General features: G+C 40.7%; 2 protein-coding genes and 1 pseudogene across 2 annotated transcripts; all 3 read right to left on the reverse strand.

Annotated features, from left to right (window-relative positions):
* Window positions 1-36,309: 36,309 nt before the first annotated feature.
* Window positions 36,310-50,818, reverse strand: POP4 (POP4 homolog, ribonuclease P/MRP subunit). The gene is made up of 7 exons (XM_072632115.1): window positions 50,468-50,818; window positions 47,347-47,399; window positions 42,659-42,882; window positions 40,908-40,985; window positions 40,675-40,736; window positions 38,911-39,012; window positions 36,310-37,811 (listed from the first exon to the last, which is right to left on the reverse strand). Exons 1-7 carry the CDS (start codon window positions 50,784-50,786, stop codon window positions 37,675-37,677), a joined length of 975 nt encoding a protein of 324 aa, XP_072488216.1. The 5' UTR covers window positions 50,787-50,818; the 3' UTR covers window positions 36,310-37,674.
* A 23,766-nt stretch (window positions 50,819-74,584) lies between these two features.
* On the reverse strand, window positions 74,585-130,650 carry VSTM2B (V-set and transmembrane domain containing 2B). The gene is made up of 5 exons (XM_072632116.1): window positions 129,795-130,650; window positions 128,610-128,794; window positions 127,137-127,166; window positions 124,994-125,483; window positions 74,585-75,336 (listed from the first exon to the last, which is right to left on the reverse strand). The coding sequence occupies exons 1-5, from the start codon at window positions 129,865-129,867 to the stop codon at window positions 75,248-75,250; spliced, it is 867 nt and encodes a 288-aa protein (XP_072488217.1). The 5' UTR covers window positions 129,868-130,650; the 3' UTR covers window positions 74,585-75,247.
* Window positions 130,651-131,227: 577 nt separating this feature from the next.
* LOC140518409 (complement component 1 Q subcomponent-binding protein, mitochondrial pseudogene) lies at window positions 131,228-182,801 on the reverse strand (annotated as a pseudogene).
* Between the last annotated feature and the right edge of the window lie 105,557 nt (window positions 182,802-288,358).

Raw genomic sequence — 288,358 nt, forward strand, 5'->3', positions numbered from 1 at the left:
GTATATAGATGTATAGACACATACATATAGATATGTTTTATATTACTTATTTTGGGATTTTATAAGTGTAGTTTTGAGACAAACTGCTATTGCCAATGTATATCTATGTCAACTCTACAACATACAGTCTTGGAGAGCTACCTGGGTATTGAGGAGGTTAAGTAATTTGCTTGGGGTCACTTAGCCATTAGGTGCCAGAGTCCTTATTTGAACACATCTTTTTGACCTAGAGGTCTACATTTATAATATTCCCATTTTAAAGATGAGGAAACAGTCTTCAAGTAATTGACTTGGCCAGAGTAAGTACTAGGAGCCAGGACTCTAACCTATCACATCTGACTCCAAGACCAGTCATTTGCCAGACTATACTGCCTTAAAATTAATTTCTTATGATCCATCTCACTATGAGGTGCCTACGCCAGGACCCTTCCCTACTCTGCTTACCTTCCTCATTAGACCTACTGGATGATGCTTCATTCCTCTTTGCTGGAGTAGAGATCCAGCGTGTTATAAATTTCTCAAAATCAGATCTCTCTCATCCCTCATCCCTTTCTTGAAAATCCTCTACCCCCTTTCCCATCTAAAGAGACTTATTAATTTTTGAAGCTGTTTGTTCCTTTGCCTCCTTCTACCACGGCAAGCCACCACCCCTCCCACAAATTTAATTGTTGAACTGCTGGGGTCAGGGGAATGTGCCCACGGGATCTGAGGCATTTAAATAGGTGGAGTGATATATGGGAGCCATCCAGCACAGACAGGCTGTTCTGAAGACCTAAACTGCCAGCTCCATCTTCCTCAAGCACAAAAAACCCCACTTATTTCCCCCCTCAATGAAGACTTTTTATAATAGCAATAAGACAACTCTGGGGAAGATCATCTAATATTAACTCCGGGGAGTAATCATCTAATCCCATTCTGGGGGTGATTTGAGGCGTTCATCTGGACCAAATGTCTCCCCACACCCCAGGAGCATTTTTATAGCATGGCAGCAGTACCCCATTGAGCCTTATTGCTTAATTAAAAACAAATTCCCAAGTAATTTATTTTTTAATTTTTAATTTTCTTTCTTTCTTTTTTCTTTCTTTTCTCTTTTCCTTTTGGCTTTCTTCTTTAAGAAAAAAAAAACTGCCATGCATGGAGTGGGTGAGACATGCATTAAAGGAGGGTGAGGAAGTAGAGATTTATGAGCCAGGACTCGATTGGTTGCCTTACCGCTTGGGGTTGATGTTAAATGGAAAACCATTTCGCATGATTTTGTGCACTGCTGTGTTTTTAGAGGGGGATAAATATGGAAGGGAGGAAATGTCAGGGCGGGAAGCCTGGTTTTTATTAAATGATGTGATCTTTGGTCCCCTAACCTGGGGATTTATGATTTTCCCTCTGAGCTGGGGGACAGACACTCCAAAATGCCATTTCCCTAATTGGGTCCTTAAATCCTATCTCTGAGCACCTGTGAAAGGGCTTCTGCGGAGGGTACAGCACCAGCCCGAGGGCAGCATGTTCCTGATCTCACACGGCTCCCTACACAGATCTCACTCTCAACATCTGTATCTTTTCTCATTGCCTCCTGCCCAGTACCAGCCATTCCCTCTGACCCTTCAGAGTCCCCTAACCCAGCCCCTCTCCCTTGGGCTCTCCATCTCTGATGTTCTCCCCCTCCCAGTAGCCTTTTCAAGATGGGCAGCCCTTCCCATATCTGTACCACACATAGGTATAATTGGAACTTCTCCTTAACCTACCAGAGATGCTCTGCCAGACCAACTGTTTCATTATAGTAGCATCTACACAGCTTTTACTCACTTCTCCTCTCTTCTCTTTGTGATTCAGTCAAATTGGCTTTCTTGTTGTTCTTCATGCTCGATAGTCCATCTCGAATCACTATGCTTTTGAACAGGCTGTATGTATTCCATACCTTCAATGCGTTTCCTCCTCCCATCTACCTTTCAGAATCCCTGGCTTTCTTCAAAGCTCAGCTGAAATGCCAGCCACCTCCATGAAGCCTTTCCTGGTTGTCACAGTAGCTAATGCCTCTCTCCTGCACACCCTTATACCTACCTTGTATTTATTTTGTATATATCATGCCCCCTCTGGGCAATTTCCTTAACTTGGCGCTTATAGATTAGGTCTCCAGGGGGATGACTTATTATTTTCAGTTTAAGGTAAATTGTAGGTCCATACTCACAAAATCTACAAGACCCTAGCAGTGCACTTAAGTTGAATAGTAAGCCAATAGACAAAACAAAGACATTTACTAAAGATTGCATAGTAAAAACAGTAACTTTAAAAGCATTCCTCTCCAAAAACCTGGGCATATACTCTCCCACAAACACACACAGAGTCTGTAAGAAGAGTGAGCACAAATACGTACATATTTATGTACGTATTTGTGTATGTGCGTGTGTGTAGAGATAGATAGAGAGATCGTGAGTGAGCAACACAGAGAGACAGAGAGTATCTTAGTTGTAAAGCACCAAAGCAGGAATCATATGTGGCCAAGGCAACTCTTGCCTCCCACACTGAAGGGATCTCCTTCCTCTTTCCTCTCCTAACACTTCTCCTCACTGGTTGCAGTTTCCCTGTTGATCAGGTTGCTCAGCTTGGCTCCACAGATTTGTGGTTCTCTGATGCTCAGCTCCTCACTGCCAGGGCGCATTCTTTCTTGAATGCATAGCTGGCCAGGGCTCATTCTTAGAGCTGAGTCCGCAGATTGCCTCTCTTCTGAGTGCAGTGTCTCCTATTGGGTGAGCAGCTCCTCTAAAAGTGACATGGCCAAGGAGGCGAGGGGAATCCTAAGTGAGGGCAAGTCTTCCCTCCCTACCCTTCCGTAGTTGCTTAAGGGAAAAAACAAAGAGTTAGGTTCTTTCTCCAAAGCTGGTTCTCCTTGGGGTTGTATACTTTGGAGCTGCTTCCTGTCTGGACTAGGGACAGGGCTGAAATGGTGGCTTTTTAAACTCTGTCTTGGGCTGTGGCCTATCCTTCATCATTCAACAGCTGGCAGATCTCTAATTCTACACAAGAGACCTTCACAATTCATAAAGCAAGAAACAGGCTACACAGTCTTTGTACTTTGTTTAACACATTAACTTCTCTGTAAACTGCACCTTTTATGATTTTTTCAACTGGGCTGAGGGTGGAAATAATTGATTAGAGGTGTCTTGGCCAATATCCACAACAAACACAGATACCTATGCATATATATGCACATGTGTGTATATGTGTGTATATCTGCATTATATACATATATGTATATACCAAGAAATACTCATAATTTAACATGATATAGATATGACATAATATAGGATAATGTTATGTTATATACACACACATCATACACACACATTTACATTCTATATATTTCCTCTGACAACGTCAGCAGGCAGGGTTTGCTTTCATTTTTGTATCCTTAGTGCTTACCATAGTTCTTGGCACATACTGGGCATTTAATAAATGTTTGTTGATGAATTGATCTCCTCTTTCAACCAGGACTGTTTTTAAGAAACATAAGGAAGAAGTTAGTTTAGCATTGTAGTCAGGGCATATTTTATTATATTCTATAGTATAATATATGAAATATATTATATTCTATATTTGGGTATTTATACAAAGTCAATTGCTAATTTCAAAGAAGAGGTCTTTGGTGTGAAGGATTCCTAGGGTTAGGGGGTCTGAAACCTCAGCTTCCCCAGAATCAGCTGTTTAGAAGTGGCCCCAGAACCCTCCCCCTTTCTTCCTTGATGTGTTAATCATTGCCTCTGTCTGGTTTGGTATGAATGAGCCACCTGAAATTCAATAATAACAGCTCATATTTATAGTATGGTATATTAAATAGCATTCTGGCCATGGCCAAGAAGACCTAGGTTTGCATCCTGTCTCAGACAATTACTTTATGATTTTGAGTGTCACCTGCCTCAGTTCCCTTATCTGTAAAATGGGAATAATATTCTCTGAAGTACTTACCTGGCAGGGGAATTTATTTACAATAGTCATTTTACCTAAGGTTGTAGATTTATAGTTGGAAGGGACATTAGTGATCATTAGACCAACTAGTATATTTTAAAAAATGAAAAAAAAAAAAAAGCAAGGCTTAAGGACATGAACCAACTCAGATCACAGGGCAAGTTAGAGCTGGAGTCAGGACTTACGATAATTGTATTAGCTAGCATTTTGCAAGTGCTTCACATATGTTACTTCATTTAATCCTCAAACCAACCCTGGGAGGCAGGTGCTCTTATTACCTGAATTTTATAGATGGGGAAACTAAGGCTGAGAAAGGTTAAATGACTTGTCAAGATATATTCAGTTAGTAAAAAAGTATGTTGGAACCGGCTCTAACTGACTTCCTGGTTGTTAATTTTGAGTTTGAGCATTTACTCCTCAGAAGATTGCAATCCCTAATAATCAGGGCTTGATTTCTTGTTTTGTTCATTAGATGGACTTAAGAAAATGTTAATAATGAAGGTTAAACTTAAAAGTGTGTGCATACTTCTTTTTTAAGCCCTGCAGAGCATGATTGTTAAACATTTAGCAGTATACTCCTGTACTAGCATACCTCTATCAATGTTTCTCGAACCCAACAGGAGTGCAGTCATAGGTTCAGAGAATAAATCATCACCAGACTGGAGGCTTGGTGTTCATAGGCTAGGAATGATAGCCACAATAATGATCGACAAAAATAACTGGCATTAATATAGCACTTTAAGGTTTACAAAGTGCTTTATATTCATTATCTCCGCTGCTAATGTGTCTGAGGTATGAGTCGCACTTAGATCTTCCTGACCTCCTGGGCAGATTCAAGCCCAGATCCTGGTCCTGACTGTATCCATTATACACAACATTTAGTTGCTGTCATAACCTGATCCTGGAACTTTTGGTTCCAGCTCCTATGATTTTTTTTTTTTTTTTTACCACATGATGCTGCCTCTCAATTCTAGAACTGAGAATCTGAACCTTCTCCAAAGCTGACTCATCCTTCTGGGTCTGTATCTGAGTGAGTGCCTTCCTCATTTCAATCACACATTCTAGACTTAGGAGGGTTTTTTGCTTCAGACATGTAATTGCAGTGAAACTCCCTCCACCCACATTAGCAATGGATCTGTAAATTAGTGTCTTAGCCGAGTTGTTATAGGACCTAAGAGAGTTAGTGACCTGCCAGAGTCACCGAACTAGCACCTGTCAGAGGAGAAGCTTAGACCTAGTCTTCCTCACTCTAAACTTGGTGCACATTCACTGCCTCCCCTCCTTCCCCATATTCCCTCTCACCTACCATTACCAAAATTAAAACGTCAAATAATCAAACCTAGTCAGATTCAACACATCATGCCAGTAAGAAGGGCCCTGGCATCTGTGATCACATACAGACAGGTTGGCACTCTATTCAAGCCACAAGTATACTTTCCTAGGGATTTTATGAAGAAAACAACTATTTATTGAACTGGCAATTGTAAGATGCAGGTAACCAAAAGAACTTCTGAAAGATTTGAACCAGCAATCAAACTGATGGCTTACAAGCTTTGGAAACAGTTAATTAATATTTCCCTAGGGCAGTTCAGTACCACAATGCTTTCCCCTGAGGCCTAAGCATCTTGTAGCTTCTCTCACCTCAAAATAGGTGGTGTTTTTCTCCCCAGAACAGCCTCAGTCACCTCTAAATATTGGAGGTTGACCCAGCAGGGCCTCTGGATAAAATTGACCTCTCCAGGACTGCAATTGGAGGCTTCTTTAGCCAATCAGGAATTGGCTGGATGCAAGTAGATCTTGATGCTCCAAAAATACCTTTGAACTTAACTTTATCTACTGAAATAATAGCCATATCCTATCCCCAAATGAAACACTCTAATGAGTGTCATTCGAGATAATCCTATGGATGCAGAGATACCCCCAAAAGGCCAAGCAGACCCTCCTTTCATGGCATGCGCAGCCTTGGAGAACTTTGGGAACAAGCCATTAATTACCAATTAAAGCAGCTGAAGAAAACAACATTCAAGAGAAAGGGAAAGAAGACTACCATGTTTAAATAAAGCCTTACTCAGGAGCCCTCAGTGATATGTCTTTAGTAATAACAGCTGATTTTTGTATCAGACTTTAAGAGTTGCAAAGTAGCCTGGTTTAGTCAGTAAGATCTACATTCAAATCCTGCCCCCGGAAGCATCTTGGCTGTGTGATTATCACTTTGCCTGGGATATTCACCTGGGAAGATCTCTTAAACTTTTAGTGTCCAAGGCAATACTCAGACAAAGGTTCTTAATCTTAGTAGGGTCTGTAAAATTAAAAAAAAAAATTTAAAAATAATTTAAATATAATTGGTTCCCTTTATAATGTTACTTTTTTTTTTTTAAATTTTGTTCATTTAAAAGCATTCTGAGAAGGGTTCTGTCAGAGTAGTCCAGGACACACAAAAGTTTAAGAACCCCTTCCTAAGACAATACATAGCACGTATTGGCAAAGGGAGTTTCCCTATCAGGAGTTGCCCATAATCAGTGAAATAATGACAGGACCAGTTTTAAGAATGGTCAAAGTCCTTTACATGCACTATCTGCTTTAGCCATACAACAACCCTAGGAGGGTAATAGGCATAATTGTTACTACTCCATTTTATAGATCTTGAGAGAAGTTGTGGCTTGCTCATGATCAGAGAGCAAATAAAAATCAAGGGTGAGATTTGAACCCAGGTTTCTTCTGATTCCACTTTTATCTGTCATTCTAAGAGGCAGAACCAGGAACTACCAGTAAGAATAGTGGAGGACAGAGGATCTCACTTCCAACAAGTGTGAAGTGTGAGGAATTTTTGCCGTGACCTATTGAGTCACAAACAGATGTTTGTGTTTTTGAGAGCGTCAGGTAACTGCTATTAATGCGCAAAATGCCAGCTGATTGGGAAAAGTAGGGGAAGGGATACTTCTCTACTCTCCAGGTTATTAGGAAGAATGAAAAGTTTCTTGAAATAGCAAAAGGGCTTGGAGTTAAAAACAAAGATTAATGGATCTGAAGAGGCAGGAGGAATTTTGAGCTGCACTAGGGGGTTCGAGGGTGAAGGAATGTACCACAGAGGGGGAAGGAGAGGAGGACCACTAACCACCTGGAGTTGGATAATAGCTATGAGGTTCTTCCTGGATTCTCTGAGGAAGAAGGAGCTTCTTTTGCTCCATGAAATGATGATATGGATCCCCAGGTGTATCCACAGGAAAGAGACTCAAAGGAAGAAGAGATGATTGATGATGGCTGGTGACTCCCTGCTGTGGAAGACTGAGACAGCTATTTATCTGACATTAACAATAGAGTGGTCTTCTGTCTTTCTGGGACACGTATCCAGGATGTGACTAAAAGCATCCCATGACTTGTAAAATCTGACAAGTTCTTCTAGTGATTCACATGGGAACAAAAAGTACTGCTAGCTGTAACCTGGAGATCATTGCTATGGATTAGGAAAGACACAAATGAGTAAACATGGATCATGTCTCATAGTGGATATAGAAGAGATCTTAGGACCAGGAAGATCTGAGTTCAAGTCCCATCTCTGATGAATCCTGGCTCTACAACCCTATTGCCCCTATGTAACTCTCTATGAAATTAAAGCTGTAGAAAAGGCAGTGGACAATACTAAGGAAACCACAAGTTCAGCCCCTATTCTTATGAAAGAGTCTTATGAATATTACAAAGACTCTTTTACCCCAGAAGGTCAAGAAATTGAAGCTGTTAGGAGCCCAGATGGTATTTTAATCACTGCTGTCCACTGAAGGTAGGAGATTCATAAAAGAAAGGCAGATCTAAGAAGAAAACAGAGGGTGAAGAGCAGAATTTGGATTTTTGGACCACAGTTTTAGCATACAAAAATAATAGGCTCTGGGCCCACAATGGGTTGTAACTAAAGACGAATATATACACACATACATATACACATATACACACGCATGCATATATACATGCATGCATGCATGTGATATATTTAGCAGTTGTGAGGTATACACATGTGGTGGTATGTTTATACACATACACAGTAATACACATAATACACCACACATACATACATCACAAAACATGTGCATGCGTATGTATATACATTATATATAATGTCTATAATCCATATATACAGATATATGTTTATAATATACAATATACATGTGTATGTGTATGTGTGTATGCATACATAGGGCCTGAACCTGTGATTTCATTGGTATGGGGAGCTCAAAGCTGTTCTCCCACTGCAGGTCAGCACCTCCTCTCCACTTTATAGTCTTAGAGTTGTCTAGAACAGATCACAGAGCCAGTGTGTGTCAGAGGTGGACTTGAACTTAGGTCTTCCCAATTTTAAGACCAGCTCTCTATCTACTAAACACCACACTGCCTCTCACATACATGTTTATCTATATGTACACATCACAATATACATGTATGTTTGGAACCCCAGCAATAAAACCTCTGACCTCAGATATCTCTATAGAAATAATCAATAAGGTGAAAAAGAGGATCCTGACAGACACAAGAAAGCAGACTTGATTTCATAGATATGGCTGGGATTTGTGTCTGCAATGTGGCTGTGAAAGGCGATATGCCTCTTATTCAAAAGAAACAGCCTTAGGGCTAGAGGAACATTATATATTAAGAAGATATACTCAGGTGAATAAACCCAGGGACTGGAGGGATGAGACATGGTTGAGAGCATTTGAATGCACATCAAGGAAGGAAGAAATAGAAGCAATATTTTTGGGAGAGTCTACTACAGAACACCTGGACGGAAGGAGGAAATAGATTAGAAATTCAGCGAGCAGATCACAAACCTGGCCCAGAGGTATGATATAGTAGTAACAGGGGACTTCAGCTATCTAGACATCTGTTGGGACTTGCTTTATGTCAAAAACACAGGGGCTGATGAATTCTTGGCTTGCTCTAATGATAATTTCATTCTTCAAAAAGCAAGAAGGGAAATTGATTCTGTGCCTTGTTCTGAACAGTAGAGAGGAACTGGTTGCTTGAATACAAATGATGAAAACTTTGGCGAAAAGTGACCACTTGATCTTAGAATTCATGATAGAGAAAGTGAGGAAAACTAGGCAGAGTCTGATTAAACAGCAAGTACTGTTTTTGTGTGAAAGGCTTTAATAAAGATTATTTGATTGATATGAAACTTTAGAGAAGTTTGTAGCTATTGATAATTCATTAATTCATACTTTTTTCATTTTCTCATTGTTCTTTATAGTTAATTTAGTTTCCAATATTTGCTTCCATAAGATTTTGAGCTTTAAATTTCCTCCCTTTCCCTGTCCTCCTCCCACCCCAAGACAGTATGGACTCTGATGCACACTCTACTTATTCATTCATATTAAAGATATTTGCACCTTAGTCATAATGTTAAGAAGAATTAGAACTAATGGGAAGAACCATGAGAAAGAAGAAATAAAACAACAAAAGAAAAGGAGAGTGAATAGTATATTTCGATCTTCATGCAGACTTCAAAGTTCTTTCTCTGGATGTGGATGGCATTTTCCATTGTGAGTCTTTTCGAGTTATCTTAGACTCTTGCATTTCTGAGAAGAGCCAAGTCTATTAAAGTCAGTCACCACACAATGTTGCTCAACAAATACTTTTTAAGCACCTATAACAATATCAGTCCCTGGAGATACAAATACAAAAGTCAGTTCCTGCCCTCAAAGAACTTCTAGTCTCCTGTGGGGAAATGATATGTTCACATGAATAAAATACAAAATATGTACAAAATAATTAAACAATGCTTGGGGAAGAGGGTCTAACAGGAATCAGGAAATGTTTCTTTAAGCTGTTCTTGGAGGAAACCAGGTTCCCAAGAGGCAGAGGTGATGAAGAGAATTTCAGGCATAGAGTGAAGCCTGTGCAAAGGCATGGAGATAGGAGAAGGACTATCATGTATAAAGAAGAGTGGGCAGGCCAGTTTAGTTACAGCACAGAGGACATAAAGGAGGATAACTTACAGTGAACACAGAAAGGGAAGCTAGAACAGATTGTGAAAGGTTTTAAATGTCCAATTGAGGAATTTGCATTTCATCCTAAAGGCAATCAGGAAAGACGGAAGCTTTTTGAATGAAGAGTAACATGGTTAGACCTAGACTTTAGGGCAATTGATTTGTCATCAGTATGGAAGAAGGATGGGAGAATGGAGAGACTGTAAGTAGGGAGACCGATTGGAAAAATAATGAGGGCTTGGACTGGTGTGGCTGTGGTATAAGGAGAGAGAAAGATATGGATGTGGGAGACATTGAGGAGGAATTGACAATAATTGGTAATTGATTGGCTATGGGTGAGAGCGAATGAGAGTGAAGAATCTAAGATAACTTCTAGATTATAAATCTGAACACCTAGAAGAATGATTTCTATGTTAAGAAGTGAGATAATTTTACAACCAAAGACAGTGAGATTGAGATTTCTATGGGATGTGGAAGAGAAGATGTCCAGTGGGTGGTTTGGAGATGTGCAACTGATACTCAGAATGGAGATGAGGACTGGATACATGGATTTGGGTATCCTATGTAGAGACATGATTGTTGAATCTATAGAGGCTGGTAAGTTCACCATGGTAGAGAGTGTAGATAGAGGAACAGACTTGAGACAGAGCCTTAGTATATGCCTTTGCATGGGGGTAGGACATAAGGATATTGATCCTGTAAAAGAGATCAAGAGGAAATAGTCCAATAAATAGGACAATAACTATGACAAAGTAGTATCATGAAAGAGTAGGGAGAAAAGAGCATCCACAATAATAGACTTAGAAAAGAAAGTGGAAAATCTTAACAAAATACTGAATATCCTGAAAAATAGAATAGGGGAGATTGAAATAAAAAAAATAGTGACACAATGAGAAATATTAAGTAAAGTGAAACAATGAATTTAGGACACTGAGATATATATATATATATATGTATTTATGTAAAACATGCATATATTATCTGTATTTTTTATAGTTGATCTGGAAAATAAAACTGGGAGAGATAATCTAACAAGCATTGGCTTCCAAGAAAAACATGATGAAACAAACAAACAGAAAACCCTTGAACAGTATTATTTCAGAAAATGATGAAATAAAATTGCCTAGAAATAATGTAATTAGAGGGTAAAGTACAGATCAATAGAAATCATAATTTATCCCCAGAATTATCTAAGATTTCACATGCTTAAAACTGTGAATTACCAAGTTCCAAAGTTCCTATTTTACAGTGGAAATATTGTAAGTGGGAAGGAAAAGTCACCTATGAAAGAATTCCAGTCAACATTCAAGACTTTTCATTAATGCTGAGAATGTAAAGGGTAGATTGCTTTACAATATAATGAAAAGCAAAGGAAAACTATTTCCATCCAAGAATAACTTATCCTGAAGTCTGGGGAATATGGAGTGTTCAAGAAGTACCTCTGGCTTGTATCTATGGTGTGAAGGCTTTCTGAACCCTTTCCAGGGCTGCTCATCCACCTTTGGTATCTACCTGGCATTCAACCCTCAACTGTGGCTCCAAGAAGTTGTATCATGTGCAGCAGCAACATCACAGTAAGCCATCTCAGCAGATGGGCTAAACCAGGTTGAGGATAACCAACGGGCCTCAAGTCTAACCAATGGGCCTCAAGTCCATTGGTGAATTAGGGGAGTGTCTACTGCAAGCATGTGAAGACTTTGGCAGGTGGAATCGGTGAATAAGAACAATCTCTTCCAATGGCAATGAAGGAAGTTGATGCACGTGCTGTGGAATGCTTTAGAGCTTGGTCAGATGCTCAAGATGCCAAGGTCATCCACTGCATCCTGGGCCATTGCCAGTCATCTTGACTTGACATTTGTCTTGCTACTGAACATGGTGGACTCTAGAAGAGAGAGGGAGTTGATGACTTTGTTCAGCTCTACCTCACTTAAATCCAATTCACACACAAGTAAGGATATCACCCTGTGAAGTCACTATTCCTCATCAAAAAGAAAGGACAAGCAACATTCTGAACCCTTATCTGTAATCCTACAGAGAACTTTTAACTGAATAGATGATTTCCAAACATTCCTTTGGAGAAAACCAAAGTTAAGCAAAGTCTTTGAAATGCAAAGACTAAAGAAAGGTAAATAAACTTGAATAACTCAAAAGTAATAAATGAGAATCTAATAATCCCCAAATCCCAATGCTTACATTCTGAAGAAGGGAGAGAAGATTGACCTTTTTGAATCCCACATTATTAAGGATAATTGGAGGGACATATTTTGAACCCAGAAACTCTGGGCTTGGGTATCCAAAAAAAGGAGGGAATGGGCTTGAGGAGGATAGTATTTTGGGTGATTGGGACATCATTGGTGAATGCTGCTTATTGAATTAATCAATAAATATTTATAAAATGCTTCCTGTAAGCTTAGGGGGTACTTAGGGTTGGCAGTTTTCTCAAGGAGTTTAGCTATGAAGGGAAAGAGCATAATAGAATGATAGTTAGTGGGGATAGAAGAAATCAAGTGAGAGTTTTTCAATGATGGGGGAGACATGGGTGTGTGTATAGGTAGCAGAGGAGAAACCAGCAGATAGGGAGAAATGGAAGTTAACAGAAAGAGAGGGGATAGTAGTGGGAAACATCTATGGGAGTGAATGGGATCAAGGGTGAATGTTGAAGATTTTGCCCTTGCAATAAGGAGAAGGGCCATCTCTACGTGAGACTGGAATGAAGAAAAGATAGTGGAGGAATATGGCTGAGCAAAAAGAAATGAAGAGGAGGGATGAAGAGAGAATTAGCTCATGAAAACCCATAGAGGAGAGGGTATCTAGAGGGTGAAGGTGGTCAACAGTGTCAAATACTGAAGAAAATTTGACAATTAAGAGATCACTGGTAATTCTGGGGGAGAGAAATTTCAGTTGAGTGATGAGATTAGGAGCTAGTTTGCAAAAGCTTTGAAAAGGTCAGGAAAGAGCTACAATGAATGTAAACAGCTTTTTGAGGGACTTTGAAAAGGAGAGAAGAGCTAGGAAGATGGTTGGAGGAATTATGGGGTTTATTGATAGTTTTTAAAGAATGAGACTTGGCCATGTTTGCTGGAAGTAGGGAAAAATGATAAATAGAAAGAGAAGATTAGGGAGGGCAGGATGGTTAAGGAGGGGGTAGGGAATCTGTTGGAGAAATGGGATAAAGAGCACAAATGAGGGGTTATCTTTGGCAGGGACAAGGGTCTCATCTTCATTCAAGACTAAAGAATGAACAATAATAAGGAGGCATTTTGAGAAGCAAAGAAGGGAAGAAAAAGAAAGAAAAATAAATAGGAACATGAAATAATTCTATTGAGGAAAATAAAAGTATACCAAAATTTGTGAGATACAACCAAGTAGTCATAGGATACTCTTTGAACCATTATATTACTGAAAAAAGAAAAAGAAAACCAATAAATTGAATGTATAGCTAAAAATGTATGAAGTCAATATGTAGAAATAAGGTGTTTGAAAAGAAAATAAACAAAAAGACCATTTAACTAAATAATGAAACGAAGAACTTTTAAGAAACAGAGAAACCATTTGATTTTTTTAAAAGGAGAAAGGAAAAACAAATAACCAAAATCACAAATGAGATGGGGAGAATTCAAAGTGAAAGGGGAAGAAATAAACAAAATTATCAGAAAGTATTGTACAAGTTTCATTACCAACAGTGCTGCCAATTTAAGTGAAATGGAGATTTTCTATTTTGCCAAAATATAAGATAATCAGATGAATAAAACAAGAAATAGAAAATGTAAACAGTCCAACCCCAAAATAGAAATTTAGTATGACAAAAATGAACTCCCAAATTAAAAACCCAATGGGATTTACAGGTGGATGCTAAAAAACAACAACCCAGGAACAAATAGCTTCCATGCTATACAAACCATTTGCATAAAATAGAGAACGAAGATACCATAATCACACTCCTTCTATGAGTCAAATACATTTCAAGAAGAAACATAGGAAAGTCTCAATATGAGAGGTCAATATTAGCACAAAAAGATTAAATCAAACTTCAGCAAAGAGGTTTTAACAGTGTATTCAAGAATTATTCACTATAACCAATTTAGATTTATGCCAGGAATATAAGGATATTTTAACGTTTCAAAAACTATGGGAAAAACAAATAAATAGCAAAATGAATAAAAAACATATGAATTTACAATAGATGAGGGAAATCTTCAAAAAAATTCTGTATTCATTTAATGTCAACAATACCAATGAGGTCAAAAAACAGAGGAATAAAAGGATCTCTCCTAAATGTAACCGAAAGTGTCTAAAACTAAAAGCTCACCAATTATATTTGTAACGGAGAGTCGATGGAAGCTTTCCCAGAATTAACAGGAATATAACAAGGATGCCCATTGTATTTACAATTCTTAGACATAGTGCTAGAAATTCTAACCATAACAATGAGGCAAGAAAAATAAACTGAGGGGGATAAGTACAGGTCACGAGTATACAAAGTTATCCCCGTCTACAGACGATATGATGATTTGTTTGGAGAACCCAAAGGAATCAACAACAAAATTAACTGAGACAATAATTTAGCTAAAGTAGTGGAATATCAAAGGAAGCCACAAAAATCATCAGCCTTTCTGTATATTACCAACAAAACTCAAGAAGAAAAGATCAATTCTATTTAAGATAACAATAATATGTTTAACAACTAGGATTTAATTGACCAAGATAGGTGTCTTGGTATATTTCATTTATTTGCTTGTTTCTTTATTCATTTATCTTATATATCTCTATCTATCCATTCATCTATTTTTATTTATTCATTTATTTATTTAATCACTTATTTATTTATTTGTGTATTTATAGAAATAGATGAAGACTTTTATAATTGGAGACATACCCAATTTAAATGCCTGGGCTGTCCCTGTAAAGTGAATAAAAAGATATTTTTCAAATCAGTCTTCAAATTTAGTGCTATATGAATGAAGAATCAAAGGAGACAAAATAAGAGCAAAAATCATTTTGGAGGACTATAAGGTCAAGATTATCAAGGAGTACAATTTTTTGAAAGTTAGAACAAGGAAGATGTTGGTGTCTTCATATTCAAACAATACTACAGAGCAGTAATTATCAAAGTTACATGCCATAAGGTTAAAAAAAAAACTAGAAAAGGGATAAACAAGACTTAGAAATAAGCGCACATAGCAATCATTGTTTGATAAACCCAAGCACGAAAAATACTGGGAAAAGCATTCTTCATTTGATAAGAATCGCAAGCAGAATACTGGAGTGCAATCTGTTGAAACATCAGTTTAAATCAGCATCTTACACCTTATTCAACAACAGTTCCAAGTTTTGAAATGATCTAAATCTAAAAGGTCAGCTCCTTAAATAAAAATAAAGGGCATGTCATATCTTTCACAATAATGAAAAAGGGAAAAAAATTATAACTAGACACAGATCAGATGATATTATTAAAGACCAGTTGACAATTTTGATTACATAAAAATGCAAAGCTATTAAACAAATAACATCAATTCAGCTAGAACCAGAAGAAAAGATAGGGCATGGAAAAATCTTTGCATTAAACATTTCTGTTAAAAGCCTGACATCCCATCTATAGCAAATTTACTATAATTTAAGAGATTATAAGTCAATCCTTAGTAGACACATGATCAAAGCATATGAACAATTTTCAAAAGAAGTATAAATTCTCAATAACCACCTGGAAAAATGATAAAAATCACTAATCAGAGAAATACAAACTAAAGTAACCCTGAAGTATCACTCTCAGACTCAGCAAGTTAGCAAAACTGGAAACAAAGATAAAAAAATTCATCAAGCTCAAGTGGGAGAGCAACCATACCAATACACTGTTGGGAAAGCTGTGAATTAGTTTTTTTTTGGTTGTTTGTTTTTCACTATCATACAAAGCAATTTGGAATTATGCAAGAAAAGTTAGTAAATTGTTCATATCCTTCAACCAAGAGATTCTGAAATTAGGACTTTCCATCCCAGGAAGGTTTTTGACAGCAGGAAAAGACTCATAACTATAAAAATATTTGTAGTAGTATTGTTATAACAAAAAACTAAAAATAAAATATGCATTCAACAATTGGGAATGATGGTAAAGGAATGCAATGGAATATTACACTGTAAGGAATGAGGAAAATAAAAAATTCAGAGACGAATGGGAATATTTGTATGAAGCAATTGCCATTGAGAAAAGGAGATCCAAAAAAACCAATGTACAATACATAATGATTACTGTTGTTCTTGGTCAGTCGTTTTTGTAGCTGTATCTATCTATGATCCTAAGGAATGGAGCATTCATGTGTCCAGAGCACAGTAGGTAATAGTTCTGCAGGACTGTTTTTTGATGAGAGTGCAGCAATTGTTTTCAATTTTGGACACTACATTTTAGGAGGACATTGACAAGTTGGAGCAGATCTGGAAGGGGAGGACCAGGATGGTAAAGGAAGGACCTGACAATATTTGGCTTGGAGAAAAGATAATTTATTGGGAAACTGATTGCTGCGAGAGGAAGAGGCATTCCTTTGGCTCCAGAGGGAAGAGCTGGGAACAATGGGTGAAAGTCATGGAGTAGAATGATGTAAAAGAACTTCCTAAAATTGGAGGGGTCAGCTAGGTAGTGCAGTGGATAGAGCACTGGGCCTCATCTTCTTAATTTCAAATCTGACCTCAGACACTTCTAGTTGTGTGATCCTGGGCAGGTCACTTAACCTTGTTCGCCTCTGTTTCCGCGTCTGTAAAATGAGCTGGAGAAGGAAATGGCAAACCACTCCAGAATCTCTTCCAAGAAAACCCTAAATGGGGTCACAAAGAGTCAGACATGACTGAAAAGATTGAACAGGAGCAACAACAGCTCTCCAGAAATGGAATGGGCTGCTTTGAGAAGAAAATGACTTAACCCTACTTTAGACCTCTATGGGGAATGTCTGTTTCACTAAGGTCTCCCACAGAGATAATAGGCGCTATTACCAAATGTTTAGGAGCCAGATGGAGTGTTGTGGAAAAGGGCAATTTGGTCTGGAAGTTTCGAGTTACAGTTGTGACTGTCATTCTTTGAAGTGCATCTCCCTGTGGATTCAAGGGGAGTATGTGTTCTTAATCTTTGATCTTTGAGGGCCTATGAGAATATCTACAGAGAAGACAAAGAGGGAGAGAGGAAACATCTTTCTTGTAATAACTGTATTAAAACTGCTATTTTACAAAGAAACGTAACAATTCCATGAAGAGTTAGCTGTATGCAAGACTCTGCGTCTGGTGCTGTGGGGTCCAAATGGCAATAAAGTACAACACCTGTCCTCATGGAATCTAAGCAAAGAATGTTAGATTCTAAGTGGTACAGCAGATAGAGAACTGGCTGTGGAGTCAGGAAGACTCATCTTAATGAGTTCAAATCAGGCCTCAGACCTGTGTGACTGGGGCAAGTCACTTAACCTTGTTTGCCTCAGTTTCCTCATCTGCAAAATGAGCTGGAGAAGGAAATGGCAAACCACTCCAGGGTCATGAGGAGTCAAACACAACGGAAGATGACCGAACAACAACAAACACTTGTAGTCCCAAAGTTTTCTTTTAAGAAAAGTGCAAGATACTCTCAGAGCAAAGAAGGGGGAGATGAAGAAGGGGGTGACAGTTCTATTTGACATTGTACTTGTTCAGGAAGGGGACAGCAGGGAAGGCTTCATTCAGTGTGTAAATTCATCAACCCCCCCTCATCCAACTTTTCATCCTCATCTTGCTTCCTCCGTCAATGGTACCACCATCCTCTCAGTCACTCAGGTTAAGTTTGACCTCAATAATTGCTGTTGTCTTTGTTTCGACGTCACAGTCATTTTCTAGATATACTTCTTTCTTCCTGCAACCAGCGAATCTTCTTTTGTCAGTTAAGTAAATTCAACCAACACAGTAATTATTTGTGACAACGTATGCAACGTTCTGAACTCATAGTCCCCCACCTCTTCAAGGAACAAAGGGTGAAGCATTTTTTTTATCTCTTCTTAATGGACAAGATCAATCAGAATAATTATATGGATTTCAACTTCATTTATAGTATTATAGTCATTTGTGGTATTCTAATTATTGTGTATGTTGTTCTTCTGGGTCTACTTATATCACTGCATCAATTCATGTAAGTCTCCCTATATTTTTTTCTAAATTTTTCATGCCTATTCTTACCTTAATAATTATAGTATTTTTTTATTCCAATTACATGTAAAGATAATTTTTAACATTCACTTTTATCAGATTTTGAGCTCCAAATTTTTTTTCCCTTCCTTCCTCCTTTTTTCCCTCCCCAAGATGGCAAGCAATCTGACATAGGCTGTACGTGTACAAGCATATTAAACTTATTTCCACATTAGTCATGTTGTGAAAGAAGAATTAAAACAAAGGGAAAATGATGAGAAAGAAAAAAAGGAGAGAAAATAATATGTTTCAATCTGCATTCAGACTCCATAGTTCTTACTCTGGATGTGGATAGCATTTTCCATCATGAGTCTTTTGGAATTTTCTTAAATCATTGTGTTGCTGAGAAGAGCTGATTCTCTCAGAGTTGGTCCTCACATCATGTAGCTGTTACTGTGTACAATGTTCTCCTGGATTTGCTCATTTCATTCAGCATCGGTTCATGTGGGTCTTTCCCATATCTGTGTTTTTTTGTGGTACAATGGTGTTCATTTCATTCATGAACCATAATTTGCCAAGCTATTACCCAAATCAGCGGACACCCACTTTGGTTCTGGTTTTTAATGCTAACACAAAAAGAGAAGCTATGAATCCACATATATAGGATCTTTCTTTCTGTCTTTGACCTCGTTGAGTTATGTCCAGCAGTGGAATCTCTGAATCAAAGGTTAAGAACAGTTTAAAGACTTTCTCATGTACCCTTCAAATCGTAGGACTGAGAGAGACGAACTAGTCCAACCCTCTCCTTTTGTAGATGAGTAAACTGAGTTCCTCTGAGGTTAAGGTCACCCACGCAGTAAGCATCAGATGTGAGATTTGAACCCAGAACCTCTGGCTCTAGAATCAATGTTCTTTCCACTATTTTTGGCCAGTCAGGTCTCTTCCAGATCTGTGAGTCTGTGACTTGATTATGTTTTAGGACCTTTTCACTGGACATTCTGATCTGAGATTTTGTCTGTCAATAGGCCTGAGTTTTGTCAATGAGCTGGAGATTAAGGGTGGAAGAAATAGGGTGTGGTAGACTGGGGAAAGGGAAAAGGAAAAGAAAAAAGAAGAGGTGAGGGTAGGAAAGGAGAGAGAGAGAGAGAAAGAGAGAGAGAGAGAGAGAGAGAGAGAGAGAGATCGAAATGTGAATCAGTGGAAAAGACATAGAGAGGGGAGAGAGAAGAGGCAGGTGAAAGACAAAATGGGACAGAAAGAAAAGGAAAGGTCTGGGACAAGTGATAAATGGATGGTGCCTCAAGGTTTTTCTAGTTAGAAGTCAGCTCTTCCTAGTGGAGAAAGGGAAAAAAGAAGCACCAATCAGAGGAGAGGAGAGTGGTTGGGGAGCTGGAAGGAGGACATGCCCCAGCCCTGCAGCCCCAGCTCCCAAAGTTGAGAATTCTTCATTTTCCTGCATCTGGTCAAACAGGGGCTGCTTTTCCTTAGCTGATCAGACACTGGGATTAATGACAATCGATCAGCATGGCCTCCTGTACCTCTTCTCTTTTGTCCCCATCCCTCAGAACAAAGAATGGTCCTGTGCTCATGGGCCCATCACCGGCATGGGCTCAAAAGATTGTTCAACCAAAGTGTGTGAGGGTCCCAGTCTTTCTGGGCCCAGGAGGCTCCTGAGTTACCATTAGCCCAGGCCGCGCGTGGGAGCTGCCTGCCACCTACTGGCTCGAGCATGGAGCTCTTGCCACCATTTTCAATGAGACCTTTTAGGAAGAAATAGCTTTAGTAATCCCAGGACCCTTATAGGCTCCTGACATGGGTGGCCCGGGAGAGGGGAATTTCAGTAGAGAACATAGTATTCCCTTCACATTACCAATTGACACAGCCAAGGGAGAGTGGCTTAATGGAAAGAGTGTTGGATTTGGGGAGTGGGCTTGGAACAGTGGACAGAGCATGACTTTAAAATCAGAGGGCTGAGTTGGGATGGGGTTTTAATCCTCCCTTTGAGCCTAGATGCATAGCCTTGGGAAATCACTTAACTTTTCTTGGTTTCAATTTCCCCATCTGTAAAATGGGAGGGTGGTGGCCTCTCAGGGGCCTTCTAGCTCTAAATTTAGGATCCTAGGGCTTGGTTTTAGTCCCAGCTCTGATATTTTAATCAGTCCATCAATAAGCATTAATTAAATACCTACTGTATGCCAAACAATATGCTAAATGCTAGGGATACAAACGCCAAGAAGGGAGCAGTCCCTGTTTACTAGGACCTTATGTAACACTTATTAGCTCGCTAAGTCTGGGCATGTCTCTTAACCTGTCTGAGTCTGTTTCTTCACCTCTAAAAGGAGGATATTAATATTTGCCTCTCTGCCTCACGGGATTGTTGCAAAGAAATTCTTTATAAACTTTATAAAGCAGTGTATAAATGTGAGTTATTTTTATAGTGCAGGCAAATTTCTTTCCAGCCCTAAGGCTGAAACGAACTAAATTTTGGCAAGGGAAGGCAATGGGGAAAGGAAGAACTCGCTCGCCCAGAAGTTAGTGAGTTCCTCCCCACTGGAGGTTTTTAAACCAGGGCTGAATGATCAGCTCCTTGTTGGTTTGTGCTGCAGAGGGATTGCTTTCCTTGGTGGAGGTTTTTAGGGTCCAAAGGGAAGGGAATAAACATTTACATGGTGCCAACTATGCACCAGGCATGGTGCTAAGCGCTTTTACCAACATTATCTCATTGCCTCTCCCGGTGAGGTAAGGGGCTGTTATTACACCCATTTTACTGTGAGGAGCTGAGGCAGACAGGGGTTAAGGGCTTTGCCCAGGGTCACACATCTAGGAAGTGTCTGAGGTCTTCCTGCCTCCAGGCTTGGCGCTCCATCCTCTGTCACCTAGTTCACCTTCCCCTTCCTCTGCTGTTGATTAATGGGACAGTGATACACATTCTGAACGGCAGCCACAGTCTCTGCTGTTTCTCTGGTTGCTTCTGCCTCCTCAGCGCAGACCATCTTGGGAGCTGGTGGAAGAGGCCATCACTTGCAAAGTCCAGTGCTCTTGTGTCCTCTGCAACTGGATGACCAAGCTGTCAATCAGTCTCCCGCCAACTCACTGACAGACAAACAACCAATTAAAACCAATGACTGCCTGGCTAGATGCTGAAAGGAAGACAGCAGTGACCCTGGTAGAAAGGGGCAGAACGGCTTCCATCATAACATGATGGTGTGCCCTGGAGCTATTTCTGAGGCCCCATCAGTCCAAAATTTCTGTCAATTAGACTTTGCTCTGCTTCCTGGGACAGTTAATTGCAGTGGCCATAATTCCCCCTCTGGCACTGATTTTCTCCTCAGGAAGAATTTACTGTGGCATTTAAAGCCACCTCCACAACCTGACTCCAACCACTTCTCTGGCTTTATTTGTTGTTTCTCCTCTTTGTTCATCTTTTAGTTTCCGGAAAATGCAACTATGTACTAGCCATTTCTCACACTTTACAGTCCATCTCCAGCCTCCAGATCTTTGCCCAGTCAGTCCTTATTTTGTCCCTGCAATAAGGTTTCTCCTCATCTTGCCTTTCACAGTCCTTTTTCTTGCTTCATGGGTCTGCTCAGGTTGCCTGGTTATTAGTAAGCTCTCCCTCCTTACATTATATTGCATGTCCTTATCTATGTTTCCCTGTCAGTTTCTCTCAGTTGAATAGAAACTCTTTGAAGCCATTGAGTTCTTTGCATTACCTTTGTATACCCTCGGGACTAGGACAATGACTTACAGTGTTAATAAAGGTTCATTGAATTGAGTTTCAAGCTTCAGCTAGACAGAAATCTAGAATAGTCAAGACAGTATTGGTATTTTTCTCTTCATTGCTTTATGGACATTTTAGGGCAAGTCATGACCTCTCTGAGCATCTGTTTCTGTGTTTTGCATAGTGACACCATACTATGGTTATGAATAAAATATATTGTTACAATAAAAAAACCTCACAAATAATAAAATCATTTCATTTTTGGAAAAGCCAGCCAGGAGCAGGCAGAGAGCATGTTGGGTTGTTATAAGTCCATAAATAAAAGTCAGATACCATTATAACAACTTCCCAAGACTTGGTAGTTGGTAGCAATGGAATTTTACTGCATGCATATTGCTTGAAGTAAGTGGGATATCATTTGGGTCATGGACATTTTTTTTCTTTTTGTTAAGGAGGCTTTTGGGGTCTTCAGAGCTTGGATGAAAACAGAAGTGATGTTCCTTCTGCCTTTCCCTTTTCCCCTTAGATGCTACTCCATGGGAAGGAAGAAGTGTCTTCAGAGGGTATTTGAGACCCTTTGAGAATACTTATTGGCATTATGACTCTTTGTGCTTGGGTAAGGGGAAGGCTGAGGAAGTGTTCACTGGGGGTGTGGCTGCTAGAGAGAGAACATATGCTAAGCTTGGTTATTTCTTTGTTACTGAAGGATTGTACATGTTCCTTAAAATTTAACACTCTGTGGCAAAGCTGCAGTTGCCCCACCTTAGTTATGATTCTGTTTTTAACCTTTTTATTAAATCATAGGATTGGAAGGTACCCTGAAAATGATCTAAATGTGTAAGTTCATCGCCAAAAAGGTTAAATGATTTTTCTACAGTTCAACTGGGTGACCCAGTAGGGATTTGAAACCCTGTTCCCATGATTCCTAACCTAAGATTCTTCCCATTAAACCACACAATGGAGGATTCCAAAGATGAATCTCCTTTATTCCATCTTATCTTTAACCCTGGTTGTAAGGGGATTCTCCATAATGAGATCCTGCCTAAATTTGAGGTCCTTGGACCATTGCCTCCCATCCAGGGAGACAGAGCAATGTCTCCTGGGTTTGTAGGCTCAGTTCTTTCATGGTCCCCTTTTCAAACCAGGGAACACTAGAGCCATATTGATCTGTGACTAGGAGAATGCTCCTGAACAGGAAGAGCCCGAGTTATGAACTGACTGGGAGTAAGTACACAACAGGGAAGTCTTCCTAATGGGGCTCCACATAGTTAATGTAATTGACAGGTGATTAAAATGCAGATCTGTCACATAACATTGACTGGGCTAGATAAATTCATGCTTTATGGGTGTCCCCTTGGGGACTTTCCAGGTGGAAAGCCAGAGATCCTATAATCCAGTGGGTCCCAGTAACTGCAGGAGGCTCTCTTTGCCTACAAACAGTTGGGCTCTTTTTCAGCCAAAGAAAGATAGAAAGTTCTGAAGCATCACATGGGTGGCAGCATGGCATGGTAGAGAGAGCCTGTGGATCACAGATTTGGGGCTGGAAGCAACAGCCCTTAGAGGTCATCTAGTCCAACACCTTTGCTTTTGGATTTTTAATTAATGAGGAAAGGTAGTTTCAGAGAAGTTGAGTGAATTGCCCAAGGTCAAATAGGTAGTCAGCAGCTGAGTCAGGATTTGAACTCAGGTCATTTGACTCTAAATCTGCCCAGTTTCCACAGCATTACATTCTTCCCAGGGTAATGAATTGGAAGTCAGGGTATCCTAAGATCATAGGATTTGAAAGCTAGGGTCATGTAGAGGCAAGTCCATTTTTAGTCTGTGCCTCAGTTTTCCATGTATAAAATGAAGGGGTTGGATGAAATGACCTCTAAGTCCTCTGACATTCTAAACTAAAGTGGAATCAGTTGTCCCTCCACCACTGAAAAAATGCCACTGTAAAATTTCTAGCCATAACTTAGTTGTCCTAAATGCAATCAAAGTCACTTTACCTCCAAAGGAAAGTAGCTTTAGAAATGTTAGTTCCTGGATAGAGATTTGGTATGATTTGGTATATTTATATCTGAGTCACAACTCAAATTTTATGGCTCTGATAAACCCTGAGATGGGGCAGATAGAGTACTGGGCTAGAAATCAGAAGACCTGAGTTCAAATTTGACCTCATATACTTACTGGCTGTGTGACTCTGGACAAATCAATTAATCTTGTTTGCCTCAGTTTCCTCATATGTCAAATGAGCTGGAGAAGGAAATGGTAAACCACTGGTATCTTTATCAAGAAAATCCCAAATGAGATCATGAAGAGTGAGACATGACTGAAATGACTCAATGAAAACAACAGCACCCTGATATAGAGGGATGTAAAAATATAGCTTGACAAAGGAAGAGTTGGGAATGCCTTGACTGCACTCATCACCCAGACTGAGATGCTAGAATTACCTGCAGCCTTAGGGTGAGGGCAGTGGGAATTAGACAGCAGGGTGGTTTCTAGCCACACCCTCTCGTCCTTGGGAGACTTCTAGCCCTCACACATTCCAAAAGGTTTTCTTCAGCTTAACACACTTTGATAGAGCACCTATTACATCCCAACACATTCTAGGCACTGGAAAGAATATAGAAGAATAAGACTCCATCTATGCCTTTAGGGAGCTTATCTTATGGAGGCAAGATGTTAACATATGAAAACATTAGGAGCTATGCATATGTGGAACTGGAGTCAAGAGATTTAGATTCTAGGCCCAATGCTGACATTTTACTGTCTGTGTGACCCTAGCGTAATGGGAATTAAAAATATTCTCTGTCCATTGACAGGACTCAGGTGGGGCTCTTGGGGGAGGCTTGTTTATATGGGGGCCCACACTTTTGGCTGATTGCTGGTGAGGCACTAGGTCACAAAAGGTCATGCCCTCTGGCTCTGGAAAGAATGTATATACTCTGAGGTGAGGTTTTGCTTTGGTGCTTGGTTTTTGGAAGAAGATTTGTGTGCCAGATGAGACTCTGGGCAGCTGTGCTAAGAAGCCCTCCGGCTTTGAAAACCCAGATGGTGGTGGTTTCCTCTTTTGTAATGATGTATTGCCCCAGTCTGTGGGTCCTGATTGTATCTTCTCTGTTGGTGTATGTGTTTGATTAAAGTGATGGTTCTTTTTAGAAAAGCAGATCTAAGAACCTGTGCAACAGCCCTCCTGGGCGCCAGGGTGCTTGCTGATACACCAAGGTGTAAAATATAATACTTGTACTGCCTCCCTTGGAGAATTCTTCCCTTCATCCAACTCCCTCAATTTACAGATGAAGAAACTTAGGTCAGGAAGGCAAAGAGATTTAATCAAGGTCACACAGGAACAATTCAATTCAATAAACATTTCTTGAGAACCTACTATGTACTAGGCACTGTCCTAAGTGCTAGGGATACAAATAGAGGCAAAAGATAGTTACTGCCTTCAAGGAACTTACAGTGGAATGGAGGAGACAACAGGCAAACAATTATATAGGATAAATAGGAAATAATTAAGGGAAGGAAAGTACTAGAATTAAGGGGGGTTGGGGAAGGCTTCTTGTAAGAGGTGGGATTTTAGATGGGACTTAAAGGAGGTCAGGAAGGTGAGAGTAGTCAGAGTGTAGGAGGGAGAGCATTCCCTCAGAGCCTACAGAAAGGATTTCAGCACAGGTTCTACCATTCCTGGAGCCAGTGCATTTTCCATTATATCTATTTTCTTTATTTCCAGCATTTCTAGGGAACTCTGGGCAGGGATTTGCCTGGGAGTTCCTCTCTGGACAATGCCTTGCTCTGATAAGAAATTAACTCATGCTTTTTAGGTGATGGTGATAGGCTGGATTATAAGCAAACAGCAAAATGCCTGGTACAACGGAGGCAATGCTGGATATGGAGTCAATACAACCTGGGCGGGGTTCCACACCCCCATCCATGGAAATTTAGGAAAGCCACTTTACTTTGTAGGGGACACAACTTCCTTTTGAAAGAGAGAGTCAGACTTGGTTTTAAATCCTATGAATCTAGGAAAGGGCAGAAGCAAAACTCCTAGCAACTTCCGTTGTCTTGGAAAAGACACTTCATCTTTCAGGGTCTCTGTTTCCTCATCTGTAAAATGAGGTGTTACCACAGTTATAGAAGGATACTGAAAAGCTGGGGAGTGGCCATATTTGGGCATCCAGGGTGGTGAAAAGCCTGAAGTATATGTTATATGATGATCAATTGGAGGAACTGGGAATATGGAGTCTTGAGAAGACTCTCAGGAGGTGGGAGAGTGGCGGAAATGTTAGGTGCCTAAGAATTTAAAAGTCTAGCATGTGGATAAGAGGTACTACATCTCTTCTGTTTAACTACAGAGTCAATGGAAGGAAATTGCAAATAGGCAAATTTAGATTTGACTTTAGAAAAAAACTCAAATAATTAGAACAGTCCAAAGGCAGAATGGGGTGCCAGAGAAGGGTTGGTTTGCTCCTTCTGGGACTGTCTTTAAGCAGAGGCAGAGTGACCACTTACTGAGTCTGTTATAGTGGGGATTCCTTTAGTGTATGACTGCTGAGGTCTCTTCCAACTTTCCAGTTCTGTGATTTTGATTCAGGTGTCTCTGGAGACAGAGGACCTGGATTCAGATTCTGGTTCTACAGCTATTACTGTTCAGATATGTTGTGTTTATTTTGTAGAGACCACTCTCCTCATCTGTAAAGTGATATTAGACTAGATGACCCGTAAGATTCTTTCCAACCCTAAATCTATGTTCTTCTGGTCTTCACAGGTTAAAAACACTGCAGATGGGCTACATTATTACCGACGATGGCTTTTGCCAACTGGTGGTTCTAAAATCAGGCTGTACAGGAGGCAAATAATGAGAGGTGGATAAGTGGATAGGTTTCCATCAAGGTCAGACTACAAAGTCCAAACAGCTTATAGTGGATAACATCTCAGAGAAGTGAGAAGAGAGACACTTTAAGGTAGGTAGGCATAGCTGGGGTCCTAAAAGGAACGAGTGGGGGAATATGAGAGAGATGCCATTTGGCTTCCCAGCTCTTTCTTGTCCCCAAACTCTACCTTTTGCTGTGCTCTGTGTTTTCTCTGTTAATTGTCTGAATGAAGCTTGCCAGGCCTCTGCCTCATATGAGTGTTATCTATATGGCACCAGATGTTCCTGGCTCCTGAGAAATGAATGAATCTTCCTGCCCAAAAGGAATTTGGGGCAGATCCATACAGAGTACTCCCAGACTTACATGTTCCACGATGGTTATCAAAGGCCAGAGAAATGGATATTAAATCAGTCTAGTTAGAAAAGATAGCGACCGAGGGCAATGGAGACAGTTCTGGGGGAAGGGAAGGGAGAAAGAAGTTTTCAAGGAGAGATAATACAAACTTGGCTAGAATGTAATTTGTGTGAGACTGGGTATCTTTTCCTTATCAATCTGAAGGTCTTGAATCTCATTAATTAGGAATATGAGATTTGTTAGGCTAAAATGGAAGACTAGATTTGGTTCTGCTTGGCCTCAGAGAGCAGAACTTGGGGGGTGAGGAAGTTGTAAGGAGGTAGATTTTGATTCCATGCTAGGAAAAACTTTCTAAATCTTAAAGCTGTCCAAAAATGGAATGACCTTCCCCAGGAGACAGTGGGGTCTCTGTCGATGGCCATCTTCAAATGCAGCTTGCATGCTCATTTGTAATAGACATTGTAGCTCTGGCATTCCTGTTCAGGTACCTGTTGAACTAGATGGCCTCTGAATCACCTTCTGCTTCTGAGATTTGAAAGTTTTTCACTTCCACTCTACTGAGGGCCCTATGCATTGGGTTTGCACACCTGTGACCTTGGGCATGGTGCCCAGTGAACCACCCTGTCCCGAGCCTCTTCCCGACAGGGATGATGTCAACGTCATGCTTAGACATCTAAGCCAACTCTGCAGGAGGGGGAGCTGGTTTCACCCTGAGAAATAAATGGTCTCCTTTCTCTTTTCCTCTCAAGACAGGGCACTTGTAACTTTTTCCACATTGGAGTTTCCTGGAGTAAATGAAACACTCTGGAGACCTCAGCCCAAACACACTGGCCCCCAGGCCCCTTCCTTCTCATTACCCCACTCCTGCAGTCAAACTAATTTGGGGAATAAAAGCCCACAGCCTGGCTTTCTTTATGGGCCCCATTAAACCTTCTGTCTTCATTATTTAGGACGATGACTTACCTTTTACTCCATGAAGCCATAATGTGCCTGCTTCCATAAAAGCGACTCGAAACAGCCTCGTGGCTGTTAGCAGATTTTCCTCTGAGTAACATAATCCTCGGTGAGCGTGGCATAACTATCATTTACATTAATTAGGCAGCCAGATAATAGGGTGTTCAATAGTTATTACAGCCTTTAAATTCTGTAGCAAACACCTCTGCCACCCAAGAACCAGGAAATGGCCCTAGCTCTCACTCGCAAATAACCGTCCACATGCCAGGGTGTGAAGGGGTGGCCTGAACCTTCCTGAGCAATTAGCCAAGGGAAGCCTGGGTTTGGGGGGATTTGTCCTCTGCTTTTGTGGGTAGTGGTGGTGCTGGTGCAACCTTTCCCCAAGCCTCTGTGGATGAAAAGCAAGACACTGAGATTTTGGTCCTGACTTTGGTACTAAGTAGCGCTTTCTGTTTCTGCTATTGTCAGGTAAAGAAAATTAACCCTAGCATCATTCCTTCACAGTTGTGAGGTTAACTGAGACAGGAAAGTATTCTGAAAAGTTAAGATTCCTTCATGAACCTTAGACATTAGAAGAATAATTTTCTCTTATGTTTAAATAGGTCTTTGATTTGCTAAAGTATTTTGAATCTCATGCCTGGAGTAGGTAGGGCAAGGATTCATATCTTCATTTTACAGATGAGAGAACTGAGCAGAAGATTTCAAGAGATGAGAGGCCTAAGGGCAGAGAGTCACATAGGAAGCACCCTCTCCTACGTGGGGGTGGGGTGAGGTGAGGGGGCAACAGGGTGTATGTGGAGGGGAAGAGCTTGAAAGAGTACCTGACAGGAGAATAACCAGGGGAGAGAAGAATAACCAGGTCAGAAAACGATGACCAGGAGAAGACAGTATCCTGGAAGTTGAGGCAGAGGGTGGTCACTGTGTTGAATCTGGCAATTGGAGGTCACTGGTGACTTGGAGAGATAGGTTTAGTGTACAAAGTTGGTGGTAATGTGATTAAAAATGCTGGACTTGGCATCAGGAAGATCTGAGTTCAAATATGGCCTCTGACATTTCCTAGTTATGTGACCCTGTGCAATTCATTTAACCTCTGCCTGCCTTGGTTTCCTTATCTGTAAAATGGTGATAATAATAGCACCTGCCTCTTAGAGTTCTGAGGATCAAATGAGATAGTATTTATAAAGTGCTTTGCAAACCATATAATATATATATTTATACACACACACACACACACACACACACACACACAAGTTGTTCTGACTTTTTGTGTTCAGGAAACAAGTCAGAATGGGACAGGGATTGAGAAGTGAGGTTGTGGAGAGAGGGAGTGTTCCTTTTCTAAAAGTTTAGCAGCAGTAAGAGAGAAGACAACAGTAAAGAAATTGTGGTAAAGGAATCCTGGTACAACGTCCTCAGGAAATGTGCTTTTTCCTTTCTTCTTGTTGTTCAGTCATGTCTGACTCTGTGACCCCATCTGGGGCTTTCTTGGCAGAGATTCTGGAGTGGTTTGCCATTTCCTTCTCCAGCTCATTTTACAGATGAGGAAGCTAAGGCAAACTGGGTTAAGTGACTTGCCCAGGGTCACCCAGCTAGTAAGTGTCACATTTGAACTCATATCTTCCAGACTCCAGGCCAGGTGCTCTATCCACTGCACCTTCCACCTGCCCCTCCTTTCTTATTATTCAGCTCTGATTCCTCCTCACCCCAGAAATGTTTCTCCTTCCCTCTCTTCTCAATCTTCCCACTCTCCCCTCCCTCACTCAGTAACCCTGACCTCACTCTTCCCCTTCTCTGCAACCCTCCTTGCTTCCCTTTCTCCTTTGAGCAGGCACTAACCAGCTTCATGGTTCTCTTAGGGGACTAGTTGCCAGAGACTGAGAAGGTTCATATGGAGGTTGAGCCCAGGCTCATGAAGATGAAGCCTTAGATTTCAGGAGTACTTCATGTTGCCAGAAAATCTTTGTTCATGGTTAGTGTAGGATCCTGGCTCAAGGTGACTCCTGGTGCAGCCAAAGTCATTAAATTGAATGAAGTTGGGCAATGGTAAAAGTGTGAATCCAGCCAAACCTCATTAACTCGAACCCCTCATTGGCCACCTTGGAATCTGTAAAGATTTTGATAAGGGCTGGCCTAGAGTTGCTCTTTGTATATATCTATGAAGAAAAGGTCTCTGAAATGAATTAATATTATTGAACAAGATTTTGTGGGGGAAATTTGAGACTGACCTGGTTTCAGGTACCTTGAAAGACAGATCTATTTCAAACAATCATGAAAGGCGCAAACCATTCTCATGTGTTCATTAAAGTAGGCCCCTGTAAGACCTCTATCTAATAAGACTTTGTTAACTCGGTGGAGTTCCTTGTACTTGATTATAACAAAATTGTTTTTTTAAAAAAATTCTTCAATTTAGTTTTGTTCCAGGTAATCTAAGTTAATGAAAACATTCTGTAATAAGGTGTTGGAATCAGAATGCAAACATTTGGGAACCATTGCCCCAGCCCGTCAGCTCCTAGAGGTCAGGGCCCATGCGAGCCCCCATCCCTGACAAGGTCGGTCACCCAGCAAGTGCACAAAAGCACACCTGCTGCCCACCTGTTTTTCTGGGCCTTGTGGTTGGGGATTAATTAGGGAATAGTTGGGGATTAATTAGGGAATAGTTGGGCAGGGCTTTTAGCTCCTCGGTAGAGAGGTGCCAGATAAATACAAGGTGTTTGTCGTTGTTGCTCAAAGAAAAGTAGACCAGCAGAGTGTAAATAAGCAGAATGTTTGCACCGTTGTTTAGCAAGCAAAAGATCCTGACTGCTCAACACAGCCGGCTGTTGCGCATCATCTCCAAGCCGGCCTGCAAACTGCCAGAGTAATCTTCCTAATGTATTGCTCTGATCATGTCACTTCCTGCTCCAAAACCTTGAGCAGTTCTTTGCCTCGATTTAGGGCTGGAGGAGACCTTTGGGATCACCAGGTCCAACTCTTCTCATTTGGCAGGAAAAACCCAAAGGCTAGGGAGAGAGATTAAGTGAGTTGCCCCAGGTAACCTAGTAGGTAGCAGACGTCTGATGTTCGAAGCCTACCATGTTCTAGGCTCAAACTTTCCTGTTTTCTCTACTTCATAATCTCCTTCACATATTCCTACTCTCCTGGCAAACCAGACTACTTGCTATTTATTCCTCATACAATCTCTAATTTTTCCCATTTACATGTATCTGCCTATCCTCCTACATGTCTTAATAATAATAAAAAAAAGCATTTATATAGCACCTACTATATGCTGAAGACAGTTAGGTGACACAGTGGATATAATGCCAGGCCTGGAGTCAGGAAGACCTAAGTTCGAATTTGGCTTCAGACTTTTACTAGTCAATGTGACCCTGGGCAAGTCACTTCCTTGTTTGCCTCAGTTTTTTCATCTGTAAAATGAGCTGGAAAAGGAAATGGCAAATCACTCCAGTATTTCTGCCAAGAAAACCCCAAAAGGGGTCATAAAAAGTTAGACATGACTGAAAACAACTAAACAACAGTAACTATTTTGTCAGGAACTTTACATTTGATCCTCACAGTAACCCTGGGAGGTAGGTGCTATCATTATCCTCATTTTACAGGTGAGGAAACTGAGGCAAATAGAGGTTAAGTGACTTACCCAGGGTTACCCAACTTAGTAACTGAGGCTGAATTTGAATTCAGATCTTTCTGTATCTACTTTGACACCTAGCTGCCTGCTGACATCTAATCCAACCTTGAGCTTCAGAGCCCAGCTGAAATGCCACCTCTTTTGAAAAGCCTTCTTTGATTCTCCTCACTCATACAGCACTTTGTATCTTTCTTGGGTACCTTCTGTCCTATATAATCATCCCTATGTGGACGATATGGTTCCTGCTAGACTGTGAGCTCCTTGAGAAAAGAGATTTCATCTTATTTCTCTCAGCACCAATTTCTTACCCCACCCCCAAGGCCTAGCACATATCAAGTGGTTGACAAATATTTTTCTGAGTGACTGAGCTTTGGGATCCTTGTGGATGCAGGGGGAAGTGCTATAATTCTAAAATGGCCCAGGATGGAACATCTCTCACTGAACTGGCTAGGCTGATCCTCAAGGAACAACGTCACAGGGCCGAGAATTCACTCCCAGGAAATAGCAAAAGGTGGGGTGGGTGAGGGTCATGGATTCCTAGAAGATCTCCATTAGAATATCATAAAATATTAGCCCTGAGACCTTAGAGATTCATCCCCCTCACTTTAGATGGAATGAAAATGAAGACCAGGGTGGGGAAGTGAAGTTAGTGGGAGTTTTACTTGTGACCATAGTGTAGGTCCTGTTCTACTGCTAACCTTAGATTCTTGCTTTCACTTATTCATTCATCCATCCATCAAGTCTTTATTTTGTGCCTACTGTATGTTGGGTGCTCTGAAAATTAGAGAAGAAAGCATTGTGTTGCCCTCAGGAATTTACAATCTACCAGACTCCCTCAAGTCTCACTGGTAGATCTGGTTCCACTCTGGGAATCTGGCTACATCTTACACATGCAAAATTGGTGGGATTTAGAGCTCAGAGAGCTTAAAAAGTCAGTCCAATCCTCTCATTTTATAGACAGTGAAACTGAGGACCAGAGGCTAATGATTTGCTTTTCTCCAAGACCCTAGCAGCCAAGACTCAAACTCAGGTCTGCTGATTCCAGGTCCACTGCTCTTTCTACTACAAGAAAACTGCCTCTGGGTATGATCACTGAAGATAAGATGGTTCTTAACTGGGTTTGGGGGGAAGGCAGGGGAAGGCCATGATGTTTCATGTGTATATATATGTCTGGGATAAAGTGCTCCACTTAGGTACAAGGCAGAACTGGAAATCTGAATTGTTTTCCCAGGAGACCAGTTAGGTCATACTTAGACATCCATACTCCCTCAGTATCTGCAAAGAGATCAGCAATGGGGAAGAATCTTGTTCCATTAGTTAGCTGGAGGAGCTAACTGGACTGAAGCATGTTTGATGCTATGATACTGGCTTCAGTCATACTGGGTCCCAAACTCTGGGCTAATTGCCCCAAACATTCTGTATCTGCTTGTGATTAAGTAGATATACCCTGTACATGCATCTGCTTGGTAGCATGTCCTTCACAGTCCAAGAAAAACTGCCAAGAATGTTATTGAGTCTAATTTTCATTTGTCTAGCACTCTCGTTAATGATGTCTATTTAAGACATCCATTAAAGGCCCATGAGGTTAATTAAATGGACAATTCCAATAAAGTTCTATTAGACTCTCCCTATTAAATTAATATTATAGACTTTTAACAGATGTCTTAATTAGGCATTATAGTTAAAGAATGCAAACTAAATTAAAATCAAAGCCGCTGTCCAGAAAGAAAGCTTTTTACCATGATTTATAGTTTATTTGGAATCATCTCCTGTTTACTCTTTGGAATCTTGGAGAGAAGAAAGTCACTGGTCAACTTTTCCAGGTGACAGTGATTGTTCCAAATCACCTAGTTTCTGGCCTTGGATAAAGTTTGAAACAGCTGACTCTGGACCAGAAAGTCTTCTCAAACACCTCAATGTTTTTTCAGAGTGAAATACACCAAGAATAATCATTGAACACAAGCCTAAAAGGGGATTCTTGATTCTTCCCCATAAGCTATGGAGGAACAGATCTCCAAAGACTAAACTGCACTGGGAGTTTGATTTTACCAAGTCAACACCATCTTCAAGCCACTCTCTTTACTGTCCCCAAGGACATACTAAATTAAGTTTTGCTTCCATACCTTCATTCAGTCTGTTCTCCTTGCTTGGAATAATACTTTATCCTCCTCTATACAAACTCTCATCCCTTAAGAACTAGTCAGATCCCATCTCCTCTATGGAGCCTTTCTTTATCACCCTGAATTCTCTTTTTTTTTGAACCCCTACAGTACCTTACTCTGCTGCCTATCTTGTATTGTTTACTAATTGTTCCATCCATTCATCTGTTGTCTTGTGTCTGTGATCAGATTGTGAGCCAGGACAAAAGTAGGAACCATGCTTTACACTTCTTATGTATTCCCCACATGGTAGATGGAGTATAATCAGAAGCAACAATGGCCTGGCTCCTAGTCCAAGCTCTTTCCCTCACTGGTTGCTGTTTGTCCTTCATTCTGAAAGACGACCATGGCATCAGGGAAGTGAGGCCATGATATGCAAATGAATTGGATTTAAGTGAGGGAGGTCTGTGCAAAATCATCAGCCTCACTTTCTCCTCTGGAGCCATCTGTGCCCAGTGGTAATATGTAGATCAAGATGACTGGAGATGGCCCTGGATATAGTGGGAGACCTTGGCCTTTTTAAGCTAAGGTCTTCAACAGGTCTCAAAAATGGGCAACTACTACCAGTTTCCCCACATTTGTTCTACCTTTTGTAAAAAAAAAAAAATCTTGTCAATGGCTTTAAGCTGTGTGGAAATCAAGAAAGGATCAGAACTAGCTTTCTTAATAAATTCATAATCTGTGTTTTAAAACTCAGACTTTTAGTTAAGTAAATTTTCTATTGTACATACACCTTCTCTTCCAATTTCAATTAAAACTAGGCAAACAGGAATAAGTTACCTGGGCTCAGGCCTGGTAGCAATGTATAGTTTTTATGTTCTACATACATATACACATAGATATTTCTTCCTATATGATTCTTTTTAAGAGAGGGACCTTCTAGAGGATAGACACCTGACCAATCTAATGTGTGCAGTTAAGGTGAATTTGTCAGGAATCTTGTAAAGGACATTGCAGGTCAGGTCCTGATTAGACTAGTTGACCTTGAAATTCTGACTTTGAGATTCTGACTCCTCACACTCCATCTGTTCTAAGGATCATATGCTGTGAAAACCCTTTGTAAATTCAAAGGTAGTGAACAAATCCAGGCTATTATGATGATGATGACTCTGGGAAGGTATAGAGAAGTCCAAATCCAGGTGCCAGAAAATAACAAACGCATGATAGTATTAAGCATAATAAAAAGAACTGCTGGGGACCTGGAGAGCTTGGAGCAACTCTGACTATGTGCTCAGCCCAGTACAAGGCATCTCAGGAAGGGAAACAAATGAAGTACAAGGTATTTCTAAGGGCCTGTGAAGCTACCAGTTAGCGCCACATCTTAGTTAGACAACAAAGGCAAGTGCCCAATAAAAAACTGCACAAAGAGGATGAAAAAGGGTGGGAAGGAGAAGTTGTGTGGAGGAAGTGAATTTTAAGTTGGGGCTGGGATATCTAAAGGGAAAAAAAAGGTGGTTCCTGAATGTGACCAACTAGTTTCTTCACAAAACCGTTGTGGAATGCTGACTTGTTTTTCCTCTATTTCTCATCCTTTCCCCTTGACTCAGAGAGTCTGAGTGGATACTTTGATTCAACATTCCTCCTTCCTCCACTAGTAAAGTCTTGATTTGCAACCTATGGCCCTGCAGTCATTCATGACACTGGTGCTGGGCCTATATCTATGCACCTTTGCCTTGCAGGTCCCTGGTATCTGAACCAGTGAATAGTCTCCCTTCTTCTAGTTGGCCGAGAATCAGCGCACTCAGCCTGCTGGCCCCACTGTCTTATGACTGTTAGTGGTTTCTGTGTTGAATTATATTCTTGAGCAACTTTTAGGGCCCCAGCTTTAAAAGGTAACACTCTCATTCTGCTGCTACTCCACCTCATTCCACCCCTCCCCCCCTTGAAAAGGGCCTTCCAAGAATTGTTCCCACTAGCTGTTAGTAGGCTGAAACATCACCACCACACTGTCCTTACTCCCCTTGCCTCCCAAACTCCACAGTTCTCAGGCCTACTTTTGGGATACAGCTAAAAACCTGAGTGTATATTTAACGGTTCCCTGGGTCCTGTACCATTAACCAGTTTGCTTGACTTTCTTGGAACATCAAGGTCTGTTCCCAAACTAACCTGTAGTTTGCTACTGGTATGGACTGGACAATGCTGCATCTACGTGGACTACGCCTCACTTTTTCCTGCTCTGAAATGGAAATTACTAATGGGTACTAACCACTTGCCTCCTAGACACGAGTCTTCAGAACCTTCTCCAAAGAAAGGTGATCTCTTCAAGTTCCCTTAATTAAGGGTGAGGGAGGAGAGGACAGGAAGTTTGTGATTTAAGTAGCAAGCAACTCACACTGAAACTTGAGTCAATGCCAAATGAAAAACAGATTTCACATGGCAAGTGGCACCAACAATTTTTCTGGAAAGCAACTGTATATTTATACAACATTAGAAGCCTTTTACAATGAGTGCTGGCTGGAAAAAACAGGATGGTTTAGGAAAGAAAGTTACAGCACCTATTAAGAATTAACGATACTAAGTTATGAATGTGGCACTTTCAGCCAGTTAAAAACAGAACAAAAACCACTTTAAATTAACTAAGAGAGAGATTTATTTCCCCATCAAGAAAGCAGGTAATTATAATCATAGCATACAGGTAGGGCAGAAACAAACAAACATTGCTTGGAATGTCAGAATAAGGGAGAGACATTTCCTATCAAGCTACATGGGGTTATGGTATCCAATGTCCCATGACACAGTAAATAGGTAGTTTTGGGCATATCTGTCATGCCAGGGTTGCAACATTCTAATCCTCAGGTCAGACAAATCTGTTATCTGATCTGAATCAACATTTCATCCACCTTATGTACAATGTTCTCTTTTCCTAAATGTGGAGTGCTTGTAATGAATGGCTCAAAAACAAAGGGGCATTAAAAAGCTCTGTTTCTGTAGGGAAGTTTCTAGGGATGAGGGGGAAAGGATGCCAAGAATGATCTGTGGCATACATCTTGTTTGTCAAAGGAAAGACCCTTAAGGGCCCTGATACTCCTCAGGATTTCTCACCAAAATGACCATTTCAGGTTTCAGGACAAAGTTGGTCATCTTTCCTCACTGTGGCCTGGGGGCCACCCCTGCCCCTGCTCCCTCCTTCCCCCACACAGTGAGTTAACCTCAGAGAACTTCACTTGTTTTTAGCTGATGAAAGTCAACAAAAAAGTAAAACATCCATGTTTTAGCATCAAAGTACAAAGGAGCTTATTTTAAAAAATAATATGCATACTGCATAAATAATACGAGTTCATTTTCTCATTTGGATTTCAAAGTTATTACAGATATAGTTTTCTGAAACAGCTTTGAAGGACATGTGGGATACAGCTTCTGGAAAGTGGATGGTCACACAATGTATGGAAGTTTGGGAGAGAAAGCCTCACAATCCTCTCTATTCTCCCAAGTGCCTTGTGTTTTCTCTGGATGACGCCATAAAGGCTTGGCACTGCAGTGCAATGGTACATTCTGTATTTCCCTCTTTATAGCCTACTATTGAGGTGTAAAGACCAGATGAAACAAATCTCGATATAGAGGATCCCAACTCCTTAATCCAATATAACTATTAATTTGCAAAATAAGAGCCAGTGATTTTGTAGCTTCTTTCTGCTGAGATTGCTTGACTCCAGGGGGCTACAGACTTGAATCAAGTCAACAAATGTTACTAGAAAATACTGCGACCAGAAAAGTATCTGTTTAACCAAAGAGGTAGGCAGACCACACTCAGAATTTTAAACAATATGGAAAGAAAATACAATTAACAATTGAACTGGTGAAAAGAGCTACTCACTGGTCTAGCAGTATTTTTTTTTATAAAGCAAGGCACCAAACATGAACCAGCTGCCAGTCCAGGTCTCCTGCGTCCTTTAAATTGTTCTGATTTGCTGAGATATTTTCTTAAGCAGCCATGAGTTCATAGGTCGATTGTTCCTTTTGCTTTGAACTTCTTTGCAGAACGCTCACTTGATCGAAGTTGGAACTTGCTTCCATAAATATAGGAAATGAAGCCATCGATCTCTATAGTAAACACACAGTTTAACTTGGGAATAACTAAAAGAGAAGGAAAAAAAGATAAGTGAGGAGACATTCTGGCACTTGTTTGCTTTTATAGATGACATCGTCATTCAAGCAATGTTATAAATGAGGAAAAAGAAATAAACCTGGCTTCTGGTAGTGATGATGTCCACAGAATGTATGGGAAAGTTTTTTCTGCAGCAAGACCAATTTTTAACAAAGACATCAGTCAATGTAACTCCAACACCTAATTTTTGCAATCAAAAGCACTGGGATCAGACCTGAAATACTGCCCTGAGGGAAGAGCTGCCTGTGATGTAGGTTTTCTAGGGAAGACATTTTGTAAACAAAACTCTCAAATTTCACCTTGGCTTGATTTTCATGGTGGGAATTATCTACAAGTTAAACCATCTTCCCCTGTTGGGTAAGCAGAAGAAAAACCAATCTCTGCAACAGAATACCAGAACCAAAATAAATAACTAAACAACTAAGCAAACAATCAAATAAATGTACAATTGAATTAATGAACAGAATGCTCAGGTTTTGACAGTTTTGAGTCTCTAGGTAAGCAGGCCACAATGTAGCAACTTTAAGGACACTTTATTATTTCTTATTCTTTCCTCGAGCTATGTCTCCTAATATATTTAAGCTTGAAAACATTGTCCTTGAACCAATAATGCTGCCTTTGGGATCAGAGATACTCAAGAACATGGGAAGGCACAACTCTTATTTTCTTATCCTTCTCTTTCTTCTTTTGCTAAGTCTCAGCATTTTGAAGGGAGACTGCTGATCATACCAAAGTCTGTACCTGGCAACAGGAATAGGCACAGGGGTGAACAGTCCTTCTGATGCAAAAGGTAGCAAATGGTAAACTCTTCCCACTGCCTGCCACCCTAGTTATCCACACTCACAGATACCAGGCCATTTTGGGGAAGGCTCTAGGGTCAGGAGGGAAACAGCTTCTGAAGCTGGGTTAATCATTTCCAAGTGCCTGAGAGTTTTGAACAGCAGGCTTTACAGGATCAGATAGAAATGACTACCCAGAGACGTCCTGTGACCAGCATGGCAGTAACCTGCTTATTGAATGTGTGTGTGTCCTCAATGCTGTAAGGCCTACAGGGAAGTGGTCACATACCTTTTAATTTGTCATCTTTGGTGATAATTTTGAAGACATGCTTCATTTCTTGAAGAAGAATTCCCGTAATACCAACATAAGATGGGCATTTAGATTTTGTAACTAAAGAGCAAAACAGAAACAATGATAACAGTTTCTATGCCTGCTCAGAGCCTTTACATGGAGATACAAGCAGAATATCAGAATTGGCAGGGCCATTCATGATTAATTAGACCAATCCTTCTCTCCCTCCAACCATCCTTCTATCCCCTCCCTTTTTACAAACGAAGAAACTGAGGCTTGAGCACAAGAAATCACTTATCTAGAGTTACATAAGTAGCTGGTGGCAGAGGTAAGGCAAGAATCTAAGTTTCTCAGTCCCTGGTTTAGTGTTCAATGTCCTCCAGGAATGTACCTTCTATAGTGGCAGAAGCAGTTACTTGTACTTGAGATATGGGATGTGAAAGTACTTTTGACAATCTGTAGAGGATTATATGGATATAAGGTATTGTTATTATTTTAGTGCCGAGCACTAAACGGAGGGGTGGCCAATTAATCACTAAGCATAATTCTAGAGCTGAACGTTCATAAATATGAGTGATACTAGACAGTATCAAGAGGTCTTATAGCTCTACAGAATGAGAAAAGAGACTCATTTTTCTACATGGGTAATATACAGAAGAAGTCTATTAAAAGGCAGTTAATTATATATAGAATTTGAATATACTACCTACCAAGTACCCTTCTAATAACATCTTCCAAAATGCCAGTTGTGATGCATTTCCTATTGTGGATCCCATCTCCCATTTCTTCTCTATACATAATTCTTCATCCAAAATGGACTATTTACTGTAACTCCAGAACATATCTTGTACTTTCCCACTTTAATACTACTCCTTACATCTATTATGTCTTCCTTTCATCTCTACTTGCTGACATCCTTCTATTCAAGGCTGGTTCAAATGTGACCATTCCTTGGCTCCTCCAACTGTCTGTGACCTCTCCTTCCCCAGAACCTGCCCACCATTTTCTTAATCTCCTGTGATACTGATCACATTCTCTTTTGTGCTAATTCTAGGTACACCCACCCATCCCCACATCCCCAGCCTATAACTATTGGCTCCACAAGGGCAGGGCTGGGTCTTCGTGTCATATTCTTTTTTGTACCCTGCTCAATACCCAGCATAGGGCCTTGGACATGGTAGGTATCCAGTACATGTAACCTGAGTAAACGAATGAATTACACACATAGCTTTCACAAACTGACCAGTTTCTACTTAGCAATGACTTTTCCTAAGCGATGAGGGCATCATGGGCAGTAGGTACAATTCTCTTTCCAAAAAACTCATACCTTGAGAGGCTCCTCAGGCAATTTTGATTTTCAAAGTGGTTCTGGTGGGAAAAGTAGGCAGTGGGGGAGAAGAAGTATGATCTTATACAGGAAGTAGTGCCAATTAACCCTTTTAGCTAGTAACATATTTTTGATATTGTTATCGTAGAAAAGAAATGTAATGTACCTTATATTACAGAACTAGAGTCCTCAACAAACTCTACTACTGGTGATGAGGATGACCTCAGAGTAGTTCCATAAAATTTCAAATGAAAGGAAACCCAATTCTTAAACCAAATGGAAGAGAATGACTCTAGTATTAGGTAAGAACCTCATTAGAACTGTTTTCTTATACTGCGCCCCCCACACAGGGCATGGCATATTGCCTTGACACCTTATTGACATTTATTAAGAATGTAACCATAGTGATATCAGATGTAATTAATCAAACATACCTGTAATAATAGCACCATGAAGATCTGCTTTTAACAGCTTGGTCTGAATCACCTGTGGCTGCCTGTAAGACAAAAGATTTAACAACATCACACCCCAAACCCAGAGCTCTGAAAGAACCAAACACAAACACAACTTCAAACTGACACAGAGAGAGAACCACAAGACCACACTTGATGCTGCATTTCCAGTAGCAATGAGGGCTAGAATTTAGAGTAGAAAAAATCTAACTTACGTATCTGGTCTGAGACCATTGCACAAGTCCCGGATATACTGTTTCCAGAGATTATGCAGAGGGAGAAACAGGCTGTATCTAAAATAAATTCAGGAACAAGTCGAGAGGTTAGGCAAAATGAACCAAAGATTACTGTACAAGGTTTGTGAAAATGTAGCAGTACTGGGAGTTGCGAGTTTCCTGAAATACATTAGTCTTGGCAACTAAATGCAAAGAAATTAAATTTCCTGAAAATAGCATCCTAATTAACAGGGAGTAACAATGGTTAAAATTTCATAGATCCAGGGCAGCTAGGAGGCGCAGTGAATACAGCACCGGCCCTAGAGTCAGGGGGACCTGAGTTCAAATCCGACCTCAGACACTTAACATTTACTAGCTGTGTGGCCTTGGGCAAGTCACTTAAACCCAACTGCCTTGCCTTTCCCCTCCAAAAAAAAAAAATCTCATAGTTCCTTTTCAGTTTAGTGAAATGCCTTCATTATAAGAAGGAAAACATACAACGAAAGGATTCAAACAAAAGCATTTATCTTGCTTGGGATGTGGCTGGGCTGATAAACAGATGCACAAGACTAGGAGAAATGCTTCTTTGATGCTCTATTTTCCAGCTCAATTAAGTTCTCAACCCAGAAGGTTATTGATTCCTGCCTTTAAGCAATTCTGACACTAATGACGAAGATTCTTTTGACACAAAACTGTTTATGTAAGAATTGATTTTCAAGTACTAGGTACACACTTTTTAATACTAAGTGATGTTCTGGACAAGCTGAGGAGGCATACACTTTTCATGGGTAGTGTTATGTACAAGAAACAGCACTAAGTTTGGAGTCAGAAGACCAAAGTTGCAGTGTGGTTTCTGATACTAACTAGTTGTTGACTATAGTCGAGTCACTTTGATTCTTTGACCTCTAGACTCCTCATCTGTAAACAGAGACATCAATCCTACTTACCACACAATAGGGATCTGTATTTTGTAAAGTGCTATAGAAGCTATATAAGCATGAGTAAACGAGACACCAGAGGCTGGCTCCAGTTCTTAGATGTATTCACCCCAGACAACACCACTGTACGCAGGAACCTCTTTCCCTACTCAAAACATATTCTTTTTGTGACAAGCCTCCACCAACACTATACCAACACTTGTAAATCAGATTTCTCAAACTGTAGTCTGGAATGTGGGAGGTTGTTAGCTACAGTTTTACAAACAGTGGCTAAAAGCAATCATAAGATGGGGAAACCAAGAACTATGGCTAAGGAGGGATGAAGCATCAGCAAGAGGAAGGAAAATGTACTCCCACAACACTGTGACAATTCCTTTAAAAAATGTTCCAAGTCTTGTGGGTGGTGCCCTCAGTTATAAAACTACATTTAATGCTATTAAAAGCCATAACAAAAAACCTCGGATCTTAAGAAATATCAATTCCTCTTTCTTATATTACAAACTTTAAAGACAAACTGCTTGTTGTCATGGGTAATAGTTTCGTTCATGACACTGATCTTTGCAATTAGAACCAAGACAGGAACCAAAGGACAGGCATCCTTCTCTCTCAGGCCACTCTGATTTACAAAAAGAAAAAAAAAAAAAAAAAATCAGAGGAGAAACATTGGTAAAGGAAGGGCACCCCCTTGTGGCCATATGCTGTAAAAACAAGCTGCATCTCACCTGCCGTTGGACTCTCCAGTAACAAATCCCCCAAATGAGGCTGCCTATCTCTATATAGAGGCAAAAACTAGAGTAGAGAGAGCTCTCTCACCTTTGCTGCTCTGGTCTAATTTCAAAGAGGCGCAATTCTCGCCTCTGCTTTGCAGAAAAGCCTTTGGATTTTCTTTTCCTTTCCTTGGGCTTCTTTGGGGGAAGGTACTCTAGCACGACAGCTTTTCGATGCAGGTGGTCATGGAGTTTGGCTTCTGTCAGATGGGGCATGCTCCGTTTGAGGAAGGCTTTCAGAAAGGCCTCGGCCTTGCAGGATCCCTGGTGCTGTGAGGAAAGAAAGGTGTCCCAAGGCAGAATGATTAACTTGGGCCAACCTGGATCTGCTGCCTGAATCTGTAGCTTCACTGCAGTTGTTAATGATGATACTCATTCATTCTCTGTGGATGTCTAGAATGATTTTTCTTCTTAAAATTACTGTCTCATTTTCCTGACTTTTCTATGCCTGTATTTTCATCTTTAACATGGGAATAATAATAGTAATACTCCAGTATCAACTTGTTGTGAGGCTCACAATGAGCTTGGTAGGCACACTAGCTTATTCTGCAAGTACTCCTCATCCTGACTTTTCTATGCCTGTATTTTCATCTTTAACATGGGAATAATAATAGTAATACTCCAGTATCAACTTGCTGTGAGGCTCACAATGAGCTTGGTAGGCACACTAGCTTATTCTGCAAGTACTCCTCATCTTCCAACATTTCTGAAGCACTTTGATCTCTTCTTTTGCCCCTTTCTCTCCCTTCTTTGTATTATTCTGAGCTGAATACATGTCAAGCATCTCTATCTTGTGCAAAGAAGCTCATCACACTCCTTGAGGCCAGATTTTTAATTCTTGTCTATGTAACCACAGGGCCTTGAAACCCACATGCTTAATAAATGTTTGTTAAACTGAATTTCTTCCCCTGCTTTACTTGCTTAGTGTCTTAAAAGGAAAACACGACTCTTTCTTAAGGATTCCTGTTTCTCCTGTTTTCCTCACTCAAAGAAAGAATGAAGTGACTGTATAGGAACTACTGAAAGATTAATCAAGCACCTGACATGAAATGGTTTTCAGCTTATCACCCCTCCTCATCAATAAGTTAGCAAGTTACGCTCATTCCACCTCCATGACACCTCACACTACCACTACATCAGTATAATTATCATATTCTTAATTACCATGTACCTAGACTATGGCAACACAAAGTTTTTATTCTTTATCCAATGTTCTATTGATGTCTGTTTTCCCATTATGGAATCACTCTTCCCAATGATTCTTGCATTGTTTCTCCCCGATACAAACCCTTCTCTTTTAACAAGAAGTATTGCTCAGCAATTGGTCGTGACCTAATAAACTGCTCACTCCACCCTTAGAGCTGACCATCTCTTTACTTCTGCAATAATTTTCTGAAGCCACAAATGGTTACTGCATGCAATATCCTCTTAATAGATGCTCCTACCTCCCCTCTTCTCTACCCTATTTGTTCTTTATACTGCTGCCAAAATAATATTGCTTACACATAGATCTGGTCATGTCTGATGCGCTGATCTCTGCTCCAAAGTCTTTAGTAGCTCCCCTGTTGCCTCCTGAATGAAGTTCAAACTGCTCTGAAGGTCATCCAAGACTTTCTACAACTTGGCAAGACCCTATCCTTCTAGCCTCTAGTATTATGTACATCCCAGCTCTCCCACAAAACCAGAACAAAAAACTCCACATACTGGATGTCCCAGAGACATCAACATGTCCAAAACTGAACTCATCTTTCTTGCCAAACCTTCTGCTCTTCTTGACTTCCCTATTACTGCTGAGAGCTCTACCACCCTCCCAGTCAACCAACTTTGCAATCAGGTGTCATCCCTGACTGTTCATTCTCTCTTATTCCCCAAATCCAGTCTGCTGCCAGGTCCTGTCAAGACTATCTCCACAACATCTATCATATATATCCCTTCCTCTTTTCTATGCTGCCACCACCCTGGTACAGGTTCTCTTTGCCTCATACCTAGACTATGGCAATAACCTGCTGATTAGTCTCCATGCCTCAAGACCCTCCTTGCTCCAGTCCATCCTCCCCTCAGCTGTTAAACTGATCTTCTCAAAGTTAAGTCTACCATATGCATATATACCTTATGCAATAAACTCCAGTGACTCCCTATTACTTTGCAGATCAAATACAAAATCCTGTTTGGCTTTTAAAACCATGACCAACGTGGCCCCTTCCTACTTTTCCAGTCTTCTTTCACCTTATTCCCCTTCAGATACTCTGTGACACTGGCCTCCTTGCTCTTTCACATGATACTCCATCTCTGAACTCCAAGCATTTTCAGTGGTTATCCACTATGTGTGGAACTCTCCCTTTGCTGTTACCTCCTGGCTTCCTTGAAATCTCTGCCAGAGTCCCTCTACATTACACTGTGAGATCCTCAAGAACATGTACTGTGTTATGACTTGTTTTGTAACCCCAGTGTTTAGCACATAGTAGGTACTCAACACGCTTGCTGACTGTGTGCCCCACGTCTCTGCGTCTTTGCTCATGGCATTCCTTGTGCCTAGAATAGTCTTTATCACCTTCTTTTTGTGTTAATTTTCTGCTCAGTCTTTACAGTCCAACACAAGCCACTTCTGTTATGCAGCCTTCTCTGATCCCCTTGGTTAGTTAACAAAGGCTATTTCTCTCAGATATCACATAACTTCCTTTTAAAACATTATTAATATGTTATACACAAATTTATCTAAACTTTTATGGAATCCATTCTCATTTGAAAATCAGTATGGCCTCTTCTATTCTACTCCCAAGTATTTAATGCCCATAAATATCAAAGAGAAGCTTAAATCAGTTGCCAGTTTATGCCTCTCATGGAAAAGTTTTGCCACAGAGAATGGTCCCATTAACCTCCACCCTGCTTTTCTGAGCTTTCCTTTTGACCACAAGAACTCTGGATAACATGGTAACAGAATCCTATCTAGTCCTTAGCAGGAAAACAAAGCAATGCTATGTGTGCATTGTCCTTGGAGTGCCCTCCTACTCTGGTCTGCGGGTGACTTGGATATTCTGAGAGCTAAGTTCTGGCAAGCCTAACCAAACTGGAAAGACTGAGTCCATAGCTGGCTAGCCTAGTCATGTGCATAGAGGCTCTTCTCTGGGTGGGTTGGACAGAGATGAACTTGTTTGTCACTACTCTTGAAGGCTATCCATAAAGCTTAGAGAGGTAGAAGGAATATCTATTCTCACACCAATGGAACTGAAGGTTTTTTAAATACAATCATATGTTGCATGTTCCATGACTTGAGTATTAACCTGCCAAGATGAACAAAGTCTATTCTAAAGCTACAAGGATATTTACCTTTAATACAAGGGAAGGTATTAGAGATGGCTGCTTCAAAAAGGGCTAAGGTTTGTGTCAGGTCACTGAGTTGTACAGAAAGTGGCATATGGATCACCAAGGAAAAATCTAACACCATTTTCCAAAATCCCTCAATTCTTACAGTCTTGGAAATGGAAGTTTTTCCTAGGCACATTCCCTCTTCCTCTTTTCAAAGGGAGAGTTCATGGCTTTGAAAAAAACAACAACTCATAACATACCCTCAAGCTGGAATTCAAGCCCAGCCACATCTATAAAAAACCATGGCATATTTTGATAACTTGGGAACTTCCCCAGAATCCCTATGACACTTATATTCCTATATCACTCAACTGGTAGTAACTAACAAGGCCAAAGGCCAGGCAGCACATGCTGTCTTTTCAGGTATGTTCAAGTCTTGCCTCTCTAAACAGACCAAGGTATCTCCAGGTAAGTACCATGTCTAATATTTCTTAGCATCTTTAACAGAGAGTACCAAGGTTCTTTGTACACAATTGTTTAATGACAACTTATCTTTTTAAAGGAAGAAACTCTTTAACAATTTGATGAATTATCAGATGATATTTTTATTACATTTTTAAAAATCATCTGCAGGTTACTTTTTGAAGAGCAGCTTAGGAGGTGCATTCACTTTTCAAAATTTAAAGCATTAATGCCAACATCCTATGGCACAAAAGGACTTCTGCTTGACCAAAGTGGGTAAGATACATTTAATGCTAGAAGATGTGTCATAAAATCCCCTTCTATGCAATAGTATGTGACAAGATCAGACAATGACTCAAGGGGCAGTTTTGTAATGGCCCCGATCAGGTATCTCTTACCTCTTATTTACATTCCATACTACATCAGAAAACCAAACAGCTGGGGCCAATATAAATCTTATTTTAGTAAGATGGGAAAACAAGTCTCATTGGTATAAGACACAGACCACTTGAACAACTGTCTCTCTGGTTAAGTCTACTAATCCAATCCAACAATTCCTCATTAAATGCCTCCTATATGCAAGGTGCTATGCTAGAAGATGCTGCAGCTAGGTGGCACAGAGTATAGAGTGCCTGGTCTGGAGTCGGGAAGACTGAATTCAAATTTGGTCTTGGACACTTACTAGCTAGATGACCCTGGGCAAGTCACTCAACTCTGTTTGCTTCAGTTTCCTCATCTGTAAAATGAGCTGGAGAAAGCAAAGGCAAACCACTCCAGTATCTCTGCCAAGCAAACCTCAAATACTGGAGAGTCAGACATGACTGAAATGAATGTACAAAAAGTGCTAAAAGCTGAGGATATGAAGACAAAACAGAAATACAGTTCTTCCTTTTATAATCCACCCTCCCCAGCTTATATTTTAAAAAAGTGCTTCTAAAGACTAGCAGTTGACAGTAAACACTGTACCTGAACATCAAGGTCTTTGGCCTCTTCTTGAGAGAAAGCTCGGTAAATCAAGTCTGGAAAACAAACCAAGAGGATATCACCTTGGGGCCCCAACATTTAAGAAAACATTTAATCAGCAAAATCTAAAGGTGGCTATTTCATATGGAGGGAAGGGAGAAGTAGAGTTTCAGAGGTTCCAGGAAGTCTCATTTTGCTCCATGGCCATTTTCATCACAGGGATGTTAAACAGTGGTATGCCACAGAACTTAGAGACATAAGAACTGCAGAATGTAATCTTAATGAATGTACACATAATGCAACTATAGCTCAATGTATATTCACTTTCATAATGCTGAACTTCTGAGGGGCTCAGATTGTTCTGAAACCTCTCTGGATCAGGATACCTCTATCTCTTTACTATACTTTGTGTGGCTGGACACTCAAGGAAAAGTAAGCGGCTCAATATTTAAGTGACCAGTAAAGCATACAACTTGCTCGAATTCATGCCTGTGCATTTATGCTGGCTCTCTATACATTAGAGATGGTAGGAATACTCAGTCAAAAGACTAGATCAGCTATGTGACCCTAGACAAATCACTTAATAGCAATAACTATAAGCTCCTTGGGCAGGACTCTCTTTTTCTTTTTTTGTATCCTCAACACTTGGCACAGTGCCTGGTACATAGTAGGCATTTAATAAATGTTTACTGATTACTGACTGATTAATAAATGTTTATTGTTAGCACTTATATAGCACTTTAAGTTCCTGAAGTGCTTTAAAAAGATCCTTAGAAGAAGCCTAGGATATAGGTGCTACTATTACTCAAATTTTACTAATGAGTAAAGAAGCTAAGAGAGATTAAGTAACTTGTCCAAGGTCACAGTTAATTAGTATCTGAGGCAGAATTTGAACTTAGTTCTTCTTGACTCCAGGTCCATCATTCTGTTCACTGTAGAACTTAGATGGCTCTAACTTGAACCTGTTTTCTGATTTGTAAAAGAGAATAATTACTATAACTAACAATATAATTATTCATGCACTTTCTATCTCAAAGGGTTGTTGTGAGGAAAATGCTTTATTAACCTGAAAGTACTACAAAAATATGGGTTATCACTATAACATATACACACACAGTTCTGTTTACAGTAAACATAAATGGCAGATTTCTTAAGACTTTCTCAATTTTGATAAAAGAAATTTTTTTTTAAAATGAGGTTTTGCCTAAGGGATATCCTTTATCAAGTTTGTGTTTGGAAAACATACACTATATAGTTATAACTCATTTGAGGACAAATATTATGCTTGCTAATGAAAGAGCCATATGACTGTTCTTTACTAGAAAAGAGAAGGGTGAAAGGATAGGATGGGAAACAGCAGCCATGGTCAAAGATTATGGCTACTGTTCAGTAGACTAGTGTTGTAGAAGATACCCTGTGATGGTCCATGCTCCACCGAGATTACCCAGTCTCTGCCAAGCATAGCTCTACGCTGCTCCTTTGATAAAACCGGATACAGTTTCTCATCTGACCCAGTTCTCTGGTATGGCTTCCTCATCTGAACTCCATGAGTTCCTATTACTCTAGTGCTTTGCAGTTTACAGCATTAAATAGGCAAAATCTAAAGGTGCACTCCTCCCCTGTACCCCAGCAACCCTGTGAGGTAAGCTTTAGAAGCATATTATTTCCATGTTACAGATGAGGGAACTTAAATTCAGAGAGGTTAAGTGACTTGCCCAGGGGATTTAGGGAGGAAGATTCTCTTGGATTCTGAGGGTAATGCTCTTTTCCTTCTCTTTGTCACTTTTTGAAGAACAGCTTCGGAGGTGCATTCATTTTTCAAATTTAAATGGTCACTTATTTGACCTTTTCGTATACATCGTGTGTGCTTGGCTGCTAAGATAAAAAGATTCTGAGCTGAAATGGAAATTGGAGATGATCTAGTCTAATTCCCTCCTTTCACAGATCTGGAAACTGTGACCAAGACAAGTGATACCCAAGTTCACACCAGTTGTCCTATAACTGAAACTAATATGGCACAGGGAAAAATGCACTGTATATGGAATTAGAAGACCTGGGATGGACCCAGATCTACCACACCCTACCTGGTAGACTTTACACACACCCATTCTCTCTCAAACAGCTTCCTCCTTTGTAAGTGAAGTGGAGCTGGATGTTCTCTTAGGTCTAACCTAGGTCTAACATTTAATGATCCTATGAACTTAGAACTGCAGAAGGAGTTATTGTTCAACGAATAGGCGGCTTCCTCTCTTTTTATATATCTACGCTGCCTTTCACCTATACTTTCAGCTCCACAACAGGGACCGGATCTCCTTCATGTTTGTCTCTTACTCTCACACCAATGAAATTGAAGTTTTTTTTTTAATTACAAGCATAGGTGGCTTGAGCTCCATGACCTGGGCATTAATCTGAGCAGACAGATGATCACACAGGTGCCTGGGTGTCATTTGCTGAAGAGACATGAAGCGATCTGTAGCAAGCACAAATGACAAGAGACTGAAGAATAACACAGACGCAGGGGGATTTTTGGTCCTATGGTCTAACTGGCATGTGATCCAAAAGCCCTTTAACGTTCCTAAGAAATAGTCATTGAATTTCCACACGGACACCTCCAGTAAGGTGTAATCCGCTGCCTTCTGAGCATGCCAGTTTTGGACAGTTCTAGCCGAAAGGAACATTTTCCCACTGGGCCAAATTTGGTCTCTGAAGCCACGAACAAGCCTACTTTCTCTTCCACACGACAGCCCTTGAAATGCCTCAAAACGTTATCACGTTGCTCCCTACATCAACTAACCTGATTTTCAGGCCCTGCCTCTGCTAGCTACTACGTGCGTGACTTTGGCCAAGCTAACTCCCCTCTGAGGCCTGGGTTTTCTGGTCCGTAAGACGAGTAGGTGGCACTAGACAAGTCAGAGTCGAAGGGGCTTAGAGAAGCCCAGCACAGCTGCCTTATTACACAGCGGCAGGGGCGCCCCCGGGGGGCGGGGGGAGGCAGGCCAGAAGGCCGAGGCTCGAGGGTCCTGGTCTCCTTCTACAGACGCGGAACACGAGGGCAGGGAAGCCGGCTCCTGCGGCGTCCCCGTCCCCGTCCCCCTCCCCCCACCCCCGCCCGGTCCCGACTCACTCTCCATCCCCGCGCCGCTTCCGGCTCCGTCTGATGACATGTCGAGGCCCGCGCCGCGCTCACGACGTCGTCTCTCCGGCCCCTCCTGCTGCCTTTCTTCTCCCTTCCAGCCGGCTCCTCGCCGCACTGCCGTGGCAGACGAGGCGTGAGGTGCGAGGCCAGGCCGCGACCCTAGTGGCAACTTGAGGACGAAGGGAAGAGACAAGAAGGGAGGGAGTCGAGACCACAGAACACTGACACTACCAGGGCAGCCGGCGGGCGCCAGCGGATGACGCAAGAGGAAGTACGTCATGCGCGCCGACGCGGAGCGTGAGCGCATGCGCCTCTCGGGGCGCCCCTGTTCAAGGAACTTTGCAAGGAAGCGAAATGTGCGTCTCGGCTCCTGTCCGGAAGGCGGCTCCGGGGCCGGAGCAGAGAGAGGGGCGGGGTCGGGACCCAGGAAAGGACGCTTTTCTTTCTAAGAGGAGTAGGAGCCGCTGGTCGATGAACGGCCCCGCCTCCTCTCCTCAGCCTTCCCTGCGGCGAGCGAGCGAGGGGGCCGCCCGAGGCGCTGGAGCCGGGGCTGGAGCCAGGCCGCGGGGGCTCCTGAGTATTTGTGGGCGTTTTTTAATGTGGATAACGCCGTTGCAGGGTGCTTGGTTTCCTTGGTGATCCCGTTTTACTTTGTGCATTTAAAAACATTACGCTGAGGAGGGGACGTAGGCTCGATCCGGCTGCCGAAGGTTTCCCTGATGAAAAAAGGCTCAGGAAGCCCGAGGCGGGGCTTTCCGCTTACGTACTTCGGCGTGTGCGGGCATTCCCTCCTGCACCAGGGCACTTACTAAACTCCTGCCGTGTGCAGGAGCTGGAGAGTGTGGGTCTTTCTGGACCTGGATTTCATTGCTGTTGGAAATTCCGCTAGCACATAGGCACTGGCCGTTCGTCTAACCGACTTGGAGAGGTTCCTGGGGCACTTGTTCTGAGTCACAGAGCTGCTGTGTGTACAGGCAGGATTGGAACCCAGGACCTGTTGACTTCTGGCTAGCTGCCTTGAAGTGAGTTAGGGATTCTGAAAGTCAGTATTTTCCAGGTTTGGGGAGCAGCCTGGACAAGGCAGGAGACAGCAGATAGGAAATCCTAGAAGGAATGCATGTTCATTTCTCTTGTAATAAATTTGGTTTTCCTCTAAGCCTGCTGACACCACCTCACAGTACTGTGAGGATAATATTTTGTAATCCTTAAAGCTCTGAATGTGATTTTTTTTATGGGATGTCTAAGTAGCTATAGTGAAAGGTATCATTGGTATTATCTAAACAGATTATCTAAATCTTAGATTGACGCTAGTCTGGATGTTTGTGTCATAACATCATGGGCAGCTCTTTCCCTCTTTGGGTTTTAAGTTCCATAACTAAAAGTGAAGGGTTTGAACTAAATGACTTATAAGATCTTTTCTTTCTCTGACCTAATGTAATTCCACAATTAATAGTCTTATGGGGAAGAAGACAGAATAAATCCTTGCCTTTCAGGTGAAGGACAGATGCAGTTTCTGATGACTGTAAGAGTTGGATGGTGATTTGGTTAGACTTGTGTCTCATGTTGTATCAGTGCTTCCAAATTAATAGCCACAATTGGTAGGCATTGTTAGAGGACAGCCTTATAGGATAGAGGTGTCAGACATGCTGTCCAGAGGCTGCATTGAAACCCTGCAACACTCTGGATTCCTGCCCAAAACAAGTTAAAATGTAACTGGCAAATAATTAACAGAATAAATAAAAATACAATAGAACATTGATAATGTTAATATGTAATTTTTAAAAGTCAATCTGTGGCCCCAGGGATCCTCATGAAAGATCTAGTGGCCCCATTTTTATTTGAATTTGACACCACTGTTACAGGAGCATTGACCACTGTCAGTTAAAATTGACCATCATATAGAAGGCACCATACTTTGTTACAGAGAGAATCCTAGTCTGAAACCTGGAATATTTTAGCTTTAATGCTAATCAGGGTGGTCATTTTCCTGTTTATTGACGTTAATTATCCACCCTCTATGTTTTATCAACTTTAATAGTGTCTCTATGCAAATGAATAACATCTACATAGCCAGCCCTCATCTCTCTGTTAAAAAATCTCATTTTGGATATCTCCACGCAAGTATCCAATGGGACTGTTAAACTCAGTACGTGGGAAACAGAATTAATCTTTTCCCTAAAGCCTACTCTTCTACTTAACATTCTTGTATCTATGGGTGGTACCACTATCCTTCCATTTTCCCAATTTTCTCAACACACTATTCTTCCTTGTCCCCAATATCCTGTCATTTACCAAGTCTTATCAATTGTACTTTCCCTCTATCTATCACATCCATCCCTTTCTCTCCATTTGCAGGACCACTACCATAGTTTAGGCCCTTATCCACTCTGACCTGGACTTAGTAGCCTCCTAATTGGTCTCTCTGGTTCCCGTCTCTCTGATCTCAAATTCATCCTCTATAAAGCTGCCAAAATAATTTTCCCAAAGTACAGATCTGATCATATCCCTCCTGTGTTAAAGAATGATCAGTGGCTTCCTATTGTCTCTGATAAAATACAAGCTCCTATGTTTACCATAAAGCCCTGTACACCCTGGCTCCCCCCTTCCACATACTTGTTATTGCTCCCCCTCACTTACGCCATGTGCCATCAAAGCTATCCTACTTGCTACTCTGAAATCTGACATCTCTCATCTAAATGGCTTTTCATAGTCTGTTCCCCATTCCTAGAATACACTACTGTTAAGCTGTTAGGAGACATCCTGTTTTCCAGAGCTGAGGCCCAGCAATCAGGCTGTGCCCTGAGCTTGGCATAACAACAATCCTTTGTACTCACCCTCTGGATGATCTTAGCCACAGCAAAATCCCAAAATTACTTCACATAATTATTATATTGCTTTGAGCAGGACCAGGTGTTCTTTGAGCTCTGAGAAGCACCTGCTGTATCCTTGTTCCGTTCTCTGAGCCCTGCTATGAATCAAACACATTGTTCCTGCTACCCCTCATTGTCTGGGCTGCAGCTCACTGCTTGGCCATTGGTATAAGTACTGGGATCTCCCCGCACTGCCTTCCCCTCCCCCCCTCCCCACTAGGGGCAGGGCTCCAGCACACATGTCTTTGATTGCAAGCCATTTTACTCCCTTTGAAATTAAACTTCTGTTTGATTCCTGACTCCTGTCTCTAGCCTGCTTTGTTCATCGCTGGCCACCCACAGGTTACAGATTAGTTCGGACCTGGATGACACTACCATCATATTCACATCTTAGAATCCCTAGCTTTAGGGCTCAGTTTGAGTTCTATTGGTTCCCCTACTTTAGTACTTTTCCCTTTCTAAAATGATTTTGTTATACTTTGTCCTCATGTATTATTGCTACCTCTCTCCACCAAGAGAAGGTAAGCTTGAGGACAAGGACTATCCCATCTTCAACACCTAAAACAATGCCTTGCTTATAATGGTGTTTAATAATGCTTGTTGAAATGACTTGAATAGTCCCTTAGTCCAAGTGAATGTTCAAGGCTTAGCCTTTGATTTTAGTTCCTACCATGTCTTTCGGGCTCAAATCTAAGATTCTGTAAATTTCTGATATATTCTGCTACCTTGTCCTTTAGAAAATGGATACTACTGAAAAATGGAAGCATTGATGACAAAGGAAGCAGTGATGTTGGATGAGAGTCAGTATTATTTTGTAGTCTCTGAGAAGGAGAAATAGCAAAAATAAATGGGAAGCTCAACAGTTTGGGATATTCAAGTGTAGTGACTTAGCAGTGCTATTTACTGTCAAATGGTTCATGAAATCTGAATTTCTCCAGGGTTTTAACTCCTGGAAATCACTATTGAAGTTTATCTTGGTGCCTAATATATACTCCACAACAGACTCTTATCTCTGTCTCCTAAAGGAGATTTTACTCATTGAGTCATCCTTGTTAAGAAAAGCTCAGTTCTTGTGAATGGGGCGTTTGGATGAGCGCTACAGCTCTTTGGGGCCACATGAGTGTTCCTTGACTGAATTTATGGCGCAATTCCTGAGGCACTTAAGGGATTCACAGTAAAATCACTAATGGCTGTGCCAGTGCCATAAATCCAGCCATCCAGGTGAAATGGGTGCCTGGGGAGTCAAGTCCACACGTTTTTTGCCTTGTCTTCCCTGCTCTCAGCTTTGGTGTTGGTATCAAGAACAAGAGGGTCTTTGGGTGACTTTGTGTATAGCATTGCTTATTTTGATAGAAGATTTTGATAAGGAGTAGGATGGGACAACCTATGCATTGATACCAAGCTTTAAAAGTATCAGCATTGAAAAGGGATAGGCAAAGGCTAATGGAGTAACTTGACTCATTGAAATTAGAGAAAACAGTCATGAGTACCTGAAGAAGTCTAGCAGGGAGAGATAGTATCAGAAGATGAAAAGTTACATTTTTCTCAGTTAATCCATGTACAGAAATTGGTGAACTGGTGAAGGAAGTTATCAAAAGACAAGCCAAAGAAGTTAAATGACACTTAAAAGTTTGCACATCACTTTGTGTCCTTTAGTTCATTCGAATCTTACTTTAACCTGTGAAGTACTACAGGCATTGTTATCTCTCTTGCATAAGAGACCTGCCTCTGGTCATGCAATCAGTGCTGTGTCAGAAGTATTATTTGAACTCAGGTCTAGCACAATGCCATGTCGTCTCTCAATACCTATCTTTACTGGCACAGCTTGAATGCCATCTCTGAGATCTTTTTTGACTACGTCAGCTGAAAGGGATCTCTCTCCCTGAATACCAGTAGCACTTTGTGTCATTCATTTGGCATGTTTATACTATCTTGTTTTGTTGGTTATTTTTTTCATGTGTTATCTTTTCATCTAGATCATAAGAATTTTCAAGACAGACTGTGTCTTATGTATTGCTGTAGCTTTCCTCAGTGTCTAGCATAGTGCTCTTCATATAGTATGTATTTAGTAAATGCTTTTTGAATGGAGGAAACATATCTTCACACTTGTATATTTTTCCTTCTGTGCCTAGCACATGGTAAAATCAAATTAATTGTAGGAATTGGAAAGGATGTTGGAGATCATTTAGATTAGCCTTCTATTTCAGATGAGAGAACTGAGACCCAGAGAGATTAACAGTATTCGTTAAATACTTGTTGGGTGATTAACTCCTTAGATTCAATATCTTCCACTCCAAGTCAGCTTTATTAGCAAACAAGACTTCTTTGTCCTGTCCCTGAAGAGACTATGTTAGAGGTGGCAATTTCATATGAAAAAGACAAAGGTAACCTGAAAGGGGAAACATCTCTTGGATAATCTTCATACCAAATGATCTGCCTACAAATAATATTGAAGTAACACCAATCAGAGTTAGAAATGGAGTAAGAAAAAAGTTGTACAGGGATTGGGGAACTGTCTACTATAATGCCCTATGGGTTTTGTTTGTCACCTTTTCACTTCCACACTGCTCCTCCCTCTAGTCTGTTAACAAACCTGGCCATTGAAGCACTTGGGAAGTGAGGTTGATTGCAGAGAGAAATTTGGTGTGAGGCCTAATGAGTCTAGTTCTTCAGAATTCTTTTCCAGCTTCCCAGAGGAAGCGTCAATCCATATTAACATTGTTTCATCCCTGCACAGGCAGTGGGAGATGAAAAGAGAAAGAACCATACCTAATTCCATATTTGGTACAGATCAGCAGAGCAGCTCATGAACATGTGATGATGATGGAAAAGTCCTCTTCATGAGCAGGACTTGGAAACTTCCCTCTGGGTATTGTCATCCTTTCTGTCAGATCTATAGTTTGGCTGGGATCCCCAGATTTGAGAAGGAATTATGGTTGTGCATTGAAGGGAGGATACATCCTTAACTACTGTACCTGGAGTCCTATTATCCTGTCACTTCTAGCCCACTGATCTCACCTTTCAGAGGAAGTTAGCTGGGGGAAGAACACAGTGTAGTTCTATCATTTAAGTTCTGCACAGTAGGCATTTTTCCAGGCAGAGAGCCCTCTGCATACTGAAGCTGAGCTAGAGGATGGGGCTGAACCCTTTCTAGCCTAGAGGCCAGCATGTACTTTACCTGCTTTAGTCGGGAAGGTGTCAGCTGAAAAACTGGTGATGATTCTAAAGCAACTGACATGTAGTAAGTGATGGTTCACTGAAAATAGAATGAAAACCAAGTCTCTTTATACCCGTTTTTTGAATCTGTCGAGCACCAAGCCCTACTCTTGAAAAAGGGATAGCAAAAATTAAATGTTCAAAGGGAAAGAGTCAAACTGCAATTAAGTTCAGAAACTATAATTTCAGGGATTGGGAAGACTTCCTTGCTTCAAAAAAACACCTTCCCAACTCCCACCTGCTTGAGGATGTCAGAAAGTCCTTTCACTGAAGACCAAGCCTTTTGTCCTATCATAAAAGGCAAGACATAAAATACAAGTCCTTTTGAGGGAAGGAACTCATTAACTTACCTTTATAGGAGATGTGTAGTGACCATAAAACATCTTTTCTTGAGAGCTAGTTTTGATTTAGGGGAAGGGAGTTGAGAAAAGAGATACTATGAGAATACTGGATGCCTCAGAAGGGGAGAGGTAGGGTAGGACTATGGTTTGGAGGACAGCAAAGAAATGGAACGCTAGGGTCACTGAAAAACAATGCCTGTTTTAAAAGAAGTACACATTTTCTGAAGCTTCTGCCTTCCTGAGGGTAATAAATCTTGTTTTTCAAGGACCTTTGAACTCTCAAGGAGAGACATTTTATCCCTATTTAGGATATTTGTCCATGACAAATTATACCAGGATATATTATTTATGAGTGTATATATTTTCTTAATTATGAGACCTTGGAATAAGGAAAGGGAACAGTGTATTGGAGGGTAGCCAGCCACCTCTGTCAGAATGCAGGTGATATGGCTTCCACTAGAGGGCAGCCTAATACAAGAATTAAAATCAAGTGCCCGTAGCTACCTTGTTGCACCCCTCCAAACCTCTCCTTTCACAAAATCATAGCCTACTCTACTTGAAATCTCCAACAGCTATGAAACAGGGCTGTTTCTTTATAGTACAGTGCAGTTTGATTTTGATAAGCGCCTTCTCACCCAGCGTGGATGGCATGGAGTTAAATAGTTTAGAGTAGTATAAAGATTAAAAGAAGAGATGAAATTATGAGGCCCTGGAGAACAGGCTTGTTTTCCAATGACACTCGTAAATTGATGGTATGTCTGAGAGGAGCAAGCTCTTCCAGATGGCACGATTTGTGTTAGTGTTGTTGGTTCAAGTTTATTGTTAAGGGGTGGATTTCCAGGTCTACTTTGCCCCTTTTAAGGTTGTGGAGCTGCAGGGATTTACTCTAATGATTTTCTCTACAGTGACCTTGATGTGAAAACAGTTACTTGTACCCCCAAAGCCGATAATGCAAAACTTGGCAATGATCTATAGCAACGAGCTTATGAATCTTCCATGACAAGGGTACTTTCATTTGTTATATAGATGTAGAAGAAACCGAGGCAAAGAGAACGAAAGTTATTTAGGAAAATTGTTACCAGATGAGTATCATTTATTCATTAAAGCACATGGTCATCTGGTGAAACTTATTGTCTTTTCTGAATCAAGAAGATCCTGATTCCAAGCTTTTTTCTTTCTAGGCAGTGCCTTAATAGAGAAGTATCAAAAGTTAAACACAGTGACAGGACAGAGAAGCCTGTTGGCATTTATATGAAAGGAACAGACCGGCACAGCCTTAGGAACTCCTAAGGTAAAATAATTTGGTCTATTATGAGGTAGCGTAAGGCCATATGTCATCTCTTCCATGAAGCCAGTTAGATACGATCTCTGTGGGTTTACTTTTGCCTATTTGGAAAATAAGAGATTTGGAATAGGAGACCTATAAGATGCTTTCTGATTCTGAATCCTATGATTTCCCTTCTCTGACTCCCAGGACCATTGCATTGAAAGGAAAAACAAAGGTGGAGAAAGATGATGCCAAGGACACACTTCAATGATTTTTCCATTTTGTCTAGATTTGGCCTTTAAAATAGACTCTCATCTGGATTAGAGAGTCTCAAGGGAGAGACTGGTTTTTCTCTGTAGTATGTAACTGGGGAAAAACAAATTATTTGACACTGGTATAATGGAAAGATTATAGAATGGGGAGTTGGTGGTGTCTTTATTCTGAACTGGCTCTGCGTTAACTAGCCATGGAGATGACAAATTGCATCCCCTCACTGGGCCTCAGATTCCTTATCTGTAAAATGAAGTCATTGAATTTAATCTTCCTCCTTCCCAGAATATCATGCATATAATATAATTGCCCATTTAATAGATATTTGTTACATTCGAATTGGAATAAACACTTGAGTGGTCACTACCAATAGAGTACTGTGCTAAGACCTGGAGATACAAATACTGTGGTGATCTCTAAGGCCCCTTCCAGCTTTAAATGGGCAAGTGGTGAGAAGACTTTGTTTTCCACCCCCTACCAAAGTTGACCAGAATCCATCTAGTCTTCTTGATTGATCACATGGCTTATATGACATGATAGTTAGAAACTCCAGCCCTTTCAATGAAGTGGAGGAGTGCCAGGCCTTACCATCTGCTAGGAATCTATTCCCTGAGGACCACTGTCACCATCATTAGACCTACTGATGTAACCTAAAAAGCTCTAGGCTTTACCATCTGCCCTTCTGCTGTGCCCTTAAGACGTCCAGGCTTTTCTCTCCAACCTTTAGCAGAATCTTCGGTAATGTAATGCTCTCCCACCTAGAGTGTGAGCTCCTTGAGAGCAGAGATTGTCTAGTTTTTTCTCTTTGTGTTACCTGTGCTTGGAGCATAGTAAACACTTAAATGCTTTTTCATTTATTCATTGATTTGTCCATACAGTCATGATGCTAGAATTATATCCATCACCCATTCGAAATAGAGAAACTGGAAAGTTAGGTCCCATTTTGTATTTGAGTGGTGGCGAGGAAAACTAATGGTACTCTTGGATTTTGTAAAAATGGTAGAATGGAGGTGTGCTATGTCCTGCCCAGCCCATACAGCAAGTTTTATTTGATGATGTCACTGCCCCTGTCTGGTAACTCACACAGACTTTTTGAGAGTACTAAATAGCACATTTCTCATTTGGGCTTGAAATGTTTCCTGTTATTAATATGGGATCCCCGAGCAGAGACACAGTTACAGAGAGTATGAATGTGCCCCTGTAGTAACATAAATCTACTCTGTGGCACAGGGAGAGGGCTTACTTATTTTTTATTAGGTAATTGATCGGCAGCATTGATTAGAAAAAAATAGGTCTTGTTGACCATTTTCTCGGATGTCGATCAATGATATTAATTTACAGTACATCATTTCCTGTAGCTGGCACTAATTATTGCAGATAAAGTAATGTGTATATCATTGCAGGGAGTACATGACAGCTGTACCTGCAAGGGGGAAAAAAAAGATTTAACTCTACCAAACTATTCAGTAAGTAATGTTCCCTTCACCCAATGGATTTCTTATGGTCAGAAACCCAAGTTATTTGATTGAATCTTCTCAGCCTGGCATTCAAAGCCCTATTTTCACAATCTGACCTTGACTTAATTATCTAACCTTATCTCCCACTCCTATACTAGGTGACCCCTTTACTCTAGTCAAACTAGTCCAACCTATTTCATGCATTTGTGTCTCCATGTTCTTAATTCTGCTTTCCCAATTTTTGAAATACCCTTTCCCCAGACCTTCTATTTTGTGCCTATTCATATTCAAGCTATTCTTAAAGGCATCAGTACCTTAGGCCCCTCAGAACTTTGTGAAGCCTTCCCTACCCACTGTAGCCCATAACAATCTCTCCCTTCTTTGAATTCCTACAGCACTTGGTGTCTTTATCACTCATTTGCTACTTAAACACTGCCTTGGTTAACTTCAGTTTTGTCTGGGCTTCTCAACTAGATTGTATGCTCCTCCTGGGCAGGGGTTGGACATTACTCATATTTGTATCCCCCACAGTGACTTGCTGGGCACATAATAGAGGTTCAAAAAATGTTACTTTTGCAAAGATTACTCACTGAATAAGCAGACCCATTTCCCTCTGTGGTGTGACTACTCCAGCTAGGGAGATGTGTGTAAGAAGTACACACAGACTGCAGGAGGAAAAATAAAAGTCTCCCAAAGTAATTTATATTGGTATGTAGCTCTTGTAAGACTGGTTATTCTTAGTCACACTCAGGAAGTATCCTGGAGTCCCAGTAGAAATGTGCAGAATTCTGAGTTCATCTAAGTTCAACAGTCTAAAAATCTGTGCTATTCATTTTGCATAATGGAAAGCATTTTCTGGGAGATGAGAATACAATTGGCCAAGTTATGCTTCACCCATATGATGGAGAGAAGAGGCCCTTTGTTTAAATTAGGTTCCCTTTTCCAGTTCCCATTCTCTGTTTGTTGAAGTCTTTTCTTTAAGATAAGGCCCAACCCAAATGGCAAATGCCACCTTCTCTAAGAAGGCACCCTCAGGTGAAAATGATCAGCCCCTCTTCAGATTTCTCCTGGCTCTCTATCACAGTCTACCTTGTATTACATTATTTGTGTAGGTATCATAGAAGTTTAGCAATAATAATAGTTAGCACTTAAATAGTGCTTTAAGTTTTGCATATGTTTACATATGTTTGCATATGTTTACATAAGGTTTACATATGTTATTTCATCTGATCCTTATAACCCTGTAAGGTACGATGAAGTATTGTCCCCATTTTACACATGAGAAACTTGAGGCTGAAAGAGGTTAAGAAATTTGCCTAGGGACACATAACTAGTGCATATCTGAGGCAGGGTTCTAACTTAGATCTTTCTGGCTCCACATCTAGCACTCTCTCTGCTGAGCCATCTAATTGCCTTTATAGTGGGAAAAGCCCTGGTTCTGGAGTCAGAGAACCTGAATTCAAATCCTACCTCTGAAGCTTGCTACCCATATGACTTTGGGCAAGTCTCTCAACCTCTCTTGATCTCAGTTTCTTCCTTTGTAAAATGAGGGCATTAAATTAGGTGGCTTCTGAGGTTCCTTCCAGCTCTGAATGAATCTATGACCTTACATTCCCTCACCAACATTAGACCATAAGCACCTTGAGATCAAGGACTGTCGTTTTTCATTGTTTTATTACTTGTGGTAGAGGCTTAATGAACATTTGTTGACTTGAAGATAATCTAGTACATTTTCTGTAAAGAGAACTTGAGCTCCCAGACTTTAGGGGTGGGATGACCACTTTCTAAATATAAGGTACTGGTTCCAACTCCTTTGTCTGGTGTTCCCTGTTACATGTATTCCTGTAGGCAGTGTCTTATGGCAGAAAAAGCCCTGAGTAGAGTTTGGGGAGGTTTCAACAGTTAAATTGAACAAACACCAAATATTTATTAAGCACTTACTGTGCTAGGAACTAGGACCTAGGAAAGCAAAGACAAAAACAAATCATGTTCCTGTCTTGGTCCTGGTAGCTAACTTGCTCTGTAATCTTGGGAAGAAGACTTACATACATAATAGCTCATTTGATCCTCCCAGCAACCCCTCGAAGAAGGGGTTTTCATTACCTTCATCTTACAAATGTGGAAATTGAGTTTATTGAGGTCACACAGCTAGTGAGTGATTTGAACTCAGGTCTTGCTGACTTCAGATCTAGTGCTCTATCCAACAGCTACCTAGTTATCTTATTTGTAAATGAGAAGGTTGGACTAAGTGAGTCCTGGGGTCTCTTCTGAGTCTCACATGCTGTGATTCTTGCCATCTGTATGTGCCATAGAGGAAATTCCTACTCAGACATGGTTTGGATTGATTCTACAAGTTCCATCCAGCTTGGACATCCTGTGAAAGAGCATCAACTATACTGACTGCTGAAATTATCACTAAAAGTAATTCTCTCTCTTTCCCAAAATGCTACAATGAAAACTTCTAATTTTGTGATTCTTGAGATCAGTCTAAAGTCATATTGTTCATGAAATTTCAGATCGTAGCTTTAGAGCTAGAAGGGACCTTAGACTCCACTCCTTTAACTTTACAGATGAAGAAACTGAGGCACAGAGAAGTGACTTAACCAAGGGCATACAGCTATCAGTATCTGATGCCAAATCCAGTGCTCTATCCCCTCTGCCACCTAACCGCTAGATAGACAGAGACAAAGAAGGAAGACAGGTCCTAGCTGACTTTGTTGTTAGCACTGCATCTAGAAGTAGTGTTGTCTTGGGATAAGTCTAAGGGTGCAAGGGAGAATTGGACTTGGAAACAAGTATTGATTATGAGTAGTTGATTGAGGATGAGTGGGGAAGAAGAACCCAAATCTATCTGCTCTGATTTAATCTTCCAATGCTCAATGGAATTGCATTCTGAACTCATAGAGTGTCTTGTGCCTGAACACAGATGAATGAGCATAGCTTTACCAGGAAGCAGAGAGAGCACTGAATCATCTGTTTTATATTAGTTTCTTAAGAAAAGGAATGTCTTTGTTCTGTTCAGGTCAGATTCTTTAAGGAGAGGATGACAAATCCCCTGTTTCTGCCCTCCCAGGTGCCTATTAGGGACTGTCACCATACTTTTCACCTTCAAAGTTAAGATTTCCACCTGCCCTTCAATTTAATTGTGGGTCAGGGAGTGAGCTCTTCCCTTTGAATTTCTAAACTAGATTTCCCATAGTGAAAGCAGGAACCATTTTCTTGTGGTGTACAAGGTGACCAACCCCTAAATAAAGTTTATTTAATAAAGCAATTAGTTCCAGTTGAATTCATGAAGGTGAAATTATGAGTCCATTTGAAGGAAAATGAAAGGGTGTCAAGCTAGAAGGTCAAAGGAGGAGCTAATGAAATCTCCTTACAGAGTATACATGATTCAGTGAACAAAAAACACAAATGTTTCAAGAAGGACATTCTCATTTCTGGAGCACACACAAAACCAACTGCAACAGAGAGTAAAATTGCAGCATGACATGAAAGGTTGGTACAGTAGAAAGAATATTGGATGTGGAGTCCGAGGGACCTGAGCGTAAATATTTATTATTTATATTGCCTTGGACAAATCTTTGGGTCTCAGTTTTTTCATCTGGAAAATGAGGATGTTAGACTAAAATTCCCTCCATCTTATAAAGCTATTATGATCTTGTATAAAAATGCATGTATGATATAAGTAATACTTTATCTAAATTTTCTAATATTGTGGTATATACCATGAAGACTAGAAGGGCATGGGAAAAAGTCTACATATTCATCTAATCGCTTTCTATTTAGCAAACAGGGCTAGAGGTACAGGCCGTAGAGTCAACTGATATCATTCGTTTCTCCTTGTGTTTGTCCTTCTTTGCCAAAGAGGACCATGCCATCAGGGAAATGATGACATGACTTGCACTTGACTTTGTTTTGAGTGAGGGAGGGCTGTGCAAGGTCACCAGCTGCACTTCTCCAGAGTCATCTGAATCCAGTGCCCAGATATTCATCAGAATGACTGGAGATGACTCAGGATGCCCTGGGAGACTTTGACCTCTTTAGGCCAAGGTCTTTTCAGGTACTCACTTTGGTTGATGTAACACCCATTCATTGAATACGCCTGCTTAAGAAGTAGCCAGGGCATGGCCCCTTTAATGAGGCCAAGAAAAAGAAAGACATCAGACTGGGAGGGAAACAGCAACAGTTACTATTGATAAGCACTCTTAAGCCAGGAGCATCCAGAAGAGTCCTTAGGCAGGGGCCTAGAGTCCTCCAATGTATGAGCTTCAGAGTGCAGCATACCTGAAGTCCTACATATTCTCTTATCTCTGTCTTCTCGCTTCTCATCCCCATTTCCCTTGGGCAGTTCTAACAACAAATCACTGTATAGTGACCATAGAATTATAGGACAGATGATTGGAAGAAACCTTAAAGATCATATAGATCCAACCCTCTCCTTTTACATTTGAGCAAGCTGAGGGCCATGATCATCATCCACAAATCCTCCTCTCCCCAGGAGCCATCTTTTACTATCAAATAAAAGAACAGCCATTCACTTCCCTTGCAAATCATTTAACCTTTTTTGACTCAATTTCTTCTTCTGTAAAATAGAAATAAGAATACTTAGTGTATGGACCTCCAAGAGCTGCTGTCATGAAAGTAAAATGGATCTGAATGTGACTTGAAAAGTATGAAGTGCTGTATAATAATATCTTTGTAGATTATTATTTCATTAGCCTAGTTGTGAATAGGAAAAGCTGTCTGAGTCATCAGACAAGAAGGGTGTCTTCTTGAGATGGAGAAAGGTAAATGGAGTATTAGATGCAGAGTCGCAGAAAAGAGAATTTGACAGAATCCTCAACAGGAGACACATCAGTGATAGTTCCTGTATCTTTCTGAACTAATTCTGGGTCCTGTTCAGGTCCTAAAAATGGGGCAAAGGGAAGCAATCTCAGTGTTAATCATCTCCATTCTGGAGTTTCTCCATAAAAAGTTAAACTCCTCTTTAGATCACCTCCTTTTCCCTCTCTCTCTTTCCCCTTCCAGAACCCCCCTCCCCCATGCTCTACAGCTTTAGAATTATGCACTTTGTTGCCCGGTAATTAAGTAGTGATGTACAGTGAAATGGCTATCACCGGAGTTAATTCATGAAAATGAACCATTTTTATATTTAGCTTGATACATTGGGAGAAAAAAAACATAAATATTTTTAAAGGACTTTCTAAGTGAAGAGGAATTGGTCTCTAAACAGTTGTAGATTTTATGACTCATCAAATCTGCCAGTATTCAATCACCATCATTCACATACCTCTTTTCAGATGTGCTTAGAAAGTCTATATATCCATTATGTTCAATTCATTTATTTTAATCACACAACTGAACTAATTCCACATGAAGATTTCCTCCTCCCTCCTCCTCTCCCCCTTTACCTTCCATCAACCATTGCCATATTTTATATGGGTACCAGATGAAAAGCCTCCTGCTGCCTTTCCCTGGCTTCCCTTTCCCAAATTTAATTAGCCTTTCAATGACAGACAAGGGCCTGGGTTGCTGTGTTTTCTCCAGCTCTATAAATGCCAGCAGCAATATAGGCATGCTCTATCAAAAGGAAACACATTCTATGGACCACATGATGTTTTCATGGCTGTGAACATCAGCACAAGTTTTTTCAGGCAAACTCTCCCTAGGTTGGAGAAAGTTAGCAGTGAAGAGGTAACCAGATCAACTTTCCAGGATTAGTCTCTTTGACTAGAATTTGTAAACAAATAAGAATCAAAATGTCAACCTCATGCTTCTTCTTTATCCCCCTGGTGAGGGAAAAGCTGTTCAGAGTTCTAGAAATGGAGCAAATAGATCTGTTGAGTTCATTATGGTAGACACTGAAGAAGTCACTTACCCTTGTTTTCTCTGTGTCTCTTTAAGGCCAAAAGAATTGTTTGAAAACTAAAAAAATAATTCAGTCATTTAAAAAAATCTTCATGATGGTAAGCAAACAATTGTTTTTAATTTTTCATTACATTAATATTTTAAAAGACATAACCCTATACTCAGGGTCCAGAGTGAGACTTTAGGAACATGTTGTGTGAGGAAATTTATTTTGCTTGACTATGCATATTTGTTACAAGGTCTTGTTTTTATTTTTTCTGTATCACTGATGGGAGGGATAAAAAATAGATTTTAGCTCATTAAAAATTTTAACTTAATTAAAAAACTGATCATATGATTTGATTTAGAGCTAGGAGCAGGAGTGCGCTGGTAAATGTTTAACGGCCAGGACTCTGGAGGAAAAAAAATTATATGCATGTCACACTTTAAAGTTTAATCTGCATTATTAACATTTTCTCCATCACTTTCTTAAGTCTAGACAATCATCAAAACAATAAATCAAGCTTTGGTTTGTTGTATTTGCTGATTTTGAGGCATATTAAGGACTCATGTTGAAAACTGAACAGTCTTCTCTCTTGGCCTGGGAGGGACCTCAGAGACTATTGACACCAGCCCCCTCATTTTACAGAGGAAGAAACTGAGTTTCAAAAAGTTAAGTGATTTACTCAAATCCACACAGGTAGTAAGTGGAAGAACTTAGTTTAAACCCAGCAGGCCTGTTTTCAAATCCAGGGCTTTCTCTACTATATTAAACTGATCTAATGAGTTGTTTTGGATTCTTACCCATATCTCACAGCATCTCAGATTCAGAAGAGACCTCCAAAGTCAGCGTAGTGATAAAACTCTGGGTTTGGATTTGAAGCCTGTCTTACACGTTCTTGAGCTGTGTGACCCTGACAGGTCACTTCACTGCTCTCAGGTTCAATATCCTCATCTACAAAATGGAAAGAATAATAGCATCTACCATTGGGGCTACTGTGAGGACTGTATAAGATAATTTGTGCGAAGTGCTTTGAAAACTTTCAAACACCATAGAAATCTCAGTTTTTATCATGACCTAATCTAGTCTCTATAGCAACAGACATTGTCTCTATAACATCCTTGACAAGGAGTTAGTTATCTGCCTCTGCTTGTAGATCTTTAGTGATAGGGAATCCACTAGCTATGGAGACAGCCCATTCCACTTTTACCTCTAATTGTTAAGATGTTTGGTTTTTTTCTTATGTCAAATTTAAATTGACTTCACTGCACCTTCCAACCATTTCTTCTAGTTCTACTCTCTGGGGCTAAAGCAGAATAAGATGAATCCCTCTTTTAACATGGTAACCTTTCAAATACTTGAAGATAGCTATCATATCCTCCAAAGTTTTCTTTTCTTTAGGCTAAACATCTTCAATTCCTTCAATCCATCCTCAGATACTAACATGGAACATTGTGGATTGTTAGTAAATGTCTGAGAATGGAACTGAGTTGTGGATGGTGTGGTATCTAGTTCTCTCTTTATCATGGTCTCATGGTGATTTAGAGACTCTGAGTTTTTTTTTTAATGCTTTAAATCTCCCAAACAGAATGAAGTAAAAACTCTCCTTACTGTAGTATATATTTCAGGTGTTTGCAGTGTTGGGTTTATTTTTGTTTATCCTTAGGTTTGTAAGGCTAATGAATAACTTCCATTAACATTCAGGTATCATCCTTTAGTGAAATTGTCCCTCTCACTTCTACAGAAAGAGTAAACTATATTCATTAATCATAAAAATGGATACTTAGGGTTGCAAAAGACAAAATCTTAACTTTTTTGTCATTTATTTTTCTGTATTTCATTTTCATTTTGTAGGAATTATATCCTGTATCATGCTAGATGCCACATATTTCTTCAATAAATAGATTGCTGAGAATATTTTTTATTAGGCAGGTACTTTTTTTTAAGTCTTTACTTCATAAAATATAAGGAGGAAGTGACCAATTGCTCTTTAGTTGGTCTGATTTTTAGACTGATTCGTGGATAATGAATGCACTTCCCAGGCTTAGACTTGGTAACTCATTGGCATATTCTTCACTGTGCCAGTTTTTGCTGTCCTAGTTTTGGTTTGTGTGTGCAAACCCTGACTGGGTACAGCAAAAGTAATAGCGGATGTTTCCTGAGTTTTATTTGACCTAGAGTTTTTCCTTGTTATATCTGATTTGTGTTATGTTCAACTTGTACCACACATCTGTCTCAATGATGACAGGAGCCCTGTGATTCACATGGCACTGCAGAGCTCCCAGGCACATCTCACTCTGAATTGCCCTGAATGTGTTTTGTTCCCACCCAGATGACTCAACCCAAGGCATCTGCTGTATGTCACCGCCCTTGTCCAAAGATTTATCAGCATTCTTGAGTAGGCTCTGAGACTCCCACATGGGCTTTTTTTTTTTTTTATGCTTAGATACCCCAGGATTTGCTTATCCTTTTTTCCCCATCTTTTCAAAGCTCAGAGAAAGATGTAATAAGGTTGTCATTTCCAGTGACAGCTGGTTGTGAAAAAAATCCTGAGGTCTGTCCAAAATGGCAAGAGTTCCTGCTGCATCCAGATTCCAGCTGTGGCTAGTGCCTAATAAGATGCTTTAAATATCAGGCCCAAAGAAGGAAGGACTTTCCCACAAGCTCCCTTCCTTCTTTTGGGCCCTATAATCACAAAATCCAACCTTTTCCCATGGAGCCCTTGAGAACAGGTTTCCTTTCCAGTCCCATCCTCACCCACTTTTCTAATCATGCGATCATAGATCCAGAGATGAAAAGGCCCTCAGAAGCCATCTAGTCTAGCCTTTCCTCATTTCCTCACATTTTACAGATGAAACTAAGGCCTAGGGAGGGTAGCTATATTTCTCAAGGTGGTAGAGGTAATTTTTGTAAGTGTCAGAGCTGGGATTTTAGTCTGGGTTCTTGGACTTCAGATCTACTGCTCTTGTTACCTCACCAAATTCTATCTAGTCTATCCTTTGGCCGTTGGAGCTCTACATGGACTTCAGGAGGAATTTCACTTACTGCTAAGACTTTTCCAGCTCAGGGCCCAGGGGATTTGCTTCAAATTTCCAGAGTCAGTAGTAACAAAGAGGACTAAGAAATCAGACTCTCTTGTTTTACACAGTCAATATGCTTCTGAAAAGTTGTGTGCAGGCACTATTTTTGTAAATACAATCCTATTTTAAATGCACTAGGGGAGCTCTTTGTTTAAAGGAATTCTATAGTCAATCCTTTTTTCAAAGTAAAGGATCCTTTTGTAAATGGAATAATTTATCTGTTTTGTAAATATGGATTTCCCTAGATTACACTTGTTTGCAGGAAGGGATACCTATATTGACTCAGATACAATCTAGCTGCAACAGCCTCTCTAGTTTTGGAGGCTGGTGACCTTTGAAAGACATATATACACACAGATACACAAACACACACACACACACACACACACACACACACACACACATTTTAATAGAAGGCATTTCCTAGCTGATGGGTTGGGTTTCAGAACCTGGAAGACTGACATTAAAAGACTGGCAGGAAAATGGAGTGGAGCTTGAATTGAGTCCCCTGGGGTGACAGTGAGCCACCAACCATGCACACATATTTATGGTGTCCCTAAGGACTGCCTTCCACTGCAAAAGATTAACATCCCTGCTACACAAATTAAAAATGCTCCATGATTTGCAGCGTGGAGTAGGCTCAGTGAAGATCAGCATCTTTCCTTTGAACAACATAATTGAATGTCTCTCAGTCTGAAACACTCGCTGTATCGATTTGAATTAATTATTTGTACATTGGTAATCTTTGTGCTTTCTGAAGCCCTGGCATGCCCCAAAGTGCCCCAAACCGCAATGCTGCTAATCCTTTTCCCACTGAGTAGACAGCTTCCCTTCCCACTGCCCCTTTTGAACCCTGCCCCCTTCTACCCTCACCTCCCCAGTCCTGGAGTATTTGACAGCTTCTGAGGACAATCCATCAAACCCAGTGGACCAATTTTTGCTGATAAAGGAGAGGTTTCCTTTTTAAAAACTGACTGAAAATTCTTTTAATGAGTTAACAGTTTCCAAACATAAAGTTACTTTGGCTTCTCTTATTTAAAAGCACCAATTCATTAGAATCTGGAGAAAAAGATAAACCTTCAACTTAAAACTGATGGGATTAAATCCTGTAAGATATAAAGAGAGATTGAATAGCAAGAAGCTGGAATTCCTGAAATTTGGGGAACCATTATTCCACTTAAATTTTCTGAATGAACTAGGAATTAAATCTGTACAGTAGATATGGAAGTCTGGGAGTTACAGAAAGATAGGTAGTCTGTAGTGTAGATATAATGCATTCATTACTTTAAAGGACAGGAGAAATTCAGGAATTTTCTTTATACAGAGTGAACTATAAAAAGTCAGCCCTTTCAGGGGAAAAGAATAGAACTCAAGATCTTTGCCTCTAATATAACCTGTTTGTAATACTTTATTTTAGTCTTAAGTAGGGTATATGATGCAGATAAATCCATATTAACTGGAATGTCCAGGGAATTATTATTTTGGTTAATTGTAGATTCTAGTCAACCATTAAGCTTTATTTCTTGGATTCATTTTTGAGCATTTTCCCTAAAATGTTGTTTTTCTAATCCCATAAGTGCAGTCCCCAAAGTCTCATAGCTCCAGGATGACTTACAGATTTAGGATCTGGGCGCAAACTTTTTTGACTCTTAAGTCTGCCTCTTTATATATCCTACCTATCTGACCCTAAATGACCTCAGTTGATTCTCTAACACCATATGTTGCAAAGTAAATACATATTTGCCTTGAAAGGTATGTTCTCATTAGGAATTTCCTGTACCCATGAAATCATAAGTCTAGTCTTTATTCCTCTCCTCCCCACCACCACTTCCTCCAATATTCAGTCTACTGATGGTGATGATGATGGAATCTGTATTTGTGATAAAGGATCTCACAGACCCGCCTCAGGTACTTATTCTAAACATAATTTCTGATTATCTTCTTCTACAGCTAGATGTGGAAAAAGGTATGGAAGACTGAGCTGGATGACATAGAGCATTTGAGTTTGTGTATGTGTATGTTTTTAAGTTTTTATTTTACTGAATCTTTGATAGCAACTTTTTTTTCTTATTTGCCTCCTTCCTAAAGGAACAAACAAAAAGCTATTTACTTGATTGTCCTAGTGGACAGAGAGTTTGCTTCAAAGTCAAGAAGAACTGGATTTTGGTACTACCTCTGGCTCTGTGATCCTAGATGACTCACGTAGCCTCTCAGTGCTATGATTTAATTTGATTTTATTTTACTCTGGTGAGTACCTTTCTAAGATGTTAAATTGCAGAAAAGTGCTAACCTGAACTTTTTTGGGGAGGGAAGGGTAGAGGAAGTTTCCTCACCTAGCGTTCCCTATGCCAATGAAATCACAGATCCAATCTGTTTCCTGTCCCTACTAGTTGAGTTCTGTATAAATATTAGTAAAATACACACTCAATTTATATTGCCTTTGCAGGTTTTAGGTGTGATGTAGTTCCCTAAGAAAGTTCTTTATTTTCTCCATTCATTTCAGGAAGTTAGAAATTTGACCAAAGTCTTGCAGGGTGCAAGGCTGCAATGCTGCTATAAGGAGCCTCATCCTTGGTCTCCTGTAGGATGAAATGCTTTTTCCAGGCTACAAAGGCAGAGGAACAGCTTCACCAAAAACTGTGGGAAGACCAGGACATTGGGCAGGCATAGGCTCCCAGTAAGGTCTGTATCCCTGGATGGAAAGCAAAATCTATCTAACAGAGAAATAAAAAGGTCCTTCCTCTGGTGTTCTATATCCACATAGTGTCATAGTCCTTCTTTTGGGACTGTAGGACTCTATACTAGAAGCTTGAGGTCCTTGCCTTCCAAACTCATCTCCTAGTCTCACAATCACAATTTTGACAACTCTACTGTCTCCAGAATATGACTTGTTTAGACCTACTATTCATGCTGTCACCATAGAATTTCAAAGCTGTAACAGACCCAGAGGTCATCTATCCCAACATCAGCAGAATTCCCTTCACTACTATCCCTAATGAGTGCTCATCTAATCTCTTCTTGAAGAGTCTATTGATGGGGAACTCACTACCTCATAAAGCAGCCTTTTCTACTTTAAGATAACTAGAATTATTAGGGATTTTTTCCATATATTGAGCTGAAACCTGCTTCTGTAATTTCAACCGCTTGTTCCTAATTTTTCCTACTGAGACAAACAAAACAAATCTAATCTCTCTTTTCTATATGACAGTTCTTCAGTCAAAGGCAGAAATTATGTCTGTCTTAAGTCTCCAGACTAAATTCATCAGATCCTAATTCATCAAAGAGCATTATTGGATATTTACTTTTGCTACTTTTAACATTAATGCCTCATCTGTCCAACATCGAACAGTTAACTAGTTCCTCATCTACAAGCAACATTTTTCATTTTTTCTATCTATACATTAGCAACTTGGAGTCCTTCAGGCTATTTTTATTCTTTCTTTTATATTTTTTAAGCAATTTATTTTTCTCAGAGGGTCCACTGTACTATATAAAACTTTAATTGTCCACTGGGCAAAAATAGGCTGTTAACTCTACATCTTTGCTTCTCTAAGTTCTGTTCATCCTTTAAGACCTAACAACTCAAATCCAACACCATTTATGCCTTTCATATAATCATTCCAGACCATGTTACTCTCTTCCTCTTCTATATTTATATCTATATTTTGACATCTGCTCAAACACTACCTTATTTATTGTTTTTTTTTGTGCATTTGTGCACTGACTTATCAACTATATTGTAAGGCTCCCAAGGACACAGACACTATCTTTGTGTAGGGCTTGACACATAGTAGGTACTCAGGAAAGATCTGTTGAATTTAATTGAAGGCAGTTTTTGTAGCATTATTACACCTTTCCACACATCCCTTCCATTCCCACTCTAAAACTATAGGAAACATTCTAAAGAAAATCAGTTTCCATAGCTCATTTAATTCATTATGGGTCTTAGAGTTATTGGCAAATTTGTCCTTTGTGAATTTGAATCAGTTTTCTTAAGTTTTGTGTGGTTCCCTTAGTTTCTTGCACTGTTGAAAAGAGGGACCATGAAGAGCATAGAGCCAGGTCTTCATTTGTCTTTGTATATGGAAATGAAAAGAAGACAAACTTCATTTCTCCTGCAGGTTTGGATATGACTCAGCAGGTCTCCAGATCTAACAGGTGTGATGGACATGATTCCATATGTTCCCAGGGTATTTTGGATAAATGATTTCAATACAAACCAGCAGTCTAGCCATTAGCATAAGGTACTTCTGTATATTAATCCACTTTTTCTCATTTGGCTACTGTGTCTGCATCCCTGGAACAGAAGGCAGCCTGTGAAATTCCTTAACTTTAGGACCTTGTTCCTGAAAGTTGCTCACACATCCTTTCTACAAAGGAGTTTGAGAAAGGTGGTTAGTCTCCTGGGATAAGACTCAGGTGGTTTATTTCTATGTCTTATGCATAGTACTGCCACTTGTGACAAATCACTGTACAAAATTGGAAATTTGCCTTGGCCCAAACTGTAAGGATGAAAACTTTTCCAAACCAACCCAACACTGTCCCTTCTGCTTTTGTCTCCAGCTAACCAAACTCCTGTCTCCTTGGTATTGGTACTTTGCCAGCATTTTTGAGGGGAAAGAGGCCAAACTACTGTTGTTGTAATGAAGAGCCTGGCATTGATTATAATGGAAAAATTGCATTACTGTTCTTGAATTTTTGACTTTTGTCGTACACAGTGTCTATAGTGTCTATATTTAACTCAGCACCTGTACTCTTCCTTATTCTTTTCAAGCACAGTGGGCAGCTATTTAACATGACAGTACCCCACTGCAGTATCAAGTTAACTATCAAAAAAGATCCTTCTGGACAGTTTCACTTTATCTACAAGACAAGATGATTATATTTATAGCTGGGCTGTTACTGATCAATATGGATGAAATGTGAAATAACTTAATCTATCAACCAGATATGGGGAACCATGTTTACAGGCATCTTTTACTTCATCAGTAGCTTGTGTATATCTCTAGTGTACTTAATATCCTTCTGACTCATTTTTACATTCCCTTTCTCTTCCCAGTTACTGCAATTTGGGTGTATCTCTGTTTAAATTATAGGAGCTGTCCAAATATCTAACTAAAGTCTAAAGATATCAGGAGATTTAGATTTTTAAAGGAATCCACAGTAGATCCTTTTGTAATGTGAATAATAATTGACTTCCTAATAGATGATTTCCAGAATCCAGATTTTCTTAAAGGGAGAAACCTTACACTCCTAAAACCTATTCATTTCAAGGATTTTGGAAACTTCAAAGTTTTTCATCTCTAGATTCATAGAGAATACAGGTATAGAATCAGCTGGACCAGCTTTTCAAATTGCTTCTCTGAGTCAAGAGGAAAGCAAGCAGAATCTGTTAAGCTTGACAAAGAATCTCTAAGTGGTGCTAAAATCAATTTGTTTAAACATAGCAGGGAGGAGCTTGTTCTTAATTTGCATTAGTCTTCTCAGAAGTCCCATTGTCTTCAGACCCATGATTTTGTGCTCATTTGGACTCCCTTTTTGTAGGAGGACACTCTGCCGAGAGACCCAGAGTAGACAACCTCCAAGAGTTCCTTTTTATAGGCAAGGGACAACTACTTGTTTTGCCTGGCTCCTGTTCTGAGCCCTGTGCTTGCAGCTTCCAAGAGAGTAGCCATCTCCATGTAGAATCCAGGTGATATGGGGATTCTGACCTGCAGAGGTGAAGAGCTTTGATAATGCATACATTGCTGTAGAAATGTTATTTCAAAGTCTTTTTTTATTCAACTGTTATTCAGCAATATACAATACAGTTTATAAACAAATGTCTTACCTTGTTTCCAATCTTTATTTAAAAATAAATATTATTGACAGTGAATATTAATTATGATAAGATGTGCCTTTTTTAATCAAAATGTCTCCAAAGAAATAATTTACTTAAATTCAAAAAGAAAAATCTTAACAGAAAGGGGAAATTAAAAAAAAATAACCCAAACAAAAAAAAACAACCCAAAAAACAAACCCAAAACAAAACACAATCATCTACTAAAAATTGTCCCCTTCATCCGAAAGGCTTGGACCCCACATTTTTACATATTGTCATAAAGATAACTGCTCAACAGTTCGTGCAAAATGAAGAATCGGAGGAAGAATTTAGAAAAGAAAATGACATTGAAGTAGAGAAATCATCGAAGCCTTGCATAGAGCAGGCTTACACATCATCTTATTTGGAAACTAGATGTGTTTATTTTAGGTGGTCTACTTTGTGTAACTTCCCCAAAAATATGATTTTTTTTCCATGTAGAATTTTTCATGCTTCTCTCAGTCTTTCTTTGTCCATCTGTGGGACACAGAAGTTCTTACCAAGGACTGAAATAGGTTCATTTTGTGTTTGGCTGAGGAGTATTGGATACTGAGGTCCATCAGTGGTTTACTAACAAGTGTATAAGCTTATGCAGTGCTAACAGGAACATGTATAGGAATGGGTCTGTAGCATAAATAGGTCCCGTACCTACAAAAGAGAGAAAGGAGCAAAGTTAATACCTTATTCCAGAAGGAAGCTACTCACCCTGTACAGATGTGGAAATGGAAGTAGGTTAGAGGGGTCTTATGAAATCAGGAACAAATCTTTCTTGATAGCAGCAGCGATAAGGGTTTAGCTTGAGCGAGGGTCCAGATAACGAAGTTACAAGCTTAATTTTATATTGTTTTTAAATTTAAAAAGTTATTGATAACAAAAATATGGTCAGGAGTAAGCACCTACTATGTGCCAGGGACTCTGCTAAGTGCTGAGGCACAAAAGAGCAGGCTCCTGCTTTCAAGGAGCTCACATGTCCCTCCTCCTTGCCCTCTTACTGAACCAGCCCTTATAAATAACAAGAATAGAAAAGAGAGAGAAAATATACAGCAGAAGTAAACACCATATCTATCAAGACATACACCATTTCACATTCATTGTCTTCCACCTCTGCCAAGAGAGATGGAAGCACAAGCTTGATCTAGTCACTGGTATCATTCACAATCATATAGCCCTTGAATGTTTACAAGGCATATTCCTCATGGCACCTCTTGAGCCCTAAATCTAGAGTCTGAGGACCTGGGTTCAAATCCCAGCTCTGTCCCTTGTTACTGTTTTGGAAAGTCACTTCTCATTGGTTTTCTCATCAATAAAGTGATGGCAGTCGGATAGGATAGCCTTTAAGTCCCCTCCAGCTTTCAGTTTATGATCCTATGAATTGAAGCTCAAGTGATTTGCCTAAATTCACACAGCTAAGTCTAGAAATCAGTCAGTTAGTCATTAAGCATTTTATTCAGTGCTGTATACCAAGTATTGTGCCATGCACTTGGGGATACAAAGAAAGGCAAAAACAACACAACACCACCAAAATAAATGCCAAAAACAATTTCGGGTCTCAAGTGTAAATTCTAATGGGGAATGCCATGCGTAAATATTTGTTGTTGTTATTATTCAGTCCTATATGACTCTTCATGATCCCATTTGGGGTTTTCTTGGCAGAGATACTGTAGTGGTTTGCCATTTGCTTCTCTAGCTCATTTTACAGATGAGGAAACTGAGGCAAATGAAGTTAAATGATTCAGATAGTAAGTATTTGATATTGGATTTTAACTCAGGTCCTTCTGACTCTGGGGCTGGCACTCTATCCACTGCACCACCTAGTTGCCCCTAAGAACATAAATTCTAAGTACATAAAATATCTAGGTATGTACAATATGTAGAAGGGGCAGCTAGGTGGTGCAGTGGATAGATTTCCAGAGTGAGAAAGACTCATTTTCCAGAGTTTGAATGAATCTAGCCTTAGACATTTAACTAGCTATGTGACCCTGGGAAAGGCATTTAACCCTGTTTGCCTCAGTTTCCCCATGTGTAAAATGAGCTGGACAAGGAAATGGCAAATCACTCCATTGTCTCTGCCAAGAAAACCCCAAACAGGGTCACAGAGAGCTGGACATGACTGAAAAACAACTGAACAACAATATAGAGAGGGTATATAAAGGTAATCACAGAAGACATGAGCAGTTAGAGGGAGCAGGAAATGTCTCCCTCATGCAGAAAATGGGATTTGATCTGAGTCTTGAAGGAAACCAGAGAAACTAAGAGTTGGGAGATAAGGAGGCAGAGCATTCTAGGACGAGGAGATGGGAAATAGAGTGTCGTGTTTGAGGACCTGCAGATAGGCCAGGGTGGGTAGATTTTAGCATGCATGGAGGGGAGTAAGGAATAGGAAGGTTGAAAAGGTAGGAAAGGTTCAGGTTATAAAGAGCTTTCAATGTCAAACACAGGAATTTATTTTTGATGCTGGAGGTAGTTGGGAGCCACTTCAGTTCATTGGGGATGGGATATGCCATGATCAGATCTAGCTTTTAGAGGTACACTTTGGAAGCTGGAACTTGAATCTTGGTCCTTCTGACTACAAGTCCAGTGTTCTTTCTACTATATCTTGGTCCTTCTGACTACAAGTCCAGTGTTCTTTCTACTATATCTTGGTCCTTCTGACTACAAGTCCAGTGTTCTTTCTACTATATCTTGGTCCTTCTGACTACAAGTCCAGTGTTCTTTCTACTATATCTTGGTCCTTCTGACTACAAGTCCAGTGTTCTTTCTACTATATCTTGGTCCTTCTGACTACAAGTCCAGTGTTCTTTCTACTATATATATATATATACTTCCCTTATCCTTTTCTTTTCTAAATCCCACCCATTCACTAAGGTCCAGCTCAAGTCTCATCTTTTTCATGGAGTCTTGCCTCCATGAAACCTTTACTGATCTCTCCCATCTCTGAACATTTAATTTGCAGTTCACCTTGGTACTTAATTCTACTGTTAACTCTTCTTTGTTGCTTCATTTGCCCACATCTCCCTAATGATACTGAAAGCTCCCTGAGGACTGGGGCTACCTCTTATTCCAGAACTACAGTGGATATTCAGTAATTGTGTGTTTATTGATTGGTAATCTAGATACCACCCATACCCCCAAATCACTTCTCCCTTCATCTTTACTAATGTAAAAAAAAAAGATGGACTATCATGTCCAAGATAAGCATCCATTTTCCAGCACTGAGTCCCCCACCCTCCTCCCCCACTCCATTTGTGTGTGGAAACAGAAGGAATGAACATCAGTCTCTTCCTTCAAGGAGGTTACAGGCTAAAGGGGAAGGTAAGATGAATATGGACATCTCAGGGGTGCAGTGGATAGAGTGCTGAACCTGGAGTCAAGAAGATTCATCTTCCTGAATTCAAATCTGGCCTCAGGCACTTACTAGCTGTGTGACCTTGACAAGTCACTTAACCCTGTTTGCCTCAGTTTCCTCATCTGTAAAATTAGCTGGAGAAGGAAATGGCAAATCACTCTGCCAAGAAAACTCCAAATGAGGTCAGAAAGAGTTGGACATGACTGAAAAACGACTCAAAAAGACAAATACATCTAAAAGATGTTTTAAGTTTTTTGGAAAAAACTGATAATCAATGAAAGAATAAATTTTAAACAATACTTATTAAGCATTTACTATATGCAAAGTGTTATGCTAAGCACTAGGGATATAATTAGGAAATTTGGTTAGTCTTTGCCTTTAAGGAGCTTACATTCAATCTATCAACACGTATTTATTAAGCACCTATTATGTACCAGGCATTATACTACTTGATAGAGATACAAAGACAAAAGAGGAGCAGTCCCTGCCTCCAAGGAACTTACAAAGAAATATGCAAGTGTTTATTTCTTCCTGTTCTCTTTATATTCTGAAGATAAAGAAGCATCACGAGATGATTTATGAGTGATGGATATACATATATATATATATATACACTTCCAGTAAACAAGCTCTCACATTTTTCTGGCTCTTTGACTTTTTAAAGCTCTTTTATATCTGTTATCTCGTTTGATCCTCAGGTAGGCAAGGCAGGTATTATTAGACTCATTTTATAAATGAGGACGTAAGTATTGGTTAGATTGTCTTATGCAATGTCATACAGTTATTGGCAGATCTGGGATGTGCACCTAGGACTTTGGACTCCTTGGTTAATGTTCTTTCTTGCAATGAAACTGCACTGTTTCAACTTAGGGGATGGTAGGAAGGCAAAGTTTCAGTTTTTCTTCTTCCACACAAGGGTGTTGTAACTAGGTAAACCAGAAGGCAATCTGGAAGGGTATGGGAGAGCTAGGCGTAGGATAATACTAATTAATAAAAATGTAGCTAGCCCTGATATAGTGCTTTAAGGTTTGTAAAGCACTCTTTTTCTTTCTCTCTCTCTGTCTCTCACACACACACATCTATCTATCTGTCTGTCTGTCTATCTATCTATCTGTCTATCTGTGTCTCTATCTATCTATCTATCTATCTACCTATCTATAGAGTGAAAAATGATTCTCAGAGCTTCCCCCCCCCCCCCCCCCCCCCAGCCAGCCTCTTATTCTGAAGTTCTTCAGAAGAACATTACTGATAATGAGATTGCATTGAATCTTCTTATCCTGGTCAAACCAGACCCAAGTCTGAATTGATTTTATCCTACTCAGGCTTGGGTAGAAACATTTTTCTGTCTGGATAGCTCAAGATTGGGAGTGGTCTGGTGTGGTGGGGAGCTGGTCTGATAGAACAGATATTTCCTCTGTCCTGAGGTAGAATGATGGCTGATGGTGGGGTGATATCAGCCCCTGTTTAAAAAGTGTATATGCCTGGGTACCCCAAATCCCAAATTGAGCCAGTTCTGGACTGTAACTCTCATTCAATGCATGTCAAGTCAGCTTGAAAGAAATAAAAACATGGATATGGCCTAATTTAGTTTATCTTTCTTAGATCAAATTGGGGATCGACAATATGTACATACATACATACGTATCTCTGTCTATCTGTCTGTCTATCTATCTATCTATCTATCTATCTATCTATCTATCTATCTATCTATCTAATCTCTTGATCCTTAAAACTCTGAGAAGTAGATGTTATTATCTCCAAAAGAAGCTGAGGCCGACTGAGGATAAATGACTTTCCCATTGTCACACATCTAGTAAATATCTGAGATCAGATCTGGACTCAAGCCTTCCCAGTTTCAAGTCCAGAAGTCTACCTGCTGTGCCTTCTAATAGCTGGCATTTATAACATGCTTTAAGTTTTGTAAAATACTTTACATTTGTTATTTCACTTGATCCTCACCACAGCCTGTGAAGTAGGTGCTATTATCCTCATTTTACAGGTGAGGAACTGAGCTTAGGTGACTTGCCCAGAGTAAATGTCTGAGGCAGGATTTGAATTCAGGTCCTCTTGATTGCAAATCCAGAGCAACAGTGGAGCTGTTGAACTCTTTCCATGGAGACTCTTGGGGAAACACTATCGCCATAGCTTGGCTTCTCCATCAGAAGAAGGGCCTTGTATGACTTGTTGTTGTCCAGACCAGTGACCTCCAGCTAAGCCAACAGAAATAGGCCTTTATTTTAGGGAAAGAAAATAAATCTAAACTACAAAGTTTATAAATTAAGGGAGTTGTTATTCACTTTACAAAAAATTCCTGACTTTACTGGAGTCCCTTCAAGGTTTCTTGTAGTTCTGGCATGTGGTGGTAGAGAGAGCACTGAGTCAACATACACCAGAGGCCCTAGCTCAAGAACAGCTTTGCTTCCACCTCACCATGGGATCCATGCCTCAGTTTCCCCATCTGGGGATAGAACCTCCTGCCTCACCCAATCCCCAAAGCTTCTGGGGCTGAGGGGATGAAATGAGATGCTCTGTGTGAAAAGGCTCCATCAAGTTTAAAACCAAGGAAACACAGAACATTATCATTATTTGCTTGCAGTTTCCCTGGTGAATCTGAAATTCGATTTGATTTATATCAACTCACTTTGCATACAAGTTCTCAGGAGCACATCTTATTGAATAGTTCTGTGCAGCTGTGTTGTTTGGGGGGATTCTTTCTCAGCCCACACTTAGCTAGAGGCCCAAAGCCACTAGGAGAGAGGGGCTCCCATCAACATCTCAGAACCAGATGGAAAAAATGGAAATGAGTTTCAGCTACCTAGTGCATCCTGCTGTCAGCACAGGCTTGTTCTTTCTAGTGGAGCTCCTAATGCTTGGCTGAGTCTATTTTTAAATGCTTCAATCAATGTGGATTCACCACTTCCCTTAAAAGGCTGAGGCTGAAGCTGAGCCTGACACAAGCTGAAATTGCATTCAGTTCCAGTGGTGCAGTAGGGAAAAAAATAAAACAACTCCTCCCCCCCCCCAACCAAAACAAACCATGGGCTTGAAAACTGAATGATATTTAATTATAATGACCGTCTTGGCCTCAGAAAAGAGAGGAGAAAACGTGCTTCTCTTTTTCTTTGCAAAGGGAGAGTGACTATGAATGTAGAACATTGAAAGACTCTCAGTTGGAGCACTGATTAATTTTACTGAACTCACTTTCAAAATAGGGGAGTCTTTTTTTTTTAAATTCTTTGTCACAAGGAATGTCTTTCTGGGTAGGGAAATATTCAGAAATGAAGAGGATTTAAAAACAAAACAGAATATTGACTGGACTTGTGATTTAATTGGTATAAGGAATTATTTGACCTGGAGGAGCAAGTCATTTAACCTCTCATTGCACTAATTAGTCTTAGACCAAAGTTTCTAAGACTAAGTTCCAGAGAAGGTGCTGGCCTTTATTGACAAAGGGAGTTTTCTCTGTTGGCAGTTCCTTATATTAAAGAAAAACAAAAGATATTGCTAAATTTTTAAAGAGTATTCTGCTTGGAGTCAGATGACCTGGGTTTGAACATGGGATGGAGAGGGGGTTTAGGGGATGAGGTAGGTGAGGGGAATGCAGGAGGGCACGTTGGGCAAATCACTTACTTCTGTGTTCTTAGGCAGATCTCTAAGACTAAAATCTTCAGGGAAGGTGATGACTTAAATATTTTGTTAATCTTAAAGCACTAAATAATTTGCTAATCTTAAGATACTATATAAATATTAGCTATTATTATTATTAATAATAATAATTTAGTGGAGTGAATTTCCTCACCTGGGAGGTCCTCATACTAATGAAAACTCTCTCTTTCTCTCTGTCTGTCTGTCTGTCTGTCTGTTTGTCTCTCTCTCTCCTGCTGATCCCATTTGGGGTTTTCTTGGCAGAGATACTGGAGTGGTTTGCCATTTCCTTCTCCAGCTCATTTTATAGATGAGGAAACTAAGGCAGACAGGCTTGAGTGACTTGTCCAGGGTCACACAGCTAGTAAGTGTCTGAGGCTGGATTTGAACTCATGAAGATGAGTCTCTCTGATTCCAGGTTTGGCACTCTATGCACTGTGCTACCTTTTTCATCTACACCCCAGGATTCTTCACATCTAACCCCAGACCCTTACAGGGTTAGCTTATTCAGAGAATCACAGAATTGTAGAATCTGTGAAGTAAAAGGGACCTCAGAAGCCATCTATTCCAACCCATACCTGAAGAAGAATCCCTTCTACCATACTCTTAACAAGTGATCCTTTGAACTTTACTTAAAGACTTAGAATAATGGGGAACCTACGACGTTCTACTTTCAGAGAACCCCATTCTTCCCTCACATCAAAGCTAGAAATGCCTGTTTATACCTTTAACCTATTGCTACTTGTTTTGCTCAGGAGTGGGGGCAAGCAGAGTCATTGTAATATTTTATTCCCAGCACAGTTCTTGAACTACTTAAAGACAGTTATCTTATTTTAGTCATTCCTTCAAGGGATACTCATATGGCATGGACTCACAGGCCTTCTACCATCTTGGTGGCCTTTGACTAGAGGCTCTCCACATCATCAATGTCCTTCCTAAAGTGTGGCCCCTGGAACTGAATACAATTCACTCTAGTCTGTTCCTTAGACTGAGGACTTTGGTATAATTCAGTTCAATTCAACATTTATTAAGTGTCTACTATGCAAGAGGCAACCTATTGTAATGGATAGAAGGGGTAGCCTTGGAGGTAGTGTGATGGCAATCACAATAGGATCTTTGCTGTTTCTGTTTTAGTATAATCAAATGCCTCAGACTGAATCTTGCCTTTATCAATCAAAAGTCTTTACAAGGAGTAAAGTACAGAAACAAGTGTTTCTTTAACTAGAAACAGTGTATGTATTTGTATTGTTAATTATTTTAATGTGATTAGAGATGTTTCCCACCCATTGATGGGCCTGCACATTGGGGGAAGCTTGATTAGGGGAGTTATTTTGTAGGAGGGTCCCAGGTACCTTTTGTTTTTTCTATTGAGGCACTGAGTCAAAAGGTATGGCTCTAAAAAAAGGTATAAATACTCTGAGTTGAAGTTTTACTTTGGGGCTTAGTTTTTGGTAAGAAGGTTTGAGTGCCAGATGAGGACTCTGGGAAGTTGCTAAGGAGCCCTCTGGCTTTGAGAACCCAGATGTAGTGCTTCCCTGTCTGGTAACTATGGTCAGACAGTTGGGGTCCAACTGTCTGTCGAATTCAGGCAGAGGAAGCCATGTCTGTTGATCTTTTGATTTCTCTGTATTTTCTTTGAAATTCAGAGTGCTCACTCCCTGAACTAATTGAATGATATATGTATATGGTTAAAGGAATGATACATGTGCTTGATTAAAGTGATTGTTAACCCCTTGAAAATTGCTTTCCTTTTATGAATTCAGATCTAAGAACCTGTGATAGCAGACCCCGCTGTGTATGTTGGGGTGCTTACTGTTACAGGCAGGAAGCCTTACGTTCAAATCTTGCCTTAGACACATACTAACTGCTCAATCCCAAACAAGTTACTTAACCTCTCAGTACCCCAGATGAGTTGCCTGTCTCCATCCTGGAGGAAGTTCCCAAACTAGGAATTCTTTACATCAATAAATTCACAGATCCAAACAAAACATAGGGAATGCATACAATGAAGGTTTGTAAGGTACTGTGGTGGGCACTGGGGACACAAAGACATCAACAAAACAGTCCCTGCCTCAAGGAGCTCTGTTGAACTTGATGTTACAATTAAATTGCAACCTCAATTTCTTCTACAGGCCAAACCATCTCCTTTCTCATAGAATATCTCTTCGGGGCTTATTGTCTCATCCCTAAGTATTCTGGCTGTGCCACTAACTCGCTATGTGACCTTGGGCAAGACTTCAGAGGCTCAATTTCCCATCTTTAAAATAAAGCCCTTAGACTAGCTGCTTCTTTAACTGTAAGTAATATGAAGGTGTTGGTCTCTAAGGTCCCTTCCTCAATGTAAAATGAAGAGTCCCTTCTTCATTGTAAAATAACAAGGATTGTGTCTAAGGTCCCTTCTTGCTCTAAATCCCACAATCTCTATAGTCCCATCCAAGTCTAATAGTGTGATCGGTGTGATCCTAGCCTTCCTAAGGCAATGTCTGTGGTTTTACAATGACTAAGCACTTCGATGAAAAGGGAAAAAAATTCAGTCACTTGCAAATGTTTCATCTTCATTTGGATATTTCTAGGCCCATTCACAAATGTCTGCCAAAGAGATTCAAGGACAGGACAAATCCAAATATAAGAATTTTCCTCCAAAGATATTAACTATTTTTTTAGACAATCATTATTCTTGAGCCTTCTTCCAGCTTGGCTGTCCTTAACAGTCTTCTAACTGCTTCTAGAGTGTGTAGTTGTGGACTATTGTTATTTCAAAAGTCTTTTAGTAATGATAGATTGAATTTCTATACCACTTTACAATTCATGCAACAAACTATAACTGACTAAGAACCCCAGGATGTGGGAGAGTTGCAGTTTCTAAAAACTGCCTCAGTCCTTGGAAGAAAGGTGGTGGATGGTCAAACCCTCCAGACACAGAGTTCTTTATGCACCTGAGATGAGTACAGTGGCTTTGTGGGTCTCAAACTGGAGCCATCAGAGTACCTCCAACTAAGGGAGGGATCCAGTTAGAAAAAAGTCAAGACTTGTTGCCTCCCAGTATCTTTTTGAAGTCTCTGAGTCATAGGATTATAGATCTAGGCCTAGAAGGCATCTCAAAGACCATTTATTCTAACCTCCTTCATTTTAAAAATTAGTAAACCAAGCCTGGGGGAAGTTAAATGACTTGTCCAAGGACACCTTGGTAATAAGCACCAGAGACTGGATCTGAACCAAAGCCCTCTGAATCCAGAGCCTGTATTCTCTCTCTTGGGCTATGCTGTACACTTTTCTCCTTGGGTAGTGAGAGTAGAAAGGTTATGTGACCAGCATTTAGAGGCAAATATATTCACATTCAGGACAACGGCATTACCCAGCAGTGCACAGCATATTTTTATTTCAGCTTCTGTGACAAGTGAAAAATGGCCCCTGTGGATGAGAAGACAATCTGTCCTATGGCTGAAAGAGCTGAAGGCCATATCTGCTGGGAGAACCTTCACTTGGGCCTTTAAGTACTCTTTGCAGACTGCTTATATCATACCTGCAGCCTCAATGATTCCAGATTTTTAAAAAATGCTCAGACTTCCAAAAGACCTGGTATAAATAGCCAACAAACACAGCGATCTGCTCAGGTCAGGGATGAAAGGCATTAAAAGCTGTCACCTTGTAGGAGATAAGAGGCCAGGGCATGTGGTACCTCAGGGGATGAAATGCAGGATGGAGAGAAGGTACTTTCTGCTTGGGATATGGGAGTAGCCAAGCTAAGGATGACAACACCTTAACTCTGATCATCCACAGAACGAAGCTTGCGACTATTTACATTTGCATTCATTATTTTCAATGTTTATTAGGTCAGAGAAATCCAAATGTCACTAAACTTTCAGCTCCTCCATTTAAGTCCTTATCAGAATTCATTGTCCATCCTCATTTGCAGTGAGATGGCATAGGAAGACAAAACCTGAGTTCAAATAGTGAATAGGCATTTACTAATACGTGACTCTGGGCAAGTCAATTAACCCTCAGTTTTCTTATCTGTAAAGTAGGAATAGTAATAACAACCCATATCTCCAAGGGCTATTGCAGGGATCAAATGAGATAATACATGGAAAGCACTTTGCAAATCTTAAAGCAGTATACAAATGTTAACTGTGATTATTATAATCATTTAAGTTTATGTGGGTAGTTCATTCTTGCTTCAGTTGTATTGACTCTTCCTGACCCCATTTGGGGTTTTCTTGGCAAAGGGACTGGAGTGTTTTACCATTTCCTTCTCCAGTTCATTTTACAGGTAAGGATTGAGTGACTTGTCCATTGTCACACAGCTAATAAGTATCTGATGCTGGATTTGAACTCAGGAAAATGAACTCATTATTTGCCTAGTAAAATATTATGTAGAGAGTAGAATATCTGGTACAGAAGAAAGAATCCTGGGCTGACATTCAAGAGGCTGTGAGAGTCAGATTCTGTGTTTTGGACCTGACCAGTTACATCACTTTTGGCAAATGACTGAATCTTTCTAGATCTCTGATTCCTTGTTTATAAAAGGAGAATAATAATAGCCCTCCTTCATGGCTGTTGTTAGGATGGAATGAGATAAGGTATGTGAAAGGTATGTCCTTTCCATAGGTAGTGCTTAGAAAATGTTGAATTTGAAATATATAAAGTATAATACAGATATAATATATATACATAATTTCACATATTTACATCGTGATCCACATATTATGTGCATACATATACATATTTCATAGGATTACAGATTTAGAGTTAAAAGGGACCCTACAGTCCAACTCCCTCTTTTGCAGAGGAGAAAACAGATACATGAAAGTTAAGTAACTTGCCCAGGGTCACAGATCAGATAAGTATCTGAAGTGGGATTTGAACCCAGGTCTTACTGACTTCATGGCTATCCGTCTCTGTAATTACCTCCTTCTTACCCCCAGACCCCAATCCCTCCTTTCCTGAGAAATAATTTATTTTCTGAGGTGTTTGTTTCCCAAGAGAAACATCTTCCAAGATAGAACTGTTAGGGGAAAAAGTCTTCCTTAAAAATATTTCTCTATAGGTAAACCCCACAGATCTCAGGCAAATGGAAGAAGGCTGCAGCAATGTCTCGCTGAGTCACCCATCGTGTGTTCTACAGCAGGAGAGTGTAGGCGCTGGACAGTTCCCCACTGATAACTTTCCTTTTGCTTCCCCTGACTGAAATAGCACTAGGTGCTGGAGATTAGCCACTCCAAGGAAATCCAAATTCTAACACTGCAGCAATTCAGAATTGCCAGAGGTCATAGCACCATAGAATTATAGACTTAGAGTCCTTCTGATTCTGGGTCCTAACCACTTCTCCACCATGCCTGCCAATAAATGAATTAATCAGTAAACAGGCCCTTATTAAGCACCTCCTCTGTGCCAGATGATGTGCAAAAACACTGGGGATAAATATACAAAGAATAACAATAATCCCTGCTCCCAAAGGGCTTACATTCCAATGGAACTGGAGGCTCTAGATTCTAGAATCCTAGAGGATCTAAGCACCTGAGTACTGTGCAGACTCCATCCATTGCAGAATATTTTCAGTCTCTGTGTATTGATTTATGCAGGTGCCCAAATCAATATCCCTTCTTGCCTGGTATTTGAAGGGATGACCACCATCATCACAGGAGCCTTAAGGCTGATAATCCCAGTCAAAAAATACTTTTCAGTGCTATGCCTGCAAAGTCCCACTGCCTCCTTCCCTAAATCTTGGGTTGCAGAGACATTGCCTCATTCACCACCATCTCTCATTCCCCATAAGGAGATAAGATATATTCACTGTCACTTCTAGACCCTTTCTCCACCATCATCACTTTTCCTTTGAGGTTCATCCTGTCAGTTTGTACCAGCTGGTCTAGATTCTTGGCATAGGCAGTCATCTACTCCCTGTGGTTGACATCAAGTTATCTCCACCCTTTCTCAAAGTGTTGAGTACCTGACTATGCCTGTATCTCCATCTAAACCCTTGCCCTCTTATCTGGTTACTTCAGTAAACATATTGACATTCCCTAAAACACCCTGATCTCCAAGTTCATATGTCCCCTCAACTTCCATGACATATACATAACTCTACTCCATCTCAGCCATACATAACTCTTCTACCTTCGTGACCTAGATCTCTGAAAATCTTCTGACTATAATTTCTTATCCTTCCAAATCTCCCTATTTCTCTTCAGTTACTCCATCACACCCTGCTTTCCTAGTCCATCAATCCTGCTCTGGCCTCATTGTTCTCCTTTCAAAATCATCACCTTCCTGTTTGTTAGTTCAGATAGATTCCCTTCTACCCTGGAGTCCCTTGCTTCCTTACCCTGTTACCACTTCTGCCTCAGCAAATGGAAGAATCAGACTGCACAAATGTTTTTTTGAGTCACCCACCCTGCTGTTTTCTCCCTGAGGTATATGTGGCAGCTGGACAGTTCCCCACAAACATTTTTTTGCTTTGATTTATCCCCACTAACTTCCTCTCTACTTCTACTCATGTTCTGTTGAATGATGCAGGAGGAAGTCAGTCAACTGTGCCAAGTAGGTCAGCTATGAGTCTGTGTTATCTAATTTCAATTGAACTGTCACTGTACAACAATCTCTCTATTATCCACTGATTGATTTGATTGCACTGCCTACAATATATATCCTCAAGTCTCCTATACCCAGAAGTGTGCTTGTAAAGGTTTAACAACCGGCTCTCTGCCCCCAAAATAAAAGTATCCATGACACATGGTTCAATCTGCACTGTTAACATTTTCCCTACCACTTTCTTAAACTAGACAGTCAACAAAATAATAAGTCAAGCCACCATTTGCAGCACCCGCCAGCTTCTAAGGTATAACTGCTCATAATTAATATTTTAAAATCTATCCCAGGCTGGTAGTATCTGGCTCTAGTACATTCCTGCCTATGTCCTCCTGACTCCAACAGAAATTGTAACTTTCTGCTTTACTGAGAAGATAAAGGCCATGTACTGTCAGTTCCCTTCTCTCCCCATAGAACCCTTGAATACTCATCTATGTACCTCCACTCCTATTTTCTCTCCTTTGCTCAAATTCTGAAGAATGGATAATCCTTCTTCCTATTAAGGAAAGCATTCCTTCTCTCAAATTGTCAGTCTCTCCCCAGGCACATCCTTCCTTTTGCCCACAAATATTTCAAAATCTCTCCATCCTTAGAAAACCAAAACCAAAACTTCACTTAACCTTGCCATCCCCTCAAGCGAGTATCCTGTTGTCTTATTCCTTCTGCAACCAAACTCCTTAGAAATAGCTGTCTACATTCATTGTTATTAATGCCCCTTCTGCTATCTTCTAAACCCCATACAATCTGATTTCCCATTAATCCAGTGAAATGACTCTCTCCAATGATCCTTGTATTGGTAAATCCGAGGGCCATCTCTCAGACATTGTACTTCTTAACCTCTTTATGACCCACTCATCCTGGACACTCTCTCCTCCTTTGCTTTGTGAGACTGCTCTCTCTTGGTTCTCCCCATACCTGTTTGATAATTCCTTCTTAGTCTCTTTGGCTTGCTCACCCTCTGGGACTTGCCTTTTAACTTTCGGTGTTCCCTGAGGCTCTATTCTGAGCCTTCTCCTTTCTTCTCTCTATACCTCTTGATAATCTTATCAGTTCCCTTGGGTTCAGTAATCGTTTCTGTGTAGATGATTCCCAAATCAATATTTTCAGTCCAAATCTCCCTGTGAGTTCTAGTCCTACTCCACTAACTGCCAATTATACATTTGCCACTGTATTTGAGATCCCGTAGACACCTCAAACTCAACATTTATATAACAAAATTCATTGTCTTTCTTCTTAAACCCACCTCTTTTTTTTCTATTTCTATTGAGAGTAATGCCATCCTTTCAGTCACTCATGTTCACAACCTTGGAGTAACCCTCTGCTCCTTACTCCTTCTCACCATCCCACATCTAGTCAGCTGTCAAATCTTGTCAATTTTACCTCCATGATAATACTCTAATCCATTCTCCTCTTTCCAATCACATGGCCACTACCCTGCTTTTGGCACCATCACTTCTCTGGATGATTGCAAGAGTCATGTAGCTGGGATGACTCCCCACCTGAAATCTCTCCCTTCTATACTGCTGCCGCAGTGATATACTGAAAGCATAGGTTTAACCATGCCATTCCCTAATGCTTCTAGGATAAAAATGTAAACTCATTTCTTTGTCATTTAATGCTCTTCACTATCAGACTCCAGTTTATCTTTCCAGATTTATTACACATTATTTCCCTTCATGTGGCTCAGCCAAGTTGGCCTACTTGTTCCTCACATATGACATTGTACCTCCCATCTTTACCCTCTTGTGCTCCTTTTGCACTTCTACCTCATAGAAACTCTCATTTCAGCTATTAATCCCCTAGTTCCAAATTACTCAATCTTTCCTCTGTATATTTTCTATTTACTTGTATGTGTGTGTATATATATATATGTGTAGTTTCATATACATGCATATGTGTATATACATATATGTATGTATATACAGGTATATATGTATATATATACACACATACACACATACATATATACATATATATGTATATATGCACACATACACACACATAGTTTCTCCCAGTAGAATATAAGTTCCCTGAAGTGAAGGCAGGTAGTATTTCATTTTTGTCTTTGTATCCATATTATTATTTCTCTGATGGCATGGTCTTCTTCAGCAATGAAGGACAAACACACATACACACCTGGCACAGTGCTGGACCCACAGCTGCACTTCATAAATATTTGCGGATTGATTTGCCTAAATCCATTTATTCCAAACTTCCTTATTTCTGTTGATGGTAACCCCATTCTTCTAGTTATCCAGGTTTGTCACCTTATATTCATGCCTTTCAAGAGAAAGTGTTTTCAAGACACTCTCCTTCACCCCCATATCTACTCCTTTTCTAAATATATATGTATATACACACACACACATATATATGTATACATATATACACACACATGTGTATGTATGTGTGTATTTCACATCCATCTCTTTCTCTCAACTCATTGTTCAGCATCCTAGTTCAAACCCTTATCATTTCTCCCCTGGACTATTGCGATTGACTCTCACCTGGTCAATGTGATTCCAGTCTCTCCTGGTCCCAATTCATCTTTCACACAGCTGCCAAAATAATGCTTTTAAGCCCAGGTTTGATCTGTCTTCCCTAGCTACTGACACTCAAGATGCTCATGCTTTTACTGAAGCTAACCTGGGTATCAGTCATGGGTATCTTGAGTTCCCTTAGGTCTCTATTACCCATGATTTTCTAAGCAGGTGGCTTTTCTAGACAGCAAGGTAGTACAAGTGGGTAGAGTATAGGACTTGGAGTCAGGAAGACCTGAATTTGAATCCTGCCTTATCCACTTATTAGCTGTGCCACCCTGGGCAAGTCACTTAAACTCTCCCAGCCTCAGTTTTCTCATCTGTAAAATGGGGATAATAATAATAGAACCTAACACTGGGAGGCTCAGATGAAAATGACATATGTAAAATGCTTTGCAAACCTTAAAATGCTATATAAATGCTAATTATTGTTAAGTGAGTTTGCCTCTTAACAAACAAGAAGAAGGAAGAGGAGGAGGAGGGGAAGGAGGAAGAAAAAAAGAAGGAGGAGGAAGGAGAGAGAAGAGTGTATGCAGGGGGAGGGGAGCTGACTGGAGTTGTTCACACTTGGCTTTTTCAGTTTCAGGGATGAACAATGAAGTCCCCCTGCTCAACCTTTCTTAGAACTGGGCATAGAGACATTTTGTACTTCCTAGAGTATCAAACATGGTGGAATGGTTGGGATAGGTGCTATTGTATGAACATGTTCACTTAAAATGCTTTCACTGAATTTTAATTGTTGCTTTAACTATTTCATCTTTCCTGCAGTGGACCTTGGATGCCATTGGAGTGTGCAGGAGGTTTATTTGTCATTATTAGGCTGGAAAATTAGACTATGTGAATAGTGAGGGCCAGTCTTCTAAAGGCTCATTATCTCAATAATTTTATTATATTAAACAAGTACCACCATTTTGCTAATGATTGTTAAAGAAATCAAAGCCTCCTCTGTTCAGATGATATTAATTTTATCACTTAATCTCCAAGATGATAAAACATAGGCTGAAACACAGAAGCTCTTGCAAGTTGAAACAACCTCCCAAAGGGCGAAAAGTAGGGCAACTGCAGCCTTGACCTGGGGTCCATGAAAATGTAACACTTGAAGCAGCCTCTGACTGGGAGTTTCCCTTTGAAAGCTGCCCAGTGACAGCTGAATCTGAACAGCTCTATCAGGAAGTCTTCTAAGAGTGATAACTTCTCTTGATGAATATAAAATTGAACTTTTATTCCTGCTCAGCACTGACCCACAGTAGGAGAATAAGCACTTTTGAATTATTATTTTCAGTGGTAGAGCTAGATTTGTGCTGGGCCAGTCATCCAAGCTCCCTCAACCAGTATCCCAAGAAATCAAGGGTTTGCATTTGAAAATAGTCCTGGCTGGGTTGGGGGCATAGTTCATAGTCAAGAGGTGCAGCTAGGTGGTGCAGTGGATAGAGCACCAGTGCAGAAGTCAGGAGGACCTGAGTTCAAATCTCACGTCAGACACTTGACACTCACTAGTTGTGTGACCTTGGGCAAGTCACTTAACCCCAATTGCCTCATCCTGGGTCATCTCCAGTCATCCTGATGAATGCGTGGTCACTGGATTCAGATGGCTCTGGAGGAGAAGTGAGGCTGGTGACCTGCACAGCTCTCCCTCACTCAAAACAAAGTCAAGCACAAGTCATGCCATTTCTCTGATGGCGTGGTCTTCTTCAGCAACGAAGGATGAACATACATAGTCAAGAGAAAGAGTTAAATGGTGGCTTAACCTCATTATCGTCATGCTCTAATTAACTGTTTCCTAGGTGGTCCCCTTTTATCAGGCAGATGCTCCCTTCTCACCTCTGCTGCTTCAAATCCTCGTCCTCTTTCAAAGCTCAGCAGAAGTGACACATTTTGCATGAAATCTTTCTTGATCCCCACGCTCAAGAGTTCTCTCTCTGTGTCTCTGCCTCCTTCTCCTCTCTGTCTCTGTTTCTGTCTCTCTATCTCTGTCTCTTTCTGACTCCTCTTTGTCTTTGTCTCTCCCTCTCTGTTGTTTTGTATGTGTTTTGTACTTATCAAAACACACACACTGGATAGCTAGGGAATGCAGTAGATAGAGCACTGGGCCAGGAGTTGGGAATACCTGAGTTAAAAGCTTGCCTCAGACATTTACTAGTTGTGCGGTCCTAAGCAAGTCACTTAACCCTACTTGCCTCAGTTTCCTCATCAGCAAAATAAACTGAAGAAGGAAATGACAAAGCACTCTAGTAACTTTGCCAAGTAAGACACAAACGAAGTCATGGAGAGTTGGACACAAGTAAACAATGCCATGTGTGCACACACACACACACACACACGCTCTGGATTTTCCTAGTGGAATGTATGTTGAAAGCAGGAAGTAGTAGTAGTAGTAGTAGTAGTAATAGTAGTAGTAGTAGTGGTGGTGGTGGTGGTGGTGGTGGTGGTGGTGTTAAGAGGGGACAAGGCCTAGTCAGCATTAATTGATCTCTCTGCCTTACCCTGAAAGCACCAAGAATGGTGATTTTAACTGAAGCACATCTAATGACAAATTATTTTATTCCTGGAGAGGATCAGAGGCATGACATACTCAAAATGGCAAATAATCTAAGACTAATGATATCATCTTTTAGAATATGAGTGGTTTTCAATTTTTAAATGTGAGGACTGAAATGTACCTCCAACAAAATAAGGAAGCTGACCTGGAAGACCTGAGAAAAAGTTTGGTATCCTTCTTTTTTGGACACTTTGTATTCAAACGTATATCCTTTGGTATAATTTTGTTCTGTAGTCTACTCCCAGAGCAGGGGACTTTTGCTACCTATTTGGGATTCAAAGGGCTTTTCTGGTGGGCTTTAGGTAAAGTGAGATAAAAGTGGAAATTTTAGATGACTAATATAAATAACAAGGACCAATGTGAAGAAACTTGAAAGCAACACTTCTTCAAAGTTCAATTTAGATAAGTCCCTTTTGATTACGGAATATTAATGCAATGGAAATAAAGTACAAAGTAAAGTTTTTAGCAAAGTATTTGACAAAGTCTCCCACGTTATACTTGTGCACAAAGTGGAGAGCTATGGACTGGTGGAGAGGACAGTTAAGTGAACTCAGAATTGGATAAATGACTGGAGCCCAAGAGTAGCCATGAGTGGACTGATGTTGACCATCCTTAGGAGATGGCCCCAGGGATCTGTCCTGGACCTTGTGCTCAATATGTTTTATCAGTGACTTGGATGAAAGCGCATATTGCATGCCTTGTCAGATGTGCTGAAGCAAACATGTGGGAGGGATGGCTAACCTACTGGAATATAGAGTTGGGACCTAAAAAGATGCTGACAAGCAAGAATGATGAGGAAACTTGGACTAGGATAAAAGTAAATAGGGATCAATGTAAAATTTCACCCTTGGGTTCAAGAAATCAAACATTCCAAGGACAAGATGGCAGAGGCATAGTTAGATGATAGTTTGTGTAAGAAAGATCTAGAGTTTGAACATAATACAAGTTCAAATGAATGCAATACTGCAGACAAATAAAGGTTCATGTGATAGTGGGCCACATAAAGAAAGGCAGAGTATCCAAATTAAGAGAGGTAATAGCTCTCCTATGACAAAACCTGGGGTACTGTTCCAGACTATATCTGAAATACCGTTTTCAGTTCTGAATTTTAAGGACAGGGTCCAACGGAGAGTGACAAGGATAGTAAGGAGACTAGACAACATGCTTAAGGACATACTACACAGCATAAGGACAGACAGAATGCTTAGAGAAGGGAAGATGTAGGCAAGACTGAGTGGATAGGTGAAACAGTAGATGAGAGTAGGTAAAGATAGGATAGCTATCTTTAAGCACTTGTAGTATGGTTGTTGTTTTATGGAATAAGGACTAATCTCATTTTGTTGGTCCCCAGAAAGCAGAACCACTTGTGGCAGAAAGGTAGATTTTTGACTTCACATAAAGAAAAATTTTTAATAATCAAGGCTGTCAAAAAGTGAGATGGGCTGCTTCTAAGGTAGTGAACTCCCTCTCACTGGAGATGGATGGATGCTTAGTTGTCAGACATATTGAAGTGATTCTGTGTAGGTACAGGTTGCACTAGATGACCTCTGAGGTCCTTTCCAATGTTGACATTCTGTGATCCAGTGACCTTTCAGAAGCCTTTAATACCACACGGATTTCCTACAATGCAGGTCTTCAGACTAGCCTGCTAAATTCACTGTTTGCTGAAAGCAAAGGAAACCCTTGTTTTCTGAAGTGGGGAGTGACTAGAAAAGAAAAGAGAGGGACATAAATGAGAAGAAGAGTCAGTCTAGGGGCCTGGTTACCACCATCTAGCATGAGTGTTTAAAACAGAGGCCTCTGGGAGATTTGGCAGTGGAAGGAAAGACAAGAGTCTAGGTATTTCTGCTGAGCTGAAGGAATGTCTTTGCTGGGGCTGCTTTATTCTGGAGCTGCTAAATGGCCCAGAGAGCAAAGGTGGAAAGCATATAGGAAAAAGGCCAAGTGATTAGAAGCCGTTCTCTTTTTAGAGTGGACAGCTTTTCAGACGACGAGCCTCAGGGCACTTAACAGAGCACCTCAGGACACTGGGAGGTGGGTCCAGCTGGACTTTTTGAGTCTCACCAAGTCTTTGAGCCAGTCCAATGATCTTCTCAGTCTCTTTTCCTTCCCCTCCCCACCTCATATACTGCCCTCCTTCTTCTGGAAACTGCCAGAAAATGCAAGACCACTTAACAACTGACTAGGGACTTTCGACGGGGGAGCAGTTGATGGAGGAGGGTGAATGGAAATGAATCTTTCTTACTGAAGCACTGCTGACCCAGGCCTGAGTCCCTGAACCTTGTGTCCCAAGCTCTGAGCCTTGCCCAGTGGGAAGAGGCACCCAGCTGATGCTCTCTGGCTTTAGAAGATGGGGCCTTGCAAGAATTTTCCTTCTGTCAACCCTTGTTGATATTTTAATTAAGACCTTTTCATGTATATTGTACAAGGCGAGTCAGGGAAGGAACAAAGGAGCATGAACAGAATTTGGGTAGGATTAATTTCCACCACAGAATTAACATGTGCCATTAACTAGGGCAAAAACTAGGAGCAATTAGTGCAATGGGTTTTCAAAGGAATTAGGGAAATATTTGGGAGAAAAGTAGAGCAGGGGATAAAAGTGGGATTTCAGAATTGTGGATGAACTCTTCATCTGCCCGCCAAGCTCTCCTATGCCTGGATACAACCCCCTTCCCATAAGCTGGACAACGCTGCATTTTGAAGCCTCTTTCTTCTGTCAGTCACTGTATTCCCCCAGGCTGGGCAGTGATGGAGCCTTCTTGGCTCTCAGGACACACTGTCCTTTCCTAACTCTGTGTGACATCACCTCAGTGGTATTCAGTCCTGACAGTGTGCTTGTGGGTGTGACACCCTCGTGCTGCTGTACTGTTCTCTGGTTTCCTCATATGGGCACAAAAATCAAAATCTCAGTGTCTGAGCACTGGACAGGATCATATTTCCATGGGGGAGAGGGGACGGAAATACTCACCTTTAGGCACTCTATTCCCCTTGTAATCCCCCCCTCTTTCCCACCCCCTTCTCCCCATAATTACAGTCCTCATTCATTCTAGGCCCTTATCACCTTCGATCTGGACAAAAGCAATTGTCTTCTAACTGATCTCTCCCTTTGCAATAAATCCTGAGCAAGCTACCATATTAATATCCCTAATAAACTAAACAAGTTACTCTAAGTCAGTTCCTTGCTCAGAAGTATTCCATGTGTCCCTGCTACCCACAGAGACTGCCAGGCTGACATGGATTCAATCCAGATTCCTCAGCCTGGCATTTAAGGCCCTCCACCGTCTGGTCTCAAGTTACCTTTTGAAATGTGTGATCCCCAGTTCCCATCCTGTGATTAGGGGATCATAGGTCTGGATCTGGAAAGAGTCTTAGAGGTCACTTGGTTCAACTCCTTCATTTTACAGATGGAAAAGATGAGACCAAGAGGGTGATTAAGTGATTTTCCCAGAGTCATACAGCTAGTAAGTGCCTGTGGTAGCATTTGAAAGCAGGTCTTCCTATATGTTATGCTTTCTCTCAAAGTAGAAGCCTACAGCACCTGATATTCTTAGACAATCTCCCTTTCCAAAGTTGCCTGGGACCTACCATGTTTAGGCAGCTATGTGGTGCAGTGGATAGAGAGCTGGGCCTGAAGTCAGGAAGATTCATCTTCCTGAGTTCAAATCTGGTTTCAGACACTTACTAGCTGTAGGACCCTAGACAAGTCACTTAACATTGTTTTCCTCAGTTTCCTCATCTGTAAAAAAAGAGCTGGAGAAGGAAATGACAAACCACTCTAGAATCTTTGCCAAGAAAATCCCAAACTGGGTCACAAAGAGTTGGGCATGACTAAACAACAACAGTAACTCCTCTGTTTAGCTTCAGAAATTGGGGATTCTACACATTCATGGTGTTATGGCTGTAGTCAAAGCTCTTTGCAGACTCACTTGGCTTATTCATGGTCCCCTGAATATGTCATGAACATTCTCACTTTAACATTTTTGTTCATGCTATTCCATCCACCTGAAATGTCCTTCCCATCCCTCTAGGTTTGTCTAAGTCCTACTCATTCTTTATGACCAATCTGAGGCCACACTTCCTCCAGGAGGCCTTCCCTGTGCCTGTCAGACCTCAGTGATCTCTTCCTCCTCTCACCTCCTGTGACATTTGTTCTGTGTTTCTTGTTTTCTCCTTAGCATATACCTTTCATTATGTCTTTATGTATAGTTTCTTCTCCAAGATGAACCGTGAGCTTCTTGAGGACTAGAGCCATATTTTGTTGCTCTATCCCTGCCACCCCCAACACAGAACAAATACTCTGCACTTGGTAGGTGCTTAGTAAATGATCTTTGATGATGAAGTTGACTGCTGTAGGGCAGATGAACCAGAAATGATAAAAGAGTTGGACCACTCTTGGGAAGAGTCATGACTGGTTAGATCTTGAGGACTCTTCCCTCCCTGCCCACCCCCAATTCCCTAGGTCATTTTAAGGGGAGGGATATAAAAAGATTTGTGAAATTTTTAGTATTTAACTTTTACAATGGCTTTTTAATGTGGCAAACTTTCCCACTAATTCTCTTTCCAATCCCTATTTCTTTCTTAATGAGCTCTTGCCCCATAATGATCTCTTAATGGTGTTGCTTAATGAAAATGGTAAACAGGCTATTTTCTCAGCCCAAGCAAGTTGATTGCATCATCATCATCATCACCCTCATCATTATCATCATCAGAGAATATTGATTAGGTCTCCAGGCATTGGGCACTACAGAAGGAACTGTGGAAATAGAGGGACCCTATGGCAGGTGTGAACTTGTAGTCCTAAGACTGAGGATGCCTGTCCTGTCAGCTGCATAAATTCACAAGTAGTAAAGAAGGTAGAATGTGAGAACTGGGAGATCATCAAGTTCAACTGATTCATGTTGCAGAGGAAGAGACTGCAACCTTTTTTGGAGAAAGGGACTTGCCCAAGGTTGTTAGGACTAGAACCCAGATCTCCTGTCCGCCAGTTTGGGCTCTTCTGTCCAACTGTAATCCTTCTTTGTCTTGACCTTGGGCTCTGTTCTCATAGGGTCTCATTAACAGGCTGTTTGTGTTTTATTCTTAAGGTAATAGGGAGCCCCTGGAGTTCATTAAGTAGTGGAATAACTGTGCTTTAAAAAAAATCACTCTGTAGCTATGATTAGCTGTATTGGAAAGAAGAGAAACTGGAGATGCGGAAATCAATTAGGAGGTGAATGCAGTAGTTCAGGGGAAGGGAGATGGGTACCTAAATTCCTCATGTCAGCTCTTCTTAAAAATCTTCAGTAACTTCATGTTGCTTACTAAGTAAAGTAAAAACTTGTGACCTGGCATTCAAAGCCATCTTCAATCTGGATTTGGCATAACTTTTCATCCTTATCTCCTAAAATGCTCCTTTATGTCCCAAACAAATTAGTCTGCTCCCCATCTCTCCTTTCCCCTTTCTTGGCATCTTTGCTCACACCATTTTCCAATCCTGAAATGCGCTTCTCTCACCTCTTCCTGAAGTCCTTCCCTTCCTGAAGCCCAGCTCAGCTTCCATCAACTGAATCCTTCAACCCCACCCCCACATGGAAGTGACCTCTCCTTCCCCACATTGTCCATAACATTTTTCCTGGACCCCTCCCTAGCAGCTCCACTCTCATGGATCTTTTTTTAATGTCTAAGTTTAATTCCCCTCAACTTCTTTTGATTATAAAACTCCTTGAGGACTGGGCCTGGGTTGTATCTGTATCTCTAGTGTCTAGCACACAGCTGGTGCTTAATATATGTTGAGTTAATAACAACAATAAACAGCTACCATTCACATAGTACTTACTATGTACCAGGCACTGTAATAAGCACTTTACAATTATTATCTCACAACAACCCGGGGAGGTAGATGCTATTATTAATTTCATTTTACAGATGAGGAAACTAAGACAAACACAGGTTAAGTGACTTGCCCAGGGTCACACAGCTAGTGTCTGAGGATAGATTTGAATTCAGGTCTTCCTAAATCCAGTCCAGCACTCTATCCACTGAGCCACCTAGCTGCTGAATTTAATTATTTATTCATATATGTACCAAGTAGTCACAGAGGTAGCCTTTTATTTTAACCCAGTATCTTTTATTTGATTGTTCTCCAGGGGAATTACCCTTAAAAGCTATGGGCAAGAAAGACTGAGACTGGCAGTGCAAGGGAGAGCAAAGAGAACATGGCGGTGACTTGGACAGAGTGCAAGATTTTTTTTGTTTCCTTTGTGGCCAAAGAACTTTTGTCAGTGCTCAAATGCCAACTGGTTTCTTTTCTAGGAGAGTGGTGTGTGTGTGTGTGTGTGTGTGTGTGTGTGTGTGTGTGGAGCTCAAGGAAGGACTGGCTACTTTTCAGATTATCAGGGAGAGGGAAGTATTCCTTTAAAAATGGTAGAAGGACTTCCAAGCAAAGACAAAGAAAAAAGCCTGTGAAGAAGGGAAGAAGAATCATGATCTGAGCTAGGAGGTTGGTGAATGGAACCATGTGATGGAAAGGAGGAAGGGGGAAAAGAACCACTGAACCTTTGGAGAGAAGTCATACAGATGAGACTCTTTTCCAAGATGAGTGAGCTGTGCCCTTAGAGGACAAAGCAGCTGATTGTGCTCAGAGGAATAATGGATCATCACCTGTGTCACCAGGTGAAAGAGACCATCCATCAGGGCCAGAGGAAGAAGGAGTGAGCAGTGGGACCCTAATAAGAACTGGGATGGCTATGTGTTGACTTGACATTAACAGTCATGAGCTTTGCTGTCTTTCTTGGGTATAGATATGGGAGAGGATGGAGAAAATAAGGTACTGGCTGATGTATAAAAGCTAAATTTATAGTTTTAATGCTACAATGCTACCACCCATTTCTGGTGATTCCCATGGGCGCAAATGATACTGCCAGAAGAAATTTAGAAAGTATTTCTAAGGTTATGAGAACTTGGGTAAGAAGCTGAAAAATTTTGGAGTACAGGTGGGTTTTTCATCACCACTGCAGATGGGAGGCAAAGACTTTGAGAGAGTAAAGTGGATTTGGCGAGTGAACAATTGCTTAAGAAGATGGTGTATGAGAATGAAATTTGGCTTTGTTAATCATGTTTAAAATAGAGGGATGAGGAGATTTTGGCCAGGGATGGGGTACACCAAATCAGGGGTAGTAAAAATGTTTCTTCCTGCAGTCTTGCAAATTTATCAAAAGGGATTTAAACTGTAAAGGAAAAGGTACCCATGTTTATTCACTATATTAAATAACACAGAAAGTAGCTACAGTATGGAAAACTACTTATACCAAAATTCAGAAAAAGTACCCTCCAGTAAAACAGCCTCAGATCCACAAATAATGTAAAGTGAACCATGATCCCTAATGCAAAGAGTAAAATTGGAATTAATAGACTAACAGATGTATTTGAAAAGGATTGAACTCATATTTCCCCCCAAACCCTGTCCTGTTGTTAACTTTCCTATTATTGTCAGAGAACCACATTTCTCCCAATCACCAAGGCTTAGGATCCAAGAGTTATACTTGACTCCTCACTTTCACCTTCTATAGTCAAACACTAATCAAGTCCTGTTGTTTCTCTCTTTTTAACAACTTTGGTACATGCCAACTTCTCTTCTCTGCCAGAGCCACTAGCCTAGTGCAGACACTCATCACTTCATGCCTGCCCAGTTACAAAGCCTGCTGGGAGGAGGGTTTGTCTGCTTCAGGTCTCTGCACACTTGCCTCCACCCTCCCCTCAGGGCTGTCATTTCATCTTCCTGAAGTGCAAATCTGGCCATATCACCACCTTCAAGATCAAATATAAAATCCTTTGTTTGGCAGTCAAAGCCCTTGATACCTGGCCCTTTCCCACCTTTCCAGTCTTCTTACACCTTGCTTCTCCCACTGTGATCCAGCAGCACTGATCTCCTTTCTGTCCCTTAAGTGACACTGTCTCCCATCTCAGAGCATTTTCACTGACTGTCCCTCCTACCTGGAATGCCCTCTCTCCTCATCTCTGCTTTCTCCCAGTATGAGCTCAATCTTCAAGAAGCCTTTCCCTATCCTTAATCTTAGTGCTTTTCTTCTTAGATTATCCCCAATTTATCACATATATATATGTAGATAGATATATGCACATGTATATGTCATATGTATGTATGTATGCATTCACACATACATATGTTTGTATACTGTCTTCCCATTCAGCTGTGAGTTCTTTGAAAGCAGGATTGTTTTTCAGTTTTCTTTTTGTATTACCAGTACTTAGCACAGTCCCTGGCACAGAACAGGCCCTGAGTAAATGCTAGTTGGCTCGCTAGCTGATGTATAAAAGTTGAATTTATAGTTTTAATGCTGTAACAATCAAACTATCAAAGGGATACTTTACAGAACTCAATAAAATAATAAAAATTCTTTTGGAGGAATAAAAGTTCTAGAATATTGAGGGAAATAATGACAAAAGGATAGGAATAAAGGAGGAATAGCGCTTCCATATTTCAAACTCTATTACAAAGCAGCAATCTTCCAAATCTTTCGGCATGTGTTAAAAATACAAAAGTAGATCAATAAAACAAATGAAACTAGAGAGAATTAGAAATAATGGAACTCAACCCAGGTTTTGATAAACCTGAAAGAATGCATTCCTTAGTAAATAACTCCCTGATAGGATAAGAAATCCTAAGAAAACTGGAAAGCAGTCTAGCAGAAATTAGTTTTATACAATATCTTATACTACATATTCCACTAGAAATTAAAAATGGATACGTAACCTGAATATTAAAAGTCATATAATAACAAGAAAAGTAGCAGTTCCTATTCCTTTCACTGCTGTGGGCAGGAATGTAATTCTTAATCAAACAAGGGACAGAGAAAGTATAGAAGATAAAATGGATAATTTTGATTACATGGAACTGAAAAGCTTTTACAGAAACAAAATTAGTACATCTAGGATAAGAAGGGAAGTAGTCCAAGTGGGAAAATATCTTTGAATCACATTTCTTGGATAAGTGTTTGGTATCTAAGAGATATAGACATCTAACAGAAATATACAGAAGACCAAAAGCCATTCTCCAACAGATAAATGGCTGAAGGATATGAAGAAAGAGTTTTCAAAGGAATTTAAAACTATTAATAATAACAAAAGAATGCTCCAATTCACCCATAAGAAAAATGCAAACCAAAATAACCCTGAGGATTCGCATCTTATTTAGCAGATTGGCAATGAGGACAAAATATGGGAACAATCAATATTGGAAGGATTGTGGAAAGATATGCACACCAATTCATTGTTGGTGGAACTGTGTATTAGTACAACTATTCTGAAAAGCAATTGGGAATTATGCAAATAGAGTGACTAAAATTTCCTTTTCCCTTGCTCCAGAGATTCCACTGCTGAGTATATATACTCTAAAGAATCACTGATAAAAAGGAAGACTCTATAGACATCAAAATAGTTTGGCAGCATTTTTCTGTGGTAGTTAGAGGACTGGAAACAAAGTAGATTCCCATCAGTTATACAATGGCTAAACAAATTATGGTGTAGGAATGCAAAGAAATATTGCTATGTTATGAAAAACAGTGAATATTTATGAACACAGAGAAACATGAGAAGATTTATATGAACTGATGCAAGATAAAGTAAGCAGAGCCAAAGAAACAATATGTACAATGATTACAACGATGTAAATGGAAAGAAACCCCACAAAAACAATTGAAAATGAACATTACAAAATTCCAAAGAACAAGTTAGGCCTCAAAGAAGAGATCTACTTAGTCACTTTCCATCTCTCTTTTGCCCTGGTGGGGTGAGGGGTGGGGTTTCAGGGATGCAGAGTACTGCATACAGCATTCCACATGTATTGATCAATTTTGCTGATTTTTAAAAATTTTTTCCTCTTTATTTTTTTAATTCTTTGTTATAAGGGATGGCTTTCCCGATAAGCAGTGGGAGAGATATGGGGGAAATTTAGGTTATGTAAAAACAAAGACACTAATAACATTTAAAAAATATATGCACAGAAGATAGAAGCAATCTTATGTAACAGAGGATCACAGGGTCTTTATGAGAATAATGGCAGAAGTGTTAAAGCTTATATAGCCTGTGGTCTAGGCCAGCAAAGTCTGGGCTCATGTGAATGAACTAATCTTGGAGATTACCCCCTCCTCCATACTATATTTTTTTTGATCTGTTTTATGTCTTTCTTCTCCCCTTCCCTGGTCTCAACCCTCCTTCCCCTTTCTGCCAAACTTCCTGCCTTCTCTTTTCCTGTCTAGAAGAAAGTAAAATAGGAGATAGAGGCCTTTAGATCATTGCAAAAGGGAAGCTCTCTCCAAAACATAACATCCCATAACCATGAAGTCCAATCAGTTCATTTGGGGGACAGTCTCTCATTAGTTAGACTCTTTTTCCAAAAGGCACCAAGGTGCAAGTCCGTATCCTTCCTAGGAAGATGCAATCAAAAGTTATACACAAAGTCTTATCTCTTGATAAGTTCACCAAATAGATGAGAAAACTCCCTTGATCAACCCTCTACATCAGAATGAGATAAAATTGGTGAGGAATATTAAGAACAAAAAGGAGTTTTAAAAACTATATCATGAAAAAGAAGAGGACCAAAACTAGACAGAAAAGGGTCACAGCTTCAGGAAATGGGATGATAACTGACTATGGTAGAACAACTCAAGCTTTGTTTTACTTCTTACTTCTCTGCCAAGGAGAACCATATTTGTATTGGAAAGGGCAGAGTGAATATGACTAATAGGAAACTGATGCTCAAGATAAGTAGAGTGATAGTAAGATAGCATTTTGCTTCCTCTGATGAGTTCAATTCACCAAGCTCAGATAGTAATGAACAAACTGGTGGCTACAATTGCTGAGCCACTATCAATGATCTTTGAAAGAAGGGGGAGCATGGCAGCAGTACGGGATTGGAGAGGGGGCAAATGTCCTTGTGTCTGAAAAGAGGGAAGAGAAAGAGTCTGCAAACTATAGGACAGAGAACTGGATCTTTATTCAGGTAAAATTCTAGAAGGTATTTTTAAAGGAGAGAGTAAGTGAATGTCTAGAAAAGGAAGTAGTAATCAGAAAGAACTAGTATGACTTAATCATCAGCAGACTGTAGCAGACTAATCTAATTTCCTTTACTTACATATTTTACTTTTGTCTTTTGTGTTCATGGCATAGTAATTCCCCATTCTCTACTTCCAGATTGAAACCTCCCTTGTGACAAAGAAAATCAATTAAGCAAAAGCATCAGAATCAGATACCATGTCTGGCAACATAAACAGCATTCTGACCTAGTTATCCCCCATCTCTTTGCCCTGAAGAAGGATGTATCATTCATTACCTTTTCTTTGGGATGCTCATTACTTTTTCTGATTGTTCTAGGCTGACTGCTTATAGAGAATGATACTGATATTGTATACATAGATTCTGGCAAAGCATTTGACAACTCTCCTGTTAATCTGGTGGGCAAAATGTAGAGATATGGGCCACAGCTTGTTGAACTGATTGAATGGCCAATCAAAACTTACCCGTGAATGGTTTGATATCAAGGAAGTCACTAGTGGAGTGAACCATGAACATCAATAGTGCTTTTCTGCTGAATCTTTGTATCATTGACTTGGAGAAGGGAATAGGTGAGATGTTTATCGAATCTTTAGGTGGCACAAAGACAGGAGGGATGCCTAATACACTGGATGATAGAATCATGAACAAAAATATGTTTAGGGTAGACTATGGGGTTGAGTCTAGTGAGATTAAATTTCACTGAGATAAGTGTAATGTTCTTAAGGTTGTTTTGTCCTCTTGACAACTATAAAATGACTGGACAACAGTCTGTATGAAAAAGATCTGGAATTTTTAATGGACTACAAACTTAGTATATGTGAACAGTATGATACAGCAGCCAAAAACCAAATGCAATCTTAAGTTGCATAAAATGGAACATGATGTCTAGAACAAAGGATTTAAGGGAGCTGTATGTTAGTTTAGGAGATGGCAAGAACTAATAAAGACATTTTAGAATGATGGAAGTGAGATGCCCACTGTACTCTGCTGAATCAGACCACACATGTTCGCTCTGGGCACTACATTTTAGGAATGACGCTGATAATTTGGGGAGCTTCCAGAGAAAGGTGACCTCCTCTCTGGGCTACCGTGAGGATCAAATGAGATAATGATTGCAAAGTGCTTAGCACAGAGCATGGCACGTGATAGATGCTATGTAAATATTAGCTAGTTAGCTAACCTGGAAGGTTCACATGTCTCTAGGATAAAACAGAAAATCCTCAGTTTAGATTTCAAAGCCCCAGACAATGTGGTCCAAATCTATTGGACCAGTCTTATTGGATGTTATTTCCCTTTCTGTACTCTGTGACCCAGTTATACTGGCCTTCTCTCTGTTCCTCAAAGTGGCACTTTATCTCTCATCTCCCATCCTTTGTACAGTCAATTGCATATTCCTGGGATATAGCTCCTTCTTTACCAACACCTCATAGAGTCCCTTTCATTTGTGTGTGTTCATCCTTCGTTGCCAAAGAAGACCATGCCATCAGAGAAATGATGACATGACTTGCACTTGACTTTGTTTTGAGTAAAGGAGGGCTGTGCAGGTCACCAGCCTCACTTCTCCTCCAGAGCCATCTAAATCCAGTGACCAGATATTCATCAGGATGACTGGAGATGACCCAGGATGAGACAATTGGGGTTAAGTGACTTGCCCAAGGTCACACAGCTAGTGAGTGTCAAGTGACTGAGGTGAGATTTGAACTTAGGTCCTCCTGATTCTTGCACTGGTGCTCTATCCACTGCACCACCTAGCTGCCCTCCTGTGACAATCTATCCTCTTAAGAATGGTCCTGGTAGGGGCAGTCAAGTGATGCAGTGAACAGAGCACCAGCCCTTTCATTTAAAACACAACTGAAGTACCACCTTCTCCATAAATCTTTTTCTGATTCCCCCCATCAACTGCTACTTCCTGCTTTTCAAAACTACCCTGTATTTAAATACATTGTATTTGTACTTTTTAATATTCATTTTATATACAGTATACTTCTATATTTACTGTATATTACATTGGAAGTTCTTGCAAGTAGGTTATTTCCTTGCTTGTACTTGTATCCCCAGCACCTAACACAATGGTACTTAATAAATAAATGCTTGTTGATTGACTGATTGATGGTGAAGGACCAGAAGGTCATGCTAGAACTGAGTACTGAAAAAAGTGGGGACATGGAACTGAAAGAAAAAACTATAAGGGAACATAATGCTTTTCTTCTAGTATTTGAAGAGCTATCATGTGAAACAGAGAATACATTTGGTCTCATTTTCTCCAGAGGGCAGAACTGAGTTCACTGGATCCTAGATTTGGATTTGGAAGAGACTGTAGTGGTCATTGTAAATCCAGCCTTTTCATTTTACAGATCAGGAACCTGAGGCCTAGATCAGTTAAATTAGCAATGGGTGGAAGCTTCTGAGAGGAAGATTTAAGTGTGAGAAAAAGAAAAAAAAAGCTTCCTGTCAATCAGAGCTATAGTACAAGGGTCTCAATGTTTGACAACCAGCTTTTGGTGGGGTGGGGTGGAATGTATATGCTTTTAAAAATGTGGACACTTTTTAAACTGTACACACTTTTAAGCTTAATCTGCTTTTCATAGTCTTGCTTCTTCACATTTTTCATTATTTCCTTAAGTCTATGCAATCAACCGAACAATAAATTAAACCCTGATTTGCAGCGTTTGGTGATTTCTAAAGTGTAAATGCTCACAATAAAAATTAAGCAGTGGGTTTGCTATTTGGAACTGGCTCCAGCATGCTACGTAGAGCTACCTCTAAATGTAATGGGCTGCCTCAGAAGGTAATGAGTTCTACATCACTAGAGATTCTGAAGTAGAAGGTAAACTTCTAGGTAGCTAGGTGTCACAGTAGACAGACTGCCAGGCCTATTGTTAGGAAGATCTGAGTTCAAATCCAGTCTCAGACACTTACTAACTATGCCATCCTGGGCAAGTCACTTAACCTGTTTCCTCACTATAAAATGGGGATAATAATAACAGCTTTTTGTGAATGTCAAATGTGATAACATTTTAAAAGCACTTAGTGCTAATAATTGTTTATTACCCTCCTTCTCTTCCTGTGTATATTGTAGACAGAATTTGTGTTCAGGTACAAGTTGGGTTATAAAACAGATTGTAAGATTATATAGAAAAGTTGGAAGTCCTCTCCAACTCTGAGATTCTGTGATTCAGGATTCAGTTTCTCTATGGAATGCTGAGTATTTCACTCTACACAAGTCACTTCTGCCCTCTTAGCCTTCTCTATAGTGACTAGAGAGAGTTTTTACAGATAGGAAAACAAAGGTAGAGTATCTTGCCAAAGTTCTCACTGTTGAAATGAAGCCTGATGTTAGACATGAGGAGGAAGGCTGACATTTCCGATGCCTAGTGAGCAAAAACCCTTTCCTAACAAAGACAAAGTGAACTAGCAGTAGGATATCTTGCCCCTGAGATGACTTTGTTACGTGGCTTAGAACCAGTGGTTCTCTGCACCTCAATTTCTTCTATTGCAGAGTGAGCAGGGTGGTGTAGATGATCTCTAATGTGCCTTCTCCCACCAAAACCCCAACTCAATGAGGCAAGCTAGAAAAAAAGGAATATACAAAGTCTGCTGGGGAAGACTGACCGGAAAGTTCTGAGGAGGAATTGTTGAATTAATCTGGGACCAGAGGGCCAGAAGGTGGGCATGGAGCAAAACACAGTCACTCTTCTTATTACAACCTAGCTTTCTACTGTAACTACAAGTCTGTATATGTCTTTCTATTTTACACCAGAGAGTTTCCTTTAGAAACACATTTTAACTGAACAGGTTAACACATTTTAATTGCCCAGGGACATTGCTCTGAAAATTCTATAACATGTGCTCATTAAATAAAATTAGCACTGAGGAGCTGCCCAGGATATGTCATGCGTTAAAATATGACTCTGTAGAATATAATGCATTATGAATTATTGCCTTGTGTACTTTTTTGTTACATTAGTCTCTAATGCAGATATAGTTATTCATCAACCCACCTGGGGAATTGATTTTTAAAATGTTTGAAATATTATATCCACATTAACTTTTACATGGCCAGCAATAAACAAATTCTAGCCCTGGATGCATCAAATGGAGAGCTTGTGGTAGCCTCTGTTCCAGGCACAGAGTGGGGCAGGTTCTGCCCCAGATACTAGTTGAGGAGCTCTGTGATAACTAGAACCTTTTGTCTGCTATGGGAGAAGAGGGAAGAGTAATGAAGGAGACAAAGGAACCAGAAGCCTGATGCTAGAGGTACTATTGTTTTCTTTTGAGGAAACAATACACTGGTAGTAAGATTTATTGTTTTTACATAACTGAAATTTCCTCCTGCATCCTTCTACTCTCTCTTTCTCAGAAAGTCACCTGGGATTATTGCTTTCTTTCCTCTCTTCTCTTCTTTAAATCCCCTTATAATCAAGGCTTTATTGATTTGGTGGAGGAGGCAGAACCATGGAGGCACATTTGGGTTTCCAAGTCACATCGCCCACCCTCCCTTTGTCAAGGCCAGATTAGCTTTTCCTAGACCCTGAGGTTCATGCCTCATTCTTGGGGCTAAATTGCCCTCTGAGCTCCCTCTGTAAAGGTCTCTCTCCTTAGCTCCCCTATTCATGTTCTTCTTCTCACTCAGAATTCTCCTTGTCTTCTTATCCACTCTCTACCTGTCTAAGTTTTACCCAGTTTTTGAGTTTCACCTCTTCCAGCAAGCATTTCCCAGTGCTCCACCCTGAATTTCATCTTTCCCTTCCCTGAGTTTCTGTAGCATTTCCAGTCAAGATCATTTTCTTGAGCGAGTACTGAATTATGATGTCATTTGTTGTTGTTGTTGAGTCACTTTCAGTCATGTCTGACTCTTTGTGACCCCGTTTGGAGCTTTCTTGGCAAAGATACTGAAGTGGTTTGCAATTTCATTCTCTAGTTCATTTTACACTTGGGGAAACTGGGGCAAACGGGATTAAGTGACTTGTCCAATGTCACACAGCTAAAGCTGTGTCTGAGGCTGGATTTGAACTCATGAAGATGAGTCTTTCTGACTCCAGGTCTGGCACTCTCTCCATGGTGCTATATAGCTGTCCCTATTATGTCATAGGATCATAGATTAGAGATGGAAGGAAACTTTGAGGTCATCAAATCCAATTCTTTCTCATTTTATAAATAAAGAAACTGAGGCCCAGAGAAGTGGGAGCTGCCCAAGATCATGCAGGTAGTAGGAAAGGTGAGGATCTGAAGACGGGTTTTCTGACCCCAAATTCATTGCCATATGCATGTGATAGTCATGTTGCCTCAGCAAGGCACAGAACTCCCTGAGGTCTGGGATTGTACCTTACTGTACTCTTTAACAGCTACTAGCACCTAGCTGAGCAATTCAATTCAATGAACATTTATTAAGTACCTACTATGTGCCAGGCACAGTGTTATGCACAGGGCACATAGCAGGTGGTTATTAAATGATAACAAATCACATTTATGTAACACTTTGAGGTTTGCAACGTGTTTGCCTCACATCGACTCATGGAGGTAGATAGTGCAAGTTTTATTTTACTCATGTTATAAAACTGGCTGTAATAATATACACAGAAATCACAGGCTCTGAGGGGTTTAGAGGTTTACCCATGATCATGGTCTAAGGTGGAATTCATATTTAATTGTCCCATTCTTGTTTGAATCAAATTCAAACTGAATTCCAACCCAGATCTTGAGCTATACCACCACACTACTTCTAATAAATATTGGTTGGTTATAAAGAGGTCCCTCTCTCCTCTCTCAAAGACCCATGGCTCCCTTAGGGCAGATCAAGTTATTTCCTATTTCGCTTGTAAAGGTTTGTCTCCAATTCTGCTCACTTGGGATTTAGAACTTAAGGATCCGATGAGTGTGGTTCATCTTTCCCCCCAAAGAGCTCCTCATCTCCTTTAATTTATTTCTGCACCTGCAGGAATAGCCACATCTAGGTCTGTTTTTTAAGGTGTTCGTTGACACTGTTTCCTTCCACTAGATGGTATTGCAAAACACCATCCTGCCCCAAGATGACATTTTAGCCACTTGACTCTAACTCAGTTTCATTCCTACAAGTCCTTTTCCCCACGATGACACAATTGTCCTGTGTACTAGAAACACACCAGCCTCTCCACAGAGTACAGGTCCCTTTCCTGCCAAAGGGTTCTTCTTTCCAGCTAGGACAATTGCTTCCCTGCAGATAACAGCCCTGCAATGCGTGCGCGCGCACACACACACATACAAACCCTAAACAAAACAAAACAGAACCACTCGTTGGCTAACTGTTGTGACAAGTCAGGCAGCTTTTCTGGCAGGCCTGCTTTTCCCATCTGCACCCAATCTAGGCACCCAGAATAGAAGCATGCAATTGTCGGGATTTAATGTTGTTGGGAAAAAAACCCGCAACAGTAAATAGCAGGATAGATCCTGCTACAGCCGTCAGAGCTGTGTCAAAGCACAATTAAAGCCTCTAATGAACATGTTGTATAAAAGCAACACTCTGAATTTCCAACAGGGAGCAGGAACACCACCATCCCAATAGATGTGATCAATCTTTGAGAAGGCAAAGATGAAATGGATCTCTCCCCCTTCTCTATGCCAGTCACCCTTACTACCAATGGGCACAGTACAAAGGGAAGTACCAAGAGAGCCTCTGCCTTGATTGTGGCATACTGGAAATAACACCAGATATAGAGTGAACTGACAGTTAACATGGAAAAATATGTCTGTGGAATTAATGATATATTTTTCTCTCTCTCATCTATCTTTGTCCATCCATCCAACCAGATATCTCTCATCCATCCATCCATCCATCCATCCATCCATCCATCCATCCATCCATGTATTTATCTGTATCCATCCAACCATCTCTCTCATCTATCTGTGCACCTATCTGTCTGCCTGTCTATCTATCTATCTTTTTCCATCCATCTCTCTCATTCATCCATTTAACCATCTATTCATCTATCTATCACCTACCTACCTTTGGACTGGACCTTTGATTTCATTGGTATGGGGAACTTTCAGTGAGGAAATTTCCTTTACCAATTCAGACTGGCACACCTGTTTTTCAACTTACAATTTTAGAGAGTTGTTTGGAGGCCCTAAATGACTCAACTGAGTCACAAAATCAGTATGTGTCACAGGTAGGACTTGAATCCAGGTCTTCTTTACTTTGATTTTGGCTTTATATTTCCTAATCCTTGCAACCTCATATAACAGTATATATAATTTTGAAAATATAATTTTGAACAAATACCTTGCCTTGACAATTAAAGTGTAAGAAAGACTCATACTTTATTCTTCTTTGTCTTCCCTCTGGCTCTAAGGATAAAATCCTGTTCATTTAACTTGCAATAAGGAGCCTAGAACATGAGACATGAGTTTTTGCATTTATTCTTATTTCCTAGGCATTTTCAGTGTACCCTTCCCTAAAAATCTCAATGGTTTTAGGCATTTCTCAATTAAGTTCAGGTATGTACTGGACTTTTGGAATCCCCTTCCCTCCATCTCCCCCTCCACCCTAAGAATGTAAGCTTCTTGAGGATACACTATTTTGTTATATTTTTGTATTCTCAGTGTCTAGCACACAGTAGGTACTTGCTCATTGAAATAAATTGAATGAATGAATAAACAAGTGAATGAATGGATTTCTGACCAGGTGCTCTTTTGAACTTGAAGGAGCAGCTGTTAATCTTGGAAAGATCTCTTTGGAACTCAAGAATGAGTTGGTGAATATGGCTGAAGTTATGCTGAATTGGAAAGATGTCTCCTATAGCATACATGTCTTCTTTCGCCTCCTCAATCCTATTTGGTGTTGTCTAAAGATAACATGTGCGAGCCCCTCTGGAGCTATGCATATGCAAAGCAGCATCAAATTTTCAGCTCAGGTAACAGGTATGGTTGAAATTGAACTCACAGCATTCTCCAGAAACCTTATCTACCTGTGATATCAGGCTGGATTAAAAGGCAATGCCAGCACAATTTCTTGGTCTTTATTTTGGGGAATTTGAAGATGTGAAATCCAATCACTTTGGTCAGTAGTAGGTACTGGTAGCTTTCTTTTTTTTCTGAAGCACCATCATGCCTGTTTTGTGTTTTGCAAATGCCTTGTGACCTGATGGTATGTCCAACACTGAAGAAGAGGCAGTCCAACTTAATATATCTTGGTATTTCTGGCGTATCTCCTTTCCCAGGGGGACTCCATCATGACAGTGACAAGAATTCAGATTTTACCAGAAGCACCAGTCCAGGAAAGCGGTTTGTTTACATTACACTTCACAATTAAGAGTTATGGATCCTATGTTCCAGGGGAAGGTAGACCATTTGCTCATGGTTTCTTTTATACTGTCTTTATCCTTGGCTTCTCCAGTCTGGATAGTTTATCAGTAGCTTCTACTGTATTTTTGGTGATGGTTAACAAGGACAAAAAGGGAACCAACCTATTCCTTGCCATGGAACTGTCATCCTCTAAGGACTGGTGTCTTCCAGAAAGCACAAGGTGGAGACTACAAGCCAAGTCCTTGCCACTGTCCACACATAGGCTGGGCTAATCAATATCATACTACAAAAAGCACTTGGCCTCATTTATCCCTACTGATGCCTGGGGAATCATTAATATATTGAGCTTGGAAAGTGCAAGTTATTTGATGAGATGCTCCTTTGGCGGGCTTGGTATGTAGAGATATTCAGGAAGGAGCTTGAAGCATATCTCCTACACTTTTGTGGGCTGTGGAAGCTGACTGCTGTAGGAGGAATAGGGACTGGATGAGCTCTTCCTTCCAAATCGAGGTGGGGATAGTGCTCTTTCCATGGCAGTTAGGGGGATGAGAGGGGAGAAGTAGATTCATGAGAAAGACCAGTAAAAATCAGTCAGTAAAAATCAATCAATCTATAAGTATTTGTTAAGTGCCTACTAAGTATCTGGCACTGCCTAGACACTGGAGATAAAAATACAAAAGAGACCCACAGTCCCTGTCCTAAAGGAGCTTACAGTCTACTAGAAGGTTGCCATGTGTTCCCAGTTAAGCAGTTACTTGATATATACAAAAGAAGTATACAGTTATTGGAGATGGTACTAACAAATGAGGGAATAAGAAAAAGTCTCTTCAAGGAGATGATATTTGAGCTGAGCCCTAAAGGGAGCCAGGAGTTTAAGGGGGCAGAGGTTAGGTGGAAGAGAATGCTTGCTGGGGGCAAAGGTATGGGGGCAGGGGAGGGAATTGAATGTATATGGGGAAGAGCAAGGAGTCCAGCTTGCTTGGAGCATAGAGTGTATGAGGAGGAGTAATGAGCAATCGGCCTGGAAAGATAGGTTAGAGTCAGATTGCTAAATGCCAAAGAAAGGTAAAACAAGTATATTCCTTGTATCATATTCCCCTGTAGAGCTAGCCACTTTGATAAAATTCTTGAAATTTTATGAGTGATATTAAATAGATAGTGATCAGATCAACTGTCCAGCAATTTCAACTAGAAGATAATTGATTAGGAGCCCCACGTATGCATTTTTGGAATTTGCACATGAGGATCAGCAGGTGTTTATTCAAGCAGGTCTCCTTAAGAGGCAATGTGATGTAGCAGAGTATTGACCTTGGAATCAGGAAGACATTGGTTTAAATTCTGCTTTTGACAGTTACTAGCTGTGTGAACTTCAGTAAGTCATAACCTCTCTGAGTCTTAGTTTCCTTTTCTGCAAAATAAGGAGAATAATACTGCAGTATCACAGGGTTGTTATAAGGCTCAAATGGCATACATATGCACACTGTGAACTTTAACGATCTACATAAATGTTTGTTATGTTTAGCAATAATTACAATGACTGCTATTACTACCACTACTACCACCACCACTACTACTGTTATGACCACTACCACTATTACTACTGCTACTACCACTACTACTACTACTACTACTTCTACCTCTACTGCTACCACGACTACTACTATCAATACTGCCACTACTACCACTACCACTACTATTACTAGTACTTCTCCTTCTCCTTCTCTTTCTCTTTCTCTTTCTCCTCCTCCTCTTCTTCTTCTTCCTCCTCCCCCTCCCCTCCCCCTCCTTTTCTTCCTCTTCCTCCTAATTATCATCCTCATCATCCTAGAGGGGAACAAGATTCTCCTCAAAATGAATTCACCCATCCTTCAAGATCCAGCTCAAATATTGATCTTCATGCAGGCCTCCATGATGAACCCAGGCAAACATGGCCGCCACCACTAACAAAATACTCCTAGTATATGTAATTCAAACTTTTTAAGTAGCATTTATCACATTTTGCCTTGATTTTTGGTTATTTATGTCCATACCTTACTCCATCCATTAGACTAGAGACTTCTCAAGTTCTGGGACTGTCTTATTCATCTTAGTGTCTCTAGTGCCAGTATAGTATCTTGTAGGTGGCAAGCAGGTCTTTAGTAAATTTGTGCTGAATAAATGAATATTCCCATTGGAATAAATGCCTCATACCCCACAACACCACTGTCCAATGACAATGAAATGGGCATGGCTGAGCTTCCTGGAGAGTTCTCTTCTGCATCCATCCTTGAATTTCCTCTGTGGAATTTTTCAGTATTTTGTCTCTGGGATATCTTGGTTAGCAGGTTTTTCTTTCCATACCTTTGAGCCATGATATCATCAAAACTCTAAGGCAAGTGTGGGGATTTATTTTTTAAGAAGTAGATTTCTGACTGGGCATGGTGTTCATTTTTATAATCCCTCCTATTAGTGAGGTTGAGGCTGGAGGATCATTTGAGTTCAGAAGTTTTGAGTTGCAGTAGGGCTAAAGTTAATGGGGTGTCCACACTAAATCTGGCACCAAGATGGTGAGACTTGGGAGTTGAGAGGTCACTATGTTGCCTAAAGAGGGGTGAACCAGTCTAGGTTGGAAATGGAACAAGTTGAAACTTCTGTGCTAATCATCGATGGAATTGGGCCCAATGAGAGCCACTACATTTCCAGACTATGTGAGATAGGGAGGCTCAGTTTAAAAAAAAAAAGATTTCTGATCTCTAAAATGTCCAGCATATAGCTCTGGGCTGTCTACGATATGAGAAACCTAAGCTGACCAGGCATCTGGGGGAATATTTGTGCCCATACAATAGTTGTCCAAATAGCCTGGATATTTTTGACATTCTTTTCCCCATTCTGTCAGTATAGCTAAAGTTGATCTTCACTGAAGTTTCCCCCACCCCACACTTTCAATACTCTCAGTTGGGCTACCAGTGAAGGACAAGGTCCTATGATGATTTTTGTATGTTGCCTTGGCACCTTCCCTAGTAGCCACGGCATCACCACTGGGCATTCTGCCCACTGAAGTGAGCCTTCACCTTGCCCACCATCTTCTTTCCAAGCTGTTTACAGCTCCCATAGCAACACACAGCCAACCCACCTTCATGGCAGGCAAGCAGTAACTATCTCTCTAAATCTATCACAGCCATGGTCTTGGCTGTCATTTTCCCATTATTAATTGAAATTATATAATTCTCTAGCTGAACTCCCAGTTTTGTAGTATTCCACTGACAGAATGCAGTTCTTTAGTCCCTTATGCTATTGATCTAAAGATGATCAGAAGCTCACACACTATAGATTTGTTCCCATGATCTATATAGAAGGAAGCCACTAGCTGACAAAAAGGGTTACTGAACTACAAATTGTATTCTTTGAGCCCACACTTCATGTCACAATGCTTTCCTTCAGGTAGCTAAGTCTGCTGGGAAGGAATTTCGTGTATTTCCTTTATAACAGATTGCAAACAACAGATAACACTTCAAGAAAAATAGTCATCTAAGTCCTGTAATTCATTACTAATCACATTTAAAAACAACAGAGATGAGGTTTCCAATCCTCCACTGTAAAACCTTTACCAATTTCCTAGAAAACCTTTACCAATTTCCTAATACAACCCTTGATTTGTATTTTTAAATGCAGATATTGCAATGTCTTTTGGCAAATGAGACATGAAGCACATGAGTGTTTGCACATAAACTTTTAGTGCAAATATGTTTCTGGCTAAGCAGGGCCCAGACGAGGCACAGAAAATGCTTTCTTGCCTGGCTGATGCTGGATTTGTGGGATGAAAATTCTGTCAATTTCTGTTTCTTTCTCCTGCCTGCTTTACTAAAGCATCTTGCATGAGCCACAGATGACCATGGTGTGTATGTGTGTGTGTGTGTGTGTGTGTGTGTGTGTGTGTTTGTGTGTGTGTAGGGGGGAGGTCCAACTTTGTCCTTTACACATTTTATTTCAGGGCAAATTACTCCCACGGTGAAAACTTTTCACTTCTTTCCTGAAGAACCAATGATCTGACCCACCTTCAACTTGAATCAATGGTTATAGAAGGGGTGTATTCTCTCTGAGTACTAGTGTAGACTTTGTGTCCCCATCCCTCTTTGAGGTTATTGGTGTATCCATCACCCTTTTCTTCGTCTGTTTCCCTGTTTAAGTAAATTTGGAACATTCTTTCTTATGGAAAAAAGAAAATTCAGTCCCTTGTGTCCAAGAAAGGTTTGGGTTAAGGATTAGCTATTGAAAAAGCCATGGAGAGGCAAAATCTCCTATCTCCAACCTGTTATGGCCTTTTGGGGGATTACTGGTTTCCTGTAGGTCACAAACTCAGAAGAATTGAGGCCTATAGATAGATTCTATCATCTGGTTGAATATTTAAAATGCAGTTATCCTGGTTAAGATGACTATTTAGAAGTGTCATCATATATAATTTTTTGTTAATTGATTTGAATAAACATGTATGTGTATATTACATATGCATATATGTATTATCCATACATATGTATATATACATATATATATGAGTAAATCAGGGAACACATTAATATTTGTATATGTGTATGTACTGCTTATCAATAATTTGTAATCTATGGTGTGTGTGCTTGTGTGTGTGTTTGGGGGTTGTGTTCTCATCAGTCCCTGAGACCCCTGAAGGACAAACTTTGTATCTATAGCTACTGGATTGTGAAGAGCTCTGACCCTGGCTAGTTGCCCAGGGAAGCTGAAAGTTGTATACAACAGTCCAATCTCCCGCCCCTCTCAGTTCTTCCTTGTGATCCCTGGCCTGAATTTCCCCTCTGGATCAAGGGGTTGGAGGGGGCGCAGTGTCAATTTTCTGGGAGCTTGTCCTGTACAGCCTTCGTCTGAAGTCTCAGTCTGAGCCATATCACCTGCCCTGGTCTAAAGATCTTCCTTAACAATTTCTGTTACACCAGGGCCATTCTCAGAATGGTTTCAGCTGGCCACACTTAAATCCAATTCACACACAAGCCAAGACATAGCCCTCAGGATGTCATTGGTCCTCTTTGAGAAAGAAGGACACACAACAGCAGCTGGCCCCACCTAGAGATGAGATGATCTGGCCCGGCCATTTGTGAAGACACAGACACACAAATCACAATATTGCAAAGATCTTAATATCGAAAGGTGATCTAGAGGTTATCCAGTACAACCTTCTGCTTAATTAATCTTTTCTATTACAACCCTTCTGTACTTCTAGTGATGGTAAGCTCACTCCCTCTCAAGGGGAGCCCATTCCATTCTTGGATAGTAAGTTCTTCCTCAAAATGAGCCAAAACTTTTTTTCCTTATTACTTCTATCCATCTAGTAGGTGCAGTGCGGGGATACAAGGCATGAGGTAACCCAAGGGACTCCTCACAACTGGCATAATTCCAGCTTCTCAGATCTTGTGCTCTGTAACTTGTGGAAATGGGCAGTCACTAATAGTGAAAATGCTTAGCAAATCTCTTTCTAGTTGAGGTCGCAATCTGATTGCAACCTGGGTCTAATGTTATTGATAAAGAGATTTTGCTGAGGCTACCGGCAACAGGTTGTGAAGGTAAGATGTGTACTATGCTCTTCACATGTAGGGGAAACCACTAATAGGGAATGAATATATGAACTGAGCAGGGGCCTCAGTCCTTGTCCTGAGCTCCTGTCCTGCACCAGGAACTGCCATCTCCACCTGTATGCCCCAAGCGCATGTCAGAATCAACATGTGCAACAACAACAACAAAACAAAACCGTCAACATCTTTCCCCCTAGAAGAACCTTCTCTTCCAGGTTCCCTTGTTTCTATAGTGGGCATCTTCCTAGTCATCCAGGTTTGGAAGCTCAGAGTCATCCTTGTGTCTTCTCTCTCCATCACTCTTTAAATAGAATCAACAGCCAAGTTTTGTTAACTGAACTCTGTAATATTCCTCCAAAATAGCCCCTTGTCCCCATTCACAAACGCTGCCATCCCAGGGTAGGCACTGATCTCTTCTTGCCTGGACCTGGTTGAACTTCCTGCTTTAATCTTTCTGTTCTCCAATTCCATCCTACAGACAGTGACTAAAATCGTCATTCTAAGGCCCAATCATGTCATTTACCTCCTCATTTCTGTTGAGGACATGGTATAAGATAGGAGCCTCACTCCCACAGTCTCCCTATCACCTTCAGGACAAAATGCAAATTGCTCAGTGTGACGTCACAGGCCATCCACAATCTGGCTCCCACCTACCTTTCCAGACTCATTTCACAGCACATCCCCTTGATACATTCTCTATTCCAGCCAAAAGGATTTCTGTCTTTTCTATGAACTTAACATTTGGAGTCCCACCTTTATGTGGTCTCTCAGGTCATTCCCAATGCCTGGTAGGCACTCTCTCCACCCCTCAGAATTCTTATCTTCCTTCAAAGCTCAGAGCAGGTACCATCTCTTTTATGAAACATTCCATAATTCCCTGTTGTTAATACTCTCTTTCTACCTCAAATTATCTTATATTTACTTATCTCTGTACAATGTAACTCCCAGTATAATACAAGCTCTTTGAGAACAGGGATTGTTTCATTTTTTTCTTTGTATCTCAAGCACCTAATATGGTATATAGCATATAGTAGATGCTTGTTTATTGAAATGAACTGAATTCCACTTTCCACAAATTTATTCCTCTCCAGGCTGCTCTCCTGATTCATCTTCATAGACTTTTCTGTAACATGATAAAAAAACCTCTTCACCCTGGAAGCTCACTCTACCTTTGACTACTCACATTGGAAGTACTGGCACCTTCACCCCTGTGGCCTTTCCCTTTAATTATCTGGTTCCTCCTTGACTCTTTTTAGGAGGAAGCCTTAGCCAAAACGTCTTTATTCCTCTCCAAGGGTGCACCCCTCACTCATTTCTTCAGAACTTCTTTCTATCATACTATAGATCCTGGAAGCTCACTCATTCCACTTCTCACATTGTAAGCAACCTCTGCCGCTGCAGCCTTTCTGTCTGATTGGGTAGTCCCTTTCAGAACGTGTATTTTAAAGAGGATGCCAAGGTCAGCTATGTCTTTATTCCTCTTCAGAATAATCAGATTGTCCTTCACTTTCTGGAATTTCCTTGTCTGGTATCTTCTTTTCTCCCTCTCCTCTCCTATTTTCAGCTTCCTTCTGTGAGTTGTCTTCCCCCATTAGAATATAAACTCATTGAAGGCAGGGCTTGCCTTTCTTTCTGTTTTTATTTGTATTACCTTCTATGTGAGTTAAAGGATGGAGGAGAAAGTGAGGTTGGTGACCTTGCATAGCCCTCCCTCACTCAAAATAAAGTCAACTGCAAGCCATGTCATCATCTTGATGTCATGATCCTCTTCGGGAACGAAGGACAAACACAAGCTGTGTATTACTAGCACTTAGAGCAGCACCTGACACACAGTAAATGCTTAATAAATGCTTGTTGATTTGACTTGAATTCACAGGCAGCCAGTGGCAGGAGCTGATTGTGAAATAACAGTTGCAAGTAAAATTTCTCATCTTAGATAGCAGGATTTCAGGGTTGGAAGAGACCTTACAGATCCTCTAACTCAACTCCTCATTTTACATGTGAGGAAAGTTCAGAGAGAAGAGGTTTGCTTAGGACACACATGTGGCAGATCCAAGATTCAGTACTAAATGTGCACATCCCATTGTAGCTCCTCAAAAGAGACAGCGGATATGGTCTGGCAGATTTAGTTTCTCTTCATATTGGTCTGCATAAGCCTCTACAGATATGCTGATGCCAAGGAAAAACTGGCTAGGATCCTTTGGGGAGGACCTTATAGATATATCTTGTTGCTAGTGACTACATGGTTGGCTGTTGCCTTTGACTCTGGGTCCAATGACATGAATTCCATAGAAAAGGATTCCAAGGTCATGTTGGGGATGGCCCTGGCACACTTCCCTAAGTATTGGAAAAGACAACCAGGCTCATCCTGAGGACCCTGCCCTGAAGGCATTGAAAAAGCTCTCCTGGCAGTAGTCTCTTTCAGTATTCAGGACATTCAGTGATGCTGCGTCCATTGATATCAAGGTCATTGTTTTCAATTTCACCAGTACATTTTTGGATGGTTCATAATAACTTGCTGCATTTCAAATACTCCATTTTAGCCTCAGTGGGATGTGGACCCTGAGTTATGCTTCTAGCAATGGGGATGGGGTACATTAAGACAGCCCTATCTTTTTCCCGTATCCCTATTATGACCAGTGTCAGTTATTTCAGGGAGGCCTAATTAGGGGTGGGGTAAATGGAGATAATCTCACTAGTCTAGGCAGAAATAAAACCATGTCCTTGGCTTTATTAGGCATTGTTTCTCAACTTCTGCCAAGTTAATCTTCCTAAAATATCACTTTTATCATATCACTCCTGGGCTCAAATTCCTTAGTAGTTCCCTAATGGCCATAGCAAAAAGCACCAACTCCTTAGCTTGGCACCCAAAGCCTTCTGCAACATAGTCTGGCCCCAACATAGCCATCTGTCTTTATCTCCCACTGTTCCTCAACACACACCTTCTGTTCCCCCAGCTTGATCTCTTCTTTGTCCCCTGAACACACCCAGTATATACCTCAAAGCTCAAAAGATTGGGAACTAGAAAGGACTTTAGAGATCAGCTACTTCAGATCTCTCATTTTACAAATGAGGAAAGTCCTGCTCTGATGGAGAACAGGATGTGCCTGAGTTACACAGGTACCAAGCAGCAGAGGCAGAATCTGAACCTGTCTGATTCTAGATTCATTCCCACATGTGTGCTTGTACCTCCTCTATGTGGAAAACCTTTTTTCCTTTTCCTTCTTGATCTCTTCTTGGCCAAATCCATCCACTAATATACAATTCAAGTTTCACCTTCTCCATTTCTTTCTCCCTAAGCATCTTAATCTCACCTGAACTCATGGTAGTATCATGAACTGGTAACATTCATCTGCCACATCACAAAGAGTCCAATGACATCTTATCAGGTGGTCTGATCATTTCACTTGTCAAGTATGTATTTTGTCTCCTCAGCTAGACTATGAGTTCTGCAAGTGACCCTCAGGACTATATCTTCTCTTATGTACAAGGAAAGTTCTACAGCCCAGGTCTAGGTACATGGCAAGGTGTTCCACATAGTGTTACTGAACAGAAAAGTCTTTGGTTTGTACCATAATTTACATGATAAGTTGTTGAGGCACATCAAGGTGGAGAGCTGTTCAGTCTCTATCCATTTCCAATTAAGTCATATAGGCACAACTTTATCACCCTCCCTCCACCAACCACATTATGTAACTACTCAGCCATTACTTCTCTCCAAAAAAAGAAAAAAAGTTGGGATCAAGGTAATCAGACATGTCACAATGCATCAAAGTATTGAAGTTACTGGTTGGGAAATTTAAGGAACTTAAGCCCTACTTGAGTAAACTCAGTATCAGCAGAATGCAGTGAATGGACAAATTAAGCTCTCCTGTGTGTCCTGTCAGTGTATTTTACCCTTCTCCAAACACTTTCCTATCTGATGGGGCTAGGAGACGTAGAGGGTAGAGTACTAAGCCTGGAGTCATGAAGACCTGAGTTCAAATGTGACCTTAGACACTTACTAGCTATGTGACCCTGGGCAAATCATTTAACTTTTGTCTACTTCAGTTTCTTTGACTGTAAAATGGGGATAATGATAGCCCCTAACTCCCTGAGTTGTGAGGATCAAATGGAATATTAGTAAAGCACTAAGAACAGTGCCTGGCACACAGTCAGTGCTTAATAAATCCCTTCTTCCTTTTTCTCTCCTTCCCTTTCATTTGATCCTCACAACAACCAGGCAAGAGTGGTTGCAAAGGTATCATTATCTGCATTTTGCAGATGAAAAAACTGAGGCCCAGAAAAGTTCAGTAACTTACTGAAGATGATCTAGCTAAGTTAAGTGGCAGAGTTGGGCTAGAACCCAAATCTTCTAACCAGGCTCTTCATTTCTGTGTTCTTCCCACCAAGTTGCCTAAGTAAACTCAGTGGGAATTTTTAAAAAGCCCTTCAAATGATATCTAAACCCCAATACAAGGGAAGATGGAAAAGATGCTTGTGAAGATTTGGTTGGAGCCTTAACAATCTTTTCCTGACCCAAGGAATTTCTGAGAATGCCCTCAGTTTGATTGACAAGAAGGTAGTGACAATGAAAGTCTTGAATAACCCCTGGGAAATAGAATCTAATACCAGGCATTATACACACTTTGCAGTTCAAAAGACAGAATGGTTTGGTTTGGTTTTATAGAAAAGCACAATTTGAACTTTTGAAAGACACAGTTTGAGTCTCAAGTTTGCTCTAAATATGATATTCAAGAGCCAGAATATTCCTTGGCTCCAAGAAAAGGCAGTCAGACTAGTGCATAGTCAGCCTGGAAAATAAGGCTTAGAATCCCCTATTAGCAACTGTGTTCCTTCTAGGTGTCTTGAAGCGGTTTCCCAAACAGTCTCCCTTGCGTTATCACCAGGACCTGCTGCAGTCTCATAACACCAAGCCCTTGAACTTTAATTAGATGATAAGTTGGAATCAGACCCACACTGATTGCATCCTTTTTTGTTTGTTGTTAAAATGCATCTGCATCTTCCCTTCTGCCTTGGGTCTCTAACTCCTTCTTCCTCAACACTTATTTCTGTCCTCTTTGTTACCTTGAAATAAAACAGCAGCAGCAGCAACTCTCTAAGTATCACTTTTTTGTCTTCAACCAAAACTTTGTAGCAGAGAGGGGGTGGGGGGGGAAAGGGGGATTAATTAGCAATTATTTAATTTCAGAATTGATCTAAATTATAAGCCTTAGAGCTAGAAGGAAATTTAAAGATCATTGAGGCCAGGGCAGCCTCATTTTGCCGAGGAAATACATAGTAAGAAAAGTGACATTCGCAAGGTCACAAAGTTTGTGAGCTGTAGAGCTGGGCTTTTTCATCCCAAAGAAGTCTGAAAAAGACCTAGGCATCCTTTCTTTCCAGGTCAGCAAGTGGTGAGTGAGAAACATTTTGGACAACCTTGCATTTCCTATCTGCCCCCCCCCCCCCCCCCAACTAATGCTTCAACCCAAGGCTCTCTGATCCAAAGATTGCCAGGGAGTCTGAGCAGTACTGTTGTTAGATCAACAAGGGATGTATAATTAAGGGGCAAAAGGGAGACTGAAACTCAGGCCCAGCCAGGAAAGGGCTAGTTGTCCCTACCCAGTAGTACCAAATTCCTTGTCTGCAGAGACCGGCCTCTCTTGAATAATAATGAACCCAATAGTCTCAAGAAGTACTAATAAAACAACCCTGTTTCAGCTCTCTAATGTGCAAACCCATAGGGGAGGAATGGGTTAGTGTCAGAATGGTAGAACCGGCAGACTGTAAAGAAGGTGGGATTTTGGGGAGGTCGGTCTCTGCAGTGGCTGGACCTTGAAAGTCTGTTTCAGCAAACCGACCCTCTCTTGGGCGCCTGCATAATACGGTTCCTGAGCACAGGGCAATGTTCCCACCTCTGAGTGCCAAAGATCTCCTCTTTCTTATGACTCTCCTGACCTTACCACCTGATGTCCACTGCTGCAAAGCCCCCGACAGAACGCCGCCAGGGAATCCTGGAGATGTAGGCCAAACACCCACACAAGAAAGCAATTCCCTTCCTGGTACCCCGACGACAGAACGACACTGAATTCCCATTCTCTCGGTCCCGCTCCCCACCTCCCCCAATCCCAAAGGAAGCAGGATCCGGGCGCATAGAGTTTCTACTACATGCAGTCAGAGGGGATGGCTTGTCCAGGGGAAGGAAGGGTCCGAAGTGACATCAGAACACAAAACCAGGAAGAATATAAATTTCAAAACCATCCAAGGGAGGGAGGAGGTCCATGAGAAATGAGCAGAGCACGTTAAGTAAAAGTGGAAAAGTACATCGGAAAGAAAAGGAACAGGGAAAAGGGAGGCAAAAACACACACAAAAATGCAGACAAGGCATGGAAATGTGGGTGTAAGTAAAACTCTACGAGTGGAAACGAGAATAAGCATGTTCATCCGAATAAGTATGAATGCGGTGTGTGGATGTACGCGGGGACGTCAATCCCCCCACTCCACACCTAGCCCCGCTGGCGGCGTTTGCGGTGACAAGGTGCCCGGCTTGCGAGCAGGTGGCTCTGCGTCCACCCGGGTCGGCGCTGGCTGGGGTTCTACGCACGCGGCCCGCCCCCTCGCTCCCTGCCCACTTCTCTCCCACCCACTGCGCAGGCGCCTACGCGCTCTGTAACTGACAGCTCCGGCTACCGAACTAGACGGGCTGAGTGACCGTGACCGTGACCGTGACCGCGCCCGGCGGGGGGTCAGGCTGACTCACCCGAGCCATGCCTCTGGCGGAGGATGACCGCCCTGCCCGACGGAGGCGAGGCCGAGGAGGCGGCGGTGGCCGCGGCGGCGGCGGCTGCAGCTGCGGTGGTGGCGGTGGCGGCGGCGTTGGCTGCGGAGGCTGCGGCAGCCCCGCTCCCGGCTCCCGCGGCTGCTCCCGCGGCTGCCGCTGCTGCTGGGGCGGCGTGGGCGGCCCCGGCTCCCCCGGGGGGCCGCTTGTCGCGGCCGGGCTCGGAGGTGGCCCGGCTGGTGGCCCCGTGGCGGCGCGGGCCGCTGCTCTGGATGTGAGACACGGCCTCGGCGGCCTGCATGTCCGGCGGCGCGAAGCGCGACAGCACCCGCAGTAGCGCCTGGGCCTTGTGCTCCTGCGTCTCGTCGTCGCTGTAGTCCGACACCCGGCATTCGTACACGCCTTCGTCCTGCCGCCGCACGGCCGAGAGCCGCAGCCGGTGCGAAATGTCATTGCCCTGCACCCGCACCGTCTGCAAGAGAGGCGACACCGCGGGCCCCGGGGTCAGAGGCCACCTCCTCATCCCGGATCCCACGACCCCCATGAGCCACCTCTGTGAGCTGGCACAAGACCGACCCCACCCATCCCGCACAGGGTTCTCTCCAGGACCGGATTTGTATCTGGCCCCCTCCATCCAGCCCTCTGTGCCCACTCCATGCGTTAGCCTCCTGCCTCCCTCTCATCCCCTACCGCCTCCCACACACAGGCCTCCTGCACTTGTCCGTGCATCTCCTATTTCTGTCAGCTCCGCCGTGCCCCTTCCCTTCATTAGTGCCCAGATAGCTCCCTTACTGCATAGTCCCTGGGCAGCATCTTGTCTAATTAGTCTCTTCTCTGTCTTTATCCGCACCCCCCAAACTCTCCCCTTTGTCTATCCCCCCTTCTGAACATTTCTTTCATATCTATTCCTCTCTTCCTGTTAGCATCCTTGCAGATCCTCTCTTGTTTAGTCTTCCTACAATACATACTCAGTCTCACATCACAACCCCCCACCCATGGAACAAAATCAGTCCACTATTCATTCACTTCCCTGTGTCTATTGTAATGAAGCCCTTCACTCTTCTCATATTAGCCCCTCCCCCTCTCTTTTCACAGTGCTTTTCCACTGCATTTCCAGAAAAGGCTGCAGTTTTTCTCATATATTTTGATGGGTTAAATTGTATATCTGTTCCCCTTCCTTTTCACTAGTTAATGCTCTTTCTGATCCTAGACCGTTTTACTTCTTAGATACTGCAACATGGTCTCAACTCCCTCGTAAGGAGAATTGCAACTGTTTCTCTCAAGACCTCAAAGCTTTCCTGATAATACTCCACAAACCCCAAGGAGAAGTCAGATATTACATCCAGTGTGTTCTCCCTCCAACATTCTGGCACTCACAAATCATCTATTTTTCCAACTTTTCATATTCCCCTAACAAAGCAAACCATTCCTCTCCTCTAGCCTTCAGCAGGGAATGTTCTGCCCCCTTTACTCAATGAATGATACTACCTCCAAACAATACAATTACACCTCTACAATTCCATCTCTAACTCCCATCCTTCCTCACCCTGCAACAATATATTCCAGATTCATATCCTTCCTCAGTCCCACATCTTTCCTCAAAAACTGGCCAAACACAAAACTGTCAAATTGTATTGTTTTCTACAGACACACTAAGCTGATGTGATGAAAAGCTGTTTAGGAGCATAGGGGAGGATAATTCTGAGAACTGATAGGGGATAGTCTGGAAAAAGGAAGGCAGATGATCTGAGCACACAAGTGGTTGCAAATAGTAGGGATTTAACATTTGCTGGGAGAAAATAAAGGCCAAGAAGTGGGCTAGCAAAATGAATAGCATTTAGCACATGATCTGGGATGGAGTGTTTTTACAGGTGAGAGCAAATCAGGGAGTGGAGACAAATGCCATGTTCCCTTGATTTACAAGAAATGAAACTTGACTGCAACAAATAATAACAGATGGAGCCTTGACACTTGGAAGCAGCAGAAAAATGCAAAATTACAAGAGTTGCATGAAAGCAGTTTGCTCTATTAGGTGAAACAGGCTAAGGTGAAAGGATGTTAGCTGTGGGAAGAAAATCCACCAAGAGGGGTCCCCCACACACCATAGCTGTCGCTCTACACTTACGCTGATTTTGGTTGCATCCTTATTTGTTACCTAAAATGCAAAGAGGGAGAGATGTTAGGCTACAATCTTCTAGTTTATAGAACAGCATCTCTCAGATTAAAGGAGATTCTCATCCCAGCTGTTACTCTCCTTTCAGAGCAATTTCCCAAACTTCAGATTTGGGGAGCCTGAGGCAGGATCTAATTGTTGTACATGCTAATTATGGATAAGGACTTCTGCATGGTAAGGCTGTGTGGCACATTCCCAAGGGCAGATGGGACTACAGGGTACCTATGTCCCTTCCCTTGCAAGCAGGAATCTACTGGGAGTTGCTAACCTAGGTGGTGGGGGAGGATGGAGGAGGACTGCAAACAGCACTGCTGCAGAATGCCTTAGGGCTTGGGGGTGGGGAAGGAGGAAGAGTAAGGGGACACAGCTCAGGACCCAGGTTTGTACACATAAAACTGAACCAGCAGGACTTAAGGGGAATAGGTGCATCCCCACAACAGCAAGTGGAGGGGCTGGCCGATACAAATTACCTTTGGGTCTACTCTCAGTTGCAACTATGGTGATGGATCATCTGCATATTTTTCATGTCTCTCCACCTTCAATACACTGGTGGGATTCCCTGATTAAAAGATTTATCAGCTGGATGGAGGTTCTTGTATCTGGGGAGAATGTTGAGCTTTCCTACAATACTGGTGACAACAAAGCTCTCAAGAGTAAGGAAACTAGACTCAAATCAGTCCAGGAAGGTTGGACAAAAGCCAGATTGGGGGAGGGGGCATTGTACATGCCTGAGCCTTAGCTTCTAGTGGGTCTCTTCTAGTGGAAGATGAGTAAAGGAAAAGATTGGTCATTTCTGCAGGTAGATTAATTTCAGCCTCAAGTTTGGGCCCTACCTCTGACTCCTAAAATTCTGGGTCAGGGAGAGGTTCAACTTAGAATTGTTCCAGTTTGGTGCCCCCTTTCTTGTTTGGGATCAGTGCTAGGCAGATTCTGTATTCTTTCATTGATTAAATGTGGTAATATAGGTAATGAGTTTTGCACACATTAAAAAGCTTCTATATAAATGCTGTCATCCTTATCATTATCTTTAATACTTGGAAATCCATAACAGAGATGCTTCAGGTTCATTCCCATATGCAGTAACCATGCAGGACTAGAGAAAGAGAATCTAATACTGCTCTTGGGAAGCTTTTTTTGGGGGGTGGGGAGTGGAGTGGAGGATGAAGTGGTGGAAAGGAGTCAGGGAGGGGAAGGAGATGGTTACGACTTCCCTACCATCAAACGACTCCCTCATTCCACACTGGCCGTCTGACAGTGGCCATCCCTTCTCAATACACAGCACGTAAGAAGTGGAGATTTTACTCTCGCCTTTGTTGGATCAGTAGCAGCAGGGTGAAAGGTGAATCTGTTCCCTCCTCCCTCCCCTCTTCTATTTTTCCCATCCCCTTCCCCCAGAGGGTTGGGGAAGGGGCTTAATTCTTTTACCTTGTTTCTGTTGCCAGGGGCACTGAGCGCTAATTCGTGGGCCAGCTCCCGGGGCGGGTCTTTAAGATACCACCACTGAATCTCCAGCGAGTAGGAGGTTGATCCACTCGCCCGGAAAGCACAAGGCATCTCAATATCTTCTCCCTCCCTAACAGTCACATCTTTGGGGACTTCGGTGAATGTAGCTGAGGGGGAAAAGACAGAAGTGACAGATTGGGGTTGGCTGATCTGAGAGCCGCTGGGAAATCTGGGTTCGAATTGGATAAAGGGCGAGATAAACCCAAACCAACCCATCTCGGCACTGGCCAGAGCTAACCATTTCCCAGAAGACTCGGAGAGGTCGAGCGCAGGTGGCTAGCTTTGGGAGAAGGTAAAAAAAATAGGGCTCCCTCTCTCCTATTACAGCACCATTCTGAGAAAGGAATCCGGGAGCAAAGTTTAGTCATGCATCTCTAGAGGAAAGAGCACTTTGCAGGGAAACGTGGACACAGTCATTATTCTCTTGTAGGATCTGGCAAGCTGTGGAGGGGGCCAGGATTGGGTGGGGAGGCATCTTGGGTCTTTGGCATCTGTCCGAGATTTGACTGGAGCCATGTCTCCCGCCCCCCCCCCCCCCACTCTTTTCTCTGCAAAATCACTCTGCTGCCCTTATCCGCAACTGCACTCCCCTCTCTCTCCCGCCCCGTTCACCTCACTCTACAGCCCAGAGCAGCAGCGGAAGATCCCTACAGCCCCTCGCACGCTGCGCCAGACCCCTCCCCAATCTTCCCCAGGACCTAAAATCTCTTTCTTTCTGTTAGCACAGAGCCTGGCAGCCTGTAAGGCTCGGGCCACCCTCAGCTCCTGGCTTCTGCTCTGAACACCAACGGGAGCTGAAGGGATTGAGCGGCTGTGAAGACAGATATTGGTTGATGGAGCCCATCAGCGCTGGCACTATTTTTTATATAGCGATATAAAAGCTGCCTTACGAAGTACTCACTCCGTCCTTTCGCAGTTTGAAGTCCTATTCATACCCCAATACTCTGGCCCTGAACAGGTTCTCTAGACTGGTGCTCCAGGGCACATTTCTCCCTTATCTTTGCTTTCTCAAAAGGGTGGGCGGGGAAATCTTCAAAATCACCCATTGACCCCCCATTTCCTGTGCCCCCTCCCCCACGGCCGAATCGGGGAAAGTTTGGGACTCACCGTTGGCTATGAGGAGCAGCGGGGCATGCAGCAGCAGGTATCGGAGGGCGCTGATCGGTCCCCGCTGTTCCATTTCACGTGGGGAGAGTTTGGAGAGCGGGCCGAGGGGACAAGCGGATGTGGGCGCCGGCCGCGGCTAGGACATCTCCGAATCCATGGCCCCCTGACCGGCTCGGACCCTGGTCCAGCTTGGGCGAAGGAGGTTTGTCCTCCCCTCCCCGCCGCCACCCAAAGCCACCAATCAACCCCTTCTGTTTTATTTTCGGGAGAGCGGGAGAGAGGGTGAAGCACGGGGGAGGGGCTGGTGCGCTAGGATGGGAGGAAGGATAAATTCCACAGGATGGGAGGCGCCGGTCGCCCGAGGGTGTGTGTGCGCGCCGGTGTGCTACCAGTGCCGGTCCGTCTGTCCGCCCGCCTGTCTGCCGTTCTGTCTGTCTGTTTCTGTAGCTCGATCCCCAAAGCGAGTTAGTCGGATGGGGAAGCGGGTTTCGCTCGGCTCCGGAAGATTCGCGATTCAGTATCCGCCAGCCAGGCAGGGGTCCTGGGCGCCGCGCCAGGACCCATCCCCCAATGCCTCTGGCCTCGGGCTAGCCGGGAGGAGGCAGGCTGAGTCGGCGGCAGCGCGGGGGTCTCGGGCTCAGCTTTAGGAACTCCGGCAGCCGAGTTACCCCCGCAGCGGGCGCTAAGAAATAGCGGCACTGGGGAGCCGCTCAAGAGCCGGGCTCTTTGCCTTCTCTTCCTCTCCTCTTTCTGTCTTTTTCGCCTTTCGCTTCTTCTGCCCGCCGCCGCCCCCCCCCCAGCCTCTTTCGTGACTCCGCCAGCCAACACTGCTCAGCCTCAGAACGGAAATCTGACGTCCAAGCGTAACGCGTTTTTGGTGATAGCCGGTCCGGAGAAGCCAAGAGAGAGAGGGAGAGAAAGTGGTCACTGTGGGGGCTTTAGTATCCCTACCCACCCAACACCCTCCACCAGAGCGCGATCTCCGCCCCCCCCTCAAGCTTTTCTTCCCCTCCCTCCCCTCAGTCATCGCAGTGCCTCCAGATCTCTAGTGCAAAAATGGACCGTCCCCTGCATCTCAGAGGATGTCCTGTCTTGTGCTTCATTTTGGGGGGCCTCATCCCTGATCTAGACCTCCCCACCCCACTAACACATTGCGCCAAAAGCGCCCCGCAGCGCCGCGCCGCGCCCTCACCCGTTAGGTCGTGCAGACCACTTCCCACAGGGTGGGCACTTTCTTTCTGACACCTCGTTCCAAATTGCCTTAAAATTCTCTCCAGCACCATCGGGACATTCCTGGTGACGTCTAGGGGGAAGCGTCCCTCTTTCTTCCGCAGCCCCTCCCTTCCCTAGTCCCCCAGCTTCCCAGCTCCCAACTTCTTACCTCGGTTTCTTAAGCAGGCTGACCCAAGCAGCGATCAACCCCCAGTCCATGGCTAGGAGACCAGGAGACCAGTTAGAAAGAGACAGCTAGGAGATGGGGGAGGGGAGGGGCGGAGGAGGCGCTGGGACCTTGGGGGTGTGGGGTGCGAGCAGATCAGGGGGCGGTTGGCTGTGGGAACCAGAAGGGAGGACCAGGTCCCCAAAAGCGGAGCGGGCGCCAGAAGTCCGCAGTGGATCACCGAGGAGAAGTGAGCTCGGAGCAGGTGCCTCTGTTGGAGAGAGGGAGCTATGACCGTGGGAGATGGGAGGAGGAGGCGCAGGAGAAATGGGGAGGCCAGGAGGGAGGAGGGAAAAACGTGAGGGAGGGGGGAAAGCGAGGAGAGGAGGGGTCGCGCGAGAGAAGGAGGATGGCAAGGACAATGTGGAGATAAACTAGTTGATTCAAGGTTGGGGAGATTTCTGGGAGGATTAGGATTCGAGGCTGACTCCCGACTCCCTCTTAACCCTCTTCCTCCTCTTTGCTCCCCGAGCCCACCCTGCACTACAGGGAGTTCCCGAGGAGGGGGAATAGGAGTCACTTCCTCTAGGCTCATTCCTGACCTTGTTTTCAGCCTTCGCCCAGCTCTCCCTTCCCCAAGAACCCCACCCACAGCTGCTCCCTTCTGGAAACCTCACATTTGACCCCCCTAACTAGCCCCGGCCCAGATAACTGAATCTGGGAGCCAGAAGTACACCTGTTCCCATTCTCTGTTAAGAGAAAAAAAAAGGGTTGTAGGCTCTGAGGAACGCAGAGAGCAGGAGGACACTAGGTTCCTTTGAGTCGCTCTCAATAACTCCGCAGGTGTAGGGCCTTCTTCTCCATCTTCAATATAGAATGCTCTTTCTTTACATGATCATTTCTAGCTTGTGGTCACCGATTTCCCACAAAGCAGCTGTTTCTTAAGTGTTCGTTGAATAAATTCACAGAAGTCCAGTAGAATGTAAGCACCTTGAGGTTAGGGATAGTTGTGTTTTTTTTTTTTTTGTCTCCCCATCCTTAGGTTCTAGCACAATGCCACTCTTGTATATGAAAGGTAATTAATGACTCCTTGTTGGACTGGGGTTTCTTGATATTGAATTACCAATACCAAGTTCTTAGAAGGAAACTCAACATTTGGCAAGCCGTTGCCTAACACTACAAAGGAGTAGCCAGAGGCCTTGGGCCTGGCTGGGGGAAGGTACCTTCCAGTCAGCTGAAGATATATGTAAATTCTAATAGATGATGTTACCCAGTAAACAAAAGATGAGTGTGCCTCAAAAGTTCTTCACGGAATCCCTGCTAACAAAGGGAGGCCAAGACTTAAATTTTGAATGAAAAGAGCAAGGAATTGAGAATCAAGATAACTGAGTTTTAGGCTTTACTGCTAATCATGGTATGGGACCCAAACACTAGTTATGTGATCCCATCCCACTCATTTCCTTCTTTGAACCTTAATTTCCCAATTTATAAAACGAAGGGAGTATGACTAGTTTGTCTCTAAGGTCTCTAGCTCAAGGATTTTGAAAGTCCAAATTTTCCAATTTCTCAAGTAATAACACAAGCAATTTTACCCTGTAGTAGATTTATGAACCATTGAGCCCAGAAATCTGATTCTGACCTGACAGAGGAAAGTGTGAATACCTTCTGTTTCTACCGCCTCATTGATTAGGAATCCAGGTATTTCTAACTTAATAGATCCCTATGACTCTTCTCAAAGTGCACTGGATTTGGTATCAAAAGAACTACATTTGAATCTGTCACTTGCTACCTATGTGACTCAGGATAAGTAATATTCTATCTCTGAGTCTCATTTTCCTCACTTATAAAATGAGGAATTTCTAAGACCTCTCACCTTTTATCAGTGTGTGTGTGTATGTGTGTGAGTGCACTCATATGTTCATGAAAGGGGAGGATGGTGTTGGTAATGAATTTTATAGACTGACTCTTTGCTGTGGCAAATAGTTTTTCCTTTTATTTGTCTCAAAATTGCCTCATGTTAACTCCAAGGGGATTCTTAAGTTTTAATATCTGGGAGTTTGTGAACAAACCTATCCAGGGTTACCCTGCCTTACCCAGTCACCCTTATGAGTTTATAGACTTTGGTCCTATCTCTTCTAGTCTTTGTTTTCCAGACTGGAGTCCTCTAATCAATTTAGTCTGTGCTCATATGGAGTCTGCTTCATCCTCTTGTCAATTAAGGCATGAACTTTTCTCTCAATGACTTTCTTGTGTTTCCTTGTTGATCACTGATGCATCTTGGGAGCCTCTAGCGCTGACCTTCCCTCTTCCTTAGAGACAGATGTCTCATACAGCTCTCAAAGAAGGCTGATTTATGTCAGAGGAAATGATATATGGTCACTTATTTATAGACTTCATATTATATGTATATTTGCATCAGGTTACGTGTCACTTGTACTCTTTGTCTAGTCCTGGAACTTCCAATCCTGTTTTGGCAATGACCTGCTATAATTCAGATCGTAGTGCTCATGACATTCTTAACCAAATTTCAGAGCAAAGTTAATTTTTATTCTCTTGGATTTAAAAATTAAATACAGTAATAACTGAAACACCTCTTCAAAAGTGCACAGGTTAGGTTTTATCACCATTTTACAGATGAGGAAACTAAACGGAGATACTAAGAGATGAATTGACACACTCAAGGTAACAAGGTCAGTGACTGTCAGAGCAAGGACCAGAACCCATTCATGAATCCCCGATCCAGGGTTCTTTCCCAAAGAGTAGATTATAGAACTTGACAGTGTCTTCCCAGTCTCCATGCTGATTCTCTTCCCCCTCCATCCTCCAATTCTCCTCTTAGACTGAAGACTCTTCAAGAGTAGGGACTAGCTCTTCCATGATTCTTTCTTTATCTTTCTTTGAATTGTTACTTTGACACATAAAATGAGCAATTTAATTCAATTAGACAAATTGCTAAAACCTCCACTGATACTCATTCCCAGCTCATACCCAGCCTTTCCCTGCTCTGGGATGTCCTGTCCTTTCTTTGGTAATTGAAGCATGAAGTGTACTCTTACTCTGAGATGTCAAGGAGGGGTGGGAGGGAAAAAATGTGTTTAATAAGCGTATTTAATGCTTGTTCCCCCTCAAAGAGGAATGTATTTCAGTGTATGTCTCCTTTCCTGGTATACCTTCCTATATACAACAGACACATTTTCCTCAAAAACTGAGTTTTACATAAATTTTTGTAGATTGATCTGGATAAGCAGGAAATTGACTTAGATGATCTTTAAGACCCTTGTCTGGTACAATGGAAAGAGAACTACATTTGGAATTAGAGACCTGGGTTCAGATTCTACTTCTGCCACTTACTCCTTACTACCTGTGTGACCTTGGTCAGCCTCATTTTCCTCGTCTGTAAAAACAAGGGAATTCAACCAGATGGTTTCTAAGGTCTCTGCCAGCTTTAAATCTACAATTTGGATCTCTTGGAATTTATCTCCTTTGGGTAAGTATTTCTGTATTCCCAGAGACTGACCCAATACATTGTACACAAGAGCTGTGTAATAAGTATTTGCTGAATTAGATTAAATTGAAATTGGGATCAGTAAGCTGCTCAATGGATAGAGGCCTGAATTTTAGTCCCTGCCCTGCCATTTATTATCAGTACAGTCTTGAGCAGATTACTTAAGCCCTCTTGGCCTCCATTTCTTTATCTGTAAAATGGGGATAAAAATACCTTGCACTACTCAATTCACAACAGTGTGAAGATACAAAGAAACATGTGCATAAAGCACTTTGTAAGCACAAAGCATTATATAAATCCTAGTTGTCTGCTACCGTCATTTGTGGATTCAGATTTTCTAATGGTTTTTCTTCAAGTAGAGCTCACCTATATTTTATATGTCTTCCTGCTGGAAGGTTGCTTATGCAGTTGATGTCAATATTTCTGTATAGATGGATACATTGGACTCTCAGTGGTACTTTAGAGTGTGCTATTTTAAAATACTTTTAGCCTCTTAAGAAAGTAATCTTAAATTACAGATCAGAGTGAATAGTTTTCCTGGAACTCACTTTTGAAAGTTATTTATTTTAATGTTAAGACCCAATTGGAGGTTTGTTGTTTATCCTTCTTTTTTTGCCTGACCTTTTCCATCATATCTGTACCATATACAGAAGCATTGATTTTGGTTAATGTATTTTGATTTTAAGATGCATCCCATCAATAAACTTTTATATCAATAAACCCAATGTACTTTCTGTACTTGGTAGATTAAAGCAACAGTTCAGATTTATCTTGGCTCTTATTGTAGGCCCAATTTAGCTGTTTTCTTTCCATTACTGCCAGTGGGGAAAATGAAACAGTTCCCTAAGGAATGATTTCCCCAAAAGACATTGGTCCACTCAAACTACTTACACTAGTACATCACCCATCCTTCTCAGCAGATGTGGCCTCGTTCCTCACTGAAAGAATGGGGGCTGTCTACTTTCAACTCTCTCTTCTCCCCAATATCAGTTCAAAGAAGCTTTTCCTCATTCTTGCTGTGGTTAGTGCCCCCTACCCTCCAATACTTCAGTCTTTATTTTGGATGTTTCTTGCATTTAATTACAGAATTATCAACATGTTGAAATAGAGGCAGTCATGGTGTAGGGCAGAGGCATGAAACCCATAGCCTGTGAGTGGGTCCCAGAACCAGATTAAAATATAATTGGGAAATGTTTAACAAAATTAGTAAAAAAAAATTTTTTTTTAAAAAAAGCAATATAGAGAATGCTCTTTTGTAGTTTTCTAAGTCAACATGTAAGCTGATTTCTATTTGAGTGTGATACCAAGGGTATAGTGGATAAAGAGCCAGCTTTGAAGTCAGGAAGGCTTGAATTCAAGTGTGACCTCTCACACATTATGGCTGTGTGACCCTGGGCAAGTCACTTCACCATGCAGTACTTTAGGCAACTCTTTGACCCTCTAAGTTGCAGAGAAGGTACCATACTTCATTGGTGAAGAACATTGTGAGGAACGTCTATGTTGTCCATGACATGTCTATGTCAATGAAATCCCAGTCTCAATTCCAACAACTATGAACGTATTGTTTAACTCCAATAAAAATGTAAGCTTCATGAGGCCAGACACCATCTTATTTTTGTATTTGTATTCTCTGCTCCTAGTGAAATCTCTGGCACATAGTAGGTACTTAATAAATGCTTACTGATTGATCAGCAGCTTTTTCTTAAGAGTGAAGGGTTCAGAGTTGAGAAGACTTGAATTCAAATCCATTCTCAAACATTTACTAGCTGTGTGACCTCTGGGCCAGTCACTCAACCTCTGTCTTCCTCAGTTTTCTCATCTGTAAAATTGGTGTAACAATAATACCTACCTCTCAGGGTTGTTGTGAAGATTTGAATAAGAATATACATAAAGTGCTTTGCAATCCCATAAAACTATTTATAAAGACTAGCTATAATTATTACTATTAATAATAACACAAATACATTTCAGCAGAAAGAAGCAAGTTATTTTTCCCAGTATTTTGTTTCCATATTACATTTCACCTTGATCCTTCTCAGATAAGGAAAGGCAAAGGAAACCTTGTCCTTAGTTGACAGGCAGAGAATAAACTAGGTCTATACTACCCTAAGAACTGGTTAATAAAAAGTGAAAAATTAAACCAACCCTCCAGTTATTTTATTTATCTAGTATAAAAAAAAACAACCAACCCCAGCAGATGAAAAAACAGTGATAATCTTTTATTTGCACAAATCTCTTTATAGTTTACCAATCTCTGTGGAAAAAAGGCTGGATGGGGAGCCAACTCCAGCTCTGCCATATATTACCCCTTTGACCTTGGGCAATTCACTTAGCCTTTTGGGGTCTCATTTTCGTCTATAATGATCTATAATATAATGATAACAACTAACATTTATGTGTTACTTACTATGTGCCAGGCACTGTGCTAAGTGCTTTGCAATTATTACCTCATTTGATCCTCATAACAACTCTGGGAGGTGGGTATTATTATTAAAACCATTTTACAGGTGAGGAAACTGAGGCAGAGTTTAAACCACTTGCCCAGGGTCACACAATTAGGAAGCGTCTGAGGCCAGATTTTAATTCAGATCTTCCTCACTCAAGAGGGACTTGGATTAGATGATCCCCAAAGTCTTGTCCAGCTCTAAACCTATGTTCCTATGGTCTCATTTCTATTGAAAAACTATTATGTACAAGATTTTAAGCTAGGTGCTAGAAATGATGATGATGATGATGATAGCTAGCATTTGTATAGGACTTATTACATTCCAGACAAACATGTGACAGACCCTTGCCCTCAAGGAACTTATATTCTATTGATTCATTTAATTCATGTGGAAGACCTGTGAGATAGGAAGGAAAGAAATTTTTATGCTTACTGAGCAAAATCTGAGGCCCAGAAAGCTGAAATAGCTTGCCTGAGACCATACTGCCAATGGGCAACTTAGTTGTCTCCTGACTTCTAGCCTTGCACCTAAGAATCTGGTTGTCAACCGAGACAAGAAAAAACAAATCTACTAACCACTCATTTCAGCTAGGTTGGTGGTTCCCTAAACCTTTAATATACACTGGCAACATTGGGTGATTGGACCATTTTTTTTTTTTGCAAGAGTGAAAGACATAGGTTGATTTCTACTGAAAACAACCAAAAGGCAGAGTTTTGATTCCATAGGGGAAGAAGGGTTGCAAGAATGTTATCATAGGTTCTAGGGGTGTGTGTGTGTGTGTGTGTGTGTGTGTGTGTGTGTGTGCGCGTGTATGTATGTATCAGTGCCAATGGATAGTAAAGATGGGGGTTTGGCCAATGGAACTGAAGAGCCCTGCAATGCATCTTGTTGTGGCCTCTGTGTATATGTTGGTATTTATCTTATCATTTGCCAAAGTTAATCTTAATACCTATGGAGTTTTTTTTTTTAATATTCTCAAGGCTCTTGGGGTTTCATTTCCCACTGGATCTATTAGTTTAATTTAGTAGAGGACAGAGTGTGTACTTAACCAAAAATTGCTTTGACATTATAGAGAATTAAGAGGCTGGGGCCAGGCAGATCTGAGCTTATCGATCTGTATGAGCTAAAACTCTGTTATTTTCTGACTTGCTCTAGTCACCTTAATGGCGAGTGTGGTGATTAGAAAACACCCAAAGCCAGCTAATAATTATCTAGTGTCAAAGTGTAATGGACCCCAATACAAATGTCTTCTTTTAACCCTGGGGACTGCCCTGGGACCTGTTCTCAGACTTCAGGTCTTGCTGCCAGTGTCCTTATATGGCAGGATGGGTAGATTATGAGAGAATGTAGGGCTAGAAGGAGTGGCAAAGAGTGTGAGGTTCCTTCTAATTCTAGATCTATGATCTTATGACTTCTAGATGGATAGATGAAGTGTTTACTGAGCTTTTACTTTATGCTAGACACTATGCTTAGCCCTGGGAATAAAAACACAAGCAAAAACCACAGTCCTTAGCCACAAGGAGTTGACATTTGAAATGGGGGAAGACAATATAAAGAGAGCTGGGAAAGGGTACTCACACAGGGGCAAAGGCCAGAGCTTGGAGAGAAGAGAACATGGATGACTTCAAACTCTCTGAAACACTAATCCTGGGGAGGAACTCCCCAATCAGAGGACGAGGCAATGAGGCTGGAGAGATATGTCCAGGGTGAGAAAGTTGCTAGCAGTGAAGGCCAGGGTCTTTCCACTGTACCATATCATGTGTTAATATTGCTTGTACTCATGCCTACATACTTACAAAGGGTTCATAACTAAAATTAGACTATAAAGTATTTTTTTGAAATAATGAACATTTATTTTTGTTTACTCCCATGCTACCCCCCCCCATCCCCACCCTATTGATAAAGAAGAAAAAGAAAATCTTTGTATTAGTTGTTCATTGTAAGTCAAGCAAAGCAAATCCCCACAATGGCCATGTCCAAAAAATACAGTGTTTCCTGTACCTGGAGTCCATTGTCTTTCTCTCAGGAAATAGGTAGCATGCTTCATCTTCATTCTCCTGGCCATGGGGTTTTAAAAGTTATTGAAAATTTGTATCAAGATCAGAGCCTAAATGCAAGTTAGTCTGAGAGAATAGTAGTCTGTCCTCCCCTAACTCATTCTAGGTCAAGAGAATAGAGAAGAGCCATCTGGACCTCCTTGGCCAGCCTTATTGGCTGGAAGCAAAATTAAACTCAGAATTTGTGAGATGACAAGGAGTCATAATAGATGTTTATCATTATAATTAGGGAAGGGAGGCAGAGTGGTTTGGAGGGAAAGAGTAGTAGCCTAGAAATTAAGAGAAAAATGAGTTAGAATCCTGGCTGATGCATTTATTATTGGAAGGATCTTGGATGGCAGCATGAGGTACAATGGAAAGAATACTAGATTTGGAGCTAGAGAAACTAGGTTCAAATCACAGCTCTGCTTCTTACTATGCATTTGAATTTGGACATTTCCCTTCATGGGAAATTCAGTTTCCTCAACTGTATAATGAAGGTGTAGGTTTTGATGACTTCCAGTGTCCCTTTCAGCCCTGAAACCCCCAGTGGTTAGATGATTTGCTCAGTGACATCACATAATTAATGAGCAAATGGTGCTGGGACTCGAACCTGGATCTTCTGACTTTCAAATTGACTGTTCTTTCCACCTCAAGGAAGGCGCCTTCCAATTTTAGCAGCATCCTCATGCAATTCTTGAGTCCTCACAGCCCCCAGTTCTTTCTCCTTCCTTTCAACTCCCATAGTGCTCACTTTCTGTACTATTCATTTGACACTCAATAATAACAGCTGACATTTATAGAGCACTTTGCAGGTTTAAAAAGCTCCTTGGCAGTCATTATTTTAGTTGATCCTCATAGCGAATATATGAAGAAGGCAGCCTAGGAATGATTATCTTCATTTCACAGATGAGGAAACCAAGGGGCTAAGGAAACTAAGGGGCTAAGGAAATTACCAAGGTTATGTAGCTGGCAAGTAGTGGGGCTAAGACTTGAACTCAGGTCTTTTAGCATCTAGCCTAGTGCTCTTTCCATTACATCATACTCCTTCCTTTATTCCATACTGCCTCAACAGTTAAGCAGCTTTTTCCTGTGTCTGTGACTCCTCAGTGAGAATATGAACTCCTTGGAGTCATGGATGCCATCTTTTTTTTTTTTTTTGTAGTCCTCACAGGGCCTAATACAGAACTTGGTACCCAGGCACTCAATAAAAACTAGCTAAATTGAATTTTTCACCTGAAGCAGGAGATATGTTAATGGACAAGAAAGAAGTGAGTAGCTGACTGACAGAAGGAATCTTCTGGGCAGCTTCTCAAATGTAAGATTGTTCCATCTAATACACCTTCTCAGAAGGCAGATTTAAGTGGGGAGAACATGAGAACAGGACCCATTCTCTCACAACACTACTCCCATTAGATGCACACCCAGAGAGGCTGGGGTGTGTGAGGCAGGCTGCATATGGTCATCTGCTTGGTAACAGGCATTGCCCTCTTGCCAGGGCAGGACACTCTGTGTAATCACATTGCCCGTGGCTTCCAGTTGGAACTTTCTGGACATGATGATAGCAGCAGAAGAGACAGAAGTTACTACTGAAGGACAACGATAGTTTAGAAATACTTTAAAAGTGACTTTAGCAAACTCCCTTGGTCCTCAATGTATCACTTTATCATGTCTGGGATTTGTCTTGTGTCTTAATTGTTCCTCGAGCATGTGTTGTCTCCCCCAGGAGGTAATAAACTTCACAGCAGGAACCATATCCTCGCTTTTCCTGGGACTATACATGCTGCTCCTACCTTTGTACCTCTCCTTATGTTCTTTTCAAAGCCTCTTTCTCTTCCTTTTTCCTAAGTGCTGCCTCTTCTTCAAGGTCCAAGGAAGTCCAGTCACCTCGCTGAAGCCTCCCTTTATCACCTTCACCCACAGAGACTCCCCTTTCTTCTTTGTGTGGGCATGTGCACACTCAAATCTTATGGTGATTTAGGGTGATTACCAAAAGTGGAGGGAGAAAACATTCCAGGTTGAGAAAAGGGTGTGGCCTAAGATATGATCCCAAAAGATAACTAAAATTCCTGTGCTGGGATCAAGTTAAAAAGTTCATTGATTTAAAATAATCCAGGGGACTAGACAGGAGTCATGTCAGTGGATGTCAGTAGTGCAAAGTTCAGGCCAAGGGAGCAGTGAGGATGTAAGGATGGAAGAGGGTCATGGGAATATGAGATCACATAAGGTGATCTGGAGGGTCTCCAGAGACCATCTAGTCTATGGATATTGAAGTAACTAGTCTAGTGCCACACCTGTGGACTAACACAACAAGGAGGGCAGCACTAGATACTGGGCAAGAATTCTTTTTCTAATGCAAAGTCTTTGGCTGAAATCTTTATGGATCAGTAGCTTGCTATAGTCTTGGCCTTTTCTTACACAGCTGCATCTACACTTGTTCCAGTCAAGGATTTTCTTATGTAGGAAAGGGCTGGGCACATTACTGAGGCTCAATAAATGCAATGCATTGAGCTGCATCGCTTTCAAGATTCCTTTTCAGTGGAGACCACTAAGGACCAAGAGATTATAGTCTTTTGAGGTTCAGATTCCAATTCTACCACAATCTAGTAGAAGCATGGGACTTGGGGCTGGACACCTGGCTTTGAATTTTAACACTAACAGTAACTCACCATGTAATTATGGCTAGTCCCTTCACATCTCTGAGCCTCAGTTTCCTCATATGGCAAATGGGGATAAGAGAGTAGGCACTACCTAGTCCACAGGGTTTTTACGAGTAAAGTACCTTGCTATGTGAATACTTATGATTCCCCTGGATTCTCAGGCCAATGACAGTAGCTTTATCTGCCCAGGGAGCTTATCCCTTACGTCCACTGCATCTTGCCCAGACGCTTGTGTTTGTCCTTTGTTCTCAAAGAGGACCATCACATCAGGGAATGATAACGTGACTTGCACTTGACTTTGTTTTGAGTGAGGGAGGGCTGTGCAGGTCACCAGCTTCACTTTCTCCTCCAGAGTCATTTGGGTCTGGTGGCCAGATATAGATCAGGAAGATTGGAGATGGCCCAGGATGCAATAGGAGACCATGGCCCTTTGAGTCTAAGGTCTTTTCAGGTTCTCATTTTGGGTAAGGTAACATCCATTCAATGAATAAGCCTCAAGTCCCTGAGGGTCTTCCCCTTCCAGTTTGGTTTTTTTTTATTAAAGGGGCCCAGGCCCTTAGAAACCAACAGGACAACTTAGTCAATAAACATTTATTAAGCACCTCCCATGTGCCAGGCACTGTGCTAGGCATGTATTTGGGGATACAAATATGAAAAAGATAGTCCCTGCCCTCAAGGAGCTTGTGGTCTAATGAAGGGAGGTAGGGTGAGAGACATACGCAAGAGGAAGATGTGAAGCTAGGGGTGGGGAGGGAAAGTAGCTGGGTAAGCTCATGATGGAAAAGACCAAAGGAATGCACCTGGGTGAAAATGAGACATGAGCGATCTGGGTGCTTTCCTTGAGCGGAGGTCTTGGGAGGAGATTCCCAGATTGGTGGAAAGTCCCCTCAATGGGAGAGGTCCCAGGGCAGAAGGCATTAATGAGATGTGAGTATCAAGACTGAAGTCATCTTGCAGGATGATGAGGTTCCTGTGGGTATTATAGAGAAGGAGGGCAGCCAGGTGGAAAATGAAACTCAGAGAGTTTTACTCTGCTCAATTTCCCCAAGTTCTACTGAATGAGCTGTGGTTTCATTTTCCCATTTCTGAAGGGCAAGAGACAGAGACAAGTCTCTCTCTGAGACATGAGGGTGACAGCCAGAACACTCTGCTGCCCCCCAGCTGAGCCAACCATGGCTGGCTCTGGGGTGGTTTCAGGATCTAATATTCTGCAGTGATTAGTCATGTTGCCTGGCAACAGACCTTGGCCAGTGGGGAGTTGGGTGCCAGCTCTGATCACAGTGAACAATTATTAAAAAGTGACTTCAGACCTTGTGCAATATTGGGCAAGTCCCAAGCTTAGCTTAAGAAAACAAACAAACAATGCAAAACATTTATTGATGCTTTTTGTCTTTACCTGACAGTCATTCCTCACCCCAACCCCTTTGAGCCCTTGTGACAAAACCAATTAAGCAAAGACATCTAATACAAAAATCTTATCTGTCAAAGTTTATGGTATTTTATCAACAATCAATCAGCAAGAATTTATTAAGTGCTTACTATGTGGCAGGCACTGGAGAAACAAAGACTAATAGTCCCTGTCTTTAAGGAGTTCACATTTTGGGGGGGAAGAGTCAGACTACATGTGAATAACATGTACATGTCCTTTTAGTCTCCCATCTCCTTGTTCTGAGGCGAGAGGTGTGTTAGATTAGTTCATCTTGAGGATCTTCATTGTTTTGTTGTTGTGTTTGTCCTTCGTTGCCAAAGAAGACCATGCCATCGGAGAAATGATGAGATGACTTGCACTTGACTTTGTTTTGAGTGAGGGGAGGCTGTTCAAGGTCACCAGCCTCACTTCCCCTCTGGAGTCATCTGGATGCATTGACCAGATATTCATCAGGATGACTGGAGATGGCCCAGGATGCACTGGGAGCCCTTGGCTGCTTTAGGCCAAGGCCTATTCAGATACTCAGGGTGAGGTAATGCCCATTCAGTGAATAGGCCTGTTTAAGAAGTAGTCAGGGCATGGCCCTTTTAATGAGACAAAGCAAAATAACTAAATCAGGCTGAGAGGGAAACAGTTACTATTGATAATCACTGTTAAGCCAGGAGGGTCCAGAAAACAACCCTTAAGTGACACTTGGGCAGGGTTCTAATGTGGTACAATCCACGGGCTTCAGAGTGCGGTAGGTTTAAGGTTTTGGGAAAGGAAAGGAAGGGAAGGGAGGAGAGGGGAGGGGAGGGAAGGGGAGGGAAAAGAAAGGAAAGGAAAGGAAAGGGAGCTAGCTAGTAAACCCCAAGTTAACTAGGCATCTTCTGGCCATCCAAATTTACCTTCCTTTGGATAGGAGAAGGAGGGGAGAGGGAGACAGACAGTAGAGGAGGAGCTGAGTTACCTAGCTAGCTGGGTCCCCTTCAGGCAGCTGGGTCTACTCACAGATTGTTGTGTTCATTCTTCATTGCCGAAGAAGACCATGCCATTATTTAATCAATCAATAAACATTTATTAAGCTCTTACTATGTATCAGGCCCAGTGCTAAGCAATGGGGATACAAAAAAGAGGTAAAAGATAGTTCCTGACTTCAAGAAACTTAAAATCTAATGGGAGAGACAACACGCAGATATAAACAAAGCAAGCTATGTACAGAATGAATAGGAAATAATTAGGGAGAACACTTTTTAAGAGGGGTTGGGGAAGGCTTCCTATAGAAGGTAGGATTTTAGTTGGAACTTAAAGGAAACCAAGGAGGTCAGTAGTCAGAGAGGAGGGAGAACATTCCAGGCACGTTGAAGGGTAGAGGAAGAACAGCTAGAGAGAATGCAAGGGCCTGAACTATAGAGGTTGTTTGTGGAGCAGTCAGAAAGTCAGTAGCATTGGATCAAAGAGTAGGTGTTGGGTAGTAAGGTGTAAGAAAAAGGTAGGATGTGGCTAGGTTATAAAGGGCTAGCATTTTTGTATTTGTTCCTGGAGGCAATAGGAAGCCCCTGGAGTTTATTGAGTGGGGTGGGTAGGTGAAATGATCAGACCTGCATTTTAAGAAAATGATTTTAGTTACTGAATGGAGGCTGGATTGGAGTGGGGACTTGAGGCAGGTAGACCTACCAGCAGGCTAATGCATGAATTCAGGTGTGAGGTGATGAGGGCTTATGCTAAATTCTGGCAGTGTCAGAGGAGAGAAGGGGGAATATTTGAGAGATATTGCAAAGGTGAAATCAATACACCCTGGTAACAGCTTGGGGGGGTTAGGGGGGGGAGATAGGAATCCAGATGATTCCTAGGTTGTGAGCCTGAAGGATTGGGAGGATGGTACTGTCCTATAGTAATAGAGAAGGTATAGGGTGGGGAGAGTTTAGGGCGAAGGACAATGAATTCTATTTTGGATATATTGCATTTAAGATGTCTACCAGACATCCTGTTTGAGATGTTTGAAAGGCGGTTGGAGAGGTCAGCTTCCTTTTAGTGACCTTTTCATTCACATTATTGTAGTAATTAGGTATATTGTATTCTTGGTTCTGCCTATTTTATTCTATATAAATTCACACATATCTTTCCACATGTTTCTAAATTCTATTTATTCATTATTTCTTACTGAACAATAGTGTTCAAGGATACTCTCCAATAATCTTCCTATAATAATATTAGTACAACTACACAAATACTTTTGGGACACTGTAGTAATATGCCACTTACAAATGCTTTTGGGACACCCTGTATTAATATGCCACTTTTTTTTTTTAGCCATTTTCCACTTAATGAGCATCACTTTGTCTCCCAGTCTTTGCAATCACAGAGATTGATGTTACCGATATTTTGGTATGCGTAGCACCTTTGTTTTTGCTTTTGACTTCCTTGGGTTATATATTCAGTTCCAAGCTTAACTTTAACCTCTCCTTACCTCCTCTTTTGATTGTTGTACCCCATCTTTTATGTGTCCCATAGTCTGGGCAGACTGAACTCCACACTGTTCCTTCATATACCACCCCCAGTTCTCCCTCTCTACCTGTGCTTCTGCTGTTCCTGAAATGCCTACCCCTTGCTTCCCAAACCCCAATCCTACGCATCCTTCAAAGTACGGTTCAGGTCCATACAGCTTACTCTGACTACCCTAGCCTAACTAATCTTTCCTACCTCTGACTTCTTACTACATTTAGCTTAGACCACAGACCCCTGCTATTCTGTAGTTTGTTTTTCTTTACTTAGTTACACATGTGAGTTTTGTGTCTCTGACATAGTTGTGAGCTTTGTGAAGGCAAAGCTTCCTTGTCCGCCGCGGTACTTAGTACGGAGACTGCCACATAGGAAACTGATCCTAAACACTAGGTGATAGATTGCTTTTTGTGGACAAAATAGAAAAACCCTTCTGTTTTCTTTTATTACTATCTACAGAGCTGTAGAGAAAAACACTGGTATTATTGACCTGTAAATTGTCTCAAAAGGTCCCGAACCTGTACTAACTCTGTTTATCTTCTATGTGATTTAACACTAGAAAGGCCAGCAGCATCAGTAGATGGGATTTAAAAACAGTAGTTTTACTACAACTTAATGTGTAACTTATCCAATCAACATAAATATTCTTAAAATACAAATAATTGTAAGCAGATATAAATTTTGTTTTGAAATAAAAAATTTTCATCCTACTTTCTCTATTTTCTTTGTCTTATGGATTATAAAATGCCTCGACTCAATTGTTGCAGCCTGGTCCTTTGAGACATTCTTAAAATCTGTTCCTTCTAGTTAACAAATCCATTTCTCTGTAAAGCTATTTCAGGATGTTGGGGAAAACCCCTGGAATTGCTGGATCCCTTTTCTTCATTTCCTTGTATCATATAAATAGCAATGTGGCATAGTGGAAAGAGTATTGAATCTGGAGTCTATAAACTTAGTTTGGAATCCTGGCTCTGAGGCTGATTACCTGTGTGAGCCTGGGCAAAGCCTTCCCCAGCTCCATGTTTCAGTTTCCTTTTCTGTAAAATGAGAGAGATGGATGAGATAATTTGCAAGGTTCTTTCTCCTCTAAATCCTATGATCCCATTTATTTTTAAAGACAGTTGTCTTTGTTACTTGCAATTGATTACCTGAAATAAGACATATTAACAATCTTGGAGCATGTCCAGAAGAGTAGCAGTAGAATGGGGAAAAAAACCATGCCATGCCAGAATGCTTTAAAGGAACTGGGAATAAGATTTCTAGAGAGGAGTATTTGGTAGGCAACATGATTGCCATTGTTGAAATCTGAAAGGCAATCTTAGGGAAGGGAGAAAGATTAGATGTAGTTTCAGTTGAGCAAGGATACAATCCTTGTATCAAGGATTCTTAAAGTGGTGACTTTATTTTAAAAAAAATACTGTTTACTTTAAACATTCTTTTCTTTTTAAGTTTTGAATACCAAATTTTCTCCCTCTCCCATCCCCTCCCATACCTACCGACAAGGCAAGCAGTATGATATCAATTATACATGTGAAATCATGCAAAACATATTTCCAGGTTAGTCATATTTCAAAAGAAAAGCAAGAAAAATGAAGAAAGTGAGAAAGTTATACTTTAATTTGTACTCAGAATTCATCAGTTCTCTCTCTGGAGATGGATAACATTTTTTCACCATGAGTCATTTGAAATTGTTTTGGACGTTTATATTGATCAGAGTAGCCAAGTCTTTCATAGTTGATCATCATTACAACATTGATGTTACTGTGCACAATGATCTCCAGGTTCTTCTCACTTCACTTTGCATCAGTTCATTTAGGTCTTGCCATGTTTTTCTGAAACCCCCCCCCCCCATTATTTCCCACAGCACAATGGTACTCAATGGCAATCATATGTTACAACTTGTTCAGCCATTCCACAGGTGATGAGCATCCCCTTCATTTTAAAGACTTAAGCTTAAAAAAGGCCAAAGATCTCCCACTGCATTCAGGGCTCTCTCTAGTCATTCTGATCTATATCTCACCACTGGACCCAGATGGCTCAGAAGGAGAAAGTGAAGCTAGTGACTTTGTACAGCTTTCTCTAACTTAAATCCAAATCATTTGCATGTCATGGTATCATCTTCCTGAGGTCCTCTTTCTCCCCTCCCTAAGGTCTTCTTGAGAATGAAGGACAAACATAACCATATAGGGTAACATACCCTTACCTGAGGGTTGCTCTGCCCAAAGGATATAAATTTTGATTATTTTTTTCCTTAAGGGCTGTGCCTTAAAGTCAAATCACTCTGACTCTCATTGATTTGCCAACAATAGGTCCCAGGCCAAACTGCACTTGGTCATTGTTTGGACCCTGATTGGCTCAGGGTAAATGCAAATAACAATCATTTCTGTTTTGGCCAGAAATCCTGGGATCTTTCCTTCCCAGATTGAGCTGATTTTTTTTGACTAGGTAAAGAAGACATTCTCTGCCTCATTTCTTACCTAGCCTTAATCACTGAATGGGCTTTGCCTCAAGTCAAACTGAAACCTATTAAAGACCTTAGCTTAAAAAAAAGGCCAAGGTCTCCTCCTGCATCCAGGGCCATCTCCACTCTTCCTGATCTATTTCTTGCCACTGGACCCAGATGGCTCCAGAAGAGAAAGTGAGGTTGGTGACTTTGCACAGGCCTCCCTCACTTAAATCCATTTCATGTGTATGTTATGGCATCACTTCCCTGATATCATGGTCCTCTTCAAGAATGAAGGACAAGCAAAAATAGCCACCACAAAAAGAGCTGCTAGGAATATTTTTGTATATATAGATTCTTTTCCTTTCTCTTTGATTTCTAGTAGTGGTCTTCCTGGGTCATATGGTACACACAGTTTTATAGCCCTTTGGGCCTAGTTCCAAATTGTTCTCCAAAATGGTTGGACCAGTTCACTACTGCACCAATAGTTCATTGGTGTACCTATTTTTCTCCCATCTACTCCTGCGTTTGTCATTTCTGATAGGTGTGAAATGACACCTCAGAGATATTTTTATTTTCCCTTATCTAATCAATAGTTATTTAGAGCATTTTCCCATATGGTATAGATGGCTTTGATTTTATATCCTTTGACCATTTATGAATTGGGGAATGGCTCTTATTTTTTAAGTTTGGCTCAGTTCTATACTCTGTATATATTGAGAAAGACCTTTATCAGAGAAATTTGCTGAAAAATTTTATTTTGTGTCATTACTTATGATACCTTTTAATAAAATATGGCTTCCCTGATTATCCCTTTTAATTAGGTCTGTTTCTTTTTCTGAGGTCGTGGTTGCTACACCTGCCTTTTTTGAGTTTGGCTGAAGTATATTAGATTTTGCACCAGCCCTTTATTTTAGCTCTGTGTATATTTTTCTGTTTCAAGTGTGTCTTTTATAAACAACATATTGTTGGATTGTGTTTTCTGATTCATTCTGCCATCTGCTTCCATTTTATGGGTGAGCTCATCCTATTCATGTTCACAGTTATAATCGTGTTTTCCCTTCCATCCTATTTTCTTCTTTTTTTTCCCTTCTTTCTCTTGGCTTCTAACCACCACCTTCCTTACTCTGTCCTCCCTTTTATCATCCCCTCCCTTCTTCCTTTCTCTTATCCCCTTCCATTTCTATTTCTTTATTGGGTATATTACATTTTTATACACAAATGTATGTGTGTGTGTGTGTGTGTCCTTCCTCCTTGAATCAATTCTGATGAGAGTAAGGTTCAAGAATTTTGTGTCTCTTTTTCACCATTAGGCCAATTTTGTTTTTTAAGGTGTTATTTCCATCAGTGTTTTTTTGTGTCTCTTTTACCAAGCTGTTAATTCTCTTTTCATAATTTTCTTGCATCATTCTTATTTCTTTTCTCAATTATTCCTTTACCATTGTTATCTCTTTCTTTAACACTTCCAGTAACTCTTTTTAAAAATGATTAATTAATTTTTAGTTTTCAACATTCACTTTTCAATATTTCAAGTTTTCAAATTTCTCCCCCTTGTTCCCTACCTCCCTTCCGCAAGAAGGTGTGCAATCTGATATAGGCTATACATGCACAATTATATTAAACATATTTTTATATTAGTCAAGTTGTAAAGAAGAATTAGAATCAAAGGGAAAACCACAAGGAAGAAAAAACCAGAGAGAGAGAGACAGAGAGAGAGAGACACAGAGAGAGAGACAGAGAGAAAATAGTATGCTTTGATCTGAATTCAGACACCATAGTTTTTCATCTGGATATGGACAGCCTTTTCCATTATGAGTCTTTTGGAATTGTCTTAGATCATTGCACAGTTGAGAAGAAGTAAGTCTATCAAAGTTGGTCATCGCAAAATGTCACTGTTACTGTGTATGATGTTTTCATTTCACTCAATATCGGTTCATATAAATCTTTCCAGGTTTTTCTGAAGTCCACCTGCTCATCATTTCTTATGGAACAAGAGTATTCCATTACACACACATGCCACAATTTGTTCAGTCATTCCCCAACTGATGGACATCCCTTTAGTTTCCAATTTTTGACCACCACAAAAAGAGCTGCTATAAATATTTTTATACATGTAGGTCCTTTTACCTTTTGGGATCTCTTTGGGATACAGACCTAGGAGTAGTATTTCTGAGTCAAAGTGTATGCACAGTTTTATTGCCCTTTGGGTATACTTCCAAATTGTATTCCAGAATGATTGGATCAATTCACAACTCCACCAACAATGTCTTAGTTTTCCAATTTTCCCATATCTTCTCCATTTTTCACTTTTCTGTTTTGTCATGTTAGCTAATCTGTTGGGTGTGATTTGGTACCTCAGAGTTGTTTTAATTTGTATTTCTTTAATCAATAGTGATTTAAAGCATTTTTTCATATGATTATAGATAACTTTACTTTCTTCCTCTGGAAAATGCCTGTACATATCCTTTGACTATTTATCTACTGGGGAATGATTTGTATTCTTATAAATTTTACTCACTTCTCTCTGTTTTTTTCCAGGAATTCTTGTAGAGCTTGAACCCAACTAACATTTTTCTTTAAGGTTTTGTTTTCAGCTGTTTTCACATTGTTGTCTTCTAAATTTATGTCATGGTTTTTCCTGTCACCATAGTAGTTTTTAATGGCAAATTCTTTTTTGTTGTTTGCTCATTTTCCTAACATATTTCTTCCCTTTAAACCCTGTTAAAGTTGGGCTTTCTTCACCTAACAGTGGGGAGACTTTTTTCTAAGCTTCAGGCTTTTTTTTGTGCTGCTGTTTTCAGAGCTAGTTCTCAGGGAGTCTGCAAATTTTTGGTGTTTCCAAAGTGGTGAGATTCTGGAAGAGGAATGATCATTATTCTCCTAGTCCACATTCTGGTCTTAGCCATAGTCCCCTATAGCCACAAGTTCTAGGACTCTCTTTGCCTTAGGACAACAACTAGGACCCCTGCTTTCTTGTGACCAACCCTTAGTTCTCCTCTCCATCCTGCAATGCAGCCTAGAAGTACTTATAGGCAATATAGTTGCCAATTGGTGCCAGCTGTACCAGTGTCTGCAAAGGGTGCCCTGTAATCTCTTTCTAGCCAGTTGTCCAACCTTTTACTGTCTCTGGAATGAAAACTCCTGAAGCTGCTGTTGTGCTTCTGTGGTAGGGGCACTAGACACCCTTTACCCTGGTATCACAAACTTCTCCGGCTGACCTCCTAAATTTTCTTATGCCAGAAAAATGCCTCACTCTGACCTTTTGTTGGCCGTGCTGCTCCAAAATTTAATTTGAGGCTTTATTTTAAAGTTGTTTGGAGGGGAATGTTGAGAGAGTTCAGGTGGGTTGCCTCCAATTTAACATCTTGGTCAGTGACTATTTTTTAAACAAATAATGATACCTGTGCTCAGGTATTAGCTGAAGCCAGTTTAAACTACTGGAGAGAGCCAATCATTTGATTTTCAGTGTAAGATTTTGCATTTTGGAAATTGGCAAATGCTAAAAAGCAGGACTTAATTTATTGTTTTGTTGATTGTCTAGACTTAATAAATTGTTAATGCAGATCAAACTTTAAAGTTTGTCCTGCCATACATTTTTTCCCGAAGAGATTGTTAAACATTTACTAGCACACCAGTGATTGTATTTCAATATGATTGGTTTCCTTTGAGATCCTATGTATTTTATTTTATGTGTTTAAAAATATTATTCTAAGAAGGGTTTGATAGATTTCATTAGGCTTCTAAAAGAGTCCATGACACAAAGAAGACTAAGAACCCCTGAATTTTAGGGAGATAGATTTTGGCACAATATTAGGAAGCCCTTTTTGGTCCCACAAGTTATTAGGAGCAAACTTGGAACAATGGAAAGAATACTGATTCTAGACCTGGGTTCCAACACCACCTCTGCTGCCAACTGTGTGATCTTGGGCAAGTCACTTAGAGTCTTGGTGCCTCATTTTCCTCATCTTCAAAATGAAGGGATTTGATTGATGTCCCTCATAACCTTGTTTCAGGTAGGTCCCAATTAATGGTAACAAGGAGCATTATTCAAATTTGCACTATTTGAAGTTATAATTTTATGTAACACATGGTAATTGGTTCTAGCCCAATTTAAATGAACAATGAAAATTTGAATAATGTGACAACTTCACTGGGATTATTATTCACACTAATGAGGACCTAGGTGTAACTCTATGATTTTATGTAGTGCAGGACAATATAATAGCCAGCCTCTTCCAGAATTAGCAAAGCAGGAGATTGGAAGTAGACATTGAAACATAAATGAGAAATCCTTTCAGATATATAAGAAACATAATATACTTAGCTCTGAGACATGAATAGTCCAATTGCATTTGAAGACGCCAGTTAGCTAAGTGACTTGTCTCTGAGGCATAGGCTGAATTAATTTTTTTTCCCTAACCATTGGTGTGCATAGGACCCCAATATGAGCTTGAAAAGAATAACTAGTTGAATCCCAGACTGATCATTCTAAACAGAAGGATAGGTCCTTTCTAAGAGAACATACTCTGAACCAGGAAGGAATGTCCAGCAGGAGAAGTCAGATCTGTCCTTCCTCATGCCTAGGAATGAGAAAACTCAGAGCAAAAGCACAAAGGGAGCAAAAGAGATTATTCTGTTTTATTTTATTTTTGTGCCAGTTCTAAGCTGAGTCGGTACCCTAGCTGAAAGAACATAGTAGCATTCCAGCTGAAGAAAACACTGTAACACTCCACCTGATGAGAGCACAGTACCACTTAGCTGTACCAGTGGCTAAAGGTGGTGAAAAGACTGAAGCTGTCTATTTGAGAGTGAGCCCAGGGTGTCCAGCAGATCAACCCATTCAGTAGAGTTGAGGCCAGAAAAAAGTCCAGTTGCTTAGCAACCTGCCCAGACGCAGGCATGGAACAAGTGCCTGGTAACAGAGCAGTCAGCCTGGCTCTATCCAACAGTAGCCCAGTGGCTAAGAAATCTGCTGAACTTAGTCCAGTAGCAGTTGTGCCTAGGGATTAAGCAACCTGCCTGGTCCAGTCCACTAGCAGATTGAATCATCACATTAAGACACTACACCCTATGAGGAACCAGCTCATCTGAATATTGGGGTGATTCATCCATTTCCAATGCCTGCCTCGCAGTTTTGAGAACACCTCCAGAACAGAAAGAAAAAAGGACATCAAAGATTTGATATTCTGGTATCATGAATTGCCTCAGCTACATGTGTTTCTAACACGTATGCTTCTTCATGTCTACTTTTTCTCCCGTGGACTCAGTGTGGATTTGTGGGAAAATGCACTCTAGATTTTGGGGAAATGCTTGGCAACTACTGTACTTGTTATGCCATATGAGTAAATGTCTTTGCTAAAAACTGAGACTATTGACTGCTTGTAAGAAATGTATAATAGTGATAACTTGTGAGCTATGGGGTTAGAGCAATAGCCACTCACAAAGTAATCCCTAGAACTCAAGAAGTAGTAGCAGCCACTCCTCTGTTGACCCAAACTTCTATTGGCAGTATAAGTGTGCGTGCATGCGTGCGTGCGTGTGTGTGTGTGTGTGTGTACAGTAAATTGAGAAGACCCAGCTATACTTAATAAATGTTGAATAAAATAACTTTTTAAAAAAGTTATATTGGTATGAAAATATTTATAGCAGCTCTTTTTTATTGACAAAAAAACTGGAAACTGAGAGGGTGCCCATCGACTGGGAAATGGTTGAACAAATGAGGGTATATGAATGCAATGGGATCCTACTACGCTGTGAGAAATGATGAAGATGATAATTTCAAAGAAATCTAGGAAGACTCCTATAAACTGATGCAGAGTGAAAGGAGCAGAACCAAGGAGAACAACTTATCTGTGACAACCATACTGTAAAAGCAAAAAACTTTAAAACATTTTAGAGCTCTGATCAACATTTTCATTGGCCAACTATGTGCTACTCATCATGTTTTATCACTTGAACTCAGGTCCAGAGTCAGGATTCTTTTCACTGAAACTTACTAGTTGACTCCTGACAGAGAAATAATGGACTCAGTACAGATTCACACACACACACACACACACACACACACACACACACACACACACACACACACATTTTAGTCATAGCCAATGTGGGAATTTGTTTGACTTGACTGTATACATTTGTCAGAAGGATTGTATTTTTCTTTATTTTTTAATTAGGGAGGAGGGTAAGAGGGAGAGAAGGCAGATTTTGGTTAATTAAAAAAATTAATTAAAATCCCCCATAAGACTTGTGCAATAATAGAACAGGCTTCCTTGTGAAGTGATTCTTTATCTTTGAAGATGCTCAAATAGAAGCTAGATGAGCCCTGCCAAAGAGGTTTTAGAGGGAACTCACGACAGGGTTTGGACAGGTTATTCTCTGAGGCCTCTTTCAGTTTGGAAGCTCTGTTATTTTATGATACTTAGGCCTAGCAATTGATAATAAAGTCATTTGGTAGTTTCTTAATCAGAGGTGGTTGGGCTGGTCTTCACAAGTCTAGTAAGGCCATGGACTCAGGCCCAGGGATACTTTCCCTGGAAAAGGAAAGGGTCAATAGAGCCTCTCCACCTCTGATCACTGTTAAGGAGCTGCCCTTCATTGTATTTCCAGGCATGTACAGGGGTTCAGATTTAAAACTCTAACTCTAAGTGTCCATAATCTGAACAAAAACAACCAATGTCCCTCTCCCAAGCTTGAATTTGCTTCTTTCCTAGGCCAGTTAGGGTACTAGGTTCCCCTTATAATTAGTAATGAATCAATGAATAATTAAAAGAATCATTTAAAAAAATGATTCACATTATGATACACAGTCAGGCAGTATGCTAAATTCTGGGGATACAAATACAAAAAAAGAGATTCCCTGCCCTCAAGATAGAAGAAAACAGTATTTATCCAGGAGTGATGACCAGAGAAAAGTGAAGTTATAGGGATGGTGAGAGGAGGTATAGGGCAATTTGATTATTATTCCCAGAGGAGGTGGTGGAAAGGAGGAAGGGTACTCTATATAGTAACATGGCAGTGCTACTATATATGGCAGTGGAATTGAGCATCTAGGACCAGATACATGTAGTATGCTCTCATCAATCCACATGGCCCCACCATGGAACCTAGAAGTCCAGTAGAGAAGAAGGGGAGTATACCAAAGACATGACAAAAATCTCAGATTCCATTGTAACCTAAAAAAGGTGACCAAGAAAATATCAGCAACCAGTGACTGATCATACTCATCCATACCTCAAAATCATTGACAGTGTTCAGTGGTTCTCTGATCATAAACATCATGTGAGGAATAAAAGAGGGAGATATACACATATCAAAGTGTACGTGATGGAGTAATGGAGGACATTCAATGCAGAGTCCGGGATGAAGAGAAATTCTCTGTGAATGGGGAGGTCCTCCAAATGCTCCTGTTTGAAAATAACACTGTATTGGTTGTATCAAGCCCTGGAACATTGGAGAGCCCTGTAGGAGATATCTGTAAGCACTAAAAAAATTTTGCCTGCTCATCCACACAGAAAAGACCAAGTGACTGAAGAATACCTCTTGCCCAACTCATGATGTATTGTAGAGCTGATCCATAAGTATTCATATCTGGGGTAGTCAATACAGATAGACAATGAATTGAGCCTAGAATTCAATAGGAGAAGAGTGGGCTGGATTGCCTTTGGGAGAATGCAAATCACCTGTAACAATACAAGCTTCCCACAGAAAGATATCTAATGGCAGAGACATGGAATAAAACAGCCTCCAAAGAATTAAAAATGTATCATACACAGAGGGTAATGGAAAGACATATGGTAGGCATGGTCAGGTTATAAAATATAACTGGAGAGGAATTTCAAAGAAGAGCAGGAGTAAAAGATGTTGTCAAGGAAATGAAGTACAAGAAGAGAAGATGGGCTGGTCATGGGTGAGGTCAAGGGATCACAAAAGGATGGCTAAAATGTCTCTTTGTTGCCCTCGATTCCAGGAGACATTAAATGAGGCCTTTAACATTTACAAAGCACTTGTCTCTAAACAGTTAAGTGAAGTGATGGTGCAAGTATTATTTTCCTGGGATCTATATGAAACCATAGTTCATGATTTTCCACTGATGCATTACTTTTATCAGTAAGTCAGAGGACACATTAGTTCAAAACAAAAAGACATTTAAATCAGCAAATTAAGTGACAAGAAAACATCCCTCTTCCTATTCAAATATTGAATATGTTCCTCTATGAGTGTACGCCACTAATGATGAAAGGATATACACATATAGAAAATTCACAGGACCTGTGTACATAAATGGAGAGCACAAAGAAAAATTATGCGGTCAGAGGTCATGAAGTATAGGGACATACATACACAAGGATCTTGCATAGTTAAGGCACATGTGTGGAAGGCACAATTCATCCTTCCAACACTTTAGAATGGCCAATGTCCTCCGCTGCTTACTTGTAAGTATTTCTGTTATGTACACTGTCTCTGCTGAGCAGAGCATTGCTTTTGGGCTGGGTATGGGGTCTCCTCCTTTTGATGGATGTCAATGTCTATTCTGGCTGTCTTTGCTTTTCTTGTGGCCACTAAGCTTCATTCTTCTGCTATCTTCTGGGTTTCAGCTCTTCCAGCTCATCTGATGGGCATTCAGTTTTGATCTGTTGATATGAAGCGACTAGAAAGCCTCTCTATGACAAGAACAGACTGACAGCTTTTTTTTAGCAAATAGTTGAGGTTACCACACCTAGCTAAGGGCAGACAACAAAAGCCAGTCAAGGTATCCACAAATTAAGTTTGTCTCTTTTTTTTGCTTTGTTCTGTTCTGATTTGAAGTCTGTGGTTCCAGAAATTTACCCGAGTTAGGTTTAGGCAATTCCTTTTAATTCCTTTTTATATTCCTGATAAGAATCCTATATATCCCCCAAACTCATTTCAGGGATTGCACTCCTGTTTCCGGTTAGGACTTACGTAGAGGCTGGGGCTACTGAAACCCCACTTACTTTCCTCATCAATTGGTATAAAAATGGAGTTAAGATAAGAACTAAGCAGAAAATGTATTCAACCAATGTCTTACCAATGCTATTTAATGAAACCTCAGAAAGGCAACCTCACAGTTCATTTTAGGCCCATAAAATGCTAGAGATGGACAGGATCATAGTGATCATTTAGGCCGTATAGACTAAGATCATTGTTCTCTCTCGTGGTCCACATTCTTGTCTTTGTTAGGTGTGTATACTAGCAACAACTCCCCCTCCCCCAGGGCTATATTACAATGAATGCAAAACTTGCTATCTCCTTGCATAACCGAGACTCTGAGATGTCTGGTAATATGACTAAGGTGAAAAAAAAGGCAGTTAAGTGTTAGGGCCAGGGAAGATTCAAACCCAGGCCTGGACTTCCAAGGCCAGTGCTTTTCCCATTCCACTTCCCCCAGCTTTGCAGTCCAGTCAATAATAGTCATGGCAAAGGCTGAAAATGTGTTTCCCCTTATTCCCAACACTATGACCTTCACTGTGGAGTTTCTGCCTGAGTGTAGTTCCTGACGATAGACTGGCAACTGCCAGCCTGTTCAGTTTTAAAATGTCAGTGGTTTAATATCAATTCAGAAGGTTTTATTGCCTTTCACTCTTCCTTACCCCCCCATGGGATTTTGATTCCAATCAAGCCCAATCCAAAGTGACAGAATATTTGTATTCCCTAAGAAGTTTGTAAAAGGTCAGGAATGCGGTGAGTTCATGGGGTCTACTTTGCTTTCCTAGAGAGTGATTACTTTCCCCTTCCCCTGGGGTGAGAATAGGGCAGGATTGGTCCTGGGATTGCGGTGGGAGATGCTAATGTTGTTTCCAGAGGTGACTGATTGGCTGGTTTTTGGGACCATGGGGTTAAAATTCAGGGAATCGCCTACTATAAACTATCCTAGATTTATTTGCAAAATGTCTTCAATGCTTCAGACCCAAATTAATTTTTCATGAAAACGTTAGCAAAATGTCATTCTTTTCTTCCTGGCAGAGCCATAGCACATTATTTCTACTGCATGGCTTTCTCCCATTTCACATAGGGTGAAGTGTGGCCGAATGGACCCATGTCTATTCCAGACAGTCAGTGTAACACTATGTGAACTTGTGGTGATCTCTAACCTCTTTGGATTTTTATTTCTTGAGTAGAGCAGGGGTGGGGAACCTGTGGTCTTGAAGCCATATAGGGCCTTGGGGCTGCAGGTTCCCCATGACTGGAGTAGAATAATCCATTCCCCAACCTCCTGATTCCCTGTGGGGGAGATGGGTATGGGGGTGGAGATGAGGATTAGTACGATAATCTCTGTAAAACACTCTGAGCTCCTCTAAAAGTGCTTCACAAATACAGTGTGTTTTATCATCATTCCTACCTACTGTTTTTGAAAAAAAAATAATTGTCTTTGTTTTTCCTTGCTTGGGATTCTATTTAGCTTTCTCAAATTAATTCTTTGCCTAGAGAAATAGTTTGAGGATAAGGGTGACAGTAAGGACGAGAATGAAAACAATAGCACTTTTATTTGCTTGGATGCTGGGAACCAATACTTTACCAGCATTATTTAATGAAGCCTCAGGAAGGTAGCCTTGCATCTCACCTCAAGCCCATGAAATGGTGGAGCTGGATGAATTGTAGATGCCACCCAAACCACCACTCTGGAAAAACAAGGCTAGAGAAGGAAAGGTACGTGCTCGCAGGTCATCCTGGGAATTAGGCTATGGGCCCATGTAAATGCAAGTAGGGGAGGCAGTGGATAGTGAATTTGATGTCAGAAGAACTGAGTTTAGATTCTATCTTCCTACCTGTGCACTCTTGGGCAAGTCATTTAATCTATCTTGGCCTTCATTTTGTTTTCTACAAAAATGAGAGTGTTAGACTTGATAATCTCTATGCATCTCCCAGTCCTATACCCCATGACTTATGATTTCCTTGCCTTTAGTTAATTCCTTCCTTCCTTCCTTCCTTCCTTCCTTCCTTCCTTCCTTCCTTCCTTCCTTCCTTCCTTCCTTCCCTCCCTCCCTCCCTCCCTCCTTCCTTCCTTCCTTCCTTCCTTCCTTCCTTCCTTCCTTCCTTCCTTCCTTCCTTCCTTCCTTCCTTCCTTCCTTCCTTCCTTCCTTCCTTCCTTCAACAAGTGTTGAATTCACCTTCTCCTCTCCGCTTCTCACTGGTCGGCTTGTCCTGTAGTGATGAGTGCAGTGTGTGCCCCTAGAGGACATTGCACTTCCAGCCCAGGCCCCAGGACTATGCCTCCTTTCATCGCCCTCACCCCTTTGCTATCACTCATGTATTCATAGATAGGAAATGAGCCTCCACTTGCATGTTATTACAGCTAGCTGGTTCTATTGTAACCAGCAAGGTTAAAAGAGAAAATAGGAGGTTCCATTCTTCATAAAACATGCCATTTCTGAGGCCTCCTATTCCTAATTGCATGTTTTCCTTTATGTAATACTTTTTTTGAGGTTGAATATCGGAGGGTTGTTTTTTTTTTGGTTCCCATCACAAGAGTTTAATGATCTTCAAAATTGCTCAATTTCAAAGAGCCAGGGCATGCCTACAATGGGAAAGGAAATTGGAGATTTCATCTCTTCTACTTTGCTAATGAATTTCTTCCATTTCTATTTCCAGAGTCACTTGAAGTAGAGACTAATGGGTATAGGTACATCGATAAGGTGGTTCAAGCCAATCAGTCCATAGATATTGCCTGGTCGACTTACTCACAGGGAACTACTTTGCATTGAGGAATTTGATTGGTCCCTGGCTGGCTTTCATACCCCCAAATGTCTCTTGCCTCATCCTCTCTACTGTACCTGAAATTAACCATTCAAAATTAGTTTCATTAGGGTAACTGAGAGCTTGCTTTCAAAATAAATTGCCCCTAAAAAGGCAATTTTGTAAACTGTCACTACCTGTTAGTATGGGTTATCTCCCAAAGAATCCTAACCTCTGGGGGCTGGAAGAGTACTTAATACCATAGCATCATAGACCTAGAAAGGGCCTCAGCTGCCATCTAATTCAACCCCTTCATTTCATAACTGAGGCAATTGAGGTCCAGAGAGGTTACCTGGCTTAGTCATACAGCCACACAGACAGCAAGGATCTGAGGAGAGATCTGAACCCAAGTCCTCTGATTCCAGAAGTAGTGCTTTTTCCAACATATCATATTGCTTCATCTCATCCAATCCTTTCATTTTACAAAGGAGGAAACTGAGGCTCTGAGAAGGAAAGAGTCAAGCATTTACTAAATGTTCACTATGTGCCAGGCACTATGCTAAGTATTTTACAATATTATCTCATTTGATCCAAACAACACCTGCTTTACAAATATTATCTCATTTGGTCCTCATAACACCTGGAATGTTGATATATTATCTCCATTTTACAGTTGAGAAAACTGAGGCAAACAGAGGTTAAGTGACTTGTTCAGGGTCATACAGATAGTGTCTGAGGTCAGATTTGAACCCAAGTCTTCCTGATTCCGGGTCCAGCATTCTATCCATCCAATACTCCAGCTGCCATGAAAGTGTTTCAAGGATACTTCCATGCTCCTTAAGGTGAGAGGTAGTATCTTGTTTTAACTTTGTATCTCCTTCAATGCTTATCCCAGCATCCTCAACAGAGTAGGGGTTTATTTACTATTTATTTACTAATAAATCAAGCTAACCTGAACTGAATTCATTTGAAGAGGTTTACCCAAAGATAAACTTATTGTTGTTGTGTTCCTCCTTCATTGTGGAAGAAGACTGTGCCATCCCAGAAATGGTGGCATGACTTGCACTTGACTTTGTTTTGAGTGAGGGAGGGATGTATGAGCTAGTGGAGAAAATGAAACTACAACTCAGGGCTTCTTCTATACCACCATGGGCCCCATGTTCATCTACTACAATGGTTTATTATGTATTTTCCTCTCTGATAAATGAGGCAGGGGCATGAGAGAATGTGAGGTTTTATTGGGGGAAATAGGAGAGAAAGTAGGAAAGAGGGGTAGTGGGAGAGCACTTGGACCCTTTCCCATGTATAGTAGCCAGGATAAAGGAAGTGAGGGCCTGAGGGCTGAGACTTGGGGATGTAAAGCTGATCCTGTTGATTTCATAGTTTTGTGAACACACCAGCATTCTTACCAGTCATTCTCATCTACACTCTCTTGCTCAAGACCCATTGTGTTAAGGATAGGCTTATGGATACAGTCTGCAGTGAGAGAATAGAGTTCTCCTGTATGTGAAGCTCATTAGCTAGCAAACCAGATGGAAATAGAACTTTGTAGTTGTTGCTAAGTCATGTCTGACTCTTCATGACCCCACAGAGCATAGAACTCCAGCTTCTTCTGTCCTCCATTATCTCCTGAAGTCCATCCGGACTTATGTTCTTTGTTTCCATGACATTATCTCTCTTCTCATCCTCTGCCAGCCCCTTTACCTTTTGCCTTCAATCTTTCCCAACATCAGGGTCTTTTCTAATGAGTCATATCTCATTAAGTGGCCAAAGTATTTATTCAGTATTAGACCTTCCATTGAATAGCCTGAATTAATTTCTTTAAATATTGACTGACTAGATCTCCTTACTATCCAAGGAACTCTCAAAAGTCTTCTCTAGCACTACAATTCAAAAGCATCAGTTCTGTGGCCACTGAGCTTTCCTTATAGTCCAACTCTCACAGACACACGGTACTACTGGAAAAACCATAGCTTTCACTATACTGACCTTTGTCAGCAAGGTGGTGTCTCTACTTTTTAGTGTACTGTCCAGATTTGCCATAGCTTCCCTTCTAAGGAGCAAATGTCTCTTACTAGAACTTGTGAGTTAATTCTCCTCTCCCTTACATACTGTATGTTCCAGCTAAAGTGGTCTACAAGCTGTTCCCCAAATTTAGCATTCCATCTTCCTTCTTTATGTCTTCTCACAGGTTATTTCCTGTACCTCTAATTTATTCTTCATCATTACCTCTTGGACTCTTTATCTTCTTTCAAGGTTCAGTTCAGGTGTTACTTCCTAGGCAAAACATTTCCTTAATCTTCCAGGATGCTTTTTCCTTTTGCAGATTACTTTATTATATCTCTTTATCTGCATACATGCTATATTGTCCCAGGAGAATGTAAGGTCCTTGAAGGCAGGGACTATTTCATGTCTAGCACTAAGCATAGTGCTTTGTATGTAGTAGATTCAATAAAAAAATCGAATGTCCTGCCTCAGGAGGTAATGAGTTCCCCATTGCTGAGGATCTAGCAGAGACTGGATGGTCACTTGGGAATGGTGAGAATTTCTTGGGTTGGACTAGATGGCTACGAAGTTTTCTTTTAACTTTGAAATTCTGTGATTCTATTATTTTGATCTTAAAACACATTGTGAAAATTGAATTGAATTCATTTTAATCTAATCTTATGCAATATATTCCAATTAATCCAATCCAACAACCATTTAATAAACATATGCTTTGTGCAAAGCATGGTATTTGATGCTAGGGATTAAAAAAATGAAAAATAGCCCCTACTTTAAAGGAACTTACATTCTGCTAGGGAGATAGAGCATGTGTGATAGTTGCATTAACTGTATGTGACATTTTGTGTGTATACTATCATATTTGGGGCACCATGTGTGGACTTTGTAGTGGCAGTGATACAAATCACTCTTTTGCTCCCTTAAGGTGTGTATGTCACCCTATCTATTATCCAGTAAGGTAGCATTAGTATGAGTTGTCCACCATCTGGCACTCTACTTAAGTCATTATCCAAGTGGTCTTGTCAGAGTACAGGCTAGCATCCCATCACACAGTGAAGTAATGAGCCCTTGAGCTATTGAAAAACTCACACCAATCAGGTTCCATATTTAAAGGGGATGACACAAAATTTTACTCAAAAATATTTTAAAGTAAGAAATTTACGTCACCTCCACCTTACTTTTGAAATCTCTCTTCTCTATTTTGCGTCCTCCCCACCCCAGGCAAAAAGCATACTGGGGCCATATACTTTATAGATAAAGCATAAAAGAGAGAACAGTGGTTCAGTGCTCCTCTGTAAATCCCTCCATCTCTCTCAAAATTTTTCCCAATTACCCTCTTCATTATTTTAGAGCATATAGGAGATTTCTAACCAGACTTGCCCATGTATCTTAGAAAGGGAATATGAGAGAATATGGGAGAAGAGATGTGTGTCTGTGATCTCTTTGTCTCAACTTTCCCATCTGTAAAATGGGCATAGTAATCGTAACCTCACAGGATTGTTCTGAGGATCAAATGAGGTAATATATGTAAAATATATTGTAAAGAATAAATAGCACTTATCTCCTTTTCCCCCTCCTCTCTTCTTTCCTTCCCTTTCTCTTCTCTTTTTTCTCTTCTTTATCCTCTTCTGGAAAAAAGTTATCTTATTCTCCTTAGTATCAGATGAGAATTTCTTCCTTCCTTCTTCCCTTTCTTGCAGCATTTATCTGTCATTCCCACTTCCTCTCCAAATAAACAATTAAACAAATTAAATCCTTATAATAAATATGCATAATCTAGAGAAACAAATTTCCCTTTTGGTCATGTGAGAAATGTATGTCTCTTTTTGTATTTTAAGTCCATCATCACTGTGGTTGGAGGTGATTGGTCTGTTTTGGCATCAGATGTGATTTTCAGGGGCCACTAATTTCAACAGTTCCAAACCCACTTCTACTATATTAGAGTCCTATCTTACCCTGTAGGACTCTGGATTGGGAAATCGTTGGCTCTCCTTCTGTGTACTCAGCCAAAAGAAGACAGTCTTAGTTTTCCACATTATGTGGCATTCAGTGGTTGCTACTACAGTACGACCTTTTGAAAGTCTCAATCAATTGTAGAGCTTCTCCACTTCAGGTTCCTGACAGGGATTTTTTCCCCCAAGAACTAATGAAAAAAGGAGGCCTTTCCATACTAGTTCTTTCACATGAAGCTCTCCTTCCATCCAGATCCTCTTGAATGGCTCCTCACCCACATACAGTAATAATTCATGCTCTCCCAGACTGCTAGGAAGATGAAAAAATGGTGATCATTAGATTCTCATAAGACGGGCAAGGGTGATAAACTGCATTATTGCTCAATTTCTTTAACTCATCATTACCACCAGCTTTGGCTAGGGGATAATAATAATAACTCAAGAGTTAAGAGGGCATGGCCTGGTTAGGGTACCAGATTGCTATGGGTTATTCATGGAAACAGAGAAGTATAATATATCCATAATACCTTGAGGAGGAAGGCTTCTAATAGGAGATGAGCCATGATCTGAGCTTTAAAGGAGCTAGGGATTTTAAGAGGCAGAGATGAGAAGGGGGTGATTTTAGGCACAGGAAATATTTTTTGCGAAGGTACAGAGATAGGAAATGGAATGTTGTGGGAGAGAAAAAGCAAGTAGATGAGAGCATATCCCACTTGCTGGAATCACAGAACATAAGGTGTGTGAAAAGATGTAATATGTGATAAACCTGGAAACCAGTCAGCAGGAGCCAGACTGTGAAGGGCTTAACAACCTAGGCAAAGGAGTTTGCATTTTATCTTGGAGGCATAGGGAGTTACTGAAGATTCTTGAGGATGGGATGCTTCAGAAAATGATCAACCAAACAATATTATCTATGCCAGCTGCTAACATAGGATAAGCTTCAGCCATCTTTCTTTTACTCAATCATCAGAAAAGATTGAGCTCTGACCACACTGACATGTGACTATCTGCAAGGCAGTCCTAAAGATGTTTTTTAGAAGACACATCAAATCAATCATAAAATTCATTGGCTTTTAGCCTTTTCTCTTCTGCCGCCATTGGACCTAAACAACCTCTTGGGTACAATTATACTTCTAACCATGAACACTGGGAAGATTATTTATGGATGGTTATTTCTCAAATGCTTTGGAAGGAAGGTTTGAAAGTGAACATACAAAAATACTAATGATGGAAGAAGGAACCAGTTCTTGAAATTGACAAGAGATTCTGTTCTGAAGCTTTTCATCCCAGGAACCAATTACACAGCTCAGAGATAATGGCGGTGACAGATAAATGCCCTTTTGTCCAGCACTGTTCATTTTAGATCCTCATTTCTGGATCATTGAAAACTCTTCAATTCCATATTTTAGGGACCCAATGAATTACCACTTTAACTCCATGTTCTAGGGGTCTAATGACTCAATACCTCAACTCCATGTTTTAGGGGCCCAATGACTTAAAACCAATAGAGAATGCTTATAGGAGAAGAGATTGATTGGTCCAAACTGGAACTTAAGTATTTCTATTTTTGGTTTGTCCAAAAGGAAGAGTGAATGAACAAATTATGGTATACTGGTGATATGGTATACTGGTGATTATTCGCCTGTTTGACTCACATTCTTTTCTGCTGGGGCACTGAAGCTTACTCCATGCAATAGTCAGATGAAACTTAATCCTGTCTGACTTTTATTGGAGTTAGAAACTGAAATGTGGATTCAGAAGAACATTTAAACATTTAGAAGGGCACAAATGGAGTGGATGGTACACAGGATTGGGGATGTAGGAATCAAATCTTTCCCTTCCTTACAATAATCTTTCTTTGGTCCTTCACTCCCACAAATTGATTAAGTTGAAGGAAGCCAACCAGGGAAATGTGATTCTTGGGTAGCTGGTGGGAGACTGACAAGTGAAAGTAGTTGAACAGTACAATCAATCAATCAATCAATCAATCAATAAGCATTTATTAAACACTCACTATGTGCCAAGCACTGTGCTAAGTGCTGGAGCAAAGATATTGGGTTTGGATTCAGAAACCTGAGTTCCAGTCCTATCTCTGCTATTTATTTACATGTATGAACATTCCTGAGTTTCTTCATTTTTAAAAAGAGGGAGCTGTACTACATGATTCTAATGGCTCCTTATAGGCCCAGGGATACACTAGTAAGTGTTTTACAACCAGCTCTCTGGAAAAAATGTACATAACGACATGTTTTTCAGTTTAGTCTATATTATTAACATCTTCTCCATAATTTTCTTAAGTTTAGATAATCAACAACGTGGTAAATCAAACACTGATTTGTAGCATTTGCTAACTTCTGAGTTGTAAAAGCTCCCATTGAAAATTTAACAACCAGTTCTTGTAAGCTGGTAGGAGCTAGCTCCAGTATACCTGCTGTTTATGCTCTGGAATCTATGATCCTAAGTGTTTGCCTTTTAACTTAGAAGGGATCCATTGAAACCTTTAAATCTTTGGGGTAAGACTCAGTCTATATTTTGTGCCTGGGTCTGTAGAAGCTGGGATGATCACCAGGAGACAAATCTATTGGAAGAGTTATCTTGATGCTTTGTTTTCAAAGAGTGGCCGTGCTTCTTTAGATGCCTGGTTTGGCCGAGGATGTGATTGGACTGCAAATTCTACTTTGGAATTTGGCATTATTAGAAGTCTGGATCCAAAGCCTTCTCCTCTCCCCTCTTCTCCTTCCCTCCTTTCTCAGTGTGGTTTCCATCTACATGAGATGACAAAAAATAGAATCACCTTTGATTGTCCTGAAAATGGTCGTTTGGAGTCATTCCCTCCAAATCTTAAAGTATTTTCAGGTGAAGAACAGGAGGATGACTTCTCTTCTGTGGGTATGTCTGGAGTTCCCAGAAATAGTAGCTATTTGGACTCTGGCTCACACCCACAGATAGCAATTGAACTGTCCTTTCTACTATTATGGGTCACTGGGAACCACAAAGAACTGATGTGTATCATAGCTAAAGAATGGAAAGTGACCCACTGGCCTAATCAAGGGCTAATCTGTAATGATAAAGGAACAGATGGGACCTCTTTGCTGAGGAAGAAATGCCACAAAAGCTTATCTCACTTGCCAAGGTTTAGGTTCATTCAATAAATATTTATTAAGCATCCTCCTATATGCCCAGCCCTGTGCTTATACGAAATTGAAAGAAGAGGGAGCTTGAGACAGTGCAAAAAGCAATGTATTTGGAATTAGGGAACCTGAGTTCAAATGCTTTCTCAGTTGTTTACTACCCATGTGACCTTGGCCAAGTCACTTAATCTCATTAGATCACAGTTTCTTCATCTATAAATTGAAGGAGTTGTACCAGATGGCCTCTGAGGTACCTTCTGGCTCCAAAACTGTGATCTCATGAGCCTATGTATTTTTTAACTCTACTGTGAGGTACTTGTGAGCAGGGACACACACACACACACACACACACACACACACACAAAGGGTTAAATAACAATATCAGGGATATTATAAGTGCCAAACGTATTATTGGCATTTAATTATAATAATAATAAATAATAATTATGCCAAGTGATACAGATAATATTTAGCATAGAAGGTAAGGGGAAGGAAAAGATCACTATAAGTTGAGATATTATGCAGAGAAGGCTTCATGGAAGAGGTGAAACTTAAGTTATCCTTGAAGCACGAGCAGCACTTGTATAAGCAAAGGGGAGGTAGGTTAGAAATTCAGGGAGACAGAACAGTATGAGGCAAAGGTGCAGAGGTGGGCATTTTTAGGGCATAATGAGAAGGCTAGCATGGCTGAAGCAGTTCTTTTTGGAGAACTGATCAAGAAAAGGTTAGAATGGCTGGATGTAGCCTTTATAGCATTCTAACTATTAGTTCCAAGTGAGTGCCAAGTGAGAATGCTGAACAGCTGGTAATTGTGACTATGAGTCCAGTGTGCTTGGGGCAGCCCCACAAAAATCCCTTTGCTACAATGAGGGGTTAGATTAGGTGACAAGAGGAAGTATGGTGTAGTGAATAGTGTGCTACACTCTGAGTCAGAAGAACTGGGCTTGAACTTTGCTTTAGACATTTTCTAGTTATATGAGCATGAAGAAATAAGACCACAGAGGGTTAGTTCCTCCGCTGTACAATGGAGGTGCTGGCAGCTTGGGGGTAGCAGGTAGAGCGTTGGACTTGGAGTCAGGGAAACTCAAGTTTGAATCCTGCCTTAGCACTTATCGACTGTTTGGTTCTGGGCAAGTCACTGGACCACATGTAGCCTCTGTTTTCTATCCTGCAAAATGGGTATAGTAGTAGGTATAAAAAGGGGCATAATAATCTGGGTTGTTATGCGGATCAAATGAGACTGACTTTCTTTCCTCTCTCTATGTATATATGCACATTTACATATATATTAAGAACTTTGAAAATTTTAAAGTGTTATATATGTGTCAACTATTATTGCTTATTAATGCTACCAAGTACCAGCTTACATTGACCTTAGTACTTAAAATGAACCCCAACCCTCATCCTCATTTGTCATAGGTAGTCTGTCACCCCTGAGAGATAAGAAGTAGGCTAATAGATCTTTAAGAAAGGGCTTTTATCAATCCATAAAGGTAATTGATTATATTCATCCTTCCTTCCTTCCTTTCTTCCTTCCTTCCTTCCTTCCTTCCTTCCTTCCTTCCTTCCTTCCTTCCTTCCTTCCTTCCTTCCTTCCTTCCTTCCTTCCTTCCTTCCTTCCTTCCTTCTTCCATCTATAGGTTCTTCCCCTCCCACTTGACTAGTTAGGTATAGTATAGACATAGCCATTGAGTTAGCTCTCACCCATTCACAAACACAGTGCAATGTTTGGTGAATGGCTAGCTAATCATTTGGGTGATATTGACTTAGAAGGGGTAGAAGGCTTTTCTCTGCACTACTTGTCGGCAGAAAACTGCCTTCAGTATTAGCATTTCATCAACCACATAATATGACTTGATGTAAATGCATAATTAGAAATAATAGCCTGGGAAAATTCACTCTTATTTATAAAATTAGGCTCGTTAAATTAAAATGGGAGCTAATGACTTCTATTTCACTCCTAAAACATGGCCAAGTCTCTACATTTCTGGGTGCTTCATTTGTTGTGTACTCCTATCACGGACAGGGTTCCAAAATGCATTAGATTGCTGTTCGTAAATGGTGTTTAGGGCCATGGGAAAGTGTTGCAGAAGTTTCTTATTAGGAAGCTAGGATGCCATCTGTCCTACAGCCATTGTGCCAGTAAAGTGATTATGCTTCATTTCTGTACTTTTCCAGTCAATTCAATTCTACGAGCTCTTATTAAGTGCCTATCTTAATAAGCACTCAGTAAGTAAGAGTCACTGTAGAGGAGAGGAAAGAGCTCTGGACTAGGAATTAGGAGATCCAAGTCTTAATCCTTGCTTTGCTACTAACTTGATATGGGACCTTTTGCAAGGCATTTGTCTTTCTTGAGCCTCAGTTTCCTCTCCAGAACAGAGGCAGACTGTTGTCATAGATAAAATGAGAGGCATGGAGTCAGGTAAATTTGGGTTCAACTCCTGTCTTGGATGCTTACTGATTGCTAACTCTGGCTAAATCACTTAACTTCTCTGAGCCTCAGTTTCCTTACTTCTACAACAGCGATAATAGTTGTATATTCTTCTCAAGACTGAGGATCAAATGAGAGAATACATGCAAAGTGCTTTGCAGACCAGCAAGTGATACATAAACGTTCAGAATCACAGAATATGAGTGCTGGAGAGTTCCCCAGAGTCCATCTAGTTCAGTGCATGCCTGGATAGAAATTTCCTCTCTATGAAATCTATCCTGACAACTGGGCAATTCAATATCATCTTCAAGCTCTTCTGTGATGGGAGACATACTGCTTCCAGAGGCAGCCCATTCCAGTGCTGACATTCAGCTTGAACTGGCCTCTTTGCAGCTCCCAGTCATTGCTCTGAGCTCTGTCTTCAGAAGACCAAGCAGAACAGTCCAATCCCTCTCCCACATGACACCTCTTCAAAAATACTGGAAGGCAATTACCTTTCTTCCTTAAATCACCTCAACCTCAATTCTTTCTTTTTTTAAAATATGTTTTTATTGATATATTCTCTTTCCTATATTACCATAGTTATCCTGTGTCTTCCCCTCCCCTTCCCAGAAAGCCATCTCATATGACATATACTATTTTTTAGAGAGGAAAAAAGTCAGCACAATTGATCAATATATTGAAAAAGTATGAAAACATGTGCAATGTGTAATGCCTGTGGGTCTCACATCTCCACGAAGGGGTAATTTGGAGGGATTTTCTCATATCCAAATAAAGATTCAAGTCCCACTTGATCTTTATAATTTTGTTACATTTACTTTTGATTTTGTTGGTGTTCTGTTCTGTCCATTTATATTGTTGTAGTTACTGTGCGTATTATTTTCCTGGCTTTGCTTACTTCACTCTGTATCAGTTGATATAGCTCTTTCTATATTTCTCTATATTCATTACCCGTTATTTCTTACAGCACAGTAACATTTCGTTATATTCATGTACCACAATTTTAGTCATTCACCAACTGATAAGTATCTACTTTGTTTCCAATCCTTAGCTACCACAAAGAAGTGCTGCTAAAAAGTTTTGGAGTACATGGGGACTTTCTTTTCATTTATGGCTTCCTTGAAGCATAAGCCCCAAAGTGGAATCTCTGGTTCAAAGGGTATGGTTGTTTTAATCGCTTTATTTGCCTAATTCCAGATTGCTTTCTAAAATGACTGTACCACTTCACAGCTTCCCCATCCATGGATGAGTGCACAGCAGTTCTTTCACATAAGCTTTATATGGCATGTTCTACAACTGATGATGATGTCTCATCATCCTAGTGATGTCTTCTGAACTCATTCCAGTCTGTTAAAGTTGTTAATGAAATGAGCTGCACGCATCTGCACACAGTGCTCCATGTCTTGTCTGACCATGGAGGAAGACAGTGGGCTATCATCTTCCTCATTCTGGACATAATATGCCAATATTAACAAAGCTCAAGACTGCCTTAGCTGTTTTGGTGACCATGTCATGCCATTTGTCAATTCTGAGGTTGCAATCACTACAACCCTCAGTTTTTTTTTTTCACATGAAATATTTTCTAGTCATGCTTTTTCTATCCTGTGCTTCTGCTGTTGATTTTTTGCATCCACGTGTGGAGTTTACATTTGTCTTAATTAAATTTCATTGTGATAAATTTGGCCCTTTATTCGAAGCTTTCAAGATCTTTTTGGCTCCTGATTCTTTTTTCTAGTGTGAGAAGGAAAAGGACCAGGCTATATTTGCTAATATTATGGAGTCCCTAGATAAGAAATGGAGGAGTAGTTCTAGGATTAGCCTTAAATTAAATAGACCATGAATACCATGAAAGTGTTTCTTTTAGTAATCCAAGGTTTTCCCTGTATATACTTTTCCATTTTTCTTTGGAGTTATCCTTATAGGGAAATCATAAGACCTTAGATTGAGTCTAATTCAACTTTCTTTTTTATGGAGAAGGAGACGGAGGCCCAGAGCACTGAAATGACTTGCTTAAGGTTACACAAAGGATTTGTGGCTGTGCATAGGATGAGAATCCAGTTCTTCTGATTCCCAGTCCAGGGCTCTTTGCAACAGGCCACACTTTGAAATAGTTCCTAAGACCAGAGGGAGCCAAGTAGCCTCTCCTATTCTGTGTCGAGTATCTGGCTGGCAACCTGCCTGTGCCCACCTAGGCCGGGCCTGAGGCTGTCACTGGCACGTCAGGAGGTGGGTTGTTTACAGTCACAGGGCCGAGCTTTCCCTGCAGCCCCCCTCCCCTTTCTTAGGGCACACAGGTTCCCTTTTCATCAGCAAAGAAAGCCAACTGCTTGTCTCCAATAACAGCTGGGCGCTTCTCCCCTCAGCTGTGGCTCTAGCTCTGGGCCTCCGGCCGGCGGGGCAGACAATCCAGGCAGTGTCCTCGGGGCCAGGAAGGTTTACGGAAGTTCATTGGCAAAGGCCTCACTGGCAAAAGCTGGCAGAGCCTCTTGGGCCAAACAGAGTAGACTGGGGCGCCTAGAGGCCTGAGACAGGCACCCTAAACCAAAGTGGAGCCTCTGTGCCTGAAAGAGGGGGCATTGCTGTGCCTTCCTTGAGTGGTTGAGCCTTTGAGAGCTCAGACACTTCTCTGCAGCAATGGCCTTGTTTCTTTCAAAGTAGGACCAATCAGACTCAGGGTTTCAGACTGCTAGTGGCTGGGGGAGGGCTGGGGGGGGGGGGGAGTATGAATGTGCACAGAGAAGATCTTGGGGGTTGCTTCTTTTCAAATAAAAAGGACATTTTGAAGAAGTTGGTTTGTGCTTTTATTTCTTAATTCACCACAACAGCCTGCTGAAACTAGCTATTTTTACCCTCTTGGATTTAAGATGGCTCTTCCTTCTAAGTTGCTGTATCCCCCTCCCCTGCTCCCACCCCCTTTGTCAAAGGTTTCCTCTCAAACTAGTAAGTGACAGAGCAGGGTGATATTTTCCTTTGTACTTTGGAGGAAGAGAGATCTAATGGGACAGGTTCAATATCAATGTTTAAAATTTTTTCTTATTATTCTATCTTTAGTCCAATTCTGGCTTTATTTTCCAGGGTGGTCATGGGTATATATGTGTATGTGCGGAGAAACAACTTGTAATCTCATCTACTTCAAATAGTGATGAATAGAATTGAGATTTAAGAAAGAAAATGGATTTACAGCAGAAGACCTGGGTTTAAAGCCATAATGGATAGAGCCCTGGGCTTGGAATCAGGAAGCTCTTGATTCAAGTCCTACCCCGATGCCTTCCAGTTATGTGACTCTGAGCAAGTTACTCAGCCTATCTGCCTCAGTTTTTTTCTCATTTGTGAAATGGGGACAATAATAGCATTTATTTCACAGGGTTGTTATCTCAAATGAGATGAAATATGTAAAGCACCTGGAAAATCTTAAAGCGCAACATAAATGTTCCTATTATTATTACTTGCATGATATTGGGTAGATTACTTCCTGAGCCTCTGTTTCCTAATCTATAAAATGGATGGGACATGATTTCTATGGTCTCTTTTAGTTCTAAATCCTAGGAACCTATGAATTACAGACGTAGTCACATAGATACTTTACTACACGAAGTCAACGCTTAGTCAATGTTTATTGGTGTAATTTAAGCAGCTTTTGCCATATTCAATATTTGATCTACACCTGTAACTTGGGTTACTTAGGATTCCCTGAGGGAACCCCAAAGGAACCTACAGAACACTCCTGTAGTGATTTGGAAACATCTGGATGGATAGTAACTCATTCCAGATGTCCCTGAATGTGGTTGATTCTTGGATGAGACCCTAGTGCTCCATATTATCTCTTTCCTCTTTCTTAGGTGCTACGGAGCTCTGACTTAGCTCTCTCCTGAAGATGAGCCATAGCTCTGGATTGTGCAGCAGTGTCTGAGAAACACACTCTTTGTTCATATCTGGCCAAAGGAGAATATGGCCAAGGCTACTCAGTACAGCTGGCTGGTAGTGCAGGCAGGATGGTTTGGTGACAGCTGAGGAGGTGGGGTGGGGAGGAATGAGTAACATATTTGGGCAGACAGACAGCTCTGTTATCCGTGCAATCAGAAGGCGCCCTGGTCATAATAATTGAAAACTGTAGGAAATCCAGAAATCATTCCAATTTGCATTGGCTTATAATATAGGATTTGCTTCAAAGCAGGCCACCTCTCTTACTCTCTTTGACTTGGGCTGATGATTATACAGGGATCTGTGTTTTCTGGGTTGGGGGAACCAGCTGAGAAGTGACCTGGGAGATAGGGCAAAGTCAGTTGGAAAATTCACAAAATAGAGAACCCCAGTGCCTGAATGGCTGACCCAGAGCTCTTTTTTCACCGGGGTTTGTGGCAGGAGAAATAGCATTTCCCGTTTGACTTGTAACCCTTTATATCTTGTTGCCATGAAACTACTGCTGGGCCCAACCATCGATCCTCAAGAGACAAGTAGTTCAACTTCTGCCATAAGGTGGCAGAGGCCACTGGCACTGTGTGTAGCGCTACAAATACACATTATGATAGTTGTGTTGAACCACGCAGTCTCTGTGAATGCAGAAGGGCATCTCTGCTTCTTTCTGTGACAACTGTATGCAAGAGGTAAAGACCCTTCCTGAACTGCTCCTCACCTCCCTCAATTTTCCTGACTGTGAAATTAATCCTGTTTGTTCCAGTTTCCTCAACTATAAAATGGGGATAATAAGGATCTAAGGATATCTTGGCACATGGTAAGTGTTTAACCCTTCCTTCCTTCCTTCCTTCCTTCCTTCCTTCCTTCCTTCCTTCCTTCCTTCCTTCCTTCCTTCCTTCCTTCCTTCCTTCCTTCCTTCCTATGTTAAGCACTGGGCAAGATACAAATATACTTGGTCCCTGCCCTTTTAGGGAGCTTAGAGTCTTACAGGGCTTTCCCAATTACATAGGACAGAATGGATAGTGCACGTTAAGCAGGGACCCTTATTTACCATCATGTTTGGTGTCCTGCTCAGAGTCCAAAGGAAGGTGGGATTCCCTATAGGTCCTGAGGTCCTCCAGATGATTCCTATTGTGAACGACACTGGGCTGATTGCATCTAGGCCCAGAACACAACAGAGAGAGACTCTTGATGCTGTGATTATGCAAAAGAGCAATCACATGTAGTCCTCAGTATTCTACTCAACTTTGCTTTGTCACACTTTAGGAAGTACACTGCTAAGCAGGAGAGCATGGTGTAGCAGAAAATATGTTGGATTTGGAGCTAGAGGTTGTGTGTTTGAATTTACCTCTTCCCCTTACTACTGTATGGTCTTAGGTGAGTCCATTTTACTTCTCTGGGCCTCACTTTCCTTCATCTTCATTTTTATCAAATGAAAGGATTGGACCAGATAGACTCTGAGGTCCCTTCTCATTCTGTGTCTATGGTCCTATAGTATTCTGTATGCCAGCAGCAGCAGGGCATATGGCAAGATGTGGAGAAGTAGATAGAGGTGAAGCATGGTCTGAAGAGAGCTAGATACTGTGGGTTGGGTGAGTAGGCACTCACTCCTTCAGAACAGCTCAGACACAGGGGAGAGTTCCAAACCTGGTGTCCTTTCCAGCTTCAAATAGATGATCCTATGAATTAGGAGCCTTTTCACTTGATGCAAAAAAAAAAAGAAAAAGAAAATGGAGGACTTCTACTTGTTCCCTCTTTCCAAATTGAGTCCACTCTGGAATGGGAAACATGCTTCCATACATCGGTAGCTGCCTACAGAGTGAGGGGTAAATCAATGTATGAATCCTTTCACAATAGACTCTTGGCTGCCTTAGGAAAGGGTGTACTTCTATGAAACTCCCTCTTACCCAGAAGGGAAAGCTCTAAAAGGGTGCCAGCGACCCCAGTGATAGAGACCAGGCTTCTGTAGAGGGGGGAGATTTGCTTTTCTCAGCCAGGAGAGTTATCTGAAGAGATAAGGCATTTCAGTTCCCTTAGCCCTCAGTTTGGGGGACAAGGCACTGGAAGGTCTGGGAAAGGGCTTCAATTGACCAGGGTCCACTCGGGTAGAAGGAGGTTCCCTTTCTCTTCCATTGTGCCCCATTAGGGTCCTACCAGCCTTTCAATTCTCCAAAGCAATTATGTCCTGACATCCTGCCCCCCTAGCCAACAGACTTTCACTTTTTCTAGGAAACTGTTCTCTCCACCAACCTTGGTGGGAGTGCAATTGGTGGATGAGATAGAGATGACACCTGTGAGAAGCAAAGACTCCCTGCCCTGTCCACCAAAGCTGGAACCTGGGAAAAAGCACTTATTTACACAGAAGGTTCTGGCTAACTAAGAGAGTGGAGGTGATGCCATCTGAGGATGAATTAAAGGAACTGGGAATGTTTAGCCAGGAGAAGAAAAGGCTTAAGGGGGACAAGATCACTACCTTCAAACATTTGAAGAGTTAAGGAATAACAGAAGATTCTGCTTGACCCCAGAGGTGGAGAGTGTGAAAAGGGCAATTTTGACTAGGTAAAGAAGTGGGATGAACTGATTTGGAGGTAGTGGTCTTCTAGTCATGAGGGGTCTTCAAGCCAAGGTGAGATGACAACTTGGGGAACAGTAGAAGGGATTCTTGGTCAGGCACAGGTTGGACTAGACGTGGACATCAGGGACAGGGGTAAGAGGGGACTTTTAAAAATTGTATTTATTTTATTTTTAATTCATGGCATAAAACAAGCATTTCCATAATATAGCATAATTTAAAAAATGATTGCACATGGAACTGCAAAATCTATCTTGTACAACTTACTATTCCTTTTAAATATATAATGAAGTTATTATGTAAATTTCCCCTCTTCCCTACAGTCTGTTTGTATATGTGTGTGTATATATATATGTGTGTGTGTGTATGTGTGTATATATATATGTGTGTGTGTGTATGTGTGTGTATATATATGTGTGTGTGTGTATGTGTGTGTATATATATGTGTGTGTGTGTATGTGTGTGTATATATATGTGTGTGTGTGTATGTGTGTGTATATATATGTAATTGCTTATTACATGTGTCTATTTATCAGTTCATTCTCTGGGACTTTTTACCTGACCAATGCACATCAGGATAGGTGCTTTTGATACATTTATAGCTTAGAGGGGGATCACTGATCATAGATTAAGACTGGAAAAGATTTTAGATCCCATCTAATCCAATAACGCAAGAGGTCAAATAACTTTGCCTAGGGTTACACAGTTGAGATCTGAACACAGGGCCTCTTACTGGAGAGTCAGCAGTCTTTGCATTATACTATAAATTAGATATATTTTAAAAAGAATCCATGGTATTCTCCAAGACAGTGACCCCTTCATGTCACTTACTATATATTTTGATTCCATATCTGGAGCATGAAGGTATGGGTCTAGATGGCCTCTAAAATTCCTTCTGACTCGAAATGTATGATCCTATCTGTCAGGCCTTGAGGCCATGGCATAAGGTCTTTTTTGGCCAGAATGGCATAACCTCTTTGCTCCTATACCCTAGACAAGAGAGTGAAAGGATTTAAGTTTTACCTTCTCTTTTCACTAGGAGGGTGTGACTTATAGTCCGATGAGGGCAATCAGTTGGTCCAGTGAGGTGGTAATTCATGAAATGTCCTTTGATTACCTTTCAGGGGAAGGTGTGGTGAGGCAAGAATGATTTTCATTATTTCTTAAAGTCTTATTTTAATATTTTTATTTAAAAACCTATAACTGAGTTGAGCATTTTTCCCTTTCCCCTTGCCCGCCCTTCAGTCTATGAACCTTATTAGAAGTTATTAGTAGCATTACTCACAATAGATATTGGTTGGAATTCAAACTGGCCAATTCAGTTCACACACACACACTCAACATTACAATTAAAAAAATCAAAACTACTTAGCTCATTAAAAAAAAAAAACTAGTGAGAAAAATGCCTTAAAAAAACTATTTTCCCTTAATGTGCTTCCCTAAAGAAATTTAATTATAATACAGACAAGAGAACTATTTGACTTAATATAATATGTTAGATTAAGTCTGTAAGGGGTGAGAAGCCCCCATTAGGCAGTCATCATATTCAAAGAGTGAGTACAGAACTTAAAAGAGTTCTATTTTGGTACAAATGTCACTTTTGTGGCTTCAACTCTGACACACAGTTAAATTTCCCTATGCCTGAGGAAGGGAGGCAGGAATCTGTGGGGGCTGGCTCAAGAATCTTCCAGCCTTTTCTGGACCTCTTACTTTCCAGTTCTCAGCACAGGTTTCGCCTCAGGAGCTGGACCCTGCCCTCTACTCTTTAGGTTCATTTGTAGGTTCCATCTTCATGTCCCCTAAATCACTGGATTATTTATTTCAGACCCTGGGGAAGAGTCTTTGTAACTTCTCTCATTGCTCTGTGTGTATGTATATGTATATATGCACACATACATATACATGTCCATATGCACACATGTGCACAATGCATGTGTGTATATACATGCACACATATATGTATGTAGGTGTGCACATATATGTATGCATATGTGTATATAAGTATATAGGTATATGCTGTATCAGTATGCATGTATGTGCATGTGCCTATGTATATATGTGCATGCATGCATGTATACACACATGTATATATGTATATGTGCATGTGTGTATATGTATATATGTGTATGTGTATATATATATACGCACACATACATATATGCTGTATGACTGTACAATCCAAGTAGGTGTCTAAGATAGCTGTTAAAGATAAAAAAAAAGAAATACAAAACATACAGAAATGTCTTGAAAATGATTTTATTTAAAGAGGAAGATTTCTCTTGAGGGCCAAAAATAAGACAAATTTTTTCACTTCCTCTCTCACTGTCTCGATGGTGGCTATCACTCTTGCATCAATTGCTTGAGGTACATTAGATGTCTAGAATCTTGAGTAGCTTCTTGGAGACAGATGGTATTGATTTTAACGTTTGTTCTGCCATGTCAGTCTCTCCCCAAATATTGCCATCAGGCTTTGACATAGCACTCTTGAAAACATTAGAATCAATTTAATCTGTGGCTTAAAAAATAAAAAAAAAAGATTTGATATTGTATTAGAAGAATGACAAATCTTGGAAGTTTAAATAAAGTTTAGGAAAAAAAATATTTTTCACAATCGGCAACTATGTTACACTATTACTAACTCTGGTAGGAGGTCCATTGGTGTGAAGAGGAATGGTTCAAAATACAATGTTCTCCTATAACACAAGATATAGTGGGGAAAAAAAAAACAAAAATAAAAAACAAACCACTGGACCCAGAGATGGGAGGTATGGGTCTTGTTGTGACTCTATTAACTCTTGCCATGTGATCTTGGGTAAATCACTTAGCTGCTTTGAGCTTCTTTTTCCTACCTACCTCACATGGTTGTTATGAGGATCAAGAGAGCCTATGGGAAATTATTTTAAAAAGCAAAAATTATTAGAGTTAGGTATTATTCGGGACAAATTGAATTTCTCCATTGAAATAAGAGGGTTGGGCTAGGCAGAAGGTGTCTAAGGTTCTAACTCTAACAGTGTAACAAGCCATCACATGTCATCTAATTGTTTCAAAAATGTGATTTTCTTTTCCCAATTACATGGTAAATTCCTCAGATTCAGGGACTGAATCATCTTCATTCTCTTCAGTGACTACAATAGGGTTAGGCAGTTATTAGGCCCTTGGTTAATGCTTTTTATCAATTGATTGATTTTTCCTGCTCCCATCAGAGGGATACATGAACCCCCATATATGTGCTTCCTCTCTCTGATCACTGCCTTTTCTCTGCTCTTGATATTTTTCTAAAGTTGAGGCCTTTGTATCCTTCAGAGGCAGAGCAGCCTAAAGGAGGCAGAGGAAGGCATGGTATTTGGGTTTTAGCCAGAGAGACAAACTAGCCAAGCTGCCCACAGTCTCCAGAATGAAGACTGGGGGCCTTTCCAGGTAACAACAGGCTGGCAGCTAGGCAAGCAAACTGGGGTCCCCCAACCCTAGGCTGCCAGCCAGGTTGGCACGAGCCCCTTCGGGCATAATTGGCTGGCTTAAGTAGTTTGGATAGCCCATGTGTAAGCCAGGCCAGGCAGGGGCCATGTTTCAGTATGAAAACTTGTGATCAATGAGCTTAATATTCCATTAAAACATTCCATACTACTAAATTACACTTGGAGAAATTGAGAAAAACAAATTTCAGAAATGGATGATGACTACACAGATTCAGCTCAATTAAGAAAAAAGAATTTAATCACCCTCCCCAGATCCCAGCAGAATCCAAGAGGCAAAAGGGGAGATTTTTGCCTGAGGTCTCCAGTAGAAAACCCTGGAAGACAGCCTAGGAAACCTTCCTGATTCCTCTCTGGGTGTTCAGCTCTTAACTAGAGAATCATTATAACCCCCTTCAATTAGTTTCCTTGACTCAGGGAAATCTGAAAATGCAGAGCCTCCTAAGACACTTAAAGAAATTGCCTTCGACAGGTGAGGTTTAGAGCTAGTTAAAAGGTCAAGCAATTTATACTGAAGAGGGATTGCCAAAGACAGGCTGAGGCGGCTGGCGCTTTCTCCCATCCCATTCTATCTCCCTGTGAGAATAGCCCCCTGTTTGCAGAGAGCTGGTTGGGGCAGGTTGCTGAGAAGAGCTTTTTCCAAAGTAGCAGGAAAGTAACTTAATTCTTGCCTGTGCAGAACCTCTTTGCAAATTCCACTATCTTTTAGCAGCTTGGTTTTTAAATTTTTAATTTTTAGGAACTCTGGAGATCACAACCTGGGCCAGTGCCATGGGCCACCCATGGTTTTTTTTTTTGTGGTCTCTGGAGAAACACAGAGATGGCTATCAGTAGTTAAAGGTAATTAGGCCTGGGACTTTTTATCCATGGCTTCAGAATTGAATGTATTTACACATACTTCTATTTTCATCCTCCTATCTCAGAACAGAAGGAGGAAAGATAAATGAGAAACTGGACCCCGAAACCAAACTCAGATTCCCAAGGGAATGTTATACGTAATATGTTATTAGTAAATGATAACTCATTTATATTTTCATAATGTGGGGTATTAAGAATCCATATTTACACAGTGCTATAAATATTCATAAAACACTTTACCTGCAACAACCCACTGCATTAGGTAGTGCAAATTTTTCCCATGTTTTACAGATGAGGTCCAGAGAGGTTAAGTGATTTATATATAGTCACATAAATACTAAATATTGGACATGGAACTTGAATCCAGACTTCCTGATTCCAACCAAATTTATGGAATCACAGATTGTTTGCTAGAAGGGAACTTAAAATTTGATCCCTTTGTTTTATAATTTTTTAAAATTTTAAACTGGGAACTTGACAGACAGCAACAAACATGAACATCTCAGTGTGCAAAGAGAAAAAGAAAGTAATATATGAACCTGAAAGTCAGTTATGCACTATTTAATTTTTAAGAAGTATATTAAATTTAACATAATAGTAGCAAAACATCCCTGTTTGTGTGTCTCCTTTTCAACTTCCTTCTGCTTTTTCCTGTGTATCTTTAAGTGTCTTACTGGCAATCTTTTTATCCTTTTCTGTTTTTATATCTGTCACTACTTGCCAGTCTTCCCCTTCTCCCAAATACCTATTCTCCCCTGTAACAAATTAAGCATTAAGCCAAACAAATCCACTCCCCAGCTATGTCTGAAAATGTCTTTTTGTTTCTGTGGTCTATCACCTCTTAATCCAGAGATGCACCCTTTAATTTGACAGATGTGGAAACTGAGGCTCAGAAAGGGTAAGTGATTTGCCTAAGGACATATAGACAGTAAATAGAAGAGCCTAGTTCCCAATCCAGAACCAACATTTTGTATTGTGTCCTTCCTTTGTTTCCCCCAGATAGTGATAAGCCTGGATCTGTGGTTTTAGATGTAGGTTACTCCTCTTCAAATGTTAATCCTCTTGGAAAGCAAACATGGTCCTTGACAAAAGGCAGTAGAAGGGGAGAAAAAGAGAGAGGGAATGAAGAAGAGATCCATGCTTGCTTTGAGAGGAAATGACTCTTGGTGTAGTACAGTGACTTAGAGTGCCTCAGTACCACTGAGAAGAAAACCAGTGTTGCACCAAAGGTCTGGCTAGTGGTGACTAGCACAGGGCAATGCACATATGGCTGCCTGCTTTGTTTTATGTTGCTCTAGGAGAGAATGCTGCTCGATGGATGTGGTGACATTTGCAATAAAGACCACTGCAGGCCACAGTCTGCTATGGTGCCTTAAATGTCACCAAAACAAATAGCCCTCTAACCTGACCTTTCCCCTCTAAGGACAGCTAAATTTTAACAAGCAGCTTGGTTGGACTAAGCCCACTGCTGGGAAAACTCCCCAAAGAACCCAGCCTTCTCTCTATGTAGTGACTGACAGCTCCAGGCCCCTGGGGAGTCCTGTCTTGCTCTAGCTTGCAGTACTCACCAGCCAGCCTTGGTGTGTCTGATAGTATTTGCAACACTACACATTCATTGTTTTTTGGTTTTTTAAAATTTTTTTGGAGGGGTCCGAGGGTTTTATTTTTCCTCATTCTGTGGTGGTGTACAAAAATTCCAGCAGACAAAGGAAATAAAAGGGCTTGGGAACATAATTTATGCCTGGGGGTATTTTGAGGCACTTTCTCCACAATAGCTTCTAGATAACTTCTCTTGGAAGGGAGGGCTCTGGATGCCCAGCAGGGTCACTGCCTCAGGCCTCCCTACTGACACTTGACACTTTCATGTCTTCCAGAGGTTGATGTACTTACTTCTGGTGTGCTCAACTCCATCAGTTCGTTTTGCAAAGGTGTTGCCCACCCCGAGGTCCGCCAGGAAGTCCATCAAGTGGTCGTACAGGGCCGGGTCCAGGGAATCTGTGTTGAGTGGGTAGTTTGTATCCCTTCCAGTCGGATTCGGTTCCAGTCGGATTCCTGTTTTCTTCCTGTCCAACCTCTTCCTCTGGGTAGTGGCAGTCCAGCACAAGCGCCTTCTTGGGATCGTCCTTCACAACCTTCACCACTAAGTTTGGGGCTGATGTAAGGGCAGGCTCTTCTTGGGCTTTCTGTCCCTCTGATGGATCGTCAAATGTCGGTGGAGACTCTTGTTAACAGCGAGTGTGACCGTGGTCCTCTGGCCCGCTGATCTCCGGACTAACTTGGCCTCTGCCCTTGCACACCCAGCTCGCCATCCTGGGACATCTTGGTGAGGAATTTGTGTTTCTGGATTTTCCTCTCCCCTTTGATTTCATTGATCAAGAATTCAGCAAAGGCCTTGTCCCCCTCGGTGCGGAGCCCTCCCAAGTGCCTGAGCATACCCAGGCAGGCTCCCGGGGTGGGGGCTGCAGGAGGAGAGGTCTTGCTGGCGATTCCTCCTTCCAGGAGAACTCCGAAGGCTGCCACGGCGAGGCTCAGCGTCGGGAGGATGGCGGGGCCCAGGACCTGGACATCGGGGCTCAGTAGCAGCAGCGGGACCATGACCGAGGCACGTGGAGGGGGTGGGAGCACCCTACACGCTCATTGTTTCCCGCCTTTGCAGAGATGGAAACGAAGAGGTTCAGTTTCCCAGAGGCATCTAGGTGGCACAGTGTTGGGCCAGTGATCAGAAAAACGAGTTCAAATCTGGCTGAGGACACTTCTTACTTGTGACCCCGGGCAAATCACTGAATCTCGGTCTGCCTCAGTTTCCCCAACTGTAAGATGAGGATAAGAATAGCACCCATCGCTAAGGATTGTTGTGAGGATCAAATGAGATATTTGTAGAGTGTTGAACAGTGTCTGGTACGTGGTAGATGTTTTCGCAAATTCTCTCCCTCCCTCCCCTTCTCTTCTTCCTCACTCCCTCCCTCCCTTCCTCTCTCCCTTCCTTCCTCCCTTCCTTCCCTGTTGTAATCATTGTCCACATTGCTTTCCTGGCTTTCTTCTCCTCACTCAGCATCAGTTCAGGTAAGTTTCCCCGTGCTTCTATGAATTCTTTGTATTCATCATTCCTTATTGTGCAGTAATATTCCATTACATTAGTGTACTATAAGTCTTTTTTTTGCTATTAGCTGATTCATCGACATTGACTTTAATTCTAGTTCTTTGATACCACAAAAAGTGCTTCTATGAATATCTTGGTGCATATAGGGACTTTCTTTTGTTAACTTTATTGTGCCAAATGCCTAACTGTGAGATTTCTGGGTCAAAGGTTTGGAAATTTTAGTCATCTAAAAAAAAAATACAACAAACAAACCTAATTCTAGTTGCTTTCCAGAATAGTTGGAGCAATTCTGTGTTCCACCAAATTAGCAAGTTAGCATGGCTGTTTTCTGATAGCCTCTTCAACACTATTTCCTTCTTTTGTCATCTTTACCACTTTGCTGGGTGAGTGTTGAAATGTCAGAGTTGTTTTAATTTGTATTTGTCTTATTAGTGTTTTAGAGCATATTTCATATGGTTCTTGATAGTTTGCAAGCTGTATGAGAATTGTTTGCCCATATGTTTTGGCAAATTATTCATTTTGGCGAATGACTTATTTTATATTTTGGATATAAGATTCCCTTGGATCTTGAATATGAGGCACTTATGGCAGAAACCTAATGCAAAGGTGTTTTTTTTTTTCTAATTGATATTTTTAGTTCTTTCTCTAATTGCTCCGACTTTGTTTGGGAGAAAGCTTTTCAGCTTCTTTCAGTCAATCAGTAAACATTTATTAAGTCCCTTTTATGTAGTACTATGGTAGGCACTATGCTAAGCACTGAAGGTACAAAGAAAAGTAAAAGATAGTCCCTATTCTCAAGGAGCTCACAGTCTAGTGAAGGAAACAATATATAAGCAGCCAGGAACACAAAAACCACATACTGGATACATTAGAAGTAACAAATGGAAGGAAACAAATTAAGAGAGATTGGGGAATAGCTTCCTGCAGAAGATGGAATTTTAGCTCCGACTTGAAGGAAGTCAGGATGCTGAGATAAGGAGGAAGTACATTGCATGTATTGCAGAATATATAGGGGAGTATAATGTATAAGAAGGTTAGAAAGGTAGGGAGGAGCCAGGTCCTGAAGGACTTTAAATACCAGAGGATTTTTAAAAAATAATTTTTATTAATGTTTTCTGTTTCTTATATCACCATAGTATCCCATGTATCCCTCTCTTTTTCCCTGTCTGAGAGCCATCCCATATGATAAATAATTTTGTTTTTTGTTTTTTTAGAGAGGGGAAAAAAAGTCAGTACAGCTGACTGATACACTAAGAAAATCCAAAAACGTGTAATGTGTAACACCTCTGGACTTCCCTCTTCCTTAAAGGTTGGGGTTAAAAGTCAGAGAATTTTATAATTTATTCAGGAAGTGATCAGGAGCTGCTAGAGTTTATTGACTTGGTTAGACTTTACACTTTAGGAAGATCCCTTTGACAATTGGAAGAGGGACTGGAGTCCATCCAGGAAGAGACTTAAGTCAGGGAGACCAACCATCAGGTTATTATAATAGTTCATGTCTGTCCCAAGGTGGCGGCAGTATCAGAGGAAAGAAAGGGGCATGGTCCAGTAATGTTGTAAAGGTAAATTTGACAGGACAAAGCATGCTCCTGACGGTGGGGCCAGAGTTGATAAGGACAAGAAGGGCTCCAGTGAATAAGGTTGGTGGCAACCCCTGTTGCTGCCATGAGGGATGGGGCAGAAGGGGAATTAGCAATCCCAGGAAGGAGTTGTAAGTTTCTTTAAATTTTCCATTTTAGCATGAAGCTCTATCTTACCTGCCCTCCTTACGGTTGTACTTCTGTGTCCTCTAGCACATTTTTCACTTGGCTTTTAAAACTGTCATTATTTATACTTTCACTTTCAGTTTGCATATTCTCATACTCATTTCTCTTTACTACAAATATTCTAATGTTCTTTTCACTGCAAATGTTCTTTAATATCCCAGTACTCCAGTGGATCTGTTTTTATATGGATATGGCTATTCCTTTCAATAGTACAGATTATAACCCCACCATGTTTACAGGTCTGTGTTGCACTATAGATTCTCCATGGGCTTCCACCTAACATCCTAGGAGCTTTTGAGATTCTATTGGTACCTGTGTAGCAGGCAGGATATTCATCAATTTTCTTGCCTATTCTGATCTCACCTTCTTTATAATATCTTTTACATCACTCCCTCCACCCTTCCCCCTGCTGTTTTTTTTTTTACGTAGGTATTATGTATATTTTATCCCCATTGTTTAGATGAAGAAACAGACTCAAGAAGGTAAAGTTACTCGCACAAGATTTTAAGGCCAGTAAGTGTGAAAGCAAGAGATAAAGCCTATGTCTCTTGACTTTAGGATCAGTGCTCTTTCCACTATGCCAGCTTGCCATTTTCTGGACATGACATTCCTTCTCACATCTCCATGACTTTGCACAGGCTGCTTCTCATGTATGGGATTCTTTCCCTTCTCACCTCCACCTAGAACAAACCCTCTTTCCCTTCAAGGCTCAGGTCAAGTGCTACTTCCTTTGAAAGGCTTTTCTTGATTCCCCCAGTTATTAGTGTTAACTCTGAAATGCCTTTTTATTACATAATTATAATAAAATAATCATATCATAGTATACAATTATAACACACATAATATAATATGTAATGCAGCATATATATAATATTGCATTTACTTATCTGCACATTTGTTCCCTTTTCAACAGAAAGTAAACTCTTTGAGGGCAGATATCATTTCATTCTTGTATTGTGTCCCTGGTGCCTGTCACACTGTAGGCATATAAGTTGTTGCTGTTTAGTTGTTTCATTCATATCTGACTCTCCATGACTCCATCTAGAGTTTTCTTAACAAAGATACTGGAGTAGTTTGCCATTTCTTTCTTCGACTCATTTTACGGATGAGGAACTGAGGCAAACAGGGTAAGTAACTTGCACAGTCACACATCTAGTAAGTGTCTGAGGCCACATTTGAACTCAGGTTTTCCTGACTCCAGGCCCTATACTCTGTCCACTGCTCCTTGTAGCTGCCCAGGGTATATAATTATTTACTGAATTATATTATACGGCTTCTGAATCACCCCTTTGTCTGACTTTCTCAGCTTTTTTCAAGTCCTAGTTGAAATCCTATCTATATGAGAAACCTTTTCTAATCCTCAATGTTGCTGCCTTTGCTGCTTTTCCATTTAGAACATACATAGCTTGTTTGCATACAGTTGTTCCCTTCTTTAGAAGACTGTGAGCGAGCTCCTTGAGAGTAAGGACTGCTTTTGATTTCTTCCCCCTATTCTTTATATCTCTAGACACAGTGCCTCGCACACAGTAGGCACTTAATAAATGCTTATTGACTTAACATGCTGCTGTTCTTGCCCTTTAGTACAAATGACCTGAACGACCATTCTGGAAATTGAAGTCTATATCTCCACAGTCTGGACTTATTTGTATGTGCTTTCCTATCCTCATAGATCCTCTAGACTGGAACCTGCCTTTAAACTGTGTGTCTAACACCTCTGACTAGCTGGATCGCTGTCCTCTCCTTTGGGATTTTATATTTATTATTAATTAGGCTGTGGTGCTCACGAAGCCATAGTCATGGGTTCTACCTGAGTTGGAGTCAAGGAATTCTGTTCCAGGTCCATAGACTGTACTCCTCTGTGACGTCTTCAAAGGAATGTGCCAGGAGTCAGTGAAGGACTGGGAGAATGTGGATGACTCCATGCAACCCATCCTGACTACTGAAAATACAGCTCAAATTGATGAAAGTTCAGTAGCATAATCATCACACAGGAAGGAGAATATAAATCGTAATTCTTAAAAAAACAAAACAAAACAAACTCAGGCTTACCAGTTAGAATGTGTCCTCCTCAAGGGCAGAGATGATTTCGGTTTTTGTATCATCAGTGCTTAATGTAGAACCTGGCATAGGTAAATTCTTAATAGCTGCTTGTGGAAGTTAAGATGAACAAAATAAGCACTGAGCTTAGAGCCAAGAGGCATGCATTCACATCATAGCTGTGATACTTCCTATCATGACAAAGTCACCTCGTAAGCCACAGTTTCCCACATAGGGATAATAATACAATACTTTACTTCTTACTTTAAGTATCCCTATAGGACTATTATGAGATGAACCCTACGTAAGCCTTAAAGCGCTATGCAAATATTAGCTGTCATCGTTATCTTCCTCATCACTGCTCCATTCCACAAAAGCATCGCTCTGGTTGTTTCTTCTTACCCAGAAGTGACCCTGGGTTTTCCAAGGTTATGCGGTAGAGTATAATCTTCGAGGGCATCTATCAAGCTGGAAAACTGTTGAATATGGCTTAGCTACAGAATGTGGTTGATATTCAAGGACCATTATAGCTAAAAACACAGAAACTCATCACCACTGGTTGGCCATGAAGCAATGAATTATTTTGCTATGGTAACCCTCAATGCTTAGGAAAAATACACAATGGCTCTTAGTCCTGTACAGTCCCTTTCTATGTCTATAATGAAGGCACCAGTGTGGTGGGAAAGAAAAGCAGATGATACGAAGAATAATTTAGTTCTTAGCTGTTATACAAACTTCAAATTGTTGGTATCTCAAGTATGAGATCTTTGTTGAACAACCAGTGACTTGACGTATTACTTGATGAATTGAACCACATCAGTGTTAGCATTATCATTATAAATACAATGATATAATTATCTAAGTATATAAATTATATGAATATAATTATATAAATATAACTATATAATTATAAAACTATAAATTTTATAAATATACAATTTCCATAATTATATAAAAGAAACCATAAGATTTAAGGAAAGACCTGTTAAATGAAAGGTTGACTCACAACCTTCTAGAGACAAATAAAATAAAAGAGTTGAAATGTTTGTTTCATCCTATTCTCAAAGACAAGAAATATAATTTCAGAGTACACAGCCACCTCATAAGCAAAAAGACCACGGTGGAAAAAGTGTTACAGCAGTTGTTGCCAGAGATAATATGAGGTAGACAAATTCTATGAAGCATTTTACAAGATCCTCTAAACCAAGTCAACACACATACACACACACACACACACACGCGCACACGTGCATTGATAGTTTGTGACTTCAAAATCAAAGTGAGAATACAGAAGACTGTTGGAAACTATATATGTGTATACATTGAACAGCACTATGGGTGGACCCTGAGCCAGCCTGGAATTAGAGAGAGAGAGAGTGGGCTGGAAAATTGTGGGAAATTGTTCAGTGCTTTAAAAAATATACAAGCAGTTTCTTGACACATTCAAAATTTTAGCTGACCTCAGGGGCAATAGAAAGACACATTGTGGGTGTAAGTGGGCTGTAGCATATTACTAGTTACCTCTGAGGCACAAAAGGTGGCATAAAAGATAGCCAGAAAATATAAAATGATCAGAAAAGTAGGTGAGCTGGTTTTGTCCGAATGACAATGTGCAGCTAGAGTGCAACACTGATAACCGTGTAATGGTTTTTAGTTTTTTTTTAAAGTTTTTATTTCTTCATTTTTTAATTCATCTTTGTTTCTGAATACATTCCTTTGCTCTTTCCTACCCAGAGAGCATGACCCAGCCCTCGTTACAAATAAATAAATATATAAATAAATGAAGAAAGAAAAAGGAAAAAGGCAGTTCCGCAAAACTTACCAGCACGTTAGTTAAGTGTATTCCATTTTCTGCTCCCTGTAATTTCTTAACTCCAAAAAGAAGAGAGGGAGGTGGTTTTTCTGCTGCTGGGCTAGGCTTAGTCATTATCAGTATACAGTATTAAGTTTGGACATCTGTTGTTCTTTATGTTTGCACTGTTATAGTGTATATTGTTTTCCTGGTTCTGCTCACTTCACTTTCCATAATTCATATATCTTCCCATGCTCCTCATGTTCATTGTTCCTTAAGGCACGGTAATACTCTATATATTAATGTACTTATAGTGAACAAAGAATACTTCTCAGGTTGGTATGTCATATTCACTCCCCAGTTTGGGGAAAGGGGCCCTATCTATAGGATGCTTCTCCAACTATTTCAGTGTATGAGTTATCTTTTTATACATCATTCAAACACAGAGAAAAGACAACGTGCATGCAAGTGAGCAGGATATCAGTTAAGTGTTAACTTTTTCTAAGTATAAAATTGGGACATTTTATAGGTGCTGAAACAAGACTGTTTTGGGGCAAGACCTTGAGTTGTCCAAGCTGGCTTTGATAATTATTCAGCCCCTTAGAAAAGTGGAATTTCTTATTGTTACTAAAAATATGGTAGGAAAACTTGAGTTTATGAAAACATTGGAAAGAAACTGGTGTCACTCTGGATCTATTGAAGGACGGTTTTAAAATAAAACTCCTTAAAGCCAAATTGGTTTTACAGTACCCATGAGAGAAAAACAGAGGAAAGCCTTCTAACAAGTACCTATACACTCTGAGTAGGTCCTCTATGGAGTTTTTATGGGAGGAAATAGACAATAATTCCATAGCATTAGAAGATATAGATAGGTTGTCATATGTACTTTTTGGAGGGAACGGGTCCATTACTAAAATTAGGGATCCAGTGAATTATTATGGCTCTAGAAGAAATAATTATTATCTATCAATCATAGTTGATTTTGCTTCTAGGGTCTCTGTTTCTTCATATGTAAAATGGGATTGAGGGGGATTAAATTAGATGATCTCCCTCCCTCTCTGATGTTCTGTAAACAATATGATCATTTGGAATATTAACTATGGGGGCTTTGATAGCCTCAGTGAAGCATTAGTCAGGGTCCCAATTCCTAAGGCAAGTCAGTAGGGCTACGAAAGGAGGTATCTGACATTGCCCTCTCTAGCATGAAAAACTCCCAGCCCTGTACTGCTTTGGAAATACTATGTAGTTTCATGGCCCCATTTAGCTCTAAACGATTATACAATTACATTTGTGAATGTAATCCTGTAGGGTATTATTCTAATTATAGACCACAATCCTTTTTAGCAGCTTTCAGGGAAATAATTTGTGTAATGAAATGAGGCTTTTCAAGCTGAGAGAAGGAAGCCTGCCCACAAATGTCAGGAAATCCTCACCACACTAAATTCCTCATTCATTCCCACCTGGAATCCCCACTGTTTTTGGTTATTCTCAGACAAGGACCAGCATGGTCATGGTCTAATCCATGAGAATCATTTCTTAGGAGCAGAGGGAAGAAAAGGCAATATACATACATATACATATGTATATATTGTATGTGTATGTATACTATATATATATATACAATATACATATGTAATTAAATATTTTCCAATTATATTTAATTTTTTTAACATTCAGTTTTTAAAAATTTGGGTTCCTCATTCTCTCCCTCCTTCCCCCTACCCCTTGAGAAGACAAAAAAATATGTTATGGATTATACATGTGAAGTCATGCAAAATCTATTCCTATGTTAGCCACATTGGAAAAGGAAGCACGTGTGTGCATGCGTACACATACACATACAAGAAAAAAAAGTAAAGAATGCATGCTTCAGTCTGTGCTCAGAGTTCATCAGTTGACTCTCTAGAGAACTTTTTGAAATTACCTTGCATCGTTGCCTTGATCACAGCATTTTATAGCTTTAAATTGTAGATTCACAGTCAGAATTGCTGTGTACTCTCTCCTCTTTAGTCAGAAAGTATTTAATAAGTGATAGTTATGTACCTGAAACTGTGTTCTGGGAATACAAAGTAAAGCAAATTTAGGCCCTGCCCTCAAGAAGCTCACATTCTATTGACAGAGACAATACACTGATTATTATGCATAGACAAAGTATATGATCGTAAATGAGAGACAATCTTGGAAGGTACTAGATAGGAGGAGGGGATGAGAAAGGTCTTTTGCAGAAGATGGGGTTTGAGGTTAGTCTTGAAGGAAGCCAAGAAAGCTAAGAATCAAAGGTGAGGAGGAAGAAAATTCTGGGCATTAGAGATAGCCAGTGAAAATGCCTAGGTAGCTGGGAGGCGGAGTGTTGTGTACAAAGAATAGAAAGTCCATGTCATTGGATTGTGACATGCATTCACAGGAGGAAAATCATTAATTTAAGATTAATTAAACATATGATAATAATAAAAATAATAATTAAATTAAGATTAGAAAGATAAAATGTAAGATTAGAATGGTAAGAAGGGGACCAGTTGTGAAGGGCTTTAAATATCTAGCAAAGGTTTTCAGGATCAAATATTTGATCCTGAAGGTAATAGGGAGCTATTGGAATTTATTGAGCAAAGAGATGATATTATCAGTTCTGTGCTTTAGGAAAAGCACTTTGGCAACCGAGAGGAGAATGGGTTGGAGTTGGGAAAGACGAGTCAGGGAAACCAATTGCAAGGTCACTGAAGTCGTCTGGTGAAGTAGTCTATTGAAGTAGTGAGAGGTGACGAAAGTCTATATAAGGGAGGCTACTGTGTGAGTGGAGAGAAGGGGGTGTATGTACTAGAGAGATTGTGAAAATAGAAATGACCAGATTTGACAATAAATTGGACATGTGGGATGAATATGAATGAGGAGTTATAGATGACAAAGATGTGAGCATAGGGGAATGGAAGATGGTGGTGCCCTTGACAGTAACAAGACAATTTGGAAAAGGGGGAGGTTTGGGAGGAAAGATGAGTTGTGTTTTGGATGAGTTTGAGATGCCTATTGGGCATCCAATTTGAGATACCCAATAGAGAGTTGGAAGTGAAAAACTGGAACACAGGAGAGAGACTAGATCTAGTTATGGATATGGGAGTTATCTTCCTAGAGATGATAATTTAGACCCTACCATTTATTCATCTATTCATCCATGCATCCTTTCAAGAATTTGTCCTCTCCCTTAAATGTTTAAAACTGGTAATCACTGTAGGAACCACAGAGAGGTATAAGTCATGATCCCTTGCTTTAGGGAGCTTATAAATGTCTTGAAGAGGCAAGATATACCCAAAGGAAGAGGTAAAAGAGGGTACAAGAGAACAGTATGGGATATGGTTGTGGTGTCTGACTCTTTGTGACCCCGTTTGGGGTTTTCTTGGCAAAGAATGGTTTGTCACTTCCTTTTCTAGCTCATTTTTACAGGTGAACAGGGTTAAGTGACTTGCCTAGGGTCACACAACTAGTATGTGTCTGAGGTCTTATTTGAATTCAGGAAGATGAGTCTTCCTGACTGCAGGTCTGGAACTCCATCCACTGTGCCACCTAGCTGCCCTCTAGCTGGGATATGTTACATTTCCTTATGTGGGAAAGGAGTATGGTGAGGTATTTGGACAACATATCCTATTGGGGATAGTCAAGAGACAAGTCTACTCAAGGAGGACATTGCCTTTTGTTATGGAATTTCTTACTGACAGGCAGATAGAAAGGCTGTTGCCCCTTTGGCGGACCGGGGAGGGCTATTAACTGCTGCCTAAGCACAGGGTGTCAAATCCATCTTCCTCGTAGGTTTAAGTGACTGCTGGCTGCCATGGTTCACTCAAAGATGATTTTTCTATTTCCCCGGGTAGAATTTTAATCCTATCCTGTCTACTTCATCCCCTCCTCCCCCCAATCTTTTCCTTTATTTCTCTCCTTTCTTCTCTCTACTCCTCTGTCTCTGAACTTCCCCTCTTTTCTTTTCCCTTCTTATCAGAGGACCTCATGCTTTCCATTAATCCTAGAATGGTAGAGCTTAAAGATCATTTACTCTGACCCCAACACTTTTCAGATGGGGAAACCAAGTCCCAGATTCCTCAAATCCTATGATTAGAACATGGCAAAGTTGGTGTTTGAACCGAGTTCTGACCCCAAATTTCAGTACTTTTCCTATGCTTGAGAATTATTTTAGCATCAGCTCCCAAATAACTTGTCTTCATCTCTTGGGGTTCTCCTAAGAACCAGAGGCTCCGAGTCATTTGAAGGTACTTTGGGAACCTCAGAAAAGCATCTATAGAGTAATTTGAATAGGATACTTGTGGAGTACCAATGGCAGCTGATGGGAGGACTACAGTTTTTCCTGACACTGCCAGTATTGCGGAGTACAGGGCAGGGGCAGCCAAGAGGATTAGAGAGGGATAGAGTATCCAGCTCTGAGGTTTGGAAATGGGATTAGCTTTGGAACACATTAGAGGAGAGAGAGAAATAGCAAGTTACTTCTTTGACTAGATGACTGCAGAGTTGGAGAGAATGAAGAATTTCAGTTTCCAAGGTTAAATGACACTATTGGTTCAAAACCCTAAAGGATGCTGGGTACATAGAAGTCGCTAAAGTCTGTTCAGAAGGTTTTGAGGATTTTTAATCCTGAAATATAGAAAAGCATCATAAATTAAGAACTGGAAGAAATCTTAGTGTTTATCTAGTTCAATTGCTTCTTTTTACAGATGGGAAGAATAAAGCCCAGAGAAATAACGTAAATTAACTAAAGTCATGCAGGCCATAAGTACAACAGGAAAATTCAACTTAAGACTTCTACCTTTCAATCCAAGGCTATCTCTTTTCCTGTGTCACCTTATAATCAAGGAATGTAGTTATTCATTATATCCAACCTCTTAATTTTGCAGATTGGGAAACTGAGACCAAGAGAAGGAAAATGAGTCACTCAAGAAATAGGGGGCTGGTGGGATGATCTCCACCTTTCCTAAATCAGGAGCTGTCCCTGGATAGAATTGTAGGAAGAGGAACCCATTGCTCCCTGGGCCACAGAAGGACAAGAGCATTCTCCTGGATGTTATCCTAAGACTAGGGATGTTTATCAAATCAATTCAGTTTTTCTTAGTAACTTACTGGAGAGCCAGGGATTTATTCAAACCTTTCAGGGACTCCTAGAATGTCAGAGGTGGGAGGAACCTCACAGATGATATAATTCAAACCTTTCATTTTTTATGGAAACGTAACCTGAAGGGTGACACAAAGGACTTATCCAAGGCCACATTATGAATAAATGGCAAAGTCAAGACTGGAACCCAAGTGTCCTCATTGCCTTAATGAATACTTGTATCACTCCCAATGCTATGATGACAATAGTGATAATCACAATAATAAAAGTTGGTTTTTCTTTTGTGCTATATAATCTGAAAGTCTCTTCGTATATATATAATCTCATTTGATCCTTACAGTGAGCCTGTGAAGTGTTTATTATAGCCAGTTCCTGACTAATGTGAATAAGGAATATTGAAAAGTGGCAACTTTTATTAGAATTCACACTATTTTAAGTTATAATTATGTAAAATATGGCAATTTGAATGGAAATATGCTGTGCAAATTCAAATAATATGTAGCTCTTTTGAGGGGACTGGACCCATGATTTAATTGGTGTAGGGAACCCTGAGGGAGTAACCTTCTACCAGTGCAGATCAGCACTTGCCACACAATGTTGAGACTCAGAGTTTTCTGTGGGACTCTGAAAACTTAAGTGCTGGCCTAGGGTTGGATATACAGGCGTTTGTCTAGACAGTGACCAGTAGATAGAGTCTGGAGTCAGCTCTGGAGTCAAGATGACCTGAATTCAAATGTGGCCTCAGACACTTACTATGTGACTCTTGGCAAATCACTTAATCTGTTTGCCTCAGTTTCCTTAGTTTTAAAATGGGGATCATAATAGCACCTACCTCTCAGGATTGTCCTGAGGATCAAATGAGATATTATTTGTAAAGTGTTTAGCGTGGTGTCTGGTACATAGGTACTTAATGAATGTTTATTTCTTTCTTTCTTCCCTCCCTTCCTCCCTTCCTCCCTCCCTTCCTTCTTTACTTTCTTCCTTCCTTCCTTCCTTCCTTCCTTCCTTCCTTCCTTCCTTCCTTCCTTCCTTCCTTCATAAGAGGATTTGTTCTTTGAAGTTTGGATTCAAAGGGCCACACCTGAGGACCTAGAAGATCACATGTGGCCTCGAGGCTGTAGGTGCCCCACCCCTGGACAATTTATACAAGTCTTTCCATGCATAATCGTAAGGTCCTTTTGCATCCTGAATCCAGGTGTTCTAACTCTGAGGCTGGTTCTGTCACCACTACACCACCTTTCTTCTCACAACAGATAGTATTATTCCCCTCAATTTACAGATGAAGAAACTGAAGATGAGATGTTGAAGTGACTTATTCAGAGTCACACAGTTGGATTTGAACTCAAGTCTCCTTGGAACCAAGTTCTACACTCCATACACTATAGCCCTTTGTGTGGTGCTGTCAGGGAGGTACAAGAAGTCGCTGTTTTTACTCTTAGGCAGGTTTGTCTGGTTAGGAAGGAAAACACATGTGGAATAATTGGCATGTATTAAATCCTGACTCTGCCAGAGTTTAAGCACTGTGATTGCCTCAATGTCCTCATCTATAAAATGAGGGATTTAGGTCAGATTACGTATAAGATCCTTTTCAGCTTTGATTCTGTGCTATTATGATCCTCTAAGTTCCTTAGTTCAGCTTCAAGCTAATGTATGATCACAAATACGTTTTAATCTTAGATCCTACCACACCCCACCTAGCTAGGCAAATATCCATAGGGATGTGCTTCCTTAAATGGAAAAGGAATTGAATGATACTACCTTGAGGAAATTATATTAGCCTCTCTTCATATGCTTCTCTATTTCATGCAAATAGTAATGAATGTGTGTTCTGGAGAAGGTAGAAAAAGCTGGTGACCTTTGTACTCCTTCCCAGAAATACCTCACAGTCTGGTCTTTCTGCATATATGTGAGAAATCTCAATTCCTTCCCAGCTCTGACAGTCAGTGATTTGTGATTTTATATCCTTTGGTCCCTTTTGTTCTCCGCATTTTTCCCTTTCCCTTTCTCAAAGTGTCTCAAAATTCACCCAGTTACAGAGTCAGAAAGTTTTATTCTTTTGGCTTGCTGGAGAAAGGTGCCGAATGTCCGAGATGTTCCTGAGCTCCTCTCTGGAAGGATTTAGCTATTAGAAAGGAAAGAAGGGATACTAGTCAGTTGAAAAACAATAGAAAATGAATGGGTTGTGGGTTTTTTTTTAAAAATAATGAGGGCTATTTTCCATTTTCCAGCAATTTACATAAATCTCATCCAACTGTCTGGCTCTCTTGATACACTGCCTTTGATCACACCCATCACACAGTTTATTATGGTCTGTGTTCAATTTCTTCCTGTCTTATTTAACAGTAAATTCCATTGCCTTCTCAGTCAATGAAACACCCTGACACCTAATCGTTACCCTCTCCTCTTCCCGTGAATCCCCCTGTAACACCTCTAAGATCATTCCCAACCAGAGAAATAAATCAAGTTTTCACTTCTTTGCAGTGGAGGGCCTGAGCTCTTGATAAGTTTGGTTACGAGCTCTGATAAGCTCTCCTTTTCCATTTTCTTACAAAATTCACCAGTGGGGTAGATCACATGGGGTTTAGCCCCATCCTTTTTGGAGTGGAGGACCATTGCACCAGTTTATGGGTAGAAGTTATAAATGCATTGTCATCATACCACACAGCTTATTGATATACTATCTTTGGTCTATGGAAATAACCCTGAAGAAGAGAATACTTTATGGTTTCTGTAGTGATTTCTTTGTAATAGCCCTGTGAGGTAAGTAGTACAGGTATTATTATCCACATTTTACTGATGAGGAAATTGAGTCTCAAAGAAGTGAAATGATTGCTCAGGGTCAAATGGCTAGTAAATAGCATAGCCAATATTCAAACTCAGGTATCCTCTAGTGTGCTTTCTACTAAATCTTCTTCTCTAAATGACATGCTCAATTCACAGCTTGCATCACAAGTTCTTTGAGCTATTTTTCCATATTGGGAATAGTCATCTATATTTTTTCATTAGTTTGTTGACTTTTTTCTTCCTAATTCAACAACGACTTGTTTATTTCCTCCTCTGTGCATCATAGCAATCTTTTCTAATTCTCTTGATGATCTAAGGCATACCTTTGAGATGTAACTACTAAAGTTAGGGATGAACAACTCCCCCAACTTGCTGCCCTGGGAAGTAGCTGGCTGTTTTGGAGACCCTGAACCTTCTAATCACCTGCCTTCAATAGCAGAGAACCTCCTAACCATCCACTGACAATCTGCCTTGATTCATTCTCCAAATATTGTCATACTCCTACCTTCTCTCACTCTCCTCATGCCAGTGATACTAAATCCTGGACTGCTGAGGAACAAAATTCTCTAACCCCTGCTGCCTGCTCCCTTATCCCCATTCACTTAAATACTACGCTCTCAGTGTCTCAGCGCAGATCTCCTAACCCTTTCCCCTGTGCTCTGAAAGTCCCACAGTATAACTAATAAACTTCCTTTCATTGTGAACTTCTCTCACTTTCTTTTCATTTTCTGGGATTCACTGAGATTTGGCTGCAGTGGATGACACTGTATCCTTGGACACCCTTTCCAGAACTGACTGTACTTTCTCTCATGTTCCCTGACTCATGGGTCCTCATGGAGGAGTCAGAATACTTCTTGATCCTATTGCTACTTTAAGACTTCTACGGAATGTATCACTCGATCTAGAGGCTAGTATCTATTATCTACTGATTCCCAGGATATTTTTGCCTTTCTTAATTAGTTCAGTGACTGACAACAGTCTCCCTCTCCACCTCAATGCCTACATTTGTCCTAGAGGACTTTGATAGACATATGAATATTCCCTCAACAATTCTAACTTCTCAGCCCCTCAGTTATTCAGCTCTTTTTACACACAAGGGATGACTGTACCCTTGATCTTACCCTCACCCACAAGTGTTCAACTTCCAAGTCCATAAACAATAAAATTCCTTTATGCAATCATAATCTTTTATCTTTACATCTCTCCCTATATCTTGTCATTTTACCACTATAAACCCATTTTTCCTTACCATGACCATCCATTCCTTCACCCCTCAGTATTTCCCTAAGGCCACCACTCTTTGGCCACATTCTCCCTTCCCAATCTTGGTGAATCAGCTTAACTCTACAGGGTCCTATAGGCTCAAATTCCTTAACTGTGCCTTGTGCTTTGCCAAACCCCAATGTGAGATTACTCCCACCATCTATCTTTGTTTTCATTCAAATGGAACTGGAGGAACTCTTGGAACTGCTGATGGTATCCATTACAAATTTATGTTATCTAATCCGAACTGGGTCCTCCTTGAAGCAAGGCAATCTTTCTGCACTTCCATACTTCATTATTTATCTCACTACAGTGGCTATTCAAACATTCTCTTCTTTCCTTAAACCTCCCACCCTCTCAGAGGAGGACCTTTCTTCTTATTTCACCATTGACCCAGTGAGGACAGGCAAGACTCAAACTCAGATTTTCTGACTCCCAGTAAACTGTTTCATTAACTACAAGTATTCATTCAATGGGTGCCATACTTTCAGTGCTATTCCAGGCACTCTGGAAGGACACAAAGGAAGAACAAAATACAGTTTATCCCTAGCTGCAAGGGGATAATTCATTTGTGTACAGCAGACTCACACACAAGAAATAATTAGACAGTGATGCAAGACAATATAGACCTAAGCACTAAAATGCTTAAAATAAATTACAGAGGGAGCTCAGAGAATGGAGTAACACATGTAGACTGGTGTAGCTAGGGAGGCTAGGTGTACATGGAGGAGGTAGAATTGCAGAATTTGAAAGCTGGGTGGAGGAAACATAGCTTTGCATGAGCAAAGCTAACTGGATTCTGTGGGAATTAGTAACTTTGTCTAGCCTAGCATCCTTTGACTTCTCCTCATGGTGCTGAGGTGCAGGCTGAGTCATTGATCATAAAAGCTCAGAGTTGTAAGGTTCTTTAGTTACTGTCTGGTCCAACCTGAATCTCCCTCCATAATATGCTACATAATAACTTTTAGGTGTACAAAGTGCTTCAGCAGCTGAGACAACCAACAACAAAAGGAGACAGAGATTGTGTATATCATCATCATGTTTTCCAATGAGGAAATTGAGGCTCAGAGAACTTCATTCATTGATTCATTAAATAAGCATTCAATAAGTGTCTTCTGTGTACTGGGCACCGTACTAAAAGACAAAAACCAGTCTCTGTCATCAAGGAGTTTCTATTGGGGGAAACACTGACAAGTAAATGTCAAATATATACAAAGTCATTTTCAAGAGTGAGTCAATAGGGCTTAACCCATGAATGAGGGCCTCTAAGGAGGCGGAAACTGCTCTGTCCCTAGGCAGGTTATTCTACGTAGGGACAGGTCTGATTCTTTAGGAAGCTCTAAATCCCATGATTAAATGAAGGCCACAGAGGGCCGGCCAGTCATGGGAATAATAAAGCCCTCAAAGCTGAGGACATCCTCTGGAGGGCACTGCCTTTGTTTATTCAAGCCCTAAGGGCCCTTACGCGCTTGGTCTTCTAAGCCAAAGACAGGCCCCAGTGGCACCAACACCCAGCGATCATGTATCCAAGTAGTTGTTTTGGGGGAAAGATTCAGACACTATCTGGATGAGTGATTTCACAGAGGAAGCAAATGTGAATGAGGATTGCTTATTGGACTGTGAGTCTCCCCAGTAATGTAGTCCCTTGGGGATAAGCCTTCCCAGCCTGCTGTGGGTTTACAATCAGTAGTTATTACCTTCCAGACTTATAGATGTGAGGGGAAACTGCCTCCGCCCACATGAGTCTCACTCACAATTATCTCCAGAGCCCCCAGTCCATTCTAGGGCACTCTGGCTACTTTATGGGTTGAAATGTGAAATGCTTTTCAAAGTAGTATTTAGATTATTGCTGCTATTGGACCTTGCTGAACTGGTCACTGTGTTTGCTTTCAGCAAGATACCACTGGGTTGCATTTGTTTCTTTTGAATTATCCGGAGCTCCCAGAGAAAATAGTGATCAGATCTAGACTTACCTGGCGGAGGAGGAAGAGAGTGGGCAGCTTTAGTTGGAGCTGCTTGCCATGGAGCAGGGCTGAAGAAGCTGGAGAGTACTAGAACAAAGCCAGGACAAAAGTGGTCCCCAGGTGTGTGGAGGAGGGTCACCAGAATGGTGATGGGAGCAAAAAAAATTCCGTGGATGACCAGTTGAAGGAACCAATGTTTAGTATGCAGAAGGCTGTTGGGGAGGGGAGGCTTGGTCAATGGAAAGAATGTTGGCTGTGGAGTCAAGGACCTGTGTTAAAATACTCCCTCCCATACTTACTACTAGTGTTACCTTAGGTGAGTCAGTTAATCTCCATGGGCCTCGGTTTCCTCCCCTGAGAGCCCCTCAGGTCACTTCCAGATCTGAATCCATGATTCTATGAGCAAGGTAGCCATCATAGATCTGAAGAACTCTAAATTGGCAGGGAGATTTTCCTTGTTCTCTTTTTTCCTAGAGGGCAGAAGTAGGATCAATGAGTGGGAGATATGGAAAAGAAGACTGAGGCTTGATGTTAGGAGAAAAAAGCCAAAACTCCTTATTGATTGTCCAGGGGCATGCTGGAGCCAGCTCATTCACGCTTGAGGGAGAGAATGGAGGAATTTTCAGCTGTTGCATTTACACCTCGCAAAACAGCAAACACTCCAAGTCAGGGTTTGATTGATGTTTGGGTGATTGTCTAGACTTTAGAAAGGGATGGAGAAAGTGTGATTATTGCATATTAAATGTAAAAGTGTGTTCTGTGTACATTTTTTTTAAAACATGCATTTATGTAGATTCACGTGGGAGGTACAATGGACAGAGTGCAGGACCTGAAGTCAGTTTCCATATTGGTCAAATGGAGCAAACACTGAGTACTCTTTTGTTTGGGGGATCTTTTCTCAGTTCCTTAGAACTATTTCAGAGATGCAGCAAATTCCAGGTCCCAGGAAACAAGGAAGGTGCCTTTAGTATGGCAAAGCTTCTCATCTGGTTGTTGGGTAGAGCCCCCAGCCTCTCTTCTGCAGGTCTCTAGGACCTGTGATCCATGAGGCTTTCAACCCTTTGGAAAAGACTCATTCCTGAGGATTGTGTTAGTTATTAATGCCTATGTCATCTCACAGGCAAGTCTGTCATTGATCATGACTGGAGCTACAAGTACCACATGGACTTGTCATCTATGAAAATAGGTAGAAGCATGTCAGAGTGGGGTCTGCCCACAAACTCAAAATGTTTTTGCATGCAGGGTTGTACTCCTGGCCCCAGCTCATTGACACTTTCCATTGCAGTAATCACTTCTGTTCTCCAGATTCAGGGTCACTTTTAACCCCTTGGACTCTGGAGGTATTCACATTGCTAATATGTGAGCCATAACTTTAATTTATTTAGCACAGGTCCAGGCTATTCAGAGAGGTCTCCCTTCCCCAGTCCTGTATGTGTTACACAATCCACATTAATTGCGTTTGCTGGTCTTTGTGTCTCCTGGTAGACTACAAGCTCAGTTCTGGACTTCCTGGGGAGGGGGTCTCTATAAAAAATCTTTGCTCTCAAGAGATTTGGATCCCCACTTTTCTAGCTCTTTGTTCTGTGAGATTTGTGGTTGACTTTGTTGTGTATAAGAATTCAAGGGTCTTTACTGAGATATTGCTGCTCTTGTTAAAAACCTCTCCTGTAGGGGCAGCAAGGTGGCACAGTAGATAGAGTACCTGCCCTGGAGTCAGGAGGACCTGAGTTCAAACGTGAACTCATTTACTAGCTACGTGACCTTGAGCGAGTCACTTAACCCCAATTCCCTCAAAACAATAAAACAAACCTCTCGTGTAGTTGCTTTCTACCTGCTTCTCACCTAGATCCCTCTGTGGTCCTCTAAGAGCAGTATCTATTTCTTTTAACATTCTTACCATCCTCTCCTTTTTTTTAACAAAGCAAAACAAATAAAAAACCATACCAACCAAATGACTACTCCATTATTAACCTGAGCTAGACATAGCCTAGGCAGGATAATTAAAAGTAATCAAAATGACTGATTGAACAAAATATAGTGATTTGGGCATTCCTGTTAATTTAGCTTTTACTAAGCAAATTAAACTTAAATGCTATGAACAAGACAGCCTTCCCAGGATAAGTTCATCACATGTTGCTAGCTCAAACCTCAGTTGGCACCATCTCCCTCAGCCTCTTCTCTCCTCTGTTTGGAGGGTGGGAGGGCAGAGTACCAAACTCTTCCCAAAGCCTTCCTTTATAGAGGGCAGAAACTGGACTCTCATATCATTTTACTTTGCATCTGCTGCTTTGCCTGATTTTACCTTCTCGGAACAAGATGCCTCCAGACTGGATACCCCACAGTGTCCCTTCCTTCCTCTCTCCTCTTTCTTTCCTGCCTCCTTTTGCTTGTTGTCTCTCCCTTTCAATTGTAAGCTCCTTAAGGGCAAGGATTGTCTTTCTTTTATTAATTAATTAATAATAATTATCAATTATGTCTTAGCACAATGTCTAGAAGTCTAGCACATTTGTTGTTTTACTGTTGTTCCGTCATTTTCAGTCTTGTCTGACTCTTCATGATCCCATTTGGGGTTTTCTTGGCAAAGATCTGGAGTGGTTTGCCATTTACTTCTTCAGCTCATCTTATAGATGAGGAAACTGAGGCATACAACGTCAAGTGACTGGCCCAGTGTCACACAGCTATCAAATCTGAGGTCAGATTTGAACTCAGGAAGATGAGGTTTTCTGCCTCCAACCTCAGTACTCTATATACTGTCTGGCACATTGTAGGTGCTTAATAAATGTTTATTCAATTGAGTTACATGTTCAAGTTAAGTGTCTGATAATTAAATTTCTGTTAGTGGGTGAGTAGGAGAACCTGGTAATGACTCAGGGAGACTTAAGTAAATCTCAAGCGAGTTGTTTATATAGAGAATGGTAAGTTCTGTCTCTTCCAGAAAGAGAATTGGGATCTGCTACACAATGAGAGACCACCCTCAATGTAACATTTTTAATATCCTTGTCACTGAGAAGTCTGCCCCTCAAATAGGGTCAACTTTCTTTACAGGCAGAATAGGGGACCACTTGTATGGTGTGATGAGGAACATGAAAAGGTTTCCAAAACGGTCCCTGTGCTGGGCTGAAACTGGATTGTTAGAGAGTTTGTGCCTTTTTAACTCTTAGTGGAAAGAGGAGATCTGTGGGCAAATCTTGTCTCTATTTCAATTGTGAACCAGTCACTTCCACTCTTTGGAGTTCAGTTTTCTTATCTGTAAAATAGTTTTGGGGGGTGTTTTGGAGCTCATCCATGCTAAAGAAATGGGAAATGGATGATAATTTAGAAAAGGTGACACAGAAGGAGCAATCAAACAAGTGTGGGAGAACAAGGAGGGAGCAGTAGAATAGAAATCATGGAAAGAGAAATTATAACAATAATTATAACCTCTATTCTGTCCGTAAGTGTCTATTATAGCACTTATATAATATTTTAAGGATTGCAAAGTACTTTGGGTAATATTATCTCATTTCATTACAATAATCCTATGAGGTAGGTGCTATTATCCGCATTTTACTGATGAGGAAACTGAGGCTGGGAGTGGCTAACCGATTTCCCTAGGGTCACATAATTAATAAGTGTCTGAGGCAGTATTTGAAGTCAGGTCTTTGTGATTCCAAGGCGAACACTATCCACAATGCCACTACCTAGTAGTAAGTCTCATTTTCACACTATGCATAAGCCTTCCCTTTGTTTGTGGTTTTTCTTGGGCATGAGATTTTATCCCTTTATAGTTCCTCTTTTCAGAAAAATGGGGCAGTTGACAAGTATCAAAAGTAGCAGAGAGGTCAATGAAATTTAGAATAGAGAAAATTCATCAGATTTAGTAGTTAAAGGATTGCTGGTAAACTTGGAAGGAGCAGTTTCAGGAAAATGATGGGGTAAAGCAGAATTGCAAAGATATGAGAAGTGAATGAATGGTGAGGAATTTATGGGCAGTAAGTGGAGATGTCTCTTTTTAAGAGTTTGGCAGTGAGAGGGAGGAGATATAGGATGATGGCTTGAAGTAATGAAAGAGTCAGATGAAGAGTGTTTGAAAATGAGGAGGACCTGAGAACATTTGAAGGCAAGAGGAAGGAAGCAATAGATAGAGACTGATGATGAGGAGAAGGAGAATGCTTGATGGGGCAAGCTACTGGATAAGGTTGAAGGAGAGTGAGGCAATAGCACCAGTAGAAGGGTTGGTTTTGGTATGGAAAAGAACTGCCTTTCCCTTTGTTTCATTAGAGACTGAAAATGAAGGGGAGAATGAGGAGAAATGTAGAGTTGTGTAATAGGGAAGATGAGGAGACTCACAATGTATAGTATCAATTTTCTCAGTAAAGTAGGAGGCAAGATTATCTTTAACATAGTATATTGTATAGTAATTTGAGAAGAAAAGAGAAGAAGTACAGAGAATCTTCTGAGGGGAGCACAATAGAGAGCTAATCAAGACAGAATGAAAGGATTACTGTGTAGTGGTGGGTGGCCAGTTGAGTTACTGGGAATTTCCAGTGCACTCAGTTGGCACCATTGCTTTTTTTCTCTAACAATGTTAAAGCAGCATGTAAATAGGATCATAGAAAGTAGATGATAAATTCTTATGGTGGTTAAGGGGCAGGGTGGTCTATATAGGATGATCTACATTGAGGATTGATGGAGTGGGAATAGCCTTCGGAAAAAGAGACAAGGTACATAAAAGATAGAAGGTGACGTATAATTGAATTGGTTAGCTAGACTTTGTTTTCTTTTAAATTTTGATAACTGTACTTTTAATATAATTAGTTTCCTTTCTAATCTTATGTGTTTTATTTTATTCATTTAAAAAATTATTCTGAGGAGTCCATAGGCTTTACCAGACTGTCAAGGTTGGGGGGAGAGGGATGCTGTTGGGATTCATGATGCACAGAAAGGTTGAGAATCTTTGTCCCAAAATCAGAACTTTGAAGAGAGAAAAGTCAGATCAGAGTGGGGATAATGGACTCAGAGAACAGGGAGGAGCAGAATGACTAAAGGTCATGATGAAAATAGGGGGATGCATGAGGTGGAGGGTGGTATGGAATGACAGGAGATCATGATCAGAGAGTGGAATTCTAGAGTTCAGGATCATAGAGAAAGCACAGATATGAGTGATGATGGAAGTTATGGGTATATGACTATGAATGGCTGAGGTGGAGTGATCATGGAATATGAGGAAGCTAATGAATGAGCTGGCCAGTGTTTATATTGAACTCCTAAAAGATGAAGCAACTGGTTGGGGTGAAAAGGCAGTGATCTAGGTACTGAACCTGAAAAGGAGGGTGAAGTGAGATAGACACTGGAAGAATCCCACCTCTCCATGGTTTCAAAATGGGGTCTAATATTTGGTTTGTGTCCCTATTCAAAGCTTTCTCTAACAATAGAGCAGACCCAATTTAAAATCAAATAGCAAAGTATTTCATTGAGATAGAAGATAAAACCAAATAATAAAGAAATCAAGGGATTCTCAGCCAGCCATACATAAATGAGTAAAATCTCCCACTGATGGGGTAGGGAGCAATGCCTAAGAAAACTCAAGCTTTGAGAAGAGGGAAGGTTTTAGGAAGCTGTCTGCATTGTGCCACATCTGGGACACTTTTCCTGCGCGAGTCCACGTGGCTCTACCTTCTGAAGCCCTTTGGCATGGTTCAGGGATTCTATTGCTTCTTGATTCCAATCCACAATCCCTCCTGGTGAGGCTAGAAAGTTGTCCCTTTACCACTCTGACATCATGGCTTTCAAATGATGAAGTCCCACTCTTTGGGACTGAGTCCTACTGCTGAAGAACAGCCCCCCCCCAACCCCCACCCCCCTTTCTCCACCACTACATTCCAATTCTAGCTTTGACAATAATAATCAAATAAATAGGGCCATTCCTGAAAAGTATGTTGTCAGTCAATGATCACCATCCCTGTGACTTTTCTGACCATAACATTCGTCCCTGGCTACCATCCACCTGTATGTGCTGTCTTCCTCTATTGGGATGTTAAAGGAAGTGAGTGTCTTGCCCTGAATTTGTAACTTTAGGGTTTAGCACAGTGCGCTTGGCACATAGTGGGTGCTTAATCAATTTGTTTTTATTCATGCATTCCTCATTAAATTGTCTCACAGCTTCTACCAGTTCAGGCAGCTGTAGAGCTTGTCTGAATTATGCTTCCTTGTAGAAGGTACTCATCCTTAGTTCTAGATGAATGAATCTCCTTACTTCTTCCCTGCCCCAGGCTATAGCTTGTGAGGACCCTCCCCCATTCTCTACAGTCAGCACATCTGCCTGAAAATCTTTCTGAGGCTGAAGATAATCACTGGCACCCATTTTTCTTTGTCCTTTGAATGAATATAATTTTCTCTGGTAACCAGAACCTAGGCATATGCATGAAAATGGCCCTGAAACTCTTGTCAGAGTTTTCTCCTTGAAAACATCAGAAACATTGGAAGGGAAGAAGTAGAGTTGGCAAGTCTTACCCTCATTTTCTACCCTCCTTATAGTCAAAACAAGCATCTGCACAGGTTAATAGAGACAATGGAGTGTATAAAGGGTAGAAGTTGCTGAGTGATGGTGGCAGGAGGTCATGAACATGGCAGAGGGAGCCAGGGACATGCTGACTTTTCCTGTTTGAGTATATGGAAGGCATGAGAGAAGATATACCATAGAGGGCAGTCAGGGCTGTGACATCTCCCAGTGAGGGTCAGACTATCATGAGTGCAAAAAGATGGTGGTGGTGGGGGGAAAGCATAAGATAAAGAGACTGAGTGTGAAGGCAAATTCAGTAATTAAGGAGAAAGGGTTCATTTTGGCACAGTGGAGGGGAAGGCCATGAGAAGATGGAGAATGATCAAGTTGAGCTGGGGATAGTGGTAGAATATAGGAAGAGGTAGCAGGGGGATGACTTGTTTGGTTTGTTTTCTGCTTTGGCAGACCATGACTCCATATCATAGGGATTAGGGGCTCTCAGTGGTGGAGGTTTGCTATCTATTCATAGGGCAGGGGAGATATCAGTTGTTTATGAACCCTCTCTCTTTCCTCACAACATGTGCTGCCATCTTGGAGGGTGATTTCAAGGGAGGAGGCAATAGCACTGGCATAGTCTGTGGGAAGATAGGTTGAGTCTGGGTCAGTCATCTGGATCAGTCAACACCTGGAGGCCAGACTGAATTTATATGACAGTTCCGAAGCCTACTTCATAAATGGCAGAAGATGAAGCATACTTAGTATTTAACCTAAACGTGGTAGAGCCTTGTGTCTAGGCCTCTGGTCTGGGCAGTATAAGGCTGGGTGATAAGGTGTTAGTCCAATGACAGAACACCTGGTATCTGTAGTTCTGGTCCAGGTATTGTGGGGCCTGGTGAGTGAAGAAATGTTTTTTAATCTGAAAAGCACTATAGAAATGTATTACTTATTATTATTAGTTATTTGTCGTAGTATTGTCAAAAGGACACTGAAATGGAATTCATGAGAACTACAGGTTTTTGTAGCCGGAAGGGACCTCAGACAACATTTAGTTGAGTTGAGGAAGAGTCAGGAGAATTAAATTTTTGTCCTTAGTCTGCCACTTTCTTTTTTATTTATTAAGTGACCTGCCCAGGATCACACAGCTAGTAAGTGTCAAGTGTCTGAGGCCAGATTTGAACTCAGGTCCTCTGGATTCCAGAGGAATCTTCTGTGACACCTACCTATCCATCTAGTCTGACATTGGGAAAGTCATAGAATCATGGAATCTTACATTAAAAATAAATAAATCAAATGATTGGATCAGGTAAGTAGCCACATAATACACTAGTGTTTGCTGAATCTAAGAATACAAAAGCAATGAAAAATTCATTACCTAATAAAAATTGTTGAGAAAATGCTCTAGTAGAATGGTAAATAAGCTATTAGTTCCATCTTATACCGTACACAAAAATGAATCACTAAATATTTTTAAATTCTTTAACCCTTAGAAGAATGTTATTTGTATTTCATTTGTAAAGAAGTAGAACTTTTTTTTAAAATCTATTCAAAGGAATTCTGACCTATATCTGGAGGTTAGAAGATAGGAAGATGTAAGACAAAGGAGAAAGGGAAGAAAGACAACTGAACATTTGAAGCTAAGAGGCACATTAAAGGCTCTTGACAAAGAGCAGGTAGTTGAATACTTTGAACTAGGAGTGCTTGTCTTTCAAGCCATAATCATAGAAGTCCACATGAGCTTTAGGGTGAAAGGTCATTCAGTGAGGGTCAGAGGGAGAAGATGGTTGGTGAATTTCTGCAGAAGAGTTAGCAAATGATAATAACCTTAGAAAGGTCTTCTATCTTCCTGTGACATGAATCCAAGATGTGACAAATATCATACCAACAGCTTTCAAAATGGTTGACCATTTTCTACTTTTGGAAATTGATGTGGATGCAGGTGATACTACAAAAGGGAAAGTAGAAAGTATTAGGATAACTTAGGAAATCTTGAGAATAATAGTAAAAACCTTAGGGTCTTGTGCCTTAAAGATGCGTGTGGTGTTTTCATCACTGCTGCTCACGAATGGCCAAGGATTCAGAAGGAAAAAACCCTGATTTTGAAAGTGGACAAGTAGCTAAGCAGATTGTATCTGAGAAGGGGATTTGGATTTTTAGATCATAGCTCAAAATATAAGAATATGAAGGTCTTGGCTAAGGATGAAGTACCTCTAAGGAGGGCTAATAAGAACGTGTTTTCTTTGAATCTGGTAAATCTAACCAAAGCAGCAAAGGGAAGAAAGGGAGAAAACTGTTCATGTATATCCATCCAACTGGATACAAACTTATGGTATATGAAGAAAAATAACATTTACAATGGCCAGAAATCCACAGGAAATAAAATTCAAGGAATGAATTAATAACAAAACTTATGACCTTCATGTCTAGACATGAAGAATGGGTATCGAATAAGATGAATTAGAGACACTAACACAAAGAGTCAAATTCATCCTTTTATGTCCCTGAATGAGATCCATCATTCAAATATAAGTCTGAAAGTACATCACTTAGTCAAAAGAAACAGTATAACAGAAGGGTTTGGTAAGAAGATATACACATGTGATGATGAAAATCCCAGAGAGAGGAACATTCAGTTTAAGAACAAATGGAAGCCACATTATTCTCAGAGTACACTCTAGGCTACTTGGACAGAAAGAAGAAATATATAATGAATCACATAATCACAGATTTTTGGAGTTGTAACAACTCTGAACAGTCATTTAGTACAAACTGTCCTGGAAAAGAAAACCCCACTACAACATACCTAACAATTGTTCATGAGAACTCTGTTTAAAGACCCACAATGAGAGGAAACCTACCACCTCCCAAGGCAGCTCATTCTTCTTATGAATATTTCCAGTTGTTAAAAGTTTTTCCTGATATCACACTTAAATGTGCCTCTTTATTACTCCTGCAGTCAAATAGAAAAGGTCTAATTTTCTTCCATATGACTGACTTTCAAATACTTGAAAACAGCTATTAAGCTCCCTTTCTTATTTTTTTCAATTGAGCTTCATATATCATAGTCTCAAGACATTTCATCATCATGGTTGCCCTCCTCTAGGCACTCTCTAGTTTAACAATATTGTTCTTTTTTCTTCTTCCATTTTTTAAATCATTCATTCATTTCTTAAAATTCTGAGTTTGTAATTCTCTCCTTCCTTCTAACCCCTCCCCATCAATTTAGAAGGCAAGCAAGCTAATGTAAATGTCACATGGAAAGTTATCCAAAGCATATTTCTACATTAACAATGTTGCCAAACAACAACAAAAGCCTGTTTTACAAAGCTGTTACTTGGCTCTATCATTTTCTTGCATCACTCTCACTTCTTTTCCCATTGTTTCCTTTACCACTCTGATTTTGTAAATCATCTTTTAGTTTCTCCAGGAATTCTTGTTGGATTTGTGTCTAATTTATACTTTTTTCTTTGAGACTTTGTAGTTGTTTTGACATCATTGTCTTCTGAGTTTATATCTTGATCTTTCCTGTCACCATAGTAGCTTTTTATAGTCAGGTTCTTTGGTTTGCTCATTTTCTAACTTTTTTTTTTGAATTTGAACTTTATGTCGAAGTTGGGCTCTGCTCCTAGGGTAAGCATCCCAGGTGTTGGGGATGAGGAATGTTCTAAGCTTTATGCTGTTTTCAGAGATAGTTCTAGGGCTTTGGAAGTTTTAGGAGTTTCCAAGGTGGTGTAATCTGGAGACACAGGTGTGCTCTTTGCTCTCTAGTTCTCTGCTGTGGTCCTTACCCAGGAAGGACACTTGATCTCTTGCAGGAACAAGGATTATTGCTCCTCAGGGTCCCTGCTCCTTTGCAACCAAAAACACTCTTTTCTACCTTGGAACTGAGACCCAGAAATGGGTATGGGCAATGGAATTGTCAAATAGTGCATGGTCATGCACCCAGCACTAGCACAGGGGTCTCCTGTAATCTCTTTCTGATCAGTTACTAGATCCTGTTACTGTCTCTAGGCTGAGAGCTCCTGAAGCTGCTGCTGCTGCTGCTGCTGTCACTACCTCTAAGACCCACATCTGGTTTTGCTATCATCTGGACTCCAGCTGAGCACCCATGTCAGTATCATAGACCTTTTTTTCTGACCTCTTAAGTGGTCTTGGGCTGTAAAAATGTCTCGCCCTGAACTTTTATTGACTTTACTGCTTGATTCAATTTTAGGCATTATTTTAAAGTTTTTTGGAGGGCAATGTTGGGAGAGCTCAGCTGTAGTGCTTCCTCTGTTTCAACGTCTTGGCTCTACCCCAACAATATTGTTCTTATAATTAGAACAGAATACAACATTCTAGCTGAGATCTGATCAGACCAGAGTGCAGTGCACTTCCTTCTTGTAGGAAGCAATGTCTCTCTTAATGCAGTCTATGACCATATTAACTTTTTTGACTGCCATATTGCACTGCTGATGCGTATTAACCTAATATCCCAAGGGATTTTTCAGGGAAACTGCTCTATAACTATACCTTCCTCTTCCTCTGTTTGTGTAGTTGGTATTTTGAACCCAAATGTTAGACTTTCATTTTTCTCTACTGAATTCCTTTTTTAAGTTCAACTCAATATTCTATCCCATGATATCTTTTTGGGTTCCAACTCTTAGCTATCCCTCCCAACTTTGCATCCTATGAAAATTTGATAAGAATGGCTTCTGTGCCTTTTCCCAAGACACTGAAATGTTAAGTAGCACAGGGTGAAATAGAGATCCCTGGAGTACTCCACTGCAAATCTCTAGCCATGTCGACGCTAAACACTCTTCAAGTCAGCCATTTGACCAGTTTTGAATCAATTGAATTGTACTGTCAATTAGCCTAAGTCATTCTGGCTTGTCTACAAGGACATGATCTGGTACAGGGGTGGAGAACCTGTGACCTTAAAGTCACATGTGACTTCTAGGTCCTTAAGCATGGTTTTTTGACCAAATCCAAATTTTTCAGAATAAGTAGGATTTGTAAAATTTGGATTCAGTCAAAAGACCACACTTAAGGACCTAGAAAGTCATATGTGGCCTTAAGGCCACAGGTTCCCCACCCTTGACCTGGTACTTTATTAAATGCTTTATTAAAATCTAGTTAAATTAGATCTACAGAATTCCCCTGAACAGTCATTCTAATAACTCTGTCTGAAAATGAAATAAACTTAGTCTGTCATGGCCTGTTCTTGATGAAGACATATAAATGTTTTACATCTTCTGCTTCCTTTCCTTAAGTATCATCTCTTTAACAATCCGTTCCTCCATTCTAGAATTTTACCAAAGATCAGAATTAAGCTCACTAACCTATAGTTTGCAGGCTCTGTTCCTGTCTCTCTCTTTTTAAAAAATTGGCACATTTGCCTTTCTCCAGTCCTACTTACGGTAATTCTCCCATTCTCTGTGATGTTTCAGGTATCACTGCAGCCCACAGTCACAAAGGAAGTGGGAGCATTCTCTTTAGTCTCTGAAGGTATAGTTCATTTGGGCCAGGTTACTTGGATTTGTCAAGGGCAGCCAGCTGCTCTTTCACTTCACCGTTTCTTGTCTTGAATATTAATTCCCTATTAGCCGTTTTCCTTCTATCCTTTCCAATGTAAAGGTCATTTCCTTTGGTAAAGAAATAAAAGAAAAGAATTAGGTGGCTCTTCCTTCTTTCTGCTGTCAGTTATAGTCATCCCATCTGCCCCAGGCAGAGGGTCTTTGATTTTTCTTGCCCTCTCTCCAATATAGCTACCCCACATACATAGATAGATAGGTAGATAGGTATCTATCTATCTATCTATCTATCTATCTATCTATCTATCTATCTATCTATCTATCTATCTACTATCTATCTGTCTGTCTGTCTACCTATTTGTGTCTATCTACCTGTCTGTCTATCTATCTATCTATCTATCTATCTATCTATCTATCTATGTATCTATGTCTATCCTTGGCTCCCAATGTTAACACTACCATGAGCTATTCTGGATGGTGTGCAGACTATGATGGGAAATTTGAAATAATTTAGACCTTTTTAAGCTCACAGTGTTTTTCTCTGGTCAAGTTGAGGTGGGTGGGATGAAGTAGGTGAGGGTCCTTCTCCTCCCTTCACCCCCAGTCAATTCTTTCTCAGGGGCTTGGTCCTCTCTCTTCCTCTGCCAGACATTTGAGTCTTTCAGGTTCTCAATGAATTCAATATTTTCTAAGTGACCCACAAGGGTTAACTAAATTTCCTCAACTAATCCATACACACTTCCTCCAATTCATCAGTGACTTTCAAGGACTTATAAACTGACTAAATACTTTCCTTATAGTCTATAATTGATAGATATAATAGAAAAGTATTTTCACCTGGTTAAAGAATCAAGGCATGGGATCTAGATGCTTATTTAAAGTGAGATGGGATGATTTACTTAATTGACCTCCACTTTTACAGAGACAAGAGAGGAGTAATAGAAAATCTTGCAGCAGTACTGTGAGAATGATGAAAAGACCCCTGCTCAGGGTAGCTGAGGTGATGAAAATTGAAGTAGCCGCTTGGTTCTTATTTTGATTCTGTGTTCTTTTCTAAGGGGGATGACCTCTGGATAGTAAAGGACAAAAGTAACATGGCTTCTAGGGAGTTGATACCCAATAAGAGTAGAAAGGTAACAATAAAGCACCCAACTGCACTGATGAATTCAATTCATCTGATGTTGATGAACTACAAGACCCTAGACGATGCCATAAGAATACTATAAGAATTAACAGATGTGATTGCTAAGTCGCTTTTAGTAATGTTTGAAGAAGGATGGATAATGAGAGAGGCACTTTATAGAGTAGGATCCAAGGGAGTGGGACATGGAACAGATGACAATAACAGCGAGAACAATGAATACAATATATTTTGCATATACCCAGAAAGACATGAATGGTCAAAATGATATACCATGTGTTTGCTCTCAGATAAAACCCCCATATTACAAATTCAGACCCCAAAATACCCTTGAGAATTCAACAGATAAGCTGTACAACTGAAAAATACCTTGTTTGTATTTTCTATTAGATACATACATATACAGACATGTACACTTATATATGTGTATTTGAGTATAAAAAAATAAACACACGCACACATACTATTGCAAGTAGGCTTTGAACAGGACATGTATAAAGCTGACCTTCCTGCTTCTAATCACATATGACTCAGTAAGGGAGTTTTAGGAGATGACAAATTCCTTGACTTCTTTCAGCTAGCCATGCATGCGACTCTGCTTAGGCTCTTTGGGATGATAAAGTAATCTCTTTACTGGCCATTGATCAGAAAGGGATAATGACTTAGTGAATCTTTAAAATGAATTGACATTACCCTGGTCTGTTTCTTTTCCTTAACTTTCCAGATGGCATCATGTGATGTGGGACACCTTGTGATAGGTAGGGGGAAGGGTAGCCCATCCTACTCCTCACTCAGATCACCATGTGGCCAAAAACACATGATGTCTAAAGTCCTCATTCTGCTTAGGTCAGCCCAAACCTGGGTTTTAGGACACCTCTTCTGTATTTATTCTTTTCTGATCTTAGGTAAACATGTATCTGTCTAGAGATGGATGTGTCCACATTTGAAGGTCACCTTGTAATTCCTAACTCAGAACAAACTAGTGGCAAGAGGATGATTCCCAGACAACTACTCTAATAATTCTTAGAGAAAATGACCATGAGGATGAACCTAATGCCTCACCTAGCCTGCCAGAAGATAAGAACTTGGAGGGAGGCAGGGTGAAATGAAGGATGCCTACTCCGTAGATGACTGAAGTACTTCATGTTTAGATGGCTTTAAGTGACAGCCTCCTGGAAGATTATAGCAATAATTAATACTGCCATTTGTTTATTTTATTCAAATCTTTTGGTCATTACATGGCTGTATTTTGAATAAAGTATTCCTTTTGTTTGTAGGAAATAGATTCCTGTTCCATTACCTAAAGCATGTTGTACATTGAATACTTTTATACCCAAACCAAAGCTATAAGTTTCAGTCTAGGTGCCAGAGTTAAGACATAATAACCTAACATGTGAAAAATGGAGTCTAACTCCTTTTCTTACAGGCTCAGACACAGTTCAGATCAAGTATATAGGTCTAGAACAGAAAGGCCTTTTAGCAGAGAGGAAGAGAGAGATTATCTCAGTCCCTGCTAGGCTTTAGCGGTGCTTCTAAATGTTCAACTTCTATATGGATGTATTGTTCCCCCATCAGAATGGAAGTGTCTTGAAGTCAGGGACTGCTTTACTTTCGTCTTTGTATTTTCAGCATATAGCAGTGTCTGGCACATAATAAGCGTTTAATAAATGCTTATTGATTGATTGGCTGGCTGGGGCTGTTTGTGGCCCAATCAGTGCGTTTGTGGCTATTCTTTATATTCTGTCTTCCCATCTCTCTATGCAGAGTCCTAACTGGACAGATCAACAATGAGGATTCATGGGACTGCCAATGACTGGCCATGTGCTATTGGGCAAAAGACTTACTACTCTCTCAGCAATCACTTAGTCCAACATCCTCACTTTATAGATGAAAAAACTGAAGTTTAAAGGTTCCTTCTGCCTCTGACATTATATCATTCTGTGTTTCTTTGGTGCCTCCTCTCCCCCCGCAATTGGTGCCTAGTTAATTGTAGTGATCCCCTTTGTCTGTTGTAAATCTGGAACTGGGAAACAGCCTACATGGTACCATGGAGATGTGCTAATTAAATTAACATTCTCCTTATAAAAGGTTGAGGCATATTTTGGTGGAGTTCAGGGGGATATTTGCATAGAATTGTAATGAGGTCTATATTTGATTTTGAGCAAATATTGACTAAGGTCCCACAGGGAGCTCAAGGAGCTATATTAAGTAAGGGCCACATCTTTAATAATGGGATTTGTATTTATAATTCCTCCAGCCAATCTCCTCAAAATCACCCTGAGTTCTTCTTAATAGAATACCTAGGACACCAAAGGGCTTTACTAATTGCTATTTTTTAAAATCTTATTGAGAAACAGTGGACTATAATGGGAAAACCACCAGATTTAGAGACAGAGGCCTTGGATTTGAATCCTGAATGTTACTTGCTTCTTGTATGGCAAGTCACTTAATCCTTCATCTTTCTGAATTTTGGTTTCCTCCTTTGTAAAATGGGAGGGCTAGATGTGGTCGCTGAGGTACCTTCAGTAGATCTAGGATTCTTTCACTCTGAGAGAAGGTCAAAGGTGGGTGTTAGTTTTTGAGATTCAGATGGAACAAACTGCTCCCTCTTTGTCCAGCTAGAATATTTACATTTGACTGTCAGCTGTCTACAAGTTTAATTTTTGTCCTCTTGTGCTCTGGGCTAACTTTTCTTTTTATATAGAAATGCGATCTATTATGTTCAACTCTGACAACTGAGAGAGAAATAGGGTGTCCCCCTTGCCACCAAAATCTACTGCTTGATGCCCCATAATTCTCTGATGGAAATTGCTAGCCTTGTTCAAGAGAGAGGGCCATTCACTGAGTCTTACAACAGGGAAGGCTCTGGTGCTCGCAGGCGAGAACACAGAATACTTGAGCCAGTAAAGTAAGAATGACAAACAAGGGAGACATAGTAGTCAGGCACGTGACTTTGCTGGGGGCTGTCATCCTCATTGTCCCCACAGGGATTAGACACTAGAGATACTCCCTGGAAACTGAAGCATTAAAAAAAATGTACCTATATTTTGGTGAAATGATTCAACACACAAAAATCCCCAAGCAAGCCCAGCCTTTCTCCAAGCTAATTTTGAAAAAAGAGGAGAAAAGCCTCCTTTACAAGCATCAAAATGGACTGACTTTCTAGAGAGGGAAACATACAGAGAGAGACAGACTGAGAGAGTTAGAGACAGAGACAAGGGAGAGAGATAAAGAGGAGAAAAATATGGGGGAGAAGGGAAGGAAGAGGAAGAAAGGAGGAGGAGAGAGAGGCAAAGACAGAAACAGAAAGAGGCAGAGACAGAGATAGAAAGAGAGGCAGATATAGTGAGACAGGAGAGAGGTGGAAAGGAGAAAGATGAGGGAGATAGGAGAGAAAGAGAAATTCAAGAGAGGGTTGGCAGGAAGAGGAGGCAAGAAGGGAAGAAAGGAGAAAGAGAGAGACAGAGAGATTCTCTCTCTCTCTGTCTCTGCCTCTGCCTCTTTGTCTCTGTGTCTGTCTCTCTGTCTTTGTGTCCATCTCTCTGTCTCTGTGTCTGTCTGTTTGTTTCTCTGTCTGTCTCTCTGTCTGTCTCTCTCTCTCTCTATCATGCACACACACAGAAAGAGAGAGAAAAGCCCATCAGTAGTGAGCTCAGCTCTGGTGCCCAGATGAGGAACTAATTTGCCTCAAATATCTTGCCTCAAATATCTGCCCAGAGCACTTGTTGTCCATGTCACACACTCCAGTACTTGATGGCATTTAATTAAACACTTGATAACTTACTGTTCTTTAATTGTTTCCTGAGTCTAAGACAGTAAAACCCTATCTCCCCAGCCAGGCCCTAAGCTCCTCCTGGGCAGCACTAGGTCTTCTGCATTCTTTCTTCCCCACAGCTGAGGCCAGGCCCTCAGTTAGCCACATAGTAGGTGTTCAGAAAAAGCTAGCTGATCCTAACAACTGAATTCCCCATTTGACTCCCAGTCCTCCAGGGATAACCAGCTTCCTGCTTTTGTTTAGCTTCACAGCAGTGAGTTTAGGTTCTTGATGTCTGTCCTTCATTGTACTTTTTCTTCTTATTTTCCTCATTCTGGATTTGGGGGATCTTGTTATTTCTCCCTGTGGTTGTACTGAGAGACAGTTACAGTTTAATCTGGGCTTTTTTTCAGAGGGCGTTTGCCCTGTGGTCGTTTCTTTCTTCCTCCTACAGATGGGTACAGGAGCTCTAAGGAGGCTGGCCAGTCATGGGGCTGATAGATGGTTTAGCATTTGGCGGCAGCTCATTTTGTTTGAGGCTAATGGTTCTGTGACAGGTTTGGGCAAAGTGGAAAATGTACTTGGCTTCTGGTGGTGCTGATTGGTTTCTTCTACCTTGTGCTTGCTGGGATCTGCTTTCCACCAGGGCTACTCAGTGCATGTAGGGAGGTAAAGGAGAAGAGGGGAGAAGAGGGAGAAGGAGGAGAAAAAAGAGGGGAGAAAGAAAATGGTATCATTTTAGTTCCTTTGTGCCTTTCTTTTTAATTTAATTTAAATATTTATTATCTAATATATATAGAACCCTATGTTAGGTATTAGTAGCAATAGGAAGTGTAGATAAGACACACACATACACACATATATATATATTTATGGTATGGTATATTGCATATACATACATATCCATTCATACACATATATATGTATGTATGTATGGAATATTCAGGAAGATTAGCATGTGTGGTGTCAAAGCTTGCTGAATGCTTTTCAAGGCTACTATCCACCTTTGGTGTCCACCTTTCACATAACTCACACCTGTGGCTCCAAGAAGCTATAACATGTACAACAGCCTCATTTGGGTAAAACTGTCTTGGCAAATGGGATAAACCAGGTTGAAGGTAGCTGATAGGCCTCAAACCCATCTGTGAATTAGGGTAATGTCTTCCCCCGCCCTGTCCCCCAATGAAATGGGCAGATGAGAACAATTTGTTGCAACTACTGTGACAACAACTCAAGTAGGTGCTGTGGAGTGCTTAAAGCTTAGTCAGACATTGAAGATGCCAAGGTCATCCACTGCATTCTGGGCCATCACCAGTCATCTTGGCATTTGTCTTGCCACTGGATTTCAATGACTCTGAAAGAGAGTGTGAAGGTTGATGATTTTGTACTTCTTCACTTAAATCAATTCATATGAAAGTCAAGACATCATCCCGTGATGTCATTGCTCCTCTTTGAAATGAAGGATGAGCAACTACACACACACATACACACACACACACATACATATCTATATCTGTCTATCCATCCATCTATCTGTCTGTCATTTGCCTATCTATCTATCATCTATCTATCTATCTATCTATCTATCTATCTATCTATCTATCTATCTATCTATCTATCTATCATCTTTTTCCTGCTTGGAGTTTATAGTCAGAATTATGACATATATATGTGCCCCACAGATGGACACATATGGGATGGGAGGAACTCTCGTCTAAGAGAAAGGGCTTCTCCTCTGGGCCAATATGGTCTGGGTTCAGTCAGGAGGATACCTAAAAGGGGCCAGGGTGGGTGTGGTATCAGGCTTTTTCTCACTATCTCTGGCTCATTGTGCCTACATCCCAAAAGCCCCATGGAGAGTACCTTAAACAAAGCATGGTTATGGATCATACTTGGGATCTCCCTTAAGAAAAGATTAATTAGATCCCTTCTAGAAAAGGGATTCAATGTACAAAGTAGATATCTGGTATTTATTTCCTTGAAGACAAATAGTTAAAATATAACACTCATAAGCATGCATTAATAATACATGAAACAGTAATCCATCACCTGCTGTTCTCTTCGAGGAGGCAAAGAGAACTTTTGTGGGAATTGCTAGACCGCTATTTCACTTATACCTCTGACCCGCACTGTCTATACAACTCATGAATCTGGATTCTCTGACAGGCCAGCTCACGGTTTTGAGCTTTTCTCTAGTCCTTTTAGCTGTAGCATTTTTCTGACAATTTCTCTTTACAATGCTGCATCTTCTCTAACAAGCAGTAGAGTTGCAGGAAGTTCATTCCACCAGGCAACCAGCACCTTTTCAGATACTTGGGACCTCTCAAGGTCTTGACATAGCCACCAAGACTGGAAACATCCATCTCTCAGAATCATGGTTTAGTAACCTGTGCCCAAGGAAAGAAACACAAAGCAGAAGAGACAGGAAAGGACCTGAGGTCCCATCTCAGGCTTGCCTAGGCCTTCATCATGTTCTCAAACTGCAGGCCACCATGGTAACCACTGGTGGAGAGGAGAGAATCCTAACCTGGCCTTGGGAAGTCTGAAGGAGAATGGACATTGGCTGTGTTCAGACAAAGAGACATCTTTGAAAGAGATCAGGAGCCATCTCTTCTCACTCCTTCTAGCCCACAGAGTAAGTGGCCCTTCTGGTCCAGTCACTATTTTTCTTTGACATAGCCTCAGTCAAAATAAAGTCAGGAGCTACATCTAATTTAGCAAGGACCCAGAGCCCATATGCCAACAGAAGGGGCCAGAACATGTAATCAGTTCCATATGTGCTTCAGTCCACCACCATGTCCAGTCCATGGGCTAGCATATGGGTCGCATTGGAAGAGATCAGAGTGCGTGCCTGCTTCCATGAGAAATGTCCCATCCTAACTCCTGATGTATGTATGTATGTATGTATCTATATGAGTATATATGTATACACACGTGCATACACACACATATATATACACAAATACATACACACATTATATATATAGCTATAAGACATAAAAAGAAAATATACTCTTGAGGGAGTGGGCTGGTTTGTTTTTGTCTTTGAATGACCAGCATCTTCCTAGCACACTACCTAGAGCCAAGGATAACACCAAGCTTTCTCAAGGAGATTGAAAGAAAATAAGAGTGGAGAACAATAGTTTTTTTAAAAAGATAGGTGAAAGTTATTGCAAATCACCCCTTTCTTCTCCTTCATTTTATTTTGGGTTCAAAGAGAAAAACTGAAGCAAAGAAGCTGTTGCTCATAGTTTTTTGAAGATCAAAGTTTCCATGGTGTCTTCCCACAAAGGTCAGCATCTAAGCTGGGTCCTTTCTTGGGAAGGTTCAGAATTGGCCAAAACCCATGAGCACAGATGATGCAAACTCACTGTTCCTGGTTTTACCACCTGGACAGTTTGTGTGAGGGGGAGCCTACAAAGTTGTTTCACACCTCAGAGGGAGAGACTGTATTTAGACATAACTCTAGAATTCTATGAAACAGTCCTCTCAGAGATTCTTTACAGTGAGGCAGTGTGGGTGGAATGGAAAGAGAGCTGACCTCTGAATTAGGAAAGCTGGAGCTCAGATATGCTTCTGACACATAACGATGGTGTGACTCTGGGCAAGTCACTTAATGTCTTGCAGCCACAGGCCACTCTATAAGGTTATAAATTGCAAAGAAGGTGCTAGATCTGAATTTACAAAGAAAATTCTGTGGGGAAAGTTTCCTGTGCTGATTAAAAATAACCATTTGGATAAAAAAAATTCCTTTGAGGTAGGACTAGTGTGAACCAGGGCCAGTGCCTAGCACATAGCTGAGACTCAATGAATTTTTGTTGAAATGAACCATATTGAATTGAACTGATTCGTAAAGCATCCTTCAGTCATGAGGCCAAGAAGGATTTCATGTGATGGACTTTTGCTTTATCATTAGAGGAAAACTGTGAAGTCATTAATCCCTAAATTTAGATCATTGACATATGTTCAAATTAGCATAGAAGTGAGTATAAAAGCCACCATATGACAAGGTCACAGGATTTGAGTCCGGAAGGGACCTCAGAGATAATCTTAGCCAACCCACTCATTTTACAGAGGAGGAAACTAAGGCTCCGAGCAGAATAGTATGATGGAAAGAGCCGTGAGAGCTAACCGATTTTGTTGCTGTTCTGTCATTTCAGTCATGTATGATCCCATTTGAAACTTTCTTGGCAGATACAGGAGTGGTTTGCCATTTCCTTCTCTGGCTCATTTTACAGATGACAAAACTGAGGCAAACAGGGTTCAGTGACTTCCTCAAGGTCACACAGCTGTTAAATGTCTGAGGTCAGAGTTAAACCCAGGTCTTCCTGACTCCAGGCCCACTGCTCTATCCATTGCACCATCTAGCTGCCCTGGGAAGTTAACTGTTTACTGGCAAGTCATTTAATCCATCTGAGGCTCAGCTTCTTCTTCTGTAACACAGAGTAAAGATGCTTTTACTAATAATGATACATTCACTAATAATGAGAGTAACAGTTGACAGAGATATCTTATTAATGCTTTGCCTACACTTATCTTCAGAATCTTTCTGTTATTATTATCTCCATTAAATGATGGGGATAGGAGGGATGGAAGGAAGGGAGGGAGAGAGGAAGGAAGGATGGAAGGAAGGAAAGAATGGTGTGAGGGAGGGAGGAAGGAAGGGAAGGAGGAAGGGGTAAAATGTAGGTATATATATATATATATATAAAACAATAATAATAAGTAATAATATTAATAAATTATATAATAAGGGCTAATGTAATATAATAATAACATAGCTAACATTTATATAGGGCTTACTATGTGCCAGACACTGTGCTAAACACTTTTACAGTTGTCTCATTTGAGTCTCACAATAGCCCTGGGAGGTAGGTTTTATTATCATCCCCATTTCACAGATAAGGAAATTGAAGCAAACAGAGAGATTCACTGATTTGCCCAAGGATACTTAGCTACGTACATCCAGCTGAGGCTGGATTTGAACCCAGATCTTTTTGACTGTAGTCCTGGCGCTCTAATTACTGTGCCACGTAGCTGAGAAGAAATAACAATAATAACTAACATTTATCTAGCACCTACTATGTGCTAGGCATTGTGGTAAATGCTTTACAATCTCGTTTGATCCTCACAACAATCTTGGGAGGCAGGTATTATTATTTTCTCCATCTTACAGGTGAGGAAACTGAGGCAAACAGACGTTCAGTGACGTGTCCAGCATCACATAGCTAGTGTCTGAAGTCATGTTGAACTGAGGTCTTCCTGATTCCAGGCTTCAAACTCTGTCCACTTCGCCACTTAGCCAAGAAGGTATTGTTGCTGCCCTCAAAGAGCTTAGATGCAGAGGTGGGAAACCTGTGGCCTTGAGGCCACATGTGGCCCTTTGGGTCCTCAAGTGCAGCCGTTTGAGTAAATCCAAACCACAGACCCAATCCCCTTAATAAAAGGATTTGTTTAAGCTTTAGAGCCTAATAGGGGAATATAACATGTATACAAACAAGGATGATACCAAATAAAAAGGTAAACTGTGATAGAGATAAAGGGGATGTCAAAAGAAAACTGAAGGGGAGATGAACACTGTCAGCTTGGGAGTGGGTCAAGGAAGGCTTCATAGAAGAGGCAGGAGTGAGCTAAGGAAACCTGGAAGGAAAATAAGGATTTTTGTAGGTGGAGCAGAGGAGGTAGCAGTGCCTTCCAGGGGCCTGGGGAAGTTCCAAATGTATAAATGAAGGTGAAAAGACAGGAAAAGACTGGGGAATAAGGAGTGGTCCGATTTGGCTGGAACATGCTGTACATGAAAGGGAATAACAGGAAACAAGGCAGAATAAGTGGCCAAATGTGGGAGACTCAGAACCAGGCTGAGGAGATCACACTTTATACTCTGGGCAAAAGGGCTAGATCAGGGCTGGGACGTGATCAGAATGAACATTTGAAAGATGATTATGGTGGCCATGTGAAGGGCCCAGACTGGCAGTGGGAACACAAGTTAAGGAATAATTACAATAGTCCATGCAGGAGATAATGAGGACTTGGATTCTTTCCTTCTTCTTCCTCCTCCTCCTCCTCCTTCTTCTCTCTCTCTTTCTCTCTCTCTCTCTCTTTCTCTCTCTCTTTCTTCTTCTTCTTCTTCTTCTTCTTCTTCTTCTTCTTCTTCTTCTTCTTCTTCTTCTTCTTCTTCTCTCTCTTTTTTCTAGGCTGGATGGGAGGAAGTCATAGCTCCCAATGTCCCAAATATTGTCTGCTTCATTAAACCTAGCTTTCCTGAACCCCTTACCTGGCTTTTCCTTCCCAGTGGGAATAACCCTTCAAACAGCACCTGTCCCACCCCACCCCCTAACAGAATCACACCAGAGGTACAGGATTTTAGGTGCATTTGGCTGCCTTTTTAGCATTGCTAGGGTAATCTTCTGCCCAGATTGGGGCAGGAGTAGTAGAAGGTGGTGTGAGAGGAGGGTGTCTCCCCAATATCACACACTCAGCAGCTCTTTAAAAGCTGTCACTTATGGGGTTAGCAGTGTAATTTCTGTGATCTCTGAAATTGAAAGGGCACAAATGTATTTTCTCTATTGCTACCTTCTTGGGGGCAATTTCTCTTTTATCATATTGGTAAACTTTCTTTCTGAGAATTGCTGTCAGCAGGCAGCCAGAGCCCATCAGTGAAACATTACTGTCACGAATGAAGATAGAGCATCTATTTTTCGCTGCCCAGTAAGGAACGGAAGGAGGGGAAGAGTCTGCCTCACAAGGAAATTGCTCTAGCCTGAGCGGTTTGGCAGCTCAAGGCTCAGGGGGCCACATTGTGATTCTGCTCAGTGCTCAAAGCACCCGTGTGATCATTAATTTTTCAAGGTATTTTAATTAAGATGCTGGATCAGAGATTGTACTGTGGCAGTGGCCAAGGATGGGGGGTAGGGAAAGGAGTGATACTCTATAGGCCTCAGTGCTTGGCTTGACTGTCCAAATATATCCATAACTCATTGGGCTCATTCTGATCTTCATACTTTTGCTCATGCCCCTTTTAACTTGAGAGGAATGCCTTCCTTTCCAGGTCCTTAACACCTAACTAAATCCTACCCATTCACTGAGGTCTAGCTTGGGTTCTGTGTCCTTCATGACTTTCTTGATTTCTCTGGTCCTCATTGGTCTCTTCTTCCTTTGAATGGTTTAGTAGAGAGAGAGGATTGTATCTGAAGTTAGAAGCTCTAGGTTCAAATTCTATCTCTGGCACTTATTACCTTTATGACTTTGGATAAGTTGTTTCCTGGGATATCAATTTCTTTTATCTTCTGTAAGATGGAGGTTCATTCCACCTCTCTATCCATAATCGCTATGATCCTAAGAATGCCTATAGCCCTTGGCATCTATACTACATAATCTAATACTCTAGTGGTTTTATATGTGTATTTCACTTCCCTAACTAGATCAGATGAGAAATAATCATGATAAGAAATAACGTCTATATAGTGTTTTAACATACACAAATCATGGGACACAGCCAAAATAGCAGAGTAGAAGGAGGAAACTATTAGAGCTCACCCCCCAAACTCCCCCAAAAACCTGTAAAAAAATTATTCTAAACAAATTATAGAGCAGCAAATGCCACAAAATGATAGACTGAAGCAAATTTCCAGCCCAAGACAATCTGGAAGATCAACAGGAAGGGTCTGTCACACTGGACTGGGAGGGGAGCACAATTCAGTGTAGATCATGCCAACGTGGATAGAGCTAGAGTAGGCCTTAGAAGACTGAATCACTGATGGCTGCTGCAGTTTTCAGACTTCTCAACACACAAGTGCTAAAGACAATTTTGAAGGTCAGTGGGAAGGGTTTATCACCGGGGAGGTGAGCATGGTCCAGTCCCAGCTCTAACACCAGGGTGACACCAGCCAGTACTGAAGAGGAGGTTGCCTCTAGAACCCTGCACTTAACAAAGAGCTCAAAATTCAAGTAACTGAGTAGGGAAATGAGCAAATGGAGGAAAAAGAAACAGACTATAGATTTTTCCTTTCTCGGTGAAGAGATATTTTCTTACATCACTGGTGACAAGGAAGATAAAAAAAAAAAATCAACCAGAAGAAGACAACAAAGCCAAAGCTCCTGCATCCAAAACCTCCAATAAAAATATAAATCGGTCTCAGGTCATGAAGAGCTCAAAAAAAATTTTGAAAATTTTGAAAAAGTAAGAGAAGTAGAGGAAAAATTGGGAAGAGAAATGAGAGTGATGCAAGAAAATCATGAAAAGGGAGTCAACAACTTGCTAAAAGAACCCCCTTAAATGCTGAAGAAAATAATACCTTTAAAATTAGACCACCCCAAATGGCAAAAGAGGTCCAAAAAGCTAACGAGGAGAAGAATGCTTTGAAAAACAGAATAGGCCAAGTGGAAAAAGAGGTTCAAAAGCTCACTGAAGAAAATAATTTCTTAAAAATTGGAATGGAGCAAATGGAAACTAATGAGAAATCAAGAAATTATAAAACAAAATCAAAAGAATGAAAAAATAGAAGATAGTGTGAAGTATCTCATTGGAAAAACAACTGACCTGGAAAATGGATACAGGAAAGATCATTTTAAAGTACTCGACTACCTGAAAACCATGATAAAAAAAAGAACCTAGACATCATTTTTCAAGAAATTATCAAAGAAACCTGCCCTGATATTCTAGAACCAGAGGGTAAAATAGAAATGGAAAGAATCCACCAATGCCCTGAAAGAGATCTGAAAAGGAAAAGTCCTAGGAGTATTTTAGCAAATACTCATAGGAATATGGTAGTCAAATTCTAGAGTTCTGAGGTCAAGGAGAAAATATTACAAGCATCCAGAAGGAAGCAATTCAAGTATTGTGGAAACACAATCAGGAGAACACAAGATTTAGTAGCTTCTACCTAAGGGATTGGAGGGCTTGGAATATGATATTCCAGAGGTCAAAGAAGATAGGATTAAAACCTCCCCAGCAAAACTGAATATAATCCTTCAGGGCGAAAAATGGAACTTCAATGAAATAGAGGACTTCTAAGCATTCTTGTTGAAAAGACCAAAGTTGAATAGAAATTTTGACTTTCAAATACAAGAATCAGGAGAAGCATGAAAAAAGTAAACAGGAAAAAGAAACCATAAGGGATTTATTAAAGTTGAACTGTTTACATTCCTACATGGAAAGATGATATTTGTAACTAATGAGACCTTTCTCAGTATTAGGCTAGTTTGAGGGAATACACACACACACACACACACACACACACACAGAGGGGGGGAGAGAGAGACAGAGAGAGAGAAAGAGAGAGAGAGAGAGAGAGAGAGAGAGAGAGAGAGAGAGAGAGAGAGAGAGAGAGAGAGAGAGAGAGCACGAGCGAGCACAGGATAAGCTGAATATGAAGGGATGACATCTAAAGTAGAAAATTAAGTTTTGAGAGAAATGTACTAGGAGAAAGAGAAAGAGAGGGATAAAATGTAGTAAATCACCTCACATGAAAGAGGCAAGAAAGAGCTTTTACAATGGAGGGGAAGAAGGGGAAGATGAGAGGGAATAAGTAATCCTTACTTGAATTAGATTTGGCTTCAGAAGAGAATAATCTACACACTCAATAGGGTATGGAAGTTTATCTTACCCTACAGGAAAGTAGGGGGGAAGAGAATAAGACAGAGGGGATAATAGAAGGGATGGCAGATTGAGGGAGCAAACACTTTTGTAGAGGGACAAGTCAAAGGAGAGAATCAAATACATTCTATTTATTCTATAAATAAAATTTGTACGTGGACAGTTTTGAATGCTGTGGATAAGTTCTCTTACCTTGGTAGTGTACTTTCCAGGTATGTACACATTGACAATTGAGTTCAATGCATGCATTGCCAGAGCTAGCTCAGTGTTTGGGAGGCTCTGAAGAAAAGTTTGGGAGAGAAGAGGTATTAGACTGACTACCAAAGTGAAGGTCTACAGAGCTGTTGTGTTGACTTCATTGTTGTATGCCTGTGAAACATGGACAGTCTACCAGTGCCATGCCAGGAAACTGAATTGTTTCCATCAGAACTGTCTTAGGAAGATTCTGAGGATCACCTGGCCAGACAAGGTACCAGACACTGAAGTCCTTGCTTGAGCTTAACTGACAAACGTTCAAACTATGCTTCAGAGAGCACAACTCTGATGGGCTGGCCATGTTGTTTGAATGCAAAATGTATGCTTGCCAAAAAGAGTATTTTATGGAGAACTCACATGGGGTAGGGGATCACATGGTGCTCAGAAGAAGCGATACAAGGACACTCTCAAGGTCTCTCTCAAGAACTTTGTATTTGACTGTGCAACATAGGAGGCACTGGCACAGGACTGCTCAGAAACTGCCCAGGACTCACATCAGAAAGGGTCCTGTGCTCTATGAACAAAGCAGAATTGGGATAGCACAAATAAACAAGGGATGCGCAAATTTGGAGTATCCACCCCAAATAGTCACACAGACTATCTGTGCCCAAGCTGTGGTAGAGCATTCCGAACATCATATTGGTCTGATCAGCCACTTTATCACGGTAATATCATTTCGGTCCTCTTCGAGAACGAAGGACAAAAACCATTACCATTACCATTAACCGTTATGGAAATATGTTGCATGACTACACATGTATAACCTATATAGAATTGCTTGCCTTCTCAATGAGGGTGAATGGGGAGGGAGGAAGGGAGAGAATGTGGAACTCAATGCTTTAAAAATGAATGTTAAAAATTGTTTTTACATGCTACTAGGAAATAAGATATATAGGCAATGAAGTATAGAAATCTATCTTACTTTACATGAAAATAGTATAGAAGGGGATATGTGGGGGGGAGGGGGTTTGACAGAAGGGAGGATGAATTTGAGGAAAGGGGAATCAGAATACATGCTGCCCTAGTGTGGGGGGAGGGGAGAGATGAGGAGAAAATGTGAAATTCAAAATTTTGTGGAAGTGAATGTTGAAAGCTGAAAATAAATAAATTTGTAAAAAAGGTACACAAATCACTTTCTATGCCTAATTTTGTATGATCTTCACAGTGACCATGTGAGGCAGTCACTACAGGAATATAGGTATAGATATAGATAGATATTGATATTTAGATTTAGATATAGAAAGCTGGTGACTTGTTCATGGTCTCTCAGCTAGTAAATATGGTGATGGGATTCAAACCTAGGTCTCTCTACTGACTCTGGATTCAGCATTCTTTGTATTATATTGGTGGTGCCCATTTAGCAGCTCTCAAATTCCTTCCGGATTTGTGCCAATGGTGCAAAAGGTTCATGCTAATAGCACCTTAAACAGTAAAGAATTGCAGAATAATATGAGTAGTGTATGAACTTACCCTTGGGGTTCACAACACATTCGATTTTGTTGAAAGTGCTTCACAGAACAAAAACCATTGGAAACTACTGCATTATACTAAACTGCCTTTCCCCATATGTAAAATTTAAAAGCATTATGAAATGTAAGCCATTAGTGGTTTTATTTTTAATCACAAATTATCATTAGACTGTGGACCTGACCTCTCTGGTCATGTTTTTCCATCTGTAAAATAAGGGGAATTCTCTAAAAGCTCTTTTCCATCTGTGATTTCCAAGAGCAGGATTTTCCCCCTCTTTTACTGTTTTCCTTAATATACCTAGGGACAGCTAGGTAGTGTAATGGATAGAGCACCAGTGTAGAAGTCAGAGGACCTGAGTTCAAATCTCACCTCAGACACTTGACACTCACTAGCTGTGCGACCTTGAGCAAGTCACTTAACCCCAATTGCCTTATCCTGGGTCATCTCCAGTCATCCTGATGAATATCTGGTCACTGGATTCAGATGGCTCTGGAGGAGAAGTGAGGCTGGTGACCTGCACAGCCCTCCTTCACTCAAAACAAAGTCAAGTGCAAGTCAGGTCATTATTTCTCTGATGGCAAGGTCTTCTTTGGCAACAAAGGATGAACACACACACACACCTAGCAGAGTGTTGAATACTTAGTAGGTACTCAATAAATAGTTATTGATCAGTTCTTTCAGAGTATTGAGTACACAATAGGTGTTCAATGAATCCTTCTTGATTGGTTCATTGAGAGGGCAGGGATGGGGCAGGAGATAGCTTCTACTTCAGGGAGAGGAAGAAGAGTACAGTACTGGGGGTGGGGAGAGTGGGTCAGCATTTTCCCATGGGGTGGCTCCTGTAGACCCATTCAACCTCTTCTATACAATGATGTCAAACCACTGGTCACAGGGAAGGGCCATTCATGCCTCTAGTTTTTTTTGACATTTTCATCTGTATTAGTTGTGTCTCTCCAAACAGACTGTGAGATAGACAGGTCCCTGCATTTATAGGGATCTTGTCTCTTTTTCCTCTCTTCTCTACATCCCCTGCATAGGACGAGAACTTAGTTAATAACAATAGCTAGCGTTTATATAATGCTTTAAGGTTTAGAAAGTCTTCTTAACTCATTTGACTCTTACACTATCGCTTTGAGGTCAGTGCTATTATTATCTCCATTTTACAGATGAGTAATGAAGGCACAGAGAAGTTAAGCAGCTTCCACAGCCCAAAATTATCTGAGATAGGATTTGAATTCAGTCCTTCCTAACTCCAAGTTCAGCAATTTATCCATTATGCCACCTAGCTGCCAAATAACAGCCACCTCCCTAGGTGGCTGAATATATTTCACAGTGGAGCTAATGAAAAGACCAATCAATTAAATCCATCAATGAGCATTTCTTCTGTACCTATGGCTACTGGGCAGCGAGGAGGCATGGTAGATAGAGTGCTGGCCCTGGATTCAGAAAGACTCATCTTTGTGACTTCAAATCTGGCCTTAGATACTTACTAGCTGTGTGACCCTGGGCAAGTCATTTAATCCTGTTTGCCTCAGTTTCCTCATCTGTAAAATGAGATGGAGAAGGAAATGGGTAATTACTCCAGTATCTTTGCTAAGAAAACCTAAACTAACCTCCTTGGATAAACAAGTCAGGAGGAAGAAAAGCAAGAGTGAGAGAGAGAGTTGATGTTCTGAGCACCAAGACTCACTTGGGAGGTCCTGACACGAACAGAAAGCAAGTCACCAGGGTTCAGAGGATGGAGGAGACAAATGCCTGTGGTCTCACCATGGGAATGAGAAGGAGAAATCTATTTGAAGGATCCAACAAGTCGTCATTCCCAATAACCAACTGACCATTTGTGTGGAAGAGGGTGGACTTTGGTTCCTGGATGTGAAAGAATGCTCTCTGGCTCCCTATCTTGCTCAAGCTGGAAGTGCAATGACCAATCACAGGTCTGATTCCAATACCTGTGGACATGGAAGCTTTATCACTTTCTGTTTTTCTGACTTGGATCTGTTCACCCCTCCTTAAGTAGCCTAGTAGCTCTTCAGGCTTTTGGCTCACCACTTTAATGACAGACAGTGCAGGTACCCACTAGGAGTTAGCCCTTTTGCAGTAGCAGCTGAGAATTCCAGAACTTAAGTTCAGGGAGATGCTGGAGATAGCTCTAACTCCTTTTGGGAACCATTGTTAAATTTTTCAGTGTGAGCCCTTACATCTGAACAATCAGCAATCTCTACAAATGAGGGCTTGTTTTATTGCTTTGTTGATCATTGGTTTAGACTTGAGAAAGTGTTGATAATGCAGATTGAACTTCAAAGTATGTATCTATATATTTTCCCCCTGAAGAGGCAGATTATTAAATGTTTACTAGCATACCCCTGTATTGCTCTAAAAATGTTATTTGGCTTCAGCAGAAGTAGAGCGGAAGACTCAAGGAATGAAGTCATCATCTGAGTAAAAACCTGGTGACTGGAGGTTGCTGCTGCTGCTGCTAACTGGCATTTGTGTAGAGCTTCAAGTCTTATAGAGTGCTTTATATCCATTATCTCATTTGGGTCTCACAACACCCCTGACCAGGTGATCCAGCAAACCTCAGCTTCCCCTGCAGGAGGGATTATAAGTGTATATCAACATACTTGGCCAACAGAGACTAGAGAGGAGTGACCAGAGGAGAGTATTAGGGGTTCTTTGCGTTAGTACTATGCCTGACACTTAGTAGGCACTTAATAAATACTTGTTGACTGGCTATTAACTGATGGTCCCTTTTGGTCGAGTGCCTTATGGACTGGCTGATGCCCACTTGACATTGGAGATGCCCCTGATGTATAGGCATAGTTCATTTTAATACACTTCACTTTATTAAGCTTTGCAGATGTATTTTTTACAAATGGAAGGTTTGTGGCAACCCTGTGCCAAGCAAGTCTGTTGGCACCATTTTTCCAACAGCATGTGTTCACATCAAGTCTCTGTGTCGTGTTGTGGTGATTCTAGCAATGTTTCAAACTTTTTCATTAATATTATATCTGGCATGGTGATCTTTGATATAACTATTTTAATTTTTTTGAGGTGCCACATACCGTATATGATGGTGAAGTTAATTGATAAATGTGTATGTTCTGACTCCCTCTCCTCAGGCCTCACTATTTCCAGAGACACAATAATATTGAAATTAGACCAATTAATAATCCTAAAAGAACGGCATTCAAGTGGTTCAAGTGAAAGGAAGAATCAATTGATTAGATGAACTTGATTGTTGTCTTTTTAGAAGAAATTGCCAGTTGCCTCAACCGTTAGTAACCACTACCTTGATCAGTCAGCAGCCATCGAGGTAAAAACCTCCACCAGAAAAAAGATTAGCACTCATTGAAGGCTCAGATGATGGTTAGCATTTTTAGCAATAAAATATTTTTTAATTAAGGTATTTACATTTTTTAGACATAATACTATTGCATACTTAATAGCCTACATATAAGTGTAGCTTTTACATACACTGAGAAACCAAAAAACGTGTATGACTTACTTTATTGCAATATTCACTTTATCGTGGTTGTCTGGGACCAAACCTGCATTATCGCTGAGGTTTGCCTGTATGAATTTCTGCCTATATAACAAAGGCTAAACGATGGACCAAGCCCTTGTATGGGACTGGACGCATATTGTATACTTAAAGTGATACTGTAACTCCCATTGGGGAAATTCCCCTTTGAAGTAGATAAAACACTAATATTAAGCAGAGTATATCATAACTGTTTTCAAATGTGTTTTAAGAGTTTGTAGTTTTCCAATAAACGTAATGACTTCAGCAATGTAAATGGAAAGCAGAACAAAAAAGACTTGAAATTGAATGTCCTGAAGTCTGAGTGACCAAGCTTGGCTCCAGAGGAGGTATGAGAGGCCCTTCTCAGCCTTCTTTGCAGAGGTCAGGGAGTATAGATGTGGAACACTGTGTACAATATCACACTCTTCCAATATGCTGGATGGTTTAGCTGAACTTTTTTCTCTCTTAAAATTCTTTATACTCTAAGTGATGGCTCTCTGGAGAGGGAGGGAAGATATATTGGAAGATAAGATGATGTAGAAGCAAAAGATAGCAATATAATTTTATTTTATAAAAGAGTTGATAGTTGGGTTTTTTTGGAAGAATATGATAACTTGGAACCTTTTAGCTTGTTTCCTAAAATTCCAACAATTGTTTTGAGAGAAGCTTTACTATGCTGGATTTGCTACTCACTTCTAAAACAACAGTAGTTTCTCTTATGTCTCAGGATAATTATTTAAACTTACCCTGGGTAGGCTGCCCACCTAAAATAACAGTCACTTCTTAGAGTTATTGAATGTATTCCACAGCCGAGCTTTATAAAAGACAGATCAGGAGTTTAGAAAGACTATCCATGGGCTCATTCCACACCCCCAAAAGCTTCAATGCCAAATCAAAAATGAGACTACTGTTAAACTATGTCAGAAGTAAGGTTTTTTTTCTATATAAGCAAAATATTCCAGTTTCAGATCTTACTAAAGATGAAGATCCACTTCTTCTTGACCTTATAAGACATGAAAACTCTCAGCTTATGTAGACACATGAAGACATTACAGAGCTGGGATAAAAGATGGAGGCAGTAAGATTTCAGCATCCTTCTCCATCATCTTGGGATCTGGCCAGCTGTGCTATATCCTTCAACACTTCCTACTTGAATATGTGAGCTGTCAGGTTCTTCTTTATTTTTTTAAAGTGGCATGTTGATACTGCTTGCCATATAATCACTGATTCAGTAAGTACTTGCTGATAAATGTTGGGGAATGATCAGGAGATTAAGCACTTCTCTAGCCTCTGAAATTAGCTCCTTGAATCTAGGATGCCTTGTGATCAAGGGCACCTGTTTACAAGATGGGAGACCAGTGTTAGTGGGACAGACTATAGACATATTTCCAGAGTAAGGCTGAGTGCCTCACATAGGGATCCAACTTGTAACCTTGGTCTTATCAGCTCCAGCCCACTAGACTAATAAGCCACGGCTTTATAAAGCACTTGAGGATCCAGTGGATCTGATTGCTGAAGAAGTAATAAAATGCATGAAATAAATTCCAGCTATCCCCCATGCAGGTCATAGATTTGAAACTAGAAGGGATCTTAGCAATTATCTAGTCCAGCCCTCTTATTTTACAGATGGGGAAACTAAGGTCCAAAGAAAGGAAGTACACTTTCTCAAGGTCATAAAGGTAGCAAGAGGCAGTAGAAATCCTTTACATTTTCTGGACCCTCAAGATATTTTCTGTCTAACTCAAGAGGGAGAATGTTGGATATGAATGCAGGTAGGACTAAGGGAGCTAGATCCTTCCAAAGGATGTGAGGAGTCATTGGTTTCCATAGCTTAGAGCCCTACCCTGGTCAGCCCAGTCCCCTCATCATTTCCCACATTCTTGCTTTCAAGCTTGCATCTTTTCTCTATTTGTGTATTTTTCTTAGACCTACTTCTTCAAAGTCAATTTTGTCGCATCCCCTTCATGTAACTTTTCCTGACAACTTTCCCTTTTCTGAGCTCCAATAGGACTTAGAATCAGTCATTCGTTCAATGAACATAAATTAAGTACATGTTGTGTGCATAACACCATGCTATGTGCTAAGATATTTGGGGTGGGGGGGAAATTAAATCCCTTCTTTCATGGGACCTACAACCTAGTAAGGGTGTAAAAAATAGACACAGATTCCTATACACACAGTATTATATGGTCATTGTATTAGAAAGACATAAAACAAATCACTATGAGAGGTCTAAGGGAAAAAATCCTTACTAGGGGGAGATCTGGGAAGCCTTCAAGAAGGAAGGTGGCATTTGAGTTGGATTTTAAGGGATAAGTAAGAATTCAAGTCAATGGGAGAAGAGAAGGCATTGTGTGACAATGTGAGCAAAGGCAGGAGAGAGCAATATATCTTAGGGAAGAGAGAGTAGTCCAGTTTTGCTAGAGTATGGTGCATAGAGAGAAATAATATAAATCAGAACTAGAAAAGTAGGTTGGTGCTAGATTGTTAAGGATCTTAAATGTTAGACTAAGAACTCTTCACTTTAGTGGGGGAATCTAGCATGGTGGAAAGAGCTTTGGATTTAGAGTCAGAGAACCTAGGCTTGAGTCCTGGGTCTGCTACTTACAGCCTATCTGATCTTGGATAAATGATTTAACTTCTGGGCTTCAGTTTTTTCATTTATCAAATGACGGGGTTGTGCTAGATAAGCCCCAAGTTCCTTTCTAGCTGGAAAAACACTGATCTTACTCAGGAAGGGTTTAGCTTTAATTTAGCTCTAGAATTGTGAATTCATTGATAAAAGGAACTCTTGGCAAGGAAACACTCTCTCTCTACCAATGCATACCTTCAGTCTTTCTATAACTTAAAGTCATTGATAGCTGCTTGGGGGAACTGAGATGTTAAAGTAACTTGGCAGCAGTCATATAGCCAGCACATGTCAGAGGTAGGACTTGAACCCAGGTGTTCTGACTCCCAGGTCATTCTCTTCCCTACAGGGCACAACGCATAGGGATTTGTTAATTTATTCTATCAACCAATAAGCATTTATTAATAATTTACCATGTGCCAGGCACTATTCTAAGTGTTGGTGATACAAAGCAAAAAAGGAAGGAGCTCATATTCTAATTAAGAAAACATATCCATAGATAGGTATAAATTAGGGCTTAATTATTCCATGACTGTTCCTCTTGTCTTTTTGACTGGACTGAGGGTAGCAACAATACCTTTCTCTCATCTTATTGGCAGCACCTAGCATGGAGGTGGGCATGCTATGAAGGCTTCATTGATTGACTGATTTGAAATATTTACTATCTCTTACTCTGTGAACCTGGCCCATGGACTAGCAGCTGCCACCAACATTTCCTTCTCTGACTCTAACATTATTGTTACCTAGACAATAAGAAAGCTGTACTAGAGTTAGGGGACCCATGAGGATCTCAGAGTTGAAAGGTCTCAGAGGCTGTCTAGTCCAGGCTGCATCTGACCAGGAATCCCTCTACATTATCCCTCCAAAGTGATTTCTCAATCTTATGAAACTATCTAGTGAGGGGAGCTCAGTATGTCCTCCAAGTGCCAAGAATTCCTGTCCCTTGGAACATTGTCTGGGTGGGCATTGGGAGGAAAGGGCCCCCTTTCTGAGTCAGGGAGAAAAATCAACAATGCAGAGAATTCCCTCCTCCCCCACATTCCCTTCCAGCTTTCTACTTTATTATCCAAGAATACTTCTGTGAGCAGCAGAGTGGTCTGTCTTTTATTCCTAATCTGAAATCAGACCAATGTGGATACAAGAATGAATTAACTTCTCAGCAGAGCAGCGGTAGGGGAGAGGTCTGGTGAACAGAAGAAATAGAGAATGTGAAGCCAGGCCGATGAAAAACCCAATTTTCTCCTCATCTGGAGGCGCCAGCTTGCCTAGCATGGGCTGAATTTCTAACCAAAGCTAAGGCTCCCCTAGAGAGATGGAGCTGAAACTATCTGCAGCAAACTGGGCAGGGAAACCGCTGCAAAGCTAGGTGGGAGCTTCCTGGAGGAGAGGGAGAGTTGCTTTCCCAGGCATTTTCCACACCAGTAGATGGGCACTGGGGTTTTTTGTCTTCCTTTGGATGACATAGCCTGGATTCAGTCAGTCAGTAATCAAGCATTTATTAAGCACCTTTTCTGGGCCATTCATTGTCCCCTGAAAATACAAATAGAACCATCGAGAAAAACAGTTCCTACACTCCCCTCAGGTAGCTTCTAACCTACTGGGGGAAGACAATATAAAAAGGCTGTGGAAGCGGGGGTGGGGCACACAAAGAGGGAAGAACATCCTGTGTGACAATGAGTCAGTGGGGCATTCTGGAGTCAAATGGAGACATCTTTGGCCTTGAATTGGAAGTTCTGAGGGGAACCAGCCCATCAGAAAGTGGGGCCTCTGGGGTGGAGAATACTTCTAAGGTGAGTAGGGGTCCGGAGGCAGAGAGAGATTCCACAGTGAAGAGGTTTCCTTGGTGCAGTTGAAGTCCTGTGGAAACAAGGGAAAAGTGCAACCTGGAGGGGAATGAAGATGGTTGGAGAATTTTAAGAGCTGGTTGTGTCTGTCGCTGAGGCTTTGCTATTCTGATTAGTTCATTTGGGACAAAAGCTTTGTCCATGGCAGGCTTCGTGCTAGGTGATTGTTGATGATAACAACAGCTTACTTCTTGGCAGTGCTTGTCACTGTTTAAAGCACCCTCACACACAGTCTAGTTTAATCCTCAAAACAACTTTATGAGATTGGCTAGGGCAATTATTTTTCTCCCCATTTTTCAGATGAAGCACAGCTTGACTAAGTGTCTTGTCCAGTGACCCATGGCATCAGAGAGCCAGGACTACAACCCAGGTCTCTTGCTTCCTGCGCCAGCGGTCTATCCTCTTCAGCTCATCAGTGACGTGGTCATGGATTTGATCCCTCTCTGGGTCCACTAGTTTTGCTCCATTTCATGCCCACAGAGATAGTGGCCCTAATGTTGGTCAGCCATTTAACAGATAGTGGCTATTGGTCATAGGGAGGACTGGGAAAGAGAGAGTGAATAGTTCAGGACAAACCCAGCCCCATTACTTTGACCCATCATTCAAAGTATATGGGTATCCTACGCTTGGAAATGGGGGAATGGTTGTGTTTCTATGGGAAGGATAGTACACTATTACTCACCTGGAGGAAGTCAAGTGTCTTTCTGGTTATTACAGGGTCTACTAATCATCCTGATTCCTTAATCCCTTTCCCTGATTCCCATTACACATCATAAAATAAGTACTATTGGTTGGCTGCCTGTCTGCTTATCAGGTTCTCCTCTATCTCTGTGCCCTGAATCTCTGTGGACACTATTACAGGAAGCAGTAATTAAGAGAAATACTAATAACAACTGACATTCTATATGGCACTTTTAGGATTACAAGCTCTCCATATGCATTGAGTGTTACAACAAAACTCTGAGATAGATGTTATCATCCCATTTTTACAGCTCAGAAGACCCCTCAGGGTCAGAGACATTGTGACTTGCTCATGGTTCCACATCTAATAGTGGTCCCACAGGTCTTCCAGACTCCAAATCCAGAGTTATGTCAACTGCATGTGGGATTTGGTCATTTGGATGAGATATAAGCCTGGTGAAGAATATTGTTGAATATTGAAATTATGTCTTGAATGTCTGAATATTAAGAGTTTTCCTCTCTTTGGCCTCTCTTTAATCCTAATACATTCTCATATGGTGTGTTTGTATGTGCATACAGGTCAACATCATTATTATTGCTATCGTTAATAAAAAGCTCAATTTGAAGAGCACTTTATTAAACTGTCTTATGTACATTATTTAATTTTGTACTCATAACAACCCAGTGAAGAGAGGAGGTACAAGCATGATTCCCAATTACACTTCTAGAAACCTAGACCCAGAAAATTTAAGTGACTTGCCCAGGTTCACACAATTAATATGTGACAGTGAGGACTTGGAACTTAGGCTTTTTGCCTTCAAAACTGCTGTTCTTTGTATCACAACTCACTATCACAACTCAAGGTCCCAGGGAATCAAGATGCTGTAACCTATCCCAATAGTTCATTCTTAGGTGTAGTGCTCCTAACAATAATGAAGATACAAAAATTCTTTCTTTACCAGCATGCTGCCAAATTCTTGTTAATTATCTTGACCAATCTTGGTCCCCGAGAAAAAAGGAGGAAATCTGTTTGTCTCCTCTCAATATAGAAAGGGACTATGTGAAGGACTTTGGGTATGGAATCATGCTCCTACTGTCAGACTCAGTCCCTTGGTTGGATTCTATCTTTTCTTCTCTACAACAGAGGATTCATGCTAGGGTTGGAGGAGGAAGTATATTGGGAAATGATATTGATTTTAAAAGGCACAAAACATTGTTAACTGGGAAAAAAATCCTTTGTTAAAATTTGTCCGCTTTTCTTTTAATCCTACTTCTAGACTCACAGAGGACCACTGGGGTACCACTGAGAGACCACAGTTATGGAATGAGAGGACTTATGTTTGGATCTTGTCCATTTTCTGTGACCTAACTCAAAGCACTTAGCTTTTCTGGGCCTCAGTTTCTTTATCTGTAAAATGAGGGTTTTAGACTGGATAACCTCTAAGTTTGAAACAGCTAGGTGGTACAGTGGATAGAGCACTGGAATTGGAGTCAGGAAGACTCATCTTTTTGAGTTCAAATCCAGCCTGAGCAAGTCACATCACTCTGTTTTCCTCAGTTTCTTCATCTGGAAATGAGCTGGAGAAGGAGATGGCAAACCATACCAGCATCTTTGCCAAGAAAACCCCCAAAACCACTCCTCTCAGTGACTCAGTTTGCCTCCTGTACTTATAGCAAGTCTATTGGATGAAGGGATGCTGACCTAATGCATGTGGTGGACATCCTTCTTCTCTTTCCAATCTCTGGGGCTCTTCCTGGGGGCATGCTCCAGACATGGCACAGTTGCTTCTGTCTAGCTTCAGTCTCCCCCCAGTAGCAAACATGTTGACATCATCACAGAGCCTCAGCTGTAATAGTTGTCTCAATCAGTAATCATGGTCTTTGCTCAATCCTGGCCGCTGCTTTACGCTGGTAGTTTAATTCATTGTACACCAATTTCACTTGTGCATTAATTACAGACTGCTGAATAGTAATTAACTAATCACCATGTCACTCCTTCCCCGTTAGGAACAACCTCATTAATTCAAGTCTGTGAGGCTGCTGGTATCTTTTGCTATCTCTCCTTTACTTTCCATTTTTTTTTCCTTTTTGGCCTGTTCTTGATTTATAATCAGATTTGAAATTCATGTATTTTTAAATACGTCAGCTAGGGTTTTTTTTTTTTTTTGCCACTGAAAAATTCATTGTATCACGCCATCTCTTTAAATAACGTCTATTAATTATCTGTTTCTTGTCCATCCCTGCTCAGTGAACTACTCTTACTTTAAAGCTAATTCTATGTGTGGAGGTGCTGCTGTATAAAGAAGGCCAGTGTGGCACTGGGCACTGAGTTTAGGGTTTTTTGCTTCTTCCTGTAGGCTTATTTTGTGGGGCTAAGAATCTCATCTGTTAATGCAAATGCATGTCATTTTCAGAACCACAGGACTACTTTTCTGGGTGTCTCTTATTTAAATAGGGCAAGGCTCCTAACTAGTGATGACTCTTTGTCTCCCCAGCCAAAGATTACTAGTGCTGTGTTCCAACTCTTCAAGTCTATGCTCAGAAAGGGGAAAAAACCACTTAATTTCTAATAGGGGTGAGAGTTGGTTTTCTAGGAGATGGAGGGTTAATGGATCACTATGTCTTTGAGTCAGAGCTCACTGCCTGAAAGTCTGGATATAATTGAGCTCCATGGGAGCAGGGCTGGCCTTTAGCTCTGTTGGGAAGTAGGCAGTCACCTACCCATCCCAGTTATCTTCCTGTGATGTACTCCAGCTTGCCAACATCTTCTTAAACAGAACACAACACTTCGGATGTATCTTGACCAGTGCAGATTACAGCCAGCCTATCACTGCTTATATTCATCTATCAGTGGTACCTAAGATCACATTAGTTTTTGTTTGGATGACTGGTACATCACACCATCAGCTAATTTTGGACTTAGAGGTTGCTGAATCCCCTGGATCCTTTTTCCTGTGAACAGCAACTCATAGACTCCTTTGTCTTGCACTTGGGTTTTTGGATTTTTGAACTCAGGTGAAAGACTTCAGTCCCTATTTCATTTCATCTCATTAGATTCAAATGAGCATTCCTTTCTCCTGAGGTCTTTTTGGATTTTAATTCTATAGTCCGTTTTGTTAGCGATCCCTCCTAATTGCAAATCAGTTGCAAATTTGGTCAGCACATTTCACAGTCATTGAAGCACATCTAGCAGGGCTCTGCAAGAACAGAAGAGTGCATACTAAGGACTCCAAAGGCATCCCCAAGCCAAAAGATTGTTTTAAGTTGTGTTTTTTTTGGCTATAAGTTGCCATTCACTTGTGTGCTTTCCCCTTCCTGTATTTCTTTTACACTTTCCTTTATTGAAATATATTTGTTCTTTCCACCGGAGGACACATGTCCTGTTAAATCCCTTTGTAGTCTTTGGCAGCACGAGATTGAAAGTTGGCGTCCTAGCACAAATCACTGTATTAGAACTGGCTTCCAGGTACAGAAAGCTTCTGCAAGAACATATAAAAAAAAAAACCAGCTCCCAGCTGCCGTGAGATGGAGTTGAACAAGTGCCTCTTAAGACTGCCACACACAAACTGGCTGACTGCGTCAAAAGCTCTAAGAGCTCAGGTCCTACAGGAGTCAAGAATCCTAAGTTTTCTGTGACTGCTGAAGCTTGATCTTGGGCATGTTCTTTTATTTGACAATGAAGAAACTGAGTCCCAGAGAATGAATGGGCTAGATTAGATGGTCTTTAAGGTCTCTCCAGATTTAAAATGTGATAAATATAGATGGACTAGGTAATCATTCATATATTTAAAATACTTGTTTAAATTTATGGAATAAAACAAACACTTCCATGACATAACATAATCAAAGAGATAGTTGCACATGAAATTGCACATCTATTATGTACAACTTACTATTCTTTTAAATATATATAATAAAGTTATCTTGTAAATTTTTTTTCCTTTTTTTTTCTCCTCCGCCTATTTCTCCCCAGTGCTAGAACATAGGATTGTTAAGCTTTGATTCAAGGAGGAGAAAAAGGCGACCACAGGTGAGAGCCCTCTCTACGAAGAGGGGGGAACCTTTGGCCTCAAGGTCACATGTGACCCTCTAGGTCCTCAAGTGCAGCCCTTTGACTGAAGGCAAACTTCACAGAACAAATCCCCTTAATAAAACAGTCTTAGACTATTAGATCATCTCGGATATACACGCTCATGTCTTATTCATCTTTGAATGTCCTTCAGGGTGAGCATAGAGTTAGGGTATACCATTGGTGTTCCATAAATGCTTGTTATTGGAGTTGATTTTCCCTTTTAGGGTTGTTCAATGATTGTCAGGGCCATAAAATAGCAACTCATGTTTCTATGGTGCTCTGATGTCTATAAAATACTTGCAACCTCTGGGATATCAGTAGGGTAGGTATTTATTATCTCCATTTATAGATGAATCTTAGAAAGGTTAAATAACTATTCTCTGATAACACAGCCAGGAAATGTTTGACTTGAGGTTTAAACCCAGATCTCCTGACACGGTCTGGTGCTTTTCTCCTCCTGCCTTTCAGTCATGACCCACCTGATTCAGTTCAATAAGCTGGTGAAGAACAAGTAGCTTTTATATAACTCCCAGGACTAGACAACCCAAGGCACTAGGGTAGGCAGGAGACCTTGTGAGGTTTTGGGGGGAGTTTTAGATGGTTCTGGTCTTAAGAGCTTCTGTTGTGAGTTTTTTTCAGGTAAGAGAGTAAGAGTGAAGAAAATTCTGACAAATGAATGTACAAGTATTTATTAGGTACTCATCATATGCCAAAAACTGTGCTAACTGCCAGGGATACAAATACAAAAGAGAGACAATACCTACTGTCAAGAAGGGAATGGGCACCTCTCCATAGCCTGGCCCTTCTCCACTTTTCCAGGCTTCTTACATTTAACTTTCCTCAATGATCCAGTCTATTTGTCATTCTTCACACAGGACACCTCCCCTCCCCTGTCCTCTCCTCTCTCCTGTCCCCTGTCCTGTTCTCTCCCAAAACCTTAAACTTACTGCACTCTGAAACTTGGACTCCAATGGGGCCCTGCCTCAGGGCTCCTCTGGACCCTCCTAGCTTGAGAGGGATTATCAATAGTAGCTGTTGCTGTTTCCCACCCAGCCTGATGTCTTTCTTTTTCTTGGCCTCATTAAAGGGGCCATGCCTTGGCTACTTCTTAAACAGGCCTATTCAATGTATGGGCATTGCCTCACCCTAAGTGAATGCCTGCAAAGACCTTGGCCTGAAGGGCCCAAGGTCTCCTAGTGCATCCTGGGCCAGTCATCCTGATGAATATCTGGTCACTGGATTCAGATGGCTCTGGAGGAGAAGTGAGGCTGGTGACCTGCACAGCCCTCCTTCACTCAAAACAAAGTCAAGTGCAAGTCATGTCATCATTTCTCTGATGGCATGGGCTTCTTCGACAATGAAGGACAAACACAATCCCATACTTGGAATGCTTTCCTTCCTCACCTCTATCTCTTACCTTCCCTGGCTTCTTTCAATATTCAACTCGAGTGCTGTATTCTACACATTTTTCCAGTCCCCCAGCTGCTAGCGCCTTTTTCTTTATTACCTTTGTTTACTTTGTAAACATCTTAGTGTGTACTCGGTTATTTTTCACATTGTCTCCCACATTAGAATAGGAGCTCCTTGAGGACAGGAACATTACTTGATTGTCTTTCTGTCCTCAGGGTCTAGTATATAGGAAATGCTTGATAAATGCTTGTGGACTAGCTGATTTAAGTTCTAGTAAATAAAGGACTTTGAAAGTTGAAAGGGCAAATCAGGAGTGAGCTTTTATTTCTTGCTCTGAGTGGGTATGGGATGCCCAGCCTTACATTACTGCAACTGTCCATATAAATAGGTCAAGTCAGTGAAAATGGCAGGTGGAGGCCTGTTGGGGCAAAGAGGCAGGTGGAACCACAGACAACAACAAACGCGACCTCCTTTGTCCTTCAGGTCCTGTTAGAAACATCCCTAGGGAAGTGAAAGGGCTGCCAGCTGAGAGTTCTCTCCATCTTTGGCTCTCTGGGGGGTAGAATTCAAACGGAGGCCATTCCTGGGAGCAGGGAGCTAATCTGCTGTGGTTTATGCAGAATATAAAGTGAATAAAGGAGTGGAGCCTCTCAGGCTCTCAGAGGTCAGTCTGATGAAAATGGTCCTGGTGATGAATGTGGCCGCCTTCCAGTGTTATATATTGAGCCACAGATCTTTGCAGCTGAGTGGTGGTGGGATATTTGGGTTGTGCCATATTGCAGGCACAATTGAAATCGGAGTTACTACTTAAAACTGACAAAAGGGATTTCATCCCAAACCTCCCTGGAGGTGTACAGAGAAGAGGCATTGACTACTGGGGACTAGGTAATTTTTTTTAAAATGAAGAGAGCTTTGATTGGGGTCAGAGGTGACCTAGTCAGCCCAGAATATCAGGAGATCTGTGTAACACCTCTGTGGCCCTTTCAGACTGCTGAGTCCTCAGGGTAGCTGGCAGGGAAACACAGGTCAAGAGACTTAGTAACATTGAGATCTCTGGGTCCAGTGTAGACTCCTAGCCTTTCTCCTTTCAGTGCTCCCTTCCAACTTGGCTTGGCTGCAGTGTGGGCCAAATGAAATCTGGATAATTTTTTTTCTGTCCTCTCATGATTCTACAAAGGCTTATTAAATTAATATATTCTAACCTTTACACAGCTTCCCCAGCAAGTGCCTTTATCTTGTTTTGTCTGAATACCGGCCTGCGATTCTTTATATCTCTGCAGAGCTCCTTGGGAGGTTGGATGAATGACTCCCCACATCCCATTAAATCACTCTCAGAATGTGCTAATGTGCCCTCTTCCCACCCCATCCCCCCACCCTCATACTGCCAGGCAGTTGTACCCAGGTCTTGGAACAATTAGGAGGATCCAGGCCTTCATAGTGGTGATTCAAGATCTCTATTGGTAAAGAAGAAAGAAAAGACCTGCCAGTGGTTCAGCTCAGTCCCACTGCTATATGCAGGATTCTAGAGATGGGATGTGCTTCTTACTATTTTATTATCGGTTTTTTCCCCTCCACTCAAGTCTTGTTCTGATTCCTTATGGTAGCATGGAGCTATCTCTGAGTTCTTGAAGGATGTCATAGTGGAACATAAACCTGAAGGTCCTAACAATCTGGAAAGGCCTTTGCTACCCAGACCATAACTCCTCTGAAAACTAGAGGATCCTGGAAGAGGTTCTGTTGTGGAAAAATCCATTGTCCTGTAGTCTCCCTGATGAAGAGGCTCTTCAGTCTTTGCTAGGCTGACAGTCAGTCCCTGCGCCTGTGTTAGAAACCTTCACGTTGTTTTGATTGATCAGCAAGTATTTATTAAGCACATGCTATGTACTGGGCACTGGGCTCGGCCCTGGAGATGCAAAGATAAACACAAAACATCTTTGTCCTCAAGGAGTTTACATTATAAAGGGAGGAGCTTATCTTGTCTTCTGAGAGTCTGGCAGAATGAGCAGTTCCCTGGGACAGCCTTTGATAAGGTAAGGCCACCTCCATGCCATTTTATGGCATTGGAGTAGGACTTGGGTGGAGGATTAATTCTCAATATTGATATGATTAATAACTCAGGCACATGGCACTTTAAGGTTTACAAAGCACAAACAACCTGGGAAATAGAAAATGACCATTGACCTTTATCTAGCGCTTTAATTTAGTTCTCAGAAGGATCTTGTAGGGTAATTACTCAATGTGTGTGTGGTTATGATGAGGGGTGGGGGGATGAGGAGTGGCAGAACTTCAACCTAGTATTTCACTGGTATGGAGAAACCTCCCCCCCTTCCCACCCCATGAGGGGACCTTCTCTGCTAAATATGCATCAACTGGCTCATCATTTATAGTCTTAGAGCTTGCTTGGAGGCACCGAGATGTTAAATGACTGGTCAGAATCACCTAGCTGGTGTATGTCAGTAAGTCTTATTTTCTCTGAGGCCAACTCTCTATACACTGTGCCATACTGCCTCAGTATTATTATTATATACATTTTGCGAATACAAGGTGAGTGGTTCAGGGGAGCCCCTGTTAAGTTTCATGAGTTCCCTGATCAACCTCATGAAATTTTAGAATGTGAGACTTTATTTGGAGGTATTTAAGTGGCAGCAAGGGTGAGTATGCCCACTGATGTCTTTAGATAAAATACAGGGAACTCCAGATGATTTATTGGGTGAGATTTGAGAAGGGAGATAGAATCTCTTCATTTCCCTTTCCTTCTCTTCTTCTTTCCCTCTCTCTCCCTTTTCCCTCCCCTTCCCTTCTCCCTTATTCTCGCTTTCCCTCTTCCTCTCCCCTATCTCTTCTCCCTACCCTGCCCTCATCCCCACCATGTTTGGAAAAAAGATCAATGCTCAATAGTATACACTTGCATTTGGGGAAGGGGGGGAGGAGAATTTGAGCTCATGTTAAATTCCTTCTTTCCAGGAACAATTGATGATGATTTGCGGCAGAAACACATGGTAGAAGTAGACATGTTTGTATGCGGCCTGAGAGGAAAGATCCTGAGGATGGACTTTCTCAATGTAACAGATGGGAGTGAGTGGGGCACTGATATGTTTTCTGCAGAAGCACATAGTAGTGAATGCCTACTTGACTTGAGAGGGTAGTTTGTGGACCCCAACTTGTGTGGAAGAAGATTTCCTATAGTTCTGCAATCTCCCATCCATCCAGAGAAAGGGAATTTTCTGGAAAGTGGCTTGTATAAATTCTTGCATGGTGTCCTATTTGGAGATCAGAGACAATGGACTTCGACTATGGGGTTCTGATGGGAAGGGAATGACTTATTCAGTAGCCTCCCCCAAAAAGTATGTTTATATTCTGGGGGAATTCTATACCATAGGATGGCATTATGAGTCTTGAGGTGGTAGTTAAGGTGATATGGGGAGCTTATAGGCAATTTGAAAGCTTTATAAGGTTTGGTATCTATTCATCTACTCCTGTGAGTTTTTCCCATCTTTTTCAAGACTTTCCTTCTTAATATGCATTCATTATTCTTAGTGCTTCTACAAGATGTGAGTACCCTTTGACTGATTTAGAGGAATCTGGACATGAACTATATACCACAAGTATATTAGGAATGTTTCTTGGAGTAACTTCAGCTGAGGGTGGTGATGTAGTGCAGTAAGACAAAGTAAGAAAATAACCTTTAGCGTTGTTCACCAAAAATGGACTCTGTTCCTATTAGTCTAAAACAGGGGTTGGGAACCTGTGGCCTTGAGGCTACATATGGCCTCAAGTGTGGCCCTTTGACTCAATCCAAACTTCACAGAACAAATCCACTTAATAAAAGGATTTATTCTGTAAAACTTGGAGTCAGTGAAAGACCACACCCAAGGACCTAGAAGGCTACCCCTGGTCTAGTGTCTTTGGAGGTCCTGTGCCATGAATTATACAGGTGCAAGTTTGACTATCTTGTACCTCACAGAAGAGCAAAAGGAGGATCAATAAATAACGGTTTATGTGACAAATGGTTCATTTCTGCTCTCTTTCTCTCTCCTCTCCTCTCCTTTGATATTAAGGAAAGGATTCCTGTAGAAGGTGATATTGAATGAGTCTTGAAAGAAGCTGAGGATTCTAAGAAGCAGAAGAGGAGACATCCTAGGTATGTGAAGGGAAACCATTCTTAACAAGCAAGGGTTAGATGGGAGATGGAGTATTGTGTGTGGGTGGAGCAGCAAATAGACCAGTATGTCTGGACCATAGAGTACATGAAGAAAAGTGATTTAAAAGAAGACTAGAAAAATTGGAAGAGACCAGGTTACAAAGAACTTTAAATGCCTGGCAGAGGAGTTTACACTTCAGTACAAATAATAGGGAGCCACTAGAGTTCGAATGGGAAACACCATGGTCAGACTTAAGCTTCAGAAACGTTATTTTGGCAGCTATGGGAAGGATGGATTAGAGTGGGGAGAGACTTGAGGCAGGGAGACCAATCAGGAAGCTTTGAACTTCCTTGCTGTTCCTCACATAAGACCCTTCATCTGATTGCAGGTTTTATATCTCCTGTGTGTTCCCTGAGGGAAGTGGCAGAGGGAAGGCAGCATTAGCCCTGGGCATGACTTCCTTCTATGTGAATTCGATTTCCATCTCCTTCCATATGGAGCCCCTTCCATCTCCTGCTGCTCATGTCCCCTGAGGAAAGAGGAAGAGGGAAAATGGCAGGAATAGGATATCTATGTCTCTGTCTCCTACCAGATCGCCAGCCTTTAGATGGAAGAGGAGAGGAAAAACAGAACCATGTTCCTTCCACCTGGTGCTTCAAGCATCTTCCTCTTTGGTCTCCAATCTCCTCTGGGAAGAGGAGAGGTGCCTTCCATTTACTATATCACCTCAAAGCCTTGGAAATCCCCTTACCTGATCATAATCTATTGGCTTTTCACCTCTCTTTCTGCCTTCCTGTTCCAAACCCTATTCTTTGACCACGCCTGACTTTTAATTCCTCAGCTCCTTAGCTTTTTCTAGGCCATAGCCCCTGCATTAATCACTCTCCTCTTTTCCTCACTCCTTGGTGAACCAGTTCAATTGATACTGTCATCTTCTCTTGAGTTTCTACCCATCCTATCACTGAGTGCCAAACCTTAGCCCCTAACGACTCCTGCCACCCCCTGCGTTTGCTCCCATGTAAGTGCTGCTGAATAGAGGTTGGAGAAAATCATGTAGCCATTCTGATCAGATCCATGGCAAATTTATGTTATAAAACCTCAACCAGGCCCCCAATGCTTCGAGGAAATCCTTCTATACCTCTCCTAGCAACTCACTATTCTACTTTCCACCGTGATTCTCCCAAAGCTTTTCATTCCTTCTCAAACCTTCCAGGGATCCCCCTCTTTCCACCCTCTCAGCTGAGAGCTCTGTTTCTCATTTTACTGAAACAAACAAGGTCATTCACCAAGTGCCCCTTCTCCTCACCTCCTCATCTTGTGTCACTCTGCCACTACCTCCTCCTTTACTCCTATCTCATATAGCAAGGCAAACTTCTCTTCCTGTACAAGCAGTCCCTTCTCTCCTGTCTAATTCAGCAGATCTCCCACCCTGTCATCTCTACTGTCATGTAACTTCTGTCTCTACCTGTCTACTGACTCCTTCCTTACTGCCTGCAAACATGCCTGTGTCTCCTCCATCCTCAAAAACATCCTCATTTTGTGTCTGCCAACTATCATCTTATATTTCTTCTGCCCTTTGCTGCTGAACTCATTGAAAAGGCCATCTACAATAGATGGTTCTACTTCTCTTCCCTCTCTCTCCTTAATCTCCTATAATCTGGCTTCCAACCTAATCACTCAACTGACTGTTCTCTCCAAATTTACCAATGATCTTCTAATAGCAAAATTAATGGAATTTTCTCAATCCCTCTTTTTCTTAACCTTTAATACTGTCAATTACCCTTTCCTCCTTGACATTCTCTTTTCTCTAGGTTTCCAGGACTGTGCTCTTTCCTGGTTCTCCTCCTACCTCTCCTACCAGGGAGCCCCTGGTCTCTCTGTCTCCTTTGCTGGCTCCTTATCTAGGTCACACCCTAACTGTAGGTGTCCCACAGGGCTCTTCCTGGGCCCTCTTCTCTTCTTCCTCTATACTATTTCACTTGGTGATTACATCAGCTCCCATGGATTTAATTAGTTTTTCTATGCTAATGGCTCTCAAAACTATTCTATCCTGCCCCAACCTCTTTTCTGACCTCCAATTTCACATCTTCTACTGCATTTCAGGCTTCTGGAAGTGGATGTCGAGTAGACCTCTTAAACTCAACATGTCCAAAACTGAATTCATTATCTTTCTCCCCAAATTCTTCCCCTTTCTAAGCTTCCCTATTACTGCTCACCATGCTACCATCCTCCCAGGGTCTCAGGCTCACCACAACTCCTCACTATCTCTCAACACTTTCCCTCTGATCCCCCACATCCAATCTGTCTGTCAATTTCCCTTATGCAACATCTTTTTAATATACCCCTTTCTCCCCTCTCACACTGCCACCACCACTCTGGTGCAAGTCTCATTACCTCACACCTGGACAACTGCAATAAGCTGCTGGTGACTCTGTCTGACACAAGTCTTTCCCTATTTGGGTTCATCTTCCATTCAGCTGCCAAAGTGATTTTCCTTAAAGCAAAGTTCTGTTGTTGCCTCCCATATTCTTTTTTAAAATTTTATTTATTTTTTAATTAAATTAATATATTTGTTTTCAATTTTCAACGATCATTTCATAAGTCTTACATTTTCTCACCCTCCCTCTCCCCTTCATCCCCAAGACAGCATGCAATCTTATATGGGTTCTACACATACATTCCTATTAAACACATTTTCACATTAGTCGTGTTGTGTAGAAGAATTAAAATGATCGGGAGAAACCATGAGAAAAACCAAAACAAAACAAAACATAGTGCAAGAGAAAATAGTCTGCTTCATTCTGTGATCCAATTCCACAGTTCTTTCTGTGGATGTGGATGGTATTTTGCCTCAAGAGTCCACTGGGAATTTTTTAGGTCCTTGCATTATTGTGAAGGGCTATCAGAAAAATTCCTCATACACTGTGGCACAGTTCTCCTGGTTCTGCTCCTTTCATTCAGTATCAGTTCATATAAGTCCTTCCAGGTCTCTCTGAAGTCTTCCTGTTCATCGTTTCTTATAGTACAATAGTATTCTATTATATTCATATACCATAGCCTGTTCAACCATTCCCCATATGATGGGCATTCTCTTGATTTCCAGTTCTTGGCCACCACAAAGAGAGCTGCTATAAATATTTTTGTACATGTGGGACCCTTTCTCATTTTTATGATATCTTTGGGATATGGTCCTAGAAGCGATATTGCTGGGTCAAAGGGCATGCACATTTTTGTAGCTCTTTGGGCACAGTTCCAAATTGTTCTCCAGAATAGTTGGATCAGCTCATAGCTCCATCAACAATGAATGAGTATTCTGACTCTCCCACATCTTCTCCAACATTTATCATCTTCCTGTTTTGTCATTAGCCCATCTGATAGATGTGATATGGTACCTCAGAGTTATTTTGATTTGCATCTCTCTAATCAACAGTGATTTAGAGCTTTTTTTCATATGACTACAGATAGCTTTAATTTCTTCCTCTGAAAACTGTCTGTTCATATCCTTTGACCATTTACCAATTGGGGAATGACTTGTATTCCTGTACATTTGACTCAGTTCTCTATATATTTTAGAAGTGTGCCTCCCATATTCAATCAACTCCAGTAGCGTTCTCTCATCTCCAGGATTAAATACAGAATCTTCCATTTGGTGTTAAAGACCATTCATAACCAACCCCTCTGCACACCTACCTTTCCAGTATTCTTATACCTTAGATGAGGAAACTAAGGCTGAGAGAGGGTATCTGCAAGAGTCCAGGGACATACACAGTGAGAGTCTGAGATAAGATTTTTACTCAATTCTTCCTGATTCTGCCTGGAATTCTATCTGCTATACTACCTAGCTGTCTAGATCTTCTATCTTTGATAGCTGTGATTAGGGGAACCATGCCCAAAAGGTTCCTTAGTGGCAAGACCTGGTTTTCCTCCTTAAAAAAATTATCCTCACTATGGACTCCTAAAATGTTAAAGTTTCAAGTAAATTTAGAGATAATCTGCTCTGATGTCTTAATTTTATAGATGAAGAAAGTGAAACACAGAGAGGGGGAAGTGACATGCTTAAGGTCACACAACTAGTTAGTATTATGCTAAGGACTGGAGTGCATATTTCTAAGACTTCATAATCCAGGACTTTACTAACTCAAGTCAATTTAGCAAACATTTATTAAGCACCTGTAATGCGGTAGATAGTGTCGGGCCTAGAGTCCAGAAGACCTAAGTTCAAATCTGATCTCAAACACTTACTAGTTTTTTGACTCTGGACAAGTCAGCTGGAAAAGAAAATGACAAAATCTTCCAGTATCTTTGCCAAGAACCTCTGCCCCACTCCAAAAAGGGGGTCATGAAGAGTCCAACACATCTGAAAATGATTAAATAACAATAATGTGCAAGTCACTATGTTAGATTATGGTGATATTAAGAAAAAAAAAAGGAAGCAGTCTCTGCCCTCAAGGAGCTTACTGAGGATACTCAGTAGTGTGTGTACATGCTGATGTAGCAAACATACAAGTAGGTAAATGCAACATTTATCCAAAGGAATACCAAACAATTTCTAGAGGGAGAGAATGCTGTTCACTGGGGAGAGCCACTGAAACTTCATTTAGGAGGTGGCACATGAGCTGTGCCTTGAAGGAATTAGTTAATTTGATGAGGTGAAGGTGAATGCAGTCTAGACACAGGGAACCACTTAGAAAAGGCATGGGGGAGGGAAATGGGATACTGCATACAAAGAGCAGCTAGCAGATCAGTCTGGGCTAGAAGGGAAAGTTCATGAAGTAGAAGTATGAAAAACAAAACCATAAAGGTAGATGGCAGTCAGATTGTGGAAAACTATAAATGACAGGTTGGAGAATTTTTTAAAAAAATTATCTTGGAGGAAATAGGGAGCTATTGATGATTTTTCAGTTGAGGAAAACCATGGTTTAATATCTGTTTTAAGAATATCAATTTGGAAGCTGTGTGGAGAGTGGATTGGAAACAGGAGAAACTGGTGTCAGGGAGACCAGTTAGGATATTTTTTGTGATTGTCTAGGAGAGAGCTGATGAAGTCTTGAACTTGGGTTGATGTCGCAAAAATGGAGAAAGGAGTAAGAGGGATTGTGGAAGGAGGTTTGATAAGACTTAGCAAATGATTGGATATGTGGGCTGAGGGAGAAGCAAAAGTCAAGGCTGCTTCAAAGTTTGAACTTGGATTATTGGAAGGATGGCGATGACACAGTAAATGTGTCAAACTTGGGGCAGGTAACCTTATGTGGCAGTAAAACTTCTGAGTACAGCCCAAACCAGATTAAAATGTAATTGGGAAATACTTACCAAAATAAAGGCAAATATAATAAAACAAATGTAATGTGAATTTGTGGTTTTTTAAAGTCTACATATGATCAGCAGGTATCTGTTTCTATTTAAATTTTACACTACTGCATGGGCTGAAATAGTGAAATTTGGAAAAATTAAAGGTTGAGGGTGAGGTAGGTCTGTAATGGATTCCATTGTGGATATCATGAAGATAAGATGCTTATAGGACATTAAGTCCCATAGTTATTCAAGGGAGAAATTAGGGCTGGATTTCCAGAGTTTGGAATCATCTACATAGAGGTGATAATTGAATCCATAGGCGCTGATAAGATTACCAAAGGTCAGAGTCTTAGGAGGATACTAACATTTTGTGGGTAGGAGAATGATGATGCTGATCTAGCAAAGAACACAGAGGAGGAATCAGATGAGTAGGAGAAAAACCAAAAGAGGAAAGAGAATGTCCAGGAGCAGGGAGTTCTTAATAGAGTCAAAATATGTAGATAGGTCAACTGGAATAAGAACTGTGAAAAAGCCATCAGATTCAAAAGATAAAGAAATCATTGGCAATTTTGGAGAAAGGAGTTTCAGTTAAGTTGTGGGGTTGGAAGGTATTTATAAAGTATGCTGGAGATGGAGAATTGGAGAAATGAGAGCAGAAGAGCCTTTTTTGGAGAATAGCTAGGAATGGAAGTAGAGATAAAAGATGCGAATTTGAAGGAATAGCAGGGTCATGTGAAGGTTTTTTAAGCACAGAGAAGTGAGCATGTTTGTAGCTGTCAGGGAAGGAGCCAGTGGATGAGGAGAGATTGAATGTGAGAGAGAGGGAATGATTGATGGGTTGATTGAAGCTCCCCAATGAAATAGGAAGGGTTGGTAGAACAAGTGGAGGGGTTAGCATTTTCTAGGAGAAGGCCCCCTTCTCCATCAGGATTAAGCAAAGGAGGAAGGGACAAATGGTGAAGAGGAAAGATTTGGAGGTCTAAGTACAAGGAGAAGAGGAATCATCAGACAAATGGTCTCTGCTTTCTCAGTAAGTAGGAGTCAAGGTCCTTTCCAGAGAGGGAGGGGGAAGGAGGTGAAAGAGGAGGAATTTAGAATAGCTGCTGTGAACTCACACTGCCTTTGATATGTGCTTTAAATATTCTTAATGCTATTTAATAATCTATTTTGGATTCATCATCCAGGGATTTATCTAAACCTTTTTTAAACCTATTTATATCTTCAGCCTATACGACCTCTTAGGGTAATGCCTCATGTAAGTTTATTCCCCCTGTGTGAAGAAGGATTTTCTTTCATTAGGCCTAGTTTGCTTCTCTCAAGCATCAAGGAGGAGCCCTCATTTTAATATTTCATGATTTGGTATCCAGGAATAGTATCTGAGCCCATGGCTGCTCCCCAGCTCTTGTACATTATCCCTCTGTAGACCTGGAGGTTTAATGAAATCTCCCTCTAGGTAAATGAGTTAGCCAGATTCAAGATTTCAAGGTATGGAATTTCATACAATTGCTTGAACACCAGTGTTTAGTGGGCAGCATAGGGTAATATGCAAGCCAATGGGAGAAGCCATGGTGTCATCCTAGATGGTGAGTTGTCCTAAGAGTCCAGAAGACCTGGGTTCAAGTCTTGCTTCTGCTACATATTGAACTTATGACCTTGGGTGAATGACTTCACCTTTCTCAGCCAATCAGTTTTGGAGAAGGTGCCAACCTACTTCAGTAGAGGGAATTCTTCACCTGGAGCTCAATGCACTGATGAAATCATATGTCTATTAGAAAAAAGTATAAGCAGGGCAGTTAAGTGGCACAGTGGATAGAGCTCCAGCCCTGGAATCAGGAGAACCTGAGTTCAAATCTGGCTTCAGACACTTACTAGCTATATGACCCTATGCAAGTTACTTAACCTCATTGACTCAAACCCCTCTCCCCAAGAAAACACTAGCCAGAAGAATGTGTATATCCATTCTATTTCTGCCCACTAGCTCCCTGCCCTATGTAATGGCAGTAACCTTAATGATTTCCTTCAACTCTTCGTCACTGACCCCATTTCCCAAGTTAGTGATTGGGCCATTTGTGTGTGTGTGTGTGTGTGTGTGTGTGTGTGTGTGTGTTCAGTCTTTTCAGTTGTGTTCAACTCTTCAAGACTCCACTTGGGGTTTTCTTGGCAAAGATACTGGAGTAGTTTGACATTTCCTTCTCTAGCTCCTTTTACAGATGAGGAAACTGAGGCAAACAGGGTTAAGTGACTTGCCCAGGATCACACAGCTAGTAAGTGTCTGACTCTGGATTGTGCTTTTTACATCCTACAAAAATTTCAAACCTTGTACATGCTGCTGTGGGTACTTGACCCCCAGACTCAGCTTTGTGCTCTAATGAAGCTTTGTTCTATCTAGGTATAAAAGGAAGAATTCTGGATTGGGAATCAGAGTATATGGGTTTGAATTCTGACTTCAGTGCTATGGGTCTTTGGAAAATCAATTCCCCTCTCTGGACCTCAGTTTCCTCATCTGTAGAATGAATGCGTTCGATGAGATGATCTAGTTCTGAGGTTTCCTCTTGTTCTAGAGTCTAGGATTCTCTGACCTAGATTGGATTCAGAGCATGGACTGTTTGGTTCTTCAGCTCTGAGCCCTTCCATAGGACCTGGTTGTGCTCACAGAGGCCTGGATAGAACAAAGCTTCTTTAGAGCACAAAGCTGAGTCTGGGGTCAAGCACCCACAGCAGCATGTACAAGGTTTACTCATCTATGTAATGAAGGCATCATCAACTAAGAAGGAAAGAGGAAGAAAGGGAGCCCCAAAGCAGAGAGGAGGAAAATAGTAGAGAAGGAAATGAAAAGAAACATTTTGGTGTAAGGCCATAGGATTTAGTGGTAGAAAGGATTTTAGAGATTACCTCATCCAGCTACCTCATTATATAGATGAGTAAACAGCATTGACAGGGGTCATAAAGCTTACCATGCAGATATTAAGTAGGGGCAGCTAGTTGATGCATTGGTCCTGGAGACTGGAAGATCTGAGTTCAAATCTGGCCTCTGACTTTGCTATCTTTGTGATCTTGGGCAAGTCACTTAATCCCTATTTGCCTCAATTCTTCATCTGCAAAATGGGCAGAGTGGAGAAGGAAATGGCAAATCATCCCAGTATCTTTGCAAAGAAAATCTCGTGGACAAAGTTCATGGGGTCATGTAGAGTTGAATTCTCTCTCTCTTTCTCTCTGTCTCTGTCTCTCTCTTTCATACTCATACACGCACACACATAAATACACACACAGAAAATGTATTTACTGATAGAATGTAATCTCCTTGAGGTCAGGGGAAGTTTCATTTTTATTTTTGCATAGCTGATGCTTCTCACAAAGTCTGGGACATAGTAGGGGTTTAATAAATTCTTGTAGGTTGATTGACTGATCGATTAATTATACTATACTGAAAGAATCCTCAGCAATCAGTCTTTTGTCTCTACAACTAGAGTGTGAGCTCCCAGAAAGCAGGGGTAGTGTTCTTTTCCATTTATATCTCTAGCATATATCACAGTGCATTGCACTTAGTAAGAACTTAAAAAATACATTTTCATTCACTCATCCATTCATTCTTCTAACTTTAAATCAATGTTTTGTTTTTTAAAGAAATATCTTGGTGAATGGTAATAGCTGGAAATGGTTGATGGTTGTCTTTTGTTCTAGAAGAGGGCAAAAATGACAACACTATGTTGGAAGGTCAAGGTATAGTGAGCTTGGAAGGCTCGACCAAAAGTTGGGCACAAATAGCCCATATGAACATTTGGTGTAGATTCTCTAAATTTGTACATCTCTAGTTTCTTTTGAGCCGTTTCAGTTCTGCTTTGCTCATAGAGCACCGCACCTTCTCTGATGAGGGCATACCCTGTGGGGTGGTCCTGTGCCAGTGTCTCCCATGTCTCAATTGATTCCATAGTTCTTCAGAGAAACCTCGAGAGTGTCTTTGTATTCCTTCTTCTGTCTTCCATGTGAGTGCTTACCTTGTCTGAATTCTCCATAAAATAGTCTTTTAGGCAAACATACCTTTGGCATTTGAATAATGTGGCCAGCCCACTAAAGTTGTGCTCTCTGCAATAGAGTTTGAATGATCAGCAATTCAGCTTGAGAAAGAAGCCCAGTGTCTTTTATCTAACCTCAGCAGGTGATCTTCAGAATCTTCCGAAGACAATTCAAATAGAAGACATTCCGTTTCCTGGCATGGCGCTGGTAAATTGTCCCAGTTTTACAAGCATATAACAATGAGGTCAGCAAAATGGCTCTGTAGACCTTCAGTCTGGTAGGCAGCCTAAGACTTCTCTCCCACACTTTCCTTCCGAGCCTCCCAAGTACTGAGCTAGCTCTGGCAGTTAATGTCAAGAGATATCAAAAACTGGAAATAGAAGACCTGGGAATGAATCCTGGCTTCTGCATTTGATCCCTGTGTGGTCATGGGTAACGTCCTTTAGTCTCTCTATAGATCTCAGTTTTCTTCTCAGTAAAGGAAGGGATTGGGTTAGATGACCTCTAAGATCCCCTCCAGCTCTAAATTCATGACCCTATAAGGAGGGCCATATTAAATGGGAAACCCTGGTGTATGTATGGTTACTCGTTTCCCAAGAACTCATTAGAATTATTCACATGAAGATTAAATGCTGAGGTGACACGTAGTCCATTTGAGCAATGTCCCAGGGGACCCTGAGGGGACCATGTGTATGATGTTTGCTATTGCAAGGTTAGACAATAAGACATCCATCATCCCCATTTAATTTGGAAGAGACATGTCTATTGGAACAACCTCTATGACAGCATGTTCTTGAAAAGAATTACAAGTGGAGGATAACGTCTTATCGGATATGAAATGAGCAGTTACACAAATGAGCCCGCACAGAACCCAATTTCTTAAAGCAAACTTCATAGCCGTCTAAATAGAAAGGCAATAATTAAGATTACGTTGTAATTTTTGGAATAAGATTCTGTGGCCAGTGAATGCCATGGGATTTTTACTGGTGACAATACTTCACTTTAATGTGCACACAGAGCCATCAATGTTCATTTCCCATAGAAGAGCCTCATTATTGAGGCACTTTCCTCTGCAAAAGCCTTGCTAATTCATCATGAGCCCCCCAGATATAGGTGCTAAGCTTAGGTATTGATTACACAGGCTTTGGGGAGAATTGCAAATAGAATGGAGTATATGTAATATAAGATTCTTGAGGGCAGAGACCTTTTCACTTTTGTATTTCTATCCTTAGCCTGGCATCTAGCGGTGCTTAATAAATGCTCATTGACTGAGTTGGAGTCAGAGAATTTGGGTTCTAATTCTGACTTAGCTCCTTATTACCTGTGTAATCTTGGGCAAATCAAGTGGGACTTAGTTTCCTCATATTCAAAATGAGGGGTTTGGACTGGAAATCTCTAAAGTTTCTTTGAGCTTAAAATCCTGTCACCTCTTTGATGGCTTTGTTTCCCCAGGGGTTGGGGGAAGGAAGTAATAGGAAGTCTTCCTTACAGTCATGTGAGTTAGAGAGACAAGCCAATCTATGAGGATCTCTTGGGCTTCTCCCCACTAACTGGATAACTTCAGTTGGGAGAGGAGCATACTTTCTGGGTATGGGGTCATCTTAATCAATCTGATTCAAGAGATATTTATTGCATACAAACCCTTGTTCTGGAATATGTAGAGGTGAGCAAGGAAGAAATATATGGATACAAATAGCTGTATATTCTAAATGATAGATATAGATAGATAGATTGGTAAAATACAGATAATTTACATCAGAGCTTCTTCAGAGCAGAGGAGAGATTCAAAAGGCCAAGAGGACTTTGAGGAGGGAGAATTCATTTTTAACAGCTAGCCATTTATATATCTCTCATTTGATCCTCATTTTACAGAAAAAGAAATCAAAGCAGAGAGAGGTTGAGTGATTTGCCCGGGGTCACACAGCTAGTCTGAGGTCAGATTTGAGTTTAGGTCTTCTTGACTCTAGGCCTAGCACTGTACCATCTAGCTGCCTCAAATTCCCTCTACGTATTCCTTCTAGCTGAGGGAATTCCAATTCTAACTCAGTTGTTTAAAGGCCTAAATGAAAACCACATCCTTCATGAATTCTTCTGTGATCACCTTTGTCAGTACCTACTTTTCCTTTTGGATCTTATATAACACTTTGTGGAATAGCTCTCTAACATATGTAATATCATGTCTTATGATTATCTACATAAATGTCTTAATGCTGAATGGTAAGCTTCATGATGATACGGCCTATATCTATCCAAGCTTTGAATCTCTCTCTCAGTGCGTAGCACAGATCTCTTGGCACACCAGGAATGTATAAGAGAGTGGCACCAGAGACAGATCTTGACCCAGTGGTCTAAGATTATAGGATTTAGAATTGAAAGGTCTTAGAGAATCTCTAGGTCAGCCCTGTGGCAGCGAGGTGGCATAGTGTTTAGAGTGCCAGGCCTGGAGTTAGGAACTCTTTCTCAGTTCAGATCTGGCCTCTGTGTGATCCTGGGCAAGTCATTTATCCCTGTTTGCTTCAATTTCCTCCTCTGTAAGATGAGCTGGAGAAGGAAATGGCATATCACTCCAGTATCTTTGCCAAAAAACCCCAAATAGTGTCACATAGAGTCAGACATGACTGTATAACAATAAGAAGGCCATCCCCCTAATTTTATAGAGGAAAGGGAGATTTGGAGAAGGAAAATAACTTGTCCCTGTGTTTAACAGGGAAATGCTAGAAATAGTATTTGTAATGCACTTAGCCCAGTACCTGGCACATTAGTAGGTGTTTAATAAATGCTTGTCCCATTCCCCTTTAATCCCAGGTCTTTGTACTCCAATCCCAGAGCTATTTCCATTTCTTCATACCTTTTCATCCCTGCACATACCTTGACATCCTTTTGTCCTTCTTCCTGTCTGGAATATCCTCCAACCTCTTCTTTGATTATTCGGATACCGCCTTTTTTGAGACCCAGTTTCTGTCAAAACTTCTCCAGGAGTCTTTTCCTACTTAAGCCCACCTTCTCCTAATCCCTGCTGCAGGAGTCTTGCATATCATTTGGACCTCATCACCCTGCACTTGCGTGTGTGTGTAGCCTAAGTTTATTATTATCACTATTTAAAATGTTCTTCTTCTCTTTCTCCATGATTGAATCCCATGAGGGCAAGGACTATGCTTTTCTTTTTCATCTTGCCCATTTCCCACTAAGGCCTAGCACATGGCCTGAGCAGGGTCATTCTCATTCATTTTGTTTTTATTATCCTGGAGTGAGAGTTGGAAGGCAACTCAAAGGACATCTGGTCCCACACCCTCATTTTACAGATGAGGAAAACTGAGGCCAAGAGCAATTAAATGATTTGCTCGAGGTCAAATAAATCATCAGCAAATGGAGTTTAAAGTCAGGTCTCATTTCAATTGTACTATGTCTCTTGATCAGCACCCTTTACTGTTATCTCTGTGTCCTATAGCCCTCCCCTGCCCTCACAATCAGTTATGTCCTCTTGGCCTATGTAGTGGAGTTTACCTCTCTCCTTCCCTACCACATCAAAATCTCTCAGAGGAAGGAAGAAAGGAAGGAAAAAAGGGAGAAGAGGAAAGAAGGAAGGAAATAAGGGAAGGAGGGAGGAAGGGAGAGAGGGAGTAAGGAAGGAAAGGAAAGAGTGGAGAAAAGAAAAAAGGAAGGAAACAAGCATTTGTTAAGCCCCAGATGTTAGAATACAAAATATAAGCAAAAAGGGAAGAAGCTGACATTTTGACTGGGGGACAACAGCACAGAAAAGGGGAACTAAAAAGCATGGAGGGGAGCATGGGTTTGAAGCCCCAGTCAGGAACAGAATTAGGAGGGGTATGAAGGCTGCCTTGGGTTCCTTCACAAAATGGAGGCTCTTTGAGGAATTCACCAATGGAATGAAGGGGCAGGCCTCATGGAAGGCTTTCTAGGTAGAGAAAGCCACAGGGCTAAGTGGCACAGGGCAAGGAGGCTCCAGGGACTGATGGGAGTTCCAGGAAGAGATAACGGCAGAGCATTGTTTTGAAGGGAGCTACACATGTTCTGGAACACCTGTTCACACTGAGGTCCTGATGTCTAATGAACTTATAGATTACTTCTTGCAGGGGAACTTGTATCATAGCAGGACAATTCCTTAAGGTAAAAGATTCTCTAATGGTGGTATTTCAGGAACAAGCTGATAGTAGGGAGGTTTGGGTGCCAGTGGGCTTATTGGTCTTTTTCCAATCACACCATGAAAACAGCTATTTTCAAAATGGGCTCTGGGCATGTATTCCCTCCCTCTACCCCCAGCCTATGATCTCAGTGACTGCCCCTCCTGTTGAAACAAGGGGGACAGGACTGAGTGAGGAAAACTGATGGCATTGTAGTTGTTTACCCAGCAAGGGCCATTGTTACTTAATGTTGTACTGCATCTTCCCATCCCTCCAGAAAACATAGCATTTAAACGCCAGACCTAACACTTACTTGCACATCTTGGATTTTTGCTAAAGATTAAAAATGCTACTTCATATAATCTGTTCCTTAAATTGCTTCTTAAATGCCATCGTCAAGACCAAAATGTACAAGGCAGGAGTTAAAAAAGCAAATAATACTAGCTTCTCATTTGCCTAAAACTGTAACATTATCTTTTATTCTGTGGTTGGCTCAAGTTGATGCCCCAAAGGACTGCATGAGGTTGTGAAATTAATTATGAGTCTCTTATAAGCACCATAAAAATGATGCAAACAGCCATACATTTGCTCCATTTCTTGGGGCTGACACTATTAGGATGGTATGTAGACAGCATTAGAGAACAGTTGGAAAAGCGTAGGCTCTCTGAATTGGGTTTGTGTGACATTAGGTTAGTCTAATGCGAAATGAAAGGAGAGGGGGAAATTAATTCAAGGAACTGGGACATGAGAGTTCATTTGTTCCTTCCTTTGACACACATTTACTGTGCTTCTGACATGTGCAATGCCTTTTGCTGGGCATTGTGGGCATGCAGAAATGGCTATTATGATGAAATACAAGAAACATTTATTGAACACCTCCTGTGTGCTTTTTAAGACCTGTGTGAAGCCCTGGGAAACATACAAAGCTTAAATAAGACTCCATTGTTGCCTTCATAAAGTTAATAGTCTAGTAAGGGAATGTAGCATACTCATTGATCACTAGTACTGCATTGTGTCCATTAAAGAGGTACAAATAATGAGGGGAAGTATATTACTGGCCAGGGAGATCTAGGAAGGCTTGATGGAAGAGGTTGCATTTGAGTTGGGCTTTAAAGAATAGATAAAAATTAAATAAAGAGAAAGACCAAGAGCATCCCAAGCTAAGAGAATGGGAAAGGCAAAGACATAGTCTCTGTTTTCAACTGTCAATTTGGGGAGAATGGAAAGATACAGGAAAAGAAGGGAGATCAATGTACATACCTGAAATCAATAAAACTATTCCCTTTTTAAAAAAATCCACAGTTGTCACTGATTCAGATAAATGTGCAGCCTTGAAATTTGCTGAGACTTTAGTGTCCACTAGGGAATCAATACAAGACTTGATACAATCTGCTCTGCTGTCAGACTAATCTTCCTAAAAGCCTGCCTTTGTCAAGTCTCTCCAGTGCTCAATAGCCTTCATAGACTCCCTATTTCCTAAGGACTCCAATATATGTTGTGAGGATCAAATGAGATAATATTTGTAAAATGTTTAGCATGGTGCCTAACCCATAGTAAGCTCTTAATAAGTACTTCCTTCCTTCCTTCCTTCTTCCCTTCTTCCCTTCCTTCCTTCCTTTCTTCTTTCCTTCCTTCCTTCCTTCCTTCCTTCCTTCCTTCCTTCCTTCCTTCCTTCCTTCCTTCCTTCCTTCCTCCCTCCTTCCCTTCCTTCCTTCCTCCCTCCTTCCCTTCCTTCCTCTCTTCCTTCCTCCCTTCCTTCCTACCTAATGTAACTAAAGTGTCTATGGTTAGTATACAGAACACTTGATGAACACTAAAAGTCACACTAAAAAGCACACAAAGGACATGTGCTTCTGCCTCACTTTCAGTGTTGTCTGGGTCTGGGGAATGAAGCAACATACATAGCCACAACTAAGGACGTTGGTGCTCCTGAAGCTGTAAGCTGATGAGTATAACTGTGCTTTTGCTCCTTGAGATTTAGAACTAGATTTAGAATCCTATTTCCTATGGACTCAAAACTCTCCTTGCTCTTTGACTTGTATACTCTATGCCAATCAGGCCAGGCTGTTTGCGGTTTCTCAGACGTATGATATTCTTGCCTTTGTACCTTTCTTCACATTTTCCCCACTGCCTGAAATAACATTCTACCATTTCTACCTTCCTACAGCTGGGGAATCTTTCAGGAGCCAGTGGAAGTCCTTTTTCCTCCATGAACAATTCCCTGATTACCTCACCTCTCATCTGAATCTCCATAGTCCTTATAATTGATAGCATCCAAATGCATGTCATCTCTGTACTAACCTGCTCTTTGTTTTCCTTGTGTATGTCTTGTCTGCTCAACTAGAATGTTAGGTTAAAGGATCATAGTAAGTTAGGATGGGTAGAATAGTTCCTTTCCCTGAGGGGAAAGAAGGGAAATAAGTTTAGAAAAAAAAAATTAGAAAGACTGATGAATCCTCAAGTACATTCCCAGCCTCCAAAGAAATTCTACCATCCTGTCTCTTTATCCTTATCAAGCTCATTCATGATGTGTGTATTAAAAATCAACTGGGGACTGCTTACCTTAGATTGGTGCACTTGGTCTCTAGTTCCCTCACAGAGCGGAATCACCTTGAATCAGCTTACAGCTTCAATAGAACCAACGTCCTTAGTTGTGCCTATGTATGTTGCTTCATTCCCCAGACCCAGATAACACTGAAAGTGAGGCAGAAGCACATGTCCTTTGTGTGCTTTTAGTGTGACTTTTAGTGTTCATCAAGTGTTCTGTATGCTAACCATAAACCCTTCAGTTACATTAGGAAGGAAGGAAGGAAGGGAGGGAGGGAGGAAGGAAAGAAGGAAGGAAGGAAGGAAAGAAGGAAGGGAGGAAGGAAGGGAAGGAGGGAGGGAGGAAGGAAGGGAAGGAAGGAAGGAAGGAAAGAAGGAAGGGAGGAAGGAAGGAAGGAAGGAAGGAAGGAAAGAAGGAAGGGAGGAAGGAAGGGAAGGAGGGAGGGAGGAAGGAAGGGAAGGAGGGAGGGAAGAAGGAAGGGAAGGAGGGAGGGAAGAAGGAAGGAAGGAAGGAAGGAAGGAAAGAAGAAAGGAAGGAAGGAAGGGAAGAAGGGAAGAAGGAAGGAAGGAAGGAAGTACTTATTAAGAGCTTACTATGGGTTAGGCACCATGCTAAGCATTTTACAAATATTATCTCATTTGATCCTCCCAACAACCAGGGAAGTAGGTACTATTATTATCTTCATTTTATAATTGAAGAAACTAAGGCAAACAGGTTAAATGACTTGACCAGAATCACACAGCTAGCAAGTGTCTAAAGGCTAGTTTTGAACTCAGGTCTTCGTGGTTCCAGGCAGGCCCAGCACTCTATCACTGTGCCACCTAGTTGAGAGTATAACAAATGAGTATAACTGTGCTTTTGCTCCTTGAGATTTAGAACTAGACTAATATAGTCTGGGGCTGTCAAACCCAATCCCTTTTATTTTATAGAGGAGGAAACAGATGTCTTTTTCTCCTTCCTCTGTCCCCATCCCCACCCCCACCTATGACAGGACTAAGAGCAGAGTATATGCTCAGTAAATCTTTATAGACTCACAGAATGTGAAAGCTAGAAGGGACATGAGAGATCGTCAGGTTCACAGCTCTCATTTTATAAAAGTTCAGTCTCAGACAGGAGACATGGCTTGCTTAAAGTTATGCATTGAGTTAGGGGCAGAGCCAGGACTAGCTGGGGTTGCCACTGGTGGGGGGAAGCTACCTGGATTGTGTAGGAGCAGGGAACGGGCCTGGCAAGGACATGGGGACTCTGTACAGTGATTCTGGGATTAGAAAGGCTGGAAATGGAAGGATCTGATATGGGTCCCTTTCATTTCTTTTTTTAAAAGTTTATTTGATTTTTAATTTATGGAATAAAACAAGCATTTCCATAAATTAGTAAAAAGATGATTGCACATGAAACTGCTAATCTATTATGTACAATTTGCTATACCTTTTAAATATATAATAAAATTACCAGGTAAGTTTTTTTCTTTTCTTTTTTTTCCCTCCCCCCACCAAGAGATAGCTACCATAAACACAAATAGGTGTATATGCATACATGTAAAATTATTTGATATATACTTCTATTTATCAGTTCTTTCTCTGGATGCAAATAGCATCTTTCTTCATATGTCCTTTATAGTTCCTGACTTCACAGAATCAGAGAAACAGAATTGAAATGGTGGAATGGAATTATCTAGTTCACTGTAACTGATTAAGAATTCTCTCAATCACATCTTCAACAAGAGGTCATTCACCTCTCTTTGAAGACCACACGAAGGGCTAGAGGATGAGAGGTGAGCCATGGTAGGATAATGCCCTCATTGGCCAGCAGCTCTTCTTTGAGATACTTGTACAAGTGGATGACATGGATGTTCTTGCTTGCTAGGCTGACACAGGGCTCTAGAACATGTCCTCAGAGTCTGCTGGGCTGTGGCACTCCTGGGTTTGGAGGGATATAGGCCACCTGCAACATGGGCTTTGAGTGAGTGCAGGGCCGGTGCTTTCCAAATGCCTGTTTGTAACCACGATTTTCTGACAGATCATTTGGCGGTAGTTAAAATGCTTCCTCTCCCCTGTGACCAGTAATCATCTGAGTGGATCGTTGAGCTGGTCTGTGGTGGCAAGTCAAGCATGTGATGAGGAAAGCCTGATGGGCTCCAGAGGGATCAGGAGTTGGTGGGGAGGGTGTTCCGTGGTGTTTGTGAACAAGAAAGTGAGATCATTTTTGATGTTCCTTTGAGGCTAGGAATGGAATGGAAAATCAGTTGTTCTTTGTTGCCTGTTCTGTGTCAGCATTAGTATCATGTAAGTTGGTTTATAACAACAAAAGTAAATCCATAACTAAAAATAGCTGGAGACGATGCCTCCTGCCACTGACTTTTATAGGGCTGCCAGCTGGACTACCAGCCTGCTCAATACCCAGACTTTGGGGCCCTATTGAAATCTCCTTCCAGAAACAAGCAACCCAGGGCTTCCCCCAGCAAGCCTGTCAGACACAAAGCAGGTCACTGAAAGCGGCCAAAGCTTTAATGCTTGCCAAAGAGAAGCAAACAGGAATCACCTTCATCAATACAAAGGACATGCTCTTCCTAGCAGACAGACCCAGATCAGGCTGCTCAAACCAAGCTTCTCTCTGATGTGCTCAGACCTCCTCGATACATTGACATTTGCTCTAAGTATCTCCCATTCTGCGCCCCCTGTCCCCATCCCCATCATCGCAGAAAGTCCATAATTAGAAGGGATGGCAGAGGCTCTGTCATCTCTGCTGATCATAAGCATATGTCTGCTCAACAAGGCGCCTAATTGGTCTTCTGGTCGTTTTTGCTTTTAGTAAGGGGGCATCTATTCTCTCCTTGGGGCATCTGCTTTTGGAGAGCTCAAACTGTTAGGAAGGCTTTCCTTTTATTCAGCCTAAATCTGCTCCTCTGCAACTTCTGTCCATTTCATATTAGTTCTGTCCTCTGGGGCCAAGAAGGAGAAGTCTGATCCTTCTTCCATAGATAGGCAGCTAGCGGGGCAGTGGATGCAGCACAGTTCAAATCCTGATTCTGACACTTACTTTGTGACCCTGGATAAGTCAGTTAACTTCTGTCTGCCCCAGTTTCATCATTTGCAAAGCAGGGGCAATAACAACACTTACCTCCAAGAATTGTTATGAGGATAAAGTCAGATATTAGTAAAGTGCTTTTGCAAGCCTTGAAGTGCTATATAAATGCCAATATGACAGTTTTCTTCTTCTCCTCCTTCTCCTTCTCCTTCTTCTCCTCCTTCTCCTTCTTCTTCTTCTCCTCCTCCTCCTCCTCCTCCTCCTCCTCCTCCTTCTTCTTCTTCTTCTTCTTCTTCTTCTTCTTCTTCTTCTTCTCCTTCTTCTTCTCTTCCTCCTCCTCCTTCTTCTTCCTCTTCTTCTTTTTCTCCTTTTTCTTCCTCTTCTTCTCCATCATCATCATCTTCTTCTTCTTCCATATGTCAGGCCTTCAAATATATGAAGACAATTTTCATGTCCCTACGAAGACTCCCACACTAAGAAGTCCTCAGTACCTTAGTTCCTTTATCTCCCTGCTTGCCCATCACCATCCTAGATGTTCTGCAGCTTATCAACATCCTTCTTAAAACATGACACACATTTATTGTAACTAAACACAACATTCTAAACATGACCTGAGAGTGCAGAGTGCTGTAGAATTATCACTTCCTTCATCCTGAACATTATGATTATCTTAATGTAACCTAAGATAGAATTAGTTTTTTGTGATATATTATACCATTGACATATTAAAATTATAATCCAGTAAAAGCCCCATATCTTTTCCAGATAAATTGCTTCCCAACCATGCCTCCTCTATTTTGTATTTGTAAGGCAGATTATTTGCATTTGTGTGAGACTGGAAAGAGTACTGTCCCTATAGTAGTCAGAAGACCTATGTTCAAGTTCTGCCTCTGAGACAGAATGACCTTGGGGAAATAATTTAATTTCCTTGGATCACAATTTTACCAGCTATAAAATGAGGGAGTAAGATTAGATTGAGGTCCTTTCTAGCTCTTTGGAGCTATGTTTATGTTCCTTAAATAGGACATTTGTCCCTATTAAATTTTATTTTATTGATTTTGGCCCAATATTCTAGAATGTTGAGATATTTTTGGATACTGACTGTCCTCTAATTTGTGTCATCTGCAAATTGGATAAGTACAGCAACTATAACTTTATCCAAATCATTCATAAATGTTAAATATCACAGGATCAGGTACAGATCCCTAGGGTGGTCCATTGCAGGGCATCTTCAGTATCTGGCATGAAACCATAATAGCAACACTTTGGGTCCAGCTATTTCACCAGTTCAGAATGCCTCCAGTTGTTCTATTGTCTAGCTCACATTTCTTCATACTTTCTCTTAAAAAATAACTTTTTTGAACTATACCTAGAAACTTGTCAAACTGTGTATACCCTTTGACCCAGCTATGTCACTGCCAGGCCTGTGCTACTGCCACACCACTCCCCCAATTCAAAGAAAGAAGAAAATTATATATATATATATATATATATATAATTTTGTGTGTATATATATGTATACATATATATATATATATATATATATATATATATATACACACAAAAAAAAATATTTATAGCAGTTCTTTACAAGGAGCTCCAAATGGGAAACTGAGTGGAAGTTCCCCTTATTGGGGAATGGCTAAACAAGTGGTGGTATATGAATGCGATGGAATTTTATTGTGCCATAAAAATGATGAAACTACACAAAAAAAGAAGAAACCGTAAAGATCTTTATGAACTAATGGAGAGGGAAGTGAGCAGAATTAGAACCATTTATATCATAAGAATAACACTGAAAAAGCAACTTTGAAAAACTTGGGACTGATCAAGAGATCAAGAGAATGATAAAGACTAAAGATGAACTAAGCCTTTCACTTCCTAACATAAAGGTGATGAACTTAAGGTACAGGTGGAGATATACAGTTGCGGACATGGCTGTTGTGGGAATATATTTTGCCAATGTAGATATGTATTTAGTGTTTTTTCCCCCTTTTAATTTGTTCAGTGTAGGGGTGGCGTAGTACAAGAGATTAATTTAAAAAATGCTTAAAATAAATGTCTATTTTTGTTTATATTTTATAGTTATACACTACATTAGTACAACAAAAATTTTGAAACCTATAAACATGAGAACATTGATTTCATTACTTAGTCTTTTCTGCCTAATTATACTTATTTACTTTTCATATGCTTCCTACTGTTGTTTGGAGGTTTGAGTATTTGAAAATCAGATAATCAGCTCCCCTGTGTTTTGTGTTTCATTTTATTCTGTTTTTAGGAGTGCCTCAAATGCCTCAGGTTTTTAGGATATGTCATTTGGGGTTGCAACTTAAGCTCTTTCTTTTTTGAAATATTCTCTTTATTTTCTCCTGAATGCAGAATAATCTTATGTTATTTTAATTGCCTTCTACTTGAAGTTCTTTCTCCTGGATGTTTGCAATTTTTGTTGTTGTTACTGAAATCGTTAAATTTAACCACTAAATGTCTTGAAGTTTGTTGCATGGGCTTTTTTTTTCTCTCCTAGAAATCTAAGGATTCTTTTAATTGCTGCATTGTTTTGTGTTCAGAAGTTTTGGACAGTTTTGCTTATGGTATTCAGGATTTTTGATTTGTCATGTGCTTGTTGGGAGACCTTTTATCCTTAAATTATCTCTATGCATTCTGCCTTCAAGGTCATTTGTTTTGGCTTGTAAAGAAGTCCTGTCTTCTGTAAACATCACTGCCTTTTGCTTCTCTTCTGCCTAATTTTCCTTCCCATAATATTTTTATGTTTCAGGCTTGTTATTTTGTCCCACAGCTTCAGCTTCTTTAAAGATATTCTCTGTCACACATTGAGTTTTCCCTTCATTCTGCTATTTGTGAATTTTAAAAATTTTTTTACATTGTTAGCTCTCATTTCTGACCTAAATTCATTGCTAATTCCTTCCTTTAAAGGTTTTATTTTCCTTTTGAAACATTTTGAAATGTCTTGCTATTTTTCTGTGTTCTCTGGGGAGTACATAGATGTCCTCCAACAGCAATATATTTTTTCCTCTTCATAATATAGTATTTGAGAAGTGGCAAGACATTGTTGATAATTATTGACCTCAGAGTTTGGTGCCACGTGATCCAGACTGACTGTAACTAACAAGTCACTTGACCTATCAGTGTTCCGGGAAACTGACTATAAGTTGCTGAGAAGGTGAGTATCTGTACTGAGAGTGGACCTTACGCATGGAAGCTCCCTATACTGATGAAATCACAGTTTTGGGCAAAATAATGATGATGATTGATGATGATGATGATGATGATGATGATGATGATGATGATGATAAAACCACCACCAACTGATAGCATTTGTTCAAAGTATTTTGGTTTCTCTGAGATTTTAATCATTCTTTCTGTTTTGAGGATTCTCTTTGATGGTTTTTCTGTTTATGCACTAGGTTTTTAATCTAAGATTCTCTCTTTATAATTTATTGTCTTAGCTTTTCTCATATTCCTAGTCACTAAATCTTTGACCTCTCCTTTTTTTCTATTGATGTTCATTGTCCTGAGGCTGGGCAGCTGGCATCCTCAGCCTTCTCACAGTTGAGGACATGGGAACTGACGGGTTCTGGGTCCCTGCCCTGAGTGAACTCTGTGAGAGAAGAATGCTCCCAGCAGGGTTACCAGTGACTTTTTTGTACATGTGTTTGTGACTGGATATCTTGCTTTTCTCTGCCCTGTGGCTCTGGGTACCAAATGTAGCATTATATCAAATCTACCCAATTCCTCCGTTCTCTTTTCTTTCTTTTCTTCCATCAGGCTAGGGAAAATTAGAGTCTGTTTTCTCTTTCAAGGTTGTCTTGGATGGTGAGGTCATATAAAATCAGTCTTGTTGAATTGCTAATGCCAGAGTAAATAGCCTTTGTGCTTACTTTTACTTACTGTCACCAGAAAGCCAAATCAATGAGCATTTGTTGTTAAGCACCTACTAAGTGCCAGACATTGTGCTAAGTACTAGGTATACAAAGAAAAGTAAAAACAGTCTCTTGCCCTCAAGGACTTAGAGTCTATTGGAGTGCACATGTAAACAATATGAATAAACAACACACACACACATACATGTGCATACATTGGAGATCATTTCAGAAGGAATCTAATGTTAAAGGGGACTGGGAAAGGTTTCTTGATGGGATTTTGTTGAGACTGGAAGGAAATCAATAAAGCCACGAGGAAGAGATAAAGAAAGAGAGGCTGGGGAGGAGATTGTGGAAAGAGATCTTGAGCAAGAATTCTGAATTTTAAAATTCTGTGGAGTTAATCCATGAAATTTTTACCTTGTGTAGAGGGGGGGTCTGTCTTCTTATCTTGTTGATATGGCTGTATTAATCTATTTCTCATGTAAATGTCACTTCTTTTCAGGTTTTGAGGTTAAATAAGTTTGTTGTTGCTCTGTTGTGTTGGACTTTACAGGACCCAATATTTAGGGTTTTCTTGTCAGAGATAGTTTTCTTGTCAGATGAGGAAACTGAATAAAACTGGGTTTAGTGACTTGCCCAGGGTCACACAACTAGTAAGCATCTGAAATCAGATTTGAACTCATGAAGATAATCTTCCTGACTTTAGGCTTGATAATCTACCCTCCAACCTCCCTCTATCTTCCCAAAAAGTGTTTGTAGAAAGTGATTATTCTTCTAACTTGGACACATGATTGGATTTCACCTTACCATCTTTTCTAAAATGATACACTTTTTCAAGTGTTTTGCTAAAATCTAGGTAAACTATCTGTACACACATTTTATCAGATGAGATAATGTATATAAAGTATTTTAAAAACCCTGAATTGTTACGTGAGTGTTTATTGTTGTTGTCATTATTATTTCCCCTCTGAACTGCCAGTTTATCAGTTCTTTCCAAAAAGGAAATGAAGTTAGTCAGATATGACTTGTCCTTGATCCTTTTAATAATGCATTCTAGAATTTTGTCCAGAATTGGAGTAGAGCTCACTGTCCTCTACTCTCTTCTTTTCTTTTCAAAAAAGTTTTTGTTGGAAAATACTTGTCCTTCACACGTCCTGTACCACTTCTCCTATTCCCGATAGTTTTTTGTAGATGACTAAAAGTGGCTTAGCATGCCCATCTGCTAGTTCTTGAAGTACCTTGGGGTGTAGGTCACATGGACCTGGTGACTTGAGACCCAGGGTAAGGACAGCCAAGTGCTCTCTCTCACTACCTCCCTACTTATTGGGTTTCAATTCTTTGTTATCCATTTTTGTTCTGCCCTTCCTTGTCCAAAGATCATCCTTCTTGGCAGAGAAAAGAGAGGCAAAATAGGAATTAAATAGTTCTGCTTTCTCTCTGTCATCAGTTCTATCATTCCAACCATCCTAAGTGTTTAGTATAGATCATTTCTCCCCAAAGTTCCCCGGAATATCTCCTTCAGCAGTCTTCTTTGAAGTTCTTCTTATCCTCAATATTGCTACCCTCCTCAGTTCTTGTATTTAATATTCCTAGCCAGGCTCAGTTCATTTCAACCTTAATATTTTTGTAGGACCATGCCATTCTTTTACCTTTGTTACCCACTTTTGATTCTACCTTCTGTATACATCTTTTAAAAACTCATTTTAGTGATAGTTTTTGTTTTTACGATACCTAAGTTTCTCCCAGTACCCCTTCTTCCACTCATCCCTCCCAGAGAGGCATTCCATATAAAACTGTGTTTTTTTGGAAAGAAAAAAAGAAAAGATAAAAAAAATCATTAATACATAAAAAACCCCTGAAAATATATGTACTGTTCTATACTCTTACCTCCATAAAGCAGTGGGGGCAGAGGGAAAAGGAGAAAGACGGGGCCAGGTATCTTCTTATACCTCTTCTTCGTGTCTATGCTTGTAATTCTGCAACATATACTTTCTATTGTTTTGTGACTGTTGTTAATTTCCATTTACATTAGTGTAGTCATTATGTATATTATTTTCTTGGATTTGATTACTGTATTTCTGTATCATTTCCCATAAGTCTTTCTACTGTATATGCATTTTTTAAAAAAATCTAGAATCATCAATGAATTCCTTATGCACCCACATCTCTTTTGTTAGACAATTTCTCCCTTTCTTTATCAGAATTGTTTCTCTTTTTTTTCTTTTGAAATTTCGTTCTTGAAACCTAACCCTCCCTCCTGCCTGGGATGACTTCCTTTGCCAAAGTTAGGCCATGGGGTCCTACCTACCCCTTCTCTGAATGCTTTGAAATGTACTCACCCAAAGTAACCCTTTTCTGGATGCATTTTCATCTCTTCCTGGTTTTCTACTCATCTCTCACAAATTCTAAGGTGGAACAGTCACCTCCCTGCAGACTTCTCATCATTTTTATTTTAGCATCCAGTTTCTCTTTATTGATGAGAATTGGGTTCAGAATAGCGATTCTTTTCATTGTTTCTTTCACCTTTTGAAGGATAAAGTTTTATTTAAAGTAAAAAATGATAAGCTGTCCTACTTTTGACAGAGAGAGAGAGAGAGAGAGAGAGAGAAAGAGAGAGAGAGAGAGAGCCCTCTTCCATGAGACCTTTTCTCATAACTCCACTGTATACTATTTTTCCTACAGCATTTATAGTCCATACCACCCGATCTTCTAGTCTCAATCTTGATTTTAGAGTTGGAAGAGATCTTACTGATCATCTGTCTAATCCAATGCTTTCATTTTCAGGTGAAGGAACAGAAGTCTAGAGAAGTTATGATTTCCATCAATCAATAAACCTTGCCAGGCACTGTGCTAAGCTCTGGGAATTCAAAGAAAGGTAAAAAAAAAAAAAAAAAAAAAAAAAAAAAAAAAGCAAAAAGTCCCTACTCTCAACAAGCTTACAATCTAATTATCAGAGTAAAGTTGCAAGGTAAGAAGTCACAAAGCTGAGATTTAGACCCATAAACTTGTGACACATATATAAGCCTAGCCTTTCTAATACAATAGGTAAGACAGGGATGGCATGTTATCATGGATTCTTCACAGTGCTGGGTATGTAGACAACATTCATTTGTCAAATTGAACTTTCCAATATTGTAGCTGCTCCCATTAACAAAACCATTAACAAAAGAAAGGTATTAAATTCTTCAACCTCTTCCTCTATCCTTGGGCAGAGGGCAATGATCTCCAGATCCTAATGCACTCCTGTTGCAAGCTATCCAGATGAGGGAGAACTACTTAATGACTTTGCTGACAACCCTATCCATATGGTTACTATATGCACCTGATTGTAGGGGTTGTTACACAAAACTCCTAGGGAACTGGAGGAATCAAGATTGAAAGCCAATTCCATCTCTGCCTTTTAGTAGTCTTAGGTCCATAGTCAGGTCATGAGATCGTGGAATGAAAGTTAGAGTAGGAAAGGAAATGAGAGGTCATCAAATCAAACCCCTACCCCTATTTTTCAGAGGCTCAGCAAACTTAAGAACATAATGTCCGAGGAAAGATTTGAACCCAGGACTTTCTGCCTCTAAGTCCAGAATCTATCCACTACACCATTTCCTAATGAGGGTGAGTAGTACTTGCAATGTTGTTGCAAGATTCAAATAATTTAATGGATCAGAGATTTGAAGCTGGAAAGAGTCTCAGAGATCTGCTGGTCCAACTCCCCTTATTTTACCAATGAGGAAATGGGTCCAGAGAAGTTGTCACTTTCTCAAAGTCACACAGGCAGTAAGTGAGATTTGAACTAAAGTCCACTGATTCTGAATCTCACCTTCTTTCCCCTGCACTATGATGCCTTCAACTCCATTGCTTTTTATTTATAAAGTGCTATTTGAATATGAGTTTTTAGTTACTTTCTTGGATTATTTTCTCTTTCAAGCATGTATTGTCTTCCAAATAGAGTATAAGCTTCCCAAGAGGAAGGAATATGGCTTCTTTTGTGTTGCTCTCCTGGAGAGACCAAAGTAAAGGCTTCCTATCCTGTTCTGTGGGTTTGGCTAGGGCCAGTGGAAGAGAGAGAACAGCTAACCCTGTTTGAGCCTAGACCTCCCTGACCCTTAGAGAATATGTGCTATGGGTGGACATGAGTTTTGATGCGTGGGGTTGATGTTCTTTTGGTGGGTACACCACCACCTCCACCCCTCCAACTCCCTGTAGAATAAGGTTTTATCTTCAGCAAGGTGGCAGCTGGGAGCTAGCAGGAGGTTTCATAAAACCCCTTTCAACTGGGAAATTAAACCTTTCTGGGTGAGCGGCAGGAGAAGGGGATTGGCTGAGTAGGCAGGAGGAGTGGGGGAAGGAGAAACCTATCAGAGCCCTGAGGGTGGGATGTGGGAAGTCATGTCTTCACTTTTCTCCAGCGACCTTGGAGACCACACTTGGAGACCCTGGGCAAATAACTTTACTCCCTAAGACTTAAGTTCTTTAGCTGTAAAATGGGGATAATAATACCTCCCAGGGTGGTTATGAGGAAGATCTTTGTAAACCTTAAAGCACTGCATAAGATGAGGTAATTATTATGGTTTTTGATGTCTTGGGGTGGGGGAAGGTTGGCTGCCCTTAGGAGACAAAGAACCAAGTCTCAGAGATTGCTTTACCAGAAAGTAAATGTGACCCGCTTGGCAGGAAACTGTGTGGGCAGCTGCCACCTTAGTCCTTGTGCTAACTGTATTTAATCAGCAGTTTGGTCTCCTAAACTTCTTTTTGCCTCTAGCCATAACATGATTCCTTTCAATATTTAAAGCCCTCCCTTTTGGAAACCAGCGGGCTGGCTGCCATGCAGAGTCAGCCCAGCAAGGAGGCGGATTAGGCCAGAGATAAGCCAAATGGGAGAATAGGCCAAAGGGATTTAGGAGAAAAATATTTTCTTCCCTTTTTTCTCAGAGTTCAAAACAAAAGACCAAAGTCTAGAAGGTGCCTGGAGGCGACAGACATTCTAAGAGAGACTGATCTGGCGGCTCCAGCTGTCTGCTCTCCTAGAATACATGAACAGTGAAGCCAGTCATCCTCAGCCACATCAAGAATGGCCCTGAGGTTGCTTTGTGGTTGTGCCCATTGTTCTTATTGGTCTCTATGGTTATAGTTTGTTGCCATCCCTACCCCTCGCTTCCCAACCCATTTTCCTGACATCATAGACTTGGTGTGGATGTTGTCACCGCTGTTGTCACAGCTGGAAAGGACCTTAGAGATGGATGATTGAGTCTACCTGATTTCTTATTTTACAGATAAGGAAACTGAGGCCCAGAGAGGGGAAGTGATTCCTCTAAGAACACATCTAATAAGGGACAGAATCATGACTCAGAAGTCTTTTGACTTCAATTTTGGTGCTTTTTCCATTACACTTTTCTTTACACCATTGTTGGAACAAGTGGTAGAGAAAGAGAATTCCTACCCAATCCACTTCATCTGGAAAGACTTCATAGAAGAAGCAGCCCTGTCAAACAGGTCTCATTGAGGAGAGTAATGGGGCTTCTTTTGTTTCCATCTCCAAAATCCTTGTGTTCTCTTACCTGACCTATCCTCCTTGGATAAAACATTTTACAGGGTGTTAGTAAAATGCCCTGGCTTTGGGGAATTGTCTTGGAGAGAACTGATCTATGAGTTATACTGGGTATATAGCATTAGTGTCTAGAAGTTACTTTAATAATGGGTATAAGTTCCCTGAGGGCAGCCACAGCTCCTAGAACACTTCCTGCACAGATTAATAACAGGAACTCACCCTTGACAAATATTTGTTACATTGGATCAGATTGGATCTGTCAGTACCCACATTGTCCCCTTTGCTTGGAATACCCTGTCCTGAAATCTTTGCCTGTTGAAGTCCTATTCATCTTTTAAGGAACATCTCAAATTTTACCTTCTCCAGGAAGCCTTCAGCAGCTAGGTGGTGCAATGGATAAAGCATGGGGGCTCAGAGTCAGGAAGAACTGAGTCCTAATGCAGCCTCAAACACTGTGTGACACTGGGCAGATCACTTAACTCTGTTTGCCTCAGTTTCTTCATCTGTAAAATGAGCTGGAGAAAGAAATGACAAACTCAGTAACTTTGCCAAGAAGACCTTAAACAGGGTCACAAAGAGTCAGACAAGATTAAAAATAAATGAACAATGACAAGAAGCCCTCATGGAGCTTATAATTCAGGATATATCCTTTACTTAAGAGGCAGATGTTAGGGAAGATAACAGGATGTCAAAGTTAGAAGGGACTTTAGAGACCATCTGTTTGCATATACACACATACATATACATTTGTACATGTATGTATTTGTATATAAATAGATCTGTTATTTTATCAGCGTAGGGAACTTCCAGTGAGGAAATTTCTTCTTGCAGTGCAGATCAGGAGCTGCTTTACAAAATAAAATCAGCATGGCATTGGACAGCAGTGGATAAGGTATTGTATTTGGAGCCAGGAAGACCTGAGTTTACATCCTGCCTCAAATACAATATAATATTTGTGTAACCAAGTTAATTAACTTACTGTGGCTCAGTTTCCCCATCTGTAAAATGAGATAGTTGAGGTTGTTGGGCTTCTAAGATTCCTTCTAGCTCTAAATTTAAAATCTTATGGTCAATAAAAGAATATTATTAATAATAATAATGATAAATAGGAAAAAAGATTTCATTCCCTTTCCCCTACCCTTTCCCATACCTAAAGGATGTTAAGTAATTTATTTAATGCTGAAGTTCTGAAGCTCTACCTTACTCTTTTCCTTTATTTAGCCAGCAGCAGCATGGTGTATGCTCAGTTGTAGTCAGGGTGGCACCAAGCAGTACAGAGTAGCCTAACCGCTAATTAGCTCTGGGCTGAAGTAGATGGTCTCTTATCCCCATACCCTAAAACAGACTATTTGGGATCCACCTTCAGCATTACCTCAAATATGGCTGTTTGTAACTTCTAAGACATGAAGCAAAAGCTGTCATTGTTTTACGACTGAAGAAGAACCAGCCTTCACATTTTAATGTTACACAACTTTCTCCAATCCCATAAGACAATCTTATGGTTCTTTCAGAGAATGCCCTAAAGTAAAGTAAACTCTGAGGTTAGAGATGACCAGACTGACCACAGAATCACAGAACTTCAGTTAGAAGGAACCTTGAAAATCAAATCCAGCTCCTACCTGAAGAGTAATCCAATGTCCTTGAGAAGTGGCCAGTCTTCTGGCTTCTGTTTGAAGACCTCTGGTGATGGGAAACTCATTCTTCTCTCAAGCAGTCCATTCTGCTTTGGGGTATGTCTCTTTCAGTAGAGCTTTTCTTATATTGAACTGAAATCTATTTCTCTGTCAATGTATCCTAGGTCTGCCCTCTGGAACCAAGTAAGGCAAATCTATGTCCTCTTTACTATTCTAGGCTTTCAAATAATTATTTCAGTGTCATGAAGTATTTTTCCTGTAGTCTTGGTGCCTTGGACTCTTTGAATTGTTCTGTTATTATCCTACTTCTTATCTTGGGTTTTAATTCCTTGTTAGACATTTTATTCTATCCTTCTAAATCTGAAGATCATTCTTTTGTAGCAGAAAAAAGAGACTAAATAGGAGTTAAGTAGCTTTTACCTTTTCTCCTTCATCCACCATTATCTCATTTAGACAAAGCATTTGTCTCAGTCTTCCTCTAATTTCCCCTTTGCCCCTCGGAAACTAATAGTTTGTTTGAATAGAGAAGACAAATATGTATGAAATAACTCATGAAAATAAGTTGAGAAGAAACTATACTTAAGTTGTGAGGAGTGCAAAGAAGGACAGACCTCGTGTTACTTAAGGAGGGCAATTTGGAGGATGTGAATTCTGAGCTGGGCCTTGAAGGAAGTATAGGATTCAAATCAGCCAAATACCATTAATAAAACATTCTAGATAGGAGGCAGAGCCTGGACAAAGGTGCATGAGCTGGAAAGGGTCTTGGCTTTGTGGAGGATAGTGAAGACAGTGGGCTAGAGTGGAGAGACAAGATGGAGCAGGAGATTGGAGAGGTGAGACTGATAGCTTCTGGAGGGCTTTAAATGCCAGAACTTTATACATTAGTTAATGGGAAACTATTGTGGTGTCTTTATAAGCAAAGGGGAGTATTTTTAATTGCTTGTTTTTAATTTATGGAATAAAGCAAGCATTTCCATAACACAAAAAAGATGTTTGTACATGAAACCGCAACTCTGTTATGTACAACTTGCTATTCCTCTTAAATATACAATAAAATTAGCATGTAAATTTCTTTTTTTCCTTTTTTCTTCCCTCTCCCCCATAGAGATGGCTACCATTAGACACAGATATGTATATATGTATATATATGTATATATACATATATATATGTAAAAGCATTCTACACATATTTCTATTTGTTAGTTCTTTCTATGGATGTAGATAGTATCTTCCTTCCTATGTCTTTTGTAGTTTGGGTATTTATAAAACTTAAAAAGGCTTATTTGCTCAAAGTTGTTCTTAAAACAATATTGCTAACAATGTAAGTGAAATGGAAGAGTATTTATAAAAATAAAAATTGTCTAGATTAGCAGAAGAGGAATAGTTCAATCACATAAGTGAGCAGGGACAATGTAGATGTATTCTAGAGGGCAAATATGACTATCCCAAAGAGCCAATCTACTGAGAATAACTATAAAGTCAGCCAAAGAATCTACAGTGATAGTAACAGAACAGTGCTAGGACTAAAGGGAACAAACCAATGCGGAAAAAAGTCTTGATGTACTTTAGATTTAAAGCATCTTCTAGAATCTTCTACCAGTGATAGAAAGTGGGCATCACATTGTGGAAAAAAGAGACATAGTTGTCTAAATTTTTGAATTTCATGCTGTTCTATTGATGATTAAAAAAAGCCTTCGGATAATGGAAAAAATAGCCATCTTGGTATAAATCCATTTGGATTTGACTAATTAATGTTGAGGTAGTTCAAGTTGGGGCAGACTTTCATTTTTTTCCACAAAGATTCCACACACCCTTGAGATCAAGTAGTTAGATTTTGATTCTGAAACTTGGGACATCTGTACTACACTACAGGTACTTTAGAGTGTAAATGTGCATACTTTTGGTAGGTAAATCCTGGAAAGGATCAACACCATGAACCTAGTGAAAAATATAAGTTTGCATAGTAGGTTCTCCAGGAGTCTTCTTCCCTGAGTGTCTTTGAAATGAGACCTCCCTCCCCACCCCCAAAATCTCAGAATCAGAGAACTGGAAGTAAAATGGTCATTACTCCAATAGGTAATTGAATAAAAGTATCCTTTATTTAACATCCTTGGCAAGTGGTTATTTAGTTTCTTTTTGGTTTCATCCAGTGATAGGAGCTCACTATCTGTTAAAACAACCTTTTCCACCTCTGGACAATTTTAATTGTTAGGAACCTTTTCCCTCTGTCAAGTGTCATATGTCATCTGCCTCTTTGCAGCTTCTTTTCATTGGTTTTAGGTCTAACACTAAGATCAAGTAGATCAAGTCCAATCCCTCTTTCATCTTCTTCGAAAGCTTGAAGACAGTCAAAATGGCTCCCTTCAGTCTTCTTTTTTTCCATACTAAACATCCCTAGTTCATTCAACTGATCCCTGTATGGCATACATTCCAGTCTTCTCACCATCCAGATTATCCTCCTCTGACTAAGCTCTGAACATAATAAATATTCCAGATTTGGTTGGAATCAAAGTACTTCAGGACTACCAGTATTCTCTTTTTCAGTGCTATGTTTCTATTAATTCAATTTAAAACAGTTTGATATGGACTATAATTATTTCCTACAGAAATTTAACCAATGTGAATCAATTGCCACAGTGAGACCAAAAGAATCTTAAAATTGCCTCACCTAGCAAACACTTCATATTCTTGTTAATTGGAGAGGCAGGAAAACCCAAAAAAGCACTGATATGATATTACAAAATAAACCTATTCACAGAATCATATGGAGGAGTTATAATGTACCTTGGTCTCAGGTTCCACATCTGTAAAATGGGGTGATGGTGGACTAGATCAAGGGTGTGCTGATTCTCAATGGGTAAAGCTCCATTACCTGAATTACCCATTTGGGTAATTCAGGTAATGGAGCTTCACATATTTGAATTAACCTGTGATGCCCTCAATGTTAGGCTTACTGAAAATTCTTTGGAAATGACTAAGTAAATCTCCTTCTATCAACTGCCAAATTACTTATGAGCGTCTCCGTTTGTTCTAATGTTGAAACTAAACTCCTGGGGTGACTGGCTGAGTAAGACCCAACCCAGAACAATGGCTATGAGTAGACTGCAACATATTACCAAATAATAATTGTGCAGGAGAAGTGGCATAAAAGATGCAATCAGAGAGATAGATGGCCAGAAAGGATGGGCCAATCATGTAGTAAGAACAAGGAATAAATGAAGGATGGTCTATGTGCTCCACTGTCATTTATGCTATGTCAGTAGATCTTAGGGAAATCCCTCAGTACATTTGTTGGATCCACTACTGAGAATTTATGAGAGGACATAGATAAGAATTGCACAGGTCCCAATCTGCACAGTTAGAGAGTACTCACATTGATGTGATCCTAGATGCATCGAATCATCCTAGTCTTTTTTGGTTGCTTTGTCACACTGTTGATTAATATCAACCTATGTTCTAGCTTGCAAAAACCTCAGGCATTATTAAATAACTTATTGTCTAACCATTCCTTCCCTATCTTGTATTTATATGGTTGATTTTTTTAACCCAACTGCACTAATTTAAATTTGTTTCTAAATAATTTTACCCTATTAGATTTGCCTCATCATTTTAGCCTGTTAAGGTCTTGTTTAGACCTTGTTTTATGTATCCCTCCCAGATTTGTGTCACTTTAAACTTTGATAAGCTTGTCATTTATATACTCAACCAAGTCTATGTTAATGAGGAACAATTCAGGACCAAGGACAGATCTCTGGTTTTGTTTACTGACTGGAATGGGGCGAAGACAAAGGTCTTTTCTACTTCTCCTTCTTTTTAATATAACTAATTAATACAATTTAATATACCTACTATAATATAATTTAATATAATTAATTTTTAATATAATTCTTGAATAGTCCTTTATATTTATATTCTATATACATTTAACTTTCTAGAGTATTTTAAAATCTATTATCAATACTTATTCTCTCAACACTTCTTGAGAGGAATTTTACAGCAGAGGAAGACAGTGTGAATGAATGAATGATTGATTGAATGAATGAATGAAAGAAAGAAAAAGCATTAAGTGCTCACTATATGCCAAACATTGTATTAAGTGCTTGGGATACAGATATAAAAGTCAGACAGTCCTTGTTTTTAAGGAACTCAAATTCTAATACAGAAAGACAACACATGGAAGATGGTTCAGTTGCAGTCCAGCTGGAAAGACTTGGTTGTCCTTAGGGTTCAGTGCAGGCAGATGGTAATGCATCTTCTTTAGTGTCATTTCCATTGACAAAACTATATCCGTTTCTGACTTCGAGCCATTTGAGAGTGCCAAGGGGTTGGGAATGGTGGAGCATAACTGTAATCCCTGCTACTGGTGAAGGTTGAGGCTGGCAGATCTCTTGAGCTCAGGAGGTCTGAGTTACAGTGGGCTAGGCTAAAGGCTGATTGGTTGTCAGCACTAATTCCGGAATCAATATGATGAATCACTGGGAGATGGGTTAGCCACTGCACTTCTAGCCTGAGTGAAATAGGGATGGGGGAAGAAGAGAAAGAGAGAGATGAGAGAAAAGAGAAGGGAAAGGAATATATATGTATATGTATGTATACATATGTATATACATACATATACATATGGATGTTTATTAATGTACATATATGTGTGTGTGTGTATATATATATATATATATATATATATATATATATATATATATATATATATATATATATTCACTTACTGTGTGCCAGGTACTATGCCAGGTACTTTTACAAATATTATTTCACTTGATTCTCACAACAACCTTGTTTGATAGGTTCTGTTATTATCCTCATTTTATAATTGAGGAAACAGACTGAGAAAGGTTGAGCGATTTGCATAGGGTCACACAGTCAGCAAGTAACTAAGGCTGGATTTGGACTGAGGTCTTCCTGACTCCAGGTGAGGTGCTCTATCCACTTCATGACTGGGGGTGAGGGAAAGAGGAAAAGAAGGAAGGAGAGAGAGAGAGAGAGAGAGAGAGAGAGAGAGAGAGAGAGAGAGAGAGAGAGAGAGAGGAGACTGAGACACACAAACATAGAGACAAAGAGAGAGATATACAGAGACATACAGAGAGACAGACATATGGACTTTAGTGGTAAGAGGTTTGGATTTGGAATTAGAGGGTATGAGTTTGAAACCCAGTTCTGACATTGACTTCCTGTGTGACTTGGGAATGCCATGTAACCTCTTTTGGTTCCATTTCCTGTCTGGCTCTATATCTCTAATCCAGATGTTATCATGCCTGTATGACAGATGAAGAACTTGAGGTCCCCAAAGTTTTCCAAGGTCACACAGCTACTCTGTGGAAGATTTGATACAAGAACCCAGATATCATGATTCCTAGTCTAGTGTTCTTTACATTAAGCCACACCTTTTCTATTAAACTGTGTTCCTTTTAACACTGTTAGAAAAAGTACGGCACAATGGAAAGAACCCTGGACTTCAAGACTTAAACCCAGGCCTTTCTACTCTGGTTGTTATTTGCTAAATATAGACTTTGGGCAAGTTACTTAACCTCTCTTGACCTCAGTTTCTTCATCTGCAAAAGAAAGTTTCAAATACTCATACTATCTGTCTCGTAGTTTTTGTTTTCTTTTTTTAAATGGGGAAAGCATTGTAAGCCTTAAAACACTATAGTAATGTGAAACATCAAATATCTCTGAGCCTCCATTTCCCCATTTGTACAGTGAGGTTATTGTGCTGGATGGTCATCCAGGTCCTTTCTAGAGTTAAATGCTTTTGTTTTAATCTCCTGTTGGAGCTTTGGAGGGCCTATGTCTATGCATGAAAAAAACTGATTGAAAAATAATTGATTCTATCCAACACCAGAAATCCATATAGGGAGATGACTCTGCAGCAGGGAAGGTTCAGGTCTGGATCTTGCATCTGATACTTATTAGCTATGTGCCCTACCCCTAAAGTCATTTACCCTGTAAGTACCCTAGGGCCTGAAACCTAGTAGTCTAGACTACAGACAACTCTCTAAGAAGACCAGTTGCAGGGAAGGTGCTGACCTGCATTGGAAAGAATATTCCTCTTGGTGAGCTCCCTACCCCAAAGAAAGCACGGGCTCAGTCCAGTCCCTATCTTCTATAGATATAGGCTTACGGTGCTCCTAGTCCTACAGAGGTCCCAAGGCCTCTATATAAGCCCCACCACCTCCCCCAGCTCCATTCCCCATGCATCCCCAAGGCACTGAGCCTGTGATTTTACAAACCATATGGACTGCAACGACTAATCACCACACCTCCCTCTAACAAATGTGCTAGCTTACTGGGAGGCATCAATTAATGACTGATCAGCAGCAAGGTCTCCAGTGTATCAGTGACAGTCTCTTCTTTCCTCTTGGTTATATCAAAGCAGGGCCACCCCATTAAAGCAAATAAAAAGAGGGTCTGAGCTCAGTAGTATTCTCCACCACCAGGGGCACCATTGGCTCCAGAACCTAAGGGACAGTATGAGAAGATGTCCATTTCTGCCTGACCTACCTCTCACCTTCCATTAGAAATATTACAAATAGAAATCATTCCTTAAGGTAATTACCCAAAATGAATGAATGTTCACATAACTATCTGAACATTGTGGCTTTTTAAAAAGGAACATGGTTTTGCTCTGCAATTTAATTTGTAAAGTTCTGGGAGAGGTCTATTGAATTTCAAAGCTTTTGCTGTTTCCAAGGCTATGAACAGAGAGTGGACATATAATTTCATTGGCATAGTGAATGCCCAGGTGAGGAGACTTCCTCTACCAAGGCAAGTTGGAAACTTCTTTGTACCTTACAGTCTTTGAGAGTTGCTTAGAACACTGAGAAGTTACGTGACTGGTCAAAGATCACGCAACCGGTATATGTCAGTCAGAACTTGAATCCATGGTTTCCTGGCTCCAAGGTCAGCACTCTCACCATTACATCTTGTTTTCTCTAATTTCTAGTGAGAGCATTACTTTTCTCCTGCTTTGGAAGCAATCAGGGTTAAGTGACTTGCCCAGGGTCATATAGTTAGTAAGTATCCAAGGTCACATTTGAACTCTGGTCTGACTTCAGGGTTGTCACTCTATCCACTGTGCCACCTAGCTGTCCCAAAAGCATTATTTAAAAAAGAAAATGAAGTCTGGATTGCTTAGTGTCTGGTGTGTCTTTGGTGAATTTCTAGAGGTTTGGGGAAAAATTGGATTGGCTTCATGGGGATTCTCCCCATTTCACATTTACAAGTGTTCATATTTTTCAAAACACTTTCACCTTTGACTAAATTCCTTCTCCAATGCTTCATTGAAGTCCTTTGGTCCTGATCTGGGGAAAATAATTTTAGGTGTAGGATACAGTGTGGGAGGGTGGAGTCAATGAGAGTTAGATTGAAGCAATGAAAGCCTAGAAGATTATATCATAGTTTTCCTGGAACTGACCTGACCATCTTACAATGAGCCATATGACATGATAGACACAGAAAGAACTTGTGTTCTTTCCATCATCTATGATAGCAGGTATATTTGTAGGGCTGTACTTTGTCACCTCCCCCTCATCCTTATTGAGACTCTGGATAACAGAAAATACCACCTAGTAATACATTTTCAAAAGAGAGAAAGGGAGAGAGAGGGAGAGACAGAGACAGAGAGAAGAGTCATTTTCTCAGATAGGCATGGATCCTGAGTCCCCAAGTGGCTTGTGTTCATCTTTGCTGTAATGAAGACCAGCTGCCGATCACAGGGAGCCCCCAAAAGGCTGAGATTGTATTTAATTAACGAATAAGGGTCTGAACATCTTGGCATGGCTATCTCCCCTGCACCCTCCCTCCCTTACAACCCTGGCGAATCATTTTAAGAAGCAGAGGGAGGATTAATGGGACAAAGTCTCATTCAGCCAAAAGGGTAGTAATTCACTATATAATCACATAATAATAAAAATAGCTCACATTTACATAACACTTTAAGACTTATGAATTCCTTTTCTTGCAACAATCCTGTGACAAAGGTAGCACAAGTACTATTGTACTTATTTTCCTGATGAGGACATTGAGCCTCAGAGAGGTTATAGGATATCAAAGGTCACAAAGCTTGTAAATACCTGAGCCAGAAATCAAATCCAGGTTTCCGGACCTCAGTTCATAAAATCACGGACCTAGAGGTGGATGGGAGCTTAGCAATGTCAGTTTTTCGGACCCTTCAATTCATAGATGATAAAACTGAGACCAATAGAGGTTAAATGACTTGTCCAAGGTTACTCAGTAATTGGCAGAGCTAGGATTTGGACTCAGATCCTCTAACTCCAAATTCAGCTCTCTTTCCACTCTACCTACAGCCTTCTACTACACAAGACTGCCTCCCTCATTTTTGGAGATTTAGAAATATAGTGAACACTTTGGGGGGCTGATATTGGGGTAAGGGGTAATGTTCATTGTTGGTTATTTGTTTCCTTCTTGGTAGCTTCATTCTCTTTGCCCATGTTTAGCAGTGGCAGAAAAAAAAGGAAAAAATAGGCTAGAGGCAGATTTTGTCTTGAGTACCACGTTAAAGAAATCAGGCCATAGGCTATAGGTAAAGAGGAGATATTTAAAGTTTCTGAATGACTTTAGTAATGAGAGTTGAGTCTTGAGAAATGTAATATGCCAGTAGTATGTAGAATGGATCAGAGATTTGATTAGTCTAGAAGCAATCTTAATTATACAGGTGATAGAAAGTGCCAGCCTAGAACTTTAGATATCATCTAGCAAAACCACTTTATTTTTGGAAATGGGGAAACTGAGGTCCAAGTTCATATCAGAGAAGGGGGAAAGAGGAGGCTCAAAGAAGGGATAGGGCTTCTTCTGGGGAAATGGATGGGACAATGATAACTCATAAGGGAAAGAAAACATCTTGCTTCTGATTTCAGTGCCCAAAAGTGATCATTGGATAAGGAAGGAGAGAACAAAAGTGGCTAATTGAGAGTTGGTACCCAAGATAGCTAGGTGGGACAGTGGATAGAGTGCAGGTCTAGATTCAGGAAGACTCATCTTCATGAGTTCAAATCCACCCTGAGACAACTTAGTGACTGTGTGACCCTGGGCAAGTCACTTAACCCTATTTACCTCAGTTTCCTCATTTGTAAAATGATTTGAAGAAGGAAATTGCAAATCACTCCAGTATCTTTGCTAAGAAAACCTTAAAAGGGGTCACAGAGTTGAACAGAACTGAAATATGGCTAAACAACAACAGAAACCACACACACACACACACACACACACATATACACACACACACACACACACCAAGATAAGGAGAGATGATTTCAAGTCACATGAACTTTTAGCTCCAACCCAGGGGCTGAAAGAACCAACTGCTATGACTTCTGGACAACTGGAGGTACCACCAGAGAAGGGAGAATGTTGTCTTGATTTTGAAAAATAAGAGGAGGATAGAGACTAGAACAACTAGGAAAGGAAATGGTGGTCACTAAGAGCTATTCAAATTTCATTGACAATAGATCATGCCAGATTTATTGCCTGTTTTTCACAGTTATTAGACTGCTGGATAGGGGTAATAGATAGATAGATACTGTAAGATAATTTATCTAGCTTACAGCAAAGCATTTGATAAAGTCTCCCTTGTAGGTCTTGTATATAAGATGGATAGTTGGCAAGATGGTGGTACATTTGAGCAGGTTTGGAATTGTTTTAATGGCTCTGACCCAAAGTCAAATCATTAGTCATTTGAGGTCAACTTGGAATGAGGTCTCTAGTATAGTTCCCTAGGGATATATAGTTGGTCCTATGCTATTTAATACTTTTTATGAATGACTTGGATCAAGGAATACATAATATTTTTACCAAATTTGTAGATGGTGCAAAGCTGGCAGAGATAGTTAACACCAACAGAGTTAGGATCCAAAACCATCCTCACAGTTTAGAACATTGGTCTTGAGTTAAAATAAATTTCAGTAAAGATCAATATGAAGTCTTGAACTTTAGTGTTTTTTTTTTTAAATCACCATTACAAGTACAGCAAAGGGGAAATATGACTAGAGAGAAAAGAACTGGGAATTGTCATGGTACTATAAGTTCAATGTGAATTAAAAGTCTCATGTGACAACCAAGAAAATAAATGTGGTGATAAGTCTTCACTGAGAGAGAGAAATGATGTCTAGGACTAGGGAGGTGATTATCTTGCTGAATTATGCCTTAATCAGATCACATCTGGTATATTGTGTAACATTCTTATCCTCATAGTTTAGAAAAGACATTAAGAAACTGGAAAGTTTTCACAGGAGGGCCACTAAGATTGTTGAAGGAACTGGAGATGCTTAACCTGTTGAACAGAAGACTTAGGGGGATATAATAGCTGTCTTTAAGCATTTGTTAGATTGTCACATGGAAAAGAGAAGGGATTTGTTCTTCTTGGCCTCAGAGGGAAGAACTAAAAGAAATGAGGGCCAGCTTTCTGCAACGGAAGCAGAACAACCTTCTGGAGAATAGTCTTCCTACCTGGGTATTTGTTATGAAGGTGGGTGAGTTCATGTCAGCATCTTAGTGGTAAAGTGGCTGTAACGCTTTAAACAGGAGGAAATATAAGCTAAGAAAGTGTGAATGTGGTGAGGAAGAAAGCCAGGAGGCAGGATGATTGAAAGTGATGGAAGCAGTAGGGTGAAAGATTTCAGAAGGAAGTAATCTACTTAGGAGGCTTGTAGTCTTGGGAGGCTTGGAAGGGAAAAAAAAATCATTTTTGAGCACTGATTTACTAAGCAGGAATATTTATAATTATTATCAATTCACATTTATGTGATATGTTAAAGCATTCAGATTGCTATTATATATACCTTAGATAAACCAGTTCACCTCCTTCATTCATCAGTTTCCTCATCTATAAAACAGTGATAATAATATTGGTACTACTTAGCTTACAAGGTTGTAATGAGGAAAATGATTATAAACGATAAGGTAATATAGAAATCTGAACTATTCTTATTATTCTCTTGCCTTGGGAAGCTGTCTAAGCCTGTGAACTGCAGAACAGATGTTGATCTTCACAGATAGAGGAAATTTCTTCACCAGGAATTTCCTATACCAGCAGTTCTTTAAGTGTCATCTACGGATCTTTCAGGGGGTACGTTGTCAACATTATTTTTTTCATAACACTAAGATATTGTAATTTCTAATATGGTAAATATCAATAAATGTAACTTATACAAATGAAAACTCTTTGGGAAGAGCTTCCATAATTTTTAACAATATAAAGGAGTCCTGAATCCAAAAGACCAATCCAGGGGTAGGGAACCTGCAGCCTTGAGACCACATGTAGCCCTCTTGGTTCTCATGCATGGTCCTTTAACTGAATCTAAACTTCATAGAACAAATAAAAAGATTTATTCTGTGAAGTTTGGATTCAGTCAAAGGGCCACACTTGAGGACCTAGAGGGCCACATGTAGCCTCAAGGCCTCAGGTTCCTCAGTCATGGCCTACACCAAAAAAAGCACAGGTTTAGTCTCTTCTTCCCCCACACCCTAGAAAAGTTGTTTTCTTGTTCTCTCACTGATTTAGGGGTATTAGTTTGTTTCTCCAACTAGACTTAGAACTCCTGCAAGTTAGATCAAGGATTGTTTTCTTATATAAGAGACCCTGTAATCATGGGAGGCACATTCCATCAATTCTCTTCCTCTTTCCCCCAGTTAATAAAACTCTTGAAATTTGGTGTGTACCAATACATTTTTACCTGTAAAGGGGTTTTGTGCCTAACAGAAGTGCTTTGACAACTGC

This window comes from Notamacropus eugenii, chromosome 1 (genome assembly GCF_028372415.1).
Source record: "Notamacropus eugenii isolate mMacEug1 chromosome 1, mMacEug1.pri_v2, whole genome shotgun sequence".
Lineage (NCBI taxonomy): Eukaryota > Metazoa > Chordata > Mammalia > Diprotodontia > Macropodidae > Notamacropus > Notamacropus eugenii.

Excerpts from the sequence above, each read along its gene's own strand:
- VSTM2B (XM_072632116.1), bottom strand. The coding sequence starts at position 129,867 with ATGGAACAGCGGGGACCGATCAGCGCCCTCCGATACCTGCTGCTGCAT. Across the intron at positions 127,167-128,609 it reads CCCCTGGCAACAGAAACAAG|GTAACAAATAAGGATGCAAC; the intron begins GTAAAAGAATTA and ends TTTGCATTTTAG. Across the intron at positions 75,337-124,993 it reads CCGCCAGAGGCATGGCTCGG|GTACGGGACCTATTTATGCT; the intron begins GTGAGTCAGCCT and ends TCTCTTTTGTAG.
- POP4 (XM_072632115.1), bottom strand. The coding sequence starts at position 50,786 with ATGCGCTCACGCTCCGCGTCGGCGCGCATGACGTACTTCCTCTTGCGT. Across the intron at positions 47,400-50,467 it reads AAGCGGCGCGGGGATGGAGA|ACTTGATTTACCGAGCTTTC; the intron begins GTGAGTCGGGAC and ends TTTGTTTTCCAG. Across the intron at positions 39,013-40,674 it reads TCATGGTGCTATTATTACAG|TTACAAAATCTAAATGCCCA; the intron begins GTATGTTTGATT and ends TTTGCTCTTTAG.